The sequence below is a fragment of the Brachyistius frenatus genome, unplaced genomic scaffold, assembly GCF_029030835.1.
Source record: "Brachyistius frenatus isolate BFR_SWC_R1_liver_20210118 unplaced genomic scaffold, ASM2903083v1 Contig_23, whole genome shotgun sequence".
NCBI classification, from domain to species: Eukaryota; Metazoa; Chordata; class Actinopteri; family Embiotocidae; genus Brachyistius; species Brachyistius frenatus.
In genome coordinates, this window is record NW_027210622.1 from 4492501 (window position 1) to 4750000 (window position 257500).

General features: G+C 41.6%; 8 protein-coding genes and 1 long non-coding RNA gene across 24 annotated transcripts in view; 5 read left to right on the top strand and 4 right to left on the bottom strand.

Annotated features, from left to right (window-relative positions):
• slit2 (slit homolog 2 (Drosophila)) overlaps positions 1–16057 on the bottom strand; it is a 90720-nt gene extending 74663 nt beyond the window's left edge. For 3 of the 4 annotated variants that reach the window (XM_069697525.1, XM_069697523.1, XM_069697526.1), the window contains exons 1-4: positions 15150–16057; positions 14132–14203; positions 12473–12544; positions 4927–4998 (exon numbers count right to left, since the gene is read on the bottom strand). In XM_069697525.1, the coding sequence (XP_069553626.1) occupies positions 4927–4998; positions 12473–12544; positions 14132–14203; positions 15150–15358 (425 nt within the window). In that variant the 5' untranslated portion in view covers positions 15359–16057. The remainder of the gene's footprint in view (positions 1–4926; positions 4999–12472; positions 12545–14131; positions 14204–15149) is intronic. The other variant, XM_069697524.1, reaches the window with a different exon arrangement.
• A 75475-nt stretch (positions 16058–91532) lies between these two features.
• lcorl (ligand dependent nuclear receptor corepressor-like) lies at positions 91533–107263 on the top strand. Its single transcript, XM_069697551.1, has 7 exons — positions 91533–91654; positions 93107–93172; positions 96917–97005; positions 97155–97281; positions 100717–100938; positions 101039–101117; positions 102501–107263. Exons 1-7 carry the CDS (start codon positions 91561–91563, stop codon positions 103564–103566), a joined length of 1743 nt encoding a protein of 580 aa, XP_069553652.1. The 5' UTR covers positions 91533–91560; the 3' UTR covers positions 103567–107263.
• A 5451-nt stretch (positions 107264–112714) lies between these two features.
• LOC138620385 (uncharacterized) lies at positions 112715–115081 on the top strand. The gene is made up of 2 exons (XR_011310873.1): positions 112715–113040; positions 113132–115081. It is a non-coding gene; the product is annotated as an uncharacterized lncRNA (long non-coding RNA).
• Positions 115082–116165: 1084 nt separating this feature from the next.
• On the bottom strand, positions 116166–130362 carry ncapg (non-SMC condensin I complex, subunit G). Its single transcript, XM_069697535.1, has 22 exons — positions 130303–130362; positions 129895–130007; positions 128405–128656; positions 127695–127923; positions 127264–127409; positions 127075–127159; positions 126395–126587; positions 126161–126310; positions 124342–124482; positions 123663–123786; positions 123277–123366; positions 122205–122393; positions 122008–122118; positions 120392–120511; positions 119659–119895; positions 119381–119562; positions 119083–119248; positions 118499–118666; positions 117242–117365; positions 116933–116980; positions 116728–116797; positions 116166–116560 (listed from the first exon to the last, which is right to left on the bottom strand). The coding sequence occupies exons 2-22, from the start codon at positions 130000–130002 to the stop codon at positions 116434–116436; spliced, it is 3060 nt and encodes a 1019-aa protein (XP_069553636.1). The 5' UTR covers positions 130003–130007; positions 130303–130362; the 3' UTR covers positions 116166–116433.
• A 4586-nt stretch (positions 130363–134948) lies between these two features.
• On the top strand, positions 134949–159793 carry fam184b (family with sequence similarity 184 member B). Of its 2 annotated transcripts, XM_069697527.1 has the most exons (18): positions 134950–135520; positions 141268–141456; positions 143760–144431; positions 145155–145290; positions 145809–145960; positions 146053–146598; positions 148924–149031; positions 149125–149423; positions 150132–150282; positions 151823–151942; positions 152182–152314; positions 152667–152797; positions 153208–153323; positions 153976–154332; positions 154459–154573; positions 156234–156341; positions 157064–157461; positions 159189–159793. In XM_069697527.1, the coding sequence occupies exons 1-18, from the start codon at positions 135371–135373 to the stop codon at positions 159259–159261; spliced, it is 3954 nt and encodes a 1317-aa protein (XP_069553628.1). In that variant the 5' UTR covers positions 134950–135370; the 3' UTR covers positions 159262–159793. The 2 variants fall into 2 exon arrangements, with proteins under 2 accessions (XP_069553629.1, XP_069553628.1); XM_069697528.1 differs by lacking the exons at positions 156234–156341; positions 157064–157461; positions 159189–159793 and having other exon boundaries at positions 134949–135520; positions 154446–154552.
• Positions 159794–161120: 1327 nt separating this feature from the next.
• Positions 161121–171599, bottom strand: haspin (histone H3 associated protein kinase). Its single transcript, XM_069697502.1, has 16 exons — positions 171210–171599; positions 170525–170680; positions 170208–170351; positions 169690–169827; positions 167634–169566; positions 166296–166440; positions 166035–166186; positions 165664–165852; positions 164685–164770; positions 164460–164522; positions 164224–164315; positions 163904–163983; positions 163301–163389; positions 162442–162584; positions 162234–162336; positions 161121–161539 (listed from the first exon to the last, which is right to left on the bottom strand). Exons 1-16 carry the CDS (start codon positions 171365–171367, stop codon positions 161338–161340), a joined length of 3873 nt encoding a protein of 1290 aa, XP_069553603.1. The 5' UTR covers positions 171368–171599; the 3' UTR covers positions 161121–161337.
• A 2940-nt stretch (positions 171600–174539) lies between these two features.
• Positions 174540–220154, top strand: apbb2b (amyloid beta (A4) precursor protein-binding, family B, member 2b). Of its 9 annotated transcripts, XM_069697538.1 has the most exons (19): positions 174540–174638; positions 176025–176101; positions 191011–191101; positions 191964–192030; positions 192981–194072; positions 200078–200319; positions 201487–201618; positions 202153–202224; positions 203060–203110; positions 204232–204317; positions 204980–205040; positions 206584–206730; positions 207309–207436; positions 211291–211405; positions 212751–212838; positions 213831–213914; positions 214135–214262; positions 215061–215240; positions 216487–220154. In XM_069697538.1, the coding sequence occupies exons 4-19, from the start codon at positions 192012–192014 to the stop codon at positions 216655–216657; spliced, it is 2796 nt and encodes a 931-aa protein (XP_069553639.1). In that variant the 5' UTR covers positions 174540–174638; positions 176025–176101; positions 191011–191101; positions 191964–192011; the 3' UTR covers positions 216658–220154. The 9 variants fall into 9 exon arrangements, with proteins under 9 accessions (XP_069553639.1, XP_069553637.1, XP_069553642.1 ...); XM_069697536.1 differs by lacking the exon at positions 176025–176101; XM_069697541.1 differs by lacking the exon at positions 176025–176101 and having other exon boundaries at positions 214147–214262.
• A 1385-nt stretch (positions 220155–221539) lies between these two features.
• LOC138620178 (putative methyltransferase NSUN7) lies at positions 221540–239349 on the bottom strand. The gene is made up of 12 exons (XM_069697152.1): positions 239310–239349; positions 236551–236733; positions 234790–234848; positions 233660–233802; positions 233352–233504; positions 232648–232831; positions 231760–231973; positions 230825–230968; positions 230247–230348; positions 229912–230029; positions 227433–227553; positions 221540–222465 (listed from the first exon to the last, which is right to left on the bottom strand). The coding sequence occupies exons 1-12, from the start codon at positions 239347–239349 to the stop codon at positions 221560–221562; spliced, it is 2367 nt and encodes a 788-aa protein (XP_069553253.1). The 3' UTR covers positions 221540–221559.
• A 10186-nt stretch (positions 239350–249535) lies between these two features.
• rbm47 (RNA binding motif protein 47) overlaps positions 249536–257500 on the top strand; it is a 31369-nt gene continuing 23404 nt past the window's right edge. For all 4 annotated transcript variants that reach the window (XM_069697547.1, XM_069697548.1, XM_069697550.1 and 1 more), the window contains exon 1: positions 249536–249621. The gene's annotated coding sequence lies outside the window, so the exon portion shown is untranslated. The remainder of the gene's footprint in view (positions 249622–257500) is intronic.

Below are 257500 nucleotides of genomic sequence, written 5' to 3' on the forward strand. Positions count from 1 at the left end.
GTCTCTTCACGGTCTTTGATACACACATGTATGTTGCATTTAATTGCTGATGTAAAACTCAGATACCTGGCTTTTCACGGCACGTGGCTGATTTCAAAACGGGAAAGATGTTCCTCAATTAATACATGAAACAAACAAATATGTCGTACTCCTATCCTGTTTTTCACATGTGTTTTATGATTGACTGCCAGTGTTTAATTATAATATTTTTGGGGGCCACTTCCTCTAAAATGGTTTTATGGGACTTGACTGTAGAATTAACAACACCAATTGTTTATTTCAATGAACCAGGTCCTAATATTCACAACAGGGTCATCATTTTTGAGGGAAACCTGTCTTACCTCTCTTTATTTTTCACTTCACTTTCTACTCTTTAATCAACACAGGAAAGCCCGCATAAACAACCCACAGCAATAAGGGGACGAGTAAGCTGTTGCTAAGCCACCTCAGCCAGAAGTCACCAAGCAGTGAAAAATTCACGAATAAAAACATGCGAACACTGTCATGTCACATCTAGCTTCATACTCAGGCATAAACATACTTTTCAACTATAGAAGCAGTGACCCATTCTCTTATCCTCCCATCACCCCATCCCTTCATCAACCCCTCTTTCATCTCTCTCTCTTTCATCTCGCTACTGATTTCTGTCCAGCAAAGAGGGAAGAGACAGTGACAGAGAGAGAAAGAGCTGGCAGAGGAGAAGAGAGGATGCAAAACTAATGCATTGTATCTGTGTGCACCTTCAGCAGAATACAAAGGCTCTACATTGTTCCCATAATGCATCAAAAACAGCTGCATAGTGATGAAAAGGGAATGAGAAATGTAATGAAATGGTACAGTTTCATGATAGAAACAAATACAGGAATAATATAAATACACCTATATTTGATAGTGGAAAACTTTTTTTTAATATTAATTTAAAGGTGCCTGAAGAAAATACACATTTAAGGTTAAGAATTTGGCTTAATCTGTGAGCAGCTTCCCTGTTTTCGGTCCAGACTCAAGGCACCGTTGTGCTTATTGTGTACCTAAGATCTTAAGTATCTACTTACATTCTTTGACCGTATCAGAAATATATCTTTAAATCCAACCGAGTAAAGAAAATTAAGTAAATAGGAGTGATGTTCCTTTCTAACTTGGTTTTTAATCTTTATAACTCAAATAAATATGGGCAGTAACTATCAGTCTTAGCCTCTTACTGCCAGAGAGTAACTTATTTTTTTTTCTTCACTTAACTATAGGGTACTTAATTTGTTTAATTGCTCTATTGACTGGAGAAAGGGAATCTAGAGGATCAAATTGATTTAATGAACAGAACAAATAAATATTATTTATTTGATACTCTTTTTATTAGTGTGTTTCTAATTTTGTTTATCGTGGAGTCAGTTGAGATCAATGATGGGCAAAAGATCAGTGGAGAGCAGTCACAGCTTCACAGTTTATCATTAAAGCACTGTCAGCATGACGTAAACCTAAACATGTGCATAAGTGTGTATGTGCGTGTGTGTGTGTGTGTGTGTGTGTGTGTGTGTGTGTGTGTGTGTGTGTGTGTGTGTGTGTGTGTGTGTGTGTGTGTGTGTGTGTGTGTGTGTGTGTGTGTGTGTGTGTGTGTGTGTGTGTGTGTGTGTGTGTGTGTGTGTGTGTTTTCTGATCTCATGGTCCAAACTTGTGATCTCTTTGGCTCAGGTAAGTCTTGGTTATTGTCCAATGCAGTGAGATTTTACTAGCCCATCTTGTTTAACAGAGACTTTATAATGAACTAGCTTGTGTTTGAGTCACTGTTCAGAGTGTCTCGTTGCTCTCTTCTCTCAAAACAAACAGTTACAGCTGTGGTCCTCTTTATTACTGCAGCGGGGATACAGTGTTCAACAATTGGGCAAGTGGAAATAGAAGGGCTGTGTGTGTGTGTGTGTGTGTGTGTGTGTGTGTGTGTGTGTGTGTGTGTGTGTGTCAGAGACGAACACACACAGATAGTTTTTGGGGATATGCCCACTACATGGTGTCTCCAGATGTGTGTGTCCACGTAACCTAATAGAGTCTGGGCCCTGGCTTGTTGGGGGAGGCTGTGAGTGTATGTAATGTGGGGCACGGAGGGGCGGGGGTCAGGTGTTTTAAATGGGAATGATAAAGAGGACACAGGTTTTTATAGGAACTCGCACTTACTGCTCTCTTTTTTTGTTTGCATATCATCTGTTCATGCCATGCTCGCTAAATTCAAAACCTGTCTCCTAGAAATTATGCTCATACACAGCTAATTTGCATGAGAAAATTGTTTTCTTTAGCGAATGGAAATTCTGCCAAGGTTGTTTTTTTTTTTTTTAAATAATGAGGAAAAATTAACACTGATTATATCCAAAATCTGTGGATATCCGCTGAATCTTCACTGCTGAATTACATTTGTCTTCAGCCGTGCTGATGGAACAACTCCACTGAGAACAATGAAGGTCTGTTAGTCAGGCTGCTGGTCCAGACAGAAAACATCTCTGGTTGGTTGTCTGAATTCTTTTGACACCACCAACGTCAAATCTTTTATGTTATATCTAAATATCTACTTGATGAGTTGGGACAAAAATGCACAGATATCCATGGCACCCACTGATCCCCATCCAGTGACATAACATTGATTTAGCATGCAAGTATGATAATATCCTCAAATGGTCTTAAAATTTGGCTAAAAACACCACAATGACAACAACTTCGCTATGCTCCTGCTTTTGGGCTCATCAAAGCACTTTGAGATCCCTGCATAACTGAATGGAACCACAATAGAAAACTAAGTTGTGTTTTCCTTCATGGCTGTGCATAATATATTCCCCTACTTCTCATAAACTAAATGAACTAAAAGGCTCTTTAATGATAATAAAACAAGACTAAAGTGGCTTTAAGAAAAAAATGGGATTTGTTAACTTTGTGATTTGTTAATTAACAAAAATGGAGATCATTCTCTCACATTAACTATGTGTTTTTGTAGTATAAATAACACATGGCACAACACCAGTCGTAAAGTATGTCACACTTACTAAAGCAGGTAAACATGATTCAGGTTGAACTAATCCTCAAACATGTATTTGGATTTAACAACAGCAGAGTTCAAAGACATTTCTTACACCTGACCTCAGGCTGGTTTAATTTAGCCCTGAAAGCCCTAAAACCACTGCACTGAATGAAGGTTAAATGCATACAGTCAATACTCACACACACACATGCATGCACAGATTTTCCAGGCCCTAAAAAAGTGAAAATGTAATTTTCATAATAGCAGGTTGAGCAAGTTTTCATTTATAGCAGTACTGTCGCAAGAACCAAAGCGGGTCGAGTTAGCACATACCAACAAGCCTCAATGTAAAACCTAACAAGAGTCCACTTCAGAGGTTCTCAGGAATTTATAAAAATAAAAATACACTGTAGGGGGTGTAGACGTAGGCACAAGATTTAATATTGAACAAACAGCCCTAAATACTATTGGCCCAGCCTCTGTGGTTGTCATTCATGCAGAATAACCTTCATAAATCTAAATAATCTGCTCCACTGCATGGACACCAGATTGGCAATTTTTCTTTTATTGTCATATATCAATTTTCTGTAGAAGTTAGAATTTGGTTTCTTTGTGTGTTCACTGTGGGTTTTATATTCTATTCCACTTCAGTGGAAACAAACACAATTATAATACAACATCATTCATACTGTTATGCTGAATGAACTGTGCTTGTTTAATGAGTGTGTGCAGCCAACAAGAGACCCTCTGCTAAACACATCCACCTGGAGAGGGGAGGCTTACACAAACACACATACACTGAAGTAGCTTGTCTGTGACAGGCTGAGCTGAGAGCAATATATCCGAGTTGTATTTTTACCTCGGCCCACACGCTGAGCAAAATGCCAACTCTCGGCCTTGAGAAACACAGTGTAATTGCAGGACATGCACACACAGACACACACACTTAGACACTACAGGTCAAGCCCAGCCAACCACCGAAGCAGCCACAGAACATAAACAACTTTCACACACTCTCTGAATCATATGAGCATTTCAATATTGTTTTAGATAAATATATTCAGCCGCACATATAAATATGTGTGACCATAATTATTCCCTGAGACCACAAATGACCGTGACAGGAAGGTAGTTCCCACAGTTTCAGCAGCGAAGCGACCCAGCCCTGCAGTACTGGAAATCCATAGCTCAGTTTACAGTACAGACAACTGGGCAGTGAGTGAAGCGAGGAAGGTGCTTGAAGACAACAAACAGTGGTTCATTGGTTTGAACGCAAGCTAGAACATTTATGTTCTGTAACTAAAACTATTTTCTGCCCGTGAAACACAACACGTAACTTCAGAAGAGAAACCTGTTTCCACATTTCGCTACTTGTACCTCTCTTGGCCTGTCATGCTCGCTTTCTCCTCTCCATCCTCGCTCACACACGCACACGCACACGCACACACACACACACACACACACACACACACACACACACACACACACACACACACACACACACACACACACACACACACACACACACACACACACACACTTCTCCCAGTGGGCAGCAGCTGTTGGAGTGCTAATCTCCATTAGCTACTGAACTGGCTTCTATGGAGAGAGCCATGTAAAATCTGTACTCTCACTACTCTCACTCTTTCATCCAAGTGAAACACAAAGGCTGTATCACACTCAAAACCACATCATTTTTTCTACTTCACAGCATTTGTAACATACTTCTTCATGTCATTTTCAGCCGCAGTCAATGAAATGTACAAGCTTGAAGTGATACACACAAACAGACCATTACAGATATTAACACTTTATCTGGATAATCTTAAATCTTAAGTGCTCTTGCTAAAAAAAACATATGAGTAAATGTACAATATTTCAATTAACAACTGAGTGATGGACAAGGAAAGATGAATGAAAACATGACTTACAGTCTGTAAAGCTTTGTTGTTCCAAGGAAAAGCAGCTCGGGAAAGACGGCCAGATTATTCCGATTCAGGCGCCTGCAAAAACATGACATAAATTAGGGAATAAACTCTACCTAGCTCCATCCAAACAGTGAGGGTGAAGCGGTTACATGTGTGTATAATCAGCATGTTAAATTGAGATTTGTGTTTCCTGATCTCCACATCAAAATATATTGTGCAGTTTTGATTGCAATGCCGTGCGGGTCTAGGAAGTGTAAGAGAAAAAGGTGATTGATGGAAATACACACGCATGTTCACGGAAGGATATGCAAAAAAAAAGAAAACATTCGAGGTTATCTGTGATTTAAGGGGTAAAACATGGCTGCCAGACTAACAGTGAACTCGAGAAGGATGCAGGGAATGTAGGGGGAGGAAGACGAGGGAAGGGGTTCGGATGAAGGGGAGGTGGGGGGGCATTTTTTATCACAAAGAAGGAGGAGAGGAGACGATGTGGGAAAAACAAACAGGCAGTCTGGCCGGGCTACCGAATGTGTGAAAAGGACCCCACTGAGTAAACAAGGCCCTCACAGGGGAAGAACTCACAACAACCCATCATCACACACACACACACACACACACACACACACACACACACACACACACACACACACACACACACACACACACACACACACACACACACACACACACACACACACACACACACACACACAGAGGAGTTGAGAGAACTCTGCTGAGTTTAATAATCTGGGTGCGATCATTTAACCCTGTTGAGTGGAATGAAGAGGTTTGTGTGCCGGTGTCTGTTGGTGTGTGTGTGGTTGGGCCTTGATGTGAGTCAGAGGAGAGCGAGGCAACAGAGTGACACAATGAGAGACAGGCTGCTGAAACAGTTTAACCCTGACACACAAACACACACTGACAGGCCCAGCGACAAATGCTGTGTTGGCTGCTACTGGACAGGAATGAAGAGAGGCAAAAAGCAAGGCGAAATGAGAATGACTTCGAACTAATAAGAAAAGTGCAGTCCTGACTATCCATCCACAGTTTACACACACAAACCCACAAGAATCCCTGAAACACCACCGATTTTTCTCCATTCAAAAGTTTAGAAAACTTTAGGAACCTCTCTTCCATTCTCTCAGATTAAATAACGTCACCCTTTCTGTGTCCATCTTCCATCCACGAGTGCACAAACATGCGCGCACTTGTCTATGCACATTCATACTCCACGGTTACATCAGAGGCTGCTTAAATATTTAACATCCCGCAGAAATGATGTTTCTAAATTATTCACTCCACTTCCGATAACGCTGGCTCTGGCAGCTAAGAGCCCGCATGATCCCATGGAGAGGCCCACTCCCCCTGTAGGTCCTGCCCAGCAATGAGCACCCATTAGTGGGCTAGACATCCCCTGGGAGAGTGCACGGACCGGTGTTGGAGGTAGGGAGAAGGAGGGACACCAAAGAGGTGGTATGAGCTCATCCCCTCAAAATAGATGCAATGCGGTCAGACTAGGAGTCTCTGAAAATGAAGTTAAGACACAGAGATCAAATCCAGTCGGCTGCATAGCACCTCTGAGGTGTCAGCGATTTTATATTCACTTCATTATTTTAATAATTAGAGTAGCAGCCTGATTATCACATTAATCATCATATTTAGCTTGATACATCAATTTCACAAATTAGGCTTCTTATGCACAGTCTTTTTCTGGGTTTAGCTGTTCATGTATCACAAAGGTGCATCACAAAGGAATGGTTAAAGGTCCCATATTTTATATTTTTCTTATTCTTTATTTGCAGTCTTAATAGCCATACATGTATTTGTGGTTTTGTGGCACCAAAAAACCCTTTCAATATAATTTTTCATCTCATCTCTGCAGCTTTTCTCTGGAGCTGTATGAAGATTAGGCTGGTTTGTGATTGTGTCTTTAAGGTGTAATGATATAAATGACCCTCTATTCTGGTTGGCTAACTCTTTTCTGAGTGACAGTCGCCCACGCCACGCCCACAGTTTTCTTTGGTCTTGTTGCTTGCTAGCGTTGCAATAGAATGACTGCTCTGTCTTTTCTTTACATATAAGGTTGGACAGTGGGGCTGTGCTGACGGCAGACATACGCCATGAGTGTGAGTGTGTCATATCACAAACTTACAGAAGTCCAAAAAGCTAATTTAGAGGGACAGTTGCTGAAAACAGGTGGTGTGAATATCTTCATAGACTGAGCATTTGTACACTTTTACAGTATCTATGCAGCACCTAGACCTGCTTTATAATAAAAAAGGACATCAAAATTTAAAATTAGACAATATGGAAGTTAAATCGTGTTATTTTCTGCTATACAGTATTTCATGTGCATGCTACTTTTGCTTTAACCTAAATAGTTGTTAAAGAAATAAAATAAATATGACATCTAACACTGCAAATTCTACACCTCGGGATGAGAAGCTCCACATACAGTGAAGTAGCCAATTAATGACCACAAGAGCAGCAACTGACAATTATTTTCATGACCGATTAATCTGTTAAAATCTTCAAATCCCTACAAAGATATTCAATTTAATTTTACAATTGCTGTACACTTTGCTTCTCAAAATAATTTTGTTCTCTTCTGATAGTTTGTTTACTTTTTCTGAGCATCCGTAGCTCCGTTTGCATCACTTTTCATAACACTGTGACATTCACTGTTGATGATTCTGTCTGAACTTCAGTGGTGGTTTCAATTTGGGGTTGTTCATATGGTTTCATTCAGATGAGTAAAATAGCATAATTTACAAGGTCAACAGCTCAACAACCAACTATTTGCAACAGAGTTATCACATTGCAATTGTTTCTGAGTTGTTGTTTTTTTTGTCATAAGTGAAATTCGCCTTCAAAACAGCTCCATTGTTCATCTAAAAGTGCTGACTACCGACTCAAATAATGAATCTGGTTGTCTGTGTTTGTTTTGCGGATTTATTTATTTAAGAGTTATTTGTACTGGGAAAAGTGTGGACCATGAACTACAGCCCCATACCACCAAATTTATGGCCTGATTTAGTTTACAGTGCCCACCCCTCGATGGGCCTTCTGGTTTCTAGACCTGAAGGAATGTATCTTTGTCTTCATATGTGTGTGTGTGTGTGTGTGTGTGTGTGTGTGTGTGTGTGTGTGTGTGTGTGTGTGTGCACACGCTCACATACTGTAAACAGCCTCAGAGTACTACCACAGTCATGTCTCATTAGTCAAAGTCTGGCTGAAAGTGAATGAAGACTGAGCAGCAAGTAGTCTGAGGTGTGAGGGTCACTCCAACAAGCTAATGTCACACTGCAGCGTGGTGATAATCCCTGCAGTCATAAACAGATGCTGGAGCGCCGCAAACTGCACAGTAAACACACACACGTTCTCGCAAACATGCAAGCACAGTGAGCCAAATCTTTGTACACACACACACACACACACACACACACACACACACACACACACACACACACACACACACACACACACACACACACACACACACACACACACACACACACACACACACACACACACACACACACACACACATATGAATACTCACACAAATATAAAGTCAGAAACACACACGCTGTCCTAACACCTCTGTGTTATGTGTAGTACGACAGGCCTGCAGACACTGGCTGGAAAGGAAATAACAAACTAACTCAGAAACCAATTATTACTCCACCAATGCTGCAGCTGCCATTGTACACATTTTGTACTAAAAACCCCATAGTTATAACCAAAACCTTGTGAACATTTCCATGATCCAAAAAAAACTTTCTTCACTCCAAAACCACTTCAAACTGACCAGAGTGTATGTCTGATTCAACGGTTCATGCTGTTGCTCCACAGCTTCACAACTTCTGAAATGAAGCGAGATCCATCATCCACCAAAAATGTATAGTGTCTAATCTGATGTGTTATTTAAACACTGATTACTATCGCTGCCTTAAAACACAGAAATGCAGAAATCCAGTCTTATCAGCTGACCAGTAAATTCCTTTGCTATCAGCCAAAAATCCTTCACATTCAGCAGTAGTGGGGAGCTTTTCCTGTAAACTTTGCACAAACTGGCGTTTACCAACAAATATAACAAATGTCATCTGTGACAGAGAGAGTCAGGGAAAATCTATCTCCAATGACTTTCTAGACAGAACTGCTGTAGTAAAAATTGCTCTGTGTCTTCACAGAGCAGATAATTTCAAGCTCTGCTGCTCAGTAAAAAATGAAAAGAAAAAAAAAAACGTTGCTCTGAAATGATCAGTGAGAACAATGTTATCACTCACAGGCTTTAGCGCTTTTCATTTAGCACTAATCCAGGGTTTTTCTTTGAAATCCATATCCCGCTATCTGAGGTCACTGTTACAATTATCTACTGCTGTTCAGATTGTCCACATATTACAAGATGATCATTCGGTTTGAGGCTTCATTGTCTCGTCTGTAACCGCTGTTGATAGACACACCTCACTACCTGTAATCGGTTTTACAATTATTCATTGCTGTTAAAAAGATCTTTGAAAATGTGATCACTCAATTACAGGCCAATTATCTAAGGCTTTACCTGATTTCTGTTCTCTGAGATCATTATCTCAACACCTGTAATTACTATTTGGTTCTCTCCGCATGTCTGTGGCTGTTATCTCCTTCAGTCCCACAGAGCTTGAATTGGGACTATAAACCAGTCATATGTGAGTGGAGGATAAGAGGATCAGGAACTCCTCTCTTTCCTATTCTGTGCCCACAGGGTGAGGGTGAGGAATGTATGACATTCCTATATGCATGGGACAATAGAGAGCGAGAACCAGATGGGTGAATATGGAGCAAAACCATGAGGAGAGGTTAAAGAATGAATGAAAGAAAGACAGAAGGCGTGAGTGCGTTTGGGGGGCCACAGAATCAAGATAAAACCAGTACTGACAGAGCAGTCTTGCATAAGCGAATGCGCATGCATGAGTGTATCAAAACACAAGCACGTGTTTGTGTATGTGCACATTGTGTGCTGTGACATGCCTATCTCCACACCACCTCCTTCGACCACCTACCCCTCCTCCACACCCCCCAGGCTACTGCCCCACACCTGACCCGGCCCTGCCCGGCCCTGCAGGGCCTGTCGCAAAAAGGGATGAGAAGGGGAACCGTTTTCTCCCCCTGTGGGGGGCAGTCACTGTGGATCCGTCAGCCCAGCTTAGGGCCCTCTCCTCTGGGCAGCGGTGCCCAGCAGGCCCCCTCCAGCCCCCAAGAGGACGAAGGCCTTTGAAATGAGCCCCCAGACTCCAGACTCCAGAGACGTGCCTTTGTCTGGCAGCTGCGGGGGGGCATTGATGACTGACTCCATCTTTGTGTTTGTGAACATGCCAAGCTAGAGATGCTAAATTACAGTTGAACACTCTCGAGGGGACAACAGAAGATAGCCATGTTGTGTCAGAAAGTTAGCTGCTGTCAAACGTGTTTGTTGCCATCAGAGACAAGACAGAGCAAAAGAGACAACAGCAGTGTGCATAATTTGATAATAGATATGTAAGACATTGTCTGCTATTGTTTACAGACAGGCTACACTGTATGTGTTGACACCTGTTTGTCTCATATATATGTGTGACAGCGGGTATTTACCAGCTCGCACCATCTCTTCGCAGCAACAGTAATCACTACCAAAGTTTACTGTTAAATCCAGATCATATGCAGTTAGATTTTGTCCTCTTTGTCTGTGGCTCAGGGCAGTAATTCCCAGAACTGCTTAGCTGGACAGAGCCCAGCGCTGGGTGCATGAGAAACACCAGCAGATTCCCTATAGTGGTGCGCAGAGTGTCTCTCTGTGTCAACAAAGAGCAGCTATAGTGCAGCAAAGAGCATAAAAAAAACAGGCATGACAGGGCCAAGACAGGAGCAGCTGATGAATCATGATATTTGATCCTTTTCATCCCAATGACTCTTGAAGAATTTACCCAAAACAGCTATCTAACAGATTAACAGCCTTCTCCTGTACATCTGTGTGTGCAGGTGGATATCTATGTGTGTATGCAGGCATGTCTGCTGTTGTGAAAGTGTGTAAGCACAGAGGATTTTTATATGTCTTTAATTAAAAGCTTGTCGCTAAGCCTCCTCACACTCGGTCACAGTCTGCTGCATTCGAGTGTGTCATTGGCTGTAGGTCAGGCCACATAACACAAACACACGCACGCAAACACACACACACACACACACACACACACACACACACACACACACACACACACACACACACACACACACACACACACACACACACACACACACACACACACACACACACACACACACACACACACACACACACACACCTTGATGAAGGTTATAATGTATAGTTTAAGCAGGGTGGTGATTAAATCTTACTGAATTATGGCATCAGGATTTAAATGCACTGGTCAAAATAATAGAAACCCCTGTCAGTATAACACAACGGACCTTTTTCACAGCAGACATTTTGACTACTCATTGTAAGGAAAGCACAAGTAGAATTAATGGTAGCTCAGTTCCATTTAGGCATCCAACTAAGCCATGTTAGTGAACCAGCATACACAAACAAAGGACCACCTTCAGCCATCATTAATACACCCGTGCTTTCCCTGTTGTGAAGAGTCAAAATGTCCACTGTGTAAAAAGGTCTATGCAGTTCAACAGCAAATAAACTGCAACCGACAAAAGGAATGAATGAATATTAATTTGAATTAACAGCTCTTTAAATTTGTTTCGAGAAACAATGAACATTATAACCTTCATGAAGGTAAGATTTATCACAGGACGAGTGTCGTACACACAGACTACAAAGATTTAGTTATGCCATAACAGCCTTATGATTGGATGCTGACTACCTGGTGCCATAAGAACATTTGACTGTTCTTCATTTACTGCCCTTTGACTCAATTTGAAAATGTTCCTCTTGGGCTGAGATGTCAGCAGGGGGCAAAACAATTCAGATTAAATGACTATGAAGATATACAGAGGTCAGAAGTTAAAGGAAAGGTTTAAGTAAATCAGTGCAATCTCGAATGCCACAATGCACTCAAGGGATTGACATGAAAAAGACAGGAAATGGTGGTCAGACACATTAAGATACCTTTTTTGGTACGACTTCAGGCTGTCTAAGACAAAAACCATTACAGTGGTCCCAGATCGCACTAGTCATATCCACCGATGGTACATGTAGAGCTTTGGCAGCTAAAGTCAGCAGGTGTTACATTTCTGTTAGTGTCAGAAACTTAAGATAACATTTTCACAACTACTGCTACAACTCGGACCTACAAACCGATTAAACAGTGCTCTCTAGCATCATCCAAACACCAAATGAGAGATTTCTTTTGGAAGGACACAGTAGTTCACTCAGACAATGAAGCTCCAAAGACTTGGAGAATCTCTAACAAGCAGTATTGCAGTAGTCTGTGGTGGCCCATGAAAATGAATGTGTGTTATCTTGGGAGACTTTTGAGTATGCGTGCATCCTGAAGTATATTCATAGAGCACGTGATAGAGGATAAAATGGCACCAGCTTTGACACAACAACGTTACTCACAGTCTCTCCAACTCTTTCAGGTCCTGGAAGGCTCCTCTCTCGATTGTTGTGATTTTGTTCTCCATTAACTGCCTGAGAGAGAAACACCAAGAGAGTGTGAGACTATGAGAATTGGACAGAAAAAAACAGAGAAGAGGGAGAAGAAGAGAGCGATAGAGAGACACATAGAGCGTGAGAGCTAACAGAGTGATTTGTGCGATGAAACCATGAGAGGCCAGAGAAAAGGAGAAAGACGGCCGGATGGGGCCACAGATAAGAGAGAGAAGAGGAGGAGAAGGAAAGAGTGAGATAGGGCAAAGAGATTGACACTGGAGAGGAGAGGGATGTAGAGATGGAGAAGATAGTGGGTGTGAAAAAAAAAAGAAAAGCAGATTGGTGGAGATGGAAAGTGATAGAATGTTGAAACAGCACGAGGTAGAGAGAGGAGACAATCAGCCGCGAGTCGATAGAGCCCTAGAATTGACTTTAAAACTGGCCCATCAGTTGGACAGCAACTCATCTATCATCCAATTTACTCTCCATCTAACCACATAGCTGTGACTACTCATTCACTTACACTGGCACAACTCTGCAGGATCACTGTGCTGACTTAGCCAAGCAACAATGCACATTTTCATCAGCTGTGTGCAGTGAGTTCATCATAAATAGGAATTAATCTGCTGATGTTTTCTCTTTTTTCAATTTATTGGTTTATCAATTAGTCTTTGAAAAGGCCAAAACTGAGAAATACACCTCAGAGTGCACAAAATAACATCTTCAAAATGACAGTTGTGACCAGAATAACAACACATCATCACATTTAAGAAGCTAGATTTTGAGAATTTTGCTTCAAAAAATTACAATAAATTGATCACTTACATTACTTGCCTGCAGGTCTAATTTAAATTCAAATGGTTAACAGTGTGTCAGTGCAATCGGGTGAACACATACAGGAAACCGGTAAAGTGAAGACTGGAGCACACAAACATACCCACCCAATTAAGGATATAATCTCTGGAGGAATTCCAACAATGTATTCCCTGCCATTCACTTTTAGCTGAATGGCACACAAGACACAATCTAAGTAGGCAGTCCTTGTCCCACCACTGCTGGTGCAGAGGAACGCTTTACCTGGATTCATCCCAGGTAAGAAACCTGTTCTTACTTGACTCTTTCCTTCTCTTCCCTTTTCTTTTCCTTTCCTTCCACCCTCCACTCCCTTCCAGCAGCTGCATTCCTCCCTCCGCGGTTACACCTAATGACCGCTATCTCCTTCCCTTTTTGCCCTCCATCACTTCCTTGCCGGTCCATTAATCACTCCAGCACATGGGCCCTGGGGCCCACTGGTTAAAATAAGCCCCTCCTGACACTTCCACTGGCAGATTAACACGACAGCATTAACAGGTGCCACCGCTATTCTGTTTAGACACCCACACTGGCTCAATGAAACCACTGCTTCCCACCACTGGATGCAGTGCAGCATGCGGCAGCTCCCGGGCTGCCGAGCACTCATCAGAAACACTGTCTCTGTGTTGTGGTATTTGAGGGAGGAAAGTTATTGGACATGTAATTTGCTGCTCTTCAGAGCTGTACGTGAGAATGTGGATGTTTTCCTTTTAAATATGCAACAAGGGAGGGGAAAAAAAACAGGGGAAAATAAAATGGATAAAAGCCACTTACAACACTCGCAGATGCCTCAGTCCTGCAAAATCCGCCTTGGTGATTTTAGTGAGGTTGTTTGCATTCAGATCCCTAGACAGTGAGATGATTAAAGAGGGGATTGTTAGTGCATTTGAAATTATACTTTAATAAAAAATTTAAAAAAAAAACCACAATGCTTGTGTGCAGGTTACTGAAAAGGTTTTTGTTTGAACTTGGTGTGCCGTGGGCAAATGCACAATTGTCATTTGAGCGTCAGAGAAACTGAGAGGAGCTGTGGCTGCTGCACTATGCTGGGCAAATGTTAATTTCATCAAGGGGTCTTCGTCTGATAAAATACGGCCTGTTTAACTCGGAGCCCACTTGTCCAAATCCGTTTTTGATTAACTTGCTGGTCTCCAGACAAACCGATGTGGTCTACGGAGGCTGCGCTAATGCAACAGTGCGAAACCACCAACACAACCACAGCAGCCCCGAACTTCAGCTCCGCGATCAGCACTGACGTGTCCACACATTGAACACATGCAATATGCAAGAAGTCTGGTGTTTTTAATGATTTACATAACAACCAAAAATCTACGTGAGTTGGATTTAGCGGCGTTTAGAGAACCTTAAGTGTAGTTTGGACACGTTCGTTCAAATTTAAAGCTCTGCGCAATTAGTCCCCAAGGAAAAAGTCCTCCGTGCTTTCTGCGTACCATTTAACTGAATAAATGAAACAAGAGTTATACAATTTTGGGACTATTATGTGATGATAACCATGTTGATATAATTTCCTGACCACTCGTGACAGTGTAATTTTGGGTATCAAATTGGCTACTGGAATAAAATGTGCAGTAAACTCTTTAAACACTTAAAACGCCTTTAAGAGAACCGCAGCATTAAAAAAAATACTAAATAAGATAAGGTCAATTCACACTTTATCATAATCACTGACGCACAAAGAAATGCATAGTAATCTCGTGATTTTCCTGTGAAATATGTCCAAATTGTTGAGAAATATTAAGTAGCCTGTACATATCCAACTACCGGTACTTACAGTCTCTCCGTGTTGCGGGGTATGTTCCTGGGCACGCTGCGAAGCCCTTGGCCGTGACAGTCCACTGTAGTCCCGGTGCAGGAGCACTGGGCCGGGCAGGGCTGACCGTCCGCTCCGCTGGACAGGACCAGGACCAGAACGGCCACCAGCAGCCACAGTACAGTCACCGGGGAGCGGCCAGGGCCAATGGGGCACAGAGCTCCCACCATCACTGCGGCAAGTGGGGGCCAATATGAGACCCACAAATCACTAAGAAAATACAAGGGCGTTAAAAAATAAAGCCCTGAAATCCCCGACGGAGCTCACCAAAACTCTGCACGCAACGGGATGCCGTCCTCCGTTTCGTCCCTTTGCAGACGCGTGTTTTTGAATTTTCTCGTTCTAAATTTACATTGGGGTCCTCTTAGAGGGGTTTCAATATGTGAAGACTCAACCGTGAGTTTGGTTCCCCTGGGCAGGCAGAAGGGAGGTCGACGAGGCGGTGGACCCGCTCTGTGTCTGCGCTACAGCAGCGCAAACTTCCACATGTCCCCGGCATGCGGTGCCCAAATCCCCCCGGTGTGTGCTGTGTCTGTGTATGTAAATGTAGCCTATATGCGCGGAGACTGGTCAGTGGAACACCTCGATCCTTGATATGATCCAAAGACGCACACTCTCACACACACAGTTCGGGAACACACACTCCAGGTAAGGCTGTCTTGGTTATTAATTCACAACACGCGTCCGGCGAAGAAGCAGCGGCAGCGCTGGTTCTCCCAAAAGCTCAGCAGAGGTCACCGTGCCGGAGAGATATCGATCCCGATAACATATCAATTGCCGGTAGGTGGCAAGGATGCAGCTAATGTGAGGAAAACCCGTGAAAGACCAGCGCGCAATACTATAATCCAACTCTGCGTGGTGCGTCAAAGCGCTGCTCCCGAGAGTGTGTGAGAGGAAGAGAGAGGGAGAGTGAGAGAGGAGGGAGCGGGCACGTCTGGTACTGCGTCTGTCGAGGCAACTCTCTTTCTCTGACACACACACACACACACACACATGAACACACATGAACACACACGCACTGCGTTTTCTCTGAAGGTAGCAGCAGGTTTCTAAGTGACTGCCAGATGAACAGCAAAAGTTTGACCTCGGAAGGGGACTCTCTTTCTCACTGCAGTGTCCCGGTCACCTGATGCCTTATTCAACTGGCTTCAGTAAAACGACAGCGCGTCTTATTAAAGCCTGATGACGCAGAAAAAACTCTGATCCTTGAAATTCATACGACTGAACCAAGAATGAAGCGCTGTTAAATAGACATTTGTTGCTGCTTAGCTCATAATTCTTCAGCCTCAGGATAAAAGAGAGTTTAAAAGGACACCTGTCTCATGATGGACAAACATCTTGAGAGTGGGTTCACAGGATAAGCCATGTACAAATTTCATGTCCAGAATAACTTCAATGGATTTGAGTTGTCTTTATTGTGATTCAGTTTTAATTAATAAATGATGAATTAAGAAACCCTAAAAACTCCACACAGACTTTCCAGCTCTCATCAAACTTTCAGAAATTCTTCCGTACTTTTGTCTGGATGACTCATAAATCTTTAACTGTTATTTATGACACATCAGTTTCAGCACATTTATATTTACTATCACTTTACTGTATTTCTGTCAATGTTAGCCAACAAGTGGTTGCTTGTGTGGACTTGTGATTTGATATTTTGGGTTAAAAATAATTATAATAATAATAATTGTAACGAATTTCTCTCCTCTGGATCCAGAGACACTAATTTGGTGTTTTCAGTAGCTCCAGAGGTTTTTGATGGGTAATGTTGGGCCTGACCTTAAACTCCCATGACTTTAAGCAGCCTGGTAACATACTTGTCTACGAGGACTCTGCAGCCAACTTTAACAGGGCGAACCATAGCTTTCCAATCATGGATACAATTATAAACAGTACAACTATTCAGAAACAGCTGCTAGTTGTGTAGGCATCTCGACAGGCATAAATTCTGTCACAAATGAGTTTAAATGGAAAATATTGAGGCAACATTATAGAATCTCTTTGATACAGATATCATGTCAGTATGAAGAACACAAACAATGGACTGCAGTTTTATATCCCTTACAACCCTCAAGTCTCCTTCAGGTCTCAGGTTTTAGACCTATGAAGTGACCCCATGATTAAAACTGTTGGGTTCATTCTCATTTCTAATTTAGATGTAATCCACATCTGTGTTGCTTGTCCTTCACATCTGATTCTTGGCCTTACAATAAACAATGTTGTTTTAAAATGTGTTGTATGAATGACGTGACTTGACTCGATGGGGTGAACTCACTACTGAACTCCACTCCTTATTGCAGTGTTGGATTAGGTAAACACTTAAGGGATATGATTGTGATTCTTCATGAGGGATCAGTGACATACATCTCAAGGAGATGACAGATCTGTGCTGTCTTCTCTCTGCCACTCTCAAGCCTTCATTTCTGCCTCCCAAGACACAATTCAAACAGCTGTGTGATCGTAATGCTGATGCTCCGACAAACACACACTCCCACAGCCTCACTCACATAGCCTACTTAGAGAGGGAGGAAATATAACTTATAGAAAATTCTATATCTTTATCTTTTCTGTTGAGGTGGATAATTAAAGAAAGAAAGAAAAAAAAGACTAGCATGAATTATATGTCTTAACAAAGGAGACATAAGCGAGGAAGAGGAACTGTGGAGGAGGCAGAGAGGGGAGGGGGAGATGGGGAAGGGTGGGAGGGTCACTGATGGTGGCGTATCATAGCTGAACTGAGGGAGGAGAGAGAATCACAGGGGAGGAGAGGGTGACCCCTATTCCTGCAACACAACAAGACTTCAGGGCACATGGCGAGTTCAGACACAGTTTAACCTGACCTGTCAGCCCCCCCCCCCTCCACACACACACACACACACACACACACACACACACACACACACACACACACACACACACACACACACACACACACACACACACACACACACACACACACACACACACACACACACACACACACACACACACACACACACACAGTCAGTTGTGTTTCCATCACTTCAAAGGACATTACATTGACTTTCATTAATTTCCTGGAGACTTACCCTAACCCCCGAACTTTAAACCAAGTCTTCACTATAAAATTTAATGATTTACGTTATATAAGTATTTTTTTTTTCCTCAAGAGGAAGTTGAGTCCAGGCGATTTGACAGGGTAAACAAATTTATGCCCACACAAAAGGAGTAATATGAGCACACACACACACACACACACACACACACACACACACACACACACACACACACACACACACACACACACACACACACACACACACACACACACACACACACACACACACACACTTAGGCCTCGTTGATTGCCTTGGATTACAGCTAAAGCCCAGGTCAAGCTGCAGGATTGTTTGAATCTGACAGTAGAGACTCAGCGACTGGCTTGCTGCCATTGACGGGTCTTCACATGTTTGTAACAAGTTAGAAAAAGATATTAGGTATTCCTCTATTGAGTCACTGATGTATTTTTAGTCATATTAATGGTGTTGCTTTATGGATCACAATGTCTCTTTGGTCAACAACAAAATATCTCAAAATAATTTGGACATTCATGCATCTCAGAAATTAAGTGTATTGACTTTGATGATCCCCTGAGTAAATCAAATGTTTGTACAGATATTCATGGTTCCCAGATGATGTGTCCTGATGACTTTGGGGATGTGACTTTTGATATAGCGGCAAATTAAAATTTGTACTTTATAAAAATTGTAATACTTTGGTTCATGACCAAAAACCTGCTAAAATAATGACATTCACACCAGCGGTACTGTTTGGTGTTAAATAAAAAATATAACCATGCTGAAAAGCGAAACAACAGTAAGATTGTGAGCATGGTTAACATTTTTAGTCAAAGAGGACTCTTGACAAACTCGCCTGCACTCAAACCTCATCTGTCATACGAGGAAGCAGTATTGAGATCTTCCTACACACCCAGATTTCTGAGGTGACAGGATGTTCAGAGAACCACTTTATCATGTTTAAATAAAGGACAGTCAGTCGAGTGATGTTGATGTCACATCCTCAACAGTGGTTATTATTAGAAGGTGATTGATTACAATGAGGCTTAAATCTTTCCACATTTTTCAAAATCATCATGTTTTTAAAGTTGTTACATGTCAATATTATTTTAATGATAGGAAAATGCCTAACCCTCCAAGAACAAAGATGTATTATTTCCTAATGTGAGAACGTTGGATGACATTGCCAATGACGACAGGCGCAACTTGACAAACCTGATTTACATTTCTCAGACAAATGTAAATCAGGAGATCTTCAATTACAACATTCCTTTTTTCTTTTTTTTTTAACCACACTTATCCATACAAAAGATGACTTACAATGTATAGATACCTTGAAATATTACACATTTAACTATTAAGACAACAATGAGTTGGAGCCATTACAGACTGCCCAAGACTCCAACTAACATCACAGGTCAATCATCTGCGATAAAACAAATCAACTTAACTAAAGATGACTTGCAGAGTTCAGATGGAACTGATGATGATGCAGATGAGCTGCAGTGAATTCAGCACCTTTTAATTCAGATAATGAATGAAAAGGAGGTTCCTTTTTCTTACGTATTACCACTGAAATGGCTCATCCCACATTGCTTCAAATTACACCAATAAATCTACATATAAAGAAAGACCTTCGCCGAGTGACATTCACATAAAAAGAAATACAGATAAAGGCTGCACGCAATGAACTATGTAAAGTAAGTTTCTAAACAAATGAACTTGAGGCACGCAGCAATTATTAAGTCAAATTCTGAGACTCGTTTTTAAAATTCTAGCTGTAGGAAATTGGCTGGTTTGGAGGTTTGCAAAGCTGCTAATAAGAAGTGAATCTGTCTGTCGACTGTGATGTTGGTACTGCTCAATCCAGCCTGTTGATTTAGGAGCTGTATATGTTATCTTTGGTTTATGGCCATGCAGTAAAGTTGAAGGTGTGGGGGCAGTGTGTGTGTGTGTGTGTGTGTGTGTGTGTGTGTGTGTGTGTGTGTGTGTGTGTGTGTGTGTGTGTGTGTGTGTGTGTGTGTGTGTGTGTGTGTGTGTGTGTGTGTGTGTGTGTGTGTGTGTGTGTGTGTGTGTGTGTGTGTTTGCAGAGGTCAGTTTAGCCACCTGGCCTCTGGACAGCTGCTATCGAGACACATGCTGCGAAGAGTGTGTCCTACTGTACACACACACGCACACACACACACACACACACACACACACACACACACACACACACACACACACACACACACACACACACACACACACACACACACACACACACACACACACACACACACACACACACAAACATTCTCTCGTGTCTATCTTGCAGATATTCATTTATGCACAGCCAAACGTTTACACAATGCGGCAGACAGACACACACAAAGACAGACAGAACTGCAAACAGTTCATTACATCAATGTATTAATTAACAGCATTAATCAAATCTGCTGTGTTTCTCTTTACTCAGATCCATGTAGGGTGTGTGTGCGTGTTGTCTGATAATCACATCATTAAAAACCAATGATGTTTGTGTTTGGACTGGCACCGTCAACAGTCGCTGGTTACACAGCTGCAATGAGACACACACACTTAGAAAGAGGGATGAACATACTGTGCCACACCAAAACACACAAACAGCAACATTAAAAAAACAAACAGAAAAAAAACCTCCTGTCTGGGATTCCTTTTACTCCCAGTTGCCAGTTTCATGCCGATGTGATCCGTCCTTGAGGTGTATTGAAACTTCATTGAGGCCCTGAGGTGTGTATGTGGCTGGTTACCTTTGTTGTGATGGGATTGAGCGGCTGTTGTCTGTCTCACACGCCCAGCTGCCGAGGCCCGGGGAGATGCTAAGGAGGTGAATAGGATCTCATGAATCGACTGGTATGTTGGATATTCTCCATTCTTCTGCCTCTGGAAAAAGGTGTGTCTGGTTTCACATGTCAGGTGTGCTGTTGTTTGTGTGAGCAGAAAATCAATCTTCATTATGTTTCATTCAGAGGTCCGCGAGAGCCACTGATTCAGTTATGTGAGAACTGCTCATATGACACATTAAAAATTAATTATTTATGAAGTCATTCCTCCTTCCTTCCTCAGTGACTCCTTACATTTTTTTTGTACCGTATTTTAAAGTGTTACCTGATTACTCTCTCATTTCACAGTTATTTTTCAGGGATTTTGCATAATAGTACAATTTTAGTCATTTGGCAGACACTTTAGTCTAAAGCTAGGGTATACATGTTTAAAAAGTTTGTATGAGATGCTGTCCTAACATGTCAGAGGTGTTTCCACCTGTTTTGAAAGGCAACAATTGAAGGTGGGCCAGAAAATGATAGAGCGTGGTGAGATGGGGTGAATATTTCAAATAGAGACATGTATGTTGTTGCTCTGCTTGCTCTTTGACCTCCACACCTCCGGGCAACAAGTGAGTGTCACATTGTTGGTTCTGGAAAGGTAAAACAAAAATTGGTGGATGCATTCCCCCGTTGGGGAAGGATGTTGTTTAACCAACTGACAAGCACCTGATTTGACATGTATTGACGCCCTGAGGATACCTGCTATACATTTCCTCCCCTTCTATAAGTATGCGGGAAGAATCAGGGTTTCAGTGTCTTCTTCAAACACGCATCATTGTTGGGAGGGATTGACAGCTTGACCCTGAGCTTTACAGCCATTGCACAGCCAACCTGCTACCAGCGGAGCTACGGCCAAGTTTGTCTTCACTTTTTATAACTGGAAAATGTTTATGACGGTGTTGTCACCAAAATATTTACAAGCTAGTGTGTATTGCTGCTGAAAGCAAAACAAAACAAAAGCATATACACGATTTGTGGACATTAGTGTGAAGATTAGTTTAAACTGATCTTTAAAAAAAGTTTCTGGGTCATCTAACAGGTGAGTGGTTAAGATGTGGATTTCCTAACTGACTTTTACTGTACAGTGAAACATATTGAAACAATGGGGTCAGACTGTCTGGTGTCCCCTGTGTGTCTCTGCTGAACGAGGTTAGTTCATCTGAATGTGTTTGTTCAGCAATGATAGAAGAAGAGATCTAACCAGACATGATAGTCTTGCATATTTCCCCTCGTGGTGCAACAATAGCGTCTCAGCCATTCTAATCCTTTTACACAATTATCCCTCAGTGTTTGTGTGTTTAAGCGCAGCCACTCTGACAGTGGCTTTTCCATGGCCGTGAACCAAAACAACTCAACTGCCATTATCCTAAAATAGCCCGTGAAGTACAAGATAAACACGCGTGTGAAACTAATTGTGCGTTGTGCCGGGAGCTGGCTTGTAGAGGAGCATTGTTGTGACAACAGATTAAACATCTGTCTGAACCCATTGCGGAACCCAAATTCAGATTAAAAGGGAAATAGGATATATCCTGTATATGCCTCATCTCGCCAAAGAGCAGAAGACGTAGTCTAGGTAACAGTGAATGAGGAGAAGCAGACAGACTAGAGTATGGCGAAAGAACAACATTGTTTTCTTCTCTTCTGTTTTTTACTGAGCTAAAAAGAAGAACAATGAAGATTAATTCTCATAATTTCTTTTCTTCTTTTCATTGTTCTTCCAGCATGCTGAATCAGAGAAAAGTCACATGGAGTTAATAACTATTGCCATAAAACACTGCTTTGTGACACGCTCTCATATTCAAACACATACACACACCCAGGCTGGAGATATGTCCTCTGTTTATAACACTGTTCATAATCTAGGAATTTGTCACAGGATTTGTTCATGATAAAGTTATTTTTTTCCCCCTCTCTAGCTTCCAAAGAGCAGAAAGAACTAACGAGTGAGTGAGTGAATGAATTATAGCCGGCTGTAAGCTGTGCTGAAGAAAAGGCTCTTAAATACTGACACAGTATATGATTCTCTGACAAGGACTGGAATCTTGTTGCAGATGAGGCTTCATAGAAGAGTGCTGTTTTCTGTCAGATGCGAAGAATGATGCTTGGAGTCCTGCGTCAGTGATAGTCAAGTAGAAGAAGTAAATCATATGAGGCTTAAAACACCTTTGAAGTGCGGCACCGAAATGGTCCGTGCAGTACTTTGCGTATCCGTAGCATCTCGTGGAAGCATTGCACTGTTACATTGCTGCACAGAAATCAAGGTCAGTTTCTGAGGCTGAGGGGAAGCCGGCTGAAAAACACCAGATGAGAGAGCAGAGAAAAAGTAGAGAGTGGGAGGTGTGACAGAGAGAGGAAAAAGGGAGGTTTGAAAAAAGAAGAAAGGAAAAAGAAAAATATGAAGGGTCCTTCGAGGGGGGGGGGGGGGGTGGAGTAGAGGCGAGAGAATGAGAGGGAGGTGTGTAGAAAGAGGAGTGTGGGAAAAATCAATACGCTCTCTGGAGCGACTGGAAGAGACAATCAGTCCTGTCTGACCCTCGTCTCCCCTTGGTGTCAGTGCATGCATGTTTTTGTGCATATATTTAATTCACGAATGCCTGTGTGTTTATAAGCCACATGCTCGTACATTGATTTTGAGTTTGGGATTCATATGCCGCCGGCCATCTGTGGATGCAGTCGCACGTGTGTCTGTGTGTGTAAGTGTGTGTGTAAGTAAGTAAGTGTGTGTGTGTGTGTGTGTGTGTGTGTGTGTGTGTGTGTGTGTGTGTGTGTGTGTGTGTGTGTGTGTGTGTGTGTGTGTGTGTGTGTGTGTGTGTGTGTGTGTGTGTGTGTGTGTGTGTGTGACCCTTGTTTGTCTCCTCTTGTGTTTGCTGTCCTCAGCTCAAATATATTTTATTGGCATGACTGCTGAGGGCAGGAGAATGATGACGCCGGGGAAGCTAATGAGATAAAAGTTCATTACTTTCCCTCTATCAACTTTATTATGAAAGGATGGATCGAACAAAGACTCGGAGCAGAATTGAAATAGGATAAGACTGTCGCATCCGCAAAAGGACACCCTAGCAGCTTAAACTGGCACCGTATGAGTTGATTTTTGCTTACAGGGGCTCGCAGTCACTTTGCTCTCTAACTCCATCTATGTTCCTGCCATTTACAGGGTCACATTCACGCACAAGCCAAAGGCTATGGGCCAGACTTTCCCAAATTGTCCCGAGATACTTTTTGTAAAATGGCCTTGCTTTGATAGCTATTATTATCAATATAAAGAATAAAGAGCTCTTTTGCTCTCTCTCTTTCTCTCCCTTGTGTATGTATGTGAGCGTGAATGGTTAGTATTTCTGCGCGCCTCGAGGCTAGCGGCTTTCACAGGCCGTCCACTCGACGTTTGTAAAGCTGGCTCAACTCACCATTGTCCAAGTCCCTCTCCTGAATTCAGTTTCTCCATCTGCCCCTGGGCGCCTCTCAGACTGACAGGGGGCGCGGGGGTAGATGGATAGATGAAAGAGCAGACAGGAAGAATACGACTCCTCAGAGAGAGAGAGAGAGAGAGAGAGAGAGAGAGAGAGAAATTTACCAATCACAAAATCCACTTTTCTCAATCTCTCTATCAGATCTCTGCCACCGTCATCCAATCGCTTTTAGTCTTCCTTCCCTCTGCCCTCCTCCTTGCTCTGTCCCTCTGCTGTGCCGTTGCAGGGGGTTAATTGAGGTCTGAACAGCAGGGGGCTATTATGACACCTCTCTAAATAGGACACACACCCACGCTCACACATAAACACGCACACACACACATCATAAAGTAATAATAAAAAATATGATTTCTGAGATGCAAGAAATGCACGAGACTCCCCATTTTCAGTGTTATGCTATGCAGCAACTGCATTGTTAGTGCGTTTTAGGGAGTAAGTGTGTGTGTGTGTGTGTGTGTGTGTGTGTGTGTGTGTGTGTGTGTGTGTGTGCGTGTGTGTGTGTGTGTGTGTGTGTGTGTGTGTGTGTGTGTGTGTGTGTGTGTGTGTGTGTGTGTGTGTGTGCGTGTGTGTGTGTGTGTGTGTGTCTGGGGGTGATGTCAGATTTAATGATGGCTTCCACCCTTTGGAAAAGGCTGCCTCACCCCAAATCAGAAACCAACTGAATAAATCACATAATTAATCTAACAAGTCAGCGTGGTGTATCGAAGCACTGCACACAAAACAAAACGGATTGACAGGTGCATGTGTGTGTGCAGGCGCGCACGTACGGTGCACGCGCTCAGTCTGCCTGCTCTGGTAGTAGCAGATGGTAGGCTGGTGGTCTGTTGCCAAATTCGCTGTGTGATCATGTAAATGATCACATGCACACCCACATTCAAGTAAGACAAACGCCCCTGCAACTACGCCAAGACGTAAACAAACATATGAGTGGACACACGCACACACACACACACACACACACACACACACACACACACACACACACACACACACACACACACACACACACACACACACACACACACACACACACACACACACACGAATGCAGACACCTGTACTGAGATAAACAGGTGATGATGATCTCTCTCGCTTTTCTTTGTCTCTTATGTCTCTACTCTTTTTAGATTCTGATTGTTGAACTCTCTTATGTGAAACACAGGCTGTGTGTGTGTGTGTGTGTGTGTGTGTGTGTGTGTGTGTGTGTGTGTGTGTGTGTGTGTGTGTGTGTGTGTGTGTGTGTGTGTGTGTGTGTGTGTGTGTGTGTGTGTGTGTGTGTGTGTGTGTGTGTGTGTGTGTAATGCCGTTAAAGATGTTGATTGAAGCTGAAGTTTAACAGTGGGAAGCTTTACATCAAAGACTGACATTCACCTTTCATATCCTCTCCTTTTGATGCATGGAAACACATTCACACACACACACTTCATGGGAATAGAGAGCCGACAGTTTCACTAAATCAAAAAGTGACATTTGCTTCGATCCTCTGCAGAACCAATGCAGTAAGTCTCGTATGCGCGCGCACACACACCCTTTCTCTCACACATGCGCGCGCACAGAGCACAGATAAGGGTCTCCTACAGGGCTTTGGGCCCCTTTTGGCACACATCTACTTCCACAGAGCACTCCCCATGCTTTGGCACAATGAACACAATATATAGAAGAACACACAAACTCTCCCATACACACATTTTCACGCGCACACACACACATACACTCATTTGGCAGCAACAGCATCACGCAACAGATGCTTCTGAATGAGCTCCTTTGCTGGGCATGATTCATAATGTGGCTATTGAAAATCACTTCCAACACATTCATAACCACTTATAGCTGCCTATGAATATTCACAGCTCGGAGGCTCCACCACACACAAGCACTTAATGGGATTCAAGCAAATACACAGGTGCGCACAACAAAAGTTTTTTTTTTATACTTTTTTTTTTAATACTTTTTGCCTTTTTAACTTTTCAAAGACGTTTTGTTTAACATGATGGATTACAAGTAATTTAAAGTATGCAGATTACATTTTCACAAGATTTTCTCTTCTAATGTTCTTGGCCTCTGGAGGAAATTGCTTTCCAGGGTGAGACTCTGCTTTGATATGGTACAAATAACTTTGACAACACGTAAAAAAAGAAAAAAAAGATGGTGTCCTCAGAGGACCCTTGAGAAATCGCCATCTTTCATCCACGATCTTATAACACTTCCAAAAAAATCTTTGCACGTTTTCATCTCCTCTTCTTTGCTTATTACTTCTCGAGGGAATTAGAGTCGTGCTCTTACTCTGAGTCATTCTCAGGCTTAAGCTTAATGTGATTTTCAAATATCAAGTTCTTCAAGCATTAGTCTTGTGGCAGCTCCAAAGTTGAGACTGCCTTGGATGAGTAAAATGTAGAAATTCATTGAGGTTTCTCTGATAACTTAGACAGCATTTTCTCCCACTGCTTACAGAACAGACATACTTTGCACTGAGAAAGATTGAGAATTTGGACTTCTTGCTTATATCTTATATCTATTTTCTAAATCTTTAGTCCAATTACTGAAGTCACAATATACACATAATTGTTTTCAACTACTTGCAGAGAACTTCAATTCTCTGCAGTGAAACTATTATAACATGCCAACTCTTATTGTGATGAACCACTGGCAGATATAGACATAAACACAATGCTTTTCAACATGTATACATCCACTGTGCAAAAATGTTAAAATATCCTGTAAAACATTGCATATTTTTCTCTATGTAATATGTTCTTTCAAACAAAACGGGGTTGGATGATTCTGTCCCTCCAGACAGTCCTGACATATTTAGATATAATTAAAGCATCATTTTATCAGCCTATACTATCAGCATAAATGTTCTCGTGCCGATGCTGTTCTGATATTATCATTCATCGCTGATGGATTGATAGATGGATAGACAGAAATACGTATGGATGGATAGATTTAACCCTTATACTTTCCTCAAGATCTACTGTAAAGTTGAATGTGAGGGAGGGTGGGGGGGCGGAGCCTGGCTGTCCTCTGTGGCTGTCTTCCTAAATGCCCACCTCTCAGCGATCCAATTAAATCTTTACAATTAAATTTAAATCCTTCTTATAACTAAACTCTGTCCAGACATTCAATCTCACCTGGAAATATGTCTGCAGCTTACTAAAGCTAAAGATACTCTAACTTCTATTTCCACTTTGAGTGATCATAATTTATGATAAAAAAAAAAGAAAAAGAGTCACAAGACAAAATTGTTCGATGACAAAGTAAGAGCATTGTTACTATGGTAACTGGAAGCCAACCTGAACTGAGATTTATAATGACAGAAATGGCAGCACAAAATACTAATCAGGGATGCTGATGAAGAAATAACTGTTGCATCATGATATCTGAAAACCAGCTCCATCTCATTATTGATAAATTATTAAGTCCAAATTTGTCTGTGTTTGCACCAGTAACAAATAAAGACATCTGTCACATAACACCTAACACATACAACTTCTGTATGAAAAAAAGCATCATAAAAGTGAGCTGGCTAATCGGAAATTAAATTAATCAGCACCTGGCAGGTATGATGTTATCACAAAGTAACACTAGGTTCCTGCCATGTAACAAAATGATGCATGCTATTGAACAATAGCTCATTTCTATGACAGGGGAAGAAAGCTTGTGTGTTTTAAAGAAACCTCAGAGTATGCACAATTTTCTCGTCATGAACACCACAAAAACTGGGTTTTCCCTTTTCTTTACACGAGCAAGAAAGATGACGAATAGAGGGGGAAAAAATGATAACAGAGCCAAACAAAAGAAGAGAGAGCAGAAGTAAGAAAGACAGAGAGAAAAAGAGGCGAGAAGTTGAGGCAGTGGTTCACTTCTCGATTGAAACCAGATGAAGAACGAGGGGTGATGAAAGATCTGGGAAAAGAACCATTAACCAATTAGCTTTCCTAAACAACCATGTCTCCACCTATCATAGGGCTTTACCTGACAACCCCATCAAAGGAATCGGCTTAAGGGTTGATTACTTGGAAACAGCATTAAGATGAGCTTCTATGAAACAAGTTTTGTGTATTTTCTCGGATGAAATTAAACCCACACATTCATACACAAAAATGTACAAAGTTTGTGTATATGGATACAAAACACACACACATAGTCAGTAGAAAAACATTTCCCTTTTCATTCACATCACTGGTTTCGATTTTCTGCTGTATTTTGTCTGTTCCCACTTGTAGCTGGACATGACTTCATAGACCTCTATAAGTGAAGTGTGTGCATGTGTGTATGTGTGTGTTGTGTGTGTGACCTGTGTGTAAAGCACTAATGTGTGATCTTGTCCTTCTTTTGCTTCAAAACAAATTCAGACCACATGCTTTCTCCAACAATGAGTTCAAGACTAGAATTGGGAAAGCACCTTAAAGTCCCTCGTTCCAACCACCACCAGCACCCTCCTCCGTCCCGCTCTCTCCACCTTCTTTCCCTACGTCCTAGTTCATCTCACCACATGTCTCCCCATGTATATCTTTATGTCTCTTTCCTCATCTGTCAGATCTCATCTCTCACTCTAGAGCTTTTATCCTACCACAGCATGAGGACAGGTTCAGCTCAGCGTGAAGTGGATGATGGGAAATTGAGTTCCTGCTGAGAGTGTATGATGTGACCTATTGACCTATTGCCTCAGTGAAATACGATGAGAGAAGTGCGCCGCTGGTAAGGAATGGAAATGAAAGAAATCCCAATATTTGTCTATGTGTGGTTACAGCAGGATGAGCGGGGAGAGAGACTTTGAACATGTCTCTCGAGATGCTCCTGAGAATCGGAGAAATGGAGAAAAAAGGTCAAAAAGTGGGGTAAAAGAAATAGGGAGGAGATGAAGAGGTGAGAAGGGATGACGAGGAAAAACATATGGCTAAACGCAGAGCAGCGTGAGAAGAGGAAAGGGAAGGGTGGCGCGCTCACCTTTCTCACTGCTGCTGCTGAGACACAAAGAGCAAGTGGCATCGCCATGACAACATAAACACAAACATAAGGATCTGGAGAGAGCGAGAGTGTGTGTGTGTGTGTGTGTGTGTGTGTGTGTGTGTGTGTGTGTGTGTGTGTGTGTGTGTGTGTGTGTGTGTGTGTGTGTGTGTGTGTGTGTGTGTGTGTGTGTGTGTGTATGTGTATATGTATATGTGTATGTATACACTTCTTTGTATTACTCATGTTGTGGGGACATAAATTTGTTTACACAGTCCCATTATGGGTATTTTACCTCCCCTTGTGGGACAAAATGCAAATTTCCATAATGTAAATTATAAAATTATTGTATAAAGATTTAGTTAGGCAAGTTATGCTCATAGTTGAGTTGGAGTAAATCTCCAGGAAATAAATGCAAATCACCTGTGAGGTGATGGAAACACATTGTGTGTCTGTCTTCATATTTCATTATATAGACTGTGAATTAGGATTGTCAATATCCCCTTACACATCCGATAGGTGGCGCTGTGCTAGTGGCAGCCTGTTACAGCAGCTTCCCCGTGTGTGTTTTTGTTTTAAGTATCTTTTTTTTCTTTCTCCTCTCTTCGGAGTTGTTGTTTTTTTTCTTTCGCGTGTGTTAAGTGACGGTCAGACAATGGACCGTAACTTTTCCACTTTTCTGGTGGCTCTTTTTCTACTTTTTTCCCTCTTCGTAACGGAGAGCTACGCACAGCGGATTGGGGGCATCGTTTACTCTCGTGATCAGCTGATCACGCTGAGTAGGCCTGTACTGATGCTGCCCGGAGCGAGGCCTGAAATCCCGGACGAACTTCGGAGAAGACGTCGGGGTTGCAGAGCTGGAGCTAAACTGAAGGCGAAGAGGAGGGAATATAAACCATCGGTACCCGCGATTTTAATGGGGAACGTGAGGTCGTTGGCCAATAAGACGGATGAGCTCGGCGTGCTGGTAAAGACCCAGCGGGAATACCGGGAGTGCAGCATCATGTGTTTCACTGAGACATGGCTGCACTCACATTTCCCGGACCACAGTGACCACACCATCCACTCCACTGTGTCCAAACTTCAGACTAAGCATCCCGGTGCATTTTTGGCAGTTACTGGAGTCTTTAACCAGTCTGGATAAAGTACTGCCAACTTTGCACCAGTATGTTAACTGCCCCACCCGGAACAATAAAACCCTGGACCTACTGTATGCTAATGCCATGGATGCATACAGTGCTACTGCCCTTCCCCTCCTTGGTAGGTCGGATCACAACCTGGTCCTGCTGACACCAAAGTATGTTCCTCTGGTGCAGAGGCAGCCTGTGACCACCAGGACTGTGAGGAGGTGGACACAGTAGGCTAAAGACGCCCTGCAGAACTGCTTTGAGTCCACGGACTGGGATATGCTGTGTGGACCACATGGGGAGGACATCAACAGCATGACGGATTGTATCACAGAATACATCAAATTCTGTGAACACACCACTGTACCATCCCGGACTGTACACCGCTTCCCCAACAACAAGCCGTGGATCACCAGTGACCTGAAGGTGCTTCTTAATCAGAAGAAAGCAGCCTTCAGGTCTGGGGACAGGGAGGAGCTCAGGAGAGTGCAGCGCCACCTGAAAGAGAAGCTGAGAGAGTGCAGGGACTCCTACAGGAGGAAGCTGGAGGCCAAACTCCAGCAGAACAATGTGAGGGAGGTGTGGACCGGTATGAAGGAGATTACTGGGTTCAAAGAGAGAGAGAGACAACCAGGGGGAACCTGGAGAGGAACAATGAGCTAAACTGTTTCTTCAACAGGTTTAGTTCACCGCCCTCATCTGTCTCCTCCACACCCCACACCTCCCAAACACCTCTGCTGCCTCCCCCCCTCCCCTCTCTCTCCCCCCTGGTGAGCTGCATAGACACAGAGCCCTCAACTTCAAAGGGCTCTTCCTCCATCGACGCCATGACCCCCCCCCTGTGACGACTGGCCAGGTTAGGAGACAGCTGGAGAGATTCCACCAGCGCAAGGCTGCAGGACCTGATGGCATCAACCCCGGGGTCCTGAAGACCTGCGCCATCCAGCAGATACAGGAGATCATTCCTGCCCACTGCAATAAGACTGCACAATAACTCACCTCTGGCAAAATCCACCACACAACAATAACACTGTTGTCTGTGTTTCTTCTTTGTTTAAATATAAAAATATAGATATATGCTGTATATAATGTGCATTTTTATATTTAATATTTTTTAACTGTAATTGTATTGCTTTCCTGTATCTATAAATGCTGCTGTAGCGAAAATTTTTCCCCTTGGGGATTAATAAAGTAACAACCTACCTACCTACCTACAAAGAGGTTGGTACGAGCAACACACACACACACACACACACACACACACACACACACACACACACACACACACACACACACACACACACACACACACACACACACACACACACACACACACTTACTGTGTACACACAAGTGCTTTACAGTGACACGGCGAAGACATCACAAAGGTGGAATTGAAGGATTTAATGTGGTATTCACTGTGTGTATATGTGTCTACAGAGGGGGAATGCTTTGGCTGCGATTCTGGTTGCGTGTGGAGAACTCAACAAATTTCCAAACAAACACTCTGGAAACAATTAAGAGAGGAGAGAAAGAGAAACAGAAACAGAGAGATGGAGGAGAGAGACAAAACAAACTTTGCTCACCTCTTATACAGAAAACAATTATCCCCTTAAACACGCAAGGACTTTTACATCTTTAAGACCAAACAGCAAAGACACATACTGTACAGTCTGCATGCACACAGAAAGCACACACAGAAAGCAGAGGCTGTGATTAATTAATAAAGACAGAGTTTAATGTCTATGACACAACATTCCCAAATCACAGGACATGATTATTCCCAGAGCAGGGAGAGTGTGGAGCCATCAGTCTGAAGCTCTGGAGACTCATCAGCTCTAAAAGGCTGCAGACGCACATATCTCCACCTGCTGCTGCTGCTTTCACACTGATTAGTGTTATAAGACAAAACACACAGAGAGAGACTGCAAAAGTCTCCTGAGATAATAATCTGTGACATATTCATTTAAAACAAACAAAACAGCAGATTTTTGTTTTACCTGCAGTCTGGTTGGTTTTTTGAAAAAAAAAAAAAAAAAAAAAAAAAAAAAAAAAAGATAAAACACGGTGTATACACTTTGTATGTTTTTCTATCATGGCAATGAAATCCATGGAGATAATGAACACACTTGGTGATCTTGTTTTCCATTGTAGTGTATCACTTACAAAAAAAAAATGTGCATGGTGTGTTAGGCCCCTGAAAACGGGCAGAAATAATCACAAGAGTGATGTGGTGATGTTTCCTCAATGAACGCATTTACTGGAATGACTTGCATACATTTACAATATACACTTTAACAGAACAATCAACATTTTCACATACATGCATTATCTCGACAGGTGAATTCACAAAATGGCTGCATCACTCGGTGACGTTACGAGTTAAACCTAGTTAACAAAGTGTGACGTTTCCTCAATGAACGCATTTACTGGAATGAGGAGAACACCTGGAATTCCAGGCGAAGACAAAAACAATCAATCTCAGGATATCTGATCAGGCTACTTAGCGGATGATTGATAAAACAATAATGAATGAATTTTGAACACAAAAATAGATTAAATAAACAATGAATAAATCACCAATATTTATACTTGTCACACATGCAAACAGCAATGTTTCAAAAACGTATAAGCAAGTGACTTGATAGTCCTTATTTCACATCACACAAGGAAATCTAAAAAATGAAGAGTGGATGTGAGGAGCCTGAAGAGCCACTCAAGAAAATAATTCTGCATGCCAAGCACAGAGAGCCGCACTGACTGATGAGACAACACCTCTTCATCAACCTTCATCAACAGACAGAGGAAAAATGCATCACTGTTTCTCATTCATCATTTTGCCAAAAAAAACATTCCTCTGATTACAACTAGTATTCACAGAGGTAAAGTAGAGTGATAATAACATGTGTCCATGTTGTACATGTTCCCAGCCCTTCAGCACCTGCACTGGGGAGTGACTTCATGTCCATCAGCAGAGCCGTTGGTCCTGTCTAAACACTCAGTGATAGATGCATCAGCTAATCAGGACAGTGATCGCACAGTGATGTTGTTACAGCCCTCATCAGCACAGCCACTACAAGCCAGATCCCACTGGACGGTTTCCTACACACATACTCTGAATCATTTTAGCTGCTGGTGCTCTGTATCGCACCGTGACTCTATCTCTAGTACAGTAATAGCAAAAGTATGTGATGCCGTTCATGAATACTGTACTGCGTCACTATGAACACAAACATACTGTCTTATAAATCTGACAACATATCCTCAAAATGAGACAATAGTCAATTTAACGTCCCAAAATGACAAATGAGCATTTTCAGCGCCGTCTATGGGGCCAACGTGTCCTCACACCTAAACACCCGACGGGTACATTTTACCATTGTTGAGTGACTGTTGTTCTATAATAACATCACCCAACTTCCTAATAATAGTAATAATCACTACAGCGGCTAGAAGGCTTTATTATTCAAACATATACATACGTTGTTTTGGGGCGTTTGCTGTAACAACAGATGTTATATGATATGTGTACTAAAACATATACATTTTGTTTTTGCTTTGTCACGCTGTGGCCTTTGAATGGTAGACAAAGGAGGTTGTGTACAAGGAGAAAATAAGAATAAACTGCTACAACAGGTTGAAACCAATGATTGAAAATGAAGACAGGACCAATGGTTTGTTAGGGCTCAGCAGAGATAGGCACAACTGTAATAGATTTAGGTGACAGTCAATGGTGTCCAATATTAGACTGTTGGCTGAGTCAGGGCTACATATATAAATATTTATTAAGGGTAAAGCTACAATTATTACAAATTTAAACAAATGAAGATAAAAGAGGCTCTTCAGTTCACTTTATTGGATCAGGGATAAGGAGGGAAGCAGGAATTGTTTCAGTTTTTTTTTTTTTTATGTATTGTGTTCTGTTCTAAAGATAGTCATGGAAGCTATGAAGCTTCATTTAGTCATGGACTCACTGTGTTGCTAGGAAGCTACATGAATTCAGAAAAGAGGCAGCCAGAAACTAAGGAGCTGCAGTAGTTGGTTCAAATCTTTTGTAAAAGATTTTAATCAGATATGCACTCAGTTTTTCTCTAATTAGTTTAATTAATTTGACATGAAAATGCTGAAATATAATGACACGATCATTTTAAACACTTTTCTTTTTTGGACAACTGCAGCGGTAATAAGTATTATACTGTCACCATGAAGATAGTAAAAGCCTGCTGGCATTTAATCCAATGTTCCTTAGCAACAGTTGTGAAACGAGGTTGTAAGTCTGAAACATCTGCAGCTGAAAACTGCAACGAACAAACTTATTATCAACAACCCTTTTCCTAAACATCTCTCTTTGAATTATGATAAAAAATTAATTCATCACCATGTTGACTGCTACACTTATCAGTCAAAGTTTCAGCAGCAAAAGTAATGCTTTATACTCATAACTTTACTTTTATTACTCAGCTTTTAGCCCCATCATCATGTCAAACTCAAACTTTTCTCTGTATAGAATTAGAAGTAGATACATTAAGGTTTACAAGCAGCCAGCTTTACTGACCATCCAGCACTAACATCTTTCCAGAAGTCTGGATCTCAGAAGCATGATTACTTACCTTATGATTCTGCTCTATCATAAAGATGTTTAAGAAACTCGGAAGAGCCATCCAGAGAAGAAGCTACAAATGTTGTTGAGTGAGTCCTTCTCTGGTGCTATGTGAATTAAAAGAGATTTGATTAATATGCTCACTGGAAGGGTTAACACCAGAATGCAAGTAATGGAGAGTTACTGGGATTAGTAACTTATATTTTACATTCTGATCCCTTAACCCACTCTACTGTAATGTGGTACTAAGTAACACTATACTGCTCAACACAATCTCCATCCACAAGAGGAACAGAGAACAGACTATTCATTCATTTATTTGTCCATCCTGTCATGCATTCATTCTTCCACTCACAAAGACAATAGGCTGTTGTTGTGTTTATGGTCTCTGTTTGTGGGTCTTTCTCCCAGCCCCAGTGTGCTGTAGACTTAGGAAGCCTGTTCACTCCAATAAAGTTTAACAGGCCTGTTTCAGTCCCCCAGGATCCCGAACACACGGGACGACAGAGATGCAGCGCTGACTTTCATTATATCAAACTCCTATGACCTAATTACATCCCATCTAATCAGCATTCAGTCCCTAACTGTGTGGTTTTCATTACAGCAATGTGGTAAGAAGACTGACTGATGATTTAAACATTTAAGAGTTTAAGGCCTGGCTCAAACGAATTACTTAATTACGCAGTGATTGCTTAATTTGCACCACATAGATAGTGTCACAGATGGAAAGAATTTGACTTTAACGTCTGTGAATTAATATTTTCATCACATGAGAGTTTAAACAGTTGGAAAAGTAGGTTGAATTCAAAACTTTAAATGAGTACGCTCACACATATGCATCACCATGGCAACAAATTCATGACTGAGCCCCACATGAGGTCATGACAGAAGCCCCTCTTCCCATGTAAACAACAATTAAGCGTTATGGTTGCCATGGTGTCGACACATGTAATCAGGGGCAAACAGAGAAGTCAGAACATGCTCCTGTCATCGGCCTACTTCATGTATGAGCCCCGGAGCACGCCTGCATGATTATAACTATGTAAACACTGCTGAGTGTCTTCGTCGGCTTTCTCGGTCAAGCACTTCGTTGGCTTTTTGTCTGCAGGTTGTCTTCATTCCCACATCTTCTTAATATCTATTCCTTCTGTTACAACATTGACTCCCCCCCCCCTCTGCCACTTTCTCATGTCCTGGTATCTGTTTGTCTCTACGAGACACGGAGCCTCATGCAGAGCTGGGTGGAGTGCACTGGAAGATAAATGATTAGGATGTCGAATTACTCTGTGGGAGGAGGAATTGCAGTATATGTCTGCAGCTTTCAGTATAAATGGGTCTGAGACATGTAACTCTCACATGCAACTTGCTGAGAGGAGGGGTAGGTGGGGAGATGAGCGTAGAGATTTAATGCAGATAAAGAGATCTTCTTGAAAGAGGGAAGTGGATGTGGGAAGATAGTCTCTTATCCATCCACACCAGCTCTTTGTGGGGGATCTGCAGGTGTTCAGAGGCCTGATGATAAAAGTAATCCCTGATGATGTTTTGAATCAGCTTTGAGGTCTTCACTTAGGCATTGGTCACACAAACTTTTCAAACAGCAAAGTTTTAGACCAAGATAAATTGTTGCAATCTGTGGATTTGCTTGCACAGACAGTAAAATTAGTTGAACTTTGACACCAAGCTCATCAGTACTGATCTTAGAAAATGTCGAGAGAACAAGAAAGTTAAAAAAAAAAAAAAAGGAGCATTTCCGAGCTTTCTACCTAAAAAATGACTGTGCCACAAACCTAACTGGTGACTACCACGAGTCAACAGTAGACGTTAGTTCACCAAAGTCCAGAAAAACGTTTTCACTCACAAGGTCATGAAGATTTGTCCTTCAAGTGGCTCACACAGTACACATATACAGTACAAGGGGCAATCAAAAAGTTTCAAGACTGCTCCTGTTGTGTGCGAATGGTGTGGAGGGGAAGCTATAATCTTGTTGAATATGTGTCGCTTGATCAGCATCAACACCTGTGGTACATATTGCTGTGACCACGAGGCCGGGTGCATCTGCAATTTCCTCAAACTGGGGCATCTGAGGTGTATATTTTTCACAAAATATCACTATACCGCAGTTGGACAGAGGACATCAGTATGTTTATTTTGCATGAAACAGAGGGCATGAAAACTCATTCATTTCTGGGTAAAATATTTATAAAGCTGGCAGAGATGCTCACAGGTGATGCATCCGAATGCAAGTACAACACAAGTAATTGTAGTAACATATGAGTGTATTATATATGAGTGTACTAAGGGAGTACATGATTTGAGACACAGCTGAAGTTAACATTAGCGCCACATTTGAAAAGATTCTCCCAAGGCGTTCCTGAGATATCACATTCATGATAGGGGATGGACGTAAGGTCGCTATGATGTTGACCTTTGAACACATTTGAATCTTAGCAGTTTTTCTTTGAGACCAAGTCACTATGTGCCAAATTTAGAAAAAATACATCAAGGCATTCTTAAAATATGAGGTTCATGAGAATGGGACAGATGTGAGGTCGCAGTAACTGACCTTTGAACTCTGATTACCAAAATCTATTCAATTCATACTTGAGTCCAAGTGAACACCTGTGCCAACTTTGGGGAAATTCCTTGAAGTTGCTCCTGAGACGGACAACCTTGAAAACATAATGCCTCTGACAAAGACTGTCAAAGAGGCATAAAAATGAGGATAAGGGGTTGATATGAAAACTGACTGAAATTGTTGTGTAAGCATTGAAACAAGAGTTCTAGAAAGAGAAGTTCGAACCGTGGCTCCTTTCTCACCTCTGGACAGCTGACCAGTTAGAGTGAAAAGTGGGTGTGAATGTCAAATTATGGGTTTTGGACTGAAATAGTTGGACACGTGACACCCCCCAATTCTGACATTTACAAAAGTTAGTGCGAAAGAGGTTTCCAAAGTGATTCGACCATCTGGTGAGCAGGTCAGATGGAATATATTAGTCCCTTATGTCCATCACTGCTTGTTCATCATGTTATTAGCAGTTGAAATATGACTTGACTTCTTGGTCTAGAATAACTTAACAAGAAATGAGAATGACTGTATTTTCTGGACGACAGATTACCCTGTCCCTGAGGAGTCTGACTCTCCTCCAATAAGAAGTGTCTAAAAACAAGAAACACTGATAAGGACAAGAGGGAAAAAGAGAAAGATCACAGGGATTAAAGTATAACCACACTTGAACTCGAAGTTCGTCACTGCTTGTACTGCAGGGTCTGACACGTGGAATTAGGCTGACTAAATCACAGGCAGTGGGAGTAAGACTTATGTGAACTCATACCGCCAAAAATTTGATTAAGCAGGGTTAGATTAAAGTTGGACTCGAACTCAAGTGAGTGTTTGCCTTCAAATCATAATCATAATCATAATCTCTAATCAAGACCTCATGAAAACGTCTAGAGCAGAAGTTTCTGCTCAAATTAAATAAAAAAGAAATTCCTGAAAAAAAAAAATATGATTACAACCCAAAGTACAGGACAGCAGAGCGGATCACACAAATCAGCATTTTATTCTGACAAAAGACATTCAAACCTGCACACACACACACACACACACACACACACACACACACACACACACACACACACACACACACACACACACACACACACACACACACACACACACACACACAGAGCGTGAGTGACAGGGAGAGTGGGTGAGTGGGGGTTAGAGAAACAAGGAGAAATGAAAAGTGTCTTTGAAAGTAAACAAAGGCAGAGTGATCAGGACCAGATTGGTGCAGATCAAACAGTAGTGTTGAAGTAGGAGGAGAGAGGCCTCTGATGGAGACATCAAACAGAACTAATGTAAACCACATATCGGCCTGACATCATGCACACATACATGCGCATACACGCACACACACAAACACGCACACGACTGCAATAATGACCTGCAGATACAGGCAAACCATGAAAACGTGCACAAACATTCAGAGTGGACATTGGATACTTGCACACATACAAACAGATCCCGTCAGATGCTTGGACTGTCTCAGTCTCACACATTTAATACATGCAGTTACACATAAGAACAAACCCCGACATGCAAGCACACACACACAGACATCAAGAGCCAAGTACTTCATAAAAGACTGAATATCAGGGTTTTTTCTTTCCAGGAATTTAAAATTATGGAGCAAGAAACAAGATTTATCAGCGAGGTATGGAGCCAAAACACAAAGTAAAACCAAATGAACTTGGATGAATACAAACTCCTGATCAAATATCTTCTCAGAGATGAATTACACGTCAATTAGGTGATACATATTGCTGGAAAGGAATTTAATATTCCTGAACATTAATAGAGCCATAATCTTGATTTTCCTGTGTATGCAAGAGAGACTCACTGACCTGTGATGTCAGATTGAAGACAGAAAGGCGATGAAGGAGAATGTACAGCGGTGACTGGGCTCTACAGTTAATTATGTGTGTGGTATTACAATTACCTACATCTCTGTGGTGTAGGGTGTCCACAATGAATCAGCAGGACGGTAATCACTGGTCTCCAAAACAAAAGAGAGAGTGAGACGGAGACAGAGGAGTTACTAACAGGTCACTGACAGAGCAAGTCAGGGACAAAAGGAATATTTAGTCAGCTGCTTGATCCACAGGAAAAAATAAAATCCATATTTCTGAGTTTTTTCAGTTTCCTGCAAGTTTGTCCATCACCTCTGATGTGCTGTCTCTACAGAAAGGGCTTCTCGATCAAGGTCAAACCAGAATGTATTGACAAATTAAAAAACTGATAATATGTTCACCCCAAATGGAAATGTGAAAAGGAATCTTTATACTATCAATTCACTTTTGGACTGCACCAAGGCATAAGGCTGCAGTAGGTTTAAAACTATCAATTCATCCATCAATTTTGTAACACTGGACCAGAATCACACCAGAGCCCAGCTTTGTCCTTGGGGGCTTGATCTCTCCCAGAATGCAATCATGAAGTTGCCCTCAGCTGCACATAAAAACTGCTGGAAGAGGTTAAGAAGCATGTAAAAGCTTGACAGAGAAGCATGAATCCTGCCTGTTTTTTCAGCTTGCCAATTACAACCAGCAAACTTCCCAACAGTAAATGTGTACTCACGAGTAGCCCATCCTGCTCAGACAACGGCAGTAAATGACATGCAGTGACAATGATGTGAGCCTGTAAATAATGGTGAAAATCCACCAGAAATAAACAATGGTTTTCAAGAAATTTAAAATGACACCATTTTGCTTCGAAATGGGAAAAATGTCAAAACTGTGCAAACTAATGAAAACAGATTTCACATGGTTATAACAACAAAGTATCCCAAGGAGTGTTTATTTAAATGTGACTTTTCCCAAACAAAAGACTGGTATTCACTGAATTATCAGAGAAACATTCGTGCAACAGTCTTTACTGCCAAGAGAAGTCGTTAACCTCCGAGGTAGAGTCAGAGCAAGCGATATCCAGTCTGCTCATTCATCTCGGGCCGCTCGTCTCTCTCGGTCTCTCCTGCTGTTCCTCCTTCATTTCTATGGCTCTATTCATTAAAGCTAAGAGCCTATTGAACAGTGGCCTAATTAATTTGCTAAACAACTAAGGGGCGTGGTGTGTGTATAAGTGTGTATGAGTGTGTATGAGTGTGAGTGTGTGCATGTAGGTGTGTGTTCATGCATGATGAATGACCCAATCAGGATGTATATTTGTTTTCACAACTGAGAGCAGGAGTTCTGTGTTTGCGTGGTCTGCTTGATGTATGAGCATGTGAGTGCGAGTGTGTGTTTAGGAGTTTATAAATGTAGTGTGATGCTGACGTCGTCTTTGCCGGCGCTCTTTGTAAAGGTCAATGAGACAGGGAGGAAGCATGAGGATCAAGGTGAACAAAAACTGATGTTTATGCCAAGCCGTAAATCTCGTGTAGTGCCTGTTGACTACAAGACTTGAGTACTAATCCACAAAAGTTTACAGCGATGAATTTCATCGTATTAATGTTGCGCTGTGAGATTTTGCCCTTGACTGTCCTCCCAAGAGGTTCAGTAGCGCCATGTGAATGATCAGTTTTGGCATGCTTTGTACGAGAATGAAGGCATGACTGGAATTAAATCCAACAGTTGGAGAAAGAGATGTGAGGAGAGATAGGGGTGAGTCAAAGGATTTGGGAGGGTGGGGGGGGGACACAAGAGGGATCTAAACCTTAAGGAATAAAGCATAATAAGTATACAGGACAAGGGCTGATCAACACGAAACTGACTCTTGAGGAACTTAAAAAAAAAAGTAATAGGAATCAAACTGGCACAATAAATAAATTAGACTTTAATTTTTTAAACTTCAATTAGACACACACACAAGCATGCAGACAGACACCCATGATAGGTTATTTTACAAGGATTACAGTGGCAATTACACGGAGTGCTTATACTGGCTGTTCCCACATTCCAGCCTCTCTCTAGCTTACTTTTTTTTTTACTCTCTTACTCATTCTTTCTGTCTTCTGCAAACTCCTTTTCTCTATATTTTCATCGCCAGATGGAGAAATTTATCTGAGTGGAGAATATAGGACTGCAGTTCTCCTATATTAACATTTCAATCACGCTTTTAGCTCATGAAAGAAAATAAACTTGAGTTGGTTCGGGCCTTTTGCTCCCCTAAACTGTATGCTGCATCTCCCTCTCTCTTTCTTTCCCTGACTGTTTCAACCCATAAGAGCCAGTTCAATAAGTGAATGATAATCCCTGTAGAAGCAGGGAGCAGTCAGTTGGAGTGCCTTTGTAGTTTGGAGGGTAGATTAGCATGGTGGCCGTAGAGAGAACAGAGTTCTTTGTCTCACTAAAATCCTGGGATTAGATATAGGGACTGGCCTATGAACTTAGGGGAATGTTATGTGCGTTTGTGGGAGTGTGTGTGCATATGTTTATGTGACAGTGTGGAAATATATGTATTGTCAAGTGAGAAATAACAATATTTCATTGTTTGGTTAACATTATTATTTCCCTTTTCCTAAAACTGTGTAATCATTGTGGTGGACAGTGTAAAGAATTTATAGCCATTAATGAAGAGTGGCAAACACCTGAGCTAATTATTTGTTTATTTACTACCTTTGCTCTTTCAAGCTAATACTCTACAAAAAGGTCAAAAGTACTCCTCTATTTTCACAGGAAGTATTTTAAGTAGCATTAATAATAAATTTCAGAAACCAAAAGTGTGTTTCGTTTTAAAGTAACAGCAGAGCTTGTACAGCCTCTCAGCAGCTCGGCTGTTTGGTCGTCTAAAATTACAAAAAATAAAATAACCAAGCTCAGGTCAGACCCGGGCACACCGTGAAACCAGGAGGACATACATTATTTGTAAATTACCAAGATATTCAAAATGTCACTATTTCAAGCAACACTATGTAACATTTGCTAAAATAAGTCCTTCAAAATGGGATGGACATAATGAGATTTTCTTTACAGCTAAATAGTGTCCGTGAGAAAATGAAGTTCCTTTTTCTACACTTGTCTTTACAAACTATTGTTTAAAATTTGTGGTCCAAGTACCAATTAAACAAACATGATCTAATGTTTTAAGTAATCACATTTTGACATGCTTTCAGGTGTAGTTTTTTGGCTGGACGACAACAGCACCCCGATAAACTCGAATGTCTGTCGGTGACTGAGCAATCAAATATACACGATTGGTCAGCAGAATGCCATGTGACCTAAAAGTGAAATTACCAATGGTCAACCAAATTCCACAATATCCTGTAATGGTTTCAAATTAAAAGCCCTCATTTCACACAGAAGTCCTCTACAGTTACATAAAAAGTACAGCTATAAACTAGGATTACACTTTGTACAGAGCCAGGCTAAATGTCTCCCCCACAGCCAGTCTTTATGCTAAGCTCGTGGCTTCATCATCACATTTATCTTATCCAGACATATAAACCTTCTCCTTTACCTCTTGGCAAGTGTTACATCCCTCAGAGTGGGTCTAGGAGTTCCAGGGAGAAACACAGTAAAAAGAAAACACAGGGAAATAAAAAGGAGCCGAAAAACCAATCATACAAGTAAACTCAGAAATGTATTTCCAAAAAGGATAACTTAAAGACAAGCAGTAGGAATGCTAAACAAAGGAGCTGATTGACAAACTAAAAAGGATGACCGATCGGCTACGGCTACAAACCAAAGCACCCAGAAGAACAACCTCCCAGTAATAGGGAGTAGGTGACCAACTCTGATCCACAGTCACTGTCAATGATCACAATGGGCCGCAACAACAACATGCACGTCAAAGCGTCAGGATGGCCAACTGGGGCCCAACACATGCTCCTCCAGGCTTTTAAACTCTTCTGGTGCGGCCAATCACCCAGTTAAGAGGAGGAGTGACCTGGATAGAAGAGCAAGCATATATACGCACACAGACAGACTACTGGCCATAACAGCAAGTGAAAATGTGTGTATTTCCCAAAATGTCTGCACTGAAAGTGTTCATCTTTTTGTTTATTTTGTTTTATTCTTTTGCAATTAACACTCAGTAAAGTTAGAGGAGAGAGCTGTGTTAGTATCTTCAACACTCTCCCTTTGCTATTTCCCTCGTTTAAGGGCTGAAAACACAGACCTGGTTAAAGCAGAGAAGTGAGTGAGGAAAAGAAACACAGAGAAAGAGATGGAGATGTGGGGAAACAGTGAGCACATGAAAACATATGACAGGAAAAATATCCATAAAAGTTCCTGTACATCAAAGCATTAGCACGTTCAAATAAATAGAGACGGCATGACTAGGGATGGCTTGAAGTGGCCTATGATGAGTCCCATTCATCACACACCCAAAACCCCCCACCTCCACACACACACACACACACACACACACACAGACACACTATTCCATTCCACCCTTTGCATCAACAAACATGAACCCAGATTTAGAACGACAGAAAAATGCCAGCAATGAAACAATGTTATGAGAACAACTACCAATGCCAAGTAACTCGCTGCTTTTCTCAAACGCTTGTGTGTTTGTGCGCGTGTGTGTTTGTGTGAATGTGAGTGGATGTGTGTGCGAGAGAATGTAGACTCGTGCTCACTTTTCCAAACAAGTTCAAGGAACAGACGACACAAACGCAAAGTCTCTGTTCAGCCTCAAAACTGAGCAGTAAGCATCCATGATCAGCCCGCTCTGGGTACGTTTCCTCACTACTCACATTTACTGACCACTGAATAATTTCAAGACACTCTTGGGAGTAACCCATTAAAAATGAAGTGACCTTCAAGGTTCAAGTACAACTTCATTTTAACTGCCTATTTGTCTGGTAAGTTGAGATGCAATTTGAGGTGCACTTAGACTGAGGAAAAAGTCATTATCTTTACATTTAGTTTAGTTTTAGCTGTCATTGGGAAAACAGCCTGTTCCCTGCCTCCAATCTGCTGTTATTCATATTACTATTGAATTTATGAATCTGAAATGCAATTTTCCTGTGGTTTTAAGGCTACTGGCACCTTCAACCATTTGGACAGTCATATAGGGTGGAAAAAATATGCATGGGAGAGGGGTATCGTACACAAGGGTGTCGTTATACAAAGCTATCTGCTGCCACTGTAACACACACACACACACACACACACACACACACACACACACACACACACACACACACACACACACACACACACACACACACACACACACACACACACACACAGGAACAGCTGCCTTTACGATAAAGTCAGGAAACGACTAACAATAATTCTGAGAGGCAAAAAGTATTATTTTCAGGGAGGTAAAGCAGCAAACTGTGATATGCTCTGATTTTAGGGGGGAAAACAACTTAATTATGACTGTAAATTAACATTGGCAAAGCCTTAAAAGCCTCTCCACATGGACACTTATTTCACTATGTTGCCTGCAAAGGAATACATTTCTAAAATTACACATTTGGGTTTTGTCTGCCTAAACCACAAATTCAAAAATTACATTCTTGTGGCATTGCATAGTTGAGTTTCTCATTTGTTAGAACTTTTGTTATTAAATGCTGCTGTCTTATGACATGAAATGAAATTGATCTACAGTGGCTGGTCTGAAGAAACTGACTGAGAATGTGTCAAGAATGATTGTCTGTAAGCAAAAATGAATGTGTCATGTAACTTGGACAAAAAGGGGCTTCATCTATATGATCAGAGGATTCCTTTTAAAGCAGGTAAACGATGCCACAACATGAGTATAGGCTAGATATGAAGTTACATCCAGCAGCTGGTAAGGTTAGCTCAGTACAGGGACACAGTGTTGCATTTGGTTGTTCCCACTAAAATAATAGAAAAAGCAGAGTTGTGTCACCAATGAAAAAAGAGAGCTGGAGAGAGAAGCTTGATTTACCACTTCCACTCAGCTGGCTGATCACATTATGAAGCAGGATCACACCAAACAAACAGGGTTTTAGACGCATACAGTTAAGTTCAGTATTTAACATTAGTAAAAGTACAGACATACTACCAGCATATTTAAATCAAGTATCAAAATCAAAAGCACTCATTACCTAATGTACAATATTCAACTGAATTGTCAATGAGATAATTCTTAGTCAACTAAGGTTTCATTGGTCTAAATTAAAACTGCGGTGCTTTGAATCATACTCATTTTGGCTTTGGTTATTGTTCAGACTATGTATTTATCCCATACAGGGATAGATAATGGAAGAAAACATAAATTTGACACAGACAGATACATTTTTTGTTGCCACCTGATTTGACTGGCTCATTGAAAACACCCAGCTAAGTGAATCAGGTTTTTGGTTTGTCTGTCAACACTTCCTCAAACTCCAAGCGTAGCTGCAGCTTGTCAGAGTAGTCGCCCTGCTAACAGACCCTACACACAGAAGGAATCTATTTCTATTTTTTTTTTTTAATTGTTTAAATATATTGTTTTACAAGCGAAAACACAATTACTGAGTTATAGATGGTAAAATTGTGTGGTCTACACAGCACTTTATAATTTTTGCCTCCCATTTAGACACGCACACACCAATGGCATTAGAGCTGCCATGCAAGGTGCTTGTCTGCCTTTGGAAGAAACTTTGAGAATTATTGCCTCGCCTGAGAACACTTCAGCACGTGGACAGGAGGAACCAGGGGTTGAACCACAAACTTAATAATCAGTAGGCATCAGTGGGCACTCTTCCAACTGAGCTGCCCTGCATAAAGAGAAAGCACTGAATGTTAAAGTTTCGGTATTACTTGAACTTTTAGAAAACACTTTTCGAAAAAACATTTAGCAAAACGTAAATGACTGGCTCTAACGGGAGGTGTGCTGATTATGGCTATTTGACTTTGAAAAAAATCTGAACACATAGACTTTGACATGACCCAAAACATTTCCTTCTCTAAATTTCAGCTGGAAAGAACAAACATCTGTCGCCTCAAAGGTTCCTTTGTCCCAGAAAGTTGTCTTTATTGTTTTAAGTTCTACATTTACACATCTGCAGCAATTCACCAGAGAGGGAAAAGTTGTCCTTAGAAGGGCAGAGAGGATGTGACACTTGGTTTTTTTGGGCAAAGTGGTGGGAACTGTGTCACTTAGGAATGTTGGGGCTTCATAGCATAGTGCCTCGACTGTATATACACACACACACACACACACACACACACACACACACACACACACACACACACACACACACACACACACACACACACACACACACACACACACACACACACACAGACACTGATCCTATTCCTAAATCATCCAAAATATTATCAGTCAAATCTTTAAGAACTGAGCTCTGAAGACATAATTTTGCCAGGTGTGGGAAAACAATCCTGCCAAAACAGTGAATATTGAAGCGAAAAATGGAAAATAGACCACAATAATTTTAAACATTATTATCAGGTCTGTTGACTTTCTGTAACCCAAAGGAGTAAATAGACAAGCTTTGATCCAGACTGTGAAGGTATGTCTAACTGGAAGAGCATCAGAGCGCTCTCATGTCTGTCTACAGTTTATACACAGGAGAGCACTGCTGTTGTCACAGATGGCCCTCAGACCTATAAAAAAGTGTCTGGGTGAGTATTTGAGGGCATGTGTGGTTCAAAATTTTGCATATCTGGCATTCATACACTTTTATATGCCAGTGTCCTCAGGTGCATGCCTAATTGTGTGTGCTGCATGTTTGCGTGCATGACTGGAGACATGCATTTTTTAGAAACCCACTCCAAAGAGGCTTGAAGCTAATCATTCATCCATACATTTCTCTGCGATGAGTAAAACACTGCTGGGCTTTAGGTTTCCACCACACAGTACGAGCCAGAGATGTTAATCGAGGAACAAGACAGGGATCTGCACAGCATCTGATCTGGACCACTCTGCTGTGTTTATACAGAGTTTTTTATTACAAGCCAGAGAAGGAGGAAGCAAAAAGTCTTTATCACATTAATAATATCCTCGTCAGATTCCTCCAGGATAGGGTGTGATGGAGAAAACAGATCCAGACAGGAGTGAGAGGAGAAACAGATTGAGATGTATTTGAAACATAGGCTTACTGTTATCTTGTATATGTTGGCTTGGATGTGCTAGATACAAACAAATTTGTGTAAATGTGTAAAATAAAATGTGTTTAGAATGAGTGAAAAAGCAAAGACAGTGGCAAGAATCATACAAATGGAGATAATCAAGCATGTTTCCACACAGCGTCTCATTGAAGGCCTTTGTGTTGTTGCATTCAGGTGTAGATGTAATAGTAGTTGTGTAACTGCTGCACCTGTACAGTAACCTGTCGTTAATATATTTACAAAAAAGCTGTCGTTCCCTTTCTGCAGTTCAATAATTTCCATCTGACCTTTTTTTCACCACTTGGGGAGGAATGAAAGTCATTTTTGCCACTTTATCATAACACTTCAATTTATTGAATATATTTCCCCCCTAAAATTATAATGGCTGTCATCACCTGTCTGTATATACATTGTAGAGGAATGACATTTACAAATTGTCTCAGACAGACAGTTGATATGGAACAGATTTTTATATAAATGGATATGCACTCAGTTTACATTTAGCATCTGGCCCTTGACACTCTCCATAAGGAAACATCGCAGTGATTTAAATGGTACATTGAATTGGTGTTAGAGTCAGAGCACCGATTGGGCCAGTACTTGCTACACCCCAGGAGGCACTACGTAATGCTCACCTGTTCCCGTTCTCACCTGGCTGTCTGATTCTCTAGTTCATGTCCGGAGTTCATATGAAAAAAGTCACTATTGGTCAGCCAAATGCCGTGATTTCCTGTAATTGTTTCAAATTAAAAGCCCTCTAGCATTTCATACATGGCCCAGCTGTATACTAGGTTTTGAGCTGTCTTGTTGCTCTAATAATTGAAATGGTTGTCCCCTAAATTAAATAAATGTATGTTGTGAATATCAGCAATATTTCCTTGTATCTTATATTCTGTCAAAATTTAGAATGTAATATTTAAATACTGCTAAATACACACTGCCAGCATTGGAATAAGTACAGGCACTTAATGTTTTCCACTTCAAGAATTTGCCATGTGAAGGTAGCGTACAATTTACTACCTGAACTAACTCACAGGAAATGATTCGTTTTGAAAAGCTGTTAGCTTAAATTTACGGCAAACTAAGCTTGTTTTCCATTTCACTCTTGAGGCTAAGGTTCAGACGGTATTCAGTGTTTAGAGAAGCACTACATCTGAAGCACACTGATATCTCCAGTTGACCAAAGCCTGCCTTTCAGAATGTTTTTTTTTAATAAAATGTCCCTCCTGTTCTGACTAAGCAGGAGAAATTTAAAATAGAAAGGGCATTGAAGACAGCTAAGAGATTAATAACCCAGCACAGTTTATTCTCAACTTGTTTGGGTGTCTTGCTCAAGCTACAGGTGTTCCCGCTGGACTCAAATAAACACTGGGCCATCCATCTTACACAAACTCTCCAACTATCTTCAAACCCTCTCTTTAGCTTACCTAAATCTCCCTCCCTTCATGCCTGTGTCAGTGCTCTCCACCTCACTACTTTTTCTTCTGCCTTCCTCCCCTTCAAAGACCTACGTCAAGTCTTTGCAGTGTTTCTCCAAGTTAATCCTCCTGGTTTCTCACCGACAACGAAACAGAAACACTGCTGCTGACCTCAAGCGGCCTTTAGGAGGAGCTGTGTGTGTGGGTGTGTGACCTCACAGCACGCCCCTTCAACTTTCACTGTAATGTCTGGCCTACAGCAAGGTGAGGGAGCACACACACACACACACACACACACACACACACACACACACACACACACACACACACACACACACACACACACACACACACACACACACACACACACACACACACACTCCAAGAATCAAACACACTCAAATACGCACATACATATAAGCACGTCAGTGACCAATCAAAGAGGCCTGCCAACACCAGTAGACGTCAGTGAGTGTCCTGAGGCAGCTTCAGATGTGAAAGACAGAAATGTGTGTTGGTCAGAACATTACAGCTGCTAATACTAGTGCTACTGTTACCGAGGGGCAGGTCTGCAGCGGAGCGTGTAGAGGAGAATGATGGATAATAAAACAACTCACCTCTGTCTAAGGACCCTGACACACCTGATTGAGTTGCCGTTGGGTGGCTGTTGAGAGTCCGAGGCCAACCTGTACATGTCCTTGGACCAAATACAGCAAATACAGGGTATTGACTGGTCATTTCCAGCTGCTTAAAGTTTCGCCAGTGCATTCAATTGCAACTTTTAGCAGACAAAAAACTCTGATTAGTTTGGGCATTGATATATTGATGCCTAAAGGTCTGAGCCTTTTACTGGATAACTTCCTCTGTGGAGAATGATGGTGTAACATGACAACATCTGGCGAGTCGAAATTGTGGTAAGATCATTTTTCAACTGCCATTTCCAAGGTTAAGAATGAAATTTAAATATCAAAAACATGTTAGGGCTTTTACAAGCATATTGAAAACACATTTGTGGCTTATTTGTTATCTGTAGTGTAACAGATACTTTGGCTTCATTTGTGTTAATTAATGTGCACAGCTTGCCAACACTTCTTTTTTTATTTTTCTGTCCTGAATAATCTAATATGGGCAAGAAGAAAATTGTAACATTCCTTCTGCTGCTACAGTCTACTGACAATTTTTTTTCTTCTTTTTTTGTTTTGAAGAAGTGACATAAACGAAAAAGAAAAAGTTACAGCCAGGTGTGTCTGTAGCGCAAAGGCTAGAATTGCAGCTACAACTCGACCTGGTCACGATCAGCGGAGAATGGGAGTAAAAGACTAGGTCTACATTCATTTATCAGCTGCCAACACTAAAATTATTTAGTGCAGTTCAATTACCATCTTACATTTATATTATCTTATCTATATTGTTTGCATATAGTGTGTATCTTCTACTTTTATTCTATTAATGCTCTTACGTTATTCAAATATATAGTTTGCCTTATATGTAATCAATAAATTCAAACAAAGAGTGGCTTAAATTTTAGTAAATAAACATAAAGATAACAGTATTCAGAGAGTTTTTCGGAGTGGCGCTAATGCTCATTGTAAATGTTGTATATTTCTGAAATCATTGGTGGCGTTACAGTGAACATAACTGTTGTTTGCTGGTGAACAGATAAGATGAAACAGTCATTATCCTGCATTTATATAAATCACAATGACAGAGGGGGACAAGAGAGAATCAAGACTAATAGTTCAGACAGTTAAGATGTAGATGGTGAAAAAGCGGCTGCAACTCAATATTGGGGCGCTTTCAGGAACATGCTGCAAGATGAAACTGCGCTACAGCTGGTGCTGAAATGACAGTGAATTCAAATCTCTCCTACGACAGACGGGCAGCTTGTTTAGCAGCTCACTGGAGTCATTGCTGGTCATTGCTTTGTGGAGTATGGACGGGCATGAATCTCCTGTCTGCTGTTGAAGTGTAAATCAGCGCTCTGTCAAGATCTGTGTGAAGGTTGGTCGAGATGCTGAGTTATGGCTGTTGAGAACTTTTCTCCTGCAGGCAGAACTTTATGGGGTCACCAACTGTGCAAGAGGCACTCAGCATACCTGGACACACACTCACACACATACAGATGTGTCTAACCTGAAGGCTTTTGGGGCTCCTTTAGTGATTCAAACCAGATGATTAACGGGCTAATTATCATGCCCTTTCTCCTCACTAAGACACACACAAACACACACGCACGCACACACACACACACGCACGCACGCACGCACACACACACACACACACACACACACACACACACACACACACACACACACACACACACTCCCCATCACCCTCTGTTTGACCCTGTGTTCGCTTCGCATCCTCTTACTTTCTCTTGCTTTTCACCCACTCAGCTTTACTACGTATTGTACCCCCTCCTCTGCACACACACACACACACACACACACACACACACACACACACACACACACACACACACACACACACACACACACACACACACACACACACACACACACACACACACACACACACACACACACACACACACACACACACACACACACACACACACACACACACACACACAAACTGCCTGCCCTTTTCTCCCAATCCTTACTTACATTCCTCTGTTTAGAATATAGAGCTAATGAGCTCATTTCTAATCAGAGCAAGATCCACTTAGCTTGCTTTAAAATCTGTGGTCGTCCATTAGTTTCACATTGTGAGAGTAATGTGTAGAATCCCTGCTAACAAAAAGCATGTTGAAGGAATAACTGCCGATGACTATTGGCACGAGTGGCCAGGGCTGGATGACACTGTTTCACAGTGACATGGAAAAACAACACTGGAGGGTTTCCCCTGCACACAACTGCTGTCAACTGAGCTCACAGACAGACAGAGAAAATGATGTGAAAAGAGAGAAAAAGGGGGAAAAGTTTGAGACTGGGTCAACTCTGTGCAACCTTGTCACATGTCATTAGTGTACCAGTTTCCCCACTGTAGCCTTGTCGCCACTAACAGCTCATCTGACATACAAAACTATGTACACGTGGCTTATTCGACCTTGGGCGCCAGAGAACACATATCACGCAGAATGTCGACATACAACAAACAAATGTGTGTTGCAGGTTGTCAGTTTACTGCGGCAGACTGTCCCTGCACAGTTCAGCTGGTGAAGCTGGTCAACTCGACTTACCACCTCGCAGTTGTCTGCCTCCACCAACCAGCCAATTTGCAGTTTACATCCATGTCTGTACAGACTCATAATACTGTATGTGCAGTGAAGCCTGAAGAAATCTTTGTATGTACTTACATGCCTGATGAAAAAGGAAGCTTTACAGTGGATGATGCTTCAAATATAAATCAGTATCTTACCAAATGTGAAATATTGTTACAATTTCCCCTTCTGTTTCGGAGTTATGTTGTTGAATACTGGACAGAAAACTATTTCAGGAGAACAATATTAAGTTACAATGAAGTTGACCTTTGAACTTTTGTATATGAAATGTCATCACTTCATTTTTTTTTTTTTTTTCATCCTATTAGACATTTGCTTGAAACTTTGTCATACTGTAAATAGCATATGCCATCCTGAGTTATGGTAACATTTGGGTTTTGTGAGTTCACAGTGGCTTTAAACCCCCAAAATCTAATCAGTACATCCATGAGTCCAAATGAACATTTGTGCCAAATTTGAAGAAATTCCCTCTCTGTGTTCTTGGAATATCGTGTTTACGAGAAGGTCATGGGTTAACAGTGACCTCTGACCTGCAAACTCTAATCAGTTCATTGCTGAGACCGAGTGATCGCTTGTGCCAAGTTTATACAAAAACTTGTAATGCAAAGACAAAAATGTATATAAAGTTAAAAAAAACATATATTTTAAATATTTTTTTATAAAATAAGGTGGAACTCAATTTTCCCAAAATATTTTGACTTCATTTTTGAAATGTCCGATTTTTTTCTGCAAGGTGGCAAAAATACTAATATTTCTAACTGACAAGATAAATAAACTTAATCACAGATAAGGTACACTCAATGAATTAACATGTGCTTTTAATTTGGTTTTCTTTGTTTCTTTCTCTCAGAACTTGACCTGTAGTTTGTATAAAATTAATTTGCACAGTAAATCACTTGGGCTGCATTTCTTGTCAGAACATTTCTTTGTAAATAAAGGCTTGATTGACTGAATTGAAGTCAGTTTAAATATACACCTGCTGTATGTCTGAACTAAAAACAACACACAGAGATTGGTGTAAGCTGACAAGCGTGGGTGGGAAAATTAGTGTGTGGATTGATTTTAACCTGCAGACGCATGTTTCTGTGAAAATTAAATACAGAATGAATAAAGGCAATATAATTTTCCATGCAGCATTTTATCTCTGTCACAGTTCTACAACTCAATCTGGTTTTGTTTTTGAGAATTTTTTTTTGTAGCTCCCCTGCCGTGGAGAGTCTGTGTGCACTGATGGTGGTAATAGTTTCTCCTCTGAGTCAGTGCACATGTGTGTCCCTTATGGCTAGATGTTAACAAAAGCCCTTCTGACAGTCTGCGTTCCCCCACATTCACACATATAGGACTTGTTTCAGCACTGAGGAGCTGACAGTACACACTCACTGTGCATGTGTGTGTGTGTGTGTGTGTGTGTGTGTGTGTGTGTGTGTGTGTGTGTGTGTGTGTGTGTGTGTGTGTGTGTGTGTGTGTGTGTGTGTGTGTGTGTGTGTGTGTGTGTGTGTGTGTGTGTGTATTGTACCCCTGTGGGTAGTTTAGTAGTGCTAAGTGGTATTTTCTAAGTGTTAATTGAATCAGTGATCACATGTGTGTTGGGTGTGCGTGCGTTTATGTATGTGTCTATGTTTATGTGTGGGCAAGTATGTTTACTATATGTTTATGTGAGAGGATACACGTGAGATTATGCCAGTTTTATCTGTATGTGTGCATGAATGCACATAGGCAATGGACTTCACTCTGCCATTCACATCTTTTAACTAAGTCTGGTCTCCTTACTGCCAGTAGGTCAGAAAACACTTCCATGTGTCATTCAAGAGAGCTCGGACAAATGTAAGGTTACGAACAGGAAACATGGAGAGAGAAATGATACTCAACAACAGTACTCATACCAGAATCTGTTTGGATTTTAACCACCAGGACGCTACAACATGTCTATTCAAACTTCATAAATGTTCTTTATGATCTGATAACCAACTGATAGCACGCTGACATGTGTGGGATATGTAAATCAAACCACATGTATCACCAACCAACTGTATCACGAGACTTGACTCATAAAGGTGAGTTATTCCCTCAGTCACTTTAAGTAGAGTTACATTAACCTTGATAGATTAGACACATTAACACTGAAACACGCAGACTCTCAAGTGTTTATCAAAACTTGCTAAAATACATAACAAAAATGAAACCTAAAAATGATAAAAGTTAAAAAGCAGAGTTGGGTTTCTTTCAATGTAGTTTTCAGCCAAGCCAAATGTTGGCCGAGGCCATGCAATGTGCTGCACTTCTCTTTGTGAAATTGATGCTGACATTTAGGGTTAATACAGCTTGTCACTGTGATTTCTGCAAATATGGCTTCGCCACTAAGTGTTCCAGCAGCTGTTTCTCTGCGTGTGTGTGTGTGTGTGTGTGTGTGTGTGTGTGTGTGTGTGTGTGTGTGTGTGTGTGTGTGTGTGTGTGTGTGTGTGTGTGTGTGTGTGTGTGTGTGTGTGTGTGTGTGTGTGTGTGTGTGTGTGTGTACTGAAACTGTCATTACAGCTGAATCCAGTCATAGCATCCACACCTAGCAAAATCCTTCCAGAGAGTGTGCAGCCATCCAGAATACAAGAAGAAAACACCCACTACCCACCCACTGACCCCCACGCCACAACCCATCGCCCGCACCCTCCGCCCTGCCCCTCCAGTCCCACATTGCAGCCCAGGTCTGCGGGTGTGAGTGCTAACAGACCACAGTGAGTCACTGAAGGCAGGAGGGAGGAGAGGTGAGGGTGCTGTGAGGGACACAAGTGTGAGGAGGGGCTGGAGACACTGGAAACCTCCATGGGAAAAATATGAATCAGTGCACACACACACATACACACACACACTGAGCTGCAGCCATTGTGTGTTGCAATGGGCCACCTGGCACACACACACTTGCCTTCGTCCAGGTCAGTGGTCAATTTGGTGACGGCAGACATCGGAGATTAGGGCTGGCCGGATGACGACACCGAGTGAGAAACCTCAAGCATCCTCTCTGCCAGGAGAGGGAGTGTGTGTGAGAGATGATTGCATGGATTCATTCATTATTAGACCAACCATAATAGAGGCCAAAACACAGCATCCATAATTAACAGTATAAAGAATATAGGATCTGAATCGTTCCGTCTCCTCTTGGAGATTTCCGTGACTGTTGACTGGCTCGGGGTGACGGGAGTCTTCCCTTGTTCATGACTCACTGATGAGCCTGTTTTTGGTAAGTCACTTGCCAGCAACGAGTCTGGAAAGTAAGAGCAGGGGTATTCCAGAGTTACGGGTGCATCATGTAGTGATAATTGCAATTTGGCTTGGGCTGCTGCTTAATAAAAGAGTTCAATTCTATTTAGGTAAGGTAGTGATATCAGAATTTGATGGCTCACAGGATTTTCTTTTTGGGAGGGTGTATGCATGTGAGGAGGTTAAAGCCTTCGACACCCTTGTTTCCTCTGTCCTAAACACACTGGGCTGACTCAACAGACACAAATGCTAACCCTGTCTTCTAGAAATTATGTTTATGTACTATATTGTTTTGCCAATTCCATTTGGCGCGTGATTCATCTTCATTGGCAACTTTCTTTTCACTGAATAATGTGCTATGTTCTTGTAAGAGATAGAAGTGTTTAGCAGGTGGTCAGGGTGGATGTGGACTCACAGGTTGTATCCTTCCATATGTGGTGAAGTTCAAGAAATGAAAACACTCTGATTAAGGTTAAGGAAAAGTCAACAAGTCCTCCGAACAAAACAACAAAACTCTAGGACTTTGCAGTGGCTTTTTGTGATTGTTGCAATCAAAAACATTTCAATTTAAAGTGGCTTCTCTCAAAAATTGCAACACAGTTGCAGATTTTAAGTAATTTTTTTCATTAAATTGTGGAAAAAAAAAAAATCATTATTTTTTTTTTTTACTACTAAATGAAGGAGTCATATGTAATTATTTCCCAGATAATAAGCATACGAATAATGGTCTAATAGTTCCTAAAAAATATGGAAAAGTATTTTTGTTAGAATCAAAACCTCTAGTTTTGCAGGCTTTTTTAAGATTTCAGTTTGTTTTGTTGATAAGAGGTTGAGGAGTCTTACTAATTATAAATAAGGGATCATTTTGGTTGATAGAGTAAGTTTGTTTGGAAAGGCCAACTTTGTACTGTAAACCTTCAGCAGAGCTTTTACTGAGAACCTGTACTGTGTGGAAATCATGGGAAATTTGCAAAATTGCAAGAGACTGGTTGAATTTGTATAGATTATCACCATTGCAAAATCAGGATTTCCTGAAGTGACTGACAAAATACAGTTTGTAGCTGCCCTCCATAATGAAACATGGAAGTGTTTTCAGATCTGACACCGATAATATCGGGTAAGAGTCGACACTGTCATTGAACAGCTGATATGTTAAGTATCACTGTTATTGGACACTGGAATTGATTACCTGTATTTCATTATTATTTAAAATTTTAAAAATGCTACACAGGCAGCCAATTAGTAATATGTGAACATAATTTATTGGCAAAATGGCATATGAACCCCATCAGTGCCCTTGTTTACCCCCAAAGCTCACTTTTCAATATCTGCCTTTGATCGAGCTGACATTTTAAAGGGGTGTGTGAAGTGTGTGGCTGGAGACAGGGGGCTTGCGGTGGCATGGTGGCTGGTGTTGTTTTTATTTGGTTTGAGGTCTATGTTCACATCGATGCTCTGCAATCGGCTAACTGGATGCAGACCTGCAGGCACAGAAACTCCCATTTTCCAGCGTTGAGCAGCTGTGGGCACAGAGCCACATACTGAGAATGTACTTGTACTGTAGAAACACACACACACACACACACACACACACACACACACACACACACACACACACACACACACACACACACACACACACACACACAGAGAGAGAGAGAGAGAACACCCAACAGGTTCAGAGGCATCAGGCTGGAATGAGCTCAGACTGAAAATAGTGGCCAGACTCACACACTCATACATTTCTGATATTATTTTAGGGTGTGACATTATCAGACAACAAACGCAACTCCATAGTTCACACAGTTGACAACCACTCATACATCACACACAAACACACAGCCGTCAGTCTGACACATGACATGGTGGGACTGAAGTTCTCCAGACAAGGTATTCTTTTAATGTTCTTTTAAAGCTGCATTCTTTATTCACTGGTGCCTTATTGCACATATTGTCTCTGTTATAGCTTAAACGTTTGGCAGACTGTGTGTCTGTGTGTGTGTGTGTGTGTGTGTGTGTGTGTGTGTGTGTGTGTGTGTGTGTGTGTGTGTGTGTGTGTGTGTGTGTGTGTGTGTGTGTGTGTGTGTGTGTGTGTGTGTGTGTGTGTGTGTGTGTGTGTGTGTGTGTGTTTATAAATCTGATCATTGTAATAGTTTAACAGCTGGCTCATTATCTGAGTTTATACACACATATGAAATCCTCATCAGGCTCGACCACATCAATACGTCTCAAATATTACCTCAAATCATTCACCCCATTTTGAGGTCTGCCTGTGTGTAAATGTTTGAGTGTACATGGGTGTGTGTTTCTGTTGCCACTGGCTTCTTCTCTTTTTTTTTATGCAGCAAGTGAGTGAATATATGCCTTTCCCTCCACATGGGGTCATGCCTAAAAATAAATATGTGCTTTTCTAACTTAGGCTATAAGAGGCACAGGAAGGACAGTTTTTGTTGGTGACACAAATACATGAATAAGAAATTATTAAAGGATCAGATACAAACAAAAGTAGACACAAAACCAGAATAATGACTGTAATTTGCAGTAAACTTTAGAATCCCTGCATCCTTTCAAAATAAACTTCTTCTTTTTTTTCTTTTTTTTAAGAAAAAACAAAAACATTTATCAATAAAATGCAATGGCATAACAGGGCCATGAGGCGTTTCACTTTTCTCTGAGCTGTACAACATCTGGAAGATGAACACAGACTGAAGTTCAAACGTTGCAGCACAATGGAAGGGAAGAGGATGTGAAGAAGCCCACTTTCCATCACCTCTCTCTCTGTCTGTCATCACTGAGAGCAGCAGTGAAGTGCGTAATGTAAAACAAATCTATTCACTGGAACAATCTCCCATATGTCAAATATATGCCTGGTTTAAAAAAAAAAAAAAAAAAACCCACTAGATTCATCACAAAATACGATCTGAAGAAATCATATAAGTAGCCAACAAGCAGACGTCAGCAACCTTTACCTTGAGACTATTTGTCTCTCCTTTATGCCAATACTTGATGTGGCTTACAGATCACAAGCGTTTCTGAGACTTGCCTTGGAAAAGATACGCATCTTTCTTTCATTACCTATAGGTATCCAGTTTGACAGGTTGTGTTCTGTTAGTTTAAACCAAGTATTAAAATTACTCCACTTTAATAACTGTGTTTCTTTCTCAGAAATGTAAAAAAAAAACATGACAAGATGTGACAAAGTGTCATGTCTGTTCTCGGGATGTCATAAACACTATTATGCCTACTTAACAAGAACATCTGAATGTTTACACTGACTTTAAGAGAAAGTCTCATTATATGCTGCCTGCACTGTCCTTTGTGTCACATTCATCCTCTCTCTGCCGCAGCTGCTGGAAATAGCACATAAAGTAAGCTTGTGGAAATGCCACAGGCGACAGCTTATGACAAAGCTCAGACAACAAGAGGCTATTAGCAAGCTTGCCAAAGAGTCACAAGCGAACAGCAAAGTTTTCACTTAGTGTGAACTGACAAAAGCAATCTGATGTAGCTGTAAAACTGTGTTTCTTTGTTTTACCATGTCAAATCTGTTCCTAGAAAGCAAGGAAAAGGAAAACTTCAGTTCATTCCTGCAGTGTCTGGTCAAATAAAATTGAAACCGAAGGAGAAATCATGTGTCTGCAGGTAGTCGCTTATAAGTACATACGGTTGTGTGTGAATCGGTGAGTGTGCGCTAAAAAGACTTGTTGGAACCACATATGAGTCACGGCTGGCGGTTTTTTTGTCACCAAGCGTGTGAAGCATCACATCATGGTGACACATCTGTGCGACAGCTCCCAGCGTAAACACTGCAGCTGAGCTTTGACAGTGATAACTAGTGACAAGGAGAGGGAGAGGAGAGAGGAAGGAAAGGGTAGGACACTTGTAGATAGCAGCTGACTTTGTGTCTTCACAAAGCGCTTTGAGCAAGAGCCTGTGACAATGCAATCGCACAGAAAAGGGGAACTCCATAGAGTTTTAATCTGCTCCCTGTACGGTTCAAGATTCAGTGTCGCTCTACTTTAAATAAAGGCTGCAATTTAGAGACAGAAACTATACAGACATGCATGAATTACCCTTATTAAATCCTCCCACTGAAAGTATGCTTCATTCCTCCTAAAAATGATGGAATTAAAACCTATTTTCTCATGTTTACCTGCAGCTTTTGATATGTCAGAGAGTAAAGTAAAGAAATCTGTAAAAGATCAATTGTTGCTTCTAAAAAGAGTATTCTAAAATGGCCTGAACATATGTATTGGTACCACCAGAAAAGATTATAGCTATTTGGATTATAGTGCTATATCAAAATAACTATTTTCTTTAATTAGTGTCACACACGTCTTCAATAGTCATTCAGACTATCTAAATGGAGAAAAGTGACCACTTTGCTGTTTGGTGTCATTGTGTTCACCACACTGAACATGCAGCAGAGAAAGCAAAGAGTTTCTGAGGAGATCAAAAAGAACATTAGGAACAAAGGATATAAGACCATCTCCAAGCAGCTGGACGCTCCTGTAACTATAGTTGCAAATATTGTTAAGAAGTTTAAGGTCCATAGGTCTGTAGTCACACTGTCTAGATATGGCTGCAAAAGGAAAATTGACTTCTTTTTTTGCCATTCACATCTTTAGATTCATTAAATCTTTGTCCCAGTTTTATGGGATTCATGGATTTTAGGCGATGTTCATGTGCATATGAGCACCTGTGACCCTTGTCTATGATTTTTCAGGCCCATTCGCCTGTCTCAAGTGAAACAGTTTCCATTTACTAATAAAAAGCTCTGCGTTGTATTCAGCTTTTGGAGCAAACTCCTTGTAAAAAACACATAAACACAATTTGATGGCAGCAAGTAGGACTGTGATTTCAACACTCCAGAACAGGTTTCTCTTTCCAGGTTATGAAGCAGGATAGTCTCATTGTTCATCTTTACAGCTGTCAGTTAGCAGGCAAAGCCCAATGCATGTGTCAGCCTTTTCATTAATAGGGAACACAGCCTCTCTGCACAGTCATTGATTTACCGCCTCCACCCTCGCTATCTCTGCCTGCACCCAGAGGTTTGATCAGGATGAGTTAGATAAAATTTGCCCTGGCTGTGTGCGCGTGTTTAATGAAAAACGAGGGACAGAATGAAAATTTAAAAAAAAAAAAAAAACGCAGCGAAACACAGTGTTGTATTGTTGTTGTTGCGTGTACTTGCTCACTTACACCTTGTGCTTCTGCATCCGCTCGGAGTGCAGCCGTAAATTGAGCAGCTGTATTGTATCCTGTGAACAAAAGAGGCCCATTTGTATAAATTTGGCTTGTAGAGGGTTTGGCTCTCGAATGCACCCCTAGCGTAGCAGATTTGATTACACGGGTATCTGTTGCTGTGCCTTGGCGGATAAAACAGGCCTCCATCAACAGAAGAAGTCAACACGCCCCTCAACACTTCAAACAAAACATCATGTACAAGCAAAAAGTCAGTGGTGAGAGAGTGTCCGTCTTAACGAACCTGTTTATGTGGATTCACATGCTTCTGTTTAGTCCAGGGTGAAGCAAAGACTTTTCTTTCTGCACTTGAATCTGTTTTTCTTTCTTTTTTATAATGGTCACAGGAATGTTTTTAACACGTTTCTGTTGTTGATTAGATATTAGGCCTCAAATGTTTGTGTGTGTGTCTGTTTGATTGACAGGCCTTGGGTGCAGTCAGGTTTCTGCTGGAGGGGGGCAGGCGTAGTATTCACGGGTTCTCAGTCTCCTCACTCCACCACAATTTGTCCAAAAATGGCCAATTTTGGCTCCAAAAAAACAAGATGGCGACGGCCAACTGTAGGCTTCATAACAGCAGTTCAAAAAAGCAATTAGTGACATAATAGTTGGATGCCACTGAACATGAATGACTACTACAACTGTCAAAGATTTCTGTGAAGAACTTTTTCACAATCCTTCAAATAATAGTTACTAGTTTCCGGTGAATATCGTATAGGATTTATGCTTGAAAAGCCCATCGTGACCAAATAACTACAGACATTTTTAAGCAATTATTCTCAAAATGACAGAGTGTATACAGAAGTTTGTTCAGTGGTTTATTTCACAGCTCACACAGTGTGGTACAAACCCTTAGAAGTCTCCCTCTCTGCCTTCCTAGTAAATATAAAACACTGAAACTCTCTGGACTTCTCACTCAAGTTATGGAAAACATATGTTTGTTCACTTTCCCACTATCCTATCTTGTTTCCAATTTTCTCTTTTAAAATAATGAATATAGTTTTATTCAGCTAGTTTTTCTCTTCAACCACTCATCCCTAGATATCCCTTCCTCTATCATCAGGTCCAGACGTTCCAGACCCAGTTTTCTATCTGTGGTTGAAATGTAATACTTGTCAGGAGAGTACACTTGCTGGCCAAATGCTGGCCCCACACACACACACACACACACACACACACACACACACACACACACACACACACACACACACACACACACACACACACACACACACACACACACACACACATGCACATATCCATTTAAATCAGCACAACCTCAGCTACACACCCCACCTGCAACCTCTTCAGTCTCAACCTCCCACAGTTTACCCGTGACCTCTTCCAAGCTGCAAAGGTACCCAATCCACCCCAAAAGCTCTTGTTATTTAAGCTCCAACAGCCACCTTCCTCTTCCCTTTCCACGATCTTAAGGTCAAACAGCATTTTCGGGATGCTGATAAGAACAGACATTAATCCAACAGAGGCAGACGTACAGTGTTTGATACAGCGGAAAGGATTTGTAATGGTAATCTATACAGCTGATGTCATTTATTGATGTGTTGAGGTCAGCGATAGCTTACACACACAAACACAGACTTGTGTGTGTAGATCTGTGATTACCTTGCCTCAACCAGAACAGGCTCCATTATCTCCACCTGTTGATCATCACCCTTACTACACTGAATCAACAAGAAATCCTCCAATTTATACTGCCTCACTCACACACTGCACTGAAGAAACCTGGTAGGGTGGCTTTGTTCTTGAAAGGTGCCAATCAAAAAAATGACAAACATGACTGCAGTGAAAGGATCCAAACTGTCAGACACCCATACAGTACACCTGCTTTATATCTTAAGAGTGGAGGAAGTGTGTGTGTGTGTGTGTGTGTGTGTGTGTGTGTGTGTGTGTGTGTGTGTGTGTGTGTGTGTGTGTGTGTGTGTGTGTGTGTGTGTGGGTGTGTGGGGGTGGGGGTGGGGGTGGGGGTGTGTGTGTGTGGGGGGGGGTTGCTGTCTACAGAAGGGAAAGACGGCTTGCTGGTGAGGAGATGAGATTTAGAGACCGTTTTAAATTCCTGGTTTAAAATGACATCTTATTTATGGACCCTTAACTAGGCTGACATGATTGGAATGCATTATAGGTGAATATCTGTATGTGTGTATGCATGCCCATGTGTGTGTATGTGTGGTTGTCCCTGATTGCTTTTGGTAGCATTATTAACCTCGCCGGTCAGGAGCAGTAAATGAAATGTCAAACATCATATCAGTTAGAAGGAAGATCTTCCCTCTCTGCCTCACTGTGACTGCACACATTAACAATCTTTATGTACAGGACATATAACCAGGAATATTCAGATGGTCTTTAAAGCAATGAACTGACAATTCCTACATAATCCCGCTCTCCAGCTCAATAGATTGATATTTAAATTAAGGTAAATGAATCTCATCCCAGAGACCTGACCTCACTGGGTTGGTTAATGCCAGGCTGTCAATCAGCAGCAGTAAAGGAGAGATAGCCCATATGTATCCCTTTGGATTATTCTGAAACCTGCATCTACCATTATTGTGCTCTGATACTATCATTACAGTATCTTTTCCCCATTGCGGTTTTCCGTTTTATCCTGTTGCCTGAGGAAAGAATGTAAAATCACTTTCCACTCACAAGAGAAAGGAAAACATGAGTTTTCTCACAGGGTGTGGAGCTGGAAGACAGTACCTTCACAAACCAGCACTGAGCGTTTTCTTCTGACCGCGGTCATGGCTATCATGAAAAGTAATCTTGTTCAGAGTGTAGCAACTCAGGGGAAAATTAGACCCTCAATTGTCCCTGATTTTGAAGAAATCTTTGATTAAAGATTGTTCTGCTCTTATCATATGAGTGGCAGAAGATCTGAGACAATTGACTAGCTGCTATTAGCATTACTGGTAGGTAAGACTGACTGTGAGATGCTCAGACCAACATTACACACAGCAGAATCACCAAGCAGAGCAATCCAGCAAAAGTGTTGAAGGTGGCTCAGCTTTGAAGTTTTGAAGTTTCCTTAGCTGTAGTTTCTACTTTAAGAATATTCAATTCTGTGTACAGTAAGGTTTTCAAATTCTGACAGTCCCAAAAAAAGGCAGACTTAACTGTGTGCAAGTGTTTACGAAGGTCAATTAAAAACATCCGAGTTGCAGACCAGCAGAGCACAGCATAGTGATGTGCACACAGCATGAAGGAAGCTGTAACTTCTGAGTAAATATTCCAATTTACATCCCTTGATCAACATCAGCACCTGAGTTATTCTTGTTCTTGTAACCACTTATACATACAGATTTTCGATTTCATACATTTGAGTAGTTTATTTTCTTGGCCACACACTCGTAGGTCATACCCCCTTTAAAGTTGTTAATGTGATAACATTGTAGAGTCATGAAATCCAACCGTACACGGTGATTTATACTAAATTACTTTATAGTGTTTTGGTATACAAAAAGATCAAGAACGCATGCAATTGTCATATAAACTGCACTTAGCATGTGCTACTGTCTGTGTGGATGCCTACAGCTTTCAAAACATATTAAAAAATCACCATTTGTGGTGGTTGAGCCAAAGCTATAACAGGCAAACTACAGGTCATTAGTGATTACTTTGGTGGAATTTCTTGATCCCTTAATTGAAGAGAGAAAAAGTTGATTAGATGAAAAAACAAAAACACATGGGCAAGACACGAACAATGTGGTACAAACATAAAGAAGAGTATAGGCCAAAGACTAAGACTTGTATGTACACACAATACTGTTTATCAGGTATATGGTTTACCAAGTTCACAATCTCAGTTTAGTGTGTTAGCATGCTCACATTAGCCAATTAGCAATTCGTTGGGGGCGTTTGTAACTCATAAGGTAGAGCAGGGCAATCCTAATTGGATGACTGGCAGTTCAGTCCTACGCTTCTTCCCCAAAATACTAAACCTAGGATTGATCCCAATGGGCAGGCCAGGGCCTTGCATGGCAGCTCCACTCAGTGTGTGTGTGTGTGTCACATCAGAGTGGACATGCAGCTGACTCCACGCCAGCTCGGCATTTGCATCCAAAACAGCAGAAGAGACGAGGATTGCTCACATGAAGCAGCCTTAAAGTCTTGAGAACACGCACCTTGGTCTTTTGACCCAAAGCTGGCCCCTATGATCCCTGAAAGACTTCTGGTGAACCGGAGGCTTGGAATCAGCCCATGGAGAGCATGAAACAGGCTTTTATCCTAATCACAGCCTCTAGTCTTTTGTGGTAGCCACTGCCGAAAATCCCCACCCTTCATCTTGTGCGGTGCTGCTGCTGGATCCTTCACACAAGTTCTTTTGAGGGTCAGGTTTGCAGCACAGACGAAAGGAAGCAATCATGTAACAATCATGTCGGATGATAAAGGCTCAGATTCATATGCAGAATTACAATGAGCTGCCAGGCTCCTATCAACAGACTTTTGAGTCGAGTGTGGCGCGGCAGAGTTCACACTGATGTGAAGTAGAGTGAAACCGACTGTAAGAGGAACTGTAAGAACGGGCTCTGTTTCATCTGGATTCATCTCGGCTGCTAGATTACTGGCAGGTGTTTACACAAGACTTCAGCACAGAAACTTTACACGCCTTCCCCCTCCTCCGTCTGCATATTTAAAGTGTATGTATGGAATGTGTGGAATATGTGTGTTCCTGTATTGCTGAATGTGAAATCAGATTAAACTCAGGGAGAGGGGTTGGGGGGGTTGAGTTGCAAGTGCTCGGCTACGCTCGCTTTACTCCGAGGTATGCGAGAGGGAATGAATGAATGAATGAACGTGTGTGTGTGTGTGTGTGTGTGTGTGTGTGTGTGTGTGTGTGTGTGTGTGTGTGTGTGTGTGTGTGTGTGTGTGTGTGTGTGTGTGTGTGTGTGTGTGTGTGTGTGTGTGTGTGTGTGTGTGTGTGTGTCCTTTTGGAGGTGGAGTTGGACTTGCAGTTCTTGGCTCTCAGGTATTTAACCTCGGGACGTTTGTGCACTAGTAGTGGTATGTATATGTTGCTTTAGCATGCACGTGTGGTGAGTGTGTGTGTGTGTGTTTATAAAGTAAAAGCCCACCTGCTGATGGCTCTGATAAGAAGCCTTTGGGGTTCTGTCTCCTATTACATCCACAGGTTGGACACGACCACAACATGTTCAGAACAACTGCAATTACACGTTCATATCAAGTTGTCGGGTGATTTTTCTTCTCTGCAACTGAAGTGTCTGTGAAACATTTCTGTGGCTCCCCTGTGGATTTAACAGAGTAAATGCTGTCTTTGAATACTAGTTTGAGATACAGCAGCAGTGACAGCAAAGATAACAATATCAAAGTAGAGAGTTTGGTCATTTGCCCAGTTCTCCACAGAGAGGATCAGATCAGCAGTTAAGGCAGCCGTTTTTTGAAATGCCTGGAAAAGTTGAGCAACAAATTCTAGCCTAATTAAATGGAAAAACAAAAGTTTGGATGATTTGTGGCCATTTTCACTTCTTATCATCCATCCATCCATTATCTATACCCGGTTTATCCTGAACAGGGTCACAGGGGGGCTGGAGCCTATCCCAGCTCACTTTGGGCAAAGGCAGGGTCTAGCAACCAGGCAGCCTATCGCACGGCCAACACATATAGACAAACAGAAACAAAGGCCACTGACGCGTTCATTCACCCCAAAGGGCAATTTGTAGAATCACCAAATTAACCTGACGTGCATGTCTTTGGACGGTGGGAGGAAGCCGGAGTACCCGGAGAGAACCCATGCAGGCGCAGGGAGAACATGCAAACTCCACACAGAAAGGCTCCAGGCCGGGATCCAACTCAGAGCCTCCTCGCTGTGAAGCGACAGCAAACAGCAAACACAAAATTCAACTGCAAACACAAACTAAAAGGAGACAGCTACAAAAAGGATAACACAATACTGTATGCTGTTGTGTTATTAAGCGTATTTATTACATCTTTTTGAGTGAAATCCTTATGCTGACCACAAGCAAATGAATTTGAAATGTTGAAGTTGCAACCTTAAATGCTCAGTTCACTAAATCACAGTATTCTCAAGCAATGTTTCTTTTCACGAGGGTTTTGAGAAGTCTACCGCTAAAGCTGCCAGTGTACTTCTTCAGAAGTGCTGGTTAGATGATCAAACAGTTCCTGGACCAATTAAAGTAAATGATTGTGATGGAATCAGTCTTATTGTACAAGGTAACATGGGGAAACTTCAGTCAAATATCATATTAGTCGCTAGTCTGTGCTTACATGCATCTTTGCTAACATGCATAAGAGGTGCGATCAAAACAGAGACTGTACCTATAATAACCAAAAATAGTACATGATTTAAATGCAGCCGCCCATGACCTTCAACGTACTCCCCTTGTGCAGCGATACACCCCTCTCAGCACTGCTGTCACATTAGAACTCCCCCTGGAAGTCCAGTTCTGTATGTGTGTCAAGCACCATCTGTACTTTGGATGGATCTCCTCAACAATGAAAAAACAGCGACTTTTCAGCTTGCACGTCCCTTTGAGGAACAGAAAGAAGTCGCAGGGAACAGAATCCGGTGATTTGGGGTGGTGGGACGCTACGATTGTGTTGTTGCAAGCACATAGCGTGCGCATTTTCAACACATTGTGAGCGGGCATGTTGTTATGTTGGAGAGCCCAAGTGCCATCGCGCCACAGTTCAAGTTGTTTGCACTGAATGTTTTTCCTCAAATGCTTCAGAACATCATAGTAGAACCTGGTATGACATTCTGAGGCGTCTGACCCCGAGGGACAAATTTACTCTGCACATCACCGCAAATATCAAAGAAAACCATCAGTATGCACTTGGTTGCACTCCTGAAATGACACGTTTTGCCCCTCTTGAAACGTAAATGCCACTCAAAATACCTCAACTGGCTCAATGCTTCATTACTGTAGGCTTTCTGAAGTATTTCAAGGGTATCTGTTGCTGATTTTGCAAGTTTGATAAAAAAAAAAAAATGATGTGGTCAGGTTTTGTTTCCATTGTAAAATGGTACACGGGCACATATCAGAATTCAGTAAAACGTGTGTAACAGATTCTGATGCTGATCAAGCGGCGTATCTTGTAATACTTTTCTAAAGGTATTGCTTCCACCTGCTTCAAGCGCATAACTGTGCTGTGCTCCGTTCATGCGTGATGGGAACACTACGAAGTGTTTGATTGCACTTCGTATACATGCTAGCAGTTTTATTTTGAGACAATCAAAAGTAAACTGAATGGAATGGGTAAGTTCAGCATATTCTATCAGCATATGTATATTGCTTTTCATATAATTTCGAAATACCGCCTCAAATCAACTGTAAACATGGCAGTGGATTCAAGTCATATCAGTAAAGTAGTTGTAAAACACAAATTAACATCCTCTTGAGATCTTTTTCTCTTCTACACTGTCCTTTCTAACACATAGGAGGAAGCTCTTCATGACCTCTGCACTGACATTTGTGTGTTTTTCACCCAATCCTCCCAGGTAAATGTCTGTTAACTGGCTTTTTTGCCATAACTTTAACAGAACGCATCAAGAGAGAAAATTACCATTTGAAGAGAAACCTGTGTTCTCCGACAAAGAGAAAAGAAAGACAGAGAAAGGGCGAGGCAGACAGACAAAGACAGGCATGACCTCTCATTCATATTTTCAGCTTTTGATCGTTTGACATTTATATTTTCAGATGCTGAATCTGTGTCTGTGGAAAGTCCAAATTGTGACATTCTGAAAACATTTCCCAGACACCAGGCATATATTTCAGGATAATGTTACAGGAAATTTCCCCTCACACAGAAAGTGAGGTTATGACACACAAGAGATCAGTGCCAGTCCAATACTGTAATTTGAATACACCCCTTTTCTGGCAATGCACAAATAAATGCTGCCACATTTTTCCAGCTGGCAGAAATATGAATGATAAAGTATGTGTGATGAATTTAGTGGAAGTTATGTAATCAGTAGTGTGTTATTTTAGTTGTGTTGATGAAAAGGAAATGGGAAGAGATTATCTGACCAACAAATGGCATGAAAATTCACCCCAAATATAAATAATAATGACTAGAAGTGCAGTCAGAGAGTGCAGAAATTTGCCAAAGTCAATACTCCACTTTTCTATGATGTGCAAATCGGCAACCACAACCACTATATATGTCGGGATATATTTCCAAAACTATTAGAAGGCTTTCAAATTACACTTGTGACTTGCTGAAGCCTAACATATCAGCTCCTGCTATGAAACCACTGTCCTTTGAATGTAGGCTGTGATATGGAGTCATTGTTTTTCAAGACAATCCTGTTTTGTCACTTTACTATCTTCTACTAGATTTGTTTAATCTATTCTATTCTATTCTATTCTATTCTATTCTATTCTATTCTATTCTATTCTATTCTATTCTATTCTATTCTATTCTATTCTATTCTATTCTATGTATGGAGCACCAAACAACAATGCAAGTCTTCCCAGGGCAATTTATATAGTCAAGACCTCAATATTATGATGAGAAACCCAACAATTTCAACAGTTCCCATGAACAGCATTTGGCAGCAGAAAGGAGGAAAAACTCCTTTTTAACAGGAAGAAACTTCAGACATAACCAGACTCAGAGGTGGGAGACCATCTGCCCTCGTCCAGTAACCACAGGCTTCTGTTTAGGGCAATGTTTCCTTTGTACTGTCACCAAACCAGGCGGCTGCTCAGGACCTGCCGGGGACGGTTAACAGTGGCTATATGTTGGGTCTGCACACACTGGAAACTTAAGCCTGATTAGCTATCACAAAGAATGGGTTGCTTTCAATAAGATGTAGCTGTGCCTATAATTCAATAAGCCTGAAATCCTCAATACAAAAATTACTAAAGGAGGGAAATGAAAAAGCATACATCTGACACACTGAGAAAAGAAGAGGGAGAGAGAGACGTCATTGCTAACTGCTAAGCCAGTAGACCTAACAAGCACATTAAGTATAAAGTTAGCAAGAAATTTTGCAATACAAGTACTTGAGTAGAAAAGGCTGTGTTACAAATAAAAAATGACCTGCTGTACAGAGGGATTTAGTGTCGGTAAGCTGAGATTTATGAGCTAAAATGAATCCATCAAAAGCAGCACTGCACAGTGCAATAGCAGCAGGAAGTGACACAATACACTTACTGTGACATCAAATGTGACATGCAGGATTGAGTAGTAAACATTTTTGGAATGCAGTAGGTCAAATCTTTCAACGTTAATGACTGAAAAATTATTTGTGAAATTATTTGTATTGCATATTTCTAATGTTTTATTTTTATAGCCTGATGTACAAGTTGCAGATTACCACTGTATGTACAGTGGATACGGAAAGTATTCAGACCCCTTTTAATTTTTCACTCTTTGTTTCATTGCAGCCATTTACTAAAATCAAAAAAGTTCATTGTATTTCTCATTAATGTACACTCAGCACCCCATCTTGACAGAAAAAAACAGAAATGTAGAAATTTGTGCAAATTTATTAAAAAAGAAAAACTGAAATATCACATGGTCATAAGTATTCAGACCCTTTGCTGTGACACTCATATTTAACTCACATGCTGTCCATTTCTTCTGATCCTCCTTGAGATGGCTCTACTCCTTCATTGGAGTCCAGCTGTGTTTAATTAAACTGATTGGACTTGATTAGGAAAGGCACACACCTGTCTATATAAGACCTTACAGCTCACAGTGCATGTCAGAGCAAATGAGAATCATGAGGTCGAAGGAACTGTCCAAGGAGCTCAGAGACAGAATTGTGGCAAGGCACAGATCTGGCCAAGGTTACAAAATAATTTCTGCAGCACTCAAGGTTCCTAAGAGCACAGTGACCTCCATAATCCTTAAATGGAAGAAGTTTGGGACGACCAGAACTCTTCCTAGACCTGGCCGTCCAGCCAAACTGAGCAATTGTGGGAGAAGAGCCTTGGTGAGAGAGGTAAAGAAGAACCCAAAGATCACTGTGGCTGAGCTCCAGAGATGCAGTAGGGAGATGGGAGAAAGTTCCACAAAGTCAACTATCACTGCAGCCCTCCACCAGTCGGGGCTTTATGGCAGAGTGGCCCGACGGAAGCCTCTCCTCAGTGCAAGACATATGAAAGCTCGCATAGAGTTTGCCAAAAAACACATGAAGGACTCCCAGACTATGAGAAATAAGATTCTCTGGTCTGATGAGACCAAGATTGAACTTTTTGGTGTTAATTCTAAGTGGTATGTGTGGAGAAAACCAGGCACTGCTCATCACCTGCCCAATACAATCCCAACAGTGAAACATGGTGGTGGCAGCATCATGCTATAGGGGTGTTTTTCAGCTGCAGGGACAGGACGACTGGTTGCAATTGAGGAAAGATGAATGCGGCCAAGTACAGAGATATCCTGGAAGAAAACTTCTTCCAGAGTGCTCTGGACCTCAGACTGGGCCGAAGGTTCACCTTCCAACAAGACAATGACCCTAAGCACACAGCTAAAATAACAAAGAAGTGGCTTCGGAACAACTCTGTGACCATTCTTGACTGGCCCAGCCAGAGCCCTGACCTAAACCCAATTGAGCATCTCTGGAGAGACCTGAAAATGGCTGTCCACCAACGTTCACCATCCAACCTGACGGAACTGGAGAAGGATCTGCAAGGAAGAATGGCAGAGGATCCCCAAATCCAGGTGTGAAAAGCTTGTTGCATCATTCCCAAGAAGACTCATGGCTGTACTAGCTCAAAAGGGTGCTTCTACTCAATACTGAGCAAAGGGTCTGAATACTTATGACCATGTGATATTTCAGTTTTTCTTTTTTTAATAAATTTGCACAAATTTCTACATTTCTGTTTTTTTCTGTCAAGATGGGGTGCTGAGTGTACATTAATGAGAAATAAAATGAACTTTTTTGATTTTAGCAAATGGCTGCAATGAAACAAAGAGTGAAAAATTTAAAGGGGTCTGAATACTTCCCGTACCCACTGTGTGTGTGTGTGTGTGTGTGTGTGTGTGTGTGTGTGTGTGTGTGTGTGTGTGTGTGTGTGTGTGTGTGTGTGTGTGTGTGTGTGTGTGTGTGTGTGTGTGCGCTTCTCCTCTTCTTAGTCTCAGTTCTTTTTGTGGTGAGAACTCCAGCAGGACTTGCGTGTCGGAGGCTTCAGCACAGATTTCCCACAGATAATAAATGTGTCAGTAGGATGAGGTAGAAACGTACTAACTTTCATTACTTCTGCAGTCAAACACACTTTCACTCTCTCTCTCTCTCTCTCACTCTCTCTCTCTGTCTCTCTCTCTCTCTCACACACACACACACACGAAGCAGTGCCAGTCCTATAAAATCTGGTGTCTGAGTCAGCCTGAGAGACAGAGGGTTTATAACGAGTGTCTAGTCCACCCTTTCTCTATAGACATCATAAAGATGACTGCAACCAGCATGGCTCTGAGCGTGTTCTAGCTTTATGAGTGTTATGACTGAAGGGTTAATGCATTTTTGGAAACTGGACATTTGTCAAGACCTGATTTCTTCCAATGTCTGCATTAGATTTTCCCTGTTTAAAAAAAAAATGTAAATCAAAATTCTGTATCAATGATTGAACAAATATGTGAAAAGTGTTACTTCCGGTGACAAACTTATAGCGCATCATCACATGACTCTTTAGGCTCTTCACCATTACAGAGCATTTTAATATATAACAGTTTATTATTTTCACTGAACCTTTTCTGTCTCACTGCAATCCTCTTCAGTACCAATGGCTTTAAAATTAATACTTTCTGACCATACACTACCTACGCGACATCTAATGGCAGGCAGACAAGGTGATCAACTGGCTGGTGAATGTACTGCAGTATTTAGTAGCTACAGAGTTGGTGGAGACCAAAGTAGAGAAAAAAAAAGAAGAAGATTTTGGATTCAATTCATCAGGTGGACAAAGACAAAAGCCCAAAGGAATGATAATGTATTTCGGTGTTTTCTGGATGTGTGAATAGAAGACTGTTTTCTAGTACACCGTAAGAAATGTTTAAAGGTATGTGTCAGTATTGTGTTTCCATCTTGGTCTGACGCCCCAAAGTGTCTAAAAATTAATAAATAATGCTGCTTTAAGGTTAGAGTTTGGTAAAGTCTGAGAGGGGTGAGGATTGGATTTAGACGTGAAGTTGTGATGGTCAGTAGTAGGGTTAGTTCTGGGAACTGCATTATGTAAATTGTCATCCTCACAAGTATAGAGGGACAGTGTGTGTGTGTGTGTGTGTGTGTGTGTGTGTGTGTGTGTGTGTGTGTGTGTGTGTGTGTGTGTGTGTGTGTGTGTGTGTGTGTGTGTGTGTGTGTGTGTGTGTGTGTGTGTGTTGGGGCTGGGGGGTAGTGTGTGTGTATGTGTGTGTAAAAGGTCAGGAATTGTCCTCCCTTTAGGCTGATATACCCACTTAGATCAAAGCAAACTTCCAGGACAAACTGTGGAGTGTCCACTGTTCTGGACGCCGTCTGGAAAATCCCACTCACTGGAACACAGTCACCATGGGAACTGAGTGCCATGGTGTGTGTGTGTGTGTGTGTGTGTGTGTGTGTGTGTGTGTGTGTGTGTGTGTGTGTGTGTGTGTGTGTGTGTGTGTGTGTGTGTGTGTGTGTGTGTGTGTGTGTGTGTGTGTGTGTGTGTGTGCGTGGGGGCATGTGTGTGCGTGAAAGTTGGGTGTCCTGAGGCTCATCGAGACCTTTTATTTGGGTCACACTTAGAAAGCTCATCTGTTAAACTGTCATACACTTTGAGCAAGCACACATACATACACACACACACACATTCACACACACACACACACAGATGGACGCAGATGCACACACACGCACACACATACACACACACACACACACACACAGACAAACACACACACACATCCTGCAGTGGTTAACCAGGCAGGCCCAGTGGATGACCGGCCTGCTACAGTATGTTACTGTGGTGATTCTTGAACCTGCCCAGAGGTCACCCTTCAAAAGGAGGTCAGTATTTAAAAGGTCACGTAGCACCGCTCAGTGGGTGGTGACACTACTGGTTCCTGAGCAAAAAGAGAAAATGAAATCTTCAAAGGGTGAAGGAGCCAAAGCTTTCCTTTGACTCAGACCCTTTGGAGACAATATTCACACTCTTCTATGAAGTGCAAATCTGCAGTTGCAAACACTATGTCTGAATATATTTCCAAAACTATAAGAATGACGTCAAAATAAGTTTGTGATCAGATGAAGCTTCCTCAGCTGTTGTACCACTTCCTGTTCTTCCCTATTAAACCACTGTCCCAGAGAAGTCCATCACAACTGCTTGTTAAATTTATATGTGTAACATGTGTAACTCACGAATTACGATATCAAACATTTGGTAGTCGGTACCAACCACTGAAATTCTTTGATTCTTGATACCAATTTTTACACCAAAGCAAAAAAATAATCCAATAAAATGACTGCATTTGAAATTGAATTTTTTTTTTTTTTTGACTGTAAAAACTTAATTTAAGCAACAACAGTATGTATGGAGCATTTAAGAAGTAAAACAGGTATGAGTGTTTAATAAAAAATATATATATATTGTGTAAAGATATAAAAACAAACCTTTTTCATGGGGAGCCATTGCTCCATAGTTACTGTTAGCAGTAACAGCTGTTTATTCACCAGAAACATCCAGTGGTGGATAATAACATTTGTTCTGATTGTTTCTTTCCAAAAGTTTCAGCCATTGTTGTGTTTACAGCTCCGTTCATCATAGCTATGAGTTAGAATACACAACTTCTTCATCTGATGTTGGACTTAGGGCGGACTGGACGCTGCAGTGACTCATGGTATCATCTTGTGGTATTACAACACAGGACAGGCCGGCGCCATGGTTAGCATGCAAACTTCAGTAGATATATATATATATACAACACTGTCGATCTGTGGATCTGTTTAGTAAATTTTTGTAAATCTTGCAGATCACCTCTTTAAACTAACCTTGCCAAAGACAACAAAGATGGTAACAACTATAGCTTGAAAATGTTTGAGACAAAAACTAAATCAAAATCAGGTTGCAACATTCACAATTCTCTTCATACTCGAAAACAACGATTTATGTTTTTGTACTGAACAGTTATTTTTTTCACAAATGTACATGCATCTGGCCGAATTTGATTCCACATAAAAGTTACTGATTGCTTAATGCGCAGCTTTTTACAAATACAGAGTGAGCCAAAGGATCGGTAAAGGAAGCAGAAGCTACTGATTGAAGCAGCGGCATGGTGCAGGGGAATACGCTCTCATCCACCCTCACAGAGACTCAGGTTCAAATCAAGCAGTGGAGCTTCCAGCTAGTAGGTATCAGGTGAGAGATCATGTCTTTTTTATCAACTCTTAATACTTACTCTGTTTCCATTGTCTGTTTCTGTCTGAACACCAGGATAGAACTGGGAGTTTAAAGCAACTGGCGCAAGGACCGCTGAGTAAGTTGCAGCTCCCACAAAACTGGTGACAATTTGGATGAAATGTGGGCTGTCCAGGTAAATCAATGACAATTTCTAATTTTTAATACAACTCAACGACTACCTACGAGCCCTTGAGCAAATGTAAGCCCCCGCTTTTCAGACGTAGCTCTATAAAGACCAACACAGATGACTTTGCTTGTATGGAGCAGCTTTGTGCTATTACAGCAGAGTGTGCAGTGGAACGAATGTGAACTAGGGCATTACTGATAATGAGGAAAAAGTTGACTCATCGTGATAAAGACTAAATTAAATGATGGTGAAAATGTATTTAAATAGGAAATGTTCAGGTAACTATCAAATAGTAAAAATTTAATTTTCAGTACTGAGATAAATTAGTTTTTACCGCATCTCACACTACTGCACAGCTTAAAACTCTGTAGATATTTGAGTGACACAGTTTAATGTCTTGCTATTATTCAGAACAAGTATTAAACTTTTTAAATATGACATGATCAAAATAAATGAAGCTGCAAAATACATAAATCTCTCACATGTTCTAGATGTCCTGCAGACACAGAGTTAGTGAAGCGGTCGTTTACGGTTCAACAGAGAAAAAAGTGGATGCGCTACAATTTCTACATCTGTATGGCATTTAGTATGCTGCATTCTGCATTTCCTCCCCGAAGGTGAAATTGCAGACTTGCTACAGCAGCTACTTCCATGCCAGATGATGGTGTTTGAACAGAGGGTGTGTGGAGTGCATGCAGATCTACAGGGAGCTCTGTCAGCCAAGGAGAACGGACAAGACAGAAAGCCCACCTTGAATTTCAACACACATTCACCCTTGCAAATCAATAATCCCACTGCCAGGATACGCTTGAATATTCAAAGGCAAACACGTATAGACATCCACAAAAGCATGATTAAAAAGAAATGAAGACAAATGAACAGAGGAAGATATTAACATGGAAACTTCTGGTTCCAGACATGACTGTAGTGTAGACCATCTATCAATGTATAATGTTAACACTTTGAAAAAGTCTGAATCACTCTGTTTCACCTTTCACCTTTTCAGTCAACTAAACTTTCCTCTTTTCTATTTTAGATCCAAAGTATGCAGATAATATTCAGATGAGCTCCAGATGGACATTAGTAGAACCATGTGTTTGAATCAGCCTTCCCAGCTCTATCGATTCAACCATCAGAACATACTGAGGTTCTCCAGTTATCACTTTCATCTTTAGGACAAAGAACTGAGCCTCTTGAAGAATCTGATCTTTGTGATATGAGGAAGACAAGGATGAGGTTAAATGGGAGGACAGGTGATGAAGAGGTACTGGAATAATCATCTGTGTCCTTGACAGCTTCATATATTACTCTGCTGTCTGATTTGTTTGGCTTCTACATTGTTAAAACTTAAGAAAAATGACAAAGGATAGACAATTTGTTCTTCTTTGTTTGCATTAAGCTATCCGACAACACAAAGGACACCTCCAGATGGAGGTAGAAATAAGTACATGGTTCTTAGCAACTAAAGGTTCCATTACATTTACCAGCTAGCTGCAAAGTTTTTTTCTGTCTGGTGTTTGGTGCTGGGCAGGTAGTGTACAGAGCGTTTTAGAGCTTTTTCACTCAAAACAGCTGCCCGCTGCGGCCAGAAATTGCACTAATAAGAGCAGTGAGGGAAGAAATAAAGCAGTTCAAATGCAGGCCGGATGGCCCACAAGAAACTGAAAGAGTCACAACAGTAACAACAGTGAGCAGCATGCACTGCTTCTTTCTCATACAAATGCCGCCATGTTGTCAAGTGACTCATTGTTAATATAAAACTTCTGCTTTAAGACAAAAAGTTGAGCAAACTTGGAGTAAATCGATGAAGATGGAAACAAAAAATGGCTAAAGTTTTGTCCTTGTGTAATGTATTCAGGAAGTGAAATTTAGGGGATCAACTACAGCTTAGGCAAAATGACCACAGAATACCACAGAATACCACAGAGCCTCCCCAGAGGAATCAGCCAATCACAGCACCTGATGCCGTCTGACTGCCTGTCAGTCTGGTCCATCTGTCTGTCTGACAGACAGTCCTGTCTCTCTCTGTCTCGGTTGTAAGTCTGATGCTGTATTCACGTCATGACTCTATGAGCAGACAGGGAAGGAGACAGGAAAGTCACGCTGATCGGTAAATCCTGCATACATACAAATTGAAGGGCACAACCAAATCCCTGCCTTCCACTTCACACGACTGACATTTGTAGGTTAACCTGGGGAGTGGTGGTGTAAAGACAAGTTTCCCAGCAAGTCAAAGCCTTTGACCAACTTGACATATTCATGTTGAATGTGTTCAACACGTTCAGTATTTGTTGCCTGCATTGCAAATCATGCACTCATTTCCCCCCTTTGTCTTTTACACATCTATAAACACTAAGGATGGGCAAAAATATACACTGGGAACTACGCTATACTACAGGACTATGCTTGTACCATAGAATCTAATTTCTAAGCGACACACACATTTTTGTGGGGCCTGGTGGGAACATGCTCTTCTTCTCCTCCTTTTGTTGTTCATTGGAAGTTTCCCACCACCTTTTAGTGGCATTACCACCACCTTCTGGCAGTAGTAACACATCACAACCAGGCCAATATGATAGTCCCATGAACTATTACATTTTTGACTGTTTGAAAATCTGAATCCATCACTAATAGACACGACATGACCACTTTTATCACTGCATCTAATTCCTTCAGTAAGAGGAAAATCGCACCTGAAAAATTTCTGGAAATAAATTCTTATAAGCTTATTTTACAACTTTTCAACAACAAAATGATCAGTTTACACTGAAATTAGTATTTATTTTGTACTAACTGTTACTTTAAATATTCACTCTGATGTCAGAGTGTTACAAACTGAAGGAACTGCGGCCAATTAGACTCAGTGCAATCATTTCACTTCATGTCCATTGGATTACACTGTACACATTGTTTAGAGAAATGTAACAGTTGTTTTATGCCTCTAAAAAAAAACAAGGATTCCCGGCTTCAGTTGCTGGAGAGAAGGAATGGGGCTTAAGCACATGTTCAGTCCATTTGACTTTTCATGGAGCTTCTACTGATGGCAATAACAGTTCACCTATTCCTTTTTACCTTTTAACTTGTTAATTAATGTTCATCAACTGCCAATTATAAAGTTGACAATGAGATTTCAGGGTCAAATTTGAGCAAACATGGATTATGTATAAAGTCCTTCAAGTGTTCAGTAAAAGGGAAATTTGAAATATGACAACTCTATGGCAACAGCTCCAGACACTCAGTCTCTATTGTATTTCTATTTGGGCCATAATTATGAGCCTCAAAGTGGGAAATAAATATAAATAAAAAATAAATCACTTAAACCCATATTTAATTGCAAATAGATCAAAGGCAACATATCAAGTGTTGAAACAACTAAAATGTAAAAAATATATGCTCTTTTTTAATTTGATGCCAGGAACACATCTCAAAAAAGTTGGGACAGAGGCATGTTTACTACTGTTTTGCATCACTTCTTCTTTTTACAAAAACTCTGTAAACGTTTGCTAACTGAGGAGACCAGTTTCTGGCGCTTCGGAAGTGAAAAGTTGTCCTATTATTACCAAAGATATAATTTTAGGTGCTTAACAGTTCAGGGTCTCCTTTGTCATATGTTTTATGCTGCCCTGAAAAAGATGTTGTCAGCATATGTTGCTCCAAAACCTGAATATATCATTCAGTATTAATGGTGCCTTCCCAGATGCGCAAGCTACCCATGCCATGTGCACTAATGCATCCCTGTACCGTCACAGATGTTGGCTTTTTAATTCAGCGCTGATAACAAGCTGGGTGGTCCCTCTCCTCTTTAGCCTGGCAAATGCAGCATCCAAAATTTCCAAAAGAATCAAAAATATGAATTTGTCAGACCACAGGACAGTTTTCCACTTCACCTCAGTCCATCTTAAACGAGCTCAGGCGCAGAATGGGTGGCAGTGTTTCTGGGTCATGTTTATATATTGTTTCTTCCTTGCATGGTAGAGTTTTAACCAGCATTTGTGGATGCAGCAATGAACTGTGTTCACAGACAATGTTATTTAGAAGTTTTTCTTAGCCTAGACAATAATTACCATTACACATTTGTGTCTGTTTTTAATGTAGTGCAGCCTGAGGACCCGAAGATCACAACCATCCAATAATGGTTTTATTTCTTGTCCTTTGCAGCCAGAGATTTTTCTGAATCTTTTAATGATATTATGGTCGTAGATGACGAAATCCCCAAATTCTTTGCAATTTAGTTTCCTACTTCAAGAGTTATCTAGTTAATTACCCAAACAAACCAAACATAGTAGATATCTATCTAATGTATGTTATCTGGTGATAAAGATTTTAAAAAAAGGGCACAAAGTTAAATTACAACTGCAGTATTTGTCCCTGTGAATCTGGACATGAGTGTAAGACTAAACTTTTTGTTGGTCGTCATTCTCTTTTCAGGATCCAGAAGTTACGAGGTGCTGACAGGATGGACTGACGAATAGTAAATCCTGTCAGCACACGCATGTGTGCACATGCATGCACGCACACATTCACAGATATATCCTCACACGGAGTCAAAAGGGTACGCTGCCTCCTACTGTGTTGCCAAGCCCTACAGGATGTCTCACCAACTGCGGTACGAACACATGCAGCAGTTGTCTGCACACACATACGTTCATGCAACACACACAGATTCTACATACTAGACACATGGATGCCAGAGTAATCTCCACAGACATCCCCTCCCATTTCCTCACTTCCTCCAGTTCAACTTATAAAAATTCTCACTCTTAAACACACACACACGCACACGCACACATACATACACACACCCACACACACACACACACATCTATTCAAAGACATCCCATCCTAGTTTCCCGCAGTCCTTCCTGGATCTCATGGTGGCAAGCTGGAAATCGTGAATGTGTGAGATGACATTGCCAATATTAGTCACTCTCACACACACTCCATCAGTTACCACTCTCACTCACACACTCCCTGACAGAAATTTCCAGCTCTATACCCGCAGCATGTGCTCTCCAGTACAATGTATGCACACGAAACAATCACACACACATTTCTTGCATCATATGTGCACACGCAGAAAACTCCAAGCAAAGAACTCTGGCCGTGTAAAGCAGTGCATCATAGCTGACTTGGACTACATTCTTGATTGAATTATATCTGTGTGGGTGGGGAAAGAGGGACGCACTGCTGTGTGGTCTGTCAGTGTCAGCCAGAAACCCACCACACACTTAGGACCAATCACGAGCAATGACTCTATGCACCACACACTCGCAATCAATTAGTTGAAACATCTGTGCGTGGATGAGCTTAATGTTCGTGTGTGTGTGTGTGTGTGTGTGTGTGTGTGTGTGTGTGTGTGTGTGTGTGTGTGTGTGTGTGTGTGTGTGTGTGTGTGTGTGTGTGTGTGTGTGTGTGTGTGTGTGTGTGTGTGTGTGTGTGTGTGTGTGTGTGTGTGTGTGTGTGTGTGTGTGTGTGTGTGTGTGTGTGTGTGTGTGTGTGTGTGTGTGTGAGAGTGGGTGTGTGTAAATCGTAACTGATTTAAAGTGAGAAACTCAACTTTCCTACTTTCCCTCCCAGCGGTGTCTCATTGTTGGCCCAGACTGAGGTGGAGTTTTTCTTTTGCCTGGTGTTCCCACACAAGCACACATACACACACACAAGCGTGGATTTCAAAGTCTATGTTAGCTTCATTAGTCCTCGAGAGAGAGAACGGGCACTGCACTATTGGCATGTGGGTTAGATTAGCCAGGCCTGCTGAGCCTTATAAACCTTGCTCTATTACAGAGACAGAAAGACAGAAAGACAGAGAGAGGGGTGGGGGGGTCAGGGGGGAATCCTTACTAATATATCTAGCAGAAAGGAATATAATTGAAACACAGGAGTATGACTAGGTTTCCACGGAAGACACCAGGGACAGTCGGGCATCAATGAAAGTGCAGCAAGGAGGTGTTTCTGTGTGGGAACTCGCCCCTTTAAAGAATGACACCTCAGAGACAAAGCATTAACAGGAGCACATTTACAGACACACATGAATAATACAAGCATGATATAAGACACACGCAAAGGCAGATATTTAGCACCGCTTATATTTACTGCTTGCCGTGTGTGTGTGTGTGTGTGTGTGTGTGTGTGTGTGTGTGTGTGTGTGTGTGTGTGTGTGTGTGTGTGTGTGTGTGTGTGTGTGTGTGTGTGTGTGTGTGTGTGTGTGTGTGTGTGTATTAGCGTGTGTGAACACAGAGGAGTTATCAGAAAGGGAGATGATGAATGAAGACAACTGTTAAACTTCCTTTCCCCTCCACCCTCGTCTTCCCTCCGTCTCTGTCTCGACCCTCCTCTCCTCTGCCGGCTGGCTATATATCACCACTGACGCCCGCTCGCTTGACATTAACACACGTCATGAATGACATCCATCTCAGCTCATCTATGTGTATGTATGTGTGTGTGTGTGTGTGTGTGTGTGTGTGTGTGTGTGTGTGTGTGTGTGTGTGTGTGTGTGTGTGTGTGTGTGTGTGTGTGTGTGTGTGTGTGTGTGTGTGTGTGTGTGTGTGTGTGTGTGTGTGTGTGTGTGTGTGTGTGCATTTAATTTGTGGTACCATGTGGACCTTTTTGTGTATCTGTGTGAGGTCAGAGGTCAATACTACGTCAGCGCACACAAGGTGGCTGGCTTACTGCATCACTTTGTGGCCTGCTTCTTGACAGTACCATCTGGGTCTGGGGTGGAGACAGCACACGCTCACCTTGCTGAACCACAGCACTGTAACGTACACACAAAAACACAAACAGCACAGCCACATGTTACATGTTTTACAGCTCATTATCATAGAAAGTGATGAATACTGTTTTTCCACAGACATTTTAACTTCACTTAAACATCTGTTTCCAGTAGCAACCACACAGATTCATTGCAGTTGCAGTCTAACTGACGTTGTTACATCCACCATTGGGTCAGACCTGTGACAACCATCTTTTATGTACTTTCCAAATGCTCTGGTTGCATCATTATCAAAGGTGCTCCTTATATTATTGCTGTGGTTTGTTAGATGTTGTTTTGTTTGCATCAGTTTTTCAGCTTACCATAAGGCAGTGTAGGAAGAAGTATTCAGGTCCTTTACGTTCTATGTGTTTGCATGTTAAAACTAATTGATCCAGATAAAAGTACTAATATCACACTATGAAAATATGTCACTACAAGTAACTTTACTGAAGTAAAAGTGTATAAGTATTATCAGCAAAATGACAGTGTTTTATTACTATATATAATGTTTTTGGAATAACATTACAGTTGAATTATTGTGCATTTCAGTACCGTATGTATTAAAGGTTGTGCTTCTTTTAACTACTTTGTGTACTGTTGGTAAATTGAATCTACAGCAATGCACCATATTCAATAAGATCATCTGTTCACATATTGAATCATATATTTCTAAATAATCAACAAGCTCAGAAAAACACTGCATTTTCCACAATTGCAAGATTGCAATAAATAGTTTATTTATCTTAAAATGTAGATTTATCTCAACCTATAATGAAACATTTTATCCTGTATCAGAAAAATGTACATTTAAAAATCACCAAATTTGGAGAAACATGTTTTTGTCACAGGACAGGAAGGGAATGAAAAATTGTAATTTGAAAAGTAACTAAGCTGTCAGACAAACACCATGTTCTTGTAAAGTACAAATACTTCACAGTTGTACTTGAGTAAATGTACTTAGTTACATTCCACCACTGCATTTATGCTAGCTGTCTGATGCTTAATATCAACTCTAGTTCACTGTGTTTTGAGTTCATAATGATTAAACTCACCAAGAAACCAAAAACTATAATCACAGAAACAATTTCAGGACATGACTTTGCTGCTCTGAGTTTCCTGAATCAAAAATAAAATCAATGAGGAGGAACAGTGCTGCAACATTAGCTTCAAACTCTGGTTATTACCGGTATATACCAACATTAACGTTTCTTAACAATTAGACGGTTATCAGGTTTTTTAACAGGTGTTATCATCACACAGTTTTACAAATATGTAGGCTAGTATGGGCTCACTAAACCTATTAGTACGTTCAGGAGGTTGTTCGCAACCATTTATGTTACTGATCCAGTATTGGTGAAGCCCAGTGGTCTCATCCCAAGTGATTAAATGCTGCCACTTTATCAAACCTGTGACGTCTCACTTCAGCTTCAGCTTGGGTGGGCAGCGTGTGTATGACATGTGCTACGCAAATAAACTTGCCTTGTCAGCGATGTCTTGAATTGTCTCCTGGTTCCACTGCCATTAATGTCTCGCGATCTTCATTAGCAGCTACGGCCTATTGTGTTCACCTTTCACCAATCAATCTTTAAAGAAAATACAAACAGTATCTGGCAAAACAACTGTCAACTACACAACACATGAGGATATACATTGGGAGAAAAGAGCAGTAAACTAACACTAAAGTTAATAATTAGTCAAAGTACAATTAAAAGTAAAACTGGGCCTAATCAGGAAAAGCCAGTGAGAACAAGTAGCCTACTATGTTTTTGACTTATATTTAAAAACTGGTGGTGATAACCGTTTGTTGACACGCAGGTCTTCTACCATCTGCCAGGGCTACTGCAGCACTCTGCACACTCCTCCTCACCAGGGACATGTGGCTGACTATTGATTGACTTTTATGTGTCTGCTTTCAGAATTACCTCGTGTTGTACTTCCTATAGACGCCTCTATATCTATTCTATAATGGTGTTACAAAGTTGTTTAAGAATGTGATGAAGAAGAAGTCAAAGAGAGAGATTTACCCCAAAAAAATGTAACGTGTGTCAAATGAAGAGTGGAGTTGATGGTGCAAAATCAAACAATGGTGACAGAAGGGAAAAACGTTCATTATTTATTTTTAACCATATTTGTAGCTCTGTTGGTCGGCAGCTCCTCTCCTTTATCCCAGACTGAAATATCTCAACAATGTCTGAGTGGATTGGGTGCAGGCTAAGTATGTTAGGGGCACCCTGAGGATGAAAATCTAATGGCTTTTAGTGATTCACTCGTGTGTTACCAGCAGGTCAGGTTTATTACTCATCCTGTGAAAAATCTCATAACTTACTCAATGGACTGGTACAAAATTTCAGACAGACATGCATGAATCTCAGTTGATGTAATGACTTGCAGGCCCTCATGTCTTTTCCTGCAGTGTCATCCTAAGTCTGGTAATTGTGGCAAAAATATCTTGAATGAACAAATTTCTCTATAAATATTGAACAGGGAGACAGCTGTAACTTGCATAATCAGCACATTTGCATTCACTACCACTGAATTTGTTGTATTGCATCCATAGGCTGTGATTGTATTCAATGCTGTTTCTTCCAGTAAAGACCCCAAAGCACACCTCCTCTCACTTTTATTGATAAAATGTACATGTAAGACGGGTGATGTCTTATGTTAATAAGGCCCTCACTCCCCTTTTACCTTTCTAAAGTCAGGCAGGCAGCATTCTATGCATACAAGCTTTTGGACAAAAAAAAGAGGGATAGAGAGAACCACTGCTGTCTGATTTCTGCTTCTTATCTGCAAGTCAAAGCTCTTATCAAAAAACATGAGTCCCACAGAAGACTCATAACTGCATTAAATATACAGCACACACACACACACACACACACACACACACACACACACACACACACACACACACATAGGATCACAGCTGTCTGAATTTATGAGCAGTCTGTGAGCGCTGACATCTCCAAATATCAAATAACTATTTAATTTCACTATCAATGTAAATATCAGACCTGTCTAAAAAAATACTGGAATCAGAAGGTGAGGGGGTGTTGTTGTCTTTCCATCTGTCTCCACAATGAAACATGTTCTCAGAGATTTGCATGGAGCCCTCTCAGACTTCTCAAACAGTCTCTGGGATTCTGTCACTGAAACACGAGAGTACAGTATCAGGCCCAAGCCTCAGTGGTTTTACAGCATGGTTGTAAATAACATCACCAGCTGATGCTTTCTGAAAACACATTAGAGGATTTGGTAGTCAGATATACACACAGGGGACAAGAATATGCATTATATTTGCTTCATATCTCGTCAACTCTCACAGTACAACTGGAAAATATTTAAAGATTTATTTTCCTGTGTGTGTGTGGGGGGGGGGGGGTGTTGTTTTGATATGACAAGTTAAGTAAGTAAACTTTCATAATTCCGCAGTTTACATCAAAAAGTGCTTCACAACAATCAATTATAACAAACGGAACATATAAGACTTAAATTAGAAAAACTAGAACTCAAACAGGAGCCAGAAACATGGATTATGCTGCTTATTAAATGTGTCCAGAGTGTCCTCAGATGACCAAATGAAGGTGCAAGGCCACTTGAAATCAGCATTGATTAAAAGAATAAGGTACATTTGCACATTTGACTCGTTAGACAACAATACAGCCCAGTCTAATCTCCGTCCAATCAAAATGATTTGTCCAAGCACTTTGGTTTTGAAATCAAAGTGTATTTGCCTGTATAAATCAACGATATAGATGGGACCTGACCATACAGTGCTTTTAAAGGCTCACACGGGTTATAAAATCAATTCCTAACTGTATAGGGAGGTATAAAGAAATTAAGAAGATTGGTAGGAGAGCCCATTCAAAGGCACTTTTAAAAGCCTGCCTTGCCGAGGCAGAGTTAGAGTAATTCAACTGGGACAAAGTCAATGCATGGATGAATATCGACTTCTTGGCTTAACAAACAGCGAGCCTGAGTTTTACAGTATTCATCCGCTAGAAAAAATATGACCAAATCAAACAGTTGACGTGCTGCTCTAAAGTTGAGCCTTAGTAAAAAAAAAAAAATAAAAAAAAAGAACTACACCATACCTCTCAGAGGTTTACCTTAACCGTTAACATAAGCGACTCAGTGCTTCTCTTCAACTTCAGGTCAAAACTGTCTAAGAATCAATATATAACAAAGAGATGGGCAAACGGATGAACAAGTGTATCAACAAGCAAGTGAAGGAGTGGACAGAAAAAAACAGGCGGATATGTCTGACAGCAATGTGCTTCTTTTTTTTCGTCCTTTTCCTCCATTAGATGCTAGATGAAGGAGGACACTTGACCTTGCATGTGTTTTTAGTTTGACTATTTCCTCTCGGCCCTCCCTCACCTCCCTCCTCCAACATCCCTGGGGCAAGGTCTGGCCCTGTGCACCTCCACTTAAAATGACCCTCCACCTTCCAGCTCCCTCCGCAGTGCACCTTCACCCTGCCTCAAATGGTTTGTGTTCTTGTGTGTGTGTGTGTGTGTGTGTGTGTGTGTGTGTGTGTGTGTGTGTGTGTGTGTGTGTGTGTGTGTGTGTGTGTGTGTGTGTGTGTGTGTGTGTGTGTGTGTGTGTGTGTGTGTGTGTGTGTGTGTGTGTGCATTTGCATGTGTGTGCGTGTGTACAAGCATTTGTCTTCAAAGTCAAGTGCCTCATTGTGTGCAGAATTAATGATAATCCTTCGTAGTGCTCCTGTGCTGTATAAGCCCCTCGAGCTGCTTTTTACCTTTTACCTCCAGAACAACACACGTCTCACTGAGCCCTGTCTTACCTCAAGATCTGCCCAGATGCACTAAAGACAGACAGCTCAGACAGAGCGGGAGAGCGATGGGGGTCAGTTGAAACCAGTGGGACAGAGCAGAAGTTATGAAAGACTTCTTCAAATCGACAGCAGCTTGGAGTCTCCCTGCACAGCAGTGCAGCTCTCCTGGTCTCTGCATGCATGTCTACACACACTCCAGCTCAAATTAACCACTTCTTTTCACACTTTTTGACCTTCCTTCCTCTTTTCTATTTGCCTCTCCCATTTACTCCTCCAGTTTTGCAGCATATAACTCCAGCACATGGCTCCTAAAATGAAAGCTATATGAGTTTGGCGAGCCAGAACATACTGGCAGAACTTTATAAAGGAATGCAGAGAAAGGCTCTATCACAAATAAACACAACCATGTCATACAGTGACCACCATCTCTCGATTAAAGCCAGGAATTCTAAACAGATGTCTTTATTCATGCGCTTGCTCAACAGCGAGTGTAGCTGAATGTTTGGACATGGGAAGCTGGAGTGAGGGTTCACACTAGATTCAGTGGGGACCAGAATACTGCATCTCTGTAATAAGCACAATGGCCACGCTCCAACCATAACACTAATCCCCAGGACTCTACCTCACACACACATGCATATGTACTGTACATGCACAGAAACTCCTACACGAGCTCACACACTCAAAAAACACCCAGGTAATCATTTCCATACTTATTTTCTTTGCATTCATATTCCTCCCCCCTTCATGTGTGTCCATAAAAACAATGCCAAGGCTTTCACAGCAGGTTATAGAAATGAAATTGGAAATCCCATTTGAATGGCCCCACTATTAGCGAGGTGGGCATTTGTACCATATCAGAGATTATTGTAGTTTCTCACAAATAAAGGACGTGTTAATGTACAGATGATTAAATACATTGAATCCAAGTTAGCACAAATAGCATTGGTCCACCAACCGACACAAGCTTTAAGCTTTAAGACACAAACTCCTGGCATGTTTTTCTAATTTGTCCAGCCACATCTAATAAAAATAATCCCCGCTGGTTAGCACACACCACAGGGCAGTTAAATATAATCTATTTTAGAATTTTGGAGGGGGGGGGAAATGGTCACAAACATAACTGAAAACTGGTTATTAACTAGGTTTTTTTCTTCGTCGCTTACAATGTTGTAAACTCGGCGAGACGCCTTGAATTTAGAATGGGATGAAACAAGCTGAAAAACAAAGAGAAAAATACATCACAGTCAGTTTTAGGGCACACAGGGTGAGGAGAATGAGTTCATACCGGGCAAACACGCCGGGCCACTTTAATTGTTAGTGTGAACAATAAAACCCTACTAATACCAGCTAGATCCTGTTTATATTAAATATGTGGGGTGTTTCTTTTATGGCACATGGAAAAACTGGTTCTAATCATCTAAAAAAAAAAACTATGGGCTCATGGAATGCACCTGTAAATTTAATTGACTTGAAAAGCTCTTAACACGCAGCATCCACACTGCCCTCTTCAGGGAACAGAGAACAACTGAAGCAAAGGAAGTAGTAGGAGTATAGGTGAAAATAGAGGAAAGGAGGAATGAGTTAGACAAAATAAGATGGATGATTTGGTCCTCATCTCGCCTTGGTTATTTTGAGGACAACTTTGTTCTGGGAGGTAACGAGTTCTCTAGATTTCTTCGTCCTGTGTCTATATTTAACACTCAGTGGTTTGTCAACGCTGCCTACTTCTGGCTGCTGTGTTTGGACTTGTTGAGGCAGTCAAACTGAGGGAAATTGTGATGTGTAGCTACCGTGCCCGTCCTCTGAACTATATAACAAGATCCAGGTGTGCTCGTACACAGTCCTTACACACCTCTGAGTGGCCCTGACCGCAGGTCAGCCTGTGTGTGTTGTAGTAATGAGATATAGTGATAACTGAGGTGTTAAAAGTTCCTCCAGGTTGCTGTGGAGGCAGCAGAGGGACCACCACCTCGGTGTTAAACTGCTGCTCATTTCCTGATCACTCAATACATATGCCATCACACTGGAGGTAGACTGCATTGTTACACTTCTTCCACACACATTCAAACACACACGCGTGCACACATTAGACACATGTGTGCATAAACACAAAGTGCACATACCCAGAGCATCGTGGTGACCCTGCACATAATCATCTCTGTCCCCGGGGCACGATGGGAATGGATGCTGTTGGTCACGCTCCGGCCCAAAAATGGCGTTCACCAGACTGCCGTCTTTCATCACCATCTCCACGGTAACAATGCCCTAAGTCACCGTGACAACGAATTCCACCTGGGCCTGTGACACTTGCTGCCTCCTCCATGCTCAACATTCAATCACATCTGCCTATCTGCTCTGCAGCGCTCCGCAGCTCTTTATATCTCCATTACATGTGTTCTCTAATCGGCCTCCCTGTCTCTGTCTCTCACTCAATCACTTTCGCACTCTCCATGAACCCCCTTTCTCTTGGTTGTTCGCATATCTCTCTGGGGTTCTGCAATATTTTGCATGGTGAGTATAACCTGCCAGGGCACCCTGAGGGAAGAAACAGCTGGGGGGCCCCTGTTGGAGGTCCATTCTGCCCACTCTTTGCGCATTAGTGACCCATCAAGCCCAGTGCAGACACCAGAGTAACACACATTTATTTGTTGTTAGTCACAGAAATAATTACATTTCTAAATTCGTTTTTTTGTTTTGGTCTCTATGCCTGAAAAATGCAAGCAAATATAAGTCCATGATTTAAGTGCTCAAAGTGTTGTTGTTTTTTTGTGGTGCCTATTTCCATCAGATTTGAAATTAATTATTTTTTTTACAGATAAAGTGACACACAATAATACTGAGGCTTTACGTCCCCTGGGCATCTGGGGGTTTGGCTTCCATGACTGAATGATCACGAATAAACTATATTCATAAAGTGTTTAACAATAGGATTAGAGATGCCAAAAACGGAATTGTCAATGAATTCACGTGCCCTCGTGTTAATCCGAACATTTTAATGCACACGTCACCTAAATGGCACATCCTGAAAGTGCTCTGCTGCCCTCGTGTGGTTAGTCTGGGTAGAAGCAAGCAGTCCACTCGGACAATAAGCAGGACACGTTCGGGGCACCATTTACCCAAATAACATGCGGATACTGATTCATACTGCTGCTTTGGTGAATTTATAAACTATGGTGAAGGGCCTGCACACCCACCTGGGTGTTTTCAGTTATGGGGCTAATTTAACCTGCTCAGTTAAAGTATCAATACAGCAGTGTAAAACTACTCCATTACAGATAAAAGTCCTGAATTTCTATAAGATGTGACAGGGCCAAACAGGTTGGGAAAAAATGGTTCAACCAGTTGCCTACATTATTTCCCTCTTTATAAAGTATAAGGTAGCATCTAATGGAAATACTTCAGAACAAATACCTCTAAATTCTATTCAACTACAGTGCTTAAGTAAATGTATACGTAGTCACTCTACGCCACTGAGTTTTACTTCTTTACATTGTGCTTTTGCTACTTCAATGCATGTTAAATCACCTGGAGTTCTTCCACCTGGGTCAGAAAGCACGAGTCTGATACCTTTTTGTTTGATATACAGTTTCTCCAAAAGACTCCTCCAGCTCCGCTGTCACAAGGACCGATACTGGAGATCATTCCTGCCGACCGCAATAAGTCTGTATAATAACTCATCTCTGGCAAAATCCATCACACAACAATAACACTGTTGTCTGTGTTTGTTGGTTGTTTGTATATAATATATATATATATAATATATATAGATATATAATGTACTGTATATACTGTATATACTGTGCATTTTATATTTAATATTTAATCATTATTTTTTTTACTGCTATTTTATTGCTTTTTATTATTCTATTATTATCTTATTGCTTCCTGTATGCTGCTGTAGGGGGGGGGGAATTCCCCTTGGGGATTGATAAAGTAACTACCTACCTACCTACCTACAGTCTATGATATAATCTGAATCCATCACATAACAATAACACTGTTGACTGTGTTTCTTGGTTGTTTGTATATAATATATATAGATATATACGGTACTGTATATACTGCGCATTTTATTTATTTTTTTACTGCTATTTTATTGCTTTTTATTATTCTATTATTATCTTATTGCTTCCTGTATGCTGCTGTAGCGGAAAAAAAATTCCCCTTGGGGATTAATAAAGTAACTACCTACCTACATACCTACAGTCTATGATATAATCTGAATCCATCACACAACAATAACACTGTTGATTGTGTTTCTTGCTTGTTTGTATATAATATATAGAGATATATACTGTACAGTGTATACTGTGCATTTTATATTTTATATTTTTTACTGCTATTTTATTGCTTTTCTATTATTCTATTATTATCTTATTGCTTCCTGTATGCTGCTGTAGCGAAAAAAAAAAAAAAAAAAATTCCCCCTCGGGGATTAATAAAGTAACTACCTAACCTAACCTAGAAACTCCACGTCTCCGAGGCCACCTCCCCCTGGCGGTGAGCCGCGGGAAGGACAGGCGGCTGCGCTTTGCAGGTCTCGAGCGCTCCTTCCTCTCTCGTTCGACCGGAGGGAGAGAGAGAGAGAGGGGGCGAAGAGAATGGCGGTCGTGCTGTGCACCAAATGCACGGCAGAAAGGAAAGGGCTTCGTCGGGAACTGGACTCATGGCGACACAAATTGATACACTGCGTCGGTATGATCCGTTTGCGGTTTCATATTTTGTTTAAAAAAAAAAAAAAAAAAAAAGAAGAAAAAAAAAAAAAGGGGAATAATCATCATAATGAGCGGGCTTCCGAGTGTTTTTTTTTTTTTTTTTTTTTTTTTTTTCTGCCCGGCAGCAGGAGCATCGCTACTCGTTAAACTAAGCTAGCCGTAGCGGCTCAAAGCTGGCTCCGTTTCTTTGTCCCTCTGAGCTCAGCTCAGCTCAGCTCGTGTGAGCGCGTTGGTATTGTTGTTACGTGGTCGAGAGGATCGTCGACTCGGGTTGTATTGATTGTCGTGTCGCATACAAACCCGCATTTGTTTACGGACGTAAAGCGCTTGGCTATATGCTAATGCGTTGCTAAGCTAACAACGCTGTTGATGTTATTTAGTGGGGAGAGGACGGGAGGTCGCTGCTGCGTTAAAGGAAGCTAATGTCAGTGCAATATGAGGAAAGCATTCATTTCAGGGGTCTCGGGTGACGGTTGTCCTCTTACCATTTGCTATTTTTAAAGTTGGTTTTTTTTTTTTTTTTTTTTTTTTTTGACGCGGCAGAAGCCGGTAGCGCTAACGTGAGGCTATCTTACCGTCGGGACTGTTGTGACAATCAAAAAATACACGAATCTGTTGAAAGGATGGCCGAGATGCCGACGACCAAAATGTGAGGCATAAGATTTATTTTTTTTTGCGTGGGGACTGTAGCGATGGTGTGGAGGCGGTGCAAAACTCGGATGTATATCTTTAACTTGGGAAAAAAAAAAAAAATAACGCACACAATAGACTGTGCGGGTCACAGGTTGGGCCTTTTTAGCGTGTGAAGGGTTTAACACACGTATTTTACTTTTACTGCAACTTTCTAAATCCCGCAAAAATAAGTAAATACAGTAAGTAGAAAAGGAAGCTCGAGTTTCACAGTAAACGGTCTTATGTGTTAGTCTGCTGACCCTGAATGACTGGTAATGCTGCACAGTGTTAACAAGAGTTATTTCAGCTACTGTTCCTTGTCTGTCTGGAAATCCTCTTTGGGTTTTAGTGGTAAATGCATCCACTGATCGCTACAACCCACATGTAGTGTTGCTTCATTACGGTTTTTTTTGTTTTTGTTTTTTTTAAACTTGGGAGAATCACCTCTTAAAACTTGAGCCAATCCAAATATGCAACGTTTTCTCTATGTGGGAAGCAGGACAAGGGACAAAAATGTTGTCAAGTCCCACATAAAGTGGGACACTGGTCACCCTGGATCTATGAATTGTTTGTATATTTTTTTTTTTTATCATAAAGATTGCTTATAAAGAATTGAATGTGTTGGGTGCCCTGAAGTTGATAACTGAGCCGCACAATTGTCTGTACAAATATGTTATTGCCAAATGTTGAGCACTTGAAGCATGTTTCTCTTGTTCATATCAGCTCTGACGGATTGTTTTTTGTTTATTTTGTCTCACAGGGTTTGAAAGTATCCTGGAGGGAATCTATGGCTCGTTGCTGCTGAGAGACCTCAATTTATTTGATGGTGGGTTATTTACTGTGTACATTTAAAAAGTCTCGATTATTCTGTGTAATCATAAAAGAATTACACATTCATAGAAAGAAAAAAACCAGTAATTATCAAAGCAACTTAGTTTTACAAACAAAGCATTGGTCTGTCTTTTAATGGCTTTTAGTTTCTTAACCCTCTCTGTGGTACTCAGACCCAAATTCATTTAATTCTACAGTTCAAATCCTCAGAAATGTGTCAGTTATTCAGGGGTTTTTCTTTTTGAAAGGCAACTTTACCAAACAGATGGGCATTGGTTGTGGATTTTTTTTTTCAGCCATGAATTCACACAAGTTTTATTGTGTATCTAGTGAGTATTTATTACAGCAGGATGGTCTTTGTGGGATTGAGTCACCACAAACACATATCCAGTATTGTGTGATACATTAACGTTTCCTGTTTAACAGGAATATAATGTTACTCCTTTTTGTGAAGACGGACTTCAAAATAACAAAATGTTCCTGTTCGCAGCTGCTCACTTTGGAACAAGTCACAAGTGACTCATTCTGTCGTTTTATGCCCGCGTGTCGGTCGTGGCCGGGAGTATTATGTTTTCGAGGTGTCAGGCCGTCCCTCCCCTTATCATAACCGCAATATCTCTGGACAGCCTTGAAAAAAATTTCAAATGTGGCTCAAACTTTAACTTGGACTCAAAGATTAACTGATTCGATTTTGGTGGTCAAAGGTCACCGTGACATCTCCAAACATGTTTCTGGTGACAACATGAAAATTCAATGGTCTAATTATGACAGCATTTCACACAAATGTCTTGTAGAGTGAAATAAGATAAGATTATTTTATAACTCCTATAGGGGAAATTACAGTGTTCCAGCTGTTTACATTCTAGATGAACAATATCCAGTAAAAAGTACCTCTAATAGTAAGCAAACTAAGATAAGATAGACTAATTACAATGAAGTAGAAATGTGTCTACATAAAATAAAGATATAATAGAAATAGATTTAAACTGAAATGTAAATGTATCTACAGAAGAGGTAGTTAAAGGGAGGCTGTGGCTCAGTCGGTAGAGTGGGTAATCGGAAGGTTGGTGGCTTGATCCCACCTCCTCCTGTCCACATGCCCAAGTGTCCTTGAGCAAGACACTGAACCCTAAATTGCTCCCGATGGTGAACCATCGGTGTGTTGTAAGTCGCTTCGGATAAAAGCATCAGCTAAATGAAATGTAATGTAAAGTCAAATTGTGCATATCAATGAAGTGCAGCCATACATTATTTAGGTAATGAAATGATAAAGAGATGATATTTTATATCCAAGAGGTCAACGTTACTGGGTGAACATAATTTTCTGTCAGAATATTTTTCTGTCCATTATTTAACCTCACAACTCAAACAGAAGGGGAGATCTTGACCCTATTTTACATTTGTTCAGATACTGAGTTGGTGACACTAATTTTGGGTGTTCACCTTCAAACTGTGGTGATTGTTTAGGTCTTCCTTGCTGTCTGATTGAAGATGTGTGAAGCATCCAGGTTTCTGATTTTTTTTTGTGTGTGTAATTATTATTAGCATTGTTGCTGCAACATCCATATTTGAAGCAACGTCTATTGTCATGCATACAACTTTATGAAATATCAGAATCCGTCTTCACGACATATATTAAATGAGTCTGGATAGGAAACTGTAACTTGGCTGGTTGATAGACGCAAATAACTGCAGGACAGTAATTTTAGTTTGTCTTTAAAATTATGCATAGATATTCCTTCAGTTTTCTTGTGTGAAAAGAAAGCAACTTGGATTATTGGATGATAAAACAGCCATATTTACATAGATGATGACCTCACAATTCACCTTACACTACAATAGAATAGTGTAAAGTGTAAAATAGTGTAAAATACCTACCTAAAAAAAAAAAAAAAAAATCCCCTCGGGGATTAATAAAGTAAATACCTACCTACCTAAAGATCGTCTGGCATATTATTGACAGTCTCCTTCAGATTTAAAGGTATGGCAAGGTCACCTCAGAACGGGTTTCTACCAACTTCAACTTCACCAAAGCCTCCAGCCCTGTCTGTACAGTGCACTACAAGGCACAGCGTCAGACTCAAAAGAACAACGAAGCTTTTTACAAAACATTTGCAGTTTATGTAATGTGCGGTTGCACCAGAAAACATACCAGCGGTACAACCCCCCCTGCCCTCCCCGCCCTCCCACCGCTCCTCTTTTAACAAGGCAGCTTGGTATAAAACTTGATTTAGTCGACCCCGAAGCAAGAGAATACAACACTATTTCCTCTTTGTTTAAGGGCAATCGATTTACCAGTGAGGTATTTTTATAGCATTAAAGAAAAGGCTGAATTTAGATATGACCACACCCAGTCAGAGGTTTTGCGATTTAAAAAAAAAAAAAAATCGGGGGAAGTCCCAAATGTTCCTGTGTGCATTACTGGTCACTGTGGGGCACTAAACATTAGATCAAGTTATTCGGTGCCATTCGGTACCTTAATAACACTTCTTGTTACATCTTTATTGCTTGTTTTTAAGCAGTTTCAGACACTTGATGAAATGTAAAATTGATCAAACTGGCAGCTAAACAGCCCCATCAAGTCAGGTTTGAATTAGTGTATTAGACCACTGTGTCTTTATCTGTTTCTTTATAACGGGTAGCTACACACTCCCAGCACCCCCATACGTTAACATATCCATTGACTCGCATACATTTAAAACAAAATCCTTCATAGTTCTATTTTAATTTAGCCAGCTAACCCTGAAATTATCTTTACTCCCGGTGGCTCTGCTGTGCTCATTAGCTTGTAGCTTTTACAGGCCCCAAATAGCACTTACGAGGAGCCAGCTGCCAAAACATGCAGCTTGCTTTACACTATCTGGGAATCTCAGTGAAGTCAGCAGCGTGCCATCTGGAGTTCGAGTGAGGTTAGACTGGAACATAATTAGATAATATGTGATAGAGACCTAGCAGCCATGATAAACTGCTCAGCGAAAACACTGTTTGAGTGACATTTATTTATTTGGCCCTGATCTTGTAATTTGTAATGAATTCAAGCCAACGTTTCTCTCATGTGTTTGTACTGATGACGGCTTTGTTTTCATTAAGCAGCCTTCGTCTTTAATTTGATGGCCCGAAACTGTTGATTATCACCTCTTTGATTAAAATAACGGAATTAAACATATTGATTGTTTAAAAATAAAAGCTCTACTGCTATAAATGAAAATAAACAAAATACTCCGCACATATTTGTTCTCTCACCTGTCTGTAAAACATTCTGCAGTGCAAGAGTTTCCTGCTGAAATTCCTGCACTCTCTATTGTCATATTAGGTTTGGCTATTATGACAGTATAGCTCATAAAAGGATTAAGAAACATTTCAGTAACATGTTCAATTTTCATGTTGAATAAAATTATTGTGAAGATGCCTTTTGAAAACCACTGCAGCCTCTTGTCAAATTGCATATACAGTGAACCCTCGTTTTTCGCGGGGGTTACGTTCCAAATAGAAACAGTGATAGGGGAAATCCGTGAAGTAGTAACCTTTATTTTACAATTGAAATAGATAGAACTGGACATTAAATATATCTATGTTACATATAGTCGTAATGTGATTTCAATGCACGATGCAAATCCGTGAAGCAGCGAGACCGTGAAAGGTGAACCGCGTTATAGCGAGGGTTCACTGTACCTGTTTGATGATCCATGATGGATACTGATTCATGAATGCCTGTTTATATGTTATTTTTTTCTTTCAGACTGTGAGCCTGAAGAGGTGGATGACTGGTCCCCAGAAGCAAGCTCCTCTCCATGTTCATTCTGCAACATTTCCCCAGACAAACTCAATGTAAGAACCATCCTCATAATCCACAAATAGTGGTTGTATTTTGCCCTGCAACCACCCAGTTCTATTTTAAGATACTGACTTTTATAGTATGTCATACACTCATAAGAAAAACAGATGAATAAAGTACCCTTTTTCTTTTTTTCATGTAGGATCCAGTACCTGCAGCCACGTCGCCCCTCTCCTCCCCCTCTGATTACTCTCCTTGTCAGGCACCGACCACCTCCGAGAGCAGCCAATCAGCACAAAGGTTCCTCCAAGCTGTGTTTCACAAAAAAGGTGAGTCAGGTGTGTCTCTGCTTGTGAACCAATGATATTCTAAACCTACTGCCATAGGCGCATGGCTGTCAGCCTTCTACTTGTAATTATTCAGTTACTCTCCGGATAGAATAATTAGCAGCAACAATAACAATACTCCAATTCAGTGTTATTAAAAAGCAGCACTGTCTGCTTTCATTTGTCTGCCTTGGTAAATAGATTTTCTTGGGGGTAAAGGGGCAGATTCAATTTTTTCACAAAGCAGAATATTTGCTACACAGTTGGTTTCCATTTTACGCACTAAGGTTTGAAATATCCTCTGATTTTGCTGTTGCAACACCAGTACAGTGGAGGTGAATTAAATTAAATTTGTGATAAAGATTAAACTTGATACGTCTCTCCACGACCCATGTCCTGGCTCCTCCGAATATTGCTGACCTTGTTGTTATTTGTTAACAGTTTATTATAGGGAAATGTCTTGCGAATGACTGATTATCTATCAGCACAAGCTTTCCTAGTATATAAGGAGTCCTTTAATTTACCATCAAACTATTTCCGAGGTTGAGATGAGTTCTGAATCTGAAGGTGACTCAGTATAGTAAGATGTCTTCTGTTTTCCATAGAAACCCATCCTTGTAGTTTACAAAGTTGGGAGTAGGAGTGGATGGTATGGATGAAATCCTTCATAATGTTATATGTAGTTTTATATCTCAATATTGATAAATATTGTTATATAATAATATGATTTTTTTTTTCATAGCCATGAAAAATTGTAAAGGTGCAAAAACCATAGAGGAATACCAAATAAAGTGCACCATCAACTAAATGACCCAACTGACCACAGTGACCTGCCACAGTTACCATGGTATAAACATCTTATCAAAATATTTCTCTGCTTGTATTAATACTTCACTTTCTCATGTATTTATCAATAGGAGTTCCTTGTAATTTAGGATGTTTTTGAAACACTTATCACTTTCGCTGCTAATGGGGTGGGACCAGGAGAGATGTTTGTCACAGTGGAGCTCTTCTTCAGTGATCAAAAATACCGTCTCTCATTTCTTATCCTTGTCATCATTGGCAAGATGGCGCGGTGGATGGCAGCCTCGGTAAATTGCTCTCTCCTGCTTTTTGCGATTTTGTTTATTTGCGTGGTTTTCTGTTGTCTCATACACCAGGGAGGAACTCTTAAAGTTCCAGCTATCCTCTGGTAAAACCTTTTCTCCAGTTTTCACCGAACCAGAAAGATTTACGGAGGTATTAGTCGGAGGAGCAGCAGCTCTCTGTAGGATTTGCCGGAGACACCGTGAGAAGTGAGCTGGAGCGCTTGTTAGACTGAGGCAGCGCAGTTTTCCAACTGCGCTTCCATCCATACATCTGGCGAATGTCCGTTCTCTGGCCGACAAGATGGACACACTGCTGCTTCCTAACAGTAAGAATCCGGACTTCTACAGATCTGCCGCCCTGTGCTTCACTGAACCTTGGCGTGCTGAGCACATCCCGGATACGCTTCACCTGTCGGCATTCCACCTCCACCGAGCGGACCGCGTAGCAAAGCTATGGAATCTGTTTTTATACAAACAAAGGTTGGTGTACAGAAGTCACGGTGTTACAGAAATCATCAGTCCTCACTTAGAGACCCTGTTCATGAACTGTAAACCTTTTTACTCGCCGCGGGAGTTCTCCTCGTTTATTCTGGTCGGCGTTTACATCCCTCCGGAGGCCAACATGGAGAAAAATCCATCCAGACTCCCTGCTCATCCAGCATGTGTCAGCGCTTTCAAAAACAGAAGATCAGGAAAGCACCAGGGCCAGTCGGTGTGTCTCCGTCCTGTCTGAAAGCCTGCGCTGACCAGCTGGCCTCCATCTTCATGCAGATCTTCAACAAATCCCTGGAGCTATGTGAAGTTCCCTCCTGCTTCAAACGCTCCACAATCATCCCGGTTCCCAAAAAACTTCATCACAGGACTAAATGACTACAGACCCGTCGCCCTGACGCCTGTCGTCATGAAGTCCTTTGAAAGACTGGTGTTGTCCCACATGGGCAGGCCCCCTGCTGGACCCCTGCAGTTTGCCTACCGGGCAAACGGGTCGGTGGATGATGCAGTCAACATGGGAATGCACTACATCCTGCAACACCTCGACTCCCCAGGGACATACGCACGGATGATGTTTGTGGACTTCAGCTCGGCGTTCAACACCATCATCCCGGAAACCAAACTCCCCCTCCACACCAAACTTACCCAGCTCACAGTGTCAGCTTCCATCTGTCAGTGGATCTCAAACTTGTTGAATGACAGGACGCAGCAGGTGAGTCTGGGAAACATCCCATGCAGCACCCGGACAATCAGCCCTGGCGCCCCCCAGGGGTGTGTGCTCGCCCCTCTGCTCTTCTCCCTCTACACCAACGACTGCACCTCAGGAGACTCGTCTGTGAAACTTCTGAAATTTGTAGAGAACACAACGGTCATCGGCCTCATCTGGGACGGTGATGAGTCTGAATACAGACGGGAAGTTGAACAGCTGGTTTTCTGGTTCAGTCAGAACATCCTGGAGCTGAACCCGGTCAACACTGTGGAGATGACAGTGGACTTCAGGAGGAGCCCCCCAACACTGCCCTCCATCACCATCCTCAACAACACCGTGTGTGCTGTGGAAACCTTCAGGTTTCTGGGATCCAAAATCTTCCAGGACCTTAAGTGGGGGTCCTACATCAACTCCATCATCAAGAAGGCCCAGCAATGGATGTACTTCCTGCGGCAGCTCAAGAAGCTCAACCTGCCCCAGGAGCTGCTGATCCATTTCTACTCAGCGATAATCCAGTCTGTTCTCTGCACTTCTATCACCGTCTGGATTGGATCGGCCACCAAACAGGACAGGAACAGACTACAATGGACAGTCATGACTGCAGAGAAAATTATCGGTGCCGACCTGCCCTCCATTCAGGACTTATACTCATCCAGAGTCAGGAAACGGGCAAGTAGCATCTCTGCAGATCCATCCTACCCTGGACACTGTGTTTCAGCTCCTCCCCTCTGGGAGGCGCTACAGAGCACTGTGCACCAAAACAACCAGAAAGAGAGACAGTTTCTACCCACAGACCATCACTCTGCTAAACAGTTCACATGTTCGATATCATTGGATCTTTTGCACGACACCCAACCGCATCAGCATCATTTGCACAAGGCGCAATTGCACCATTGTTCAGGTGTATGTATGTATATATATATGTGTTTTTTAACTGTATATATGTCTATTTATGTTTTATATGTTTTATGTCTGTCTGTTTTTGTTTTTGCACACTGAGAGAACAAGTTACAACTAGTCAAATTCCTTGTATGTAATAGCATACCTGGCCAATAAAGCTGATTCTGATTCTGTAATCATGCTCATCATGTTCCAAGTTGAAACCACTCTTTTTTTACCTTCTATCTGCATGTGTGTTTTCTTGGTTAGATGTGTCACTGGGCTGCAATACCAACATCCCTTCGGTCGCCCAGGAGCTGATGAAGAAGATGATACATCAGTTTGCCTTGGAGTACGCGTCCAAGTGCCTACTCCACGCCAATACAAATGGTGTTACAAGGACCTCTTCGCCCTCATCAGAAACATCAGACGCCCCTCTGGACCTCACAGTGAGCCGAACCCAGGAGGAGAAGGAGAGTGAACCTGAACCAGGTAGGCAAAGCATTAACTACAATAACATGGACATCCCCTGAAGGAACCAAACCACTGTACTCGGACCCTAAACAGTTTGAATTAATTTGCCTTGTAACAGACGCCGTGCTTGACCTCTCCAACCGAAACTCTGCCTGCTCAGCAACTTCATCGTCATCATCTAATCACAAAGCGTCAGGGTAAGAGTTTTTCTTGCATTGCTGCTGGTCTTGTGAATGTTTGAGGATGACTATGATCTATTAGTTAAAACTGGGAGTTCTTCTTAAACACAATAATGGATTTACGTGACCTAAGCATTTTTGTGCACATCCACGATGACTAAAACTTAACTTTGCTTTAGGAAATATTTGTCTTTTACCTAAATAACAAAGTAAACAATCAAAAATATTTTTGTAATCAAAATTCCACTTAGTTCAGCAGTGATTTTGAGATTTTTTTTTTTTTTTTTACAAACAAACTTAAAGATGTCTTCATAAATAGCTCTTATCAATCTCATTTTGAATTGGTATAAAAGCTTAACTTAAACATGCACAGTCAGAGCAAATAAAAGTCATAATTCCATTTTATCAAAGGTACCTGAGTGAACTATATTTTGTTGAGTTTTTATTTTTAGTTAATGTGTTGAATTAGTAGTACTGAACACAACTTTATCCCTAAGGATTGGGGCTAAGGATAGCTCAGTAAAGCCGATACCCATTGGTTAAAAAAAGGCCTCGACACCCTTAGAGTTCAGTTCTGTTGACCAAAGAAGTTGTATAGCATGACAAAGATTGAGAGGTTAGCATCAATACTGTTATATTACTGTCATTTTGTATCAGTGCTGCTTGATGTAAATCAGCTAATTGATGCCTCATTGATATGCATACTCTTTTTTTCTTTTCTTTTTTTTTGTCAGTGTGTTGAGTCAGGTTATTTAAGTCACTCTGAGGAGCTAGCTTGTGTTTGGTGTTTTGGTTCTATGGGGTTGACTCTTTTATCTCTTGAGCGGTAACGTCACAGCAATGGCCGTATCATAACATTTGCTAACAGCTCAGGATTGTACAATGAGGTGAACATTGCAGTACCTCACAACGATTTTACCTCCTCTTTTTTTTTTTTTTTTTTTTTTTACTGAATCAGTAATGATGAGTTTGATTATTCGACCTTCAAGCATGTAGGACTCTCACTGGATATCACAAAACTACAGGGGTTGTATGTGAGCGCCACAGTAACCCCAGCCATTCACAGACTGTCCCACCTGGACGTGAAGAGGCTTTGCCACACACAAAGAATGTGTGTGTGCAAGACACACACGGCAGCAGTGTGTATATGTGTGTGTGTGTGTGTGTGTGTGTGTGTGTGTGTGTGTGTGTGTGTGTGTGTGTGTGTGTGTGTGAGGGCCCAGAAACAGACTGAGAACATACAGACACGAAACTATCAGTCGCAGTGATGTTACCAACACAAGGCATAAAGGAGTGGACCCCTCGCTCTGCACCCCCCCTGTCCCCCTGTCCCCTATGCCAAAATCAAACCCCCTCCATCACCTCCATCCTGACCCTGCTGTTTGGTCCTCCCATCCCTAGGAGGCAGCGCAGGCAGAAGGAGTACACTGAGAGGAGCTGGGAGCTGTCTGAGGGGTTGCTGTCCAAGGCTTTGAAGGATATTCGTTCAGGGAGGCTGCAGGAGCAGCGGGCCGCGTTGCTTTATGGGATACCTCTTCAAACCCTGAGGCAAGGTCTGGACAGCTGGGCAGAGGGGAGGCTGGGGATGCTGCATCAACTTACACCAGGAAGCAGAGATTTCAGGGATGAAGTGACATCGTACAATGTGATGTCATCGATGTTAGGCGGCGAAGCCCGTCTGGTTCTGCAGAAAGTGGCGGCATGGGCAGAGCGGGCAGAAATTGGAGGAGCTGCCGAGGAAAATGGAGACTTTAGTTTCCCTTCATCTGCTCTGACCTTTTATCAGCCGAGGAGTCTCCAGAAGACCCTTCCTCACGGTTTTCCCCAGCTCAGGGATGCTCTCCAGCCCCCACCAAGCCCCACTCCCAGTCCTGAGCCACCCACACCTCTGCGTATTCCTCAGATTCGTTCCATGTCTGACCACAACAGGTCAGTCTCAGCTGAGAATTGCAGCGTGGCGGAAAACCTACATCAACGTACCTCATCGACCGAAGGTACTGCCAGTTCATCGACAGCAGCTGCCAGGCCTTCGTCTCTCTTCAAGCTCAGACCTCCACTCTTGGCACAAGGCTGTCCGGGCAGTGCCAGCCAGTCACCTCATCACCTGGGACTACGTGGATCTTCACTGGATGAGCCAGAAGAGGGGGCGGGTTGCCGGGATAAAGACAAGCAACCCAGAAAGAAACGCGGGAGATACCGCCAGTACGACCACGAATTGTTGGAGGAGGCCATCACTATGGTGATGGCTGGCCGCATGAGTGTGTCCAAGGCCCAAGGGGTTTATGGGGTGCCCCATAGCACACTGGAATACAAAGTCAAAGAGCGTACTGGGACACTGAAGAACCCTCCCAAGAAGAAGTCCGCCAACTTAAGCTCATCAAGTTCCAACTCGTCCGGTTCTGGTACCGCGACCAGTTCCACTAACTCAGGGAGTCTTGCCTCAGCTGCTGACGCGAAAAGGTTCTAGACCACAGAACGCCTCAAACTCCTCAGCACTTGAACACATCACCTCGTACAAGATACACATTTTCTGGAGACACTTGTTTAAACACAACACATGCCTTTACAAACTACACAGATATTAATATTCAGGTCTTTTAACCATGTGTCTGTAATGTGACAGTCATACTTAAAGCTGTGTTTCTCTTGCTTAGTCCTGGGTTTGATTTAAAGCAGCTACAAAGTACAGCATTTTTTTAAAGAAGCAGTTGTGCTCAGGTCAGCTTTTGTTTTCAGGGGCTGCTAAATTCAACAAACTCGTCAGAGCTTCAGTTTTTATCACTACAACAAAAAACAAATCTTGAAAGATACTGCTTTCATTATTATCTGTTTTCTGGTATCAGCGAATCGTATTGATCCAGTTGTGCGTTAGATAATTAATATTATTATAAATAAAGGGCTGCAAATAATTATTTTCATTATCGATTAATCAGTCTAATCAATTAGCTGTTTTAGTCTTTAATATGGGATTAAATGTTAAAAAAAAAAAAAAAAAACGTTGACCAGTGATTCCCAAAAGCTCAAAGTGCAACCTAAAAAACATTTTGATTAGTCCCGACCAACAGTACCAAACATAAGATATTCCGTTATCATCATGGAGGACCCAGAAATCATTCATATCTAAGAAGCTGGAATCAGATAAATTTAGCATTTTGATTCATCGATTAGAAAAATGTTGGAAAATGTTTCTCTATCAACGAATCAATTAATCATTGCAGCTCTATTTGTTGTCTTTAGTTTTTGGACGGTAGTGGATTCTATGGCACAGAGGTATGAGCTCTTAAACCAATAAGCCAATCACCCAAAAATGATTCTGCCACTGCTTTGATAATTGATTATTTGTTTGTGTGTTAATTTATGGAATGTTTTGTTATCATCACCAAATATACTCCAGTTCTAGATTCCTAAAAGTGAGACTTTTCTCTGACTTGTGTGATATGGAATATTTTTGGTTTTTGTTCTGCTCTTCAGCATTTTGAACCTGCCCTAACGATCAATTGATCAATCAAGAGAATAATAGTCAATTATGAAAATAACATTGAGTTGCAGCCCTATTTTGTGGACAAATCGGTGCTTGTTTTGGTGTTGTTAGAAGATTTGTAGTATAGTAAAATGATACCAGTATTATCCTGTGAAGGACCTTCAGGACCTTCTACGCTTGTAGTTTCTCCTCGAGGAGAGAAACTGACATTGATTGTTGTCCAAAAGATTTCCGAGAACCAAGCATGAGAAACACAGTCGTGGACCTCTTCAAGCTAAGAAATGAAGTGTGACTCATGTTTGCTTAGTTGTTAGATTATTAGGTTATTCAGGTTTGATTCAATTCTTAATGCTCCTCGGTAATGGAGCACTGATGATTGTCATTTGCAGCTTTCTATCTCTCTCTGGGTATCTTACCTCGGCTATCCAAGTGACTTAGAGCCATTATAACAAATGAAAAACTCATTACTGTTGTCGGACACCTCTACAAACAGGGAGATTGTACAGTATAAACTGCTGTGGTGGCTACATCTTAATTGAGTTTTGGTGTAAGAGATTAGTTTAGCCATTTTGTGTCCACCTGGTTTCCTTTTATTTTGGTGCGAGCTAGTCTGAACATTGTATTGAGTGTAGTTGGAATGCAAATGTGCAGCATGTTTTAAAATGTGCACTGATAAGCTTGGGAAATGTATGTTATTGTGCACTTGTACTGTTTGTGAAAGATGTTCTTTTATTATCACAGATATTTACTAATTCTGCTACTGTAGCTGTATTACCGTAAACCTCATACATGACTGCTGCTTAACTTTACTTTGCGGGACCTGTTTTCCTGACACAAAGACGCGTAGCTACGACGAGAACTGTTTTCAGCTAATTATTCAAAGGTGACCTGCGGCGTAGCGCGCGAATCCAAACTAACGGCTGTGCGGATAGGGTTTAATTTTGTATTATTGGTTGATTGTGTCGGCTACTGGAGGTCACAGTAGTTTAAGGTTTTGGTGAAAGTTGCCAGCGTGACCGTCGGCATTGCTTAGTGCAAGGCTTACATGCTACTTTGTCCGCGTCTGGAAAAATGCTAATTGTTGCGTCTCCACTCACGTCTGCCTATTTTCATTAACAGTGCTACTACCAAAGCAGCATTTCAGGGTTACCCACACAAAGCTGCTTCGATTTGTTTTGCTTGTGATGTCGTCTTGCCTGTTTCTCACTCTATCTCTCTCGCGCGCTCTCTCTACTAACCTCTTTGCCACATATACCTCTGAACTTTACCTGCCTATAGCCCAGTGTCAGGTTTCACATGAAGACCTCTGTGTTAGGATACTGAATCTGTTGGGGTACGAGCTCTTATTAACTTAGGAAAACTTACAAGCTCTTTATCGCTCACCTAAGTGTAAATCTATCGCCCTCGACGCTTAAACTTCTGCAGGGAGATTAATGTACGGTCAGCCATTTGGTGGAGTGTAAAAGAATTGAGAAAAACGGTTGAAATTCTGCCCTGGGGCATTTACAGTAGATCTGCCATGTTCTCAGCAGGTTATCTTTGTGTATGCTATTTTGAAGGTAATTGTGACGTTATTAAGTGTTATTTATTTATTTATTTTTAAGCATCTTTTTTTTTTTTGTCGTAATATTACGTGGCAGATTTCAACCTTTTTAACTTTGGCAACCATCCAAATGGTGACGTCTCCGCTCCTGAATGTCTCCGCTCGTAACGGTACACAGTGCCTGTGTCTGGGGCTACAGCTTAGTGCAGCATGATATCTCTACTCTGGGAGTTATCTGCTATTTCTAACAAAGGGCCAGTCTGTAAACAAGCCCAAACACCTCTTGAGAAAAAGAGAATTGTCATTGTGGAATCGTATTGCAGTATATTCTGGGAACACACCTGGGCTTTGAGATTAAGGCATTTTTGTTGTTGTTGTTGTTGTTGTTGTTTTTATTTTATTTTTGGACTGACCTGCTGGCAAATCTTCAAAGCATCTTGATATAAATCTGCTATTTATGCATAAATCAATTATTGCACTATGATTTCCAAGAAGCATTTTTATTGTAGGAATCTGTTTTGTGTTGTTACTGCATACTTATTCATTGATTGTGCTTCAGAATTGTGATTTTACTAGTTTGATTGTAGTAGTTCTTGATTTGTAATGGAGCACTTTGATGCAATGTGATATATGTATCGCTACAACTGCATGAACGCTTTTAATGTTTGCTTATAATTTATTTAGTCCAGAAATGGCACTCCTGATAATTGTGGTTGTTTAGTGCTTATGTTACTATGAAATTATTTAAGTGATTTAAAAACTAATTTTAATATAACAAACAAACTCAACAATAACACTACAGAATGTAACACTCTTGCATCCAGCCTAGTTGAACCTTGACAAGGTTTGGACGCATACAGCTGGGGAGTGTCCATTATCAAAAAAATGTTACCGTTATTAAATCAATGACTTGATTTTGTAGTGAAAGATTTCACTCACAGGACCTTAATTAACTCTTGAATCCTTTGAACATTAAATGTTTTTTTGAGCTGTTAGTTTGTTGGCGAAAGTGCTGTTGAAAAAAAACAAAACAAAAAAAAAACATTTCAGTTTGAGCGTTTCAACAATCGTTCCTTCTGCTTTTAGCGGAGTGTTATAATTTGCCTTCAGCAGCATATCAATAAAACAGTTCTCTAATCTTATTAGTTGCTTGTCGTAATTTTACACAACGGTTTGCTTCAGGGTATTTGAACAGTTGACTTTTGTTTGAGTGTTTTTCAGGAATTGATCAGTCATGCTGGTTTGATCAGATTTAACATTGACAATCCTGATTAGTAAAAGGCCTTCAATTTGCTCTGACGACCCCAAAACTCTCCGGCAAAAGGCCACTTTTTAACACGTGTTTTTTTTTATTTTGTCATAAACAGACTATACTTATGGAGAACTTTATCATATCTGTACACAACTACTCGTGTGGATATTTTTATCTTATGTCTATTTTAAAGAATAACCCTGCTCCTGCTCGTAAATGCAGCCGACGCAATGGGCTGCAGCTACCGCATGCTACATAACATCTGTAACACAGCAATATGGAAAAAAAAAAAAAAAAAAAAGCACATGGATGAAGTGGAAATCAAATACCAGGCAGTAAAAATGATAAGCCTAACACGATAAAAAGTTAATTGTATTGTTGTTGAAAACACGGTCAAGACTTTGTTCTGGTTGTATGAGTGCTTGTCTGTTGTTGATCATTTGAAACTGGGTTCAGCCAAGAGTAAAACCTCCTAACTCCAGTTTTCACCTTTTTGCCTCCAGCTCCCTGCTGCCGCCATTCACAGAAGAACGGGGAAATCTGGGACAGCGGGGGTCGAAGTTTCCGTCTGCGTTGGAAGCAGTTCTCGGTTCTCTCTGCCCACCACACCGATCCTTGCTCTACCAGATCCTGAAGCTGGCACACCAGGAAAAACTGCTGCCGTTCCTTAATAGCAGACCTATGGGTCAGACTGAATCTCACTGCTGTCCCTGTGGTATAAACCCACAGGGTAACGTTACTCCTCATTCAGTCCCATTTAGTGAATGTAAAGCCCAGGACTGCGGCGTGTTCTACCCTTTAACTGATTGTGATCATCAGAGTCATGACAGTGCAGTGTATCATCCAGGAGACTCCGGGTCTAGCTGTAGCATCCATCACTACCCTTTCAAAGACTGTAACAGTGAAGGTCAGCGGGGCTGCGGCTGCGGCGGTGTGCAGAGGTGCAGGATGGAAACCTACACTGTTCGGTGCTCTCAGAAGCTGCACTGCAGTTCCTGCCGAAGCCTGACCGCGGGTCGCATTAACAACTCGGTGTGTTCGTGTGCATCCTCTCCTCCGTTATCCCCGCCCCCTTCGCTGTGCACTTCCTCCTCCAGTTTATGCCCTTCCTCACAAATATGTTATAACCAACACAACTCCTCCTCCTGTCCCTCTAATCTAAACTTCATTTGTCTGACACAAGTCAGGGATACAAAAGAAAGAGGGGTTGGGGATGGGGATCCTCCTTGTCCTGTCCTGAACAGAGAGCAGAGCCCCTCTCCTCCCCCTCTTTCTCCTATCCCCTCGGACATCAGCAAGAAAACGGATGAAAAACCGCCCTCCCTCCTTCATCATGGACAGGAGGAGGAGGAAGAAGAGACTGACCTCACAGTTAAAAATAGTCATCTAGGTGCAACCCACTGGGAAACAGATGTCAATACAGCTGTGGAGGATGAGCTACAATTAAAGACGGCAGGAAGTCGTCAGGCCGAACAGAACCCAAGTGGGATTTTTCTGCAAGATGTTATGAATCGCTTCAGTGAGAAACTAGAGACAATCAGGCCTCTAGACAAGGACCCAACTCTGGTTTCTACTGCCATCTATGTTTCTGAGAAGGAGCAGCTGCAGACCCCCTCAACCAGTCAGAACCAGCAGTTTCATGCTGATGCCCATCTGACTGAAATCATCACCACGGTGCTTCACACAGGCAGTGCTAGTGACTACAACCTAAGTGAGCTGTTCAATCGCCATGACAACAGAGGGCCCACGTCACCTAACACCCGTTCCCGTCGTCGTCAGGAAGTTCTCGCTGCTATAGCAACACCTGCCGGTGATGCTTCAACCAGACGGCATACTTTACAAATTAAACGGGAATTTGCAATGCTCGATCAGTCGCGCACGAGAAAAAAGGTGCTGCCAGCAAAGAAGGCAAGACTGAAAGAAGAAAATGTTACTGTAACTACATCATGCACTTCATCAGACCCAAACCAAGTCAAAGAGGTGTCAAAAAGAGAAACTGAAGTAGGCGTTGAACCTGTACAGAATCACAGAGTTAGGGAGGGACCACTGAACTTGCTTTCTCCAGAAAGTGATGGGAATGGAGTAAAAGACGAGATACAGGCAGTTATAATAACGGAAGAAGTTCAGATCATCAAAGCAGAAGAGAAAGAAAGAGAAATATCCAGTGAGGAAACAGATCGTACTTTGTCGGGTATTCAAATATGCACCCCTGAACTAGAGAGCAAGTATATCAAACCGGGCTCAGAAGACGATAATGTACGAGAACAGGGGACTACAGTGACTGCAAACTCAGGAAAACTGTGCGCTGGGCCCTGTGAAGAAGATGGGATGTGTCCCAGCGCTGAAAGTGATGGGAACCATGAAGAACCCCCATTAGGTCAAAGCTCTGACACTGACAACGTACAGGATGAAGGTAAAGATTTTTATTGTCCCGTTACAGATAGACCGAAATGTCAATCAGACGACTCCAAGGAGGCAAGAAGATCCAGGAGAAACATCGTCCCTCCACAGCGGTTCTCCTCCTACGTCACAGAGCCCAGGAAGATGTTCTTTGTCGCATGTTTCACTGGAAGCATCTTTAACAATGGCGCACAAAAGGACAAGGTTTTGACATCTAGCACCTCGAATGCCTTATCCAAAGATGCAGATGCTGAGGACACCCATCTTGAACACGCAGAGCAACTTGCCTTTGAGTCAAGACAAAGTGAACAATGTGGGCCATCTTTCGCGGAGTCAGAAGACCAATGCCAGGTCTCTGCACAAACTGTGGCTGCGAGAGAGAACAGTCCTAAAAAACACCGCTCGGACAGTAAGACAGATGACAGCGACCGTGACGCAACACCTCTTGGAAGGCTACGATCATCACCAAGAAGAGCGCAGGTGTCAGAGGTGCCTGGAGGCTCATCAAATACAGATGTCACCACCAAGTCTGCTACCTGTGTTAAGAGCCCTCCCATCTGCCAATTCCAGTACACTAGTCCAATCAAGCTCATGTTCGTGTCAACAGTAAAAGATAAGGAAGGAATCAAATATAGTCTGAAATCAGCCGGCTCTGGTTCTGGTACACAAGCAGAAGAACCCTTTGACCCCTGCGTAGAGTCTTCATGGTCAGGAACACCTCAGAAGCACAAAAGCCAGAGCAACGAGTCTGTAGCATCACCAGGAAAATCTATTTTTTCACCACTAAAATCTGCTACCTCACGCACAAGATCTTCTTGTTCACCAACCAAGACACCATCTTCACCAGTCAAGTCTGCTTCTTCACCAAAGTCTGCCTCTTCACCAAGGTCAGCCTCCTCGTCACCTAAAAATGGTTCCAGAAGATCCAGCGAAAGTACTCCAACTAAGCGTGTAGCTGGACCCGAGAGCCAGGGATCACCAGGTAACTTGCCATTTCTCCATGAAACCACTCCTACAAAAAGGCGTCCAGGCCGGCCAAAGAAGCTGGGACCACAGCTGGAGCAAAAAGCCAAGAGGCCAATTGGTCGACCACGTAAGCAGAAGGCTGTGGAGTCCGCGACGGTGGCAAAAACAGAAGCTGGGAAATGTCTTCAAGCATCTGATACGGAGGAGAATGTAAACAAGAACCTCAAAATAACAGTGGTGTATGGTCGTTCTAGAAGAAACAAACGAATGGTGTCGGAGGGCTTTGACCAGCTACAAACAGAATTCCATGATGCTTGTCAAGCAGTAGGTCTTAAAGGGGACTTGGGCATTTTGCTGCACAAATCTCAGACCAGCACGGGTAGTATCAAAACAGCCTCAGAGGAGTTGCATTTTGTCAACCCTGCAAAAGAGCCCGCCCCTCAGTCCAGCAGTAACATCAAATGTCAGCAGAAGGATGATTCTGTCCCCTCAAGGAAACCAGGTAGACCTGCAAAAGTAAAAATCTCTGGAATTTCAGTTACTGTAACTACAGTGTCCCCTCGGCAACGCAAAATTCAGTTAAATAAAGATACCCGGCGGTCACCCGAAAGACTGGGTCATAAGAAAGCACTTCTACCAGAATTTAAATCTGCCAAAGAGCCCTGGACAATCAGCCACCAGTCACCAGGCAAAAAGAGTCAAATAAAGGACGGAAGTAAAGACAAACTTCCGAATCAGCCTGTAGCAGTGCGACACTCAGTGAGAGTGCGAAAACCCTCAATTCACTTGTTGCATGCTGTTGCCACCTCCACTTTTAGATCATACAGCCGAAGTAATGCTCTGCTGCGACGCTCTAAACAGCTTCTGCTAACCAAGGCCAGCAATGAAAGGAGACTGGAGGAGAAACAGAGTAGTGTGGAAACATCAGGGGAGAAAAGACAGCCTTGCGGACCAGAGAGGAAGAGCGTCACTCAGCACCTGAGCCGATTGGCAGGGGTATCTGTAGATTCAATCTTTTCCCCAAAAGAGACGCTAAAGTGGTGGGCAGCGTCAGCTCAGGAAAAGACAATGAACCAGGAGCTTTCCCAGCGAATACGAGCAATCTCCGACACCTGGGTCTCAGACAAGGTGGAAAACATAAAAAAGGGAATTTCCTTCAGTTCTAAACGAAGCACTAAAGGCAACAGCTCAGTTACCAGGAAGTCAAAACAGCCCTCGGTGGTCCGATCGCTGTTTGACTGTTCACCTAACAAACCGAGGTCCTGTAGCATGCAGCAGATCTGCTCCTGGTTCATGCAGACGACCGAGACACAGTCTCTGGCTATCACCAAGAAGACGAGCTCCCGTAATCCTTACGAACTTGTGCACATCCCACGTTCTGTCAATAAAACGAGTGTTTGCTACAGTCCTCAGGCAGAGCGACTCCGCAAACACATCAAGAAATTTGCCAAAACTGTGCCAAAAAGTCCTTTGCAACATCAGCAGGCTCAGAGACGGTTGAGGAAGAGGAATAAGGAACCTCTATCAACACACAAAATTAGGCGACAGCTTTTTACCCCCAGCTTTACAATGTGGAAGCTCGATCGAGGAGTTCAGTGGTGTCGAAGCAGAGCGTTGGGTAAATACCAGGCCACTCTGTTTAGAGCGAGGACGAGGTTCTTTATCCGGAAAGAAAGGGACACGTGGCGAAAAAGGCAGAGAAACAAGAAAAATTTTACGGTAGCAACAAGTTGCTCAAATGGACACGAAGCAACTGGACTACATACAAAATGCAAAGCATTACGCAGATCGTCAAACGATGCATTCTCAGACTGTTTGGAGAACCGTTCTGCCACTCAGGAGCCTGTGGATTTACACAAAGAGCAGAACCTCTGCTCTAAAGCCTGGAGTCATGAGACCCTGAAGAAGTGCAGTGTGTTACTGAAGAAGATCAGCAAATCAGCTGAGGGTGGGAGGGTGGGCTTGGTGAGTGGGGACTCCTTTACTGTAAAACTGGATTATGGGTCACCTCCTGCTTGCCTCTTTGCGGAAAGGAAGAGGGATCTGGTAGGAGTTGTTAAAGCTGTGAAAACTGAAAGAAAAAGGAGTATAAATAGGAGGAATGCCTCCGGAGAGCTGGCAGCTTCTGCACCCAAATCAGTCCAGGGGCAGGATGCGGTGCCAGTTGGAAGGCAGATAGGCAAATACAAAAGTCCCGGGGTTGTGTCTACTGAACCACCACAACCACCACCAGCGAAAATCATGAGACAATCTCGAATGAGGGGCCTAACTGGGCCGAGATGGCAAGACTATGTATTCGGTAAGTACTTTGCTTCTTGTATTAAAATTCACTCGAGACGCTGATCTGATCGCCACGAAATGAATCTGTGCTTTCTCTCCTTCTCTGACAGAAAACTAAATGAAGCATGAGGCCTCCTCTTCCTGGGAAAGGGACTGTGGTTTTACGTGGTGCCTTTGGACTTTGAGCTGACCACGTGGACTGACCATCCCACTATGGTTCAGTCTTACACTCAGCAATTATGTAGTAGTCTAACTTAAAAGCTTGATGTTGCACTATTTTTATCCATGGATACGTATGTCCATTTTTTTTATTTTTTTTTTTCCTTTTGGTCAACTTGCCTTTCTCTTTTTGAACATGTATAGTAGAACAAATCATTACATCAAAGAGTTTTAGTGGGATAAGTACTTGTCGATGAGCCCTGTCAGAATAGCCGTGTTGGAAGGGAAAGGCAAAGCTTGACCGTGTTAAACCAGTGCTGTCTCCCCGAAAACATACCTCATTGTCAAGGCCAACTTGGACATCTTCCTTTACTGTAACTTTTAACGTTAAACCAGTAACAATTTTTATACTTAGTCATAGACTCCAGCTCTAAAATCCCCAAAGCTTTTTAAAGAATTTGTAGCGACTCATACTTTGGCACTGTTTAAATTACATTTTTTATTTAATAATTTTAGGTTTGGTAAAACTATATTGGATTTTAAAACTATTCTTTCAATCCGAGCCTTGTTTGCATTCTTTTTTGATGCTTCACTGTTGTTGTGTAGTCGGCAAAAACATGCTTTTCATGAAGGAATCTTTTGGATCAACTAAGCCCCATCTTCACTGTAATTGATATCTGTGTATGGGCCCCGAGTATACAATTGTGCAGTCAGCTACAGTAATTAACCCTCAGCCTGTACAAAAACCAAATATTTCATTTCATTTTTTCTTTTAAAGTATTTCTAAGCATTTGTGAATCTTAGTCCCAGACTGCAATTATCAGAAACATGCATGTTCAAAATGGCTACACATTCAGTCCCAACTCCCCACAAAACCCAGAGGTGTATGAGAAGTGAAGAAAATGGCATTATGCATTCGTAGAACATAGATTCTGATTAATTTCTTGGTTTGTGGGATCCGTTGTCTTTGTGAGTGTTTTTTTGTTTTCACCCAAAGCGCATACTGTCTGTCGGTGTCAGATCTACTTCTTGCACTATTCCATTTGAGATTATTAATCCCACTACATAGATTCCTCCTCCCATATTTTGCACACCCCACATCCCACTACTAAACCCCTACTGTAAATCTAGAGAATATGTTTGGTGCAATACAAACCCAGAGGATTTATCAGTATGTAGTACTTATTTTATTGCTGACAGACGTTTGGATGTACACAAGTACCAATAGCCTGTGATGTTACTTCAGTTGTTTCCATAGCCATCTAATGTGAGTTTAAAGGATACTTCTATACAAACTGTTTTCCCCGCCTGCTTCCCCTCTCTATGAAGCAGAGGAATCACATACTTATAATAGCATTAAATTGTATTTATCATAAACGTACAAACATTATTTACTGCTTAAATGCAGGTGGGAGATGTAATGCCGTTTCCCTGGAGTTCTGTTTTTTTGTTTTGTTTTCCTCAAGGTGCAGCAAGAGACGCCTACCTCCACTGGGGCTCAGCTAGGCCTACTGCTCTTTTGCTTTTCAGCTGTGTGCTAGACGAGGCCAGCGAGTTGATCGATAAACGCAAATCTTGGATCAATATCTTCTTGTTTAGAGGGCAGGTAGATCCAAGATGTCTGGCTGTAGGTCAAAACTTAACCCTGTAGTGTGTATTGTGCCTGACCCTTGTCATGTATGTCACTATGGTTGCCATTTCAACACGAGGGAGGTGGGGAGGCTCAGTCTTGTGATTTGAAAAACAAAAACAAAAAAAAAACATCAGCCCTTTTGTTTGTTGAAGAACCTGGTGCTAAACATCTGTTGTATATTTTCTTGGTCATCTGTTTTTATACTGTCCACTACAGATGCAACAAACAGGTGTCTGTGACTGGAACAATAAAGAGTCTTTTGAAATAACCACTGAGCAGTATGTTTTATAGTTGACAGGAAAATGTGCCGAGTTTGTAAGAAATAAAGAGGAAACGGCTAAGTGTGAACCTCTATGGTTCATAGTCAGCACTTCAGGCAGTAGTGCGCTTCCCCTTGTGATCACTTTAAACCAGAGATTACCCCCCCCTCCTAATATGAAGTTTGGCCTAAATCTTGTGTGTTTTGACCCACCACGGCATTTAACAAGCTTGTACTTATTCTCCTTTTTTTAAGCGCTGCAATATTCAAACTACCAACTAAAGTTCGTGCAGCTAAACAGCACCAAGGCCTAATATGACTTTTACTGCAATGTACACAGTGCTTTTAAGCTTCTGATTAAATTCCTTTGGCCTACCTCTCATCTATGAAAACATGACGGTACTCTCCTGCAGCTGATGCTCTTGTGCTGTTAGCGTGTCCTACGTCCCTGACTTCAAGCTGCCAGTCGATGAGATCGAAGCAGTGGCGCACTGATAAGAGAAAATTTAGAAGAATTGTCAAGAGAAAAAATATTAATAATAGTATTTTAATTATTCTGAAATTTAGGTCTAGATTTAGTATGTACTTTTTTTTAAATAAAATATATCCAACTTTTTTATTTTTATTTCATATAAACATTTATTGTTTGGCATGTAACCCTCCATCTAATCTATAGATAGGATTCCCGTCCTGGCTCTACATTGGAAACAATTTGAGTGCCTCTGCCTTAAACACTGTAGTACTTATTTTTTTCCATACTTTACAAAAGGTACTTATGTTGATCAACTTGGTCAATCAGTAGTTACATAGCAAGAAGAAATTGGCAATTGATATATCGGCATCAGCTGAGTGGTTCCCAACCTGCTGATATGACCCTAAAATAGTCACGATTATTCAGCAGATTAGACACGAAGAATAAGACAACACAATTTTGTTTCACTTTTTATGTGAAATAACGGAATGACCTCATTTGTAACCTGATGAAAAAAAAGTGCTTAGTTGAACAGCTCGGCTTGTGTTGACACTGAACCAAACAAGTTGGAGACCTCTAATCTGGTTCGGTGATAATGAAAAGAAGACAAGCTTTGACATATATTTGACTTTAATGATTAAAATGTCAAAACTGAAAATGTGTGGGAATAAAACTCCAGAGAAAACGTGAATAACATTAAAGGCTTTAAAGTCACAAATGTATTAAGCTCAGCGACATTAACTGACGATAGTAATTAAAGAAAAGTAAATGTTTCCACATGACAACGTTTTGATGAATGTTATTACACCGCAGTACTTTAACAGACAAAGCAACAAATATTTGTGACTTTCAGTTTCAGTTTTTGAACTGACTAATGGTGACCTGGTTTTTACGACACATTGGCCTCCTGGTTGATGAGGGTGTTCAGGTCCAGTTTGGTCTTCTCCAGAGCTGCAGTCTTTGCCCTCCGTGATGGACGCACCATAGAAACAGACTCTGGAACATTTTCTCCATCACTGCAGCGAAAACAAAAATGATCACAACAAGATATATATATATATATATATATATATATATGAGAATGTGAAAATGCATTGACAGGATCAAATCATCTTTTATACATGTAGCTACTTAAATAAATGCCATCGTGTTTTCTTTTGTTCTAAAATAAGTCTAAACTCACCTCTCCTCGGACGACTCTGTCCTTCTGCTCAGCTTTCTGCTCCCTTTGGCTGTGCAGACTTTCCTTTGACCTGTGCACACAAACACTCGGGTTACATCCCAGTGCTGAGTCAACTTCTTGACACGGGTAGATGAGAGGAGCTCTAAAAATATAATAGTGCTGTGAACAACTGCAGTTTTGGAGGAGTATACAGGACCTGCATTACCTTTTTTGGCTCTCTTGGCAGATTTTGATGGATCGTCTGTAGCAGCCTCTGCAGAAACATGCCAGACAGATAAGTCATATTTCTGCATTTCCTGTCTTTGCGAGCTGAATTCTTACTCTGACAAACACCGAATAAGATGAAGTGAGACATTTTAATCCACTTAGCAGCATTCTGGTAATGAGACATAATCGTTTTACAGGAGGAGTTGTCACAAACGCGAAGTGTAAATCTGCTTCGAACAGGCACTGAGATGGGAGCGTTGGTTAAGCAGGACCTCAGGTGCCTTTTTAAAGCTGTTTGTATGTGTACCATCTGCGTTGACATTCAGGGGTTGCAGTGCACTGGCACTGAGGAGCTCAGCCTGTTCTTTGGAGTCCACCAGCTGATAAACCATCTTCTCCAGAGCACGGAGACAGACGCGATCCTTCACCACCTGAAGGAAAAGACAGGAAGAGGATTTAAACATAACGTCTCTCAGGAGGCAGAGATACAGATACACCACGGGGTTTTTTAAGCCAATAAGTGGCGTGGCTCGAGGTATGGCCGTGTCTGCTGTTCAGCTGGTCCTCCACTGGTAGACTGCCATCAATATTTGTACATTCATGGACTCCAGAAAATGAATCCTGATGAGTCCTCTGTCGCTACCATAAGATTTATATTTGTCATTTGAACTAGACAAGATAGATAGATAGATAGATAGATAGATAGATAGATAGATAGATAGATAGATAGATACTTTATTAATTTTTTGGGGGCTACAGCAGCATTATAGATACAGGTAAAGAAATAAAAATAACAGTAAAAAATATTAAATATGAAAATGCACAATATATACAATAAAATAGATATTTTATTATTAAAAAAATATTAAATTAAACTAAACAATAGTGCGAAAGTTTTAATCAAACTAAATGCATGTATAGACGTTCATGTTCCCCGTCTGGATGAAATGTAATTACTTTGGTGATTTCTGAACATCATTATGCCACAGTTAAACATTCCCATCAGCTTCAGCTGTATATTATGATTTGGGCCATGTGTCAAATGCTGGCATGCAAACATATCAAACTGATGTCGTGAACGTCTTGATATGTCATTACACTTAGAATGCTGACAGTTTATGCCTGTCGTTGACACCCTTGCGAATTACAATGCAGGATAAAAGTGATTTTAGGAATCTGGCGTGTGAGCTGGAGGCACAAATCTATGAGCAGTTCCCTTTCTACAGGAATCTCCATGATCCATCACCGCTGGGGTGATAGGGATTCCCAGATGACATAGAACTCGTGGAAGGCATTTTTGCAATAGTTGGAAAAGATGAAATGTTCTGTATAAAACTCTGAAAACGTCCAGTACATTCGCTCCTCTGCTGCTATTCTAAAGACGTAGATTGTATTTTTCTCTTAGCAGCAACACCTGTTGTTCAAGAGGAAGACCACAGCGAGTCAAAACGCACCTCAAACGTGAGTAGAAAAAGGGCGGTGTTGATGTCACACAGTGACCAACGCATTAAGCGTGCTGACAACCCTGCAGTCGCTTCACGGCTTGCGTTTGGTCTGCATGTACCTGTACGAGCTCCTGCAGTAGCGTCTGCAGGTCCTTCCTGACGGTCTCGTCCCTGCTGAGCTCCAGGTGGCTGAGAGTCTTGGCATAGAGACGCACCTCAGGGGCTGTGGGGTCTTTCAGCATCTCACCACACATACGCACTGCCAAGTAGTCATGGACACACACCTCCTGAGGACAGAGACACAGGTGTGTGCGCACACACACACACACACACACACACACACACACACACACACACACACACACACACACACACACACACACACACACACAGAGTCATTGTTATAATATTAAGCCTTTTATTATATAGCAATAGTTATAATGATTCCCAGATAGGTACTTTAACCATGTAATAATGCCCTGCTTGCTCCTACTTGAAGTGCAGTATTCAAGTGAACAATTTTCAGACTTTATTAACGTGTATTTCTGGGAAGGAAGCAATATCATTAAAAAAAATTTTTTAAAAAGCTTAGTGAGACAATAAAAACATGTCTACTAATAAACAGAATTTCTCTAAGGACTCGACCCAAATTACCTTCCTGAGGCTTTTTGAGCTCACACGTGTCTCCATGAACGTTTCTTACCTCTGTATTAGTTGAAGGTTTAATAAGTCCACTTGGACGGGTCAGCTCAACAAGCAGTTCCACCACGTTGTTAATATCCACCTCAGCTAGCGGAGAGGTGGCTGGGGCATTCAACAGAGTCCGGACAGTTGGCAGGAAACTCTCCTCCACAACCTCCTGGTGGACCCTAACAGACACAAAGACAAACTGTATATTAGATTAAATTACATAAATAAATCACTTCATCTAAGTACTCATACAAAACATGCAGTTGCATTAAATGACATTGACCACATATCTCAGTGTGTGCATGTGTGACCTGCTCTCGCGGGCATAGAGCTGGAAGAAGACCCCGAGGCAGTGCCGTAGGCGCGTGTCGTCCTCGGTAACAGGATTGTACCACAGCAGCACCAGACGGGAGAGCATCTTGGCACTGGAGATGCGCCCCGTGTACATAAGTTTGGCCAGGCCTTCCGCTGTCTCCATCCGCAGGTCGGACACCTGGGGATGTTCGACATATACTTCAAGTTTCTTTAAAGACAAAAAAAAACTAACAAACACATGCTGCAGTTTATTGAATAAATATTTCCACCTCACCTCACTGTCTAGCAAGTCTGAAAGCATCACAAGTATACTCTGCGCGCTGTCCTCTGGTACGTCTCCCTTTTCCTCGGCCGCCGCCGGCTCGTCCTCCTGCCCGTCTGGCGATCGGGAGGGCGGGGCCATCTGAGTAGCAGCTGTTTCTGAGAGCAGCTGGAAGCCGAACAGCAGCAGCAGGTCGATGATGGCCCGCAGAGCACTGATGCGGATCTTCACCTCGTCCAGCTGGGCAATCTGGAAACGTACACCAAAAACTAATTTTGAACTTACTGTGTTTTATCAGTGAAACAAAATTACAAAAACATGTTTTTCCACTGAGCCCTGTAGCATGTAACTGTTGTAGTTTCTCCTTTATTGGCTACATTTACAGAGAGGCCAAAAACACCTCAGGTCTATGGATTACACTGAGGGTGAGGGAGTTTATTAAATGTAATAAACATTGAAGATTTTTATCATTCTAAAAAGGAAAAAAAAAAAAAAGATTTGAGTGCCACAAATAAAATTACATTCGCCTCCACACGCACACACACGCATTAAAACTGCAGAAGGAGTCTCAACACCTACAGCTGACACTCTCTGCACATGTATATCCCTACAGGTCATCAACAGGACACCAGTAGTTTAAATGTGAAAGTGTTTTTTCTGGGCTGAGATGACTGCTACACATGTAGCATGTTAATAAATGTACACAAATTAATTTTTGGTATATGGGACACGTGTATGACATTACCTGTAGCAGCAGGACCATGTGGGTTTTGGACAGCTCCTTACTGTGCAGGGTGCATGTTCCCAGACACACCACGGCCATGTTGCGGACAGCAGGGTGAGCATTTGCGATACTGGGCAGGATCTGAAGGAGATGGAGGAAAATAGTGGCATTAGTCGAGGTTTTATTGCCTTAACGTCTTTTTACACCTCCAGTGCAGCTGGAAAATATGTAAAATAAAAAAAATTTAAATATGAGTGTCAAAGCTGATAATCTACACCGCCACTGACAAAGTGAATAAACACTGAATGCTTTTACACAACCATATACTGGTCTACATGCAATTATTCTGATCATAGCTTCCATTTGTCCCAAATGTCAGGATTAATACATTTAAAAAAAAAAGACAAACTGCCCTGTTATACAGTATACTTTTTTTGTGTGTAATTCCTTAACTTCCAGGTTATGTGGTGCTAAACAGGTATCACATCTATTCAAGAGGCAGAAGCAAATTACACATTTAGTTGATTTTTTTTTGAAGTGAAGAGAACTGTGAATGTGCTTTTAATTTTTATTTCATGTAAATCAAAAAGAAATGTTAAGCCTCCGTTCTAAGTCGGCACTCAGTAGCTCTGCTTCTGACAGGTATCACAGCTGGAAATGTTTTTTTTTTTTTTTTTTTTTTTTTCTGTTCTCGATTTAGGAACGGTAGCCAGTCTTCCTTGCAGATCACTGAACTTCTGAAGTATTTTTAGGCTGTTTTGCGCACACAGCATAATGTCCATTCTTCTTTCCATCTGTGCCACTGGCAAACACACAACCCAAAAGCAGAGTATTTCCACCCCGCTGCTTCACAGCTGGCACGTTGTTCTTTTCATCAAATACAGCTCAGTGTTTCTTCTAAACACACCTCTGATGAGTGTGACCAAACAGCTCAATCTCTACTTTTTCCACAGAACATGTTTCCCAAAACAACTCTGGCTCATCCAGATGTTACTTTGCACACTTCAGATGTTGACTTCTGTAACAAGGTTGCAGGTAATTTTGGCTCTTCCATGTAGAGCCTGTTGTTGTCAGATCAACTTTCCTGCAGCTCCTCTGTAGTCAGATGGGATTTTTTTGTTTTGCCTTTCTGCTCAGCAGTCGTGCAGTTTTCTTTAAGTTGTCTTGGTCTTTCAGATCTTGCTTCGACTTTCACAGTTCCTCTTGCATCGCCCTTGTTTGCTTCATTTTCAGATCCAGTTGCTTAGTGGAGCCCATATTTGTTAAATCTTACCAAACTTTGAAGGATCTGACAATTTTTCAGCTCTCAACTGTCATCGGGTGACAAATCCAAATGAGTCCCTATCTGCCTTAAAAGTCGTATCAACTCACTTAAGACCAAACAAGGTAATTCAATTCTGAGATCTTATAAATAGAAGGTCCCTAAACTTGATTGCACATAGCCCAGTTACTGCTGTTTAATTCATTGTTGCTCTGTTTTCAGTTTATAACATTCTTCAAATGTTAATGTACCAAAGAAACATATGACAGAGGTTCTAAAAAGCTTTACATACTAACAAAAACAACCAGTGTCGTTCTTATGAGATGTCTATCTGTCGTCACATTTTTTTAGTGATGTGTAGAGTGTGGGTTTTTACCAGTGAGGACATTAAGGCACTTATTGTTGGACCGATTCGAGTCTTGATGTTCATCTGCTTCAGCAGCTCAGCACACATTGTTAGACACCGCAAAAGAGTCTCTGGGTCATTCTGGAAAAAAAACAATTTACTCAGGATAAATGACTTGAGATGACATGTAAATACAGAGAGGCGGTGCTTCCTGTGACGTGATGTACCTTCTCAGTGTGGACCTCCTTTTCAGTCAGCTGGCTGCCCTCTGCGATCTCCTGGTGGATCTGGTTCCTGCGGTTCTCGAGGTCTGTGATGGAGTCCTTCAGCTCTGCTGCTCGGTTGAACTCCTGGGCCGTGATACAGTCCTCCAGCGTTTGTTTGGCCTCTAAGATTCGCACCTTCACCTCTGCAAGCTGGATGAGAGAAGGGAAGAAAAGAGAGTTGGTTATATAAACAGTAGAGGTCATTCCTTAGCTGAAGTACACTCCAGAGGACTGTTGAGACAGGCAACTGCACCTCCACTAACAGGAAAAACAACAACAGCTGAGGCTCTGGGCCAGGTTACAACCCTCTGGAGGATACTTTGCCTTCACTCACTGAAAAGTGAAGCGATGGGAGAGACCAGGTGCACAGAATGGATGGAAGCTAGACACCTGGGCTACAATTGACTTTCTCAGCAGCTATTTGGCCTCCAACATAGTGTTAAGTGCTCATTGAAAGCAAGAGACTGAGGTGTAAGAGAAGCATGAACGATAACTGAGACTGAGCTGACAGAGTCTCTGAGCACACGTGTATGCCAAAATAACCACAGAGGTTAAACAAGGAAAGAAAAATAATGAAGAGAATTGACAAAGAGAGAACCAAGAAACACCAAGCAAAGTTGAGTTCAGTGTACATGATATGCACCTTCCTCCCTTCTACGTAAAATGTGCTTTGTCTCCAAATAAAAACCATCTGCCAGCTGGAGGTAGAGCTGGACGAGCAAATAGAAAAATAGAAACGGACAAGGGGTGAATGTAAACAGAGCACAGAAGAAATGGAGATCAGTGAGAAAGTTAGGAATTCAGAGGAGGATTGGGAAAGAATTAGTCAGTAATCTCAATTTAAGGTATTCGAATGTTAAAACTACTACTTGTTGCTATATAATACAGAGTATACACATTCTTTTTCCAGCAACACAATCATAGTATTCTTCTACTGCCAATGTGCTCGTTCCATCCATCTACAAACAGTAGGACAGTTGGGACTGAATCCAATCCCTTCTGGGTGCTTTCATTTTAGCGGAGCGTTGCCAACCTGGACCTGCTGCCGGCGGCTCTCCTTCTCATCCACCGGCTGACTGGCCTCCATGATAGGTTCCCTCACATCCGAGATGATTTCTGCCACCTGTGTAATACAAAGCCAGCCCATCTGAACAGCAACCTCAGTAGTCATCATATATAACACCGTGTAAAGAAAATCTGTTAAATTTTATGACACAAAAGACCTTCAGTGTGTGTCCAACTGGAAACATTGATTAATCATTTTAGCTTTTATAATTTCATTTCTGCATAACTTCAGCTGAATTCAGGATGTGCAGTGACGTATGAATTTCGATTGGGTGTGTTGAAAAAGTATGGATAAAATGAACATTGATTTCGCGGAGAAAAAGTTTTCATATTTAAGTGTAAAGCCTAACTTACAGTCTGGATGCGTCTGTGGTCATCAGGGATGAGGGTGAGGAGTTTCTCTGTGAGCAGGAAGACCAGGGAGGACGGCGTCTGTGGATCAGCCAACATCTCCTGCAGCACGGTACGCACACGCTTCCTACAAATACAAACTCAATCAGTCTAAATAAAACACCTCAACATGCTGATTATTAGACTTGGCAAATAGGGCAAAAGATAACAGAAAACAAAACGGTTGATAAACGGACTTTATCAAATGACTCACATTGTGGATCTCGTACCAAATAAAATGAACTCATCAACTTAAAATAACTCATCTGAATCTCATTTGTTCAAGCCGATAGGAGCAACAACGATCAATTTACTTTCACTGGTCTGGATCTGAAACGTTTAGCCCAGTTATTGATTAGTTGGCAGACAGAAAATTAATCAAGATCTACATATGTTGCTGATGAAATAATCCTCTCAGTCATTCAGCCAACTTTGTCACCAGTTTCCCCAAAGATTTGCCGCTTTTCTTTGTCATGTATGAAAGTAAACTGAATAGCTTTGGGATATGGACCGCTGCCTGGAGAAAAATGTACTGAGGATATCAGACTAGGCTGTAGGATGTTGTTAATAGATCCTGTCTATCCATCCCACTCCTTGCCTTCCCAGCTGATTTTATCTCTGCATCGTCTCTTCCTCCTCTTACCTGCCACCCTCCTCGTTGGTGTCCAGACAACCGATTAGATAGATGAGCTGCTGTGAGATGAACTCTTTGGTCATGACCAGCTCCAGCTGGTTAAAGTCGGCCCTCTGGTCCTCTGACAGCACGGGCACTGCCCTCAGATATCTGCAACGGTTGGAGTCCAGAGTCAAACAGCAGCTAATAATCACATAATTCAGCTACACACTAAATTACAGCGTAAATGAAATTCAGGCTACATTCAGGAGCGGAGACACAGAGGTACAGAATATACAACACTTCCCGAATGCAACACTGAACCATCACTACCTACAAGCAAATACTAAACAAAGCGATGTCAGCTATCAGCTCCCCACCGACTAGCTAGCTGGCTAACCAGCAACTGGTCATCTTTCTCAAATTAATAAACATATTTTATGGGCAAATAAATGTTAAACCTGCAGTGCGGAACTTTTCTCTCCCCCTTCAGCCAGTGTGAGTAATTACAGTCAACATAGTCTTCACCATACACTACTTTGTTGCTACTGTTGCAGCTATAAAATGATGGAGAAATTATTTTGCACTTCACAACCCCCCGAAATGACTCGTTTCACAATCAGAATTTGATCCATTTGGTCGGATGACATTTGGAAAGTCTTGAAGTCCTGCATGATTGAATGATTTTATACTTATTCAAGTTAGCAAAGGACCAAACCAGAAATCCCTCGTAAGCAGATGCTGCCCAGTTTGCATTCATTCAGCCAGCACGGGAATGTCTGACCAGACAAATTAAGAGATTTATCTGGCAGTGTTATGATCAATCAGCACTGTGAGAACATGTTTGGCTTGAATGTAACAGATGTTCATTTATATGCAAAAGTCCCGCACTCTAGTTTTAACTGTGCCACTCACCTAAATCAAACATATTTGAAGAGCCTTTCACACAACAGCATCACACACACATTAGGCAGGCGATGAAACAGCACAGTGCTTCATAGGATAGATGATAGCTGAGTCGTAAGACTTCAAAGTTTTGAAGGACTTGGGAAAGTAATGCGTGATTTATGCTGAAGTCATTATAGCTTTGTAAGCATTTTATTCCCATAAGCAGTCTGGGAAACAAAGGACTTTTTAAAGAAAGCATCACTTTACAACAAGGACTGTGGATGATGGTGCTGTACTCCTAAAAAACAAAACCTGATCTAAGAATAAAACATTAATGGCACACAGATTGAACAAATTCAAAGGTGTTATTGTTTAATGAGAACAGCCCAGTATTTTGTGTGAGCTTCTAAAAATCTAAATTTCAAAGTAGTTACATGGTCTGTTTGGTCCCTGGGGCATGATAAATTGATCACAGCTGTTTTTCAAGTAACTGCCTTTGATCTTGTTCATAAAAACACACCAACTTACAAATGCACTGAGCATCAGCAAAAACTGTTTTACTTGTTTGGCTTGTTCAGTCTTCTGTTATATAAATGTCCCACTTTACTATAACTAGCCATGTTGAGTTTAACATAAGCAGTTAGTTAGCCACACTATTAAAGCAGTTATATGAGCCTTGAGTTAGCCACACAGTTACATACTGAAAGAGCTCCTCTGAGAACACTGCCTTTAGATACCTGGAGTAAAACGTGGTCATTATGGCAACTGTGTTGTTTATAAAAAAAAATAAGATTCATCCCAAAGTTACTAAAACCACATGAACTACTTTATAAATCCTTAATAAATCCGTCAATATTGATCAGTTCCCTGATCTAGACTTTACTCTGCAATAATGGTTAAATTAATATATAGCTGACAGAGTGAAAACTATAATCCAGTGAAAGTCAGTCTCTTCTCTTACCCACAGAGGTAGTCGGCGTAAGTGGCAGCATCCGTTAACACTTTCTCCAGCATTTCATCACCATCATCTCCTTTACCCTTGATGAACTCACACAGAGCTCTCCAGTAAAGCACGTTTTCACAGGTCAGAGAGTCCACTGGGATCAGCTTCCTGTTCAAAACGCAAACACACATATTTAATCTCTAACCTCCGACATGTTATTAATCAGTTACGTGAGCGAGAGGAGGGAGTTACCTGTTGTCCAGCTGGACTGTATTATGTGGCAGCTCCTCGGTCGGTGTGCTTTTGAAGATTGCTTTTAATGTGTCCAGAGCTGTTTCAGCACAGTTCTCCACATCCAGCCGATGGAGCAGCTCGATGACATTCCCATCCAGCCGCAGCAGCCAGGCCGGCAGCAGACGACTGCAGACCACCTCCCTTACCGCTTCTACGAAACGCACAGCCAGGCAGACGTGTCGATTAAACAGGGCAGAATTTAGAGTTGATCAAAAGAAAATGAATTCACTATTTTTTTATTATCAGCTAATTGTTTCTCCCTTTTTCTTCCCCAAGCAAAAATGCCGTCATTAATATAAAGTCCAAACTTCTCCAGTGTGAGAATTGGCTGTTCTTTTCTGTTTTATGTCTTTGCAATAAAAAAATATTTGGGTTTTAGATTGTTGGTTGTACTAAACCAGATATTTAAAGTGTCGTGTTGATGGATTTTTTTTTTTTTAACATTTCCAATAGACCAAACAATCAGGAAAATAACTGCCAGATAAACTCAGTCAAAATAATTCTTTGTCGTGACTTTGAAGTTTTAGCTTACTGCAAGTGAACATAATGGAGTGAATAATTTGTACTGTAAAAGTACTGTTTCAAACACACGCACACGCACACACACACACACGCACGCACACGCAAATCTCTGTTACCTGAGGTGTCTTTGAGACCCTGCCGTAGCAGAACAACTCTCTGCGCGATGGTAAGAGCTTTAATGTGAACTTTTTCAGCCAGAACCTTAAACCGAAAACAAAGAATTTTAAGAATAACCTGAGTTCACAACCTTTAACAGGTACTCGGTATGTGCGCGTACTTAATCAATTGACTGTACATATGATTACCTGGTAGGCTAACTTGCGGACATTCTCTTTGATGTCCCGGGTGCGTCTGAGTACTTTCGGGAGTGTCAGAGGGGACATTGCAATGCAGGACAAAACAGCACGTCGCACCTCAGCATTAGCATCATTATCCAGAATTAATATGTACGCTGAAAAGAGGAGAGAAGTTACGCATTATACAGTTAGAGGGCCAATGACAAGGGGAAACAAACATAAATATCAAACCAAACAATTTATAGACTGTCAGAGGCTGACGATTAAAGAGTTTAAGAATACAAGTTCATGAATCTGGCAGGGACGGAGCCAAAAAAGTGTCTTAACAAAAAAAGATAGGAAATATTTGTGTTCATACACATCATTTAAATAATCAGCCTCAAGATTGGTTTCTAATATTTTCTTTGTTTGACATTATGCGGGAGAAAAAACAAACAAACCGTTAATGGTGGGACAGTCAGGCTCCTTTGGCTGCTGAAGGCGAGTCATGGCCAAAGCAGCCTGAATTCTCACGTTGGGGAACTTGTCAGTGACACGAACCAGCATGGCTTGATGGATCCGATCGAAGAGATCATCATCGATCTGGGCATTTTCTGCCATGCTGCCCAGCAACTTGTTGATCAGCTGGCACACTCGGAAACGCACAGCATGGCTATTGGCTTTATGAGACTGAGAAGAGAGGAGGAAAGAAAATTCAATGGTCCAAACAGGTTGTGACGAGAAGAAGAAAAGAGGTACAAGATACAGGATTGGGGAGGAAAAGGGACAACACGAGGACAATGGTGGACATGGATCAAAGTAAAAAGGATATGCAAGACAGAGAAAAGTGTTCAATACCACGGGATAGTGGAGCAGAAAAAAACAGATTTGAAGATACAAGAGAAGAAAGAAGAGAGATAGGAGATGTCAAAAATCTGATTAAAAGGCAGCAGAGACTTTCACATCAGAGCTTCTGTGTTCATCAAATTCAAGAAAATCAGAGAGCTTTTACCATTAATACAGAGAAATGATCGTGGTTAAATTATTTCTTGTTGCAAAAGTTTGTTGCAAATAAACTTCCATCTGTTTGTGAGTCTAATGTTTTTAATCATTTAGCAAACACAGAACAAACAGTGTTTAAAAATAAACTTTTAACTCAAAATGTTAATACCTCCAACAGGAAGTTGAAGATGAAACTCAAAAAAGGATGATCATCGTCAGCTTCTTCTTCCTCATCCTCCTCTGGCTCCTGCTCCTCCTCCTCCTCCTGCTCCTCCTCTGTTTTAGGTGAAGACTGGAAACACGTGGCGAACCTCGCAACAAAGTCAATGACATTTTCCACTGTAGGTTCGCGTTTGTAGACAATCATTGCATACTTCAGGTAGTGGACAAACTCCTCGTGGAACAGCATCTTATCCTCAAGCTGAGGGAGGAGACAGAGGATGTGATTAATAACAAGCGAAACAGGGGAGGCAGACCAGGAGAAACAAGAGTTTATGTTTAAAATAAGTGTAAAAACCACGTAATCTGTTTCAACAATTTTCCTTCACAAAAGAATAGTTCGCCATCGAACCGTCTCCGGTCATCGGGGGCAAAATGCTTTCTGTCCTGATCTCAAAACGAAACACCGAGAAGCAGCTTGCAGTTTCTAAATTCTGCATATTTGGAACAAACCTCCAGAAAACTGGAGGTCTACTACAACTCACAGTTCTGTTAAATTCACATTTGCCTAAAAGATTTCTCTGTTTGCATTTTATTTAGTTACCTGTGTGGCTACATACCAGAAAGGAAATTAACTTTTATATCTTCCAGCAATAGACAGATAAATGCTCAAATTGACCACTAAATTACTAGCAAATTAGTTTTGTGTCTAAAATCTACAAGCCACTTTCACATTTTACCAGCATGTGGTTGGTTCCTGGTGCTAATTTCCCAACAGTGGTGAAATGTAACTAAATACTATTTCCTCAAGTACTGTACTTAACAAAAAATTTGAGGTATTTGTACTTTACTTGAGCATTTCCACTTAATGCAGGTTTTTACTTGCACTAAATCTCAGAGGCACGTATTGTAGTTTCTACTCCACGACATTTGTCTGACAGCTTTAGTTACTTTCAGATTATAGTTTCCCATTCCCTTCTTGTCCAGTGAGAACCACGTATCTCCAAATTTGGTGCTTTTAAATTAAAAAAAAAATTTGTTGTTGATAAACTGAAGTATTTGATTTTTCTTTACAAGTTGAGAAAAACCTCCTACGTTTTAAGACAAATAAACTATTACAAAAACCCACTTGGATCTGCTGGAAAATGCAGTTTTTCTGAGCTTGTTGACTTTTAAGATATGTGGTTCTTACAGAACATGAATGATACACACATACGTAGGTCTTATGAAATAGGATGCATTACTGAAGATTAAACTAAAACAATTGTACACAGATTGTACATAAAGTAGTGAAAATAAGCACAACCTAAATGCCAACAGCAGTAAAAAAAAATAAATAAATAAAATGCAGATGAATGCAACCGTAATACTAATTCAAAAACCTCATATATAAATGTAAAACACTGACAGGGAGCATTTTACTACTTATTGTGTACTTTTACTTGCTTTTCCTTTACGTAGAGCACTTTGACTTTGTTGTCGTCATCACCCACAGCTCACCTTGTTGTAGCGGCTCTTCAGACTTGCCACCAGCTTTGCCTTGTTGTTGTGGCCTTTCTGAGCGCGCTGAAACGCCTCCTTGATGTCTATTTCGTTGTCTGCGGTCATCCTTCCTTCACACAAACCAGATTCAAACACAGGTTGATTCAAACAGCCACAGTAGTTTTGTAGAGAGTCAGCTTCACCGTCGGCAACGTGTCTACAGGCTAACACTAACGGCAGCAGCCTGATAGTCCCCGGTGTCTCATTAGCTAACCAAACCACGCCTCGAACTCACTGAAAACAAAAAGCGGGGAAAACAACGTCGCAAGTTACCGACGGACACTTTATATGTTGGTTTATGCGATTATTAAAGCAGATATCGTATTATACCAAAGTCAACGTATTGTAAGTTTAACAAAATCGTACCTTTTCGTTAATTTTCTTTTCTGCTCGCTAAACTGCCGCTTGTTTTTAAATCCAACTGCCGTGATTCCTCGCGAGAACTGAGATGCGTAGTCTCGCTATATCGAGGGATTTGAATGCCCTGCGCAATGCCTGGCAGGCGGCTCCGTTAGGTTAGGTTAGGTTAGGTTAGGTTAGGTTAGGTTAGGTTAGGTTAGGTTAGGTTAGGTAGTTACTTTATTAATCCCCGAGGGGAAACGTTTTCGCTACAGCAGCATACAGGAAGCAATAGATAATAATAGAATAATAGAAAGCAATAAAAATAGCAGTAAAATAGCAGTAAAAATATAAAATATAAAATGCACAGTATATACAGTACAGTATATATCTATATATATTATATACAACGTATAAGGCTCAATAAGGTAGGCTACAAAGGGGGCAGTGCTGAAAATATTAATTAGGCGAGTATTTTTGTATTAGATTAATCGTTTTTGTATTTTAAAGAAAAAAAAAATCCCATAAGCGAGCAAGAGGTGTTTTTCTCAGTTTAAATTGTAAAATAAACACCTTTCGTTTTTTGTCTCTTGATCAAACAAATCTCGAAAATATTTTTCTTACATTTTACAGAATATAATTTATTTATTTATTATCATTATAGTATTAGTTTATACTAAGAAATTACAGTGCAAAAAAATGCAGCATTGAAAATAAATCCAATTATTAGAAGGTTAAAAGAGATTATTTGGCTTGTTTACTGACATTCATTAATAGCCTGTACGAATATTTAATATATTGATATTTTAAAAAGACATAATAATAACAGTTTGTTTGCATTACCACCCTGGCATAATTGCCTGTAGTGAAAAATTCTGAATTCTGAGGACACGGACAACGTCAGCTTCACCAGGCCCATATTTACATTTATTTTACAGCAGCCACATTAGTTATTAGGGCCTGAGCACCAAAGGGGCGAAAGCCCTATTGTTATTTGTAAAAGTATTATTCTTTTTATCCTGAAAGTTTAAATGCATTTTTGGAGGCTTTATCATATTCAAAAACTCATGAAAGTTGATAAAAAAAAAATCTCTCGGCAAAAAATTTAGGATTTTAGTGGAGTTGCGAGTGGGCGTGGACAAATGGCTCGCTAGCGCCCCCTAAACAGATGCCCAGGCGGCTACATTTACTTACATGCACGAGATTCGGTGGACATGTGTATCACACCGAGATGTACAAAAAAAAGTTCCAACACAACATTACATCAACTCAACAGGAAGTCCGCCATTTTTAATTTAGTTGCCATTTTTTGGCGATTCACACCTGTTGTACTTTAACAAACTCCTCCTACAGATTTTGTCAGACTGACTTGAAATTGAGTCTGTGCACTCTTACCATGTTTGGAATTAAAAGTTATCAAAATAATACATTTTCGGCGATCAGTGTGCCCATGGCGTGGCGGCCAAAAAGTGACCCAAAAGTCATGCTGTACTACAGCATGTCATCCAAAAAATGACGAGTTCTTTTCTAAGTCATGACAGGGGGGGGACATACTCCAAACCGTCGAGCTGAGACGCAGCAGCGCTAACCACTTCACCATCTATCTTCCAACAAGTTAGACAGCATTGTGACAAACCTTTGGCTCACTGCAACCTATAATTCCACCGACCACAAATATTCATTTAAATGTGACCAAAATCGCCGCAGACATTCTTTGGAAAGTAGATATACATGTTTTCAACGGGGTCTGCAGTGATATTAAATATCTCCCTGTAATTTGTAGTGTATGCAAAACTTTTTCAATTTCTCCAAATGTTTCAACTTCACTAAAAGTTGAATCACCATCAACAGGCCAAGGTGGAATCTGAACCATTAATAGTAACCTTGGTGAAGTAGAATCTTTTACCTGTTGAGTTAACCAGACTGTCGGCTGAGTCGCTGGAAGCTCTGAGTGAACTCCATGAAACACTTTCTCCTGCCGCAACTCGTTCTCCGGCGCCGAAGATAGTCCAGCGGTCTATGAGTATGGCTTTTTTTTTTTCATATTTCAGACGACATGCTGTAGTATGACAGTGGTGCAGTGGTTAGAGCAGTTGCCTCACAGTGAGGAGTAACTGGGTTCGATCGCCACTTGAGGCATATGTCAGTTCAGAAAAAGGGCATACTCCCAAAAATAATTAAAAAGTAATATTTGTATATAGTATAGCCAGGGCGATGCAGCTAAGTTTGATGTTTCGCCGTGACAGAGGAAGTTGATGTTTAAGGTCAAACGATGCTCCAAACCTCACAAAACTTTGCACATGCGTCAGGCACCAACTTTCATGAATTTTTGAAGATGTTAAAACCGCTGAAAAAAGTCCTTTTTTTAAAAAGAAGAATAAGTAACAAGATTGAGAAAAAAAATTGAAACTGCAAGCGAGAATATGCCGACCCTCGCGTGCTGCACGTCGGGGAGCCGCATATCACTGCTTGCAGTTTTCATTTTGAGTTATTATTATTAATTATTACGTGATTTATCATTCAAAAACATGTAAAGAACCAGGTTATCATATACAGTATGTCTTAATTTCAGGTGAATTGAAAAACACATTATCTCTAATAAACTAATATAGGCCATCACATATGCCATTAGAATTGTAATGTGCAGCCACCGTGTTGGTGTTGTGATGTCCAGGGCCGCAGCTGGCTGGACAGTTGTGGAGGGGACAGCTCACCCGTGGAGAGGACAGGGGCTCGCTCGACCACAGGCGGACGGAACTTCTTACTTTATGGCATCTATTTCTGGAAATCAATTTAATATAAATGGTTCTCTGTCAGGTTATTTGCTTTAGACCTGTGTGCATATGGGTGAGGGATTATCATGAAGGTGTATTTTCATATTAAATATTTATATGCTGTAGAGGGGGAAAAAAAAATATTTCCATCAGAACATGCAGCTACTCGGTCAAAAAGATGTGAAAAAATGGCCTCATCCAAAAGCTTTCCAGAGAGATTCACCCCCTTGTGTTAAATCATCAAACTTTCAAGGTAACAAAAATCAACTTGCTCCATTAAACACACAGGGTTACCATTTATCTTAAAGTTTTATGGGCTATGTGTGACACAGACAGAATATTTCTCCCTTCCCCAGGCCTGAGTTTGACCATCTGATTTGTTTGAGCGTGAACCTTAAAAGAACATGCACTGACTCCTGACTTACCTGCACTGACTGACCTCCTGAATTATTATCTTATATTTGTGGCCTCATCTCAAGGCCTCAGCTTCGTACTAACTGGATTATCATTAGATCACACTCAAAGACAAAACTGGTTCTATTCCATATATCTACAATCAAAGGTGGGGAAAAAAGCCTTTCAGCTTCCTCTTTGCTGCGACCCTCTGTCTCCCCAATCTCCCTCCAACAACACACACTTTTGGACAGTGTCCCCTGGGAAGACATCCATGGTGTTTGCACTTACTGTGACAGAGTTGTGTAAAAGGTTTCGGAGGAAAAGAATAACAAGCACCCTCTTTGTCCAAACTGTTTTGGAAATTCTATTTTCCAATGTCAGATGACAGAGGTGCCATGTCTGACTTTTTAGTTTCCGAAGCCAACAAACCGGTTTTCATATCCACTTCATGTAATGTCACAGCTGAGAAAGGAACTGAAGATGTCACTTTTCTTTCAAAATCTCATTTTATCACAACTATTTGTGACACTTTATACATGACCTATGTATGACAGAAACTCTCTGAAAAAGTGGACCATTATCTCTGTATTGGAACAATATAATGTGCCTCCTCCCTCTTCATCACAAACAGTGTTTCAATCACAAACAGTGTTTTACACTGTGTCGCCATGCAGATCAGGCAGACACTTTTGATTTCCAAAGTGGTCTGACCGGACATCTTAAATTCTGACAGACCATAAACCAGTCTTCATTCCTCATGACGTTGTTTGGTTTGTCTGAGCGTGACCTTTTTCGACTTCAAATTTTTGACAGCCTGACGCTTGAATTTAAAAGAGTTGCCATTTATGAAGCAGAGAGGGTTGAAAGAAGAGATGCTATACTGAGTTCAATTATATGACATTCCTGGAGATTTACCCATTAACTAATTCCAGACATCTCAACCTTGCTGCATCAAGTTTGGTCGATTTGTTTTGAAATTTCACAAATAGTACAACTTTATGGAGCTTCAGACCTAACAGATTTCTGGACTACACCTTTAAGGTTGGGAAATACATTTTCGTAGATGGTATCCACTTGTACAATGACTCATTGTGGTATTGTGACTTGGGCATAAGCCTATTTCAAGAAATAATAACATGCATGTAGGCTGTAGTTTAATAAATGAGGTAATATAAAAGATATTGTTGTAAGACAAGTTTAGCTGTGAATTTTATTTCATTCTGGTGGTAATAAAAACCCAAATGATGTTTTCCAATGAAATAGGAGTCAGAACATGTGTTGCTGTTTTGTTTTGAGCCACTGCTACTGAGATTGCTCTATGAATTCTGTTCACGGCATCTGACTGATGTAAAATTCACACGACTAGATCCCAGAGACCCCTCTTCGTCCTCCTCCTCCTCCTCCTCCCCTCCGCCCGGTGATCGGCATTGATACAGCAGCGCCGGTAGGGGCGGGGCAGCACTGCAGCAGTGCGCTTCTCGAGCTGTCTCCGGTAATGTTCCATAGGATACACACGCCCCTCTACGCCCCTGCCGCGAGACAGGTGGTTGGACTGTACGCCTTCATCCTCGAGCGCTCCTCATTAGAATATTAAAATAAAAAAATAAAAATCTGTTGACAGCAGAAAAGGGTCGGTTGGTGCGAGCGCGTCCCCGATGGACTTCCAGCGTGTGACCTCCGCGATCACCGGGCGGACAGTAGGCGAGAGGGGCAACAACGCACGAGGAGAGCCCCGCCGATCTACTACCAAATGTTTCACAGCGAATTCTTTGAGATGCTGTTCACGGGAGAGGGTCTACTGACGGAGGAATGAGATGCACGAGTAAAAAGTTGCCACGATTTCAGGTGGGATTTTTCATCTGAGAGGCGGCAGGAGCATTTCTGACTATCCTCCGGTCAGGGAAGTTCCCCTGGGGGGTTTCATTATGGCTTCAGGCGCCGGTAAGGCTGCTCAGCCCCCCGGGCCGGGCTCCGCCGTGAACGGGACTGCGGCAGAGTTCCCCAACATCGAGCAAGAGCTGTACGACGACCAGATGCACAACAAGATGTGCAAGAAGATCGCTCAGCTCACCAAGGTAAGACCCGCCGGTGACACCGCGAGAGGCGCGCCGCCGGATGTCAGTGTGTCAGGCTGACTGGATGATCTGATGGCTGCTTCACTATCTGCCATCGCACTGACACATAGTCCTATTTTTTACACCAACAGATCTCACAGCAGAAATATAGGTACATGTTTATCAAAATATCATATTAATGTATGGGAGATAGAAATAAGAAATACCTCATGATGTAGGCGAGTAAAATAAAATGTCACAGTAATGGGCAGTTTAAACAACTACGTGCTTTAACAGCATTATAAATGGGCACAAATCACACCGTCTCTTGGGGTATTGATTGGGAAACTTGGATCAGGTTCGTTCGTCTTCGTGACTGACAGTAATCTGACATTAGATCACTGAGAGCTTTAGGTGCAGGCTGCAGATCTCCAGCAATCTGAGAGCCAAACAACCAATCAGCAATTAAGACGGATGTAATAGCTATCAGTTGATTTATGGATTATCTTCACCAGGCATCGATATATAATTTGACCGCTTAAAAAAATAATTGCACATCTCATCGGTCCAAAGCCCAAAATGCAGCTTCTTTGTCTGACCAACAGAGACAAAATTGCACCCGGAGCTGTCAATTAACAGATAAAAGCAGCACAATCCTCCAGAATAAGGTGAAACCAGGAAATTGCTCATATTTTTGTCATGATAAGAAATACAATAAATGAGAAGCCCTGATTGTGATTTCTTCTTGATTAGGACCAACACATTATGCTGTGCATCTTCCTCCATGTGCATGCACACTTGACAGCTGCAGCAGCAGTGGCTGTAGCTGCTGGGCTTTTCATACAGTAAGCATTGCTGTGTGGGGATTCTCCCTCTCTGTGCTGCACAATAGTGCTTACAGAGGCAGGGCATGACCCATGGCTTGTTGAAATATGACAATTACTGATGACTGTGCACTTCCCACCTCCCCTTACGGGTACACCTCTGTGTCGCCTGCAGGTTGGTAGATAGGTGTGTGTGTGTGTGTGTGTGTGTGTGTGTGTGTGTGTGTGTGTGTGTGTGTGTGTGTGTGTGTGTGTGTGTGTGTGTGTGTGTGTGTGTGTGTGTGTGTGTGTGTCCAGGAATACATGTGAGCATTGTACTACATGCTGGATTTGTGTGTTTCCGTTTGAAGGGCTTCCACTCGCACACACAGACTCACAGGCGCACACAAACAAAGATGACACAGATGAGGGGTCAGCACTTGTGTCTGTGCTTGTTAGAGGGATTTGCCAGCCCTGTCCTTCTACCTCTCCTGCCCCTTCGCTCCTCTGCTCCTCCTCAGAAGTCTCGACTTGTTTCTCTCTCTTGAAACTTTATGCACGCCATGCCAGCCCGCTTTAGCTCTGTGGTGACCTCAGTAAATAAATCTGAGAGCGCAGTTGAAATATAAGAATTATCATGTTGCATATTTGGTGTAAGCATTTCCTCTGAGCTTTGGGATGTTGGGCATGTGACACATGGTTTATTTGAGTGTTTTGAGGTGGGGTGTGGAGTGAAGAAGAAGTGGAAAATGGGTCAGCTGTGGTAACCTTATATATTTGATAACCATTATTCTGTGTGCATGAACAGGGAGGCACACGCACGCACACACGCACACACACACACACACACACACACACACACACACACACACACACACGCACACGCACATAAACTTAACACACCTCCTCACGTCGGCTCATCCCTCTCTCTTCCACTCACCCATCCTCACTTATGCTTGACTTACACAACTCCCCCTCCATACCTCCCTCCCTGTCAGGGAGAGTGGTCTGCCCTCGCTGAATGGGTGCTTCTAAAGATAAACCAGTAGCACGTCGCAGTGTGTTTACATGGCCGAACAAGCCAATGGGAAGAAAGCGAGAGCTGACCGTGTCAGGCCAGCTGTTGTGAATGTTCACATAAGCTTGTGCGTGAACAACCATGCACACACCCACATGAATACAGGGAGAAGAGTAGTCTCCTTATGTGACTCACACAGATCAACAGTAGTATATTAAAGTGTGTGCTTATGTGCACATATAAACCCACACTTCTGACCAGTAGCGCTAATTCTGTCTGCATTCCTGTACGTACCTTATCTACTCACACGTCACAGTGTTCCCTGCTTTGTAATCCAGCACACCCAGTACCCTCTTTGATATGTGTGGAGGTATGTGTGTGTGTGTGTGTGTGTGTGTGCGTGCGTGCGTGCGTGCGTGTGCGTGTGTGTGTGTGTGTGTGTGTGTGTGTGTGTGTGTGTGTGTGTGTGTGTGTGTGTGTGTGTGTGTGTGTGTGTGTGTGTAGGAGGGGGGATTGATGTTAGAGAAAGTGTGTGCATGCTTGCTTGTCTCTTTGCCTAACCTCTCCTTTGTGCACCAACCAGTCAGTCTGCATCTCACTCCTGTTTCAACTAACTCGTCTCAGCTCTCCTTTACGCTGCAGACAGAATATTAATTTCATGCTTTGCTGACTATGAAGTTATTGTCAATAAGCACAGGCACTGGCTTGTGAGGTTACATGAATAACATTATCGACTGGCAGGATCAATATGGGGTTCTCGAGTCAGGAATTATAGGAGCAAGAGGCTCTCGCCACTCTCTGACCAGGCTGCTGCGGCAAGTGTCTTCAGATTTACAACCAGAAAACTGAGTCCAAATGTGAAACTGCCTTTCATTTTGTTAGTGCACTGGAATTTGAAAATAAAGGCATCACAAATCTAATAGGCACTGTTAAGGCTTTTATGATGACATCTTGTGTTTTTTCACAACTGTAAGTGGTGAAGAAATGAGAAAATTGTCCGGTGAATATCATCATTTATATTTTCCTTAACTGTGTGCTAACCTTAAGGCAAGCCCATGGCAGCTAACTCTTGCTGCAAGTGAGGTTTAAGAGATAAAGGTCAATGTTAAAAGTTAGCGCGGCAGTAATACACATAGAGAAGAATCAGTGAAGTGACTCAATCATGTCTGTTAAATAGAAAGATCATATTTAAACTTTAGTTTGTAAGTTTAGTTATCATACTTTACACCCCAGCATCACAGCTTGTTGAAAAAAAAAATGCTATTTATTGATTAGAATTTAAATGTAATATTAGGTTATTTATTCTCTGAAATGTTGTAGTTTCCCTTTAAGTTTATCAGAGTAAAAATACACCTCTTTTAGTGATGAAGACTGGTTTCCTATGTGATTTGATCTTTAAGATAAAGCAGTGACAGCTGGGACAACTCATCTCAGTTTATATGAGCTGTGAACAGTTTAAAACCTTCGATTGTTAATTTTATCCTCTCAGATTTGGTCATTTGAATAATCTTCAGAGAAATGAAGAGGTAAAAGCATCCAACATTACCAAATGAAAATGAAAGAAAATTTTGGGGGGGAAAAAAAATTCTTAAATTTGTGGTTTTATGCATGTGTTTTTTTAATTTCCCTCTTTTAGGGTGCAGTGACTCTTCAGATTTACACCGTATAGCCAAAATGATGTCCACAGGCTTTGTGTGTTTTTGGTCTGGGAATGTTTTTCATGTTTTGGGTTTAGGTCAAATTAAGAGGAATCTTGAAGTTAAAGGTTTTTTTTGTCGTGTCCGTGTATGTTTCCAATTTTGTGACTATACTCTTGAGAAGAATCTTTAATCTTTTGAAATGACAGCATCTCTGTGTGAGAAATTATCTTCTGAGTCTGGTGTGAAATAACCTGAGTGGCCTGCACAGAGCTTTGACCTCAACACCATCCATCACCTTTGGGAGGAATTGAAATGCAGACCGCAGCCCAGGCCGCATCACCCAACATCAGCGGCTGACCTCTCTCATGCTCTTGTTGTTGAATGGGAACAGATCCCTGCAGCTAGTTTCCAACATGTTGTGGAAAGAGCGCCGGCTGTTTCAGTAGCATATCAGTGACCACTGTTTGGTTTGAGATGTTCAACAATAACAGATAGCGTGTCGATCAGGTGTCTGTGCACGTTCTCTGTCATATAGTGTGTTTCGTGGCCCCTTATGGGGGTCCTAACCCCAGAACGGGACCGACTGGTCTACAACACTAACAGGTTTTTAGAAGAACCTTTACTTGATTGTCCTCTCTTTCCTTCCCTCATGCTGTATTTCCTTCCTTCCCTCCTTGCTCTCACTTTCAAACCAGTCAAAGAGGACAGCCAAGAACAGCACTCCCCTCAGAGCCTGCCCTCATTTCAGAGTCCCCTTCATTCCTCTGCGTCATGAGTCATAGTTCGGGAGCCAAAGTTCGTGGATCATGACGTGATTGAATAGCCAGAGTGACACTGTGTACCGGTGTTTGACTGACAGGATTTGGAGAGATGTCAAATCTGACATCGATATTATCAGTCGGGTTAGAAGAAATACATGATAGATTACAGGAGACGGACAATGTTGAGGCCATGGAAGTGTGTGTGGAAGAGAAGTGTAGTGAGAGAGAGAGAGACACACACACACACACACACACACACACACACACACACACACACACACACACACACACACACACACACACACACACACACAGGGAATGTCCCGCAGAGCTGCACCAGCTGTGTGCTGCAGACAGAGAGGCGGCTGGGTAAAATATGAGCCCATGTGTCTCCTCATGCCCACATTCATGCTTGAGCACGAGCACGCGCGCGCGCGCGCGCGCGCACGCGCAAACGCACACACACACACACACACACACACACACACGCACACGCACACGCACACACACCTCTGCAAGTGGGTAAATGAGATGTCAGGGTCACTAGGAGCTGATGATGACATTGTCGGCATGAAGTAGACTGTAAAGTGAATAGTGGGGTGAAATAGGCCATATTTCATATGCTAGTCATAATCTATAGAGGGGAGTGGGAGAGACACCACACATGTTGGCAGGCATCACTGCAAAAAGATGCTCACGAGTCTTTGGTTACAGTAGAGGCACACAGTTTGTCAATGTTGCTGTTTAACCCTCTTTATTTGTGTTTTGGCTACTGTTGTGTTTCCACTTCAGAGTCAGTTTAATATTTGTTATCGTAAAGCTGGCAGCTCATAATATTGACGCAACAATGTCCATCTGTGAAGTAGTATTGGTATGGGCTGCTGTTGAGTTTTACGTCCGTCTTTTAAATGAATAAAGAATGAAAACAACCATGCAGTGAATCATCTGAATCCACGAGGATGTAAACTGTTACCAGGTGTGCTCAAAGAAAATTGAGGATTTTTTTTACTCATGTAAACTTGGTCTAGAAAGCAACATTGAAACTTAGGAGTCAAAATTGATCACCAAACAATAATATATGATTTAAAAGTCACATAAAATAAGTAGTTAATGTAGTCAAAGGGGGAAAATCCATTACTCAGTCTGCAATGAAAGCTTCCAATGTCATCTTGTACTCAACAATGACCAGCGGTTTCAGCTTTAAATTATTCTGCAGTTAAATAAATAAGGTAAAAAACTTCAATCACTCGACATTTTGGATGCAAAACCTTAAAACTACAATTTTCAGCCACTAACAAAAATTCCCTGCAATAATCCGTGAAGAAAACTGTTAATAGCCTGATCAAAAATCACAATAGCCATGCCCATCTAAGGTGTGGCAGCCTGAATCAAGAACACAACTCACAGTGATAAGCAAGAGTAATTAATAAACATCAAAACCCCATCACTGGTGATTTGTTCTTTTTTTTAGCTAAAGGTAAAGCATAATCTGTTCCTAAAGGAGAGGACAGAGTTGTTCAATCTGTTTGTCGCTGATCTTCTGCAGGTGATTTATTCTCTGAACATGAAGAATGAGGAGCAGGAGACGGCCCTGCAGACCTTGAGCCACGCCCACCACGATGAGCTGCACCGCATCCTGATGGAGACGTGCCACGAAGGGGAGGGGTCAGTGTTAAGGACACGCCTCCTTGAACTGCAGGGGTCTCTGGATGAGCAGCAGAGAGTGGGAGCACAGGTGTGTGCATGTGTCCGTCCTTTCACGTGTGTGTGGGTGCACTCTTACCCTCCCGATCACATCGTTCAAGGGCATGAGGTATCACTGTAATTTAATGTGTAAACTCCCAGTGGGAGCCACAAATCAAACCCACCCATAAACCCAACCTCCAACAGTCAACACATTTCAGATAGTCTGTTACTTCACCCGGTATGAGACTCAATGATTTATATCCTGCGCACCACAATAAAACATTAACATGAATCATAAATACCCACATGACCTTATTATGAGCTCTTTGGGAGAAAAAAAATATACATCCTTACAACTAAAGAAATAACAAATGTACACAGACTTTAAACTTTTATTTAGAGATGTTTATTCTTCCTCATCTGTCTGGTTTGTCTGTCATCCACCATGTTGTACTGTTTCGATTGTCATTTTCTGCTGCAGATTCAAAGCAGGTCCAACAACTGCCAACACTTACCAGCAAATGCATGAATTGTCCTTTAACAATGAATTCCACGGGTGTAGACAGGTGCAACAGAGTCCCAGTGCAGCGTATGTCAACCTGGAAAACACAGTAGAACAAGATGAATACGTTCATAGAAGGATGAACACATTATTAAACTTAGACGAGAATAGTGTCATTAAGCCACTGATGCCAAAACATGGTAACATTTACATGTTAAGTCCCCCTATTTAGTATCTATAAGCAACATACAAACAAGTAATAAGAAAAGTTTATTAATGTATTTGGGTTGTAACAAAGTCTGTCTGTGCATTAAGAAGCACTTAAAAATGTCCCTACAGTTACCTTAAAACTCCATTATAGTGGGTTACAAGATGTTTATTCAACATTTATATATTGCTTATTAGTAGGGAAATCTAATATAAAGTGTCACCGTAAACATAAAACAAGACTGTGGAGTCCCATCTCATGTTGTGTTTACTGGAAATATTTTTACCAGCAGATTTGTCAAAACTCATATCGACAAACCTTAACCATGGTGTTGGTAATACAGTAATACACTCAGTGTAAGAAGGTAAGAGACTTTTCTGTGAATAAAGTTAGAAATGCTTAATCTCATGGGTGGTGACCTCTGAATAAGTTAAAAAAAAAATTCCCGTAAAGAACTATGTATTTTTATTTGCTTACTATAAAGAAAATAATGGCTGTGTTAAATTGGCAAATTTTCAATTAATTAATTGGAATTTGTTGCTAGTTAAACCTGCAATGCGGAGCTTTTTTCTCTGCCCCCTGCCAGTGAGAGTAATTAAACAAACACTGTCAGGATGCGCTCACGTCATAGGCTCCACTGTTGCCTGTTAAGATGCAGATACATTTTGGATAAACTGATGTGTTTTACTATCAAAATGTTATCAATGCGGTCCAATAATATTTGACAAGTCTACAAGAGACGTAAGATTGAATTATTTCATTTTCACTCAAGTTAGCATAGGGCTAGTGAGTCGGCTCAGTTGGTGGGGGTCTCTGGTGCCCATAGAGCATGCCCAGTATGCATTCATCTGGCTGGCACAGGAGTGTCTCATCAGACAACTGATTTAAAAACTTTATACTGTGACATACAGAGAAATTATCTGGCAGTGATCGGCTAAATCAGCTCTGTGTGAACTCGTTTGGTTTGAATGTAATTGGTATTCATTTATGTGTAAAGGTGCTGCACTATAGTTCTAAACTCAGAGGATCTTGTAGATGGTGTTGAGTAGCGCAGCTGAATGTCCAAAAATGTGAAAAATTATTAGACTGCAGTTCATCATATTTGGAGAGTAAAATAATGTTCAAATAGGAATGTCTGCTTCGTTTCGAATTTATCTTATTTTTCAAGAAACATCACATTTTCTCTATAACTACAAAATGTCCTGTAAAATTATATTTTCAGTGCAACTCTGAATATTATTGCTGAACTGTGATTCCTGGTTACTTTAGTAGCAATAAAGAATCAGAATTTTGAAAAATAAATTTAGGGCTCCAAGCTGCCAGATCTCAACAGTGCAGGCTGGTAATGGTGCTTTTCCACACACTGATAGTTGTTTGAATGAGACTGCAAAGCTAATTGGCCTTCATGACCAGAGTTATGGCTTTTTTCAGATGTTTTATATACATGCTGTACCAATTGTTCACTGCAGTTCCTTTTAAATGAAATAGTACATTTGTAGTATGTAACTGCTGCCACATAACTGCAGGAACTTTGGGATGCTGTCATATTAGCAAGGAACAAATTGTCTGTATTTAGGACATATAGTCAGTGTGCAGTGAATTTATATGTAAGTGCAATGTGTAAATTCCTATGTGCCTGCAGGTGCAGGCCGACTTTGAGTGCTTCCGTATCCAGGCGGAGGAGAGGGAGCGTGAAACTGAAGCGGAGCTGAGAAAAAAGTTTGAGGAGAGGCTCCAGGCTGCAGAGGAAGAGCTCCAGGAGGCCAAGGCCCAGATCAGTGATGTCCAGGAGGAGAGCCTGAGACTGAGCAAAGAACTGGAGAAGGCTGAGGAGCAGATCCAAGAACTGGACACCAAATGTGAGGAGCTACAGAAAATCGCTGATGAGGAGAAAAGCAGGAAAAACGAGGAGAGACAAAGAGAAGATGAAGAGAAGAAGAAAGAGGAGGAGAGGAAAACAGAGCAGCGTGAGGACTTGGAGAGAGTAAAAGCCCTCTCAGTGGAGCTAAAGGCAGTGAAGGAGGAACGGGATCGAGGTGAGGAGGAGAAGAGGCAAGCTGTGAAAGAGGAGCGGGAGCAATGGGAGCAAAAGGTGAACGATCTAAATGAAGAGAAAGATCAAATGAGGAAGAAGATAGAGGCAGAATGGAGGGAGGAGCGGCAGCGGTGGGAAGAGAGGGAGGAGGAGGAGAAAAAAGGAATGCACAGCGCTCTGCGGGAAAGAGTGAAGAGGGCTGAAGCAGAGGGGGAAAGTCACCTGGAGAGGCTGGCCGAGAGCAAGAGAAACACAGTCAAACTGCAAGAGCGAATACAGGTGCACACACACACACACACACACACACACACACACACACACACACACACACACACACACACACACACACACACACACACACACACACACACACACACACACACACACACACAGACACAGACATGTGATATTCTCACTCATCCTGAAACTGGAGTCCAGTGCAGTGAACAGGGAGGTAAAAGAACAATTGAAATGTTGCAGCTTCCTGTCTCTGATGCACACAGCTAATGATTGTGTCGATGGGAAGGGAGAGAGGGAGGTGGAAGCAGGGAGAGATAGAAGGGGGGGGTTGCTTGTCTAACCACAGGCTGCCCTCCCTGAGTGCTATTCCCCCTGCCAACTATCTGCTAATGAGTAGTTTGAGCAGGATAGATTCGCTGCACCACCACCATTATCACCTCACGCATGAACATTAAGAAGTCCTACGAGAGCTGGCACAGAGCTGACATAAGCCTCCACAGCAGACCATTAAAGGCTCACAGCTGGGAAGATAGCTCCCTGACTCACCACATTTCATCCCACACTTCCTTTTCTAGTGCTATCCCTGTTTGTCTGACTTATGTTCTTTCTCTCTCTCTTCCTTCCCTGTGTCAAATTTGCTGTCGGGTTCTTTCACATCCTCATCTGTCTTTTTTTCTTGAACCCACAATACTCCCCTGCATCGCCTCCTTGGTTGCCCTGTACGCCAAACTCCCCCCTGGCCGTATTGTGACTCGTTCTAAGGACTTGGAGGAGGAGCTGGAGCTGGATCGGAGGTGTGTGTCGGAGGCTGAGGGCGTGGCTAAACGAGCAGAGGAGGAGCTAGCGGTCGCCAAGGAGAGGCTGCTGCTGCAGGAGGACGAGCTGCAGAGCAGAGCAGGTAGTCTGCCTCTCATGGTCTGTGTCTGCCTGTCCACCTGTCTTCTTACCTGCCTGCTGGAGGAAGCTCACAAAAAAAAAGTGAACTCAGCTGAGCTCAGTGCATTTCCATTATTCAGCAGACTCAGCATTTGCCTCACACTATTATAATATATACAGAAGATGCAACAAACCCACATTATTCATGCTCCACAAAGGCAAACAGTTTCATCAAAGTGTCATCATACCCAGTCAGCAGAAAAGCCCTGAGTTTTATTTATTCCATACGAAAGAATTTTGTTTTCGGCCCACCCCCTTATTCAGTCTGATGGAAGCCCATTCTGCCTCTGTTATACATAATAAGTCAGCGTGCTTGTATGTATGTGTGCACTTGTGTTCAACCTGGTGTTTTCTTTGTGTGTGTGTGTGTGTGTGTGTGTGTGTGTGTGTGTGTGTGTGTGTGTGTGTGTGTGTGTGTGTGTGTGTGTGTGTGTGTGTGTGTGTGTGTGTGTGTGTGTGTGTGTGTGTGTGTGTGTGTAGAGGAGCTGCTGAATCGTGGAGGCTGCGATGTGTGTGTGTGTGCTGAAATGGAGGAGCTGAGGAGCCAGGTGAGTCGTCTGCAGAGCAGGAACCGAGAGCTGGAGCTACAGAGCAGCGGCCGAAACAGTGACCACGCCCGGCAGATACGCCAGGTAACACTCACAAGATGAAAGAAAGCCGTGTGGACGTAGATATAGATATGGTTCCAAGGTGCTGAATAAATATGTTGTGTGCGTGTTTGCAGCATGCTGAAGCCCTGTCCAGTTTGCGCTCAGAGATGGTGAGAGCCCAAACAGAGGAGCTGCGTCGCATCCAGAAGCATGCAGACGATGAACGGGACAAACTGCAGAAGGAGCTAGACAAAGAAAGAGAAAGCTTGCAGAGGGAAAGGGAGCAAGAAAAGGTTCAGTTGGAGAAAGACAGAAACAGACTGCGCAGAGAAAGAGACGAGGAAAAGGATGCGCTGCGCAAAGAAGGGGAAGAGGTCAAAGAACGTCTGAAGAGAGAAAAAGATGAAGAGGTGGACCGGCTACGCAAAGAACTGGAAGTGGAGAGGGTTCGCGTTCGTTCCCATTTGGACAAAAGCTTTGAACAGGTCGAGGCAGAGAGGGCCAATGTGCAGCAGAAGCTGGAGGAGGAGAAGAAGAGATTGGTGGAGAAGGCCGAGGAGGACAGGAAGCGGTTGAAGGAGCAGGTGCGGAAGGCGATAGAGGAGGTGATGAGGAGACATGCCGCTGAACTGAACAGCGTCCAAGAAGCTCTGAGCTCAGAGAAGAAGACCAACCAAGAGGTCAGAATCTGTCTGCACACCACAGTGAGGGAAGAGTTAATCCAGACAAGGCCAGAGATGTACAAGCAATACACATATGAACAGTAGGGGCAGTGTGTGGATGTGACAGGGTCAGTAGGCAGTGACATTAATATCTGAAAGTAAGGAAGAAAAGTTAATAGACAAAGTCCACAATTAAGTGCATCTCTATGATGTGTTGCTACTGCACAATTCAAAATATGAAGATTTCTTCTGTGTGAGATCAGTAAACTTTTAGAAGATGACCTGCAAATGAAATATTGGAAAAACATAGAAGGGACGATGCAGATGGTCTGTTTTGTCCTCAAGTCATCAGACACCTGGGCTGGTTAAGCAATTTTATCAATGACCAGTCCACTGAGACCAATTTTCCACAAATACAAATACGGTAATGTTGCCATGTTAATTGTTTACATCATGAAAATCCAGATGTTCTAGTTATATCCTTCGTTCTCTGGTTTGCCCTCCTGTGGAATCCTCCAGTAACACACAGTACACATACAGTACATTGGCAAGTGTGTAAGCAATTACATTTTTGACGCAGCCAACACAAAAACATGGTTAAAAAGCAAGTATATCTCCGGCGTAGCTTGTAAGCACTGCTAGAAATATTTACTTTGAGGCACACTACCAGGCCTACATATGCAGCCTCATCATAACAGGAGGCATCAGTTAAAGGTGGAGAATAGGAGATGTGTTTACATCAATGACCTGTCTCCTGTAAAATCTGCATTTACAATTGTTTAGTGATCCAGGATGTTCGACTACTATATTTGTTATATCATCCTGTATATCCTTTATTAGCATTGGTGATATTACACTGAAACCCACAGAGCTATGTTCAGATGGTGAAGTAAGATGACAGGCTTTGTAGAAAAAGAGAACACCTTCTCCAAAATGTGCATTTTTTTCAGAACTTTAAAAATAGCCTGATGTTCAGCTGTTGAAGCCGAATAATACGGGCTTAATTATTTTGGTTTCAGTCAGACTTTGAATGTAATTATTTTCGATACGGGAACAAAACTGCTCAGAGTAATGACATTTCCTTTCATCCTGTCACACAGCAGAGGCAGTAAAACATCTCCTGCTGAGTCAGTGTGATGCACAAAATGTGTGCTCCTGTAAAATCCTCCAGACACAGCCTTAATCATTCACAGTAGTCAGCATTTTCCAGCCAAGTTTGATCCACAAACCTGATTAATAGACAAATTACCAACATATTAATAGAGCTGGACTCTCTTTTACACATTTTGGGCCTAACCTCCGTCTAATTTAGCGGTTTTAAACATTTTAGGCTTGAGAAACTGTGAAACAAAGTAATAGTTTTACTTTACAGCAGATACTGTCTTCTTCCAAAATACAACCCTACAGGTCATGTGTGAGCAGCTTTTTACAACCCACTGCTACATTTTAAAGTTAGGCAGCCTCGAGCAGTCTTATAAATATCAACAATCTGGTGTCCCAGAGAAGTGAGTTCAGGTGAAATCTATATAAAGTTTTTCCTTGTTCGGAGGTGGTGGTTGGCTGGATGGTTTCATACAACAGCGGACTGAGTGCAGGAGACTGCTGTTCAGTTCCCGATTCTAGCCACAAATTGGAATGTTTTATTTTTTTAAATTTGCCTTTACTGTTGACATGACAACAAGGGATGCATAATTTTAAGACGGTAGTAACTTTCACAGACAACATGGTTCAAGTCATCATTTTAACCCAAACCATTATCTTTACCTAACCAAGTATTTTTTATGCCCGAACCTAACCAGCGGCGCTAATTTAGGAAACATTCCTCTGAGTCGTATCTGAGAGGAAGAACAACCCACCTACTCGGTCATGTGGGTTGGAGGACTTTCTGTAACAGCAACTGTATATATCTAAGGGCCATATTTCCCCTCATTTCATTTGAATGTTCTCAAAGACCTGAGGTGGTGGAATAAAAGAGGAATTTGTAAGAAAAAAAAAAAAAAAGCAAAGATTAGGCAAATGTGTAAGAAAAAAAAAAAAATCACTTGCTCTGATCTTCTTAATTCTGTTGCGACCCCCCGGGGTGGAGGTCCTCAACCCCAGATTGGACTAAAAGAGCATGATTAATTGGTATTTTTTAGCTGTCAGTATAACTGTAGAACTTGAGAGTGATTTTATCACATAATTGGCTAGCCTTTGAGCCTTTTTATTGCGTGAGCGTCGTTATTACTAATTATTAATTAGGCTTAGTAATACGAAGATGTATGTATGGTTGTGTTAAGAGCTAGAAAGAAGAGAAATTACTGATGTAATATTAGTTTTGATGAGGATGAATATTCTTTGAAGGTTTGTGTGCGTTTGGAGGAGGAGAGGAGAGCTGGTGAGGAACTACGCAGCAGCCTTGAGAAGGAAAGAGACGAGATGAGGACAAAACTGAAAGATGCCACCGCTGAGGTCAGAAGTCAGATTACACTCACTGAACATGTATTGTTACCAGATAAAATATCAGATGAAAGTAATTCTAATATCTGTAATATGTGCTCTTAGATTTGTAGGCTGGAGTCGGTGATCCATCACAAAGACAAGAAAGAAAAGGTGGCCCCTGAAGCTGCACTGTCATGTGGACCGCAGAGCTCTCGTCTGGAGGAAGAGCTTCATCAGGCTCGGACTCGACTGGCTCGGACTCAGGAGGAGGTAGAGAGGCAGCGGGACAGACAGCAGAGAGAGATAGTGTCCCTGAGAGCTGACAAGCATCGGCTGGAGGAGAAAGTCCTGGAACAGAGCCGACTGAACACAGAGAGGAGTCTTCTCGAGCAGAGCCAGCGGCAAACAGAGGACCGGATCAGGTAGCGGCATAAACACGGACCTGCCAGACCTGCTTAGGCTTACGTTACAAAGTCTTGACTCTGCTTGTAATCCCCCACTGCCCATCACTTAAATTATCACTGGAGAAGATCAAAGTGAGCGAGCAAATCATTCAAATTGTGGCTCACAGCCACATCCATAGCATCTTCTCCTCAATCAGTGCAGTTTAATTTGAATGAGTTTAATTGACATGAAATGTGTTCACCAGAACAAAAACATGCCAAAGAATGTGAGCCATTAAATGGTGTCAGTGCATTAATGAATATTAAATCAATACCACAGTTCAAATAAACACAAGCCATTTCCAGTGACTAATGAGTCTATCCTGTCTCAGACTGATTCTACATATTTACCAGCTTATTGTTCATTGATCTGTCTATGCACACACTGAAAACAGATAATTAACTGCATTTTAAATGTGTTTAATTAGTTTAAATTTCCAGTTTAGATGTCACTTCCTTCTCCTACAAATGATATGTCAAGAGACAACATTAATGCATTTTGCAAATATTTGCAAACACACATCTAAAACCTGTTAGCTGAAAGAATACAGGTTTCTGCCCACAACTGATTTTGTGTGTTATGTCCTTTATGGTATCAAGTTATTAAGTAAAGTGAGAAATAATCACGTTAGCACCATGCATGGTAAACTTGCGTGCCTCACTCCTTGTTCTGATGCATGCCTGCAGGGCAGAGTGTGAGGATCGTCTCAGAGCAGAGTTCAGGATAGAGATGAACGCTGCTGTTGCTGAGAGCGAACAGAGATGGCAGAGCCGGGAGCAGGAGCTGGAGACCCAGATATCTGAGCTGCAGGGTCAACTGACCGAGCTGCAGTCACAGGTGAGACAACTTCACAAACTCAGTTATAACAACCCATTTATGATGTTCAGTCTCAATGTTTACAGCCGTATGGATTTACGCCATTTTGTTTTCTCGTCAATGTTCATATTCTACTTGAATAGCTGTAAAAATCAGACACATGGGGAGGAAGGTCTTGAACCAGACTTATCCATAGACTGTACTGTACTGTAGTCTCGGGGTCTGGAAAATGAAGCCAAGCGGAAGTGCTTTAAAGTGCAATACAACTGAGGGCCTCTAGGGGCAAGCTCCAAAAAACCTCCAGATCTAATAGACTCCCATTCAAAAAGTGTCAACTTCTCTCATGAAATACAAAGTCATCACATTTTTCCACGAGTGATTATGGTGTCATTATCTAAATTCATTCTTTCTGATCAGTATTCTGGTGGTCTTTCTGAAAATAGTTCCATCATTAAATAGATATTAGGCTTCAAAAAGAGGTATGTTTGGGGGCGTACCTGGTTTGATGGACTTGCTTGAGGTGCAGTCAGGTTGCCGGTGTAGGTGGGAGGGTAAAGTGCCCATGGATTGTTCTCAGTTAGATCCATTCCTCGCTCCTCCCCATCTCGTCCAAATATCGTCACTTCTGACGACGGCTCAAACTGCTGTATGGGCATTATTTGTGTTCTGAATATGAGAAAATGTTAAAATATACGAACTATAATTGATGTTGAAATTACGTCATCAAATCTTTAGTTTTGACCCACCAACAGCCCAACACCTAAAGACATTCAGTTTTCCATCATATATGATGGAGAAAGGCGGCAAATCCTTACATAGAAGATGCTTGAAGAAACAGATTTTTTTTTTCTTTTTTCGTAAAAAGTGCGTTAAAGAATTAAATGATCAGTAAAAATTTTGTTGATCATTTTTAAAAAATATATTGTTGGTAAAAGATTATTCTCACATGCTTTCAAATGACTTTTAGTGTCAAATTTCATTTAGGATATTAGGCCATATCAAACTGTCAGACTTGACAGGAGAGTCCACGAGTCGTGTAAAGTAAAATCAGTTGTATAATGTTTCTGGAGGAGCTTTGTCGAGTCTCAGAAAATGACACTGATGATGTCTCCAGGGTGTCTCAGCTTGGGCCTGGAGTTTACTGTATTATAGGAAGCCTGCATTTCAAATTGGGATGCAGAGCTTGAAAGATGTTGATGTTTACAAGGCAGGATGAGTCTGATAAGTCTGACAGTATGAAGCTGTTTCTAACTGTAGGACAAAACGTCTTCGGAGTCATATCAAAAACTGAAAGTCAGGATATTTCAGCCTAACAATACCAATTCAGTCCAACTCACGGAAGTGCAATACTAAATCACGAGTACTCTTTTAATTAGTTCCATAAGCCTGTATTGAGTCTTGGTTTTATTTATTTATTTTAAGAGAGCTATTTGAGTCTGCAAATTCTTAAACAAAAGCAACATCTTCATTCAATTCTCGCTGCAAATTTATCATCTCAGGATTACTTTTACAGCACACAGAGCCTCTAAAATCATTTTCTCACCATTTCTCACCAATGCAGGCGGAGAAAAAGATGGCGGGCCAGGGAGATGATTGCCACGGCAACCCCGAAATTGACAGGTTGAGGAAGGAGGTCCAAGACACCAAGGAGATAAACAAGAAATTGAGGGAGCTGCTGCAGGTACACACACACACACACACACACACACACACACATTAAAAAAAAAAAAATCATACGCACACTCTTTCATAGATTTTCTCTGTGATGAATAATTTAGCAGCCTTGATGAAAGCGTTGCAGGAAAGAGGCAACATAATGCTATTCTATGAGTGCGTGTATTTACTGTAGTGCAAAGATATGATTTTATGAAATGTCGTAAAAAAAAACAAAAAAAATAAATGTGTATTAATGTGTCGAAGGAGCCCCAAACGCAGTCTTTAGCTGAGGAGAAGCAAAGTCATGCCATGGCGCTGCAGGCGTTAGAGAGACAGGCAAAAGAAGATCTGCTGTCTGAGAGGAACAGACTTCAGACAATGCACCACCTGGAGCTTGGTAACACACATATGCACACACACGTGTAAACACACATGAGCATTAGCATAAGCACATGCAGGCGGTAGCACAGTCTTTTACACATACACAGCTGCATGAACAAAACGAACAAGTGTACGCACACGCACACACACACACACACACACACACACACACACACACACACACACACACACACACGCACACACACAGAGCGATATACACATTGAGATTATAAATTCAACAGTGAAGTTGCTATTGCCATGGATACACTTCACCATGGCAACAGCAGAAGGGTACCTGTAACAGTGGGCCAAATTGATTTTGTTTTCTGTATGTGGTTGTGTGTGTGCGCGTGTGCTTGTGGTATCAGATAAGCAGCGTGCAGAGTTGACCCAGCAGCACACGGAGTGGAGCAGACAGATGACCCAGAGACACATGCAGCAGATAGAAGACCTACAGGCTCAACTGCAGGCACACACACAGATGATGGCTCTGCAACAGGTGACACACAGACAGACGGACGGACGGACGCACGCACGCACGCATGCACACTACCCTCAACGACCACTGTGCTGAATATTTGCCCTGCTATGTGCACTGACAGACGTACGTGTTCACACATAAACACACACCTCTCAGTTTCTTTGTCTGCGAGTTTTAGCCTATAAATCACTACCAGCATGTAATCTGTCTCTGTGCAAACACTCAAGCAAATCACAGCAATTTTATCGCAGATATCATTATCCTCCGCGTGAATAAAATCCTCCATGCCTGTGAGATTAAGTCAGCACAGCATGTTAATGTATGTAGCAGAACTAACCATTATAAAAACTGCATTCTGAACCTAACCTTGATGCGGACTTTGACAGCGTGTATGTACTGTATATCACTCTGCTTTTGTGTGTGTGAAGGACCTGAAGCAGCAGAATCAGTATCAGGTGTTTGAGCGACAGCTGGATGAGAGTCGCTGTGCCATGATGGAGCTGAAGAGAGAAAATGCAACACTGAAGAAGCAATTAAAGGAACGGTAGGGACAGTAAAGCTGTTATTTCAACAGTAATGACACCTTTTCAGGGCGGCAACTTTTTGTATGTCAGAAAATAGTGAAAAATGCCAACACCGTTTCCCAGACTTCAAGGGGAAAGATATTCACTGTGCTGTCTGGTGCTGTCATATTAGACAAAGAGAAGCAGCAAATCCTAATATTAGAGAGGATGAAAGCTCTGAATGTTTGTTATTTTGGTTGAAAAAGATGATTAATGGACTATGAAAACTAATTTCACTTAATTTATTGTCAACCGACAAATTATTTTAAAGGTGTGATGTGTTAAATTTCCCTGTCTTGTAATACCACTTTAAAAGTCTGCCCTCAAGGTTTTGGCAGTTTGGTCTAATTTAGTGGATTCTTGCCCTGAAATGAGTAAACAGTTGCCTTTTAAAAAAAAAACATTTTACAACTAATGATTATAAAGTTAGATTGTATGAATTCAGTAATGGACTGACAAAACAAAATGTTGAGTGGTTCAGACAATAGTTCACATTTTGAATCTCCAATTTTAGCATAACAATAATATCCCAAATCCACACACTGATTACTGTTTGCAATTTATAACACATATTTTATTATATTAAATGCCCATTATTTCTACCCTTCTCTTGTACATATTGCTTCTTCCCAGGTCAGTGCAGAACAATCCTGAAGCTAAAGAGAAAGAAGAGGATAGCACAGAGAAAAGGAAGAATAGAGACGCCCAGCTGGAGGAAGAAGCACAACGTCTGAAGGAGGAAGTGGAGAAACTGAGGGTGGAGATGGAGAAACTGGAGGAGTCACAGAAACACTGGGAGGACAAGAAAGAGGAGGACATAAAAGAAGAGGAGGTGGATGAGGAGAAGAAGAAGGAGCGTGAGGAGGAGAAGAGGAGAGAGGAGGTGGAGGAGATCAGGAGGGAGCACAAGAGGGAGATGCAGACTTTGGTCTCCGAGTACAGCAGCGCCCAAACGCACCTGCAGGCTCGAATAGTGGCGTTGGAGAACGAGTGAGTAGAGGATAGACACGAGGAAGTACAGCAAACAGAGAGAGTTTGACATGAAAACACTCTGAATGAACATCAGTGCAGGTATGTGAGAAAAGATGTGTGTTTCTGTATATGATTTAACTGCAGACTGCGGGAGCGGGAGGAACGCTGCAGGAGGAGGGAGCCTCAATGTGATGATCTGCAGTTGGGGAGACTCCAGGAGAGACTGACGGAGAGAGACCAGCTCATTAAACAATTAGTGGTGAGAACAATCACACACACACCTCTAAATATTAGTTGTTCCCTCCATATTCCCTCATAGAGGTTGAACTCATTTAAAGCACAGCTGCTTCTGGTGTGTGTGTGTGTGTGTGTGTGTGTGTGTGTGTGTGTGTGTGTGTGTGTGTGTGTGTGTGTGTGTGTGTGTGTGTGTGTGTGTGTGTGTGTGTGTGTGTGTGTGTGTGTGTGTGTGTGTGTGTGTGTGTGAGAGTATATATCCATCTATCTATTTTTCTTGGATTTGTTGACAGTAAAAAAAAAAAAAAGAAAGAAAAAAGTATTATATAGTTGACTTTATTTATTTTTTTTTTTTACCAAATCCAAGAAAAATAGATAGATGGATAGATCGGACTAAATTAATTTGTGTAGTCAAAGTTTGATAAGGTTTATAATCTATCTTTTATTTATGCCATATGGCTCCATTGTAATCCAAAAACTATTAAGGAGCCACATTGTTGCACTGTATAATGCGTTCGTTCATTATAATAAACGGGGGCACTGTGGTTTACACTGATTCAGTCGCATATACACTGTCCTGCTGCTGAAAACCCTCATTAGAGCAGCAAATAGGTATAAAGACGTGACTAAAAATAGTCCCCAACATTTACATACTTTACCCCTGTTTGAATAATGTTTGATAAAAACTACAGTGCCGAGCTGTTTTCGGAAGTTATTAAGCCTTTTTTTTTTTTTTTTTTTTTTAATAAAACAATATTTTTGTGCCCATAAAACAGAGAGATGGCATTAGGCATGGTTAGTTTTGGGCTTTTTATTGGATTTGTTGACAATATGAAAACCAGAATATCACCAGCCTTATCGTTGAAGTCCTCCACTGTCACTGTACAGTACTGTAATGTGCAAAAGCAGCTAATAAAAACCTGTTTGTGCAATGTAGTGTACTCCCAAGGCAACAACTATTCCTCTCGTTAGGTCATGTAAGAAATGCGACAGTACATGTTTCTTTCCTAAACTTTGTCTCTGGTAATACTGTTAATGAAGTTTAAAAATGTAAGGTTTTGTTTAAAGATTTCTTGTGAGATCACCTTGAAGAACCCCTGGGGGTGAAGGATGTCCTCATTGTTAGGATGACTACCATCCAACTGTAATACCTATGGTTTGATCCATTTCAGGGGATTTTGTTGCTGACCCTCTCTACCCTCCATGTTTCCTGTCTGTATCTTAAATGTCACTACATCCAGTGAAGGGGAAAAAAAAAAGTAATTTCGTTTGTCCAGTTAAGAACAAGTACAGACCTGATAAACTAAGCTTCTCTGACTCTAAAAAGTAAAACCTGCTCCACAAGCTAACCTGGTGCAAAACATAATTTCAGTAATTCTTGGAGCCAGTTAAAAGTTTTGTGACCCAGAGTTGGAAAACTGCCTGTAATTTTCACAAAATATAATTAATTCAACTAGTCAGGCTGAATCTAATTGGAACACAGTCTCCATTAATCATCAGTTTTCATACATGCGTAGGAGAAAATTATATATTTTTTTAAGTGTCCTCTGACATGGTGCTGGGTGTGCCATCTGTGAGGCATGAGGCAGCTTAGCAAACATGTACACCCTCCAGATACAACACAACAACAACACTGGTTGTGAATGAGGCCAATGAAAGTCCTTCCTCGTCCTCCTTCCCTCCAGGAAGAGAGGCATCAGCTGCAGCTCCACCCTCCTGTTGCCGGGGACAACAGCACCCTCAGGCTCCGTGACAGCAAGTCCCGCCCCGGGAGCATCACGCCAACCATGAGGGTGAGTTTGTCTGTTCGGCTCATGCACATAATGCACTCATCAAAAGGAGGCTCCTTCCAGCCAGAAGGCCTCACTGGGCCGAAGCCAGCGTCTGTCTCTGCAGCGCGAGGCAGTGAAATGCACAAGCTCGCCCACTCGACAGATCACCAGTCTGTCATAACGACGCGCCCCCTCGCTGTAATGACTCCATTATGCTGCTTTTATTTACGTTACATTTGGCCAGCAAAGATACAGACTTGTGGCTGAATTATTTTTCTTTAAGAATGAGGTGTGTAGCCAGTAAAAACTGATGGTTCCTGCAGAAAAAAAAAAAAGTTTAATAACACATACTTTTTTTTCACTTTGACATAATATCAGTCTAAAACTTAATTTGAAATGTGTTGTGAGATAATGCTTCCCATGCAAAATATATGTAATTTGCAGATATGTTACACTGCAAAAGTTGTACTTTAAGTAACTTAACATTACTTATGTAAAATGACTTATTTCAACCCAAACCTTGATTCGTCCTAAACCTCACTACGTGTTTTTTAGTGTCCAAACTAAAGGCACCTTGTCGAGGCTAAACGCGACAGACACAGTATCCTCTAGTGGACTGACATGCTTATTACACACTTTGACATGATACTGGGTTGGAACAACGGACTCACTTTGTTCTGCAGCATAAAGTGTGTGGTTAAATAAAATATTCTTACCTGCATGTGAATTTGTTCTTCTCTCAGAGGAAGCGTGTGGAGTCGCCTCCTCGCGTCACCAGCATCCCCAGCGCCGGCTCCTACGACAGGAGCATCCTCCTACCCCAGTCCTCCTCCTCGTCTTCCTCCTCCTCCTCCGTCCATCAGCACTCCTCCTCAACCCTTCCCCACCAGTCCACCTCCCACCCTCAGACCTCCCCCCACTACTCCACCTCCTCTCTTCCGCACAAGCACACCTCCCTCTCCCTCAGCCAAAATTCCTCCCCCTCCCTCCCTCGCTCCACCAGATCCCGGACCTCCTGCATCCCTCCCACCCCAGCGCCCACCGCTCCTCTCCCTGTCTGCCCCTCACCTCAGACGGGCATCAGATACGTGTCCCCCTCCTGCCAGGACCCACATGCACACCTGCAGGCCCAATCAATCAGGTATGAGTGTTTTATTGTTTAGGCAGGAATGTTACAAATCTAAAAAAAAAAAAGAGGGGAACATTTTCACTTGGCTGATGTTTCTGCAAACTGCCTTCTCCATGATAAGATGCCAAAATCCTCTTAAACCAAAATAGATGTCCTCATAATTAAGGAAACGACAAGCAAAAAACGGAAAATTACAGGACAAACGTTAAGACGGAAAACATGTCTCTTACTTTAAAATGAAAGATCAAATAAGAAAAGTAAATCAATTCTAAATATCTTTGAAGTCACTGTGTGATAAACACTTTTATTGTATTGTAAAGGCAAAAATTAAAATTAAAAAAAAAAAAAATTTATATATAGAAATATAAGAAAACAATTTTTCAATACCATGAATTATTTTTCACACAGTAACTTCATATTTGGAGCATATTACATTTTTTAAAATATATATAACGGGTTTTTTTTCTCAACAAGTTAAATTTTAGACTTGTAAATGCATGATGAGAAAGCCAGCCGGGGCAAAATGACAATAATTCCCAGCGATAACATGAATTAAACTCTTAACTGACATAAACTGGATGTATGGATTAAAGTGGACATGATTAGTCTTTTTAAGCTCATTTAAGTCTGCGCTTCTGTAAGCGGCAGCACTGACCGAGTTAATAACAGCTCGAAGTCAGATTCTGAATTTTTCATGATTAAATTTTGTGCACTTAGCAGATAAGAATTTTTAATATTCGACATTTGTAAAGGATATTGAAGATTTTTTTTAATACCATCTGAGGTATTTTCCCTTTGCACTGTTTAACACAGAATTGAAATATAATTTTTTTCAGATGCAGATTTCTATTTTTTTGGTTTCTTTGAATGCAACCTAAATGTCTGTTTTCTATTTTGACTCATGTCTTGGATTTTTCTGGTTTGTGCCAATTCATTATTATTATTATTATTATTATCAAATTCTTTATATAAACAGGTAGTCTCTTTGAGATTGGGATCTCTCCTTCAAGAGAGACTTGTGTACATTAATTCATTTTCACATTTATGAAAAGCATGTGCTTTTAAAATGTCCCAGTAAAATAAGAGAATGAAACTTCATAATTTTCGGAGTTCATTTAATTTGTATGCAGCGCAGTATTTGCACTCAGTGTGAACAAGAGGTGCCGCTCATGTTAAAATGTCCTGTGACTCGACATTGTAAGCACAGTATTTAGATGTAACCAGAGAGCAGAGGTAACTGGGCAGTTTTTGCAGTAGAGCCTTATAAATAAACAACAGACAATGCTGCTTCCATCTGTTTGTTCAGGAGGACCAGCTCATCCTTTTCATACAAGATAGTGAGCGAGAAAAGAATCCCGTTATGTACTGTAACACACAGAATCAGGAGGCTTTAAGGAAGAAGCATGCATGCATATATACAATATACGATACCAGCATAATAAATCATTTCTTGATGATGTATGCATGTTTTTGGTTTCAGGCCTTTCCTTGAATTTGCATCAGAAGATAGTTAGTGTCCTGTAAATGCCAGCCGACTACGGTTGTACCGAGAAAAGCAGTTTGCAGAAATATCAGTCTTTATTGAAATAAATGCATCCGAGTCAAGCTTTCCTGTCCTCCTTTTCTGCCAACACCTCACTGGGTTTCCCCTCAATTTTTACCAGCCCTAAAAATCTCTGATATATGTGTCATAGTGAAATCAGTTGTAAATAAATAAGTGTGTGCTTCTTGTGTTGCAGGGGCCCGTACCTGGAACCGAGAGGGACAGAAGGGCTGAAGCAGGAGTGGTTCACCAAATACTTCTCCTTCTGAGCACAAACACACATAAGAACACACACAGCAGCTGCAAGTACATGTCATATACAGTCCATTGCTTCTTATACATATCGGTTTGCTTCCCACAGACACACATAAAACCTTTAAAACACAAACACAAACAAACAGACATATGGGCTCATCACCAGCAAGGCCATCTCAAACATTGCCTCAAAGCTCAACCAAAAAGTGCTTCTCAAAAACATGCCTGACCTCTTCTCAGAACATAAGGCCTGTCGGATCTTGTTTGTATAGTTTGAAATGTCTCCATATGTTGTTTTTTTAAAAGGCAGTCTTCCTTTTTCAATGCAACTCTTGATCTAATCTCATCACACGATAATTCCAGGCAAAGTACACTTCCTAAAGTCAACAGTCTCCTCGAGTATGGAAGCATTCAACATATTCAATCAAGATCCACATCAAAATGGACACACACGACTCACCATACCAAAATGAAGCTTGTTTCAATGCAAAAATGTATAATAATCTTAATGAAGAAATTGAATAAAATATTTTGTTTTTTTTAAGAGCTTCTTTGTATACTGGCATATGTATATGGCAAAGAAACACACACCCTGAGACTTTTGCGTTGGTGTACCGAGATTTCAGGAAAACTGGAGGATAGTAGCCTTAAGTGGAGACTGTGATGGAACAACAGACACACAAAAAATCACATTAACTACCAAGACACTGACAGACAAAAAGACCAAAGAGAATATTCACTCTTTGGAGTCCAGTAGAGCTGTGGATCTGCTGTTTTCTCAGGCTGCTCAGCTCCCAGCTAGAAAAACACACACACACACACACGAAATGGAAACACACCAGACACCGTGGTTCTCGTGTCCCAGCACAAGGCGTGGCGTCATCGACAGTGTTTGATTTACCTCACATAGAGAACCTCTCCAAAGGTCTTCTGTGGTTTATTTTCACACGAGCTTAATGGGGCTTTCCCATGTTAGTGAGGTTACAATTCACAAAACTCTTCATCATATCACATAAATGATTGCATAAGTACCCAGTGGGTCTAGTTGTGGCTAATTCCATGCAAATCAAACCGTTTCATGTCATTGCTGCAAAAATCCTATAAAAATACAAAATTTCCATCATATCCTAACAGATGCTGAGAGCTTTAAATTCCAGTAATGATATCTTGACCTATGATCATATTATTGTTATCGGCCAACATCTGTTATTTGTTAAATCTGACAGTTGATTTATATTGTCTCAGTTCAGTAAAGATAAACATTACTGTCTGAAGCAGGGAAACTAAAATGTTTCACGTCCTCTTGTAACATAGCAACACATTCAGAACTATTATTTGGTGGATTTTTAATCTACATTTCGAAAAGTTCAAACTCTGCATGGCACAGAGGTCAAACTTCCTGCCCACAATATGTTTGACTGTAAACTATTAAAGGTCCTGCCAGTATATTGGGCTACATTTACATATTTTGAAATGCTAGTTATCAACTGATTAAACAATTGTTGATAGAAGAATCGTCTATTGAAAGTACAAATTTCACCATTTCTCACATTTCAGCTCACAAAGACGCTGTTTAAAACAGAGAAAAGCAGCAAATCTGACAACCTACAGTAGAATGAGAGTATTTAGCATTTTTGCCTGTTTTTTTTTTATCATGTTATTGCCTGATTTAACGATTTAAGTTCCACTGATCAACTAATGCATTAAGTGTTTAAGCCCTAACACACTGCAGAAATTGTGATCGCAGTAGCACTACAAACATCCGTAAAAATCAGAAACCAAAATTTATTAAGAGCATTTTTTCTGCATTCTGCATGCACAAAAATGAATAGTTAAAAATAAACGAGAAATAAGATCCACTAACACAAGAATACATCGTGTTACCATGGTCCTTTTAATAACCTTTGTGATCTGACAGTTCAGTGAACACTGCACTCTATGTCACCTTTATCTTTGCTAGGATGTCAGGAGGGGATCAATAGGAGTCTTTGTGTCAAGAGAGGATGACCCAGATACAGTTGTACCTTCTTCAGATGAACAAACTAAAAAATGGGAGCTGTCTCACACTTCATGTGTGAAGCGCTCACATACTACTGAAACATGGGGCAGTTCTGCAGCGCCTCTGTGGCAGAGCTGTACTGGAGGACGTTGTCATAGAAACAAGTGAGCTCCTCTCGTATGTCCTTGGTACCCCTCCCTCCGGTGCCCCGGTACTTCATGGAAAGTAGCTTGGAGCACAGGTAGTGGAGCCACAGCACGTTGGTATGGGGGTGGTAGTCACTCCAGTTGTTACTGAAAGAGACATAAAACAGCGGATCAATAAATCAACACAGTAACTCTGAGATGATATTGTAAATGAGCACCATCATCAACAACAAAAATGGTTCAAGTTGATTGAGGTAATAGTTCAACTGTTTGGGGAAGGAAAAACAAGAGGGGTTTCTAGATGGAGCTTAATATTTAATAGACGGATATTAGAGAATTTCTTCTCCAGATCTTAGCAAAAACAGAAGAAGCATATTTCACAAAATGTCCTTCAAACATGTCAAAATGAATAATTCATAGAACTCAGGCTAACAAACTGTTTTCTGGATGGCCCCTATAAACTTAATATCCCATCACACAAATCATTCTTATCAAGCATGTGTAAAAGAAAAGCCTCTAAATGTATAGATGACATGTTGATTCATCACATAAAAATTATTCATATTAACAGCTGTGAAAATTTGTGTCTGGATTTCAAACTTGTCAGGATTATTAAACTCCTTGTGAATTTGTCCTTTCTTTTTAGCTAAACGTTGCTTAACAACATAAACAATAGAAAGTCTCCATATAAATACTTAACTAAAGTATATGTTATTCAAAATAGAAGTGGGGTTTGTGAAGGGTGACATAATATAGTATCAAGTTCTTCCATATGCATTTCATTAATCTGCTCTATGTGACACCTTCACAGCACAGTTTCTGATGCATACGAAGGACTGACCCGTTCTCCTGTCTCATCAGTCTGTAGATGTCAAACTGGTAGTCTCCCTGACCCATGAAGAGCTCTTCGTCGTTTGCGATATCACAGGAGACTGTCAGATCATCTGGAGAGAACAAAATACGTGCTGTTTTAACATGGCCACATGGTATATAAAGGTGCATAAAACAAATCAATCAAATATGAAAGTAGGCAATCGAACAATTCTGACCTATTTCCAGTCTGGAGAGAGAATAGTCGATGATGCGGACCAGCACCCCTTTGGTTTCCACACCGTGGGTTGTTCCATTCAGGAGGAAGCTCCCCATCTTCTGCCTGGTTGTTTTGACCAGCACGTTGCCCCAGTGGAGGTCCCTGCGGTAAGCAGCACAGCGGGAGATAAAGTTCAAGACCGTTACAAGACACCGACAAACAATTCATCACACTGACACCACATATAAACCAGTGGAGTCACTCTGACACTTGGCTTGACTGAGCGCCACATTTTCCACCTGCTGCAGCTTTTAGTGTTAAAGTGGATCACTTAAAGGAAAGTTTCAAAGTGTTTGTTGTTGTTTCTAGTCATTAAAACATCATACCTGGTGGTATATTGTCCAGCTAAATTTATTTTAAATGACAAAGTTAAGGAAGCTGCTTGCATGTGGATTATTCAGTGGTAAAATTGTGGTGACAGAACCCCATGCTGCAGTTTACAACTACACGCTCTGTAGACCCAGTTAAACACACACAATTCAAAAAAGTATGAACATAACCTTTGTATCTATAGTAACTAGATCTTAAACGATTATTCAAATAACAGAGAGTACACAGATTAAAAGACAATCAGCAAACATTAATCTGCACAAATTGTGACAACTGATTAATTAGAGAAAAAAAAATGTTAAGCAAGAAGGACAAGGACAGGACATTTGAATGCATCTTTGGGCTCTGGGAAACTGTGATGGACATTGTTTCTGCTCTGAAATTTTAGACTTTACAATGTTGTGTCCAGCTCAGTAGTGCCCAATGAATGTCAATGTGTCTCTGTCTGTCTGTGTGTGTGTGCGCGTGCGTGCATGCGTGTGTTCTACCTGTGTTCAAAGTGCAGTTCCTGCTCAGCGACAGCCATGGCAGCAGTAACCTGATGAAGGATGCTCTTCGCCACCACTAAAGATGACAACTACACAACACAATGGAAGCTTAAATTAAAGGCTGCATTTGTACTTGCACACACTAGTCACACATTTTTGATTCATAAGATAATGATTAGAAAATATAATTTGTTATCTATTAATTCCAAATAATACACAGCATTTACAGAAGCTTGTCTTTTAGATGTTTGGTACCTTCTTTTAGCATTACCTCTGTTTCACATTTAATTATGATCTAACTGACAACTCCAGACATTACTAAGACATCGCTACATTCATGTTTGAGCACATTTTCACAACCAGTGTGCAAGAGTGACGAGCTAAATAAGTACTAAGAGTAGAGCATGAGCTGCTTCAATTTAGACCACAGAGAAATTACAGTATTGTATTTTCATTCCATTTAAAAGTAGCTCCATCTCAGGGTTGTACATTTATCTTTTGTGTGCTGTAGGGAGAAATGTTGTGAACAGTCCCTGACATGTCATCTCGACAGCGGCGCGGGGAGGTACCTATTTATCTGTCATTCTGATGTGACAAGCCTACCTTTCCATTGCTGTTCTCCAAGTCACTGCCTCCGAACTCAAACTCCAGGATTATGAATATCTGATCCTTTTCAAAAAAATCTGAGCAAAGATGCAAAAATAGACCAGATGAAGCAGACGAAACACTCAGCCTGCTCCTCAAAAAGTTGTGAAAGAGCCAGATGGTAGTGTCAAACCTATGGGGAATCAATTCTACTTTTTTGTTCTTTGTTAATTGCAGACAATGTAGTAATAAAAAGTCACAGGAAATGAAACGCCTCTTTTAGTTTCACTACTGCAACCTCAAAGACATGTTGTGAAAAAAATCTTTCCCTCACTGACCTGGTCTGTCATTCTCTGATCCTTTTCGTTGGTTAAATGTGTCCCAAGTATTCAGCAGATCTGGAGGGTAGCAGCCTTTAACACAGTGAAGACTGTGAGGGAACAACATAAAGTCACATTAACACCCAAAACTAGAAGCTCATTCAAGACAACAGATACATTTGGGCCTTCTTTAAATTGAAATTGAAAAATGTGAGCGTAAATGAGACACTAACAGACAGAAAGAGAATACTCACTCATTGAGTCCAATGAAACCGTGAGTCTGGTTGTGCTGCTTCTCTTTCAGACTGCTCAGCTCCCTGATAGAAAAAACAAAAAACAAAAAAAACACCAGCGCTGTTCATTAGCGCTGCTGAGCTAGATTACTTTGATGCCAAACATTCAGACTCTATAATCCTGGTATCTTAGCAAATGGACTTGTGTGGTGTGTAGTGGTAGTTTGGCCCTGATGTACTACATACTTTGAGATTATAATCTCATGCAGAATCTCTCCAAAAGTCTTCTGGTCCTCTCCGTTCACCTTCTCACTGCCCTCTATTGGAATAATCTGAAAATAAAATATTTCACTTCAGAACAGACACACATGAACATTTATCACAAATCTTCATTAATGAACACCTACGTGGTTTCTTGTTAGTGTCATTTTCAGTTTGGAGAAACTGGAGAATAATTTCTGACCATGGCCATATGTGCCCTGCTCAATGTAAAAGGACGAGCTTTTCCTCAAACCTCTGGATCCTAATCAGTCCCTTCTGTTTTTTTGTGATTGTTGAGACCCAACAATCACCATCCTCCATTCTGCAGCAGTCTTTTACAAATTAAACTGAATTATTTTGTGGAGGTTTTTTGAGACATGTTTGTGGTAAAATTGCAACAAAAAAAAGGCAAGTTGGGGAAAAATACCACCCAATGAAGAAAGTGTCATAATGAATCAATTCTTATAATAAAGATAATATGCATACTGCACATCGCAGAAGCAGCTGGAAATATTTGAGTTCTCACTTTAAACTCAAAGTACCTTTGGCTGAAAGTAAAAAAAAAAAAAATCCTGAGTTATATAGAATAGAATACAAATGCTTCACCTAGTGTAATGATGTCATCATCAGAGCTTCTATTGAGCAACTTTTCTGCAGAGAAACTGCTGAAATTTAACAAAATTGCAAGGTACCATAGAGATTGATTGAATTTAGATTAATAAATGTGATTGAAAGATCAGGATTTCTAATCACCTTATACACCTAATACGCCCTTCTCCAGTTACTAAAATTAGCTGAGGTGTATTGGAACAGTCCAGCACAATCATTTCTGACCAAGAAGGACGTCATCATCCTCTTTGAACCTACAACCCAGTTGAAACTGTAATGACTGCATAGTTATGATACAGGAAGGTACTATACCTCTAACAAAAAGTGATACACATACACACACACAAACACATACTTTGAGTGCAACAGTGTCTCCTGAGGCATTGGTGGTGGAGAACACCTCACCGAAGGTCCCCTCTCCGATCTTCACACACCGTTTCATGTGATGAGGGAGAATACACTCCTCCCAGGGCAGAGGATGCTGCTGGCTACACTCAGCATACACCTTCTCTGCATCCGACAATTCTGCATCTTCACAGATAACCTGTAACAAAAGACAGAGGAGAGGGAGGTTACACACACGTCCTCAGATTGGAGATCAGATGAACAAAAAAACATTCACAGTCAAACACAGTCTGTAAAAAGTAGTAGAGGGCTAAAAATAATTTGTATTGTTTGTCAGACAGCAATTTTACAGTATTTTGTAGTTACAGATGGGAGTTGCACCTGGGAGTGGTGGCTCAGCAGCTGTGACCGGAGGTGTTTGGGGAGCGGACACAGCTCAGGCGTGCCAAACAGGTCTTGGCTGACGCCTGCCAACTCCGACCTTCCAGGAGGGCCTGACGGTGACCGACGTGAACTCCTCGGAGTGACCAGCACTAATGAGAGGGAATGAGGGAGAACAGAGCGGTCGAGCCAGTCATGAGGACACCTCTACTTGACCTGTGAACTGGCAGGCTGATTAAACACTGTGGTGTGTATTATTACCCATAGCCCTGCGATGCACAGAGAGGGCAGCTTTGAGTCGGCTCCAGGTGTGTGTGTCAGGTGTTAAATCAGCCAGCAGAGACGAGAAGTTGAGCCGACTTGCTCTCACTGGAGTGGAGAAATTCATGGCGGCTCCCAACAGTTCCTGCACACCGAATGCACAACACACATCTTAAATCCTTCAGTCTTTCAATACGGTTGAGGACTGAGGCAGAAGAAAAGCAATATCTACACACCTGAACCAAATAAGCACCATGTTCAAGTTCAACACAAACAAACATACTTTGCTCAGGTCTTGTCAAGACGTTGTTGTATTTTGTGGTGCTCACAGCAATGAAAAATTAATCGTATTTGAAAAACTTAAAAACTATTAGGGCTGGGAGATATGGACAAAATCAAATATCATAATATTTTGCACCAAATACCTCGATATCAATATTCCAACAATTTTGTAGGGTTGACTGGTGGTGCTTTCACAACATATTCATACAATATGATTTTGATAAATAATGATCAGGAGTGTGAATATAATGACTCAGGCAAATAAGGCAAACATCCAGAACAGTCTGGTGAGTTTAGAAAACGACATCAATTTACTGAAATGCAAACTTTCAAACCAGGAAAAGACAACACTTTAAGCCATATTATGATATCCAAAATCTAAGAGGATATCTAGTCTTATATCATGATACTGATGTAATATATTGCCCAGTGCCTAACAACTACACACATTTCTAGAAATAGCCCCAATACTCGGTGAGTGAGAATAATTCTTAATCTTTGTTGTAAACTGTTTTTAATCAGGAACTTTTACTGTGAAGGTACAAACTAATAAAACGATGGATCCTGTACCAGGAAAAATATAGTATTGTTATATTTTTCAAATACTTTAATCACAAAAACAAAACCACTACCATTAGAGTGCATTTAGGTGTATTAAGACTCAAGTGACACCTCTGGTCAACCAGACTTTTCCCTCACAACCAAGGCAGCAGGGCTGCAGCCAACAATTACACCAATAATAAAGTAATCTATATCATAATATTTGACCTAAATATGAGTCATTTAGTGAAAACGGCAATCACTAGATGCTCAAATGTATGTTTTCTCATTGCTTATTTTGTCTGACAGTCAACAGACTTGCATTATAAAATTTTCAATTATATAAAATGTCAAAAAGTATAATTAAAGCCTCAAATTTTAAAGGCTTTAACCATCAAATGCTTGTGTTTACTTCATTATTAACAAAACTGTCACCCTTAATCGAAGCTGATGTTCAATAACTGGACTTGAAGCTTCAGCAGTACTTTGCTGTTTCTTTGTGTGTGTTGTTCTCACCCTCGGCTCTTTGTGCTGTGCAGAGATCAGCTCATTTATGCTGTAGTCTGCAGCTGTCCTGCTCCCGAAGATGTGTGAGCTGCCGCTTCCTTTGTTTTTCCAACGGCTCACGCTCATCCCACTCACACATACCTTCCTCGTCGTCCCTGGTCGGTCTTTAGACACGCTCCTCCTTTTCTTATCTTTAGGAGCTTGAGACATTTTTTGTCTTTTGGGGACAACGTCGCAGGAGTTCTTCACAGCTTGTTTGTCTGAGATCATCTCAGAACTAGTTGAGCATCTTTTTTTCACTTTCATGGAAGAAGTGTCTTCATTAGAGTGATTGGAGTCACTCTCAGACTGGCGCACAGTCTTTGTCTGGTCATCACTGGCCGAGTCTGACACAACTGTGGGGGGTTTAGGTCTGGCATCTTTGGGATGCAGTATTTCTCTGAGTTGCGATAGCCTCTTTACTTTGACAGTAAGTTTGTCTTTTAGACAGATCTCCTTCAGTGATGTTGCGAGCCGTGCTGCCTTTTCTTCCGTCTCTGGGTCAGTGGACTGAGTCTTGGCTACTGGACGGCTGTTGTTCTTTGACACCTTCCTTATCTCCGTCTTGTCTCCTGAACTTTTCATATCTTCTGGCTTGCCCATATTATGCGTTTGGTCATTTTCGTAGAAAGACAAATCTGCCTCTTTCTGCTGTGTGAAGCCTTTGAGTTGTGTCAAAGTCAAGTTGTTGATCTGAACTGAGCATTTCTTAGCAAGACATCTGTTCTTTGCTGCTTCCACCTCATCTGCAGTGAACAGCGGTTGCACAGTGCTATTGGCTGTCATCATTTCAAAGCTGCTGTCTGTGTGGTGGGTAGATTCCACAATCAGCACCGACTCTGACTGCTCAATGGATGCTTTGATGCCCGAGTGTTCAGCTGACTGCCTATATTCAACTACAGGTGAAACGTTGGAGCTGTGACTGTCAGTTACAGTAGCTGCTTCTTCAAAACGATTTACTGACTGTAAACAATCACTGCTTTTATCATTTGTCACGGATACTTGGATATTATGTGATGCTGTTAGAGAACGTGACAGATCAACAGTTTGACTGCTGTCCACAGACTGAGGCTGGTTATGGATCGAGCTTAAATGTTCCAAACAGGATGAGTAGATTGTTTCACTGCAAAGTTGAGTGACAGTGAGGTAGTCTAATCTTTCTAGCTTCACTGTGCAGCGCTCGGCCAAACACTTCTCCTTCAGAACCTCTATGAACCACTCCAACACAAAATTGCTGCTTCCACTGTCTGTAGGGAACAGAATCACACTCGGTAAATCCTCCCCATGCTTGGTCTTTGAGTCTTCGCTGTGGCTTTTGGCTTCTTCACTGGAGCTACTTCTGTTGGGCTCCAGAAATAAATCAACAGCTGGTTCTGCACGGTGATGCTGGTGCGGTTCGTTCTGCAGCTTCTCCCCTGAGTGGAGCCCAGTGAGTGACGGTGGGGAGACAGACTGTGCAGGTGAATTCAGGTCTTCTGGAAATGAGCTCAAGACATCTATACAGCTTACCGAGACGGATGGGAGAGTGGATGGCTGATCACAGATGGGAAAGAGTTTAAGGTGTCTATGATTGCTGAAGGCTCCTGCTGAGGGTGTAGAGCAGAAGATGGGTTTCCTGGGACTGTGATCTGCCGACTCGTTGAGAGACATCTCTCGGAAGGGGTGGGTGGCAAAGGTAGAGGTCCCTGCAGCAGTGACAGAGTTCTCAGCACTAGACGACCCAAATACTGGACGGACCCCCCTTCTCCTGGTAGGCCGCTGAATCCTACTGGAATTATGCGCTCCACCAGTAAAGTCATCTGAAGAGCTGAGTAGACTGATCACAGCTATAGGGAGTTTGGGTTTAGTGGCAGCTGCACGCCTGCGGTGGGTTACAAAGCGGCCGGCTGAGGAAGGCTGAACACTGAGAAAAAGAAATAGAGGAGGAAAAGAGGTAAGGGTTAGAGAAATTATTAATAGGACATATATGCAGCTGGCAATCCGCAGCTCTGTAATACAGGTGTGAACAACCTGACAAAACACTTACTTTGAGTCTTTCTTCATTTTAACTGAAAATCTAGGGTGTTTCGGTGCAGACGTTTCTTCCTCACTGTCACTGGTGAAAGAAATCCGCTGACCTTTCTGCCTCGTCAAAACTCCTGGTGCAGACACAAGTCGGCTTTCTCTGTTGACGCGCAGACACAAACACAATTTCAGAAACAGACACAAAACGTATTTATGCAACTGAGTAATTTTAAACAAGCACATGGCTTTACGCAGCCATGAAAATGTGACCTAGCCAATGGACACCAAGAATTGTCCCAAATCAAACTTTATGAGTTAAAGTAGAGACTGGGGACACAATGAAAATATGGGTCTGCTGGACCCACACAAGCATCTTTACACATACACATGAAAGGAAGAGCAACTTCAGAAACTCATCTGCTGGTACTGTTGTAATGACCTGAAAAAACAAAACAAATCACAACCACAAAACTGTGCCCATGCTCGGGAACTTTGTCGTTATCCTAAATGTGTTCTGGTCATGCTTGCCAATGCACAGACCTGGTTGTCTTTGTCTGCTTGAGGCGAGGAGAGAGCCTCCTGATGTTGTCTTCATCACTGTTGGTCTCTGTCAGACTTAAACCACAAGATTTTCTCACGACACAACCTGCTGCTCTACGACTGGAGACACGAGTCTTCTTCCCTCTTAGGAAAAATGAGGAGCATGAGCAAAGGTCAGGAAATGAGACATTAAATGATGGATGTATTATTCATCCTGGACAAAATATTACTAAATCCAATTAACAATATAAGCAATGACTGTTATGTTATGGACCACTCAATTTCAAAATCTATATCAATGAAATGTGTTCACAGACCTGGTTATCTTGCTCTGCTGAACAGGTGGAGGATGAGGATGAGAGGGGATGAAGATGTTCTCCTCATTGCTCATATGTACGTCATCACAACTCCTCTCGGTCAAACTATGCACGGCTTTCTTCTTGGCAGGACGCTTTGCTCTACGACTGGCAACACTATGAAATGACCAACAGATGAAGACTTGAGGGGCAGTAAAGACATTACAGAGATATGTAATAGAGGTAGGATAGTTTAGTTTATTGTCAACACTAACATTAAGAGACAGTGAACTTCACTATCATTTTTTTTTTATATGTAATTCCCCCCCAAGCAGATTTTCCTGCCCTGGCTATGCTTTAAAAACCATAAGTCATAAATCTTGAATGCACCTGGCAATTTGATTTATTAAATCATATGAAACAATGACACTTGGCATCCATGTGTTGATACATACTGACACACTAAAGATCCTAAGACTATGCTGTATAAAATGTTTTCCATCAACCCTCGTTTCTACAGGACCCAATTTAGAAATGGGGATTTCCGAACTACAGTTTTGTGTGGTTTATGGCCACCATGTACATGATAAACTAAACCCGAATAATAACAATGGTTAAGCTGATTTTTTTTTAAATTATTATTATTAGACTGTAAGAAAGACAAAAAAATGTTCAACAGACTTGACTATTTTCGATTTAATCATACCATATCCTCTTCGGTTTTGGGGCTTCAAAGACGGAGACGTCCTCTGTGGAGGCGGTGCTGTCGAAGGCCTGCTTGCGGTCGTCGGGTAAAATCCACGCGGACACCTTTCGCCTCTGTTTCCCGTACGTTTTCAGATATAACGGCCTCGACGGCAACATGTTGTAAATTACAGCTCTAACCGTGTTAGAGCCAAAAATATAACCGGAAAAGAAGTGTTCGGAAGCATTTAACGTTGCTAACTTTTACTAACTGGGGAAACAAAACTAACCAATCAACAGTTTATTCACAGCAATCGACAAAATGTATTCAAACTCGATCTAAAGAGCCATTTCCGTAATCAATTACTTTGCCAGCATCTTTTCAGTGTTTCGTCCTTTTCTGTTTTGAATCCTCCGAACGCTCCACACCCGCTTCTTATTCAAACTACTCGACGCCGGTGATTGGTCAACAGCCTGTGATGATGTGAGCACAGCGCCACCTGGCGGTTTGGAGTAGTTGCAGCTTGGACATGGGGGAGAGGAAGAGGCTGGCTGCAGCAGTGGTAGCCAAACAGAGGCCCCTGGGCCAAGTCCCGCCCCTTCGTGGAAAATATAAGGCCCCACAATCAGAGCTGAAGTTTTTGCTTTTATAGTTTACATCACCATAACATAATATCTATAAATCTCCTGTAAGTAACAATATATGTACCAGGCTTGTGTTAAATAGCCTACCAATGAATATTACCATTACTATCTGATAATGGTCAGTAATTTGCATGTTAGAAAAATATTATAGTTGTAAAGTATTGATGAAGCAATATAGCAAACATACACTGATTAGGATAAATAAAGTGAAGTAGTACACCGCTATCAACCACGGCATTTACTTTACTCAAAACAATATTCAGGAGCCATGATATCTACATGATACATGATATCTTTATGGAGGTTAAAGTTGTTTGTGAAGTGAAACATTTGGATAATTATTGTAACATCTTTACTGTCGTGGTTAAATTTCTCTTGGGCCAGGATTTTGGTAATTGCACGACAGTAGGGACTAAAAACTGAGATAGCAAATGGCAATAGTGGGAATGCATTCCTTTGACATACACAATGTAGTAAGTAAGTGTAACCACCAGGTGTCATCATTATATTAAGCTGTTATGTGAATAAGACTGTTTACAACAGTGGACCACAGAATTTTGTTTATTCTAACATCAAAGGTTAACTATTTGTATCACAACTTTAACAAGTGTCAGACCTGTCTCAATTGGACCCGTTGAGGCTGCAATGTTAAACCGTATTAGCATATTTCGAATGAGTTAGCAATAATTGTAAAATACACTTAATTGAAATGTGGTCATTAGTTTTAGAAGTATCCTTGTTGTTAACTGAAGTGGGAAATTGTGACCAGTAGATAGCACCGGAAGAAAGGTCAGGAGGTCAGTAGGTCAGAGCATCTTTATTATTTGAGTTAAAATCATTGGGAAGAAAATAAAAATAAAAGAGTGTATGATGCCAGAATAAATTTGTGTACCTTTGCATTAGACTTAAACTTTCTACACTTTGCCCGGAGAAAACGATTTCTGGCTAAAGTCCAGAAATGAGTTGTGTAGAATTAATGCACTTATTGTAAATATTCTGGGAGGAAAAATTTCAATAGTCCTGCCTTCTGCTGGCTGAAAACTGAGTTGTATAAAATCTCAGAAGGCCACAGAGCAGAATACTTTAATGATGTGTAGCATTTCAGTAAAGGCTATTTTGGAGTTTCATATGAGATACTAGACTTTGAAGACTCTGCAAGATGAATTTCATAACATACAGACATGAGGAAGCAGTTATGGGTCTAAGTTAGGGGAAACAATTAAACCAGTTGTAACCACGCCTTTGCTTTGAAAAAGAATTGGCAACACTGCACACAATATTTAGATAGTAGTCTAAAAATGAAAAACACAAAATCAGACACTAACAGCCATCACGTGCCTGAACAAGAAATTACATTTTTAATACATGTGAAACTCATGGATTAAACAGATTTTACTCTGACATTTTATAATTTGTTACTGATTTTTTTTTTTTTAATTTAAAGAAGAAATGTATAGGTACTACAAACCATTATGTGTTGAAAATTAAAAACTACAAAATAAAGTAACAGCAACAATATCCCACATTTAAACAGTCAAATGAAAGATAAGAACTATGTACAAAATTACTACACTATCCTCTTACAATCCTATTTTTCTAAATGATGTCTTCATTTCGGCTATGTGTTTGCTACTGTGTTATATTTTAGTATATGCCACAGCTATTCAAACTTAAGCTTTATTCTTTTATCTCATACTTGTTAACCATCCCATAGCAGTATTATATTGAAATTTCTTCATATTATATCGAAATAATACCCAAATTATGTTTGATTGTTCTTTGGTCAAAAGGGCCAGCTCTGTCCTGGACAGTCCTCTGGACTCCATAGAGGAGGTGGGTGAGAGGAGGATGTTAGCCAAGCTGACATCGATCATGGACAACACTTCTCACCCTCTCCATGAGACTGTAGGAGCTTTAAGCAGCTCCTTCAGCGGCAGACTGCTGCACCCTCAGTGCAGGAAAGAGCGCTACCGCAGGCCGTTTGTTCCGACGGCTGTCAGACTTTGAACACCACCCTAAAATAACGCTGCATTGTTCATTTCATTACCTGGCACTTTTTCCATTCATCCTAAATCGTATTTTTTTGTTTTTGCTTTGTGGATCTAGTGTGTGTGCGTGTATTTATTCATTGCGCTCATTTTTTTTTCTAAAATAATTATTTTTATCTATCTTATTTTACGTATACGTATTTTAATTTTTTTCATAGTGTGTGCACCTTTTTTGTGTTTCTATGCTGCTGTGACGACTAAATTTCCCCACTGTGGGATTAATAAAGTCTAAATCTAAATCATCTAAATCTAATCTGCATTGTTGCAACTTTACATAACTTCATATTAGTATAAATAGGCTTGTAAAATATCGGTATTTAAATCTGATATGCGATTTTGATCTGGAAAAGCATTAAATCACACCAGTGATTTGGCACAAGTATGACACTGGTCTAAAATAGCGTGTTTTGCTTTTTAACTTAATTCCTTCCAGAAACATAGAAAACTTCACAGTTTGCAAACGTCCCTCAGTTGAATTTAGATCAGTCATTTGACGCTCCAACACAGGTTAAAGTGGAGATGATAGGCTTACAGCTCTCTTGTTACACGAAGTAAAAAAAAAAAAATTAAAATTAAAAATTAAAAATAAATAATGACGGAGGAGCGTTTGCTTCCGGAGCAGCGTCTCACAGTTCCCCCTGTCGGACACCAGCGGCATCTGGGAGGGAGGAGAGAAAGAAACAAGCCAAGAGAGAACGGAGGGGAGGAGAAAAAAGACAGGAGCGCAGCGAGGAGGACGTGAACCCGCCGGAGAGGAGGTGAGTGATGTGGTATGCCGAGAATTTTCGCTTGAATACCGGGGGTGTTTCGCTAGTTACGGTTTGCTCTCTCAACCTAAAAAAACCCCGTAACTTTCCATCTTCTTTTTTGGCGACGCATTTTTTTATGGCTTTTTGAGGGGCCCTGCTGTGTTGTTGCAAACAAATCGGGAAGGTGGGGGAGAAGAGACCCGGGGAGGCTGCTGCGGCGGCAGATGGGAGGGGTGTGTGTGTGTGGGGGGGTGCATTTACAGGACCCGGCGTGCTGCTTTGACTTTTCCTCAAGAGATTTTTTTTTAATTTTTTTTATTATTGGGTCTTACGCACCTCTGCACGAGCTCTCACGTAGTGTCAGGGAACGTTCATGGAACGTGGTCGCGAGCGGACTGCCGCTGGTCGCCGCTTCGCTTTGACGTCCGCTGCTTCAACTCGACCCGCTGTGGCAGGCAGGACATTCAACGGAGGCGCATGAACGTACGCAGACAAACAAACCTGTAAAAATAATAACATTTGTGGACGCTCACGATGCTTTAAAACGGGCGGTCGTAATTCACGCAGAGGGGCCCCGCGCGCAGGTAAGTGGTTGATAAACACAACACCGGTCGACCATTAAACTTAACCAACCACAGTACAAAAACAAAAGCGGTTTTATGCCCCCGCGTCCCTAAACACCTTAATATATAGAGTAGCTGATCAGTTTGTCACTTTTTACTGGGCTTCTGTATATTAACAAATGTCATGCCATTATGTCAACCTCTCTGAAATATGAAATTTATATTGAAATTTGAAATGTCATGCCACTATGTCAACCTCTCTAAAATATGAAATTTATATTGAAATATGAAACGTCATGCCATTATGTCAACTTCTCTAAAATATAAAAATTATATTGAAATATGAAATGTCATGCCATTATGTCAACTTCTCTAAAATATAAAAATTATATTGAAATATAAAATGTCATGCCATTATGTCAACCTCTCTAAAATATGTCATTTATACCCCACCAGTGAGTTTTAGTTAAATTTAGGGACCATGCTGAAATATTGCATAGCCTATACAATTCTAAAAATAGGCAACTTCTCCCTTTTGTTTTTGTAAAGTCAGCAGGGCTGCGATTTAAAAATCCATTATTGGTGTCAAAGATGCACGATATCCGATATGCCGATATTTTCCAACACTTTTGGACAATTGTCAATATCGACATATGCAAATATTCTCTTTGTTCTTAAATTTGTCATGAGGAAGATTGTCACCGGGGGGCATGACTAATAAACGTTATGTAAATGCAAAATAAGATGAAAATACTTTGCACCAAAACTATTGATGCCGGCAGCGATGCAAATTTGTAACCGTTTTTCAAAAAAGGTTCGCTCATTCTTCCAGAAAATGATGGATTCATCGTCGTTCAGTGATGATCTTGTCCTGTTTCTCTGCACCGGATGAAAAAAGAGGAGATTTTGGTACGTAAAGCCAAACCCGCTATGAAACTGAGGTCTGCTGACTACCAGCTACATCCGAAATGTAAACTACTCGCTATCCTGACAGCTTGGTGGTTCGGCGATGCTGCACCATAAGTTGTCCTTGATATTGTTGTCGGTGTTAGTAGGAGTTGGGATGGGAAAACTGAGAAAGATCAACCTCCTTCTTCCTGAATTTGCAGTGTTGAATAATTGCGATGTGGCTCTTCCGAGCATCACCGACGCTGAGCAGTCATCCCAAAAAGCAACTTTGATATCTGCTATCAACACAACGGTCGTACTGTTGCACCCTCGTTGCTCGTTCGCACGTGACGCACCCTCACGCTGGCGACATGGCCTCGAGCATTTAGGCTTAATTAAAGCACCGTTTCATTTAAAAGCGCGAGCTGCCGATATTATCAAGAATCCCTACTTTGTGTTTTATTCGTTAATCATAAAAAGCATTTAATTGCATCGATTTTTGACAAGCAAGAACCAGCAAAAGTCGGACGTTTTTACCTCAGCAGAGACTTAAACAGTTAATGTCTAAATTACTTCTCTGTCATTTGAGGAATCGGTCTAATCGTTTCGGCACGGACGAGTTTCCTGTGCTGTGGTTTCAATCCAGACTTTCTTCAGCTCCCCACTGTATCCTGTGTTTTGTCCCTTGTGGGGGTCTCTTGTCTTTGGCTACAATTTAAGTAATAAAAAGGCTCATTGTGAAACAAACAAACAGACATAAAGGAGGGTATTCTCTTGACTTGTGCATATTACGTGGAATAGTCTGGAGCTATAGGCCATCGGAGCCCCTGGGGAGGAGGGGGGAAGCGAAGGCTTGTGTTGGTGCTTGGTGCTGGACGTCCACGGCTAGCTAATCATTTCCAGCCTTCCTCTGGTACTTTGTGCCAGGCACTCGAGATAATACGCCTGTTTGTTTTATACAAACATGGAGCCACTTAATTGCTTGTTTATGTTTTGTGATTTAAAGAACCAAGAGAATGATGTGAATAACTTTCCTGTTTTAATTTTCTTGGCGGTAGAAGGGAGGCAGATACGTGTCTGACATGTTATGATTGTGCATAAAGACGTAGAGAACAAATTGCCAAGAGCTTTTCCACTCAAAACCGTCCACTGATTAACTTACACGGGGACTGGATGTGTTGTTGCGTAATTAGGGCGTACAAACTTGTGACACACTGATTTGTGTTTCTGTGGACGGAGAAGAGACACCGAAGTTGTTGACAAAAACATGAATTACCAGTGGACCGGTCTTCTGCTTTTAGACGGCTCCTCTGAGCTTTCGCTCCCTTCCCTCCCTCCTGGTTACGCCAGCTCTTTGTGCACTTGTTTTGCATCACATTTGCACAGATGCATGTGCTTCCTCGTGTGCACATTCGGGACGTGTATTTGTACAGCAAACTTGTCAAAAAAACACAATGAATGAAACCTGGGATAATCAAATACCCTATTTCCCGACACACTTTTATAGTAAACAGCTAGGGCTCACCTTTTTAGGCTGTGGTTGTGGTGATTTTTCTTCTAAGGCTTCGGCTGCAGCGTTGGTTTGGTGAGTTAATTAGTGTCAGCCACGGAATTGAAAGTGTCGGTGTCTGTACCACCGTAGTAGAAATGGTGCACTGTCATCCTCGGCCTGCCTCTCTGCTTCTCCTCCCTCTCTCTGTCCTTCCAGGCTTCCTACCCTGCTGTCTCGCTCTTCTCGCAGACCTGGCACTGGTCTGCAGAGTGTGTGTGTGTGTGTGTGTGTGTGTGTGTGTGTGTGTGTGTGTGTGTGTGTGTGTGTGTGTGTGTGTGTGTGTGTGTGTGTGTGTGTGTGTGTGTGTGTGTGAGAACATGATGTCATTGCTAATTGCTCAGGGCTCCTGGGCTGTTAAGTTGGTTTATATTCTGCCCCCTCTCTCAATCACTCCATCCCATCATTTACTCTCCCTCCCTCCCCCCTGTAGCATTTCTATACAACATCAGGAATCGCTGAGTATGGAAAAAGTGACTTGGACATTTATGGGCCGAGTTTTTTGGCCAATCAATGCAGACTGTTCCTGTGTGATTATGTGTGCGTGTTTGTTTCGCGTTGATTTTATGAAAGTGCCTCAGTTTACATGGCCCCTCCTCTGTATAGGTTGGGCTGTCCCAATTGTTACACAATCGCTTGCTCATGATTATTTGAGCTGACCGCACGTCGTTCTGCATAATTGTTTCCATTCATCTGTATAAAAACAGCTGGATGAAACCAGCAGAAATGTCGTATTTCCGTCACTTTTTCCATGTCGTTTTCCATCGTTTGAGGTTTGACTGGCGCTCTTTCAATGATGTCATCTTGTTGCGCCGCATTCTTCGTCTTTGGTTGAATGACAGATGAGTGAAGAATTAGCGCTACCGACGGTTTATCTCAAGGCGCTTAACTTCCAGTGTTTGTCTGACTGCATTTTAATCAGTCTTTGTTGACATTAATCATGGATTTAGTTGCAAATCCAAAAACCACAGCTATTAAATGTTTTTTTGTTCCATAAGGTGTATGTGTATTAATTAAAACTATGATTATGCTACAAAAAAGTGAATGGAAAAAGACAATGAAACTGTTAATTGCAATTGATGGGCAAAATAAAGGGTATGCACACATGCATTTACATATACTGTACACAGTACAATTCAACATTGAATAAAGTTGCAGTTTAGTAATGTATGCTGTCACATCATGAAGCTGTGAGCATGTCAAACACACCAAAACACCTCTTGATATCTATGCTAGCCTCAAAGCACGCTGCAGATTGGATATCATTATGTTGTCCTGACTATAAGTGTGTGTGTGGTGCTGGGACTTTCTTGCCTTGCAGCACCAACCTGTTAGTCTGTGTGTGGTCGATGTCACGTAAGGCAGCTGACAAGAAAGGATGGTGAAAGTGTGCATGTGCGTACTTGCTGGTGTGACTGTGTGTGAGTAATCGGATAAAGAATATGGAGAGATCATTTACCACCACCCTCCTTCCCCTGTGAAACAATACCGCTGTTCCACCCTTGACTAAACGTGTGTGTGTGTGTGTGTGTGTGTGTGTGTGTGTGTGTGTGTGTGTGTGTGTGTGTGTGTGTGTGTGTGTGTGTGTGTGTGTGTGTGTGTATTTTTGTGTGTGGAGTCAGACCAGATTGGATAGATGAATGATGAATTAAGGACAGCAGAGACTAGATTCATCCCCGGCTGTCAGGTTGGCAAGATAACCACACTACAATTTGTTTGTGTGGATTTATGTGTGGTGGTGGTGGTGGTGGGGTTGGGGTGGGGTGGGTGGTCAGGGAGACTGTATGTGTGTTGTCAATCTTTTTCTCCATCTCATTCTTTTCACTTTCTCTTTCAGCGCTCTATCGATGCCTCTCAATAGGGTTATTGTGCCCACAGTCAGGCAGGCTGCAGTGTATGTGTGTGTGCGTATGCATTGTTGTTGCAGGGAGCAGACAGCCGTGAGGTGTGTTTGAACAGCGAAGGAGCACAGAGGCCCAGTTCATCCTGTAGGGTGTGAAACTGAATGATAGGGCCCCCTTTTTTTCTCTTTCCACATCCCTCTGTCTGTCTGTCTCGCCTGATTTGACAGTTTTTCACCCACATGCTCACTCCCCATCGCCGTCTTTTTGCTCAGTTCTACTTTGCATCTCAGTTTTCTTTCTGTGTGTGTGTGTGTGTGTGTGTGTGTGTGTGTGTGTGTGTGTGTGTGTGTGTGTGTGTGTGTGTGTGTGTGTGTGTGTGTGTGTGTGTGTGTGTGTGTGTGTGTGTGTGTGTGAGAGAGAGAGAGAGCTCTGCCGTGTAACGTGTCAGCTCCGGGCAGGCGTCACTGATGGACTGTCTTCTCGCTGTCAAGTTTGCCTTGTGATTTGATCGTCTGTAGGCATGTTATTCTGCCAATAAATTACCTGTGGAAGCAGGCGAGGAAGATCTGATCTGCGCTCCAATTCAGCACGCACACACACACACACACACACACACACACACACACACACACACACACACACACACACACACACACACACACACACACACACACACACACACATTCTCACCCACTCTTTTGTTTATATGTTTCTGTTTCTGATGTTGTCTTTTCCACATCACTGCACTTTCACTTGTATACCCCCGTCACTCCCAGTTCAGCTGCACGAGGGTTTTGACATTCCTCTCTCTCTGACTTTCAAACACCTACATGTCAAATGTGATGAAAGAATTGGCCCACTGTAGCGAGTTCAAGGATTTCTGCTGTGCTGTCTCAAAAAAATTGATTGAGTGTCTCACTTCTCTTATCCTCCATCTTTGCTTCAAAGACCACTTGCGTAGATGGATAGGTGTTCAACTCTTAACAATTAACTGTAATGCACAAGGAAAATTCAGAAGCTAGAAATTCTTGGACTGATCGCAAGGCCTGTCACATATTTGCAGTACACGCAATTAGAAAGTAGACCTGAAACAATTCACCCATATTGCTTTAGGCATTTTTCAAGGAGAAAAAAAAGGGATTCAGCTTCTCGGATGGAGGGATTTGCTGAGTAGTTACAGTATCGCTGTAAACTGAACACAGTGGACTTTTGGTCACAAGACATTTGAATATGTCAACATGGATTTTTTTTTTAAAGTTATGATTCACATATTTTCATCTTTTTGATCCTTCATACACGTTATAATTGGAAAAACTGATCATCTAATTAATTCATAGTAAGTACATTTTCATTGCAGCCCTATTAGGGAGCACATAGTATGATATTAAATACATATCATGTGCAATGGCTACAATGCTGTCAAGGATCATCAAGCAGATATAGAATATCTCTAAATATTCCACTGATAAAGGACGATAATTAGCACCAAACCCTCATTGTGTTATTCACAGTCGAATAATTGCCGTGATGATTTTAATGGTTTAAAGCTCACATTGTCTTAAATCTGCTTTTATTTGTCACTGCTCAGTCAATCAATCAAATACTTTATGTATCCTTCATGGGACAATTAAGGTCAAGCAACAACAACAACACCAGATTCAAGCCAGCACACAATACAACATTCAATACTGAACATAAGCTGCAAGTAAGGGAAACATGAGATCTTATGATGAGCATGTGCTTGTAGTTTACTGGTGCATTCATACATGGTACATTGATATTCAATATAATGAGAGTAACTTGATTTTAGCTGAGAGGACTTTACCTGACATGCTAAAACTGATCCGGATTTCTCTCCGGAAGATTGTTCAGCAGATGCAGTTTTCCACCCAGATTCTGATGCATCTAATCTTGTGATCAATTTAGTTAGCATCTGGCAACCAGAGAAATACATACACTCATGACATAGGATTCACTGTGTGGAAAAGCATGCCTGGCATTTCCTGAAAGGTTAAAGTTTTGTTTTGTGTATTCATTTGTTTCTGTTAGTTAGATGCTTTTTCTGGTGAGGTGGCCCTCCTCTATAAAACAGACTTGCTCACTATAGCTTTTACAGGGTTACCACTTACCCTCTCTTCCTTCTGTGGCTCCAGTTAACCTCCATAATGAAGGCCAGAGTGTGTGAATTGTATCAGACACATTCCTGTGTGGTGAATGTACAGGATGACAGGTGATAGGAATGCTGAATCATGATTGCAGTCGTTGCAGTGATTTGGGTTTGTGACCAGATTCATTTCTGATGTTTTACATCATTTCCTGTGGTGGGAATAAGTCAAAGGCAGTGGTCGGGATGTGATGCAGTGTCAGCCTTGCCGTAACAGTTTTAAAGTGATTCATAAAACCAAAATAGCATACAATGTTTTTATGAAGGTTTTGTAGATTAAAATTTAAATTAATTGAACAGTGTAACAATCATAAACTACACAGTACTGCAATTTGCTTATTGGCTTTGCGCTGACTTTGCAAAATAAGTGGATATGGCAGTTGTGGCCCAGACAGTGACAGTGCAGTATTGGTCTACCAGCGTGGTCAGCTAGCTGTATTATTCCCATCCACAACCAGTATCCAGTCAGAGAAGAATGCCTCCTTACTGTTAGAAAACAACAACATTAATTTCCATTGATAGGAAAGGAGAGAGGCACAGGGCGAAAGAGACAGCCATTGTGTAACAGAAACAGATGGCAAGAGCAAGAAAAGGGGGTGATTTAAGTATTGGAGACAGAGCGATCATTGCAGTAGTGTCTGTGGTTCCTTTGGCAGAGATGGGACATTCCTTTTCTGATGAGTCACTCTTTCTCTTCGATCCACTAACTCCTGACATCTCATGTTCTTTAAAGCTTGTACCCTTTTCCCGCTCTATTACTTTCTGAGTGTCTCCTCTTCTCACTGTCTCTTTGACATGGTCGTTTTTTGGCAAATAAGTCAGACCCTCCAGCCAATCAGAACAGACTAAGCTGTGATAAAAGTGTAATCTCGTGACATTATCATGGTACAGCTTGCCACAGGCTTTCAAATAAAAAGGAAGATAACAAGACTGTACTGAAATGAGACACACACACACACACACACACAGCCTAAGTGCTGCATTGGTTGTGTCTAGACTTCCCTGTCCTCTCGGATGTCCTGTCACATCTCGGCTATATATAGGATACGCAGTCTCTCCACTGTTTCTGCCCTCTCCTTAGATCTGAGAGACCTTTTATGCATGTGCATATCTGCGTGTTGTCAGTGCTGGAGGGAGAAGGCTTTTTATATATATATAGCCTGCCTCCATGTCCACTGAAAAAGAAGACAAAGGAGTTGTAATGGTCGGAGTCAAGGGAGGAAGAGCACAGTCTCTAATATAATTCTAATAAAATGAATGATCATGATGAAAGAAATGACAAGGGCTTGCAATCTGATTGTAAAAACATAACCCTAACCTGATATAAAAATACGGACAACAATTTATTCATCCCCCTTTGAAACTGTGCAGAGATATTTTTAGTATTCAGGGCATTAAAAGAAGGTGAGAGAGGTGTGTGTGTGTGGTGGAATGAACAATTCACAATTTCAAAGAGTGCAGATTTCAAATGCAAGAGTCCCAATTTTAACTACAATGTAGGCTATTAACGACACCTTTTTTTAAACTATGAAAGCAAATTTACTCAGCTGAAAATAACATGTTAATTCAGTCAGTTGGTCAAATTACAAAATGTAGGCCTTGGCTGTTGAATTCCCACTGTTAAAGTAATAATCGTGAAGAATATTATTTAAATACATGTCTGTTAAGTCACCGCCTTTCGCTGAAACAGATAACATAAGCCCTCTTGTTTACAGTATTAACAGAACCAGCTGGATATCTGTGGTGACATTCCTGGGAAAATGACAAGCTGTGTACAGTTCAGTGACGGGTTTTATATCTTCTAACGGGTTTTTTTTTTTTTTCCCCCACCACAGAGGGTAGGCAGAGAAAACATAACCGGCTCGTTCCTCAACTAACTGTCTGAAGTCGAAGAGGTCACAGCGTTGGGATCTGTGGGAAATGAACTCCAAAAACACAGCTGTGAATACCGCTACCACCGAGGGGAACCAACCGGGTAAAGTGGGAAACGTTACCGTAGAGGACTTTTAGCTGGATAAGATGGAGGTCGGCCTGCGTTTCTGTTAAGTGCAGAGAGACCAGCTGACTGGGAATTCTTTTTCTAGCTAATATTCTTGGTAACTGCATCATCTTCAGACCAGCAGGTATCCGCTAACTCGTTCGTGATCGAGTGCAAACGACTAACAGCTGGCGGGACTCGAACAGCAGCGTGTTCGCAGAGTGCGAGCAGATTCAGGCGAGGAAATATTGATGAATCCCAGATTTGTGCGTCAAACGTTGGTGCACACAGTGCGAGCGTAGATTTGTGCGGACGCACTGTTGGGTGAATGAGGCCCAGTGAGTCCTACCTGAATAACATGAGACTCGCGCAGGCTGTTATCGCAGTTTAAAGTAGGGCGTGACCAGGTGTTGAAGAGCGAACATCGGTGAGGATGTTTACAAAACGGAAAAAGGATTTACAGATAAGAAAAAGCAGGAACCACAGGCTCACGACGAACTCTAATATAAAGGTGGCTTTTCCTCGTGTCCGACTGCGCTCCTGGCACGACTTGTTGCGTTCAGCGTTTTGGCTGACATTTGGCTCACATTCGTTCTTGCTGCAAGACCGACTCCTTGCTTTAAGGACCGAAATGGCCTCCTTTTTAGTGTGTTTCACTCAGTGTGAGTGTGTTTTCCCCTTGTACAGACCCCTCCTCACCCAGAGGAAAGAGAGGCTCTGTGAAGCGGGAAGGTATCAGGGAATGGGGGAGGGGTTACAACACTACAACACACTCACTCCCAAGTTTCCCAAATCCGGGAAATCGTCTCTTGGCTTTGTTTCAGTTTAAGTTATTTTCCACGTCACAGGAAGAATCTGCATGTGTGTGTGTGTGTGTGTGTGTGTGTGTGTGTGTGTGTGTGTGTGTGTGTGTGTGTGTGTGTGTGTGTGTGTGTGTGTGGGGGGGGGGTTCTAAGTGTGTTACAAAACCATTTCACCCCCCAGTTGTATTTCAGCTATGTTAGCTGGATTTGATACATCAGGACTTCTCAGAGCGCGTGCCATAGCTGCTCTGTCTTTTACTCTGTGTCAGGCAGGGCGGTACCTAGGGTGTCAATAAGTAACTTTATATGCGTTTCCCACCCACTCTCACCCTCCCTTTCTATTGTATTTACCTTTTCGTGGTTGTTGATCTTCCTCTACCCTGAAGCAGTGAATGGAACATGTACACCTGGTCACAAATGGTCATCACTCACCTTTATTCTTGAGGTGTGTATCTGTGTGTTTTTGTCTGCTTCTTTTGTTGTCCAATTAGAGGTGTTTTGCCCCCAGTCGAGTTGACCCACCCAAACATGCCTGAGATTCTTTGGCACACCCTGAAAATTCCTCACTCCTTTCCTTTCTTTTGTGGTCATTTTTTTTTTTTTCTCCCACTGTTCCACCCATGGAAACCACACAGGGGGAAAATTATATCTTTAGCTGTATGTGTACAGTACAGTACATTGGTACATTCATAAATTCACACACACACACACACACACACACACACACACACACACACACACACACACACACACACACACACACACACACACACACACACACACACACACACACACACACACACACACACACACACACAGATGCTGTAAGCCTTGAAATGTACTTTAAGCCCTGACTATACAAATGGAATTATAGTGGAGCTATTTCTGTCTTTCCGTCACACTCACTATAGGCTGCTGCTGCAAGGACCATGTACAGCCTTGGGAGCACGCTCAAACCGTATAAATGTCCCATTGCAAGCAATGTCTGTGTGTGTGTGTGTTTGTTTGTACACAAGATTATTTAGACTGCAGTCTCAGTCAGTGTTACTTTGTCTCTGTTATTTCCTGTAGTTGACAATACAGGGACACACACACACACACACACACACACACACACACACACACACACACACACACACACACACACACACACACACACACACACACACAAGAAGGCTTCCTAGTTTCCGCTGTTATTCTGTAGATGGCTTTTGTTTTCTTCCCAGCTTCCTCCTTTTTTTTTGGACACACACACACACACACACACACACACACACACACACACACACACACACACACACACACACACACACACACACACACACACACACACACACACACACACACACACACACACACACACACACACACACACAGAGGAAAATACATCCTCTAGTCTGTCATACACCAGACTTGACCAGTGTGCTAGTAGAGATACTTGTCTGATAGATTTGTGTGGGGCTGATTGATGAATTTTTGTTGTGTTACTCTGCCTACTACAGCCATTTCTTTCATCAAGTTGCTTTTAGATGCAAAATATTTAGCTATGCCACACTCTTCAGATTAGATCTTTAATAAACCTGCTCTATATAGTGATCTTTGAAGTTAGCTCAAAGCACATAAGAAGTGTAGAAAAGAAAAATAAACCAGACAACCACAGAGCAAAAACAGACCGTTTTTAAATTGGCAAGTAGTACTACAACTTGTTGAACAACTTTGAAGTTTAACAAAAAAAAAAATGGTAGGTTTGTCTGTGAGATGTCCTTCTTTTTTCTTCTTCTGTCTTTCCTCTTTTAAAATTTGTATTCCACCGTTTGGAAGCATAATTAAAAATGCTGCATTGGATATTCATCCGACGGTGGTTCTGGTCACTTAACAAATCTGCAGTCGGGCTCATAAAACAACAAGCAGTCTGCAACGCAGGCTGGTCCTAAGCTATTTAGAATTTGATATACAATTACAAGAGCTTAAAATCAATTCTCATTAATGCAGCGAGCTGAATATGCTCTCTATTTTAGCTTCAGTCAGGAGTCCAGCAGCAGAATTTTGATAAAGTTTTAGTCGCGGCATTGTAGCTGACATATCAGGCTTGACGTGGAGGTTGGAATGTGAAGAGCTACGCAGCTATGACCGGGTGTCTTTTGGTAAGCAGTGTTGCTAACTTTCCATCCTTGTAGTGGAAGTAGTTTGCAGCTAAATGCAGAGAGCCTGGTCTACTCGGCAGCCAATGAAAACAAAGCCAAGAAAGATTTGGGAAGATTGCCTGCTATTGTGCAGCTGGCGTACACTTTCACGTCCTAATCCAAAAGTTAGAAAAACACCCAGTTGCGTTTTCTATCCTGCATGCCTTGCCTTGTTGACTCGAATCCATCCATTTTGTTTTTCGATGGCCTGGCCTCTAGCTGCGACAGTTTTGCTTTCTTGTCAGTCTTTTTTGGTAACAGATGGGGTTTCTCACGAGCGGAGGGGGAGAGGAGAGGAAGAGGGAAGAGTGGCTGTAAATCAGGGTTGTAGAGAGAAACGGGTGGTTTTATGAGAGTTTACAGACCTTCTTCACTTTTAATGAGAAAAGACAGCGATTCTCTTCTTGACAAAGGAAAGAGGGAGCGGTGGGGAGGGTGAGAGGTAGAAGATGAATGTAGGGGTGGCCGGGGGAAGAGAGGAAATGGGACAAGAAATCGGGATATAGGAAAAAGGTAAAAGTCAAGTGGGATTAGCAGAGGAAATGGAGTGGCACGAAACCTTGTGAGGGAAGGAACGAGGAGAGGCAAATCAAACTGTTGGCATATATCCACCTGGCATATGAATTTAAAAGCAATGTGTCTCTGCCTCTCAGTCCAGTCTGGTAAATGAGGTTGGTTACACACAGCACGCATGTCAAAAGGAACGGAGACACAGAGAGAGGTGGAGTGTTTGCAGCTGCTTCCTTCATTCTTGTTGGAGCTCAACCCCCCCAACATACCTTATGACACTAACACACCCAGAACAACACACACTCAGTGGGGCTGGCCAGTGAGTCAGAAGTCAAAGGTCAGTGTCAAACTGTGACACATCCTATATCCTATTACGCTCAACCCCACCCCCGTGTGTGTGTGTGTGTGTGTGTGTGTGTGTGTGTGTGTGTGTGTGTGTGTGTGTGTGTGTGTGTGTGTGTGTGTGTGTGTGTGTGTGTGTGTGTGTGTGTGTGTGTGTGTGTGTGTGTGTGTTGTTCAAATTGTTTGTCTCCAACAAACTGCCTGTCTGTCTGGGTCTCAGTTTTTGCCAGTGCAGTTGGCTGTTTACAAGCCGGTCCATGTGGAAGGCTCATGCTCAGGTTTACTATTCATGTGTACGTGTTTGTGAATGAGTGTCAGTCTCTCTGTGTTTCAGTGCTGCCCTGCCCACAGAGGGGCCCTGTAATTATGCCTAGACCACCTTATCTGCGGTAGAGGACTGCAGGGAGCCCTTCAAGGGGGCCCGAGGCCCAGAAGAGGCACTACAAGGCACTCTCATCCCATCCAATTTAAAGCCATATCCAAAATATAGTTGGGATTGAAAGTTCTAGTTCTAGTTCAGTACTTTCTGTGCTGCCGCTGAACTGTAGCTCCACCCAAGTGTGTAAACTTCACATTTTTTGTTTCACATCTGTCTGTGAGGCAGATAATGATATGGCATCTTCAGTGCAGTCTGTAGTTAGTGTTTGGACAGTGACACTTTTTTGTTGTGTTGCCTCCCTCAGCTGTAAGAGAGAGCTGATTCTATCAGACCTCCATAGCACGCTCTTCATCACTCCTTCAGCCACCTTCAAATACTTACGCTGCACTAACTCTGGATTTGTTTCTCGTAATAACAGTAAGGATGAATTGCGGTGACTCTTGTGCTAATGCTCGACAAGTTGCAGGATAGTGGACCTGTATTATAGATACCACATCAAGCCTGTAAAGCCCGGTCAGCACTAGTATTTCATTGGTAGTGATGCATCATGTTTTTAGTTTAGACAAACTTTCATACAAATACTTTCTCTTGCACATGGTATGGTATGCAGACTTGTTACAGCAGGATTCAAGCAAACAAGCATGCCTTGTAATTTTAATCACAGAATGCAACATTTATATGGCTAGTTCATGATGCGCTTATATGCATTACCCCTTTCTTTGTTGTTTTCTGGTTTTATTTTAATATTTTATATCAGATGATGGACATACATTTCTTTTATTCCTAAAGACTCAATGCCACCACACGTTTCTTATCTGTCCCAACTTAAGCCATCAGAAAGAAAACATTAACGATATGTGCAGATGGTCAAAATTATACAGCTGCTGCTCAGATGTTTTATCACAGTTGGTGTAACACCTCGTGTTGCCAGACAAACCAGATGTTTATCTGTTGTTAAATCAGTAATTGTTTCAGTATATGTTTGGTGTGAGTGTTCTTGAGTATGAGTATAGTTTTACCCACACCAGTCAACTAATTCAACATTCATAGATGTATCCACTATTCATAACTGTGGTCAGTTACATAAACCAGAGTAAAAATAAAGTTATGTAAGCCTGTAGACTTGTTATTTATGGGATATTTGCATATGGTGTACTTTCTTGCCAAGTTTAAAGATCAAGATTAATATTTATATTCTGCATTTTCTATAATAGTAAATGGCTTACCATGTATTTGCTCAGTTTAGTTATAACAATTTGCAACAGATTGATTAATATGTTAGACAATGCATTCCACTTTTAATCAAGCATGCAAAATGCAAAGAATATTGAGCATGCTTTATTACATAGCAACACTATTGCTGCCTTATTTTTAAGATGACAGACAGCAACTCACTAACTCTTCTAGACGGTGAGAAAAGAAAGCAATGATTCACACAAAGCACCAAGCTAAGATAGCTAAAACAGTTTTCTGAATATTGTTCACTGTCTGAAATGTCATTCTTTTTTTCATACAAATCACAACACAAACCTCAACTTCTGAAAACTCTTATCAGCTTCATATGTGAGATTATATTATGAGAATAATGTGGAAAAACGTGCCTTTTAAGGATGGATACGACACGTGTGCACCAGTAAAGTATGCCAAAGTAGAGTATTTTCGCAATTATTGCCTTTTTTGTGTTGGCAGTACAAGAGATACAGATGGGAAATGTGAGGGGAGAGAAGGGAATGAAATGCAATAGAGGTCCCTTGGCCAGGAAACAACCTGTGGTTGCTGCAGTTATGTGGGTTAACCATTAGGTCACTGAGACCTCTCGGTACAAGATGCTCCTGAAAGTCTAACATGTCGGCTTCTGCATTGATTTGTCTGTTTACTGCTGTATACGACTGAAATATATAATTATGAAATATGTCTCAGGCCTAAGATGGAGTCATTAAAGGAAAAGCAGAGGGAGAGGAAGAGAAAAATCAAAGGCTGTGTCTCAATAAAAAAAAAAGAAGTTTGTACTGCCCTCAGCACTATTAGACATCCTGGGAATGTCCATCAGTCCGCAAGAGCGGTGAAGTCGGGACATTTGGATTCAGCCTCAGCAGTCTCTGAATGCTCTGAAAGACTCGACTTGGAAGGACTCATCCTACCAGGGACGCATACTTGAGATTGAGAAACAGCCAATGACGAGATGCAGCCCTGCCAGCAGGGGCCTTGTTTTGGAGAGGTTTTGTGCTTTTGTTGAGAGTTCAGGGCCTTCAGCAAAATTTGCCATGAATTCTGTCATTGCGCAGACAAATGAGAGGAATTAGTGTCGGGTTAAGTGAAAATAAACACACAACCTTTAATTGGCTGCATTTAAAGCAGCACAGGAAATAGTCAGTTTCAGTGGGCCAATAACTTTGAAAGCTAGTTTTACCATTTGAAGAGAAAAATAAATAAATTCTGATGATGTTCATTACCTGATCATCATGCACATTTTTAATCGTTAATATTACGGTAAATGAACAATGTGAAGAGGGTTCTTGCTCCTTACAGCACACTTTTGCTAATACAGGCTGCAGGGCATACAGGACTACACTAATAATGTGAATAATAAAACATTTAATAAAATGGATTAATTTCCAATTGCAAGGGTCATTGACAGCTGTTTATAAATCCATGCAATGGAATAACACCATGTTAACTCTTAAGTTTGTACAATTTTACTCCCCAAAATCATTCCAGGTGTTTTTCCAGCCTCTCAGCTAGGAGATTTTATGGTCCAATCTAACTGTGCTAATTATCTTTCTCGCCACTTCTCATAGTGGTTGTGTAAGAAGTGTCCCAGAGTCTTGACTGCATTATGCAGTAGTGTGTGTGTTTGTGTGTGTTTGTTGGAAAGTAGAGTGGAGAGGGGGGGGGGGTTTACAAGTCTTCTGTGGCATAAAGTTTATGATGGGCCCAGTCAGAAAAGGGTTGGCAAGACTGCACCAAAGAAAGAAATACGAGTTCTATAGAAAATGAGTTCATGTTCTCACACACACACACACACATATCGGCCTTGTGTATTAATGTTTGATTGTGGTTGTGAATAATTGATGTCTTTATTATTTGTCCCTCTGGTGTCCCGCAGACCTCTCTCTCTCTCTCTCTCTCTCCCTCTCACGCTCTCATTAATCCTATTTTATGTTTGTCTCTCCCTCAGGACGCTGCTGCCTCGTGATTGGATGAAGAACCAGTGACTACCAGTATGGACCTGCTCCATCCTGGAATTTCCCACAATCCTTAGTACTCTGGTAAGTAGCAACGGTGAAAAAGTCTTCGTTTTAGGCAGTATGTTTTTTAACGTGAAAATAGCCTCTTATAAACACTCCACGCTTTTAGAAATGACTGTTCTTACCATCCCAACTGCAACTAAAGGTCTGGTTCTGCTGTCATTATTCACAAGCATTGGTGTTGGTGTTGTCTATGAATAGATGTGGTGTTCAAACATGGTATTTAGACGCGTTAAGAGCATCTTCTTACTTCAGATATGCAGGAAGACATTAAGATAAACCCGGTGAATATAACTTAACAATATTTAAATGCTTCACAGTAAAAGCCATTATATGCTCTCTTTTACTCATTAGCAATTATTGCATCTCTTTCCTCGCATATCGAAATCTTCAGCCAAATTTTAGCCTTAATGTTGTTTGGATGAACTAAAAATTAACTAAACATATAATATCACTAGCAGGTAAGCAACACCTTTATGTGTGCCACGGTCTGTCCACCTGTCGGGTACCACCTTAGCTTTTATGGTTAAACGATGAGGATGCTTAAGGAAGTGTGAGTGTTTACATGTGTTTACAGTAACAGCAAATCTTGCTAAAAATGAGTTGTGTGCTAACTAGTGAACTGATTTTGTTCTTGTTGTTCTTAAACATTCTGTAATTTGGTAGTTTTTTGTTTGGTTGAGCGATTCTATAATATACATTTTTATGGTGTTTGGAGCACCGTCAATGCTTCACAGTGTTATGTTGTCTCCACGGAGACCAGCTGTAGTTGGGTTCCACATGGATGAATGTGGTCTCCGAGGGTAATCCAAGAAGTACTCAAGATTCTTTTCATTCTGCTTCTGATCATTCTTCTACTTTTTGTTTTTCCTCTGGTGTTCAGATCTGCAGCTGAGTCCACTGAACTCTGAACTGTGACCAGCATCATTCTATGACTGACCTCCTGCCAGGTACAAAATACACACACACACACACAATTGCAAAAGCAGACATGCTGTGTTTGTGTCCAGCATTTAGTTGGAACGGAAACCTTCTACTCACACCTCTCTATGCTCAGTAACTCCCCATCTCCCACTTCACAACAGAGCAAAGTTTTTGTTATCATCAACAAAAACCATTAAAAGGCTTAAACCAACCATGTCATAGTCCTGCTGTTCATTTTGCATTAGAGTTGATCTATACTGTTATAGTATTTCTTTCAATTTTACAATTGATATTGGATGTATTTAATATTTCGATGTTTTCGATGTTTTCCACTTTAACGATCGTGAAATTTGCACATCTATTGTGTAATTCTCCTCAGCCAGTCCCCCAAAATGAACTTCGCAAATCCATGAACAACTTCAAATTTGTTGTGTGAATGCTTTAAACTGAATATGTTCTGTTCTCTTCTGCACTGTTTGCTGCTACAAGAGTGTTATTTGTTTGTTGGAACGGTTTACATTTCATAAGCATAGTCAAAGGACAGCTTTTTTTCAATCCTAACAGCATGTCCACACATAAAGAGTTTCAGCAATGTTTTTGAGTCGTCTGATAGGCCTCTCTGGTAATCCAGCTGTCTACTCTGTTAACATACTGGCTCGTGTCACAGCCGCTGTAGCGCTAACCGAAGCGTATTTTTCGGCTTCAAATGTATTTTTCGATGTTTTACACGAGTAACTACAGTAAATGTGCGTTGGGCTTTGAGGAATTTTGAAAATGCAGGTGACCAACGCTCTAACTGTCCCTGAACACATCATGAATAGACAGACAGGTGGAGCACTAGTTGCTGCTGCTGCTGAAGTTGTCGCTCATGCAGTGCTTTTTGTGGAGACATGGTGCAACTCAACACTGTATTGTGTGTTTATGAATGCTTGTATGGATTTAAATTTAGTCACCTTCTGTTCTTTTCCTGTTTTAGGTGATCTGTCTTGTGCCAAGAAAATGATGTCAGTAGATGTGGCCAACCGCAATGGCCCCGCTGCCACGCCTCCCACCTCACTCAGCCTCCGCTCCTCACACAACCAGCTACTCAGCAGCGATGTCATCAAACAGGGCTCCGCCACGCCTCCCAAGTGTCGCAAAAAATATGCACTTACCAGTATCCAGGCCGCCATGGGCCTTGGAGAAGCAGTGCCACCTTCGTCATCATCATCATCATCATCACCATCATCATCCCCATCACAGTCGCCAACCCCCAACAATCCCAAACTAGCCAAGAATGGGGTTAATCAGCTTCGTAAAGCCGGCCAGGACCACAACAAAAACACAACTGGCACTGACCCGGTGGACCCGGTGGACCTGGAGTCTAACTCAGAAACTATAGCAGATGACCTAAATGTCAACACGGCAGAAGAACATGACAGTCACACTCTTACCAATAACGATCGAGAGGAAGATGTCTTTGAGCAAGATGTTGAACTGCACCCAGATACTAGCAGTGAGTCAGAGCCTGAACAGAAACCAGAGTCAGACGTAGACTGTAACATTAACACGAGCGCAGAGCTCAACCTGAACAGCAACACGGCAGATTTGGACTTTGACTTGAATATTGAGACAGAGGAGGCCGATGACATCAGCATTCTGTCTGAGAAGGAAATAATGTCAAAGATGAAGACTGAGGAAGATGAGATGGTGGTGGAGCAGGAAGATGAGGAGGGGAAGCCTTTACTGATGATAAAAATTGAGTCTCCTGTGAAGAACAACAAAGTTTCTCCAGGTCTGGAACTCATCTCTGACCTTCACTCCAACCTCAAGATCCTCAAATCAGGCAAGAACTCTCCGATGCCTCCTCCTCCTTCCCCACCGCGGAAACCCAGTCCAGAGGACACTCCACTGCTCTCTGTGGCCTCCTGCCCGTCCTCTTCCTCCTCCTCTCCAGAGACGAAGAAGGACAGAAGGACTGGCGCAAAGACAGACTGTGCTCTGAACCGCATTCAGAATCTGAACCCCAGTGATGAAGAGTTGAGCTGGACAACCTTGTCCCAGGAGAGCAACTCCCCAGAAGAGACAGGTACACACATACTTCATACACAAATCAATACTGCACATAGTTTATTGCAATAAACCGTATAGTTACTGTTATTGAATGCTATTTGGCATAGTTTTCATGCGAGTTGATGTCAGCTACTCCAGTGCGTGCGTGCGCGTGTGTGTGTGTGTGTGTGTGTGTGTGTGTGTGTGTGTGTGTGTGTGTGTGTGTGTGTGTGTGTGCGCGCATAACAGAACTTGGGCATTGCTGGAACAGAATAACAAACGCTCCTGCCTACAGTAAATTTCCCAGAATCCCTCTGGGACAGGAAGTGCCCTTGTAACCTCACAGGTGGTTAGTAAGCCAGATCAGCTGCGTCCTGTCTCTAGCTGTGTCCTGTACATGTGTGTTAGTGTGTGAACAGGCCGTGCAAAATGGTCATGTGTTCATGATAAATTCTAGCTGCCATTAACTCACTCTCTTTTTCAGTGTCTTTGATTTTTCATTTCAAGCTGAGAAGTTAGATTTTGATTTTTTTTTTTTGACAATCCTAAAGCAAAGCTGGTTATTGTGTGCAACGGTAATTAGTAATCCATTTTTACTTTTCTGTTAATGAAAATAATGCTTGTTTTAATGAAACATCTGAGTTTCTAAGTTTTCGTGTTAATTGGTTATCTTTGTCATCGTTGTATGACACTGAGGATAAATACACATGATGCTTTCCTTATCTACTGTAGTTGTGATGTTTCAGTACTTACAATTCGATAGATTTAGGGCTGAATTTTGGAAGTGAAGTTAAAAAAATGTCCTCTGAGTTATCACCTCTTTTTCAGGCCTCTGCTTTCATAGACTTGCTTGTTGCCTACCTCTGCAGAAGGACTGTTCGAGTCATTGCATTTCTATGTCAGCGTTATGTAAAAATCTGTGTGTCGAGTTTAATTGGGCCGTTCAAACTCCCTGCCTTGTGCTTCGGTGTGGGACATAAGAAGTACATCTATCTCCTGCGAAGCAGCAGCCGTGACCTGTGACATAATCTCAGCTGTAATCCATCCTGTCTCTCAGTCTGTCAAAGTTGTGCTGCTTTGAGCTGTTGAGCTTCAGTGCTGCTGGGTTTTTTTCCTCCCAGAATACATCTCTTCTCGCTCCCTGATGACTCACTGTCCCTCTCAAGTTGAAAGCTCTGAACATCTGTGTATTCAATTTCTCTACAAGTCTCCCCGTTGTTCTGTCTGAATTCCAGGATTACATTTACATGTGTTCTTGTCCACGATTTCCTCGTTTATCTTTGAAACTCATCTTTGCTACAGTGTCATTTTAAAGTGATAATTTTCTCTCAGCTGATGGCCTTGTGTACTGAGTAGATCCATTTTTGTGTACTGATGAGCAGTGGAAGGGGACCACAAATTCACATTTGAAGGACTGTAATCTCTAGTTGAGATGTATTGTCCTCTGAGGGCTTGGTGAAGAGTCGATAATCATGATACTGGCATCAATCATGTTGAATTTATGGATATGCAACTCATAGTCATCCACACTGTCGTTCATCCTCGTCTGCCTCTCTCTCTCTCTCTCTCTCTCTCTCTCTCTCTCTCTCTCTCTCTCTCTCTCTCTCTCTCTCTCTCTCATTGACAGAGCTGTGTTGTTTTTCCAAGTGTGTGTTAGATTCATCTGGATGTTGCGGTTTAGAGGACCAGTACGACACTGCTTTCACATAGGGGAGCCAAAACACACACACACACACACACACACACACACACACACACACACACACACACACACACACACACACACACACACACACACACACACACACACACACACACACACACACACACACACACACACTCACACTCACATGCACATTTAAAGAAGGTCCTTTAAGGCCCATTTAAAGAAGTCTTGCATTCTCATACAACAGCATTGTAACACTTGGAAGGGAACATATTCGGATGAATGCAGAACAGCAACATGTGATGTTCAGTCAGTTACATGTTGAACCATTATTTCTCTTTTTCTCTCCGTCACACACTTCATCAAAAATCTTTCCACCCTCCGCTTAGTGGCGTCCTCCTGTTTGTCTTTTTTTTTTTTTTTTTTCCTTCACACACACACACACACACACACACACTGTATGTCTCCCTGCCTCTCTGCTCCTCCTCTTCCTCCTTGCACCTCCACTGGATATGATACTGGATGAAAGATGATCTGGTGGTTGCCAGGACAACCAAAAGAGGTGAAAGAGAAGGTGCAAAAAGGGGGAGAAAGTGATCAACATTAACATTTGATAAAGATGACTGTGCCAATTCTTGTTTTTCCATCCATGTGCCCAGGTGCATGTTTGTTTTTGTTGTGTATGTTTGTCGCTTTCCTTTAGGAAAGGGAGGGCAGGCTCATTTGAGCTGTTATTGTTGTTTATGCCCCAGATAGAGAAAGGAGAGACGACGACAGCAAACAGAGCTCAGCTGCAAGGGATACACAACCTCACTCCCTCTACCTTTCTCCATATTTGTCTTTCCCTCTGTTTACCTCTGTCTCGGGCTTCCTCTTCTTTCTTGCTGCTCCTCTCATTCACTCTTCCTCCTCATCGTCTCTGTTCGCACGTCATGTTTTCTCTGCCTCGATGTGTCTCCGTGCCCCCCGTCGCTCTCCTCTCTCCTTTTCCTCACCCCCTCTCTTGCGTCCCCCCCCCCCTCCTCTCCTCGCTCTCCCTCTTTCTACGTGTGTCTGGGATTCTCTCTTTGCTTACAGCACTGAGTTTTGCTGTATGAGAGGCAGCTAGCTAACTATGATGCTGGGGAAAGACTACATGCTGGCCATTGTGATTGTCAATTATGATGGTAGGTCGGCTGCAAACTACACTGTGGGGTTAGAGTTTAAACGCCGTGTGTGTGTGTGTGTGTGTGTGTGTGTGTGTGTGTGTGTGTGTGTGTGTGTGTGTGTGTGTGTGTGTGTGTGTGTGTGTGTGTGTCTCTTCCAACATGGGGATGAAGTTTTTCTCTAATGATATCATCTGCTACAAGAATCTGTGCATGCTATATTTGTGTGTTTGTTGTGAGTGCCTTAGTCTGGCCGTGTTGCTATGTATGTCTGGTGTCATTTCCAGTGAAAACACGTGTGCGGCGTGCGTGCGTGCGTGTGTGTGTTTTGCTTCAGAAACTCGCTGCCGTCCCCTCCCCCTCTGCTCAACTGTACTCTGCCATGGACCTGCATGCTAACCGAGGCTATCACAGGCTAACTGCTACGTAGATCCAGAGTGGCACATTTTCATCAGCTGTATAGGTGTACTTTAACTGTCAGCATCAGTACTAGCATGCCAAGTCTTTTCCTTTTAGTGCCGTCCATCCCACATTGCCTGCATAGAGTGACAGTTATAATACAGCCCTCGCAGCATGCCAGGTCTCTCTTCTCTCTGATTCTGTGTCTCCCTCCTCTTGTGTCTGCCCACTCTTTAATCCACATCCAGTAGTCATCTCATATTGGCACCCATTCTGAGTCACCATCTTTCCTCTCGCTCACAGCAGACCGAAACACTCAGCTTCTCTGTGTTGTAGTTTAATTTGATCTGACCTATTTTTTTTTTCTCATGAAAGACTCTAACTCCCAGAAGGCTCTGCTTCACAGCTCCTTGCTCTAATGCACAGTCTTTAGCCCCAAGGGATGTCTGCGTGTGCCAAGAACATATTATGCATTTGATATGATTTCTGTGATTCCTCTTCCTTTAGATAAACTAAAGTCTTGATAACTTGTGTTGTGTGTGTGTGTGAGAGTGAGGGTGTGTGAGGGTGTGTGCGCTTGTGTGTCTGAATTCCATCTCAATCTAGCTCGAACCAGTCGTCATGATGACATATGGCCTGCTGTTGTGGCAACAGGCCCAGGCTGTGTTTCATCAGCATGGTCAGCAGTTCTCTGTGAGCAGAACCCTTCGCAATCACACACACACACACACACACACACACACACACACACACACACACACACACACACACACACACACACACACACACACACACACACACACACACACACACACACACACACACACAAAACATCCAAACACACACAAAACATCCAAACATACACAAATAAACCTATCACCAGCTGAACGGTCCCTCAGAGCTTATATCACCTTTATGAGCTGCTACAACGCCTGATGCAGTTTGCGATCATCTTTACTACCTCTGCCACGACACCAGCCTCATGCACACGCAATATCCCATCAATAGGCCTGTGTGTGTGTGTGTGTGTGTGTGTGTGTGTGTGTGTGTGTGTGTGTGTGTGTGTGTGTGTGTGTGTGTGTGCGCGTGCGAGCTTCAGGTAGCTCGACTACCAGGAAACTGCATCCTTTATATGAGATGGGATTTAATAAAAGACTGAGTACAGACGCATTAATATAAGTACTCTGATTCCATCCCCAAACAGGATCTCTGTCTGTGTTTGTGTGTGGGTGGGTGTCTGTCTGTGTGTTTGTTTTCAAGGTAACAGCTGTAGTTCCTCTAAATGTATCACATGTCAAATAAATTATGGTCAAGCCATCTGTTGTATATGCTGATGTTGTGCTCTGTTTTGGAGGACAAGTTTAAATTCCACATAAATCTATACTGAGCCAGAACAGCTAAATTAATTAGCCATTAAAGTGCAGAACATGCAGATAGCTTGTGAAGGCTATATATTAGTTTAGCTATGAGATGATTTTACCTTCTCCTTCCCTTTCATTTGCATGGACAAATGGAAGTCGGTATGTAAAAGTTAAGAATTGTGTTCATTCCATATATTTAACATATCTTTCCAGTGGATAAAAAAAAGTCAGGGGGTTGAGTTGACACTACTGAAAGTTAAGCTTTTAGCACACAGTATAAATTTGGTTTTTCAGACTTAGGTTTGTAACATAAAAACACTTTAGGCAGGAGAAATAAGTTTGTTGTGTTCAGGCTGAATTATTGGAAGCAGCATGCACCACTGAAGACCTGGTACACATTGAGCTCGAAAAGACGTGGTACAAATGATGTGGTTGCTCATGTCCGCTCTGTTTGTTGCCTTCTGAAACAATTTCCATCTCCACAGCTTTCGACTTCGTTAGTTAGCCGTTTCTCAGAGGCAACTTTTCTAACTTGTGCACTATATATAGAAAGTGTTTCTTGTGCCTTAAGCTGGGGAACTTTTTGCTCATGTTTGCTTGTGCACTGACATCAAATCTGCCATGAATATTTAAGACAATCTTGTTTGTGGCATCATTATGGACGATTGGCTCTCCACCCATTTCCAGATTGTCAGCCTTGTCTTTGGGACATAAATTCTGATCCATGAGCCCATAGGAAACAATAAATTAAAATGCCCACAATGAATCACATGCCCGTGGAAATGAAACAGTAGATTTGTCGAAAACAAGGTTCTGAAAAGAAGCTAATACAATTACTACGGTCAGAGATGAATAATAAATCCTCATTTATGTCATCGTGAATAAATCCTAATATATTTAATCCTGCTTTGGCGTGCGGGGAACTATTCTAAATGTGAGAGATCCTTGCTCTTGTGCCTGTGTCGCTTTGTGAAAAGTTTGTAGTTGTTTTATGCCTGTTTGATATCTTTCATTTAAAAATGTGCGTGGGTGCAACAAATGCAACAACAGCGCTTAACAAGTTTTGCTCAGTTGTTTTCTGTGGACGTGGAGACGAGGCTTGTTAGGAGGACAGCTGCAGCAGATGCTAACAATCCCTGCCTTCAGCTGTTGATGTGACTCAGAGGGGGTTAGCTTCCATATAACAAAGACCAAATCTGATTTATATGGAAGAAAAATCAATATTGTACGTTTGTGTGAAGTCAAAGCAGTGTGTTGATGCATGCATATGTTTTTTAGGTATTAGATAGGTGCAATAGAGACAGACTGGAAGTGTGGGGAAATCGATCAGGGGAGTGACATGCAGCGAACATCAAGTACACAACAAGTACACGTATATACATGTATAGAAGAGGTCTGTCCGCTGAGTCAATTCAATTTTTTTTTTATATCAATAAACCATCACACAGTTTGTTTTATTTTTTTCTACCAGATATCTGGAGTGAGCAGTCATTCCACACAGACACTGACCTGCCTCCAGGATGGAAGAAGATCACAGACATGGCTGGTATCTACTACTGGCACATTCCCACAGGCGCCACCCAGTGGGAGCGGCCCGCCACCCGTCCAGCCCCTGGACAGACAGAGTCCCCGGCCCTCGGCGACCACGCAGCCCCGACACCACGTAAACACTCCCTGGGCTCGCTCAGCCCCTCACCCACTCCTGACCATGAGGTGAGAGGCAGAATAGCAAACTGACACTCACATGTTTTAGGTCTCATGTAGGTTTAGCATTTTGTTTGCAGTAACTGTCAGTTAGCTATGGTTAGTCCTGCAACTGTTTAAATGTAACCACCTCAGATAGTTTAAGACCGTGTCTACATTCGACCCTGAACATTTTGAACTGATGATTTCGTGTGAAAAGGATTTGCATCCACAGTAGCGTTTTCGAGCTCATTTTTGTTGAGTGCTCTGTGTTCAGTGAAATACCTAAACAGCAGGAAATAGTTAAATCTCTTTGCAGTTGGCAAACAACAGTAGGAGCAGTTAAGAGTTTACTGACAAGACAGCTGGCCAAATCATTGGCCAGGGACATGGACAAAGGAAAAACATTTGTTTAAAAATGTAACCTGTTTAATGTGGATGTACAATGGTCAACAGTTTTTTTTTTGTGCTTTTCTGGCTGTGGTCAGGCTCAAATTATGTTGAGAGTCCGTTGTGAAGAATCCATTCTCAGTGCAAAGAGCTGAGGGGAACAATTTGAAAAATAATGAGGTCATATATTTAGATGAACACAGAAGTAATGAGGTTGAGCGTGAATCAGTGAGTGCAATATATCTAATATTGTCTAATGACTGCAGTGCAATTTAGTTGTTAATGAAAATCCTCATTATTTGTCTAGATTGTGTCATTATAACTATTCGGCATGATGACAACTGGAAATGCCATCGTTCTAAAAATGTAAATGTTTATTTGAAGCTTCTTTATTAGCACAAATCAACTAAATTGCAGACAGCAGAGCTCAGTGTTCTTACTCTGGTAGTGTTAATATGACCTTGATCTGATCTCTTCAATTGATGTTTTAAAAACATAAATATATTTATATTTGACAAATTAATGATTATGATTCAATTAAATGTGTAACGGAATATAAAATCATGTTGTTTTTTTTCCCTTGGTAAGTTCCCCATGTGCTACAGTACAACTTCAGAAAACGTTTCCTGACCTTGGGACTGAACAGTGCTGCTGAGGATAATGCTGTCAAATGCAGACGCCTGAATTAGGCTTACCAAGGATGATTAGACATTTCTTTAATCCATTAATAGCCGCTAATGTCTGCAGAGGCAGTCACAGTCCACACACCAATTTTTAACAACTGTGCTTTTGTGTGTGTCCATGAAGTCATGCCAGGCGGAGGTCTTCTTCAGGGCTTCAACTCGTTCAGGCAGCACCACATCTGACAGTTCAGTGGAGCCTCTCTCCACTCATGAGCCCACCCTCTCCACATGTGGATTTGTCAACAGCTGCTACTTTGTGAGTAACCAGCTAAAACTTTTTTTGTCTGTTTAATCCTACTTCCTGGTCTCTTCTGCTCAGCACATCTTTATGAATCCATTTCAAGCCCACACATGCTAGTTTTAGACGGCACAATGAATTTGTCAGATCTGTCAGATACATTTTTCTGTCGCCCTGACTGAGATTAGTGGAGGTTTGGTAGAAATGTGCATCAAGTCAGCTGAATGACACAGAGAGAGGAGCATCAATACTGCAGTCCAGCAGCAGAATACTGGAACACAAGAACACTGAGCCAATCAATCAGCCAGTCGTGTAGAATGATGGATGGAAATGGAGAAAGGAAAGGATATTGATAGAGAGCTGCTTGGTGTAGATAAAATATTGATCCGGTGAGAATGGACTGATGTTGACAGATGGATGAGCCAGAAAGAGATTCTGGCTCATCCATCTGTAGCGACTGACCTCCAGAATGCCTTAGTGACAGACAAACATGCTGCAGTAACATGTCTTACTATCATTATTTGAATGCCTTTTGTCTCTGTCTGTCTTTAGCCTCGTTCCACATCTCAGCAGGGGATGACGGATCAAGAGGGTCGCTCTCAGCATTACGAGGATGAGGACAAGGTAGGATACTATTCACATATTGTTCCCTGTGGAGGGGAGATAGGAAAGTGAGTTCCTGCTGCAACTGTATTGTATATTGTTTACCTTATATTGCTCTGTATGCCTACTTCTATTATATCCTGTACAGTGCAATCAGCAAGTATTTGGACAGTGACATATGGCTCTGTCCTTGAGCATGTTTGAATTAAAACCATTAGGTTTGGTTTGTTATGCACATTGGGAACAAGAGCAGCAAAATACTTTGTTATAAAGACTGTTTTGTGCAATAATATTTTCAGTGTTTACAAAACTGACTGCACTGTGTTTTAGACTTTACGTCACCACTTGTGTATTTACTTTTAAAGCTAAATATTTGTATATGATACTGCATTTGATATATTTTACTTACTTTTTATATTTTATCTTAACTTAATCTTTTTTAATGGCTTTCTTTGTTGGTCGTCTTACAGGAGTACTGTTTCAACTGAAACTGTCAACAATAAGGCCAAAAGTTAGCACACACATCAATTAAACAGAAAATGTCACTGTCTAAACAATCCCTGATGGTACTGTATGTCTGGATTGCTTATGAGAAACTAATCAAGAATCAGTAGATTCTCAATAGCGTGGTTAAAGTTCAATAGGAGCAAAACAATCAAAGAAAACATTTAAAGTTTTGCTTGACTGCTTGGTTGAATTTAAGAAATGTTTTGCTGGTTTGCTCCTTATTGCAACACTAGTAAACTAGTTAGCTAACAACCTTGTTCCTGCCTTTCTTCCCATGCTCCCCTCCCACCTTTGACTCCCAATCCTTGACCCACCACTATGTGTGTTTGTGTTTTAATGCCGTATGTAGAAACAGGTGTGGAGTGAATTTGGCGGAAAAATTGATAGTGAAGTGTGGAAGGCAAGTATAATGCACTCCGTGTCAGCGAGTCTTGTTCTCGGTCTAACCCCACCCACTCTTTGAGTGTGTGCATTTATGCATTATGTGCTTAAATTCACTGCCTGGGCAAAAGCATGCGTGGCTGATGCTTTGACATAAGTGTAACTGCACCACCCACAGCATTTGATCGTGCCTGATATGGAACAACATGTCTGTTTTTTGGCTGCAGCAACACATTTAACAGGTTTCTTTTTTTTTTCTTTTTTACTCGTGGGTAAAATATTTTCATTTCTCTGTCCTACTGTCACAGATCTGAATGTGTTTGCACACACAAGTGTGTGTGTGTGTGTGTGTGTGTGTGTGTGTGTGTGTGTGTGTGTGTGTGTGTGTGTGTGTGTGTGTGTGTGTGTGTGTGTGTGTGTGTGTGTGTGTACGTAACTTTCCTTTCCTGATGCAGCATGCCCCATCATACATAACACACCTACACCATTTCCTCATCCAGCAAGGGCATTCTTCCCACACCTGGATGCATGCTGGCATACACTGCTCCGGGTCAAAATATTTACATTTGGTTTTTGCAAGGTTTGTGTTTTTTAGCCCTTCTCCCACATGGTCTGTAACCCGTGTACTTTATGACGGTAATACATATTGTCATTTTTATGTACAGTTGTAGTATTTCTGGACATCTGCCAAAGCCTTTGGTTAAAACAAAAGCACCAACATCCCTCGGAAAAGCATTTGTTTTTTAGCGAGTTTTAATGTGCTGTGTGACCGTCTCACACGCAGTAAGGAATCCAACCACAGGAGATGACGGAGTTTTTATGAAATAGTAGGAAAATCCGACGTCTCAAAGTGAAACATTTGCAATTTGGCAAATCTGGATCACTTTACCACAACCATGAAGCACCTATAACTCAGAGCCAGGTTCTGGAAATGACTGGAATGGTTATCTCCTGTGGGATCTGACTTTACAGATTTGCATGTGAAAAACAAAATCCTTTATCAGACGAGGACGATCTAGCCTGACTATATAATAGGTTACATGTGTGAAAGGGGCTTTAAAGTGGAACCCCTCTGGCCAAAGATGGTGGGTTTATTTTGGTATCATTTTACACTCTTACAATGTCACCTGTGTACATCAGGACCTGCAGGCAGCCACGGTGAACCCTGACCCCAGTCTGAAGGAATTTGAGGGTGCTACACTGCGCTACGCCTCACTCAAGCTAAGGTAAAATACTGCTTCACACTGATACAAAAGTCTAACTTAAATCTGTAAAAGCCACCAGTTGTAATTAATTATCGGACATGTTTCCCTTTTTGTCTTTCTTTTTAAACTACACTACTCTGTGACTCTGCTAGTTCCTTCTCTCTAGTTAGTTTCTCTAATCTTGTGTTTAATTACAGTGAAATGAGAGCAGACAAAGCAGGAAGTTCTTGTACTCAGGAAATGGCTCCATGTTCTCTATTAGTGGAATGACTGCTTGTAGCCTTAGTAAATTCAGACACAAGACCAAAACCTTGTTAACAAAGCAGCTAATGGTTGCATCATAATGGCACACTCTTATTGTTTATACTGCATCCTGTAGTCAAGTCAAGCATATTTCTATGTAGCATGTTTCATACCACAGGCTACACTCAATGTGCTTTAAGAGAAAAAAAAAACAAAAAAAAAGGAACAGCTTAATGATCATACGTGACAAAAACACAAGATAAGTAAAAAGAAATATGATTGGAAGGTATTATTTATTTATTTAAAGCCAGTAATAATAATACTGACTCTAAAATTTAAGTGTTACCTGGCAACCAAATACTTTATACCTCACTACAAGCTTACAGAAACAAAAGAAGATACTGATGGCCTTTTTTCTTCATCATCTTAACTTTTTTTAGGAACCGTCCAGCTGTGGAAGAAGAGGATTCCAACAATGCCAACAGTGACCCAGAAACAAAGGTAAGGAGCCCTTTTCTAAATTTGACATCAGTTTAAAGCCTGCATTATGTACATTTAGCTTGATAATCTCTGGTCTCAGACACAGTACCAACCAAATCATACTTGACATGGTTCTGCAGCTATTTGGATACAGTACCTTTTTAAACCTTTAATTGGTTTAAAAGTTAATTTTAGAATTTCTTCATGTGTCAGACAAGAAACTTTTAAAATATCAAAGTCATTTCCTTTATGTTAACCTTAAATATATATGTTAGTGTTGCTAGCAGACTGCCTCCACTTGTAAAATGTTATTGTTTTGCGCAATGTAAAGTTGCTTGTATGTATTTATGTCCTGCCTTCTCCTACCTTTAAACACGGACTAACATAAACAACATTTCCAGCCCCCGTGGCTTCTTGCCTTGAAAAGATGCTGCGTTATGTTTTATTCTGTTGATTTCCTGAGCCTGTTTGGTTAGAGATGGTGTTTATGTTGGTCATAGTTGCTGCATGCGCCCTTATCTGAAGGAAGCGATAGCAGAACAATATTGCCCCCCAGTGGTGTAACAGGGAAATATAGATCCATGCAGCACATTGGTGCATTTATTACCGAGACCTGAGATTCAAATGAGACATTTAAGCTTTTAAGGAGTCGGACTCAGTAAACCTCCCCACTCAGGAGAATGTCAGCTGCAAAATGTCAGTGCTAGATATAAATTACATTTTTATTTGTACGGCATGATGCCGTTTTAGAGGCTAAAATTCATTCAAGGTGTGTGTTGTGTTTCCACAGATGGCTGAATAGATTGTAAAGCATTGCAGATTAGACTTTATAGCCAGCACTCAGCTTGATGACGTGGTGCTGATTAGGCTGGTGTCTGTTCCCTCAGTGTGTTTATCTGGCAGAAATTCACAATCCTTAGCAACGGTGACATTGTGATAAATAGCAGACACAAATGCAGCCCTACAGTCGGGGTCCCTGGTCCGGTAGCACACACACATTACTGGCAGCAAACAGCCCACTGCAGTGGCAAGATTATAGTGGTTCTTTTTTTCTACCTAGTGAGGTACAAATAAGATCTCATTCATGAGCAACTTCTGTCCATCGAAGTCTAAAAAGCTGACTGCAAACGTACCCACATCAAACTATGAAGCCAGCGGTTAGTGTGACAGTGACTCACTTTCTCTGTCACCTGTTCCTTTCCATCTCTCACTCTGACCTATATAGTCTGCAGAGTACTTTGTGAATGGACTGCTGATATCAAATGAATACTTGATGAGGGCAGATGGTCTCTCTCCTCTTTCCATCTCTTATCTGCCAACATGCTTTGTTGTGTCCATCTGTTTACCTTTCTTTTCTTCTTTGTTATGTTAAAAATGTTTAGCTTTATGATTACAGTGTTGCCAGATGTGTCATTTAAACAAACCGGTGTGGTCATTTCATACCTTCAAAACAGATGTTGTCTTAGTGCTTATAACAAAAACCTAGCTGTTGGTGTGTTAAAGGTTGTGGTGAATCACTATGTACTGTATGGAAATGACTGTCTTCATCTGGTGTGTGTTCCAGTGTTTTGCGGTGCGCTCCCTTGGTTGGGTGGAGATGGCTGAGGAGGACTTGGCTCCGGGAAAGAGCAGCGTTGCCGTTAACAACTGCATCCGACAGCTGTCCTACTGCAAGAATGACATTCGAGACACCGTTGGCATCTGGGGAGAGGTGAGGAAGATGATGTAGAGTTACAGTCATGTGTGTACAAGTGTTTGGTTTTGGGTGTAAAATAAAGAGTGGACAGTTTGTAAAAGTAAAGGATTTAAATATGAGGAGTGGTTGTAGAAAACTAGGAAGTGTGGAGGAAAGAAATGTTCAACACAAGTTATCAAGGGCAAGAGTCTCCTGAAATGTATGTCGAAGGAGGGAGGGAGGAAAGGAGAGCAACATTATGAAGTCTTTCCTACCCTCTCTGCTGTGGTTGTATTTAATTTGAAGTGACAGAACAGAGAGCTTCATCCCTTTTTCAATAACCTTTCATCTCTCGCCCCCTCGTTTTAGGGTATAATCATTTATTTAGAGACCTTCAAAGCCAGAGTACACACATGGACACACACACTCTTACACTCTATACACATTTAGGCAATTATACTTGATAGGTAAGTGAAGGAAGCTCCTGACCTTTAAAGGACCACTTTATTTTGCTACATTTCAAGCTGCAGGAAATAAGGGTTGCGTGTTTTTATTTGAAGGATTTGAGATTTGAAGGAGTGTGTGTGACTGTGTTTTTGTGTGTGTGCGCCCAGGGGAAGGACATGTTCCTGGTGCTGGAGAATAATATGTTGAACCTAGTTGACCCCATGGACCGCAGTGTGCTCCACTCTCAGCCAATAGCAAGTATCCGGGTGTGGGGTGTTGGCCGGGACAATGGCAGGTCAGTTTTAATGGCAACCACACAATTTTTCTCTATAATTTACTCTCTTCTGCTTGTCTCCTTCATGATTAATCCTTTGTACGATTTCATGTTCTCAGAATATTTGCTGTGCTTAAAAATCCCTGCCTAAGTTTTTCTGGAGTGTGAATATACTGAGAGTGTTATTAACGTATCATCCAGGTCCATCCTTCAATTGGTCAATAATTCATTGTTGAATTTAACACACACACACACACACACACACACACACACACACACACACACACACACACACACACACACACACACACACACACACACACACACACACACACACACACACACAGTAAAATGTCATGGTAACAAATGAGGACAAGCAGACAGGTCGTGCAGTGACAGGGAGAAAAGAAGAGTTAATGATTGATGATGAAGAGATGCTAATGTAAGATTAATTCGTCAGTATAAAGGAGAGAATGACAGAGAGAGCATTGCCTTCATTCTCATTCACCACGAATCCCCACCGGACTCTCTGTCCCTCACTTTCACCACAGCAGGCTCGGCTAAAGGCATATTCACACACGTCATTATGCCGGGCAGCTTCTAGTTTTGGTTTTCCTAAATTTAATAATCTGAGGGAAACATTTTAAGTAAATGAGCTTCACAAAACTCCAAATGATTAAAAAAAATAGTGCTGTGGGGCTGCCGAGTGACCAGTAGAGAGCGCCGTGCACCGCTAGGTTATGAGGCACAGCTGGGTGAAGTGGACTGGAACGGCTGGTAGTTGCTGTACAATCTCAGCCTGCACATGTACAGTACCCTCACACACACAAGCCTGAGTACACTGAGGAGAAAAGACGAGGCTAAAAGCTCTTCAAATATGCAGAAGTGCAGCTCTCTGATGCCTCAGGGATCGTTCTCCTCTCCTTCACACACGTGACAATGCCAGGCGTGCATGTTACAGTATAATAATGACTTAAGATCACTCTGTCAGGTGAAACAAACGCTTGTTTTCCGAGTGCTTAACCTTTATTCCTACGATCCACAACCACACATAGTGGCAGAGTCTGAGCAGTGGGAATACCTCAGCTGCAGCGAGGGGAGGAGGGGAGGAGGTGGTCCGAGGGAGGGGAGGAGAAGGAGAAGGAGAAGGGGGTTTAAGCAGGAGAGAGGGAGAGAGGGATGAATCTACCAGAGGGGGAGGTATGGTTAGTGCTTACTGGGTGTGGAGCGGACAGGTTGAGGAGAGTGTGCAGTGCACATGCAGTATCACCAGGAAATGATGGTGTGAGTGTCCAAAGACGCGCCCCTTCACAGGATTATCTGCCAAGGTAGGAAAACAAACCACTGTGAGTATATTTATATACCATTATCTGACTTTTGGAGCCATCACTAAAGCAGAAGGAGGAGGAGAAACCAGAGATAAGAGGCCTCGGTGTGTAGGAGATGCTTCTGAGCAGGTCGTTTTTTTTTTTTTTTTGGTTTGATGTCAGGTGTGCATGTCACAATTTCACAGGAACTCAGGTGGATTGAAGAATCAGATGTTGGTACCTGGTTGGCTAAATGAGGGCGGCAGAGTTGATTACAAACAGATAACGTGATGAGGAAGTTGAGTTTATGTGAATCTAGAAAAGCATTTGTTTGCAATGCTGAGAACCTCCAAAAAAATGAAATGTTTAGCAGTTCAGAGCTAAAATGTAAGCATAAAACATTTTTCTTCATTGTAGGAAATGTGCAATCAAAATTCCCTCCAACGTTCAGATTTTGAATTGTTACTTTGCACTACATCGGAATATAAAAAGACACAGTCGTTACATGCAATAATTTTGCTGCACATCCTCCACTTTGCCTTTTGTTTAAATTTCTGGATTGTAAAACTGTTCATTTTGAAGATATATTGAAACCTGGTTGGAGCAGGGAATTTCCTTCTCGCTCTCTCTCTCTCTCTCTCTCTCTCTCTCTCTCTCTCTCTCTGTCACACACACTCACACTCATACACCCATGTGAAAGACTGGAGTGGTTGTGTCAGCACATGAACGGTACCCCGGTGCCTCCGCCGCTATTTGTGTGCCCCGAAACTCATTATCACCGTAGAGATTACACATTCCCACAGCAACCTTGACATTTTCAGGGGCGTCGGCACGATGATAAGATTATATTCGAACGAGATATCTCTCGCTGTGCCCCGTTCTCCCCCTCCCCCTTCCCATTCCTCTTTTATCTTCTCCCCTCATCGGCGTGTTTTATTCTGCCCCCCCGACTCGGTGCTTTTATCTTTATCGCGTACATTGTTGCAGTTCATTTCCAATTTCCTCTCCCAGTATTTCACTTTTGTGTCATTATATTCCTTACTCTACTCAGTCCCCTCTCTGTAACTTCTTTTTTCTTAGGCTTTTAGATACTCTCAGCCTATTTCCTTCATGTTTTTAGGAAACAAACCATCAGCAGCCAATTAAAGCTAATTGCTCCAAACCAGAATTGTCTTTCTCGCTCTCTGACCCGCTATTCTTTCCTTCTCTCTTTTCCGTCACAACTTATTCAATTTCTGTCAATTTATCATAGTTTTAGTTCAAGGTAAAGTGAGCATGAAAAATAACCTGCAGTGCTGCTGAGATCTAACACCTCATCAACCCACGCATGCATGTATTTTACTACGCTGCTACTGAAACTCTGGCAGCGACGGAGACAACAGGAGGAGTGAATATGTCCCTCAAAATTAAATTTGTGTGTGAGTGAGTCTCTTCGGCATCTTGTTCCACAGCAGGGGATGAGTGTGATGGATTTTTTTTTTTTTCCCTTCTACTAACTGTCCTCCTTTCCTCCCTGGCTTCCTTGGACTCAGAGAGAGGTAAACACATTCCATCCTTCCACCTACGACCCTCCAACTGTATCTGTTCATCATTTCTGTTTTTTCTATTGGTTTCATTTCCTCTGCATTGCATTTTTTTCCATTCTAGAGTTTGTCTTTATCGTACTGTACCACGCTGTGCGCACACGTTCAGAGATGTAGGAAATGAAGGTGACCTCCCCTGTCTTTGTCTGTCTACAAGCGTCTTCTTTTTTTTTTTTTTTGGTACACACACACACACACACACACACACACACACACACACACACACACACACACACACACACACACACACACACACACACACACACACACACACACACACACACACACACACAAATAGGAATCTTTTGTTCCCAGTCCCTCCTGAGGGTCTGGAATCAGACATCTTGTTACCCTCAGGCCTGTGTTTCCTGTTGCATGACATATTGAAGCACACCGCTTGAAGGAAGTTATTTAGATTGGTTCATGTGCATTTTTGAACGTCGTAAATCACAAGTGTGTGTGCAGCACTGGTTTCATTTGTTGCAGCTATATTTCTTCTTGAGAGTTTTCTGTGGTTTCATTCCTCTCTCCACCCGTCTCCTTCCCTTCTTCATCCCTTCTATTCGGCCGAGTTAAATTGTTTTCGGCTCCAGTGGGCCCAGGGGAAAGTTCTCTCCTGCTGTCACTCTATTCAACTCCCTCTTGCATCCCGCTGCTCTATTGATCTCTGAGGCCCATCGACTGGTGTGTGTTTGTGTGTGCGTGTCCTGTATTCATCACACTGATAAAGGTCAGCTCATCTGTCATCCGTCTCCAGGACCTGTTCGTCTCGAAACTGGACACACACACACACACACACACACACACACACACACACACACACACACACACATGCACACAGACACACACACACACACACCATCACTGCTTCATCATTTATTTATTTTTTTGCCTCCAAGGAGGCACCAAAACTAGTCCAACAGAGACACATCCCGTCCTCCTCCTCTTGTGTCTTCTTTGACTCTGTGGTTTTTCCTCCTCTCAGGGACTTTGCATATGTGGCGAGGGATAAAAACACCAGGATCCTGAAATGTCATGTGTTCCGCTGTGACACACCTGCCAAAGCCATCGCCACCAGCCTGCATGAGATCTGCTCCCGGGTAAGTTGTTCAGGCCCGAGGACGCAAGGATAAGTTTGGATTTTGCAAATAGATTCAGAAATGGTGCTTCAGCTTGTTGGAAGAATATTTCTGCTTTCACTCAACAGGAAAGGTAGGGGGGTTGTGTGATGTAGTGCTCAGGGACATTATCACAATTCATTTCACAAGGAAACTCAACTTAAGCCCAAAAACCAAACCTTTTTTTTTTTTTTATAAACACTCACTTAAACAACCTCATTCTATAATCCGCCTGAGAAATAATGCATTCACTGAACATATTCAAATGACCAGCCTCATGAATGCTTGTATTGCTTTATCATATTTACCAACCCACAGTCTCGACACGCATTTTAATCTTTGAAACAATTTTATCTGCAATCCCCAGAAAGCCTAAAGAATAAGAGAGCTCTTTATATACTGCATGTCCCCTCTTCGGTGAATACAAATGAATTCAAACGGCTGGATGAACAAAACCATATTTTTATTGTCTGCTTTGAATTGATGGACTCTACTTTTGTTCCAATAAAATGCATTTATAGGTTTTTAATTTTAATTCAATTTTGGAAAAGATCTTAAAACGGCTGCTTCATTTTTATGGGCTCGTAATGTGCTGCTGAATTCAAGTCTGAGTCAAATTAAAAAAGTTTCTTGCGCATTTTGCTGGTGTACCTGGAATCTTCTTTTAGAGAGAAAAGGTGGAGAAGGAGCTTTTGTCCTTGTCCACATCCTTCACTTTAGTACTTTGCAGCCCACATTTTATAGCCGACCTATATTACAGAACATCAAGGCTGTTTCATTCAGGATGAAAAAGGAAAGGTGGGGAAGTTGGTCAGAGCGGAGGTTGCTCAGATGCAGATTTGCTGTGAGAAACTCTGTGGTGGAGGACATATAGAATTTATGTTTGGTGTTTCTGGGCATGTATGTGAATTTGTTAGTGATGGTTGTGAAGGATTCTGCCTGTTTCCTGGTCCTCTTTGTATGTATGTGTTTCTCCCTGTGTGTTGCACTGCGAGAAAAGCTTTTATCCTGCTTTGGAAAGAGGAGTGTGACCTCGTTAGTTTGTATGTGTGTGTGTGTGTGTGTGAGTGTGCTCCTCAGGTGAAATGGGTAGACAGAATGACAGTAGCAGGGGTGAAGCTACTCGAGGTTTCCCTGAGCTCTATTCTTGTTGACGCTTTCATCTTTTTTCCCCTCCTCTCGCATCCTCCTGCACTTTCACACATTTTTGTCATCGTCGCTTCACTCTCCTCCCCTGCGTCTCTGCCAATGCTACACCAATTCTGCTTTGTTTTTACACGCCATTTCCTCAGACTTCTGTATTTCCTTTTGCTTCTCTCTCCTCCAGATAATGACTGAGCGAAAGAATGCCAAAGCAATGGCAGGAAGCTCTCTGCAGGACAGGATGCAAGCCGGACTAGATCTGCCTTTACAAGGTAGGCTTCGTACATATAGTAACAAACTCTGTGTGTGTTTTTGTGTGTGAGAGAGAGCGAGTGTAAATGCGACAAGTGAGACGCATCAGTAGATGCAGAACAGTTATCACTTTTGTGTCATTCAAAGAGATCGTTTGTAAGAGCAGAAAGTCTCGAGAAAAAGCTGTGCTGTCATCATAATGTCTTCTGTTAATGCTTCAAAATTATGCCGAGTGTAGAACAGGAGCATGAAAGCAGGTTGATGAATAATCATGCAGCTGTTCAAATCAATCGATGTCTTTTAAAAGATCCCCGTTAATCACTTTGAGTGGTGTTAAAGGTGGTGTGTGGAGCTTTCCTGTAAAAAAGCTGTTTATATTCAGTGTTTCTCATCAAAAAATGCACTGCATGTCCTTCAGTTCTAACATTCGAGGTAAATGTATCTCATTCCTGATATCGCATCTGTAAAAATCTATTTTTGAAGATCTTAGATGGTTACATTTACTTCCTTGAAGTCTTCTTCCTAAAGTCCACTGCTTTAACGTGTTGTGCTTTCCTCCTGCCAGCTTTCAAATAGCGGAAAAAAGCTTGAGGACTAATGTGCACAATACTTCTACTGGTCAAAAACTCCAAAGGGGTACCTTCAACAGTTGTTTGCAGTTTACAGATTTAGGAGTGGATGGTCCAGTGCTCCAGCATAATGTGCTGGTGTTATTCACCTCAACTTTACACTGGCAGATTTTCAGAGAACAGCTGGAGGGAGTTGCTCAAATTATTTCATATCCCTGACAGAGTGAATAATACCGTTGTCAGCTTCTGTTAAACTAAACATACTTGATGACCAGAATAACTTAACATATGTATACAAGTGCCTCTATTTAAATATAGTAGAGGCAACACTGTGAAGACAGTGGTCCATGTATTAAGGTGTGAGCCCCAATTTAATGTGACATAAAGTAATATGATCTGTATTTTGATGTGCACCTGTTAAGTGTGTGTTGACTTGTCCTCAGCAGAGTTCCCCACACCAAAGACAGAACTGGTTCAGAAATTCCAGGTGCTCTACCTCGGGATGCTGCCTGTGGTCAGACCAATAGGTTAGTCAACAATCAAACACACACACACACACACACACACACACACACACACACACACACACACACACACACACACACACACACACACACACACACACACACACACACACACACACACACACACACACACATACTGTAAGGATATGCAAAATTATTTGTAAGTGTTAATGTGGACCTTGATATGATTTTAATTTTTGTATTTTCTTTCTGTTTTTAACATGCTGTCCTTCAGGCATGGATATACTGAATGGAGCTATAGACAGTCTGATTGGATCTTCCAACAAAGAGGAGTGGACTCCAGTGGCCCTCAATGTGGCAGATGCTACGGTCACCATCAGCAAAGACAAGGTCGGACACACATCTACTGTTCCCAAACTTTTACCCCCGACTTCCCCTGGTGGTCTCCACGCTGTTCTTTCCAGCCTTCTATAAAAACATAGCAAAACACCATCCAACAAACGCTGTATACCAGACACACAGTGGTGGCAACAGCCTGAAATGTTTGGCGTTACTGGGATTTATTGATACAACTGCCTCCATTTTCAAAGCAAACATTTACGTAGAGCTGAGATCTACAATTTCTCGACATTCTTGCACTCTGTGGCATCAGGACACAGCTGATGGATGATAGAGCATCTAAAGGCCAGTTTAGTTGATCGTCTCCCTGTTCAGAAAACCTCTCTACTTGTGTCGCCACATATGGTGTGAGAAATAACTCCCCTGATAACAGGCCCATAGTGTCTGTTATCTAAACAACAGATGTCAGAGGAGTCCAACTCGCTTGCCAAGTAATGGTGTCTCCCTGTTTTGTCAAGCATGCACTAGAAATGTATAAAACTTCTTGAAATAGGTTTTTCATTTAAATAAGTCATGGATTTGAGCTTTAACAGCAAAGGAACCAGCTGCTCCAGTGGAACTGTTTATAAGTAGGCTGTAGTTTTACTGGCAGATCCCCTGAATAAATGTAACTATGTCTATAAAGTGCAGAAGAAAGGTTAAGTGAGTGTAGTTTCCCTCAGTGATGTGGTCTTGTGATGTCTTCTGTTCCATGTCAGACAGCTGAATACTTTAAAACTGAATTGTACATGTATTTTTTTTTTTTGTATGACTTTTTGACTAACGTCCCACCGTAATGTTTCTGACCAGGACGAAGAAGAAGTGCTGGTGGAGTGTCGTGTTCGCTTTCTGTCTTTTATGGGCGTCGGCCGTGACGTGCACACGTTTGCCTTTGTCATGGACGCCGGCGGCCATCGTTTTGACTGTCACATCTTCTGGTGTGAGCCAAATGCTGGGAGTGTGTCCGAGGCTGTGCAGGCAGCTTGTATGGTGAGTTACTGAAGGGAAACACAGCGGTCTGGTGCACAGCTGACAACACAACAAATACACTGAGCTACCTCTAATCTGTGCACTTAATAAACTCCTAAGAAACACTCTCCTATAGATGCACAGAGATGCATGTTCAAATTGTCAGGAGAGTGATTGCTATTTTTGAAACTCCTTGACGTCTTTGTCTTCATTTCGAATATTCTTGCACAACAGGAAGTCCTCAGAAAACTCGAGCAGAAAACGTATGCTTTTCGTTGTCAATTGAACTTCAAATACCAAATAAGAAAATGCTCGCACTTCTACTGAAACCAAGGTCGTTCTTTTAAAGTACAGACAGGCGCAGATATTCAAAGCCTCCCTTTCTAAAAGCGGATGTCTTTGCCGGCAGTTAAGTTTGATTTTGATTGTTCAGTCGATCCTGACAAATGGGTGTTTTACTCTCCAACACATATGGTCTGTTCAGGTTGCAATGGGACCGTCTGTCAAAGCACTGACGGTGTAAAGCGTCCATTCAAATCAAGAGAAGCCACTTGAAGTTAAAATACAGTGCGAGATGAGCACCAGCCGTCTCTTGAAGAGGATTTTCTTTCAGGTTATTTAGGATAGACGTTTAGTTTAAATGTGTTGTAGATTGCACGGTGTTGTTTACCGCTCTGCTGAAAACGTATCAAAGGAGACGCTTCTACGTGTGATGACCATCATGTTACAGTTGTCATACATTCACAATGTTTTTATTTCATCATCAATCACATCCCAGATCGCCATGTGTGGTGTTTCTGCGATAACCCGGAACATTAGTGGAGGTTACTCACCTTCCTCTGCTCCTCTCTGTTTGTGACTTCCAAGATTAGTCGACTGCTGGCTGAGCTATTGATCACCCACCAGAACTTTGGATATATGGACACACACACACACACACACACACACACACACACACACACACACACACACACACACACACACACACACACACACACACACACACACACACACACACAGTAAAACTGATTCACAGTGACAAGAGTCATCAGTCATTATTATTGATCACAGCAAGCAGCCTGCACCAGTCCAGCTACCCTTTCTTTCTGTCTCCCACACACATACACACACACACACACACACACACACACACACACACAAGCACACACACACCACCTCCACAGTTGTACGCTCAGCAGCTGTAACTCTTATTATTTACTGTGTATCTCTCTCTTTTCTGCCCTCCCTCCTTCTCTCCCCATCTCAGCTGCGGTATCAGAAGTGTTTGGTGGCTCGACCTCCTTCCCAGAAAGCTTGCGGCTCGTCGCCTCCCGGTGACTCGGTGTCCCGTCGGGTTTCCACCAGCGTGAAGAAGGGCGTTCTGTCTCTCATCGACACCCTCAAACAGAAGAGACCTGTCACAGAGTTGCCGCAGTAACCACTGCGAAACACTACTGGCTCCCTACCACAGTCCTCAGTCACCATGGTAACTTGTCGCATCGCTGCCATAACCCATCGCCACCACAGACCCCAGTAACCATGGAAACATAGCAAAACCACAGGGTTTGGGAAACCTTTCTCAACTTCTTCGCTTGGAATTTCACCTCGTGAGTTTATAAACTCCTGAGCAGCAATTCAAGTCTGTTTCCTCCAAATAACTGAGCTGAACAAAGGCTCTCATCCCGCGTCAAGAAGAAACAGCCATGAGAAACATCTGAGTGTTGGTCGCGAAGTTTGATAGTGTACATAGAAGTAGCTCTCCTCCCCCTCAGCCCAAAGGACCGAGGAGGAGAGAGTCCAAATGGAAGAGGTAGGACGTGCTCCTTCAAGCACAGCACGTGTGATGTGCGAGCTCGTCGCTGCCCAAACTGCTGACCTCTCCATGCTCTTAGTGTATTTGTGTCTGTGCCTGTGCTGCCAGCATGAACCTCCACACCGCGCCACACTGCCTGTCAGTCACCTGGTCGTCCCGTTCGTCTGTAGTGGCTTTTCCCCCCCGCTGATCCGCTCTCTCGGTGTCCTCAGTAGAATGCAACATTAAACAAAGGCAAGGAAGAAGTCCTGAAAGCCACCGTGTCTGATTTTTCATATTACCAGTGAATAATGAAGAGTAGAAAGAAGGAAGCTGCTACAGACTGTCAGTCTACACCCTCTAACCCATACAGCTGATCCTGCATGAACTTTTTTATCTAAATGTGAACCATTCAATACGATATCAATACACTGCTGCTGCTTTCAGAGACTGAAGGGGTGAGAAATCAGAAGCCACACTGATTGTTTATCCTGTCTTCTTAGTTCTTTGTTTCTCGTCAGCTGTGCACGAATCAGCCCGGAGGGTCCGAACGAGTGGTGACGTTTCACCCGAAACATCCTTCATATACTTCCTGTTCGCGTCTTGTTCTTATTCTTTTGTTACCCCCTCGGAAAACGACAGACGATAGCCATAACGGAGGAAGAGACGCGGGGATGGACAGTGTTGACCCGCTCTCCTCTGCTCCCCTGCTCTCTGGTAACCAGTCCTGGACTGCTGCTCCAAACACAGGAGATATCAGCATGCTGCTGCTGCTCTTTGATTCACATGCTGGAGGAAATTTGACTGACTATTCCTTTAAATTCCACCCCAGTATCAGTCATCAGAGACTTCACGTCCACAAATAAAAAGGGGATCTGTGCCATCAAAAAAAAAAAAAAAAAAAAAAAAGCCTGGAGGAGGAAAACGAAGACTTGAGGAATGTGTTTTTGTACCTGGGTATGGTTGCGACAGATCTGAACTGTGCGGAGGTCAGAACGAGAGAGAGAGAGAGAGAATATTTACCTTCAGCCGACAGAGAGACGTGTGGACATTTTGTGAAAGAACTAGCGGGACTTCCCGGGGCTGCTTTCTCTGCCTCCAGGGTTCTGCTCACTCCAATACGCTTTCTCTGTTTTCTTACTTCCCGTACCGTCTTGCTTTCATCGGTGCCACGTGATCTCTCGCTTTTTGGGTCCGTTTCTTGTGGGGTTTCTCGCGCGTCTCTATTTCACACTGCTAGCTCCTTGTTATCACATATCTGACCAGCTTGGATGTGTGGTGATAAATAACCGGGTCCTTTTATTTGTCCTTGAATCATTCATAGCGAACCTCCTGTAACTGGCCGTTCGCTTGCCCCGTCCAGCAGACAGCGATGGTCCGATCCGCCTGTTGAGCTTTGGGATTGTTGAAACACGTTGCAGGAGTGCTTGTAGGAAGACGAGCTGACGAGCTCACTGATAGCCAACTATATTTTTCGGGTTTACGAGATGCATGTTGATATTCATGCATATTGTATATGCATATATGCATATATACATGTGCATTGTATATGCATATTCATGCATATTGATATTCAATACATATTCCATACGTAGTGATATTCCCAGCTGTATAGAAGATGGTTCTGTGAAGGTTTTGTGCTGCCCACACACATTGTTAAAGACAATAAGAAAATATACAGTTTGAAAATATAAACAGTCAAGCATAAAGGAGCTTCGAATTGTGCGCAATATAAAGCTGGAGTCAAACATTAAAAAAAAAAAATCTCACTTTGTGATATTGTAGTTACCTGCTTACTAAAATCAGGACTAACAAGCTCTACGCAGCAATACAAAAATGTAGTTTATTTCCTTGACCTCTACATTCTTCTGCTAATGACGCAAACCTTTTTCATGAGAAGCGTTTTTTTTGTTTTGTTTTGTTTTGTTTATGTCCGTGTGAAATTTAACAACCATTGTTTCAAAGATCATGCCACATTTGAAGTGCTGGATCAACCTCCACCGGTGTGGAAGAGGGCTGGTGCGATGTGGAGATATGAAGGGCTCATTTTTTTAAAACACAACAATTCTTTGTTTCGGGTGAATAACAATTAGGAATTTTATCTTCCATTTGTGCCAATAGAGCCCTTCAAATCCCACAGACTGGTTCTTTAAGGGGGGGAGGGGGGGTTAGCGAACAGTCAGGTTGTTGTTCCCGCATCTTGCTTATCGACTCCACAGTGAACGTACACGGGTTAAAGGAGCTAGTTTTGTAATGGAGACTCCGATGAGAAAATTCAGCCACGTCACCTTTTTTTTTTTTTTTTTTTTTTTTGTCACAAGGATGTTGAAATGTGAATGAGATGACTCGAGTTTGTGTGTACATAATACCCATTTCATGTAACATTTGGCATTAATCATTGTTATAAGCTATCTTTTTATTTTTGAATGTCTTTAGGTTTCTGTTATTTTCTCGTAATGAAATGCCTTTTTTTGAAAACTCACCAAATGGCCAAAGTGTAAAATACTGCTATACATTGTTGTAGATAAGAAAAATACGAGAGCAAATAATGAAAACAGTAGAGGCGATTGGAAATTTTCACAGTTGTCAATTAAGTTGATACTGAATTTAACAGCAATTATCTATGCATTCTTTAGATCCGGAGAAATGGAAAGTCAAGAAAATCCTTGCATGCCCTTGGATGGTTGAAAGAAAGACTGTATGTATTGAACAGAAATATTTTTTATTTTATTTATTCTATTTTATAAAGGTATATACTGATTTTATTAGTTGGGGCAAGTAAAGTCTCTTGACTCTGTGTCATTGTCTCAGTCCCTGGTTAACTCACAACGCAACAAGCTCTGCTTTGCAGGAGAAAAAAAAAAAAAGGCAAATAAAGGAATATATCTTCACCTTGTACAGTGCACTGAGAGCTGGGAGTCTACTGCTGTTCTGATGATTAACAGTGGTGAGGAGGAGGAGGAGGAGGAGGGTTACAGCAGTGGACTCCCGGCATCTCTGTCAAGCTCACACATAAACAACAACAAACACACACTCCATTCCCCACAGGTGGATGTGTTGGCTTCCCTTTGCTGCTCACTGATTTGTACACTTTATCAATGTAACCGAGAATATTGTGAGAATAAACGGCATTATAAAACACACCACCCGGCCTCCGAGTGTCTGTACGCAGTGCAGCTGCAGCAACCGATTCGTTTTATGACCGATTCATCTTTTCTGTGCTGGCGACGGCGGTTTGACCGTTTGCTCGTGCGAGATTTCAGGAATGGAGTGAGAGAATTTCTTTAAAATTTGACTTAACCATTCTCTCGGGTTCGAGGGTGAACTGATGAGAGTTTGGTGGGTCAGACAGCATTTTCTGTGGTTATGGCATTAACTTTGTGCTCTTTCAGAATCCGTTTTATTGGCCGAGCACAAAGGGATTCCTTCAAAGTCTTCACTGTACAGTTAAAACTGTATGTTTAACGTTTCTCTCGGGAGGGATATGTGAGTAAACTGCAACATGACTGGTTGGCGGAGGCAGTAATTCTAGTTTATGAATTATTTGTGCCGTGGCTTTTGGCTTGGGACTCCTTAAAGTGAACCAATGTCTGCGTGTGTCATCTCAAAACACCACTTGTGAAAGGTTTGAGGAAACAGGGATTCACTCCTGTTAAATCGTGTCATCTGGAGACAACGAGGGGAAACTGCTAACTTATTTCAAAGAGAAAATTTTTCGAGAAGAGTAAAAAAAAAAATCAACATAAAATGTCATACCATAACCATTATATGTATATTTGCTCTGTAACACCCTCAGGTTTATCAAGTGCCTGAGTCTCGGGTGAGAAAACCCTGGATTAGTCTATTAAATGTCAGAATACCAAGTTGCCAAACCTGTTTGTTTTGTTACTGAAGAACAGTACAACAAGGTTTAAAGATGCTCTATTGCAAGTTGTTTTGTTCTTTAATTAAGAGGAAATTTCAAACAGTAACTTTCACCTTAATATCATTTAAAGTACAACTATATTGATACCACATAGCTAAATCGGGTGCTAAAAGTCTATGTTTTTGTTTTTTTACAATAACTATCGCAAAGGAGAAATTCAATAAATTATTAATTTCAGCTAAAAAAAAAATCCAATTGCAAACCTCTTCACAACTCAGAAATTTTTTCACCCAACCTTCCCCTTTAATAATGTATTTAGGGCCTGAGCACTGATGGTGTGAAAGCCCTATTGTTATCCAAGCGATTATTATGATTCTCTGTAAAGGACTGCGGGAGCGCGAGGGCCCGTACATCACTGCTTGCAGTTTTAATTTCAGTTTATAATTGTATTACAATATGAAGAAATTAGAACATAACTTTTTTTTATTATTTTTCATATTTCACATTTATTATTTACCATTTAATGATGTAAAATTACATTTAAATATATTCTAATACATTTTACTATTCAGAGGATAAAAAAAAAAGCTATAATACAATCTCTGAAAATACTTTAAATACAATAGTTTAAGTATAATGTACAAACATGTACTTGTCCTTTACTTTATGATTGCCCTGACTCTTTATAATCCAGGCAGAGAGACTGAGGACGAGGATGCAGACATGTTAAGGAGCTGAGGCTTGGAGCTGAGGGACGGAGGCCTGGAGACAGAACTGCCAGTCTTGCTGTGTGGTGAGCCTGAGGACGGGGAGGAAATGGGTGGCAGGGCAAAATCTGCAGCCTTCAACACTTCCTGCGTCGCCACCACATTTTCTGGTCCGATCATGTTTCTTGCTGGTTTAGTTGTATCCGTCTGTTTTTTCTCTGCTCTCCCGGGCTGTGTGTTTTGTGTCTTGGAAGCGACAGGTGGAGCAGGACGAGCAGGTGAGGCATGGTTCCCAGAAGGGGAGCTGAGGACAGTCTGCTGGGATTTAATCGCTGGTTTGAGACTCAGCTTGTGTGCAAGAGCTGCGATTGGAGGGAAGTGGTTGGAGGATTTTGCCGAGGATATTAGTGTCAGTGTCAGACGAGGTATTCGTCTTGGTTTACTCCGTCTCTTGTGATGTGATGTGACTTTTCTCTTTGTTGCATTCTTCTTGTGGCTTTTAGGCTGCTGTGTGGAGACGGTGTCAGTCTTCTTGGTTAGTTTTGGGTTTTGTTTCACCTTTCGTTTACGCCCTTTAAGCCCTCTCTTCTTCTTTCCTCCCTTTCCACCCACCTTTTCCTCCTCATCTTCACTCTCCTTGAAGTCTCCCTCACCTTTCTCCCCCTCTTGTTCTGGATCTCCTTCATTTCCGAGCTCCCCTCCAGTCTGCCTCTCTGGGCTTGAGGAGGTTAAGGGTTTGCTGGTGGCTGAAGCTGCTCGGTTCTTCTTGCTTTTCCCCTTTTTACCAGTTTTTGACTGTTCGGGCATTATTCCACCCAGGAGACCCTTTGCTGCTGCCCTCGCCAGCACATCCTGGATGGTTTCTACCTTCGTGGGATCTGCCTGTAAAAGCGAGGGCGGGTTGAGATCAGATAAACCACATTAAAACTACAGAACTCCAGGGTAACATAACACCAAAGAGATCTACACAACAATGTTGTGGAAACGAGCTACAGCCATAAATCAAACCTGCAGACGAGGAGGGAGAGGGGAGGAGAGGAGAGGAGAGGAGAGGAGAGGAGAGGAGAGGAGAGGAGAGGAGACAACAAATGTGGACTATCATTTAAAAGGCAACATAGTTACTGTAACCAGCTACTTCAAATTTTGACCATCTCTCCCAAAGTGAGAAACAACCTGGTATCATGCCAAGGCATACAATATACCTATCGGTGTGAAATATACCTGCACCTATTTAGTGTATATTATTCGCTTTCTGTGATGCCAGGCTGGTGAGACAACAGCAGCAGCTCTGTGAAGCTATACTTTCAGCTAAATGCTCAAATTAACATGCTGACTTGCTCACAAGGACAATCCTACTGTGGTCGTTAATATGCTCAACATTTTAATTGAGCATGTTAGCATGCTGACATTTGCTAAATTAATACACGCAAAGCTACAGTTGAGGCTGGACGAATGCAGATTTTGACCTGGTGATGGTACTAAAACCAAAGTTGTTACTCAGTCCAAGTGGCAACCCACAGTGATGTCACCTGTTTGTTTGTAAATGCCTGAATGTTTTGAAGTCTCGTGTCTGGCATTTCAGCCAATGTTTTGTATTTTTTGGAAGCAAAGTTTGACCTTATTTGGACAAACTGGGATCTGAGGACACCAATGCCAGCAACCTGATAGCACCCATGTCAATCAAACCAGACACGCCCCAAAACATATCTCTCTTCAAGGCCTAATATCTAAAATAACTATTAGCTAGTTTATTGAAATCAGTTGAATCAAATCAGATCAATAGAGGAAAGGTTTATTATAATATAGCACATGAAACCATGTAATAAATCTCGAGACATAAGATCAGACCAAATGAAACTTCCATCCAGCGTCACAACTTGCAGGATTTAGCTCAGTAAGAGGAGAGAGTTTCTAATATGAAATAAATGCAGAGCTGACACCGTGCAGACAGTACTTCCCATAACACTAAAACACACACACAAACTTTGCTTTACGTGTACATATCTTATAGTCTACGGTATATTATGTGGAGAAAAAAGCAAGGAAGTCTTTATCTGCAGCAAAGGAACAGAAGAAATCCTATTAAATCTCCTGAGCTATACCCGTCCGTCTCCCGTCTGCCGCAGTCTGTCTGAATTTCCATACACTTCCTCCTCACTTCTGAAAGTTGAATGATGTTTGGCACCCTGCTTAAAATACTGCAAATGCATTTTTTTTATTCAGTCTTGAGAGTCAAATCTATCTTTACGTTTGTATTACTTTGACAGAATGATATGCTTTGACTCATTTGTGAGCTGCTAAACTTTAATCTTGCTGCCCAAATCAGAGTAAGTTTGTCGTAAAATGTGAAAGATTGCAGTGTGAAAGAGAGATGCATGAACGATGACAATCTGTCAGATGTGTTGAACAGATCAAATGTTTCAGCTGTGTTGTTGCTTTTAGGACAAATAGATCCTGTGTACAACTAATGATGAAAATCAGCGTTTAACCTTACTGCATGACATGATATCCTTGTGAGTTTGATTTTCCTTTGACTGTATGTTCTCCACAGAACAGCTGCCTAACGTTTCCTCTTGCATCAACTTTCAGGTAGAAATGTTGTATCCGTCCAGTACTTCGTTTTTTGATCATATACCTGCAAAACTAACGAGTCTCGTCAGCTGGACTTTATGTTTAGTGCTTAAAATGTGAGCACAGACCTCATCTATGGAGATATTTACTCGTTCTTTCCTTGGTTTGTGAAAGACGTCACCCTTATCTTTCTGCGACTCTCCAGATGCCATGTGTCTATTTAAGATCCCTTTAAATGCCCTCCAGCTCAGTCAGACTGGTTGTATATCAGGGATGCAGTGAACCACCTCAGAAGTGTCAGCGTGACAAAACCTGCAGCCGCAGCTCTGATGGGATTTGACTCACTGAGAGAGTGAATGTCGATCCAATGAGACATGATCATTAGATTTTAAATGACTGCACTGAGCTAGGCAGCACAGCAAGTCCTGGCCCTCTGCACCTGTTCGGGTTCAAAATGATTTAACCTCTTTCATCAGAGAGACATTCTGTTCATATAATGCAAAGAAAGCATATTAACTAAAGTTTTGGTAAACACTCAAAGGAACTTTGTTGAAGATTGAATGATTTTTTAGCTCATTTTGTAGTTTGTCATGGTTTGCCATCGTTGTGCCTGTCATTTTGGACTCAGTCTGATTTTCTCCGTCTATGGTGTTCAGATAGACTGATAGAATCCACTCCTGATTAGCCCTCTAAGTATTTTAAACCAGGGGTCTCAAACTCGCGGCCCATTTTGTGGCCCCCACCTTAATATGAAAGTTTAATGTTAGTGCGGCCCGCGAGTTTTATATGAATGGCACTTTCCAGTGTTGTGTGCGGAGCTGAACGAACCGACCAATCACGGTGGGGTATATGGCTCTCGGGGGCGGGACATCGACCGGGCTTGATGCAGGCAGAGAAACATTTCTCAATGAGTGAAAGTTACAGCAGCTTTGCCGTGGAGAGTTTTCTTCCGGGCCTGGCTGGCTGCCTGGTTTCTATCCGGCAAACGCGGACATCCGTCCCAGCGCGCTGCGTTCACAACACTTCCAAAAAAAAAGTTTTTTTAAGTTGCTGCCCAGCGGGACATTATACGTATATATGTCTCTCTCTGACAAAATAAATCAAAGTGATGCGTACGCGGCGAGATAAAAGAAAGGAAATAATGTAGCCTAATGTGGTCTGCAGTCACATACCGACACCTGTCCCTCGGCAATAACAGTCCCCGATAACCCGGACCAATTATAGGGTCGCACCGTTATTTGGGGGTCATTATTTTGTTATTTGCATTGCCTCACACGATGAACACTACATATATTTCTATATGATGTCATAAACACGACAGTGACACCAAGTGGAATTAAAATATATTCCACAGCCCCAAACATGTCTTTTTCAAAGCCTGCAGTGAAGAGAAAGGTTGGTGATGAGCACAGACAATTCCAGGAAAAGTGGGAGATGCAATATTTCTTTGTTGAGCACAGGGGCACCCCGACGTGTCTTATTTGCACAGAGAAAGTTGCGGTGCACAAGGAATACAATTTGAAACGTCATTACACAACCAGACATGCTGAGGAGTATGCAAAATACCAGGGATGCTATGCGAGAGGAAGCGCTGCCAGGTCTCTAGCAGCAAGAGAAGCCATGTTCAGAAGAACAGTTCATGTTCTTCAATGTTCCATTCATGTTCAGGACAATTCATGTTCAGAAGAACCCATTGAGGTTAAAGAACTGTTAATAAAGACGTTTAAATCTGAATACAGCAGATATAGAAGACTGAAGAAACCACACATAGTTGCTGACTAGAGAAATCTAATTATTATTATTTTATTTATTACTGATTTATTTACTTATTAATTCTTAATTTGTTTATTTATTTTTTCATCTTATTTTGTGTTAAAAAAAATAAAAATAAAGACATTTGAGAAGATTGGAATTTTTTTAACAAAGCTTTTCTTGTGGAATACCCGATGCGGCCCAGCCTCACCCAGACTCTGCCTCCAGCGGCCCCCAAGTAAATTAAGTTTGAGACCCCTGATTTATACCAACAGTTCAACATCTGCCTTTATGCCAATTGTCTTAGTGCTCTCTGCCTTAACTTTGTTTTTTCCTGCTTCCTCTGCTTTGTCTGCCGGCCTGTTTTTGTTTTTTTTTTTTTTAAACCATGAACATCTGCTATACAAGTAAACTTTGTTTTGTCTTGTGCCTGTTATGTTTTGTGATGTGCTTTTGGGTCCTGAACCCTTACAGTACTTACAAACACGTCAAAAATATCAAAACTATTCAAACAGCAAAATCAATGCCATTTTTGCTGCTCAGCTCAAACATCTGCAAAGGCGGGATTTATTTTGCAGCTGAAAAAAATTCAGTGTCCTTAGTGTTCCCAAAACCTTAACGTGTCTTGCAACAATGTGTTAGCCTTACACAGTGATACGTGATTAAAGACAACCAAATGTAATTATGTCACTCAGTTCATTTAAATGTGGTTTATTCAAATTTGTAAAACCTTATAAACTCAGCATGATTGAATAATGTTCACTGCAATTGTATAAGCAGGCACACAGAGACATAGTCCCCTCCCTGCACCATTTTTTTGAGCTGCAGGGGATCAAAGGAGCAGCATCTCATTTCCTTCTGTTGTATTTTCTGCTTTTTATGAGTGGAGCAAGAGAGAAGAAAGAGGAGGGAGCAAACGGATGGAGCAACAAGGTGATGCAACACGACTCAAGGGTTTGAAGACAGGGCAGAGAGAATGACAGAGAAGTATCTATTCATCTTTGCTCCAAAGTCCTGTAATGTTTCAGTGACTCAGGCCAGTTTAACTTTAACTCATTTATACAGAATATTGGAGTAATGCTGCAGAGCCTTCAAGGAGTAATAGTGTGTGTGTGTGTGTGTGTGTGTGTGTGTGTGTGTGTGTGTGTGTGTGTGTGTGTGTGTGTGTGTGTGTGCGAGAGAGCGCGTGCATGCGTGCAGCCAAGCAGAGCTGACTGACCTCCCAGCAGACAGACAGTAAAAGAGTGCAGCCTCAGCACAAATGGAAGGTCTTGTTGCAAAGCACACAAACACACACACACACACACACACACACACACACACACACACACACACACACACACACACACACACACACACACACACACACACACACACACACACACATAAATATTCATGCACATACACACTCCAGAAATTCTCTGTTCCCCCTTAGTCTCCTAACACAACCTTGTCCTCTCCATTTTTTCTCACTTTTTCCCTTTTCAATCTCTGCTTCTCTCACTTTGTCTCCTCCCGTCTCTCACCTGTCGAGATAGTCTGGCAATGAAGCAGCCGTTGGTGAATTGAGAGGGTTTGAGCATGAAGAACTTGGAGTCTGTTGTGTCTCCCGACGGGGAGTCGTCAGGGAAAATTGGACCGTTCACCCTGAAGGAGCAGCACACAAACAAGTGAGATTTAAGAGCAACTGCAGCTCATGGAATAGTTGTAAAAAGGTGCTTGGTAGCATTTTAACATTGATTTATCGTTGCCCCATCAATTCAGAGAAGTACAAACGGGAATAGTGCACACAAAAATGTTGAGTTTCAGGAAACTGAAAGAAGAAAGAAAGGCAACGGGATTCTCTTAATCTACCTGGTGATGTTTTTGCTTTTGAGTATATTCAGAAAGAAAGGTAAACTTTTAAATCTTTCCTACAATAAGGCACAGTTGTTGAAAAAAATAATCAAATGAACAGTTTTTACTTGATACAGTAGTCTGTCCAGTATGATCATTTCTAACAGTATCTGGACATACAAGAGTTCAGGGTCAACATCAGCATGACAGTTTACGTGCTGTAGTGTTTCCTGTTGATGTAAGTGGATGGGACGGTTGGTCCTCCAGGTACTTCAGTGTGTTTCTACACACACTGTCCTGTTCTGAGCCCCAGGATAACCTTGTTTATGAGCCTCAGAGCTGCCAGCTGTCACGGCTGGATCCCTGCATGTTGTACATCTGGCATGAATCTCCGAAGCATCAGATACTTTAGTAAATGTTGGATGGCAAATCTCAGAGGACCAAACACTGTCTGAATATTGTTGAAAATGTGGGGACGATATGCTGGTATGACCTTCATTCACATTCTCAGTACAATGCTGTTTTTGTTGAGCAACATTTACTCTCGCTGCCATTTTACGTGTTGTGACTCTTCTGTTACAGCAGGATGGAAACACCCCTGTCATCAGACTCTGAAACAGACGGTTATCTGTCCCAAATATATGTGCTGATGTCAACTGAACCTACCGGTGCAGCCTCACGAGGCCGAAGTAAAAATAACAGGAGTAAATGACAAAGTCAAGAGACATAAAATAAAGAGCGACAAAGGAGGTAGCTCCGGGGTGGTTGAACTGATCAAACACAGGACTCTTACCCAAAAGACTACTAGTCATGTTTTGTGTGAAAACAGAATTCAAGATTTACTTTTTTAAAGTAACGTAACAGAATTTGATGCGAGTTACGTTTTTAAGTCACGTAAAGTCGTTCCAGCGCCTGGTACAGTCCGTCCTCCCTCACCTATCGGTGGGTTTAATAGACGCCTATGGGCCCATTTACGCCAGCAATCAAAAGGGGTCAGAGATTGTTCCTGTTGAGGGCAGCACTGTGATGTGCACGGAGCAGGAGAAAGCTATAACCTTTGTGATTAGGTATTTCAAGTTACGTCGCTTGATCAACATCAACATCGGAGTTACACAGGTTTTAGTTAGCAGCGGTCCGGGCACGCCTGCGATTTCACCATGAACCTGTCACTTTAGCAGAGAGCGCGCAGTTTGTGAAACAGGCTCTAAAACAGACTTAAGCCAGTTTTAAGCTTTAAGCTAGAAGTAGCTTAAAATATCTATATATATATATAGAGGCAATATATATCATCCCAGTGACCCCAGGATGACAAATGTCAACTATATATATATATAGTTGACATTTGTCATACAGCTGAGCAGTTTACTGTGTGGAGACCTAAAAGCTGTAGTAGTAGTTTGCTGCTAGTCTCAACGTAGTTTGGAAGACGAGCATGTGTTTGGTATCAGTTGTTGCTACTGTGCAGTTGTTTCGTGGGAGCCAGCGCCGCCTCTCGTGAAAACAACTCAGTCGTCTATGTTTTCACTGAACATATACTGTAAACACGGGGATCGAACTGCTGCTCGTCTTCTCAGGGCACATATGTAAGTCTGATAAAAGAGCTTATGTGACCAAATATAATAACATTTGGATTTCTTTAAGAGGATGGATGGATGGTAGAAAATGACTTTTGTGGAGCAGCAGGCGTGAAACAGACTCTCAAATCTTCTCCACCCCATTCACCCCGTCTGTAGGATTAACTTCAGTCCCCACAGCAACCGAAGCTGATCCTTTATACTGTCATCAGTCTGGTGACTCTAACCTCACACACACACACACACACACACACACACACACACACACACACACACACACACACACACACACACACACACACACACACACACACACACACACACACACGCACCTGTACATACTGTACAGTTAAATGAATATTTTTGCGACAATATTTGTGTATGACACTGTAGGTCGACTCTAAATGCTGCCAGTCTCCTGTTGTCCTCCAAGTGTACCCACGGCCTGTAGTCACCCAACAGTTCATGACTAATTCCAGTTTTCTCATTACATTCACGGTTTAAGCCTGTGGACGAGTAATGTAAAGTCCGACTTCATAGTTAAAATGAGAACTAGAACCAACACAGAGATGGAGCAGGTGTGTGTTTACTGTACCTGAAGGGCAGCAGCTTGGGGTGGGTGTGTGTTTTTTCTAACACTCTCTTCACCAGCTGTTCATTTTCCTCAGGATACACCGAGCGTGTGCAGTAGACCACCGTCTGGACTTTTGGGACTGACAGATGAGAAAAAGGAGCGAACACAACGTACAAATAGTTCTCGTAGTGCAGGTCTCTCACAAACAGACTGCACAAAAGAAACTCCAATAAGGACAACGTTTTAGTCGTGTGTCTAGTTTAACTCTTTGTGTTTTTACAGAAATTTTAAGTGTGTTGTTTTTCATTGCTGTGTACCTGTGTGTGTTTGTGTGTGTGCTTTTGATATGGACTCACAGGTGAGAGCTTTTGCCAGCAGTCTTGCCTGCTGGGTGGTCAGAGAGTGGATCTTAGTCTTGGATACAGAACCATGTGACAAGTCTGGCAGTACGTCCCAGTCTGGTAACAAAGCAAAAACATGTAACATTTACAATTTAATTTACAGCCACTAACTCTTCGTATTACTTCTTATATCTTATATATATTATTATTGACACCGATTATTTTTTAAATCTCATTTTGTAGTTACTTTTCCATCTCCTTTCTTCTTCCTCCGTCCAACTCTTTTCATCGTCCAGTTCCAGTGTCAGTCATTACTAATTCACAGACTTTAGCCTACATTAAGTCTGCGAGGGTTCAAGGCAGTGCATCTTTGAAACTGGCTTGAGATCTTTCACAAGGCCCTTCGCTATCTTTGCACACTTTCCATGAATCTGCAAATTCTGCTGACACTTTTGTGGGAATTACCCATAATTCATAGCATTATAATGTAAAGAGAACTCTGAAATCATAAAAACACAGATGATGTATATTGTGTATGAAACAGAAGCCTCAGAGACTGAAGGCTTGGGGTGAACAAGAGGACACATCCATACCTCCATGTTCACTGTGGATGGTGGGCACAGGGTCATTGAGGGCGGAGGACGAACACTGAGGCAGCACTAGGATGACCTTTAACCTGTGAATGGTGGCGTTCAACTCATTCAGACTGCAGAATGCTTCTGACAGGACTCGAACATCTACAATGGGATGTTTAGAAAACAATAATTGAAGACAAATGCACATTGGAAGTGTTCAGCTGCTTGTAGCAGCTGTGAGTCACACAATGTGACTTATTCTTTAACAGGAAACAATACCAATTGCAATCTGATAACTTTAATCAATAATAAGTAGCTGGGCTGTTAACCTTATATGGAATGATCAAAGCTGTCATATTGATATCGAAGGCTGACTGGCTGATTTACAAAGTCAACTCAAAGCCTCATTTTGAACCGCTTCCGTTTACCCTGTTAAAGTTACTGCAGTATGTGTTAATACAAACTCAAGACTTCCTGTATCTGTTTCAAATTAAAAGCAGTTCAGTAGATCTCAATCCTTCATTTTTTTTAACAAGACTTTTATTTTGAAAAAATTTCAGGAACCTATTGTGACTGATATCAGACAGTAACACTTTAGATTAGTACATCAAGAACAAGTACTATAAAAAGGATGATTACAATGTTGAATTTGTTAAATTAAAGCGACATATAGGCTACAGTCTTGACAGTTAATGGAAACTTGACACCTCAGCCAATAAACAGCCTTTTAAACGAGTCCCAACTTACTAATGTGCACGTCTGTGCACTTTTGCGTGCACGCACAAGGTGCCCTGTGGTACATGGAAAAAAATAGCTCCAAACCCCTGTTGCATGGTGAGATATTCCCTTAATGTGGTACATACTGAAGTGCACATAATAGGTGGTACAACCCTGTGTTTGCATTTCACAAAGCAACAGACATTTGATCTCTTTAATGTCCTTTCATCACTCACTTCCGATGTCCATCCGCGTGAGTAGTTCTTGTATCTCCTCTACTTGTGAAGGTGTGCGATCGGCACCACACACCAACACTAGGCCCGCGCGGTCGGCAGCAGCAACAGCGACGTGTGCCACAGTGACCGCGGAGAAGGAGCCCACCACCAGGACGTCACCTCTGTCGAACAGCAGGGGGCGTAACACACTCACTGCCACGCACACACTCCTGTCCTACAACGAGATGGTGTCAAACAAGTGTGCGCGTTATTCACAAGAGCACGGAAGACTGACTTCTTTTCCTGAAAGAAACTGCACCCTGCAGCCTTATCCACTGCTGTGAAGCTAATCGAGTTGGACTCATTTACACAACTTTAAAACTCACATCACAGCAGGAAGGCGAGCTGGAGTAAAAGGGCAGAACCTTCATTTCACAGCAGTAGTGTAAAGCGTTAGTCCAGTGGAAGGACTACTAACCATCGAATGACGTAATTCCTTCAAAACATTCTTGAAAGCCAGTAATTTTGATTTCCTTATCGAAGAAGTCCAGTGAAGTGGTCCTGTAGACTATAAATGTTGTTGCACTTGAATCTGTCCTCTCAGCCTCTTAAAGTCATTACAATCAAATCCAGTTTTGTTTGTCTCTTCAGGTCATTTTTTTAACTTTCACCTCTGACTTTTACTTTGATTTATAAACCAGCACTTCTGGACAAGAAAATAATGCAGTAAGAAACTCAAGGACATTAAATCGCCACCACTACTCCATGTGCAGAGAAAAGACATGCCTATATTAAGGTCACATGTCACTACACACACACACACACACACACACACACACACACACACACACACACACACACACACACACACACACACACACACACACACACACACACACACACATCTACCTGTATGTTCAGTACATGTGCGGTGGTGAAGTTGCTGTGCTGGTGCAGAGCGGGAAGATGACGGGAGAAGATGAGTGTATCTGGACAGAGAGGGTCCTTGCAGAACGTCGACTCCTTCAAGTCGGTCATGGTCGCCGCTTCACACAAGCTGGTGCTTTGTAACGCTTCACACACATCCTCAAGACTGCACAGAGGAGAGAAAACACGTCCCACTCATTACTAAAACTGTTTACTATAGTCCTCGCAGGTTAACAGTATTTCAGCATCCAGCTTTACAGCAACAAAGATAGGAGCACGTTTTACACACAAGGAGTATAAATGCGGAACCTCCCTGTCTCGCGTACGCTCCAGTGAACTTCACTGACCATTAAACTCGCACTGCGACACCCCCAAGGAAAGAGCCTTTCACCGGATAGACAGACACTCTGTTAAACCTTTTCTTTATACTGACAACATGGCAGATACCATGTCATTTCGTATTTGTACTTTTCAGTGAGCCACGAAGAAAAAAGGAGGACAAAAACCAAGAGAATTTACATTCAGGGCTTAAATGGCACAAAGAGGGAGTTTCAGGCATGTTGCACTCCGGCAGCATCGTTTTCACGGCGTTCCTGTTTTTAACTCTTGAATTAAATAAATGTAACGGGTATAAGACAATAGATGCAGAATACATTTGTGAGCTGTTGTGAGACAAACACCTGTACCTGGTTGTGAGAGTATTGACCCATGCGTAAACTGGCAGACACTTTGCTCTGCGCTGTTTGGTCCTGACGGGATCAGACAGAAAGCAGGAGACACTCTGCAGATTCTGTTTCACTCTGCAGCGAGCCAGCGACGCTGCCAGCTTGGTCTTACACCTGTAATAAGCACATACACCACATCACCGCCATCGTCATCATAAACATACGTCGCATCCCATTTTCATGCATCTTAGCTTCAATTCAAGCGATTTCCATATTCAACTTTAACTGATTCGAGACGGCCGTTTCTCAGAGCAGCATTAAACAAACACACCCACCTCTGCAGACTCCTCTCCAGGTCCCTGACCTCCTGGACAGCTTCCTGCCCTTCCCTTGTTGTATGCTCACACAACACAAACCTTCTCTCCTGGAAATCAAACAGCATCACCATCGCCAATGGCAACAAGTCGCTGGACTGTAAAACATGGTTTATTATTATTAGTGTGGGGATAGTTTTTTATATTAAAGGGAATTACATATGGCTGACAGATTTATATACAGTCATTTCTGAAGGTATTCAGACTGCTTCAATTTCTGCAAACTTTATTGTGTTGTACGATTTTAAACAAATAAATTGTAAATTGTTTACCCTCAGTAACCGATAATAACAGTTGGGTGATTTAAATTATTTTTTACAAATGACTCCTTATTTTCATTCTTAAAATAAAAATACTGATTGTAACCACCTTAAAGAAAACTGAAAATGATAAACGGTCAGTTCATACACTTCCCTTTTTTTTATGTTTATGGCCAGGTATGCATGCTCATTTTCCTCAACTACTTTTCTCAGGGTGTGTATCAATGTGTGCGTGTACGTGCGCGTAGGCGTGCGTGTACGTGTACGTGCTGGAGGAATAAAATGTATGTTGCAGTAAAGATGTGTGTTGAATTATAAAGAGCTGTGTGGTGATTTTTATAGCCATACTTTCAGACAAACGACCTCTGAGCCTACATGTTTCACCCATCCTCAACGAAGTTATCATTCTGTCTCTCACACACACACACACACACACACACACACACACACACACACACACACACACACACACACACACACACACACACACACGCTGTAAGTGTGTCACTTTATCCATGTATGTGCCACTGCACAGTGTTTTATAGAGTAATTTACAGTCTCCCAGGTGGAAAGCGTGTCTGTCTGTCTCCTATATCCTGCAAGACTACGTTGAGATCTGAATACAAATGGCCGTTAACTGCATCCCAGACTCCCTCACCAACATTTTACCATGTTCTGATGCAGCACGCTCATATGGTCAGAGGAAAAACAAATCCTACATGGGAAGACAGATGACTCTCAGACAGTTTGACAGTCAGGGTGTAAGTGTACTCAATCAGATTTTCGATTTGTGAACTCTAAAATGCCAAACCTGTTGGGACTCACAATATGTTGAGAGGTGTGGAAGCAGCTGTCGGTAATAATATTCTCCAGTAAATCTTGATCTAAGAGGAAAACATGTTATTCATCAAAAGAAAAAAAAAAGAAAACATCAGCTGGGTTTCATAAAGTACACATTAATGCTAATGAAGACAAATCAGGATGGCTTAGTTAAACTAAATTGTGAATAATCATATTTTTGTACGCCCATCTGAAAGTATCTCTCCATGCAGACAGTTTTAGTTATATTTATCCAAATTTAGAAACATCCATCTCCTAGATTTTGGTCATCATTATCACCAAAGTAAATGCAATTTTGTTTGGTGCAAAGACAGCAGCAAAAAAAAAATTACAAAAATCTAGAATTTATTTTAATTTTTTTTTTTTTTTTTTTAAAGAAATGTGTTAAAATAATCCACATTAAATTCTATCTTTTTTAAGCAGAAAATAGTTTTGATTAAAAACTGCTGACAGGATCTCAAATTATTCACAGTAACAAGGACATTGTTTCTGGAAAGAGACGTCACTGCTGATTTTTTTAAAGCAGCATCATTTGACTTTTTTAGGGCAGAACAGTGACATCTTATCATAGACACTTTACTGCAAACACTTTAGAAGACCGTACACGTATTTACACATTCACCATATACGCAGTAATATTAATATTCATTTGAAGTCATGACTCTGGCCCCCCAATAAACATAAGCAATTTTGGTCTCCACCAACTCCTGAGGGAAATATCTGGCTTTTTAGCTGTTAAATGCTCTGCTATGTTCACTAGCTGGTTGCTAACAGTGCCTGTCTGCTGTTTGGTGCTTTTGGGCAAGAAGCGTAAAGTGTTTTTTGCTGAAAAAAGGTGCCTGCTGCAGCTGGAAATTATGTTGAAATGTGAAAATGAACCAAAACTGTAAAGGTCCATGCCTGAAAACCAAAACAATGTGCTGAAAGACACTGAAATGCTTAATGGAGCTTACAGGAATTGCAGAGTTGAGTGATAATTTACTGCCGAACATGACCCCTTTTACTTTTGCATAGTCTTAACAAATTGTTTTTGTATATTCACTAAATAGTGCGCTGAAAGGGATTTTTTTTTTGTGTGGCTTTAATAACTGCAGAACAAATTACATTCACCTCCATTGTACAGAGGTGGTGACAGACATCTCCAAGAGAGACACAGTATCTTAAAAACTTGACCAATAAAATCAAAACTAGATGCATCACTTGATTACTGGAGATAGGTGAGAACATGTTTTTGAGTCTAATTTACCGAATGCTGCCTTCTGCAAATGAGATCAAATACTTAATGTAAATGTGTGTGTGGTCATTATATGTGGCTTTATTTTTAAAGTGTGTTTATGTCCATGACATGCACCCTCTTATCGCCTCCCAAACAGACATCTGCTGCACCTCCAGCTCAAGTAATTTGCAGACACGTGGAGAAATGAAACGTATGACTAAATAATATTTAATCTACAGTCTGCAGTTGAAGGTGCTATTTAAAAAGTGAATATTGGAGTTGACATATGCTGCAGCTTCACTGCTATTCATTATAGAGATAAGGCTGCCTTATAGGAAGTGGGTTAGAGCTGCAGAGGTGGCAGTAGAGTAGATCAAATTAATTTCTCCCTGACTTTATGATGAACCATCAGCTTTCTCCCTGCAGGTCTGATATGTGGTTCAACTCAAATCACAGAACTATATTTGGATTAAGGATGCTCACATTATCCCAACATTCGCTTCAATAATTCAGACACAAAGTAATCTTACATTTGAGTGTGCTGAAGGCGAGTTGGTAGGCCTTTTTCTGGCTGGGTTTGTCTCCACTCTCGGGGAGCGGGGTGTCCGTCTTCTTTTCATATTGCAGAAGTTGATGTGTGACTGGCTTCTCTGTGCGCAGCTGCTGAAAAACAGCTGCTGCCTGCAGGTAGACCTGATCTGATGGATGGCAGACTGAGGAAGAGGAGGCGTGAGGAAGAAAAAGGGGAGGCAGATGGTGAGGAGGAAGTTTGTGGTGTTTGTCTTATAGTAGATTGTTGGATAAAATTGGAGAGAGGATACAAGGAAGTGTGACGTATCAGATGAACATTAAAAAAATATCAGTGACCAGTGCTGGTACCCTGCTCATCTGTACCACATGCAGTAGTGGCACTCCAAATTAAATCTCCGGGCTACCGTCACTTTTTCTTCCGCAGGAGCACTTCTCTCACGCCTCTTGTGTAGTTGTCCGCCCTGTTTTTAAATAAACTACATTACCCAGCAGGCACTACGTGACGTGGAACACACTGTAAATAAGTTATGTGAACATATTATTCATTAGGAATAGACGTGTTGTTTGTCCTCCCAAAAATGTCTCTTGCTTGCGGAAGTAGCTCAGACAAAAAAAAAAAAAAAAAGAGATCACAAGAGATCCCACAACTTCCTGTATTCATTTCAAATGAAAAGCCCAGCAGCATTTCATACACAGTCCAGTCAGAAACTAAGTTTTGGAATATCTTGTTACTGTAATAAATGAAATTATTATATACATATCGTGAACATCAGCAATATCTCCACGTGTCTTTTAACGACTGTAAACATTTCTAATGTAATAATTTATTGATTGACTCGCTGATACATATACACCAATATGTGAATAAGAGTGGTTCTGACTGTTCTTTTACACTTCCAAGTATTGGGTAAGAAAATGTGTAAGTTACAGTGTATGCTTTGAGAGGTGATAGCTGCTGTTTATTGATACCGGACTGTCGGTGCTCCTTCCCAAACAGTTGGTCTAGTTATTCACAGCAGACATTATTAATGACAACATTCAAGATGTTTCTGATCTATTCAAATGTCTAACCATGACATTAAGCCAGCATGCCCTTATACCAGGACCCCACAACTGAAAAAGCTAAATAGATGTCATACATCTGTAATTTATTATTTACAGTGCACCTGTGTTTTTACCATTTTGATATGTCAAAATGTTTGCTGTTAAAAAGGCTTATCGCTTAAAAAGAGTGAAAGTCTATCATTAGGATAACGTTTCAGTTTTCTTTGTTTTTTCTTCCTGCTTCATCTGATGCATACAGCTCAGCTTGCTGACTGCAACCTGAGGCCACACGCACACGTGTACTTGAGAGCCTTCCTTTCTTTCCACAATAAAAGCACTTTCCTTTTGTTCATTGTTTACCTGCTGCTTTTAACATCATATGATTAATCCATGTTCAACCACACTTCTCTTGCTGCTGCTTAATAAATGTCAGAATATGACAAAGCCCGACATCTTACTTAATAAGACTGAACATTTTTTTTTCTTTTTTTTTCTTCAATTTGACAGATTTCAGATTCAGGACTGGATCTCACCGGGGGAAAGAGAGGATGAATGACGAGGAGGAAGTAGAGAGGCGAAGGGCTCCTTCTTGGTTTGATGAACGCGGTCTTGATGAGAGATGAACAGGTTCTCCATCACACAGCTCATATTCACATCTTCACCGGAGCCCACTGTGAGAGGGGCGGGGGAACGAGTGCGGGTAAGTGTGCTCATTGCTCAAGTTACTAACTAAGTTTTAGACTTGTCAAAAACTTCTGTAAATAATTTCAAGTCTATCTCTCAACATGCATGTATTCGTCCCTATCACGCTCCTGCCAGCATATGTTAACCCAACGAGCATCTAAACAGACACAAACATTTTGTGTTTACAGAGCTGAACCCGAGCTCTGCAAATGTAAATAAGACGCACGGCGTCACTCTTAGCTGACGATATCCAGCTTCCACTTTCTGTGAATGTGAGACGGTGCTGCTGTAGGCAGCGATGCGTAATTGGGCTCCTCCTGGTGCAATTAGGTGGCCGTTCAGATACATCAGCATGAATAAATAATGGCCCGCTGTCCGACCCTGGACAAAGGTCCACCTCTAACTGACCCGCTCACCTCATCTCCTTGCAGGCGATTCACTCACACACATGCACACAGATGTGTTTCCATCACTTCAGGGCAAATTAGATTGATTTACATTAATGTTCTTGTCTTAATTTTCCTGTCTTCAATGTAACATTTTAGGATTTACATTACAGGGAGTTTTTGTCCCCAAAAAGAAGGCAAGTCTCTACAATGTAAACATTGTTTGTTCCAGTTGGCAGAACCTAGTTTAAACCAATGATGAAGGTGTTCAGGGACATCTCTTGACTTGAGGTTTAACATCCAAAAGTGCAGGGAGGACTAGGCTCTAATTAACCAGGATTAACAGAAAGAAACACAGACAGAGTGTAATCGGCTTGTACAGCACTCATCAATGTTTAAACACAAAGTTGGAATTGACCAGAAATGTGCAACGTGTCCAATAAGGCCATGTCAGAGCAAATGGAATAAATTAATGAATATCAAACAGCAGTGATTTAATGAGTGTCAAGCAGTTTCCCAAAGTCTGCAGAAGAAAACTCTTAAGTCCACTTAAGAGGAGCAGTGCTGGAAGAAAAGGCTACAGCAGCTTAGTGTAATCTGCATAGAAGATGATGGCCTGTTTAAAATTGCATAGCAGGTCTTACCGTTGTCATTCAGATCCCTCCTCACGGACACAGCGCTCATTGTCTCAAAGAAATGCAGCATGAGCCGGCATCCACAATCCACCTATAAACTGATGTATTACTGTGCATCGGCTGTCACACACTGTCCCAACAAACCGGAGCACTTTATACCTCTCATCACCTCTTTGTCATGCATGGCTTCATCCTGGAGCATGCTGAGTTTGAAACGCCATGGCAACAATATGATAATGAAGGAGGCCTGACCCCTCTGTGACAGATATACAGTAAGCCACATGACATGCTCCATATAGGACAACACTTTTATCATCTTGTATTTTCACTATTAGGTCTCTTTTAAAGGCTGACACTTTACCAGACTGGCTCGACAGCTGATAATCTTTTCGTTTTTAAAACATTTACCACAACACAAAGTTATAAAAAGCCTCCAACTGACACAAACTTTGAGAGACAATTAAAGATATCATGCGACTGGTTGTGAGTTACTGTATGTCTGCATATGTTGGGGTAATGTGTTGGCAAGTACAAGAAATAGCTTGAGATATGTACCAGTACACAGAAATATGTCGAACCAGTTGGACTTCTTGTGAAGTTCCTTTATACTGCCCTGCCTCCTTCTGAGTGACAGCAGGGAGGCATCACTGGCATCTGATTGACACTGCCCCCTAGTGACCACTGTAGTGCAGTGCAAAACACCACACATACCTGTGACAGAAGCAAGTATTACTACGAATAAGAATATTGATAGATAGAAGTATGTGTTTTTGTTTTGCATTAAAAATATGCAGACACACATAGATACATACCTGTTAATTATTACACAAACATAGTCTTCAGTGTTTTGCTTGTGGCTGCTATGTCAGAAGGGACAGAACTCTTCTGAAAACGAGCTCTCCTTAACAATAACAACACCTGTGACATACAAGCCTGTGTTCATGTAATTTGTAGGAAGCAATGTGCAGGAAAGTCTTTACTCAAATTCATGAAGTGAAACTGGCTCCAGCCATGTTACCACATTCTTTCCCACAGAAAGTATTTTATACGAGCCAGGCACTGCATGATGAAGCATGTCTAATTCAGTTGACCTTATACTCTTGCCAATTGTAATGAAGGGAATCCTCATCAGTAGCATCAACTACTCATTCAACAGCACAATGACATTGTCAGGTGAAGCTTCTTTGTATGAATTCATATTTTATCTTTTTGAATTAATGAACTATATAAAAGAATCAAAGAAAAAACAAAAAGATGAAGGCTTTATATGGTGAGTAATACTGTATGTTGAATATAACAGTCTAATGTGTTGGCAAATTAGAAAATGTTTTATTTAATCCAAAGAGATTTTACCAAATGCTTTACACCCCAGTATGTATTCTTATTCAGTCTAAAAGTGGTTGTCCATCTTCCCAAATCATAAAAAATAACTGTCTTGGGAGCCAAAAGGGTATTTAATTGTCACACTAATTAAATACTCTACTCTAATACTCTATAACTAAGGTTATCTATAAGTACTGTGAGTTTACCTGTAATGCACTATATTAGTAAAATGGTCTTGCCTGCAAAATATGTGCGTTAATGCTGCAGTTCAGCAAAAACAAACCTGATCCCCGTACCTTTGTAATCTCTGTGGCCCTCTCTTTTTAATACAACCATTGACCTTTTCCATTTCATTTTTACCATTGAATTTCTGTTTTTATTACTAAACATTATAATTTTTCCATTAGAAAAAAGCTTTGAGTCAGGTTGCACATTGTTAGATGTCAAGTTATTTTCTAGCTTTTAGAAAATAGTTGCTAATCGTCATAAAAAGGGATTATCTCGCCATGATTTAAATATTTTCATCAGACCAACAGAGGGAGACATTTCCCTGGCCGACTCTTAGTGCAGCCTCATCACTGCAGTGAGTGACCTATTTCAAAGCTACTTTCTGGCCTCTGTTTGGGTGTAGTACTGGTCATTAAGAATATATGAAGCAGACTCATATCAGTCTTTCTGCTGCAGTTTAAAAAAAAAAAAAAAAAAACAGGGTGCAGATTGAATTTGTTAAAAAATAATTGTCCCTGCACCCACACAGGCAGAGATTAACCCAGTATCTGGACCAGTGGGAATGCACTACCAGATAGTTGTAGTTTAACGGTGCTCTGTGACCCACAAAATTTACCAGAATAAGCAGGAGGGGGTTTATCAGTGTGTGGAAAAACTACAGTGAGCTTTCTGTGGCCAAATGAGCCTCACTTCTCTGCGGGTGAGAGTACAGCTGCAGAGATTATCCCATCCAACACGCGTCATCAATGTCGCCTCACGACAGGGCTCCAGTTGCTCTGTATGGTTTGTGTTTGTGTGTGTGTGTTCAATTCAATAATCGGCCCGGTTGGAGACGGCGGGTTGTGCGGCCATAAGCCGACCTGGAATTTTCTCAATAAAGGTCTAATCTTTACGGGAAGCTGTACAGTGCTCGAAGGAGTTTCTTGTTTTTCCTTCTTTATTTAACCAATTTTCCTGCAGACTCACTCCAATCTCTCACACCAATGTTATTAAGTCACACTCTGTTTACAGTCAACCGTGTATGGTGGTGTATTAGTGAGGTCTAGTTGAATGACCTTGTGTTGATCCACTGCAAAAAGCTAGCCTTGACTCCTACATATTCTCTGGGGCCAAATGTCTCTGGACATTTTTCTTTTTGAACATCTCATTTCAGAACCTTGGGCATTGATCTGCTGCTCCAACAGCCTCCTTCTTTAAGGTGTTTGATGGAGCTGAACCTGGCTTCATGTACAGAAGCATTGTCAAGTTGAAAGAGGAGAGTTAAACATCTAAAATTTAGTTGCAATTCTCTGAAATGATTAGTTTGACATTTGAAAATGTTGTTGTTCCCTCTGTTACTGTCCATTAACACTAGAGGTGGAACCAGTTATCTTAGCGTAAAGAATAGAAACTGAGGGAAACATCTAGCCTGGCACGCAACAAAATTCTGAAATCTGTCTACATCACTTCTAAGTCTCTCCTTGAGTTGTGTCGTCACCGTGATGTCATCGTCAAGCAGGAGACTCTTGAAATCACAGCTCAAACCCAAGAATTAGTCTAACATTTAAAACTGGGGTTGATCGTTTTTATTTTGGCGTCTTTTGGTAAAACTGTCATAATAACTTTTCAGCATATTGTAATTCAGGGGGCCTGAGAGAACAATAGACATCTGCACTTCCTCTTGGCTCTACATTTAGACTTCAGAAAATCTATCCTAAGACTTTAGGCCATTTACGGGTCATCGCATGGAGAGCGCATTCCTGTTGGTTTTTCTAGAAATGGAGATGCCTGTGCACGTCCCTTCAGATGTTAAAACTGATTCTAATTCGAAAGTGCGTCGCATCGACACATGGTTGTCCACTATTAGGGTGCTTTTGACTGCGACTTCCGTCTTGTAAGGGCCAACACCCCACAGGCCGCAGCCTCCACGACAAGAGGTGTGAAGGTGTGCTTAGGGCGACAAGATGCCCAGGCAGGGGTGTATGTTGAGACCCACATGGAAAACAACAGAGGACCCTGGTTCCCCCTGCTAATCTAAGCTAAGCCGATCAGTTGCTGGACAATGGTGTCCACATACTTTTGGCCACTAAGTATATTCACTTTGGAAGCGTATGTCTGTGTTTTGGATGCATGAGTGTGCGAGAGATTTAGTGTGGCTAATCAGGTCAGGTTTGATCTCTCTCAGTCATCAAGACCCACTTAGAATCAAGATCATATCCACATGTCACACACACCCACACACACACGCACACGCACACCCACCCACCCACCCACCCACACACACACACACACACACACACACACACACACACACACACACACACACACACACACACACACACACACACACACACGTAAGGCTGAGCTTTAACTTATGTGCAAAGTAGAGAGTCATGGCTCACTCCAAACTTGACAAGAAACCCTCTCCCTACAGCTAAATTTGTCGTAACTTGAGAGAGACGGGAAATGACACACAGTCTAGCAGATTAAAAACCACAAGACCAAGCCCACAAACATTGATTATAAACCTTCAAACACACACCTCTAACTCTTACCCTAACCCTTACCTTAAGCTCACCTTAAAGTCTTTGTACCAAAATGCAACAATTTACATTATGTGGACTTGTGGTCTCTGTAAAGTCAATGTATAAACTGATATACAGTGCATCCGGAAAGTATTCACACTTTTTCCACATTTTGTTATGTTCCAGCCTTATTCCAAAATGGATTAAATTCATTTTTTTCCCTCAAAATTTGACACACAATACCCCATAATGATAACTTGAAACAAGTTTGTTTACAATTTTTGCAAATCTATTAAAAATAAAGAATGAAAATATAACACGTACATAAGTATTCACAGCCTTTGCCATAACACTCAAAATTGAGCTCAGGTGCATCCTGTTTCCACTGATCATCCTTGAGATGTTTCTACAACTTGATTTGAGTCCACCTGCGGTAAATTCAGTTGATTGGACATGATTTGGAAAGACACACACCGTCTATATAAGGTCCCACAGTTGACAGTGCATGTCAGAGCACAAACCAAGTCCAAGGAATTGTCTGTAGACCTCCGAGACAGGATTGTATCGAGGCACAGATCTGGGGAAGGGTACAGAAAAATTTCTGCAGCATTGAAGGTCCCAATGAGCACAGTGGCCTCCATCATCCTTAAATGGAAGAAGTTTGGAACCACCAGGACTCTTACTAGAGTTGGCCGCCCAGCCAAACTGAGCGATCGGGGGAGAAGGGCCTTAGTCAGGGAGGTGACCAAGAACCCGATGGTCACTCTGACAGCTCCAGCGTTGCTCTGTGAAGAGAGGAGAACCTTCCAGAAGGACAACCATCTCTGCAGCACTCCACCAAGCAGGCCTGTATGGTCGAGTGGCCAGAAGGAAGCCACTCCTCAGTAAAAGGCACATGACAGCCCACCTGGAGTTTACCAAAAGGCACCTGAAGGACTCTCAGACCATGAGAAACAAAATTCTCTGTTCTGATGAAACAAAGATTGAACTCTTTGGCCTGAATACCAAGCGTCAATACTGGAGGAAACCAGGCTATATATCACCTGGCCAATACCATCCCTACAGTGAAGCATGGTGGTGGCAGCATCATGCTGTGGGGATGTTTTTCAGCGGCAGTAACTGGGAGACTAGTCAGGATGGAGGGAAAGATGAATGCAGCAATGTACAGAGACATCCTTGATGAAAACCTTCTCCAGAGCGCTCTGGACCTCAGACTGGGGCGAAGGTTCATCTTCCAACAGGACAACGACCCGAAGCACACAGCCAAGATCACAAAGGAGCGGCTTCGGGACAACTCTGTGAATGTCCTTGAGTGGCCCAGGCAGAGCCCAGACTTGAACCCGATTGAACATCTCTGGAGAGATCTGAAAATGGCTGTGCACCGACGCTCCCCATCCAACCTTATGGAGCTTGAGAGGTCCTGCAAAGAAAAATGGGAGAAACTGCCCAAAAATAGGTGCCAAGCTTGTAGCATCATACTCAAAAAGACTTGAGGCTGTAATTTCTTCCAAATGTGCTTCAACAAAGTATTGAGCAAAGGCTGTGAAAACTTATGTGCATGTGATTTTTTATTTTTATTTTAATTTTTCAATAGATTTGTAAAAATTTCAAACAAACTTTTTTCACTTTGTCATTATGGGGTATTGTGTGTAGAATTTTGAGGGAAAAAATGAATTTAATCCATTTTGTAATAAGGCTGTAACATAACAAAATGTGGAAAAAGTGAAGCCCGCATTATCAGTTACACTAGTACACACACATAGCCACATCACTTGATACAACTTGACATCATGAATTTAGTTCACCACCACATACAATAGTAACATGATCCAAGTTTTCCTCCTCTCTGTTTTTTTTTTTTTTTTGTGCAGTGTGTGTGATGGTTTGATTGGACCCACTTATTGCAGACGAATAGTTGCACTGCCTCCTGTCTTTGTGTTTCATTGTCGAGCATCATAAGAGTATCAGCGGAGTGTTTTCCTGGGAATCTCTGCTCGGTATGGCTCAGGTCTCTCTGTCTATTGTGTAGCAACGAGGGCAGGTCCAAGCCGCTTATTATACAAGAGTTTGCTTTTGTTTACACCCTGTGAAAAGGCGGCATGTGCATGTCTGCCAGTCTCAGTGTGTGTAGAATAAGCCATCCTTAAAGAATAATAACGATAACTATAGGTTTTTTTTTTGTGGTTTTGCCCCAATGTTTCTGTAACTGTGTGTGTTTCAGTAGCTTTCACTGGTTTAACATTTCGGAAATGCACTTAATAGCTTTTTTTTTTTCAAGTTGAGAAAATCAATACCACTATCATATCTGTCCAGTAAAAATGATTAGTTTAGCGTATAGCAAAAAAAACTGGAAGTAGGAGGAAACTGTTACCCAGGCTAGCTTTCTGAAATTATAAAAGCAATAGTTCAACATTTTGAGAAATCTCTGTCACTGAGATTGCAAGGAAACGGGTGAAAACTGCAGGACGTTATTGCAACAGACCAAGAAGTAACCTTGCACATAGCCAGCTGTACAACCACAACTTCTTGTTTGTACACAGATGATTTAATCTGTTGTTTCCCCTTGTTTCCTGTCTTTATGTTACTTTTTGATGGCTGTAGCTTCATATTTATTGTAGAAATATGAATAGTAGTATCTCTGCATGCTAATGCTGGAGAAGAAAGCAAACAAGTTAAATTTAGGTAAAAAAAAAAGAGAAAGAAGTAATGATTATTGCTTTAAATACTGTGAACTCACTAAATTTTTTGCTGCAAAGATATTTGATGAGTGAAAATGGAAATGTGACAGCAGCCATTTAGATTGAGGTGAAAGCAAGATATCAAAGGTACACAGGAAATTTCTGGAGTGAAATATCCTGGAGTTAAATAAAGAGTTTGATTTTGGGAGTTTATTTTCTAAGTTAGATGCCAGCTTGTGTTCAGTGTTACTATTTGGTGGGGTAATATTTTGGGGTTCATTCGCAGAGTGTTGAGGAGCACGATTCAACATGACTCCCGGTATTTACTGCACAGCTTTGTTGCTGTAATAGCATATCCTAGCATGCCTTAGTTATTTCTTTATAACTTTTGAGAATAAAGCAACCAAATTAAATCAAAGTGATGGGCAGAAATTACATTTAGTTTTGTTAAAACATGCTGTTTATTAATATTTCAATGAAGACATAATGATAAATAAAATGGGGCTATCATTCAAAAACATATGTGTACAAAGTAGGAACGTAACATATATACCAATCACTGGCAATATTGTACTGGTCAGTTAGCAACTCATTACACAAAGTGTTCATGCAGCATCAGTATATAACCACACTGCATATAACTGTTAAATTATAAATTTGTGACAAATTTGTTTTCTTGTTGTAATTCTTACCTAAAACCTTTATAGTATGATGAAATTTAAACTCCATGAATGTAAAACAATACACACTTTTAAGTGTTGACTGTTGACCCTGTGAAAGAGTTTCACATTCAAACAACTCAAGGTTAAAGTAAAATTAACTCTTCAAAGGAGTCCAGTTTTAGGGGAATATCCTCAACTTTAGTCAGTCACTCCATCGCAGTCTTGAGAATGAACTTGCAGACGACCAGACTAAAGGTAAAGAGACAGCACAACAAGTAGCAGGAGTGAAAGCATGGGAGAACATTACCTAAGAGGTTAGAAAATGTCTGCTGTCGTCTGTTGGTCGAACACTAAGGCAAAAAGGTTTATCATGATTTTGTTTGACTTATCTGTCCATTTATTTTTGTACATCTCACAATGTGTTAAAAGAGCTACACACACTGTTATTTCTGTAAACCTAGAAAAGCTTTATCTGCTGTTACTCGATGATGTCTAACGCCCAGCACGACTTCTGCTTCCACTTGAAATAATAAAGCAGGAGAAGTTATCTGAGAAACCTTCTTAATGATGTATTGGGATTGCTAAAGGTTGATTGCGAAATCTCCACCACACCTGTAAACTTCATATTGTATATGCTCCTTTATTTGCAGAATCTATTCAAGGCCTGTGGGATCTGTTAAGTAAGTATTAATGTCAAATGTATTGAGCAACACATCCAACGGCCTCGGCCTCCTCCCTGCCAGAGTTCAGCCACTGTGTTGAAACGTTATTTCTGTGTGAGCACATCTGACTCAATCTCAGTTTCCTATACACACACACTCTCTCACAAGTTCCCTACCGTGTGCGTGAATGTGTGTTAGGACTTTATCTGAATGTGTGTGTGCTGTGCGTGTGTTGTTACTCTGAACAGATATCCAGCTTCCTCACTTCTCTCTTCTGTCCTTGGTCTGATAGTTGGCTGCTGTTGTTACTGTTCAGTGCAGCTCTCTCTCTCTCTCTCTCTCTCTCTCTCTAACTCTCTCTCTCTCTTTTTCTCTCCATGACAACTGGCTGTCACAAAGACGTCGCAGCACCACGCACCTGAGATCAGGAAGAAGGAAGTACTTGGTCCCGCCTATGCTGAACTGTGCAAGGAATTCGGGTAGGCAAACACACACACACAGACACACACTTACACAATGAGAGGTGGATACTGGGGGTTGAGAGTGTTGAAACTGCCCTACATGATCAAACAAGTACAATATTTTGAGAAATGAAAGAGACTGAAGAGTGTGTGGGGAAATAGAAAAGTACAGCGTGAAGAAGGAGAGGAAGAAACACCAGTTCAGCCAGTGTCGTTTAGGATATCTTCACTGTTTTACTTTCAGTTCAGCTTTACAGCAGGAGCCTCTTGAACTGTTTGTATTAGACAGGTAAAGTTTCAGGTTTCCTTTCCAGGTGTTAGTCATGTCTCTCATCATCTTCACACTGACAGTTAAACACAAGAAATCAGAGAGAGTGCGTAAGTGAGTTGTTATTACTGAAAGTTGTCATTAGAGAGGGATCTAAAGCACGTACGTCAAAGGGGCGAACACTATAGCACAAAGACAGCATGTCATCATGACCTCAGGGGTGTATATATTTGTGAACGAGCAAAGGTCAGCCTGTGCCGTGATCATCAGTAATAAGCAAGTGGTGGATGTGAACGATCATGTGGCGTGAGGTTTGGGACTAGGTGTGCAGGAAACTCCTTTAGAGGAATGCTGCTCTGGCTGCTATGATTCAGGTCTGGCTGTTTGAACACACACACATACACACACACACACACACACACACACACACACACACACACACACACACACACACACACACACACACACACACACACACACACACACACACACACACACACACACACACACATAGATTGGACAGGGCACAAGAGGATAGCATTTCCCATCCGGAATGATAGGAGGGAGGGCGGGAGGAGGTGTGTTGGGGGTTTGGGCAGCCTGATTCTGGTTTGGTGAGTTTTAGGAGCAGGCAGTGTGTACACCATACACACATCCAGGGAGAAAGAAAGAGGCGGACAGAGAGAAAGACAGACAGAGATTTTTCTGAACTGAGAAGAGCCAGAAAGGACTGAACACTTAGGAGATAGAGTTTGGAGCATTAAAGGTGAGGGACTGCAAAGCTCCAGTGGCAGCACCTTCATACAACAGCATGCAACTCCTGACGTGAGCGCCGCGCCTCAGCTATGCTTCACTGTAAGGAAGACAGATCTTTGTTTCTGTTGGGATGAAGAGTGTATTGTTTTTCTGGGATGATTAGTGTGTTGGTGTGTGAGCTCAATCCCCCCCCCTCCACCCTCCTTTACCCCCCCTTTCTCAGTTCTGAGGAATGTGGGGCTTATGTCAGTGAGAGTCAGGTACAGACTCACTAATTACCAATGCCCTTCCTCCCTCCATCTCTCCCTCCCTTCCTCCTCTCTCTCTCTCTCTCTCTCTCTCTCTCTCTCTCTGGAGCGCTTTCCTTCAACTCCGCCACCTCCTGCTCTCTCCTCCACTTCGAGACCTTGTGCGCTCCCCCCTCTCCTGTCTCCTGCTGTTACGTCTACAAGTGCTGTCGTGACTGGGAGCAGAGGAGAGGACAAACAGAGAGGATCTGAGTCAGAATCCAAAAAAACACCAAAAGGAGAAGAGAAACTCTGACTTGTCCTCTCCCAGTGTGTGAGTGTGTGTGCAGCGTGTTAGTTAGAGTCTGAGACCTCTTCTGATTGTGCTGTTGGGGGACCTGTCATTGAAGACAGGAGGTGCCTTGACAGCGAACAAGAGAACCTGACAGACAGCACGAAGGAGAAAGGGAAGATGAGAAAGTGAGAAACGGGATCATTGCTTTTGAAAGGTGGAAGAAGAACCTAGAGACTACACGTCCCATCATCCTACAGGTTGGCTGAGAACTCATGTGTCTCCTTTACTTTCCCTTCTGTCTGTTTCTCACTTTAATGTTAACATTTAACAGTTTTGCTGTCATAGTTGAGGGACATGGTGTGTTTTCTCACCTGGAGGTTTAAGAGGAAACATGCTCACATACTCAGACGCGAGCACACGCGCACACACACACACACACACACACACACACACACACACACACAGTGGGTATCTGGAAGGACATTTCTTCAGCTGGTCCAGTGTTCACACTGACCCAGCTGACTGCTGTAACCTTCACTACAAGGTTACAGGACAAGGACTGGATGTTTATTTGTGTGGCGGTGTGTGTGTGTGTGTGTGTGTGTGTGTGTGTGTGTGTGTGTGTGTGTGTGTGTGTGTGTGTGTGTGTGTGTGTGTGTGTGTGTGTGTGTGTGTGTGTGTGTGTGTGTGTGTGTGTGTGTATGTATGTGTGTTCAATTGGTGTCTTGTCTACTCATCTTGTGTGTGTGTGTGTGTGTGTGTGTGTGTGTGTGTGTGTGTGTGTGTGTGTGTGTGTGTGTGTGTGTGTGTGTGTGTGTGTGTGTTTTAGAAACTGGTTGAGCAGGGCACCAGTTAGCCTTGGGTGTCCTGTTGTTGTACAAACGAGATTTAGTTGTGTGTGTGTGTGTGTGTGTGTGTGTGTGTGTGTGTGTGTGTGTGTGTGTGTGTGTGTGTGTGTGTGTGTGTGTGTGTGTGTGTGTGTGTGTGTGTGTGTGTGTGTGTGTGTGCATATATGTGTGTAGTATTAGAGCGAGTGTCTATGTATGATAGTTTGAGAGCGGGAGTCTGGCTGACACTAGATATGTGATTATTTAATCAAATTAAAAAAAACTTTAATTTCTTCAACTGGACTTTGTGGACTTCAGATGTCAGATGTCTCTACATGAATAGATACATTAAGCATTAAATGGTGATGGACGCTCTCCTTTGATTTCTAATTGATGCTTCAAATATGTTATTGATAGTAAAAACTCATTTAAAATAATTTTCCTCTAAAACAAAAATTAAGATGCCAATTTCTTTTACAAAATTTGCAAACCTTTCCAAAATAGGTGTGAGTTTGAAATTAAAAATGGAAAAAGAATCACAATATGAACGTAAAAAAATTATTGGAAAAGAAATATCAGTAATTTCCAGAGGGTCTACTTTTAGTGGAAATTGAATTGTGCTGATAGATTGGTTATGCTATGAGTTGAGAGAAAAGTTACTTTCTGTTTCCTGACAATCACCTGTAGAGATGGACGATGTGGAGGTTGGACTGACACACTCCATCAAAAATATTTTACCGTGCGTGTGTGTGTGTGTGTGTGTGTGTGTGTGTGTGTGTGTGTGTGTGTGTGTGTGTGTGTGTGTGTGTGTGTGTGTGTGTGTGTGTGTGTGTGTGTGTGTGTGTGTGTGTGTGTGTGTGTGCTTGTACTGTTCATGTTGTGAGGACTTAAATCAGATTATAAAGCCACATTGTGGGGACCCACCTTCCTTTTGGGGACCAATAAGCCCTGAAATGTGAGATATTAAATGTTAATGAAGGTGAAGACTTGGTTTACAGTTTAGACTAATGTCTGGGTAAGTTTAGGGTTTGTCAAGTACTGATTATGGTCAGGGTAAGTCTCCAAGAAATGAATGTAAGTCAATGTAATGTCCTCTGACATGATGGAAACAAGACTATGTATGCGTGTGAAACGTCTAAATTGCGCGACCGGTTTGCTTGTGAATACTGTAAATACCTATGGAAGTCGTAAGTTGTGTGTGTGTGTGTGTGTGTGTGTGTGTGTGTGTGTGTGTGTGTGTGTGTGTGTGTGTGTGTGTGTGTGTGTGTGTGTGTGTGTGTGTGTGTGTGTGTGTGTGTGTGTGTGTGTGTGTGTGTGTGTGTGTGTGTGTGCAATTGTTGTCAGACCTGATGAAGTGATGACACATGGATTCTTCGAAGGGCCTCATGCAAAACCAAAACCAAAAATAGACACCAGTTAAACAGTTAGCATGATAGTTGTTATTGAAATAGACCTTTACGTCTGCCTACGTGTCAGTCTCCCTCACTGGATATCTGTGGCTTCATAAGGGATTGTGCAAATAAGTTCAAGAGGTAAACCATTTTTCTGGATGATACTTATCTCTCGACTTCGTGTATCACATTCCACAGTTGCAAACAGGGGCAGAGTCATCTAAGACGTGATTTTTTATCTTTTTTTTCGAGTGTGACCTTAATGGTATCGTGTTTGGGAGCTCTCTCGTTTCAGGAAGACAAGAACAGTCTTGAAACTGAAGGCAACAGGAATAAAATATCTCTTGTTTGTTTTTTTAAAGCAGGAAGCTGATGGGAAGCTACTGTTCAGATAACCTCAAGCATAAGGAAGAGAAACAGCTTAAACTGCATGAATTATGTGCGCGCGCACGCACACGCACATTGTATGTGGTCATGTCACATGACTGTCACGTGATCATCTCATGCTCATGATGGGGAAGCACAGATTCTGTGCAGTGTGTATCTGACAAAGCCATAAGCCTAATCCACCAACAGTGAAGCAGAAATCTAAAGCTGAAGAGTAAAGAGACTCATGCAGCAGCAGAGAGAGAGAGAAGGGAACCTGTTAGCACTATTGTGTTGTTTATGAAACACCTGTAACAAGATCTGATCAGCCTCACTCTCCTCTCTCTCTCTCTCTCTCTCTCTCTCTCTTTCTGTTTGTCACAAACACACATACCTGGGGAGCACAATGGCCACATTCTTCCCCTCTTTCTACCCCCCCACCTCCCTCTTGAGCTCCCCTCTGATCGGGCCAAACACAGAGCTGCAGTGAGACCAAGGAAAGTTGAAACAGGTAGAAATTAGGGTAGCAGGTACAGGTGGAAAAAGGAGGGAACCAAGTGAAAAATCATTTAAATGTGCTCATTTACACCAGCGGATACTTTGGACTGGTTCTCTTCCTCTGCCACCAAAGCTAAAAAAAAAAATATGGGAATAGGCAGCAAAATGGAGGAAAATATTAGCAATAAACTGTAACGACAATTAGGGCCCTCAAGTTAACGGGTCAGTTCCCCAAAATCAAAAAAATATTTTATCTAAAGAGAGTCCTTCATGCTAAATAACTAAACTTGTTGTTTTTCATGCCCTCCAGGACAACAGCCACTTTTGCCATGACACCTCTTTTTACAGCACATCATTTGTCTGTCCCTTTAAAAAATGATAAATTACTGTTTCTTAATTTAAAGAATTGTTCTTATGGCTTGCTACAGTTTAAAGGCAACAAACAACTTGGCAAGGAAAACATCATAGTTTGGGTTAAAGAGAGGTTTGACACTTTTGATATAAAATGTCATCTCCTTATCATATTATCGTGTTAGACATTTGTATGAAATTCTGTCATAATTAGGGATGAATTCTTGAGTTATGGCCACAAATGTGTTTTGTGAGATCACAGTGACCTTTCACCTTTAACCCACACTTCTTAATTAGTTGATTTTTGAGTCCAAGTGAACATTTATGCTAAATTTGAGGAAATTCCCTCAAGACATTTCTGACACATTGTGCCCAGTGCTGGACAAACTTTCCCATAAACATAACAGGGAGAGTTTTACATGCTTTGATGTTTTGTGCACACGAATACCATTCATCATGATTATATTGAGGAGAATGCAGAAATGGCATGACAGTTATTTCCAAACCAGGATTAATTAAACCATAACTGTCTGTCTGTTTGTTTGATTTCACGAGGCTTAAGTGAGAAAAAGTGTCTCCTTGTGATTAGAGTGGGCTGTTGAGATGAGGCATTGTGCAACTGTCTGTCTTCTGGCAGGACTGTTGAGTGTGTAAACAGGTGACATCCACTCACTGCGAAGGCTGCATCAACACTCCTCCTCCCCCGTTTTCCTCAGTCCCCTGCCTTCCGCTGTTCAACCTCTGACCCCTGCGTGCACCCTACACCTCCCAGTGTGGTGACACGGCTGAACCCTTCATCCTCTCCTCCTATCCTGCTCGCTTCCCTCCTTCCCTCCAACCTGCTCATGCACTAATGCTGTTATTATGCTTCATTTCACTGCTAGTTTCTTGATCCACCTCTTGCATCCTTTCAGGTTAAATGAGTGAAGACAGAGGGACATTGAGGGACGAGTTCTCATAAGACAATACTTACAAACCAATCGATACATCGCATTGGCCACCGTAATTGTGCTTCTTGTATATTAGCAGTGAAGTGGTATCTCCCTCATGTGATTTGGATGTAAGTAATGGAGACTGTACGTAAATGTATGTGTTTTTGCACTGAGCGCGGACACCTGATGTTTGATTAAAAAGGGATCTCTGATCTCTTCTTGGTCTGGATGGACCGAGAAAACAGCTGCAGAGATTAAAAACTGAATCATTGTAATATACACTTGAAAAATGTGTACGTGTCCTTTAGCTTGTTCATGCACACACACACAGACACACACGCACGCACACACACACACACACACACACACACACACACACACACACACACACACACACACACACACACACACACACACACACACACACACACACACACACACACACACACACACACACTGAGCACCCTGTTGCCTGTTCTCAAACACTCTTCACTGCATACCTGTTGCTACACACAATGGGCTAGTTGTCTGGACAGTAGGCCAAGAGGCAAGGTGTGTGTGTGTGTGTGTGTGTGTGTGTGTGTGTGTGTGTGTGTGTGTGTGTGTGTGTGTGTGTGTGTGTGTGTGTGTGTGTGTGTGTGTGTGTGTGTGTGTGTGTGTGTGTGTGTGCACGTGTGCGCACACGCAGTGGATGATTTGATTCTAGGAGGGAAGGCAAGCAAATGTGGATAGGGTCAAAGGGGGGAAAGTGAGTAGGTCTGGGGGACAGAAACTACACACTGTAGTACGCTGCATCTCATGATAAGGCCCAACCCCAAACACACACACACACACACACACACACACACACACACACACACACACACACACACACACACACACACACACACACACACACACACACACACACACACACACACACACACACACACACATATACATAGCCACCCCATTCTGTGCCAGAATGGAATGTTCCGTGGGTTGAGTCTCATTGTGAACCCATTCACAAAACTGACACAAAGTACACTGAAGCCACACACACACACACACACACACACACACACACACACACACACACACACACACACACACACACACACACACACACACACACACACACACACACACACACACACACACACACACACACACACACACACACACACTCAGTTGTGTTTCCATCACTTCAGAGGACATTACATTGACATACATTTGTTTCCAGGAAACTTTCCATGTAACCCAACCATACTTACCTAATCCAAACATCAACCTAAAACTAACTTTACCTTCACCTTAAACCATGTCATTGTACTAAAATGAATAAATGGTGTGGCCGACCTGAAACAGAAAACGGTCCTTACAATGTGACACACACAAACACACACACACACACACACACACACACACACACACACACACACACACACACACACACACACACACACACACACACACACACACACACACACACACACACACACACACACACACACACACACACACACACACATATACATAGCCACCCCATTCTGTGCCAGAATGGAATGTTCCGTGGGTTGAGTCTCACTGAACCCATTCACAAAACTGACACAAAGTACACTGAAGCCACACACACACACACACACACACACACACACACACACACACACACACACACACACACACACACACACACACACACACACACACACACACACACACACACACACACACACACACACACACACAAACAGGAACACCTGTTTTTATGTGAAGACAATCAGGCTCATCTCTCTCTCATCTGTCCCCCACACATCTTCCCTATCTCTTACGTTCCCACACTCTCTTTTCCCTCTTCTTTGTTTCGTGAGTAGTTTCAGTACATGACCAGGTGAACAGGTGCAATTCACACCTTTTTAGTTTCTCTGGATGCTTTATTTAGTTTCTTGTCATTAAGTCCTTGTTTCGGTGACACCATTTAGCAGTGTAGTTATTGTGTGTTTAGGGATCTGAGTTAGCTGGAGGCAACAAGCGCTGAATTCCACCAGCTTTTTATTCAGCTCTTATCGGCCTGTTTTACTTTCCCTTCTCACTTTACTGTGTGAGTCTCTGTCTCTGTCTCTGTCTCTGTCTCTGTCTCTGTCTCTGTGTCTGTGTCTGTGTCTATGTGTGTGCATTTATGGGGGTGCTGGAGATCATTTGGTTTTTCCAGGAAATGAGGGAGGGTAAAAAAGTGCAGGTTCAAGATAATGCCAAAAGATAATGTGCGCTAGAGCATACATGCATGGATATTGAAGATGAAGATGACATTACAGTTACTGTATAGTGACTTGTCAATACTTTACTATGTACACAGCTAATTCTATTTATTGCATGCTGAGTAATCATCCTGCCATTTAATAAAAGAGACATGCAGCAGAAACAGGATCAGTCAGAAGCTGTGACTTCACAGCATCCCATCATGCATATAAAACAAGTACAGCCACTTTAATGGAAATATTAACTACATATTCAGGTAGTTCTAAGTTTCCGCTTGAATAGTTGGGGATAGTTTGAAGCCAGTGTATACCTAAAGCACAAGGAATATCTCAAGGCAAAAGTGTCTTGTATTGCACAGGCCCTTTCAAAGGGGGTCATGAAAAATGGTCCCTCGTTGTGTTAAATTTGCATCATTGTTGAAGAATTAAAAAAGACAACTTTAGAGCAAGGTTTAAGTATTGGCTATGGCTTCAACTGCACACACCTGTATGATAATCTTTCATCATTTCATCCAAGTCTGAATTCTTAGTGTGAATTTTATGCGCTCAGAACAGCATGAGGTTAATACAATACTTTACAGTTTATAGATGCAAAGATCACTGTTGCAATCTGTCAATAATGGCACAAAATAATGTTAATAAGTGTAAAAAAAAACTCTATTTACTGCTCACTTTGGAGTGTTTATTCCCTATCATTCAAAAACTGTTAGTATGTGAAATGTATACGTAATAGGCATTTAAGAAAGGTTTGCCAAAAACAAGGACAAGAAAAAGGAGACGTCAGATGATACGAAAGGTGAACAAATCTAAAGTTTAGTTGTGTTACAAAGAAGGAATCTAAACAAAAAAACCATTAAAATGTCCTTTACAATCATCTGAAAATGTATGTGTGCTGCATATCTACAGTAAATGAAGTAGGCAATATGTTGAGCACCGTAAACTTCAATGGACACCATGGTGCTAACATCAGTGTTGACAGTATTTCCAAATGATTTTCATAATGTGGCTAAAGTGTAGATTCAGCTGTACATTTATTTTTAACCTGTCAGGTTGTCCAAACTGTTTTCTCTGCTGAATACCTGGTAGTATCTTCTCATGTTGTTAAAGGAGCTGGCATGTTAGTGATTGTCATAATACAACAGTACAAAACTCTAAAAACAAAAACTTAGTTGTAAAGGTTTTCCTTCTCCAGAGTTCCTTCAGATTTTGGCAGGATCTCATCTATTCTGATCTCCCATTACATCCACATGCTGCTGACACTCTATCACATGATAGTTAGTGTCGTTTCCCACTGTCGGGAGAGAGGTCAGTCATCCACGCTGATGTTACAGTGGTTACTGGTTATTGGCCAGATAATAACTGACTGCAGTGTTGTTTACCGTCAGAATGACACGCTGTTTCTCTGTCAGTAGTGTCCTCAATTTGAAAGCTCCTTCAAATGTTTTCCTTCTATCGCTTTCCTTCTTCTTCTCTGTCTCTTTCTCCTTCCCTGTCTCCTTGACCTTGGCAGTGATTGTAGCACCTAAACACAACG

Excerpts from the sequence above, each read along its gene's own strand:
- lcorl (XM_069697551.1), top strand. The coding sequence starts at position 91,561 with ATGGCGGTCGTGCTGTGCACCAAATGCACGGCAGAAAGGAAAGGGCTT. Across the intron at positions 97,006-97,154 it reads TTTCCCCAGACAAACTCAAT|GATCCAGTACCTGCAGCCAC; the intron begins GTAAGAACCATC and ends TTTTTCATGTAG. Across the intron at positions 101,118-102,500 it reads TCTAATCACAAAGCGTCAGG|GAGGCAGCGCAGGCAGAAGG; the intron begins GTAAGAGTTTTT and ends TCCCATCCCTAG.
- ncapg (XM_069697535.1), bottom strand. The coding sequence starts at position 130,002 with ATGACCGCAGACAACGAAATAGACATCAAGGAGGCGTTTCAGCGCGCT. Across the intron at positions 127,410-127,694 it reads TGACTGTCCCACCATTAACG|CGTACATATTAATTCTGGAT; the intron begins GTTTGTTTGTTT and ends TCCTCTTTTCAG. Across the intron at positions 119,563-119,658 it reads CAGACTTGCTAGACAGTGAG|GTGTCCGACCTGCGGATGGA; the intron begins GTGAGGTGGAAA and ends GAACATCCCCAG.
- fam184b (XM_069697527.1), top strand. The coding sequence starts at position 135,371 with ATGGCTTCAGGCGCCGGTAAGGCTGCTCAGCCCCCCGGGCCGGGCTCC. Across the intron at positions 145,291-145,808 it reads CGAGCTGCAGAGCAGAGCAG|AGGAGCTGCTGAATCGTGGA; the intron begins GTAGTCTGCCTC and ends GTGTGTGTGTAG. Across the intron at positions 152,315-152,666 it reads AATGCACCACCTGGAGCTTG|ATAAGCAGCGTGCAGAGTTG; the intron begins GTAACACACATA and ends TTGTGGTATCAG.
- haspin (XM_069697502.1), bottom strand. The coding sequence starts at position 171,367 with ATGTTGCCGTCGAGGCCGTTATATCTGAAAACGTACGGGAAACAGAGG. Across the intron at positions 169,828-170,207 it reads AAGCAGACAAAGACAACCAG|AGAAAGCCGACTTGTGTCTG; the intron begins GTCTGTGCATTG and ends GCGCGTCAACAG. Across the intron at positions 164,771-165,663 it reads GAGACACTGTTGCACTCAAA|ATTATTCCAATAGAGGGCAG; the intron begins GTATGTGTTTGT and ends TTTTATTTTCAG.
- apbb2b (XM_069697538.1), top strand. Across the intron at positions 213,915-214,134 it reads GCCTGTGGTCAGACCAATAG|GCTGTCCTTCAGGCATGGAT; the intron begins GTTAGTCAACAA and ends TGTTTTTAACAT. Across the intron at positions 214,263-215,060 it reads TCACCATCAGCAAAGACAAG|GACGAAGAAGAAGTGCTGGT; the intron begins GTCGGACACACA and ends GTTTCTGACCAG.
- LOC138620178 (XM_069697152.1), bottom strand. The coding sequence starts at position 239,349 with ATGAGCGCTGTGTCCGTGAGGAGGGATCTGAATGACAACG. Across the intron at positions 231,974-232,647 it reads CACATGTACTGAACATACAG|GACAGGAGTGTGTGCGTGGC; the intron begins GTAGATGTGTGT and ends ATCTCGTTGTAG. Across the intron at positions 227,554-229,911 it reads CCCAAGCTGCTGCCCTTCAG|GGTGAACGGTCCAATTTTCC; the intron begins GTACAGTAAACA and ends CTGCTCCTTCAG.